General features: G+C 47.0%; 2 protein-coding genes across 9 annotated transcripts; one reads left to right on the top strand and one right to left on the bottom strand.

Annotated features, from left to right (window-relative positions):
• The first annotated feature begins 44,931 nt into the window (after positions 1-44,931).
• ebag9 (estrogen receptor binding site associated antigen 9) lies at positions 44,932-66,817 on the top strand. Its single transcript, XM_072467443.1, has 6 exons — positions 44,932-45,198; positions 54,318-54,396; positions 63,891-64,052; positions 64,361-64,468; positions 65,416-65,507; positions 66,093-66,817. The coding sequence occupies exons 1-6, from the start codon at positions 45,104-45,106 to the stop codon at positions 66,211-66,213; spliced, it is 657 nt and encodes a 218-aa protein (XP_072323544.1). The 5' UTR covers positions 44,932-45,103; the 3' UTR covers positions 66,214-66,817.
• Positions 66,818-77,598: 10,781 nt separating this feature from the next.
• On the bottom strand, positions 77,599-271,862 carry LOC140385361 (syntabulin-like). Of its 8 annotated transcripts, XM_072467438.1 has the most exons (9): positions 271,527-271,862; positions 225,771-225,854; positions 204,585-204,632; positions 203,797-203,989; positions 175,430-175,627; positions 136,644-136,746; positions 117,371-117,568; positions 95,066-95,218; positions 77,599-79,782 (listed from the first exon to the last, which is right to left on the bottom strand). In XM_072467438.1, the coding sequence occupies exons 3-9, from the start codon at positions 204,609-204,611 to the stop codon at positions 78,564-78,566; spliced, it is 2,091 nt and encodes a 696-aa protein (XP_072323539.1). In that variant the 5' UTR covers positions 204,612-204,632; positions 225,771-225,854; positions 271,527-271,862; the 3' UTR covers positions 77,599-78,563. The 8 variants fall into 8 exon arrangements, with proteins under 8 accessions (XP_072323539.1, XP_072323540.1, XP_072323538.1 ...); XM_072467439.1 differs by lacking the exon at positions 225,771-225,854; XM_072467437.1 differs by lacking the exons at positions 225,771-225,854; positions 271,527-271,862 and adding an exon at positions 271,011-271,046.
• Positions 271,863-283,279: the final 11,417 nt, after the last annotated feature.

Here is a 283,279-nt window from a genome sequence, read left to right as displayed (position 1 = left end):
CCTCCGAGCATATTAAAGGAGACTATGGAGGAACATTTTCATACACTTCAAACATCATGGAAGAAGAATCATTTGGCATTGGTAGAGTTCCACTGGATTGGATGAAGGCAGATACGATACTTATGTTTAAAAAGTGGGGCACATACATCAGTGGTTTAATTAAAAAATAGCCAACGTGGATTTACAAGGAGAAGATCCTGCTTGGCAAACCTTCACTTAAAATATATTGCAAATAAGGCAAATAAACCACCTGATGGTATATTTATTTGGATTTTTAAAGCTTCGACACGGTTCCACATGAAGGATTTTACTGTTGCTTCACAGCCCCAGGGTCCCGGGTTCGATTCCCGCTTGGGTCACTGTCAGTGCGGAGTCTGCACATTCTCACTGTGTCTGCATGAGTTTCCTCTGGGTTCTCCGGTTTCCTCCCAGTAGTCCCGAAAGACGTGCTTGTTAGGTGAATTGGACATTCTGAATTCTCCCTCAGAGGACCCGAACAGGCGCTGTAGTGTGGCAACTAGGGGATTTACACAGTAACTTCATTGCAGTATTAATGTAAGCCAACTTGCGGCACTAATAAAGATTATAATTCCAATTATTATTATTTTAATAAATCTAAAATCTAATGTAGAAGATAAATAGTTGGATAAAAAGGAAAGAACAAAGACTATGCAAGGTGTAAGACTTTTGGGAGGGAGGCAGGGAGAGTTTGCATCTTTTGTGAGCATTGCTAGAAAGGCCAGCATTTATTGCACATCCATAATTGCCTTAGGGAGGTGATGGTGAGCTGCTATTTAGAATCGCTGTCGTCCATATGATGTAGGTACACCCACAGTTCTGTTAAGAAGTGAGTTTCAGGAATTTGACAAAATAATCTGAAAGATCAGGGACGGGATTCTCCGTTTTGCCGGCGCCCGGGGGTTTCCCGACGGCGTGGGGCTGCCCCACAATGGGAAACCCCATTGACCGGCCGGCGTAACGGAGAATCCTGCTGGCGGGTCGAGGCAGAAATGTGGCACTGCGGGGCAGAGAATCCAGCCCCAGTTCCTGGATGCCAACTATAGAATTGGCACAGGAACACTTAAAATAGAACAGAAAAGTACCATTAAGCTAAACCATGCGCAGTGCCAAGATGGATAAGCAATAAAAACAAATAGAATTCTGGGACAAAAAGGCCGAGAACATTGGAGGTCGGATGTATGACCGAAGATGGTCGATGGGACCCCACATAAGTGCTGATGCACTGACCTCCGGGGTACTGCCTAGGAAATTTGAACTTCCACTGGGCAATTCCACTTCTTCCCAGAATCTCCTGCAAAACAGAGTCAGAGGCTTTGGACTCGTTCTGTTATTTACCTGAATAGTTACCTAGAGAATGTCAGATAACCAAATCCTAGTCTAATTCCAGGATGAGAGAACTGACCACCCCAAACAGCCCCCTCTCCCCCCATTATTCACATTGACCCCGTGACTCTCATCCCCCCCCTTCCCCCACTCAACCCACTGACTACCCGCTGATACTACGCAACCTGACTGCCCCGTGACCTCCTGGCTATCCCCCACGACTTGACCTGCCAAACCCTCCTGGCAATTCTAAAAGGGGGTAGGTGCCTGATCTTCCCCCAACAGCTCACCGCTACAACACTTCGATGGAGTTCTCTGATGCCATTGTGCTCTGGGCTGAATTTAGTGCTGACAGCAGTCACACATCCAGGGTCAAAAGTGGGGGGAGGAATAACACATGTTTCAGCAGGGCCCGGAGCCCTATCTTATCAATGGTGGCCAATAGAGAAGTTTACATTCTATGAACTAAAGGGAAATTTTGAGAAGTGGACCTCGTCTCAGCATGAAAAATATTAAACAGTATAAAGATGAAGCCAGACTACTTTAAAATAAGTATGAATAGAGCAGGGAAAACATTTTTTGTTGACTCTGTGTTGCTTGCCAATAATGCCATTGTTTTTGATATCATTACACTTGTCTGCCTATGAGCAGATGGACATGGGTGGCCACCTTGCATTGGCAGGAGACACACTGGTAATTTGAATAAGTTAAACAGTAAGGTTTTAGCAGTGTTTAAGGGAACAAAAATACGCAAAGAGAAGTAAACATCTGGAATATTCTATCAAGAACAGTAGATGTTCAAAATGCAGTTGGATGCAAGGTGTCATAAGCTGTAATACAAGATGAATTTAGATTGGCTTAATGGTCGTTTCTCTTTCATAACGTGAGAGAACACGCACAGGGTCAGCAACTGCACGGACTCTAAAGGAGATGTTTTCTCCCAGATACTTTGGGTGTTAAAGTGTCTCCAAGGTGGCCAGGCTTGGATCTTAAGCTCAGTACTGTTTTAGCCTACATTAAGCACAATTGGTCACCCCACAAATGGAGAAATGGGGCTGATGTCTACCAAATTACCTATTAGCACTCAATAAAGAAGATGCACATCATTTTGGTGCCTTGTGTTTGACTTACCACCCTCTCCTAACAGCAACCAGCTGTTTGGGAGTGAACATGTTTTTGCTGAGGATTTGGAAACTATTTAAATGCATGTTCAGCTTTCACTGTTCACCTGCTGTGGGAGGATTGAACAGCACATTTAAGACACATCTGGAGACTTTATGTGATGGTTTAGTGAAACTTGGCCGACACCTTCATCAATAGTTATTTTTCAATTTTTCAAACTTTACACAGAAATTTGCTGAAGACGTTGCCGAAAAAGAATATGTTCTGTGCTATTCCACCTTAGATGAATCACAAGGAGAATGGGAGTGAAATGGGCATCATGCTAGTGGTCCTTCAGGGTCTGGAGGAAGAATGGACAGCAGACATGAAACAGCGGACAGCGACCTGTCCGCTGTCCATTGAGACACCTGTCAGGTAGAGAAGCACCAGGTTCTGCAGGAGAGAGGGACTGGAGTGTGTGGTGGCATTCTCCCTCCATGCAGGAGGCCTCCCTCCTCCTCTGAACCTCCTCCACCACATCCAAGAATCTGTATGCTCTCTCCCTCACTCCCTCAGCCATCCTGAAAAATCTTGTTGTTTGTCAGGAAGTCAGGTCATTGGAAATGGATGTGTGAAGCCAACATGTCCTGCTCCAGGAACATTGCGATTAATCAACACTCAAGTGTTAAACCTGGAGGTGCCTGGTTTAGCACCTCCAGGCAAATTCAAATTATGCTAATAAGCAATTAGGCCCAAAATTGCAGGCTACAACCAGACTTTCAAACAGGTACCTCTTATCAATATAGAACCCACACAGTGGCTATTTTCATTCTTTCAGAAAAACAACCCTCACAGAGTAAATACTAAGCTAGACTCATTGCTATCTGATTATACTGGTTCATTCTGTGTAAGGAATGACAAAATCAGTAACAACAAACAGGAGGAGAATCAAAACTCTCATATTTCGGCTACTATTTCTTCAATTAAACTGACGGTACCCAAGTCCCTCTATATCATAATTGGAATAAGATGTAAAATGGCATCATGCAAGTTGTGTTAAATATTTCCAAATAAGCCTTTGGCTGTACCATACATACTGTCAAGTTTTCACGATTAATGCCTTTTATCATTCCTTTCATCGTCAGTTAGCGATAATCGGTATTACCAAATGTCTACAACTATTTTCAATAACAGTTCTTAAAGATTGAAGGACATTTTCTATGAGTCAAATCTGGTCTTATTAACTTTTTATTCTCCCTTCCACATAATTTGACTTGCAACGTGCTACCTCTAGTGCCAAATTAATTTGTGTTTGAATCTCAATCACTGGCCAGCACGTTGAAAATAGGTTTCATCTGAATGGGAATTCAGTTTTCCTCCTTTTGATTTAAGCAGGAAGGATCAACAAACAAAAATATTATCCTTGCTTATGGAGCAAATCATTCTATATACTCATACCTTGAATATAAGTTCCACAAGTACAAGTGCCCTTTGTCTCTAGCTTATGTAAATGACCACAGGGCTCAGAAGGAGAGCATGTCCTGCCACGAGTCTCAGCAATTCACTGACCCTTGCCATTCAAATTAATGCATGGCGGGGATTGCAAGGGATTCTGTCGTGAATCCCGCTATCGAGCTGCCATCTTGAGCGGTTGGCCCAATAGCAAGGTTTGGCGGCTGGCCCCCCTTACCCCACAACCCAATTCCATTCCGCCCACTACCATGGGATTTGCTGGGTCACACTACCCCCCACAGTACGAGGGTGAATGAAACCCCCCGCCATGACCCCCGTCAGAGTTTCCCATAAACTCTGGCATATGGGCAGCACGGTAGCATTGTGGATAGCACAATTGCTTCACAGCTCCAGGGTCCCAGGTTCGATTCCAGCTTTGGTCACTGTCTGTGCGGAGTCTGCACATCCTCCCCGTGTGTGCGTGGGTTTCCTCCGGGTGCTCCGGTTTCCTCCCACAGTCCAAAGATGTGCAGGTTAGGTGGATTGGCCATGATAAATTGCCCTTAGTGTCCAAAATTGCCCTTAGTGTTGGGTGGGGTTACTGGGTTAAGGGGATAGGGTGGAGGTGTTGACCTTGGGTAGGGTGCTCTTTCGAAGAGCCGGTGCAGACTCGATGGGCCGAATGGCCTCCTTCTACACTGTAAATTCTATGATAATCTATGACAACAGAGTTCCCTACCAGAGACTCTCCAAGACAGAACCCCTCACCAGAGACCCCCAAAACAGAACCCGTCACCAGAGACCCCCATAACAAAATCCCACACCAGAGACCCCCGAAACAGAACCCCTCACCAGAGACCCCCATAACAAAATCCCACACCAGAGACCCCCAAAACAGAGACACCTCCACCAGAGACCCCCAGGATTTGCCAGGTCTGTGATTGACACTCATGAGGCTGACAAGCTGCAGCCGCACATACACATTACAATCCCCTCACACACTCTTCCCAGCCAACAAGGTGGCACTGGTGTGCTGGGGCACGTCCATAAAGCTGATAGGTCGGCACGGGGGACACCTAAACGATCCATAGCACTAAGTTCACAGTGGACAGTGAAGTAAAAAACTCACCACTATTCTTAAAATTCCCCCTATACCAAAAAGGGTCAATAAGACATTCTAAATGGTGAACAGGGATTCTCACTCAGTGATTCCTATGCAGACTTAGGTGGGTGCTATTCGGGTCAAACTATATTTTCAAGTTATCCCCCGGTCAAACCCATATCTTCATAGAAGAATTTTATTTACTCACCACTTAGGAGCATCGATCCTGGGTCCAGCATTGCTAAGTAAGTAAAGTAGACTTTGTAATAACCACTGTTTCAGGTCAAAACTTTAAGTTATTTTATTTTATTTATTTTTCTTCTAAAAGATGCAATCACTGTCTTTACAGAAAAGTACAAAGATCTTGCTTCTGGCTTCTCCTCGTTGGTTGAAAAGACCTTCAGGTCCACCTTGACAATCTCTCTTCTTTAGCTTTTGGGCTGCCTCAGATGGATTTGCTGTTCCGCTCAGTTTCTGTGCTTTCTCCTTCCCATGACCGGGGGCAGCTATGAGAGCTGACTCTCTCTTCTTTAGCTTTTGGTCTTCCTCAGATGGATTCGCTCTTCCGCTCAGTTTCTATGCTCTATCCTTCCCATGTTCAAGCTATGAAAGCTGGCTCTATTGGTTGCCCCCTTTTTTAGGGTTTATATTCCCCTTCTAGCAGTTAAGTTTATATGACATTATCGTAAAGTAACTTTATTTTACTCTTGATTGTACAAGGTACCTTTAATCTGAATTATTTCTAACATGACTATGTATTCATATTGAGCATGACTTCAGCTCATGGATCTCTGATTACATTGTTTCCTTTGTGATGTTCGAAAGTGCTTTGATCCCAGAGGGGTGTTACATCTGATTTCTGTCATTTCTAAAGTTGCTTTATTAGCAAATAGTGCCCCCAGCTCAGAACTCTGACTCTGATTCGGGGCTAATGTCTATTCCCGATGTCACGTTGTCTCCAGATTGCCATATTCACCTGGTGTCAGCAGAATTTCACACCTAAACATTTGTCACCCAATTTAACTGAAGATCCTAGCAATTCTTTTTTAGCTGCCTACTAAAATAATTAACTTCAAAGAAGGTGCAAAATATTGCTTTTTTCCATACAACTAAAAGTTCAATCTGCTGTGACTTAAAAGACAGTTTTACAGCTTGAATAGTCACAAGCTGATTTCTTAATGCCTGTTGATAAAGGCTATCTGCATTTCAAAACCTTCTTTTGCAGCTGCTGTTAACCCTTCATGGGATTTTTCCCTACATTCTTTCATGTACCCGTAGGTCAGGTATTGCCAGACTTCCCTGTTTCAAATGACATATTTTCCCAGTTTTTCTTTTACAAGTCAGCGGCTTGCGCAGCTACATGGCTGCCTTGCCGGCTGCAGCAATGGTGTTCCATGTCCATCAACCCCGACCCCACAACCCACTCTCCCCTGACCTTGGCAGAAGCCCCCTGGCGCGCGGCACAAATGTCAGCACACCATGGCGATGTTGGACACTTTCCGTACCCCCTCTCCCTCCCTCAGCAGCCACGACATCGGTTTCATGATTTTTAAAACCACAAGTGAACCACGTCGTCGGGAAGTCAGTCCATCGGAGGAGGAGGATCACAGAGGCCCCGGAGAATACTGGGTTGTGCCCCCTAATGATATGCAAATGGTGTTTACAGTTCGTGCTTTCCAGTATGCATTGACACTCCTGACGTGGTGACGGAGAATTGTGATTTGGCATCAAATCGGTGCTCACCGCGATTTTGCCGCCGGAACCGATTCTCTGTCCGATCATGTTTCGTGATTTTGCCATCGGCCAACAGAGAAACCCGCCCAAAGACTCTCCTTTCAATGCCTTTTAAGGAAGGGAGTATCTCAGACTCACAACCCACAGAGAGAAAAAAATTCCTTCTTAATAATAATAATCTTTATTGTGGCAAGTAGGCTTACATTAACACGGCAATGAAGTTACTGTGAAAAGCCCCTAGTCGCCACATTCCGGCGCCTGTTCAAGTACACAGAGGCAGAATTCAGAATGTCCAAATGATCTAACAGCACGTCTTTCGGGACTTGTGGGAGAAAACCGTACGCCCGGAGGAAACCCACGCAGACACAGGGAGAACATGCAGACTCCGAACAGACAGTGACCCAAGCGGGAATTGAACCAGGGACCCTGGAGCTGTGAAGCAACAGTGCTACTCACTGTGCTATCGCCTTCTTAAATGAGGGACCCCTTATTTTTAAACAGCGATCCCTAATTCTAGATTCTCCACGAAGAGGGAACATCCTCTCCACATCCGCCCAGTCAATATCCTCTGGATCTTAAAGTTTTGATCAAGTTGCCTCCTACTCTTCTAAATTCTAGTGGATATAAACCTAACTTCTCCAACATTTCCTCATAAGACAACCCGCTCATTCCTAGTATTGGCCTAGCTCCCTGGCATAGGATTGAACCCTGCTATTGCTGCAGGCGGAAGAGAGTTTGATGGAACCTGATGTAAAAGTTTAGCTAGGTCGGGTTCTGTTCATTGGCAATGCCTTTACCCTTCCCTGTTTCAGTAATTTTCTCCAGCTGTATACACCTCTACGATAGATTTGCTCCTGCAATTCTGTACCTTTGGTTTGAATTGCTCCTTTGGCAATCATATCTCCAGGTGCCAAGATCCTAACTCTTGAATTCCCTTAACCTTTCTACAATTTACCCTCTTTTCTCCCTTGAAAGGCTTCTGAAAACTGACCTTTTACCATCCATTTAGTGGCTAGGTATCAAATTTATTTGTTAACATGCTTTGGGACATTTCACTGTGTTAAAGGTTTGGTATAAATCCAGTTTTTTTTAATGTTGTTATTGTCCACTCTCTTAGGGAAAGTAACAAGCATTAGATTTCCAAAGATCAATATGATGAACTGTCTGTGGTACTCATTGTTGATGCAATAGGAACTTAATCAGAGGCTTATGCTGCCACCATTGATAGACGATGGATATTATCAGCAAAAAGAACATATGCTAGTTTAAGCGACTACCATGCATCAATGCTTTTCTTCTAGGAAAGACAGTTATCTCAAGATAGTTGCTGAAATGACGAATTATCACAGACATTCCAGATGCTGAGAGGGAATGATAGTATTGTTTTATACCAACTGAAAAACATGCTGACACCAAGATCCACCAAGATGGGCAGCATGGTAGCACAAGTGGATAGCACTGTCGCTTCACAGCGCCAGGGTCCCAGGTTCGATTCCCCGCTGGGTCGCTGTCTGTGCGGAGTCTGCACATTCTCCCCGTGTCTGCATGGGTTTCCTCCGGGTGCTCCGGTTTCCTCCCACAGTCCAAAGACGTGCAGGTTAGGTGGATTGGCCAGGATAAATTGCCCTTAGTGACCAAAAAGGTTAGGAGGGGTTATTGGGTTACGGGGATAGGGTGGAAGTGAGGGTTTAAGTGGGTCGGTGCAGACTCGATGGGCCAAATGGCCTCCTTCTGCACTGTATGCTCTATGTTCTATCCTCGTGCACGAGGCAGTCATCCTCCCAACTCTTCCAAATGGTTCAGAAACTTGGGCTACGCCAGCTTAAGGCCCTGGTACCATCAATGCTGTCTGAGACAGATTCTTTACATCAGCTAGGAAGACAGATGTACTAACAGGAGCCAACAGCACCAGCAGCGAGGCCATGATCATTTGAAACAAACTCCGCTGGTCCAGCCATGTGCTTAGGATGCCAGAGTACCAACTGCCAAAGCAAATCTTCTTGGCCCAGCTCAAGAAGGCTCCCAAACAAGAGGAGGACAAAATAAATGCTTCAAAGACACTCTGATGGTTTACCTCAAGAAATGCAACATAGACGTCAATGCTTGGGAAGCCGTTGCTCAGCAGAGACCTACTTGGAGGAACTTCCTTATTGAAGACACACGATTCTTCGAAGACAGTCGATGGCAAGAGGAGGCCTGGAAAAGGAGCCTGAGAAAGGAATACCAGTGATCTAGAATCCAAGGATCAATCCGACGTCCTAGAAACACTTGCAAAGTGAGCGGTCAGAAATGCGGCTCTAGGATCGGGCTCATCAGTAATGCAGGAACCCACAGAGCCCATGACCAGTAACACGGAGTTTCTTAGGTGGACAATCATACTTGTTAGCGAGTGATCGCCAAAGAAGAAGAAGATTGTTTGGTGTGTGACTGAAATGGAGCGCTGCAGAGTTATGAGTTCAAATCCCACCAAATTCAGTTCACTAAATAAATTTGAATAACTTTTTTTTAAAAGCTCCTTTCAGTAAGGGTGATCATAAAACGACCAGATTATTATTAAAAATCCATCTGGTTCACTACTTTCCTTGAGGGAAGGAAATTTGCTAATCTTACACTGCCTGGCCCATATGTGACTCCAGACCAATAGCAATGTGGTTGACTCTAACTGCCCACTGAAAAGGCCTAGCAAGCCATTCGTTTGTCAAGAAAGAGGGCTCACCATCACCTTCTCCAGGGTAATCATACGGATGAACAATAAATGCTGGCATCCATATCCTGTGAATCAATACAAGCAATTCAGATTTGATCTTGAAAATCCATGAAGAATGTAATGAAATAAAAAAGGCTGCTGTGTTTTAAAGTACATCTAATAAAGATGCCTAAAATTTAGCTGGCTACTTGGTTGGATGAGTTTGAATAGCAGAAGTATGGGCATCAACGGAGTGAGTGATTGTTTCTTGCCATTGATTGCTTTCATGCTCAACTGAAAAGAAAGATTTTCTTTTCTAAAATAGGCATGCTTTTTCCCTCATGAAGCAAAAGCAACTCTTTTAAGTGCATTGTTAGCATAAAAAGCAGAGGCTCATGAGCTTATGCTCATTGGATTTTGTTAGGAAAGAGCCTGACAAAATAGTAATGTCATCAGTAAATTTTCATGTCTATTTTTGATGTTTGTTTTACTTTGTCAGGACTCAGGACCCCCGTTTGGTCCTGAGACCCACAATGACATTATATAATAATAATAATCTTTATTAGTGTCACAAGTAGGCTTACATGAAATGAAATGAAATGAAAATCGCTTATTGTCACAAGTAGGCTTCAAATGAAGTTACTGTGAAAAGCCCCTAGTCGCACTGCACTGACGTTACTGTGAATCACGCCTGAAGGTAGTGTACAAAGGCATGGAAATGAAAATGAATTAAAATCATTTATTGTCACAAGTAGGCTTCAAATGAATTTACTGTGAAAAGTCCCTAGTCGCCACATTCCGGCACCTGTTCGGTGAGGCTGGTACAGGAATTGAACCGTGCTGCTGGCCTGCCTTGATCTGCTTTCAAAGCCAGCAATTTAGCACTGTGCTAAACCAGCCCCAGCATGGGATGAGAGTTTTAGATAAGCTGAAGCTGGGTGGAGTCGGACAACGTTAGCGAAGTGGAAGTATGTGTCTTGGTGAAAGCATGGATATGTGGACAGAAGCTCATCTCACGGTCAAATATGGACATAGGGTTTCAAACATTATGGTTCAGCCTCAGGCAGTTGCCAGGGAGAGGGATGCAGATGGCAACCAGGGAGCAGAGTTTGCAGCAGGGACTAGGGCTACGGTTATATCATTACATTATTCAACAAAATTTCTGCTCATCCTGTACTTTGATTCATTATTAATTTCCATGGAATGCCAGGAATATTTTCTTCTTCCTCTACTGTGAAGTCATACTGAAAATAATTATTCAGCAAGTCTGCCAGTCCCCAGTCAGGAAAACAAGAGTTTTAATAGTTGCCCTTTTGTAATATAACTGTCATACTCTCACACACTGGAAAACAAGCTTGTGGGGTGTGACTGGTTTAATTGGATTAGAAACAGAAAGAGTACAAAGATCATACATCATTCAGAAGGTGTGAAGGCAGTTGGTTTGATATGGTGATGACCCAAAGAAACCAGGAGTATATAAATAAAATATTATGGAAGGTAAAGGGGGAAGTGTTTGAAGTTGGCTGCTGTATTTCAAAAGGGAACATGTACAAATTGGAGGATTGTAAATAGATGAGGAAAGATAGGGGGAAGCGATTTAATGGCCCGCTGTGCCTGACTTGGTGTTGTGACGGGGCCATCGTGAAGCTCGAGACATCTTACAAGATACAACCGAACCTCCTGAGATGTCGTGATCTGGATCTCGCCCTCGTTGTAATGGGTTCAGTGACCCCATTACAGGGTGTCACTTGTTGGGGGGGGGGAGGGAGGTGATACCCATGTACAGGGGGGGTGACATTGCCTGTGGGTGGGAGGGGGAGGGGGGGGTGCCCTCAAGCTCACTTAGATATCGGGGCACCCTTTGAAAATGGCGGCCCGATTTCTGAAGAGCCAGTCTCGCCGGCGACCTCACCTCCCCACGGCTGAAAAGATTTGGATGTGTTGGCTAGACTGGGGAGAAACACCCCAAATAATGACTAAGTGCGTGAACTAACCAAAAAAAAATAGAGTCCATTCTGGACGAGATTAGAGGGGTCGTTTCTGGCACTTGTTGCGCCAGGAACGACGCTGCTATCTAACAACACTTTTTTTTCGGGCCTCAACAAGGAGCACCCCTCCGAGGCCATACCCAATCACATTTCCTGCCCTGAGGAGCTCTGCTCTCAACCCCCCAATGCGACTCCTGGCCCCCTCACCTCCCAACTCACCGATTGGGGGATCCTCAAGCCCCACAACCCACCTCATACCGACAGGGCACCCGGGCCAGATCCCCAGCATGGGCAAAATGCTGCCTGGCACCCTGTCAGTGCCTCTTCCAACCTGGCAGTGCCACCTGGGCACTCTGGCAGTGACAGGCTGGTGCTGAGGTGGCACTTCCAGGATGTCCAGGAGGCACTATCACGGTGCCAGGTTGGCAATGCCAAGGTGCCTGGGTGGCATCAGCAGCGCCAGGGTGTCACCCTGCCCAGATACCAACCACTCAGGGGCCTCCAATCACCTGCGATACTCCCTAAGTGCTGTTCTGCCTGATCACCTTTGTGGGGATTAATGCTAAACATGCCCGGCTGGGGTCTCCTGGTGAGGCCAGTAAATCCCGGGAGCCAGTTAGATATGTCTCTGGATTTAGATCTGATTAGATCTCGTGAGGCATAATGACTGTTGGGAATCCCTGAAGAGGTCTCTTCTGGGATCTACCGGCCGTGTGTCATCTCAATTCCAGTGGGATATGGCCAGTATATTGTGTAGTAGGTGTGGGTGAATACTGGTGTGGATCTCACCCAGAAAGTCAGTGGGACACACCCCACCACACTCGCCCAAAATGACACTCAGAAACATTTTGGTTAAATCACGCCCAGGGTAAGAACACTTTTAAAATATAGTAGCAGTAAAGTTAAAAAAAAGGAAATTCATCAATTCTGGGATAATGGAGCTTCCAAAGGATTGTACAAAATAATAGAGGGTAAAGAGGGCTGGCTGAGTGGGCTAGACAGCTGGTTTGTGATGCAGAACAAGACCAGCAGCGCGGGTTCAATTCCCGTATCGGCTGAGAATTCTGAATTCTCCCTCTGTATCCGAACAGGCGCCGGAATGTGGCGACTCGGGCTTTTCACAGTAACTGCATTGCAGTGTTAATGTAAGCCTACTTGTGACAATAAAAAAAAAGATTAAGTGAAGATCACAGGGGAAAAACAGAGCTAAGAAAACACTGAAGCCTGTTTGCATTGGGGGAGCTGGTTACATCTCACAGTGAGTGTGGACAAGGCCAGATTGTGAGAGCCATTCTGTTGTCAACCTCAGAGAACTCCCGAAGAGCAGCAGGGCATTGTATATAGAAGTTACTGGAATGTTATAGATTGGATTGTTGCCATCCATAACTCTCAGCTATTGAAGGTAAGTGGATGTGGGGGGGGGGGATTCTCCAGCTGTGCACGCCAGCGGGATATTCCAGATACACCGACAGTGAATCCCTGGCTTCCTGGCAGCGGGGGATGGATTTGATGGGAAATCTGATTGACAGCAGTGAGACTAGGAGATCCCGGCACCAGCCAACAGCAGGAGGGCTGCCTCCTACTGCTGAGAAACTCACTGAAGGAGAGGGAGGGTCTGGAAAACTCCTCCTCGCCCGAGATCTACTTAGAAAGGATTAAAAATATACTGTTAACTGTGTCAATATGTTCATGTGCTTTCAGTGTAATTTGTAAAATGTCTTTATTTTAATAAGTGATTCACGTTAATATAAAATCATCGCAATTGGTCAGAGAAATTATTTCCTGATTTCAGAAAACCATTCTTAAAAATTCTCGAAACCATATTAACTCTTTTCTTCTTGCACAATTGTATTTTTTTTGTGTTAATCTTGATGTCTCTCATTTCTTTTCATATTCCTTTTTTCAACACTTGCGATTTTCTAGTCTTCCTTCGCTAAAGTTTATGGGCAGGATTTACCGAGCAACCCACCGCGTGTTTTTCAGCGGCGGAGGCGGCCCGCCAGCGGGATTTTCTGTTGAATGCACCTCTCGTCGCCGGGAAACCCGAGGCGTGGGTGTGCCCTCGGTGGGATCGAAATTATCCCGCCTGCGTGAATAGCAGTAAATTCGCCCTACATCTTTCCCCGTCCCCTGGATGTACATGATTCTGTTTACGTTTGTATGCTTTTTCCTCTAGTTTTATGTTATCTCTCAATTCTTTCGTCAACTATGGCTGTTTATAGATCATAGATCATAGAACCGTTCAGCACAGTGCAGGCCCTTCAGCCCATGATGTTGTGCCGACCATTTATCTTAATCTAATATCAACCTACCCTACACCCCTTCAATTTACTGCTGTCCATGTGCCTGTTTAAGAGTCACTTAAATGTCCCTAATGACTCTGACTCCATGAGGTTTGACTCGGGGTTGTTGGCGGATCGAGGTTTTGGTGATAAAATGTGGTTGGCGATAAGGGATTATGTGGAGTTCAATCAGAATGGGGAGGTGTCGGCGAGCATTTTTTGGGCAGCACTGAAGGCAGTGGTCCGGGGAGAAATTATCTCATTTACGGTTCGTGCAAATAAGGAAAGGAGGGCGGAACATGACCGTCTAGTGAGCGAGATAGTGGAGGCGGACAGGGAATATTTGAGGGTGCCCACCGTGAAGTATTGGTGAGGAGGAAAAAGTTACAGGGTGTGGTAGTCACCACTACCTGTACTATATGTATTACGGTAAGACACGTATAGTAGAGGTACATGGGTAAATCCCTGTCTGCTGGCTCTGCCCAGTCGGCTGGTTATAAATGTGTGTGCTCGCCAGTACTGCAGCCATTCTGGTAACAGCTACAGGAGGCACAACATCTTTGCTCAATAAAGCCTCGATTATTCCACTACTCTCGTCTTTGTGGTAATTGATAGTGCATCAATTTTTGAGAAAAGATTTTTTAAACGATGGATCTTTACATCAAGCCTCTCGCCTACAGCTGAGCCCTCAAACAGCCAACGCTACGTCCGCTTTTGACCACTGGCTAGCCTGCTTCGAAAGCTACTCCGAACATCCGCTGAGCAACACTCGGACGCGCAGAAGCTCCAAGTCCTTTATTCACGGGTGAGCCCTGACATTTTTCCTCTCATCCGGGATGCATCCACTTACTCTGAAGCGATGGAGCTCCTGAAGGGACATTACGGTCGGCCAGTCAACCAACTATACGCCAAGCACCTCCTGTCCACGAGACAGCAACTCCCCGATGAGTCCCTGGATGATTTCTGACGTGCCCTGCACATCTTAGGTAGGAACTGTGACTGCCAGGCAGTTTCGGCAGTCCAGCACACAGAACTTTTAATCCGAGACGCCTTTGTTACATGCATGAGGTCTGCGTATGTCCGCCAGCGCTTATTGGAAGGGGGTACGCTTGATCTCGCGGGAACTAGGCAGCTCGCAAACTCGTTAGAAGTGGCCTCCCGTAACGTCCAGTCATACGCCCCCGACCGCGCAGCACCCTCATGGGCATAGTGGGCCCGACCAGCCGCCGACTCCAGCTCACCGCAAGCCTGCGCCGTGCAGCAGCCAGCCAACTCCCGGGGACCCAATTGCTATCTTTGCGGGCAGAACAAACACCCCTGGCAGTGCTGCTCAGCGTGGAGCGTGACCTGCAACGGATGTGGGAAGAAGGGACACTTTGTTTCTGTTTGCCAGGCCCGATCAGTCGCCGCTGTTTCCAGGCCCAGCGTTCCTGCACCCCCCACGTGCGACCCAGGGGCGCCGCCATTTTCCTCCTCGCAAGCCACGTGCAGCCCGTGGGCGCCGCCATCTTCTTCTCTGCAGGCCAAGTGCGGCCCATGGGCACCGCCATCTTTGATGTCGCCCGCCATGTGCGCCCCGCGGGGGCCGCCATGTTCGGCGTCATTTTGGACGGTGCCTCAGGACCCTGCTCGTCTGGCCGTTCAACGTCTGCCGCTACCTCCACCACCGCTGACCAGCCTGGGACCTCCCAGCATCTGCCGCAGCTCACCTCGATCACCCTGGATCAGTCCCGGCCCCACAACCTCGCGACCGCAACAACGACTGTGAAAATCAATGGGCACGAGACCTCCTGCCTTTTTGACTCCGGGAGCACAGAGAGCTTCATCCACCCCATGACAGTAAGGCGCTGCTCCCTCGCGGTACACCCCGTTACCCAGAAAATCTCTCGGCCTCTGGATCCCATTTCGTGAAAATCTGGGGGTACTGCATCGTGACCCTCACTATCCAAGGCGTAGAGTTTAGCAACTTCCGGCTCTACGTTCTCCCCCACCTCTGCGCTGCCCTGTTACTCGGCCTGGACTTCCAGTGCCACCTCCAAAGCTTAACCTTAAAATTCGGCGGACTCCTACCCCCCCTCACCATATGCGGCCTCACGACCCTTAAGGTCGATCCACCTTCCTTGTTTCGAACCTCACCCCGGATTGAAAACCCGTCGTCACCAGGAGCAGACGGTACATTGCCCAGGACAGGACCTTCATCAGGTCGGGGGTCCAACAGCTTCTGCGGGAAGGGGTCATTGAGGCCAGCACTAGCCCCTGGAGAGCTCAAGTGGTAGTAGTAAAGACTGGGGAGAAGCACAGGATGGTCATTCACTACAGTTAGACCATCAATCGGTACACGCAGCTTGACGCGTACCCCATCCCACGTATATCTGACATGGTCAATCAGATTGCGCAGTATCGGGTCTTTTCCACAGTGGACCTGAAGTCCGCCTACCACCAACTCCCCATCCACCCAGAGGACCGCTAATACACTGCCTTCAAAGCAGATGGCCGCCTCTATCACTTCCTCAGGGTTCCCTTCTGATGTACCATCAATGATGACAGAGGGGAGCCAGAAGAGTAAACTGTGGCTTTAATCAGCTAAAAGATACCTGCTGGCAGCTGGTCCCAGAATGAGGGCAGGGCTGGAGGTTAGCTACCTTTATACTTGAGCCCGAGGGGCGGAGCCAAAGGAACAAACCCAGACATGTAACAAACAGTAAGAACAGTAAGTACAATAAGTAAGAACAGTATGTACACTATAATACAGTGGTTCACCACATTCACCCCCTGTTAAAAAAAAGAGTCTGGCGGGGGTGAAGTGGATGGGTTGAATTAGAGATCGAGTGTGAAGATGCTGTGGAGGGCTTTAATGACCGTGGCAGAAGTCATATTGGGGCATGGGATGCAGGGGCGGATCTACTATGAAACTAATTAAGCTTAAGCTTCAGGGCACCTAATCCCGGAGGGGCCCCAGAAGTGACTTTAGTCCACATTGCATAAAAATTTTGAGTCTACTGTATGAGAAGGTTTTTAAAAAAAAGAATAATATTAATAATATAGTGTAATTCAATACAAAATAATAGTTAAAATAAAAATTAAAAGCTTATTAAAGTATCATGTAGGCTAGCCGTAAATGAAAAAACGTTCAAGTTAAAGATGTTTCATTCTATTTAATATAAAATAATTATAAATAATTTAAAACACTATTAACATTTATGACAGAAATACAAACAGTAGATGACGTGTCATAACAAAAAACGAGAGCCGTTGAAAAGGCAATCACAATGCTAACGTGAATTTTCAACGTGATAGCACACATGATAGCGATCTAGACAAGAATTTTTTTCAATAAAGTGTTCATAAGGATACAATATTTTAATTACCCCATCTCAAAAGTAAATGTTATATTTAGAAAAGTAAGTTAAGTAATAAAGGTGAAATAGTGTTAGATTAGCCTAAGCCTATTGTTTTTATGAAGAGGTGAACGGAAGGTAGGCTACGGCTGCATAGCCTAGGCTAATACTATATCACAAGTATTTATGAAAAAGTAATAAAAGGGTGAATTTGTGTTAAATTACAGGTGTTTATTATGAAAAGTGTTCAAATAATGGTAAAATTGTGTTACATTACCTTAGCCTATGAGTTTTAGTGGCCTAGTCTTGCCTAACTTAGTCTAGCCGAGCGTAGGCTCGCTTGAACACAGCCTAGTTTAACCTATTTAGCTTATTTATTATAAATCTTAAAAAATGGCGCTTTACTTTCTGAAAAAGGTTTTTTTTTAAACTCAATGAAAAGCGATCTGGCGAAATTTCTAAATGTCAAAAGCTAACAAACTATTTTGCAATGTCAAGTTTGTCAACACCTACAGTTGAAACAAGCCAAGCAAACACCATTGAAGGCAGTGATAGTGCACAAACCGTGGGAGCTCTTTCTAGGAATATTCAACCCACTGTTGACGCTTTTCATACAGATGACGATCACAGTGGTCAACATGAAAGTACCGTGGAACAAGCAGAGACTGAGCAGAAACATGAAACAGGAAGCAAATTCAGTGATTTCAAAGAATACAGTGACCTCGAAAACTGGCCCATAACAGTTGATAATGATTTCATACAGAATTGTTTTATGCAAGACATAGGTTTTTTTCAAAATAAAAAAACAGATGATGTATATACCGAATCAAGCAGGGTTTACAAGGAGCAAAACAGAAGTTTCTCAAACAAATATTTTGAAAAAAGATTGAAAAATGGCCAGACTATGATGAGATCCTGGTTAGTTTACTCAAAGAGCAAAGGCTGTATATACTGTTTTGTTTGCAAACTCTTTTCTAAATGCCAAACATCACTTTCAACAGGATGAATGTACTCAGAACTCTGGAGAATCATGAAGACAGCATGGAACATAAGAGGACGATGTTGTGTTGGATAACAAGAAAGTCAAATAAAAATACTCAGAACTCTGGAGAATCATGAAGACATCATGGAACATAAGAGGACTTTGTTGTGTTGGGTAACAAGAAAGTCAAATGAAAATACTGTGGATCAGCAACTTGAAGAACAGATGAGAAAAAACATACAGTACTATTTTGAAGTACTGAAAAGAGTTGAGGCTGTTATAAAGTTTTTAAGTGAAAGAGGTTTGGCAATTGGAGGTCATGAGGAGAAGTGGGGCTCACCAAATAATGGAAACTTCATGGGGGCCATTGAACATATTGCAGAGTTCGACCCATTTTTACATGAACATCTCGAGAAATGTAAAAATGAAAAAGTAAATGTTACTTACCTATCCAAACCCATGTATGAAGAATTGATAGAAATCATGGGAAAACATGTGCAAGATGAAATTGTGAATCAAATCAACAACCTCGACACCAAATACTACGCTATTATTGTTGACTCTATGCCTGACCTGACACATGTTGACCAGCTGGTAATTGTGGTTCGATACTGCTATAATGGGAAACCCTATGAGAGATTTTTAAAATTTTTACCAATAGAAAGCCATTCATCCACGACCTTGTTCAACAAAATACAACAAGTCCTGGATGAACATAAGCTTTCACTTGAAAATATTCGTGGTCAGTCCTACGATAATGCATCTAACATGAAGGGCTCGTAGAAAGGGCTGCAAGCACTCTTTAAAAACATTAACAGGTACGCAGACTATGTACCATGTGCAGCCCATTCACTTAACCTTGTTGGAGTAAAGGCAGTGTCTACTGTACCTGAAGTTGTTGACTAGTTTGGTATTTTGCAGGAGCTGTATGTTTTCTTTTCTGGGTCGCCACGAAGATGGGGGATTTTAAACAGACAGGGCAATTTACATTTTTCTCTAAAGAGCTTAAGTGTAACTCGATGGTCTGCACACTATGAAGCAGTCCGGGCAATTATAAATAGATATATGGGTATTTTACAAACTCGCAAACATATTTTTGAAGACTCAGAAGAGAAGCCTGAATGTAAACGAGGTGCAAAGAATTTATATCACAAGTTGGTAAAGCTGGAATATGCTATTTTAACAGTCGTTTGGGAAGAAGTGCTGGAGCATTTCAACAAAACAAGTAAGAAACTCCAAGCCCCTGGTTTTGATGTATTTGAAGGTTATCTTCTGCTATCATCTTTATTTTTGTTTGTTAAAGAACTCAGAGAAAATTCAGCCGATAGGATTGCACACTATGAATCAGAAGCAAAAGATTTGTGTGAAGATATCAAGTTATTCTGATGCTTCCAAAAGCATTGTTACAAGGAAATTTTCAGATGGAACAAGTGGTATTGCTTCTTTGAGAGGAGCTGACAAATTTAGGATAGAAGTTCTATATCAACTCTATGACTGCTTGATAATCCAGTTACGCAAGAGGGTTGACCCACATGAGTAGATTGCGAAAAGGTTCAAGTTCCTCTCAGAATTGGTGAACAATTCTGAAATTGATGAGGACAGTATTAAACTTATGATATTGTGTTACAAAGATGATACTGACCACAAATTAGTAAACGAGTGTTATCAGTTCAAAGAATATTTGCACCTTAGGAAATCCCAGAACACAGAAGAAAACACGCCATCTAAAATGCAATGCGCAGAAGTTCTTCGGCTTATTTGTGAGCAACATCTAATTGAAGTGTTCCACAATATTACTACTGCGTGTAAGCTGTACTTGACAATGCCTATCACGAGCTGTGAAGCAGAAAGGAATTTTTCAAAGCTATCCTTTATAAAGAACAAATTTTGGTCTACCATGACTGAAGAGCGCTTAAATTCTTTATGCATATTGTCTCTAGAAAATGACATTGCAAGGAAGCTTTCATATGACAAAACTATGTGAATATGTTGCTCGAAAAAATAGAAAAAAGAGTATTTTGTAAAATGTGCTTCATGTAGTATGTATTCTCATAGGTGTCTAAATTAAAAGATTATATTGACTGTGGTCTTTTCTATGTTTTATTTCATCATTCTATGATGCATCATGCATGTATATAACATTTCCCTAATTTTCATCCCCCCATAACTCTAAAACTATAAGGCATAGGAATTTTTTATTCACCCCAGTGACTTTGACATGCGAGATAATCCAGTACAGCAATTTTAATCAAAATCTGAGATGTAGTGGTTAAATTAAAAAAAGATTTGTGGTGATCTATCGTGGAACAACCCTATTGAAGAAGATAACAGTGGTTACCCAGACCTCGTTGCTGGTTGCGAAGGGGCCCCCATAACAGTTCAAACTTCAGGGCCCAGAAAATGTAGGTCCGCTACTGATGGGATAGTGAAAGGGTTCAGAAAGTACGTGTTGTGGTCGGTGGAGGGGAGGGGCCCTTTGAAGTTCATGCTGAGGCGCTCAAAAGGGCAGGGGGCCTTCACCAGGTGCGTTCGATCTGGTCGGTAGAAATGCGGCTTGCACTCTGCGCAGACCTGGCAGTCTCTGGTGACAGCCGTGTCCTCCTCAATGGAGTAGGGCAGGTTGCAGGCCTTGATGAAATGGAAGAACCGGGTGACCCCCGGGTGGCAGAGGTCATAGTGGAGAGCCCGGAGTTGGTCCACTTGTGCGCTGGCACATGTACCGCGGGATAGGGCGTCAGGAGGCTCGTTGAGCTTCCCGGGGCGATACAAAATCTCGTAATTATAGGTGGAGAGCCCGATCCACCACCTCAAGATATTATCATTTTTGATCTTGCCCCGCTGTGTATTATTGAACATGAAGGCAACCGACCGTTGGTCAGTGAGGAGAGTGAATCTCCTGCTGGCCAGGTAATGCCTCCAATGCCGCACAGCTTCCCCAATGGCTTGGGCCTCCTTTTCGACAGAGGAGTGCCGAATTTCGGAGGCATGGAGGGTGCGGGAAAAGAAGGCCACAGGCCTGCCCGCCTGGTTGAGGGTGGCGACCAGAGCTACGTCCGATGCATCGCTCTCGCACTGGAAGGGGAGGGACTTGTCGACCGCGTGCATCGTGGCCTTGCCAATCTCTGCCTTGATGCGGTTGAAGGCCTGGTGGGCCTCAGCCGTGAGGGGAAAAACTATGGACTGAATGAGTGGGCGTGCCTTGTCCGCATAGTTCGGGACCCACTGGGTATAGTAGGAGAAAACCCCAGGCATCGTTTCAGGGCCTTGGAGCAGTGGGGGAGGGGGAGTTCCATGAGGGGTAGCATGCGGTCGGTGTCGGGCCCTAGAACTCCATTTCGCACGACATAGCCAAGGATGGCTAAGTAGTTGGTGCGGAACACGCATTTCTCCTTATTGTACGTGAGATTAAGGAGTTTGGCGGTCTGGAGGAACTTTAGGAGGTTAGCGTCGTGGTCCAGCTGATCGTGGCCGCAGATGCTGACGTTATCTAGGTACGGGAATGTGGCCCGCAGTCCGTACCGGTCAACCATTCGGTCCATCTCACGTTGGAAGACTAAGACCCCATTAGTGACGCCGAAGGTGTGGTGAACCATTGTATTATATTGTACATACTGTTCTTACTTATTGTACTTACTGTTCTTACTGTTTGTTACATGTCTGGGTTTGTCCCTGCTGGCTCCGCCCCTCGGGCTCAAGTATGAAGGTAGCTAACCTCCAGCCCTACCCTCATTCTGGGACCGGCTGCCAGCAGGTGTCTTTTAGCTGATTAATGCCACAGTTTACTCTTCCAACTTTCGTCTATCGTCATTGATGGTACAACAATTTAATTAGCTAAAATTTCGAGATGGATCCATCGCTCAAGCCTGATCGCCTGGAGCTGGACCCCAAGCAGCCGCGCCACTGCCACGTTTGAACACTGGCTCAGCTGCTTTGAATCTTACATTGATTCCTGCGCCGCCGCCATTGCTGAGACCCACAAGCTGCGAGTCCTCAACTCCTGGGTGAGCCCGCAAGTTTTCCTTCTTATCAGAGATGCTACCTCGTACAAGGATGCGATAAAGCTGTTGAAGGGCAGTATGTTAAGGAAGTCAACAAGGTGTCGGCTAGGCATCTCCTTGCCATGAAGCGACAGCGCCGCGGAGAATCGCAAGCTAAATTTCTGCGCACCTTGCGGGTACTTGGCCGGAACTGCATTTGTAATGCGGTATTGGCTGTCAAGCACACCGAATTGCTGAACCGGGACGCCTATGTCGCAGGCATAAATCTAATTACATCCGCCAGCGCCTACTAGAAAGGGGTACACTCGACCTCCAAGACACAGTACAACTCTCGGACCCGTTGGAAGTGGCCTTCCATAACATGGATGCCTACTCCTCCGACCACACGGCACCGTCGTGGACGTCGTGGGTGCCGCCATCACCCGACCCAGGGGTGCCGCAAGCCTGTGCCGCACAGCGACCCGCCAACTCCAGAGGCCCGAAATGTTACTTCTGTGGCCGCTACCCTCGATCAGCCCACCCACCTTCCGAAGCTCGCCTTCATCACCCTCGACCAATCTCGGCCTTATCACCTCACTAAATCCATGATGGCCGTCCGGATCAACGGCCACGAGATGACCTGCCTCTTCGACTCCGGGAGCACAAGAGTTTCATTCACCCAGACACGGTACGGCACTGCTCCCTCTCAATTTTACCCGCGACCCAGAAAATCTCCCTGGCTTCCGAATCACATTCCGTGGAAGTCCGTGGGTACTGTGTCACAACCCTTACAGTACGGGGCGTCGAGTACAAAAATTTCAAGCTCTACGTCCTGCCCCAACTCTGCGCTGCCCTTCTACTAGGTCTATATTTCCAGTGCCACCTCAAAAGCCTTACCTTGGAGTTCGATGGACCCCTGCTCCCTCTCACCGTCCGTAGCCTCTCGACCCTTAAGCTCGCCCCCACCCCCGCTCTTTGCTAACCTCACCCCAGACTGTAAGCCCGTCGCCACTAGGAGCAGATGATACAGTGCTCGGGACAAGGCCTTTATCAGGTCAGAGGTCCAGCGACTCCCGTGGGAAGGGATCATAGAGGCCAGTACTAGCCCCTGGAGAGCCCAAGTGGTGGTTGTCAAAACTGGGGAGAAGCACCGGATGGTCATCGACTACAGTCAGACCATCAACCGGTACACTCAGCTCAATGCGTACCCTCTCCCCCGCATATCTGACATGGTCAATCAGATTGCGCAGTACCGAGTCTTCTCCACTATTGACTTGAAGTCCGCGTACCACCAGCTCCCTATCCGCCCGGAGGACCGCCAATACACTGCCTTCGAGGCAGATGGCTGCCTCTGCCACTTCCTCAGGGTCCCCTTCGGCGTCACCAATGGGGTCTCGGTCTTCCAATGGGAGATGGACCGAATGGTTGACAGTACGGGCTGCGGGCCACGTTCCCGTGTCTGGATAATGTCACCATCTGTGGCCATGACCAGCAGGACCATTACGCTAACCTCCAACATTTCCTCCACACCGCACTTCTATCGGCCGCATAGAGCACACCTGGTAAAGGCCTCCCGTCCCTTTGAGTGCCTCAGCATCGATTTCAAAGGGGCCCTCCCCTCCACTGACCGTAATGTGCACTTTCTCAACATCGTTAATGAGTACTCATGTTTCCCTTTCGCCATCCCGTGCCCTGACATGACCTCTGCCACAGTCATCAAGGTCCTGCAAGGCCTCTTCACCTTGTTCGGTTTCCCCACCTACGTCCTCAGCGATCGGTGATCCTCCTTCATGAGTGATGAGTTGCGTCAGGGCATCGCCTCGAGCAGGACGACCAGCTACGACCCCCGGGGAAACGGACAGGTGGAGAGGGTGAACAGGACGGTCCGGAAGGCCGTCCTGCTGGCCCTGCGGTCTAAAATTTCCCGGTCTCCTGCTGGCAGGAGGTCCTCCCTGACGCGCTCCACTCCATCCGATCGCTCCTCTGCACCGCGACAAACGAGACCCCTCATGAATGTCTCTTTGTCGTCCCCCGGAAGTCCACCTCCGGGTCCTCGGACCCGTCCTCTTTCGCAAGCACGTGCGGACCCATAAGTAGGACCCTTTGGTTATAAGGGTCCACCTCCTACACGCAAACCCCCAGTACGCCTACATGGCACACCCCAACGGGCGCTAGGACACCACCACCCCCAACCCCCCAGTTGCCTCATTCACCCCTGCGCCACTCACCCTCCCTCCAGTGAACCTCACCGCAGCCCCTGCCCCAGGAAGATCCGTCCTCTCACTGGCTCCACTCAGGGGTAACGAAGACGAGGACAACACGCTCCCGGAGACACAGGTGACCAAGTCGGCGCCCACATCACCACCAGGACTGAGGCGATCACAGAGGAGGGTCAAGGCCCCAGACAAACTGAACTTGTAATTTTTCTTCCACCACCCCCCGCCGGACTCTTTTTTTTAACAGGGGGTGAATGTGGTAGTCACTGTCATAATATACACCAGTATATCATGGTGCAGACACACACTGATGGACACACAGTGGGACCAATCAACACACACACTGCAGCCAATCACCAGTTAGAGCACACACACTATAAAGACGGGGGCATCAGAGTTCCCGCTCATTCAAGCTACAGCTAGCTAGTAGGACAGAGCTCACAGCCTGCAGCACAGACATTCACCATGTGCTGAGTGCATCGACTGGTTAGGACAAGGCTTTAGTTAAAGCTAGTATCGTGTTAACCTACAGTGAGAGTATGTTAAACAGTTAATGATTCAATAAAATAGTGTTGCACTATTTCAAGTGTTGGTCACCTGTATGTGTTCCACGGATCCAGAGCGCCCAACACAACATGATACCAGGTATTGAGGGATATTAGCACTTCTTAGACCTACCTGCAAGTGATCTGCCTTCCGCCAGCATTCCGTCATCCTGCAACATGGACAACATCAGCCCGCCGCTGCCACTCCGCATCGCCGGCAACCTAGGGGCCAACTGGAAGATATTCAAACAGCGCTTCCAGCTCTTCCTTGAGGCCACAGACAGGGAGGACGCCTCGGATACCAGGAAGATTGCTCTCCACCTCTCCACAGCCGGGGACCATGCCATCCACATTTTCAATTCTCTCACCTTTGCGGATGATGAAGATAAAACAAAGTTCAAGACCGTCCTCCTCAAGTTTGACACTCACTGCAGCGTAGAGGTGAATGAAAGTTTTGAGCGCTACGTGTTCCAACAGCATTTGCAGGGTAAGGATGAACCTTTCCAATCCTTTTTCACCCACCTCCACATCCTTGCGCAGTCTTGCAGCTACGGGCCCACCTCCGACTCCATGATACGCGACCAGATCGTTTTCGGTATTCAGTCGGACCCCCTACGACAGCAGCTCCTCAAAGTAAAGCAGCTCACCCTAGCGACCGCCATTGAGACCTGTGTGCTACACGAAAACGCCACGAGTCAGTATTCCCACATCCAAGCAGCTGAAACGGCGCGGCAGGGTCCCCACGAGGCGGAACGGGTCCAAGCAATTGAGCACCTCCAGTGTCTCAGCCTGGATGATTGCGGCCATTTCGCGCGCTTTTCGCGGACTCCTGCACTTGTGCGCGCCAAACGAGGAGACGGCGAGGTCGAAGAACGTAATGCGCAGGCGCGCACCACGCACGACCGCACCGCGCATGCGCGGTGGCACAGCGAACGTGCTGGCGCTACGATGTGCGGCAACTGTGGCTCCGCCCATTTAAAACAGCAATGCCCTACCAAATCTCGACAATGCCTAAGATGTGGCAGACTTGGCCACTATGCTGCCTTCTGCCAAGTAGTTCAGCCTGCCAATTCATATTGCTTCAGCCAGCCTCGCAGGAATGTCCGGGCAATTCAACTCATGGTCACCGAGTCCGATGCGGACCTCCCACACAGCAGTGAGACCGAGGACCCGAAGACGCCTTTTCGAGTCGGTATCGTGGCAAAAAACAGGGTGTCCCAGAAGAAAAGACACCAGCCGCTATCGGTATACAGCATCGATCCAGACGATGAGTGGTGTGCCACCCTGACGGTCAACCGGTCCCAAATACGATTCTGCCTGGACACTGGTGCCTCCGCCAATCTCATTGATTTCCAAAGCCTTCGTGTCAAACCAGCCATCGTTCCATTAGCCTGCCAGATATTAGATTATAATGGCAATGCCATTGCTGCCAGTGGCTCGTGCCAACTTGAAGTGAGGCACAGGTCACGCAAAGCCATCCTTCCTTTTGAAATTGCGGGCTCCTCGAAAGACTCCCTGCTTGGCGCGCAGGCATGCAAGCTGTTGAACCTAGTTCAGAGAGTTCACTCTCTCTCTCCTGATGACACGTCTGCCTTTCAGGACACTGACTTCAGGGCGCAACTCGACGTCATCATCAATCAGCACCACGACGTCTTTGAGGACATGGGCACGCTCCCATATACCTACAAGATCTTATTAAAACCTAATGCCACGCCTGTGGTGCACGCACCTCGCAGGGTCCCAGCACCCCTCAAGGACCGCCTCAAGCAGCAGCTGCTGGACCTCCAGGACCAAGGAGTGATTTCCAAAGTCACGGAACCAACCGACTGGGTCAGTTCCATGGTAGGTGTAAAAAAGCCTTCCGGCGAATTGAGAATTTGCACTGATCCCAAGGACCTAAATCGCAATATCATGAGGGAGCATTATCCAATTCCCAAGCGCGACGAGATCACATGTGAGATGGCTCGCGCCAAGCTCTTCAACAAACTCGACGCCTCAAAAGGATTCTGGCAAATCCAGCTCGACAAATCCATCAGGAAACTGCGTAGATTCAATACCCTCTTTGGCAGAAATTGTTACAACAGGATGCCGTTTGGGATCATATCTGCTTCAGAAGTGTTCCATACGATTATGGAACAACTGATGCAAGGCATTGAAGGTGTTCGCGTCTATGTCGACGACATAATCATTTAGTCCACCACCTCGCAGGAGCATGTCAGTCGCCTCCAGCGCATATTCAAACGTATACATGAGCAGGGCCTACGCCTCAACAGGGCCAAATGCTCTTTTGGTCAGGCGGAACTCAGGTTACTTGTGGACCACATCTCCCAGTTGGGTGTGCGGCCGGATGCGGACAAGGTGGCTGCTATCACAGCCGTGAAAATGCCAGAGGACAAGAAGGCGGTCCTCCGATTTCTGGGCATGGTCAACTTTTTAGGGAAGTTCATCCCTAACCTCGCCTCTCATACCACGGCTCTCAGGAGCCTTGTCAGGAAAACAACAGACTTCCAATGGCTCCCTGCCCACGAGCGCGAATGGAGAGAACTCAAAACCAAACTGACCACGGTCCCGGTCTTAGCTTTCTTTGATCCAGCAAAAGAGACCAAAATTTCGACCAATGCCAGCCAATCCGACATTGGGGCAGTGCTCCTGCAATGCGATGAGGCCTCATCATGGGCCCCCGTTGCATATGCGTCACAGGCCATGACCCCCACGGAACAGCGCTACACGCAGATAGAAAACGGGTGCCTGGGCCTTCTGACCGGTGTGGTTAAGTTTCACGATTATGTGCACGGACGTCCTCAATTCACCGTCGAGACCGACCATCGCCCGCTGGTCAATATAATACAGAAAGACTTGAACGACATGACGCCTCGCCTCCAGCGTATTCTTCTCAAGCTCCGGCGATACGACTTCCAGCTGGTATACACCCCAGGCAAAGACCTCATCATTGCCGACGCTCTGTCCACGGCAGTCAACACTCCATGTGACCCAGCGGGATTCGTCTGCCAGGTTGACGCCCATGTGGCCTTCGTGGCCTCCAATCTACCTGCCACGGATGAACCCCTCGTCCAAATTCGCCGCGAGACGGCGGCTGACCCCTTGCTACAGCGTGTCATGCGGCACCTGACAGACGGGTGGCTCAAGGGCCAATGCCCGCAGTTCTATAATGTCAGAGATGATCTGGCGGTAGTAGACGGGGTTCTTCTAAAACTGGACCGCATTGTCATCCCGCATAGAAAAATCTGTACAAACTGTATAGTTGATTGTTGGGAAGACTGTTTCCCAGGGTGTTTATTTGCTGTAACCTACTTTGATACAAGTTTGAATAAAATGCTTCTAAAAGTTTTTTTTAAATGACTCTGACTTCACCACCTCTGCTGGCAGTGCATTCCACACACCCACCACTCTCTGTGTAAAGAACCTACCTTTGATATCTCCCCTATACCTTCCTCCAATCACCTTAAAATGATGTCCCCTCGTGATAGCCATTTCCACCCTGGGGAATCTATCCACTCTTTTAATTCAGTTTGGTGAATAGAGCTCCTGCCCCTTCAGGGAAATACTGATTCTATATTAAGCTAAATTATTTTGGAAAATCTTCCGCTGTTCATTGGAACAATTGTGCTCACTAATAGTTTTGATTTAGTTTGGCTTGTCCCAACTCATCCCATTAAAGTTAACCTGAAAAAAATCTAAATCTTTGTAACTGTGTTGGGGTTCTCCTTTTCAAACCTAACACTGAATTTGACCATATTATAATCAATGTTAAGATAAATCTTCCTTTCCAGCTAGATTCTTAACTAAATCTGGTTCAATACCCATTACTAAATCTAGTATAACCTGCCCCCTTGTGGATTGTAGAAGATATTGTTCCGGAAAACTACCTGCACTTGGATGCACTCAAAAAATCTACTATTTTGCAAACCTCAGCCCAGATCTTGCCCCATTTAGTCTCGGGATCCTGAAACAACTGTTTAGTTTCTGTTTAGGACTAGCAAATAAAACTCACCCAATCCAAAATAGCATTTGCTGTACTTTGGATCCAGATCACAATCTGTATGTGGGAAGGATTCCCTCATTGAACACACAAAAATATCTCTTCACCAAACATTGTGCCTTTTAAAGAGAAAGCCTGAAGAAACCAGGAGGTTCCTCACAAAGGCGGACCACCCAACTTTGTGCATGCTATGCAAATTTGATGATTATGAAGGCTGGTATTTCATCTCTTTCTTACTACAAATGGACGGCAAAAGTGTTAGATTACCCAGAGTGGTGGTGGGCTGGCGGGCGGGTGGTGATGGCTGGTGCCTGGAGAAGAAGAGACATGGAGGGACCGGGAAACGAGGACATTTGGTGAGAGGCATTCTGAGAGGGTCTAATTCTGCTTGCCCCAAAGTACCTAAGGGACTATATACAGGGAAAAGAGGCCTAAAGTGTTGTGAAGATTCATTAATGACTTCATCCTTCAGCCATGTCAGAGGAGAGTGTACACATGGTCCTGCAGTTGACTGATGATTCTTTGCATACCCTCCTCTTGACTGTTAGTGAGCGGTGGGAGGTTTTCCCCCTGCAAGATGGCAAGAGGAGACCACCCCATCTGACAAAGAAATCCAGGATGGTGGTTGCAAACATGGTCAGTACCTAGTGGGTCATGCCTGGAAACTGGCTGCAGCACCGGAAGAGGATGAATGACCTTCTGCTATTATTATTTATGCTAACATTGTTGAGAGAGAAACAGAGTTAACCGCCAGTCCGTTCAGGCAAATGGTCCCGATCAGCAATTATTTCTGCCAGTACTTGAGGTTACCTTTCCCTTAACAAATGCTGCCTGATTTGGTGAGTGTTTTACACATATTGTCTTCATTTTTAAATTTATTTCCAATTAAGGGGCAATTTAACGTGGCCAATCCACGTACCCTGCACATTTTTGGGTTGTGGGGGTGAGGCCCATGCAGACACGGGGAGAATGTTCAAACTCCACACGGACAGTGACCCAGGGACGGGATCCAACCTGGGTCCTCTGCGCCGTGGGCAGCAGTGCTAACCACTGTGCCACCATGCTGCCCGTCTTCATTTTAACCAGTCATAAAGGATGATCCTCGTATGACTTGACATGCTGTCGATAGAAAGTCTTGGAAATATCAGAAAACTGCCAAACTATTTGAACAATTCACTTCTACCCCACTTCCCAAGATCCCAAGAACAGAATTGCCCATTAGACCCTGTTTCAACCTGTTCCTTCCACACTGGACAAATATTTTCTCTCTTGACTCTATTTTCTCTTCCTTTGTCAAGTTTCTTTCTACCTATATCTGTGACTCTTTTGATATCCTCCATTACTTTCAGAGTTTCTGGTTTTCTGGCACTAACCAACCCGTTTCAATAGGGTCATCCAATCACTTTACGCTTACATCTTCAACCAGGATTTTCGTAGCGCTTTCTGTTTCTTCCTTGAACAGAGGTCCAGCCCGTATCCATCCACCATCACCCTCTTTCGCCTGGCTAAACTTGTCCTCACACTGAACAACTGCTCCTGCCCTCACTTACTCCAGGTCCAGGTATTGCTATGGAAACCTGCATTGGTCTCAGCAATGTCTGCCCTTTTGTGGGAACATTCTTTGTTCCAGTCCTGTTCAGGTCTCCTTTCGAATCTCTTTTCCCAGTTTATTGATGGTGGCATTGGTGCTGTTTCCTGCTCTCATCCTGACCTGGAAAATATAATCAACCTTACTTCAAATTGTTTGCACTTGCGATTAAGCCGTTGGCCATCGCATTAAGAAGTTTGGGGTTATGGAAAGGGATAGTGCGGAGGGGGGGGGGGGGGGGGGCGGGCGGGGGGGGGGGTGATAGAGTATAGGGTGTCTTTATATGCCGATGACTCCAGAACCGAGTGTGTCAATAGGGGGAATATTGGAGCTGCTTTGGGTGTTTGGGTCCTTCTCGGTGTACAAATTAAATCTGGACAAGAGCGAATATATTGCGGTGTCTCGGCTGGGGGTGGGGGCAGGGTTGGGGGGGCTGCCATTCCGTAGGGCAGGGACTCAGTTTAGATACCTGGGGGTGCAGGTTGCTTGGGATTTGGGAGGGGGGGGCTCCATAGGTACAATATCTCTAGTTTGGTGGGGAGGGTGAAAGCTGATCTGGGAAGGTGGGATGGTCTCCCTCCGTCACTGGCGGGTCGGGTACAGGCGGTTAAAATGAACGTGTTGCCACGATTTCTGTTTATTTTCCAATGCCAGCCGATTTTCCTGCCAAAGGCATTTTTTCAGGGCGATTGAAGGAATGATTACCTCGTTCATATTGGGAGGGGAGGTGGCCAGAGTTAGAAAGGTGCTGCTATAGAGGGAAAGGCAAGCAGGCGGTTTGGGACTTACGAACCTGATGTATTATTACTGGGCGGCGAATGTGGAGAAGATGCGGAGCTGGGTCAGAGGGGTGGATTCCCAGTGGGTCAGAGTGGAGGAGTGTTTGTGTTGGGGTCAGGATTGAAGGCACTAACAACAGCGCCGCTCCCCGGGGAAATACTCAGGGAGTCCGGTAATGATAGCTTCATTGAGAATTTGGAGACAGTTTCGCCAATACTTCGGGTTGGGGGCAGGGTTGAGGGAAATGCCGATTAGGGGGAACCATAGATTTGAACCAGGGAAGAGGGACGGACATTTTCGGAGATGGGAGGAGAAGGGAATTAGGACACTAAAGGATTTGTTTTTTGGGGGTCGGTTTGTAGGATTGAAGGATCTGGGAACAAAATATAGGCTGGAGCAGGAGGAAATGTTTAGATACATGCAGGTTCGAGACTTTGCTAGGAAGGTGATACAGAGCTGCCCGGTGGAGCCGGCCTCCACATTGCTGGAGGAGCTGCTGACGTCAGGGGGACTGGAGAAGGGGGTAGTGTCGGCGGTTTATGGGGCTATTTTGGGAGATGAGAAGGCCTCGCTGGAAGGGATCAAAGCAAAGTGGGAGGAAGTGTTGGGAGAGGGTATGGAGGAGGGGTTCTGGCGTGAGGTGCTCCGGAGAGTGAACGCCTCCACCTCATGCGCGAGGCTGGGGCTGATACAGCTGAAGGTGGTATATAGAGCACACCTCACAAGGGCGAGGATGAGCCAGCTTTTTGAAGGGGTAGAAGATGTGTGTGAACGTTGTGGGGGGGCCCTGCAAACCACGTTCATATATTTTGGTCCTGTCTAAAGCTGAAGGATTAGTGGAAGGAGGTTTTTAGGGTAGTTTGTTGCTCCTAAAACTGGACCCGGACCTCTGGGAGACCATATTTGGGGTGTCGGACCAGCTGGGGTTGGAAATGGGTGCAGAGACAGATGTTATAGCCTTTGCCTCGTTGATCGCCCAAAGGCGGATACTGTTCGGATGGAGATGAACCTCTTCACCCTGTGCCCTGGCGTGGCGGGGGGACCTGCTAGAATTCTTAACTCTTGAGAAAGTCAAATTTGAACTGAGGGGAATGATGGAGGAGTTCTACAATTCATGGGCGTTATTCATTATTCACTTTCAAGAATTGGATTATATCGAACATTAGGGTGGCGGTTGGGATGGTTGGAGGGAGGGTTAAAATATGGCTGTGTGACGTCAGACTAGAACCAGTTCAGTTGATCCTGGCACTCGGAGAGGACCTCTCAAGTGCATCTTACTCAAGATGATGCACTGTTGGGGCCACATTGGAAGTAGCTGGTGGTGCGGTACACACTCTCCATGGGGGTAATCAACTTCCATAGCATTGTTTGCATGCAACACTATGGATATCAATTTCATATCCTCTAGGCTTTAAATATTGTTGCAGTTGTAAGATTGCTGCAGCTAGGGTGAACAGGATTATTTTATTTGAATAGATGCATATATATTCAGATATTTACAGCACCATTATATACCTGATGGTGGAACTGTTGAGCTTGTGGAGGTCAACCTTAAAACAGCATTTTCAAGTGATTCTCAACCTTGGTATGCTAATCCCTTTTTAATTGCCTTGTTTGTTTTAATATTATAATAACAAACTGAACCATAATTCTCAGACGTATTTAAAATATAAAAGCAAAAGGAAAACTGATGGAAATCGGGGGGGAAAAAAGAAAATACTGGAAATACTCAGCAGGACACAAGTAACATCTGCAGAGAGTGAAACAGAGTTTACTGGCTGGATTTCACCAGGCCTTTAGGTATGGGTTGGGAAGCGGAAGGCTGATTCTACAACTGGGTAAGGCATCAGGAGGGAAGCCCAAGGTCTTCCCAGCACCGTGGGGTATTACTAGGGAATCTCGGCAGTGCGACATATCCTCAGAAATAGAGAAAGGGAAGGCAAGAATGTGATGGTAAATGTCAAAGGTGGACAATCTGTGACGACCATGACTCAACATCATGTCCAGACACCGAGGGACATGTCCCAGATGCAGATGGAGATTGCCAAGGCACTGCAGAGCACGGCCCAGACACTGAGGAGCATTGATGCCATGATGAAGACAATGGGGAGCCTCCAGGGCTGGCAGTGCCAGATGACTCAGAAGGCTCTAGAGCTCACTCCAGCTGGCTCTTTGTCCCATGGAGTGCGCCAGGGCCATACAGGCACCAGCAGCATGGAGAAAGCGCTGGAGGCCACCCTTGGGCCAGTCACCAGGGAGACTACGGCGGTCCCCATTTCTCGCGAATCCCCTCCTCCTGACACAGACGCATCTCAAGGGCAGCGGGCAGAACAGGGTGTCAAGGCGATGCCAGTGACACTAGTAAGTTGGCTCGGGCCCTCCAGCTCCAGGCCCTCCAGAAGACCTTCGTCAATGGCGTCAAAACACAGGGCTAGGAAAGAAGTAGGCTGCCTCCACTTCTGATGTGCATCCTGGGGATACACTTAGGTGTAGCAGTAGACCATGGCAGGTCAAGAAGAGTGAGGAGCACTGAGTGACTGGTTGGGGGGGATGGTCACTATCTGGAGCTATGGGGAATGGAAATCTGTCACAGTGAAATGTTCACTCTTAAAACATGTCACACTTCATACATGTGAAGTCTCTGTCACGTTAATCTTCACAGCGGGCCTGCCGCATTCCAGCCTCCTGTTGCCCTCCACTCCACTCAATCCCACCTCCCGGCACACTGGCCCAAGATCTATAGCCCCTGGTGCAGACCCTGTTCAGAGGATGGGTGTAAGCGCACTGTCAGCAGAAAAACAGGAGTTAGACATTATCAGAAACTGAGGAGCACCAGAGCTTTCCTCACAGCGAGTCATCATCACTCTCCTGCCTAGTGTCGTGACCCACTAACAGTGCCAACACAGGTCTATCACCCTGGAGTATGTTACCCAGACCCCTGGAGGTTGGTACAAGTTGGTCAGCGAGGGGGCAGTGTGATGGGGTGGCAGGAAATGAGGATGGAAATGTGGGGGGAAGGGGAATGTGGGTGGATGGAGAAAAATGGGGAGAGGGGTGGGGGGCTGGGGAGAGGGGAATGGGGAAATGAGGGGAGGGAGGATTGGGGGAGGGAGGGAATCGGGGAGGGGGATTTGAAGGGTGGGAGGGAAAGGGGGGAGGGGGTAATGGGGAAAGCAGTGTGGAAATGGGAGGTGTGTGTTGAGCAGACAGACACAGCCACATCCTAGGAGAATCTGGAGACAACGAGGGCCTCCATGGTCATCCTGGCATGTCGGACCCTTGCGCCACCTGTCCTCCAGCCTCCGGGTCCTCCTCAGGCCGTCCTCCTGCCCCTCCTCGAATCCCTCATCAGATTAGGATGCTTGTCCTTCCGCTTCCTCCTGCTCCTCCTCCTCCAGCATGCCGCCCTCTGCTGTGCCAGATTGTGGAGAGGAAAGCAGGAGACACTCTGCGGAGTGTACACCAGAGCGGTCAAGGCATCGGAACCACATTTTGAGCAGCCCTATGCACCGTTCAATGCCAACACGGGCCATATTGTGGGCCTCAATGTATTGGGTCTCCGCCTCGGTCTCAGGCCTCCACACTGGCGTCATCAGCCATGGCCTCAGTGGACATCCCTTGTCCTCCATGAGCTAACCCGTCATTCTGGGGTTGTGCTCGAAGCCACCAGGGATCTCCGGGTGCCCCAGGATGTAACTGTCATGAATGTTCTCAGGGTAGCGGGCACACACTTGCATGATTCAGAGGTGGTGCTTGCACATGATCTGAACATTCGGGAGTGGAACCCCTCCCTGTTAATATAGGGCACTCCCTGCTTGCAGGGGGACATGTGTGGCATTGATCGCCCCCTGAACCTGGGGCATCCCAGCGATGGCAGAAAATCCTGCAGCTCAGGCATCTTGGTAGGCATGGTCCAGCTCGAAGGTGATAAGGTCTGATGCTGGGCATTCAGAGCATCATCACCTCCATGATACACCTGTGGGCTGAAGATTCCAATATGCCACACAGATCCCCACTCAAGCCTTAGAATGACCTGGTGGCATAGACGTTTAGGGCTGCAGTGACCTTCACAGCCACCGGGAGCTGGTGACCTCCTGCTCCAAAGGGTGCCATGTCCACGAGGACGTGACACAGGTGCTGCACTGTCGCTCTGCTGAGATGCAATCTTCTGCGGCACAGTCCGCCAGCTAGTTGAATGACCAACGATACCGGTATACCTTGGGTCATTGCTGGCCTCTCCTTATGGGTTCCTCCTCAGCCTGAGGAGCGACTGGGTCTTCAGGATGTGCGGTGGCCCCCTGCACATGGGATGCATTGTCGCTGCTACCTTCTTTGGCATTTGCTTGCCTCAGCTGCCACAAGCAATGCAAAGGCTGCCTCCGCGGGATCAGCCCCAGCAAACTTAGTTATATCTGGAAGGAGGGAGTCTGAAAATCAGTTGAGGCTTCCATCCTGGGACACTCAAGTCCCCCAAGCCTCCCCCACCCTTACCATGACTTTTCCGCCTTCTCTCAAGAGTGCCATCCAGCGAGCCAGTTGTGCTGGCAGACCTTGCTCTGCACTTTCACCCCCCCGGCCACATCAGGGAGCCCTGGACCCCACACCCCAGAAATCTGCCGGGAATATTAGAGAGGACGTGCTCAGCTTCCCTCCGCTAATCCGCATGCTTACCCTTTGGTCACAAGAGCATCCTCAGTGGTGAAGCCCCGCTCTTCAGTGTTTGATTGTTGGCAGCTGCCTCGATGCTGCTGACGCTCCTAGACTTCAGGCACATTGTTCAGGCATCAAAGGTTGCTGGACATGCAATGCACTAATTATCCTCTGAGAAATGGCACATGTGCCCTCGAGGAGGCACTTAAGAGTTAAGGAGCGTAAAGTGTTATCACAACTAACAAGGCTAATTCCTCATTTGAAATAACGTTCAGCTGTGAAGCTAGAGGCTGCTCACAGTCAAAGGGAGTGAAATTGAATTTCAGGATAGAAGTCACAGCAAGGCTCTATCCTGGCGGGTTTGGTGGGACAGACAGGCGCAGCTGTGGTTGCCCCTGTTATGGGTCTCCACAATATTTAAAGATGGCATGAAGGCCTCACAGATGGAAAACTCCTCATTCTCCCCCAACCTAGAAGTGACCGCCGACCTACAAAGCTTGAGCCCCGTAAGTCCAATTCCTTCACCCCCTGCTCCCCACCCCCATCCCCCGAGCACGAGCAGCAGCTGCTGTGCCAATGAACTGCATCCCGGAAAATAGAAATGGCTACTCACCTCCTCCCCTCCCCATAGTAGCCATTGCGCCATTTTCCCGTTTTTAAAAAGGAATACTAAACAACGCCCACGTGACGCCCTGCTGGGGAGTCGGGTAATTCCCAGGAGGCCGCTGCAAATGAATGTTAATGATATTCTTGCCATTTTTGGGCGTGATCCGGAACTCACCATCGGGAGCAGGCCAGGTGAATCACAAAATTTCCCACACCCGCTATTCACCTAGCACGCACCAATCCGTTGGAGACTTTTCTGGTGGGCCCCATGGGAATCTGCCCTCCAGAAGCTCAAACTCCTCAGGCAATTCGCATAAAATGAGTATGTCAGGACATTCGAGAGGTCCAGTAGCGCATTGTGGTAGGTACTTGGGGCTCTGACGATCCTAAAACCAGGTAATCTGGGCCATGATTTTGCTAATCAGCTGCTTACATTGCTTAACTCTACAATGTATCTGCAATGCAATTCATGCAATCGACTTAAATATTGTTGAAAACCAGTAGATACAATCTGGAGTAACATGCAAGACAGAAACAACAGATACTTAAGCAAATGAGAGAAAGAACATTTGAAATTTAGTCCTATTTCAGTCAGTACATTTGGGCCGAATGGCCTCCTTCGGCACTGTATGTTCTATATACTATGTATGTATGTACATGTTGATCCTTAATGGGGCGGAACGGTGGCACACAGGTTAGCACTGCTGCCTGACAGCTCCAGGATCCTGGGTTCAATTCTTTGTTTGCACTTTCTCCCCATGTATGTGTGGATTTCCTCCGGGTGCTCCAGTTTCCTCCCACAATCCAAAGATGTGTAGGTTAGGTGGATTGGCCATGCGAAATTGGCCCTTCGTGTCCAAAAGGTTAGGTGGGGTTACGGGGATAGGGTGGAGACGTGGGCTTAAACTTAAGTAGGGTGCTCTTTCCATGGGCCGGTGCTATAAATTCGATGAGGCAGTTCTGTTCCAATGTAACTATGGGCATCTAACAATGTGGACATGTGTCCAGGCTCCATAAAAATCAGCAAAACCCAACTCAGCCAAGCACTGCCATTTCAGCAATGGTACCCTCAATAATGACGCTTAGAGTGTAAACGGTAAAGAAGGACGTGTGCCCACAAGGCGGCCCCTTATATACGGCTCCCAGATGGGCGGAGCAGGAGGCGGAGTCCCCCAGGGTTCCAAGCCCAGTCTTAAGGGGACATCACCTTACATAATGACAGTGTTACAGTAACCGTTCACCACATTCACCCCCTGTTTACATAAAGAGTCCGGCGGGGGTGAGGTGCCATCATAAGTCCATTCGTCTTGGTGGCCGGATCATCCTCATCGACCTCCTCAGCTCGGGCGGTGGTGTGGCGGACACGGAAGTCTTGGTTGAGGGTACGTCTGGGAGCACGGCGATCGGAGCCTTGGTCCGGGTCAGGGCAGGGGAACGGGGCACATAGAGAATAGGCGGGGCCTGGGGTAGCGGTGCTGGCGCCAGCGGGGTGTGTAGAGGGTGTGGTAGGTGCTCACCAACGGGGAGTGGGGCCGGGAGGCGGTGTGTTGTAGAGGGTGTCGGGTCCTGCAGGGGAGCGGCGTGGGAAGGGGCATCTGTAGTGGGGGATCCAGCGGGTGCCAGGTGCCAGAGAGAAACCGTATCTTGCCTGCCGTCGGGGTACTCGACGTAGGCGTGACTGGGATTGGCGTGGAGTAATCGGACCTTCTCGATCAGGGGGTACGTTTTATGGCTCCTCGTGTGCCTCCGGAGAAGAACAGGTCCCGGAGCCGTCAGCCAAGGTGGAAGCGAGACCCCGGAGATAGACTTCCTGGGGAAGACAAATAACCGGTTGTGCGGGGTCTCATTCGTGGCCGTGCAGAGGAACAACCTAATGGAGTGTAGGGCATCGGGCAGGACCTCCTGCCAGCGGGTAGTTGGGAAACTTCTCGACCGTAGGGCCAGAAGGACAGCCTTCCACACTGTCGCGTTCTCCCTCTCCACCTGCCCGTTTCCCCGCGGGTTATAACTGGTCGTTCTGCTCGAGGCGATGCCTTTGCTGAGCAGATACTGAGGCAGTTCATCGCTCATGAACGATGTACCCCGGTCGCTGTGGATATAAGCAGGGAAACCGAACAGGGTGAAGATGCTGTGCAGTGCCTTAATCATGGTGGCTGAGGTCATGTCGGGGCAGGGAATGGCGAATGGGAAGCGGGAGAACTCATCGATAACAGTGAGGAAATAGGCATTACGATTGGTGGACGGGAGGGGCCTCTTGAAGTCCACGCTCAGTCGCTCAAAGGGCCCCGAGGCCTTCACGAGCCGAACCTTGTCTGGCCGGTAGAAGTGCGGTTTGCACTCCGCACAGATCTGGCAGGCCCTGGTCATGGCCTTGACCTCCTTGGTTGAGTTAGGTAGGTTGCGGGACTTGATAAAGTGGACGAGCCGGGTGGCCCCCGGGTGGCAGAGGTCATTGTGGATGGCTTGCAGGTGGTCGTCCTGCACGTTGGCGCATGTGCCGTGGGACAGGGCATCTGGGGTCTCGTTGAGCTCCCCTGGACGATACTTGATATCGTACGTGTAGATGGCGAGTTTGATCCTCCACCTCAAAATGTTATCGTTTTTTATTTTGCCCTGTTGCGTGTTATCGAACATATAGGGGACCGACCGTTGGTCGGTGACAAGTGTGAACCTCCTACCGGCTAGGTAGTGCCTCCAGTGCCGTACAGCCTCCACAATGGCTTGTGCCTCCTTCTCGACTGCAGAGTGTTGAATCTCGGAGGCAGTGAGGGTTCGGGAGATGAACGCTACTGGTCTGCCTCCTTGATTGAGGGTAGCAGCCAGGGCGATGTCTGACACATCGCTCTCTACCTGGAAGGGAATAGTTTCGTCCACCGCGCACATAGCGGCCTTGATGATATCGGCCTTGATGCGGTTGAAGGCCAATCGAGCCTCAGCCGAGAGGGGAAATGTGGTGGTCATTATGAGTGGGCGGGCTTTGTCCGCATATTTGGAGACCCATTGGGCGTAGTAGGAGAAGAGCCCCAAGCACCATTGAAGGGCCTTGAGGCTGCGGGGGAGGGGAAGTTCCTTTAGGGGGCGCATGCGGTCGGGGTCGGGACCTAGGACCCCGTTTTCCACGACATAGCCGAGGATGGCTAGCCGGGTTGTGTGGAAAACGCATTTTTCCTCATTATAGGTCAGGTTAAGGGCTCGGGCGGTCTGGAGGAACTTTCTGAGGTTTGCGTCATGGTCCTGCTGGTCATGGCCGCAGATGGTGACATTGTCCAAGTACGGGTATGTAGTCTGCAAACCATACTGGTCCACCATTTGATCCATCGCCCTTTGAAAGACGGAGACCCCATTTGTGACGCCGAAGGGGACCCTGAGGAAGTGGAAGAGCCGGCCGGCTGCTTCGAAGGCAGTATAGGGGCGGTCATTTGGTCGGATGGGGAGCTGGTGGTAGGTGGATTTGAGGTCGACCGTGGAAAATACTCGGTTTTGGGCGATCCGATTGACCATTTCTGTGATGCGAGGAAGGGGGTACGCATCAAGCTGCGTGAATCGGTTTATGGTCTGGCTATAATCCACGACCATCCGTTTCTTATCCCCGGACCGGACTACCACCACTTGTGCTCTCCAAGGGCTGTTGCTAGCCTCGATGACCCCCTCTCCCAGTAAATGCTGGACCTCTGACTTGATAAAAGTCATATCTTGGGCACTGTACCGGCGGCTCCTGGTGGCGATTGGCTAACAGTTGGGATGAGGTTCGCGAATAGCGAGGGGGTTGCGACTTTCAGTGTCGCAAGGCTGCATACCGTAAGGGGGGGTGGCAAGGGTCCGCTGAACTTCAGGGTCAGGCTTCGGTGGCTGCACTGGAAATTCAGTCCGAGCAGCAGGGGGGCACAGAGGTGGGGAAGGATATAAAATTTGAAACGGGTGTAATTGGCACCCTGGATCGAGAGATCCGCGATACAGTACCCCTTGATTTGTATCAAGTGGGATCCGGATGCGAGGGCTATGATTTGGGACGTGGGATGGGTGCGCAGGGAGCAGCGCCTTACCGTTTCAGGATGGATAAAGCCCTCCGTGCTCCCGGAGTCGAAGAGGCATGCAGTGTCGCGCCCGTTGACTTGGACCTTCATCATCGAATTTTGCAGATGTTTTGGCCGAGTTTGGTCCAGGGTGATCGCTCCCACTCACGGGTAGTCCGAGTCCTCAGCCGAGTCGGACTCGTAAAATGGCCGCTGCCGTTGGTTGCACGTGTTGGGTCGAGAAGATGGCCGGCAACAAGATGGCCGCTCCCATGATTCGCACGAGGCTGATGACGCGTCAGAAGGGGGCGTGTCGGGTCAGTGTGCAGCCGCATTGCGAGGCCTGCGGGCCTGAGAGCCTGATTTTCGGGCCGGCTGTTCTTTGTTCTTCTGGCCCCTGGGCCTGGCCAGGCAGACCCTCGCAAAATGCCCTTTCTTCCAGCAGTCGCTGCAGATCGCGGAGCGGGCTGGGCAGCATGGGTGTGGATGCTGGCCCTGCCCGCAGAAGTATCACGGTGTGCGCCCAGGACGAGCGGGTCGCCACGCGGCGCTGGCCTGTAACATGGCTGAGTCTGAGGAAGTCCGAGGGGGGCTCACAAAGTCCGCGGGGTAGGTACCCAAATTATGTCGGGCCACCTCCAGCGAGGAGGCGAGCGTTACCGTGTCCTGGAGGTCTTTTGCCTCGTTTTCGAGTAGCCGCTGCCAGATGTAGGTCGAGCGGATGCCGGACACGAAAGCGTCTCTGATGTGCAGGTTCATATGGACTTCCACTGTCACATCCTGCTGGTCACAGTTCCTGGCAAGCGCGGTGAGTTTTTCGACGAATTTGTCTAGCGATTCCCCTGAACACTGCGGCAGGTAGAGAGCAGTGCCTGGCGTGCACCTCGTTGATGGGTTTGACGAACCGCTTGCGGAGTAGCTCGACCGCCTCTTCATAAGTCGTCGCCTTTTCGAACGTGGCGGAGATTCTGTGACTCACCCGGGCGTGGAGTAGGCGCAGCTTGCGTGGCCCCAGGATGGGAGTCTCTGAGGGGTCCAGGTAGGCCTCGAAGCATCGGAGCCAGTATTTTAAAATTTCCTTTGCCTCCCGTGTCCGTGCTTCCAGGTTGACTTTCTCTGGTTTTAGGCCTGCGTCCATCCTGACGTAGTTTAGCTTATTAAATTGTGGTACCCTCAATAATGACGCTTAGAGTGTAAACGGTAAAGAAGGCTTTAATAAGCTAAGAACTAGCCTGGTGCCGAGACATGTGCTAACAGAGGTGCCGCCCTCAAGGCGGCCCCTTATATACGGCTCCCAGATGGGCGGAGCCGAAGGCGGAGTCCCCCAGGGTTCCAAGCCCGGTCTTAAAGGGGACATCACCTTACATGATGACAAGGGTACAGTGTTACAGTAACCGTTCATCACATCAGCTTTTTCCCAAACATCAGTAAAATGATGGAAGGAATCATCAGTAGTGCCATTAATTGATATCAGAGGTGATTGTATTGTCACTGGACTAGAAATCCAGAGACCCAGGGTAATGCTCGGTAATGGCAGATGGTGAAATTTGAGGAGGGAGGTGGTGATGTAGGGGAGGCAGTGGCAAAGTGGTATTGTCGCTGGACTAGTAATCCAGAGACCCAGCGTCATGCTGTGGGGATCTGGGTTCGAATCCCACCATGGCAGATGGTGAAATTTGAATGAAAAAAAAGACCTGGAATTAAAAGTCCAAAGACGACTAAGAAACCATTGTTGATTGTGGTAAAAAAATAAACATCTGGTTCACTAATGTCCTTTAGGGAAGGAAATCGGTCATCTTTACCTGGTCTGGCCAACCTGTGACTCCATGTGACTCCCTGACCCATGTGCCCCCCGCTCTCAGGGATGGACAATAAATGCTGGACCAGCCAGCGACTCCCACGATCAATGAATTAAAAAAATCATTGAAAAAAGAAATAACCTGTCTTAAAGCCAGGAGTGAGGCTCATCGATGATAGCAGTGATTCAGCTCCAATCACAACTTCTCTGACGAGGCAGTCCACGTCAGCAGGAACCACAACAAAACCTGGATAGCATCCAAATTTGGGCCAGCCAGCAACATTCATGCCACGTAGGTGCCAGGCCCAATGTGTATGAATATAACAAATAGGAGCAGGAATAAGTCCACGAGCCAATTCCAACTTTTAATAAGATCGTGACGGACCCCTGGCCTCCAGTCCACTTTGTGCATTATTCCCATAACCCTTGATTCTTTTAGAATCCAAAAATAAATTGATCTCGGGCCTGAATATATTAAATGACTGAACAGGCAGTCCTCTGGGGCAGAGAATTTCAAAGATCCAGAATGTTCTGAGAGGGCAACCCATCATCTGATGGGCAAAAGGATGCCAAGAGATGTGTAACCCACGTGTGTAAGCATTGGTGTTCCTCTGCTCGGAGTGTCCCTGCCCCATGCGCACAACCCTCCCCCCCCCATCCCACCCTGAGTACCCCCTATGTGTCCCCACTCCTTTGTCTGGCCCTGCCCACAGTCTATCCCTGCCTACTGGCCTAACCCTCCCCTCAGTCACTCCACCATGTGTATCCCACCATGATCTAACCCTGCCTGTCTAACCCCCACCCTCTGATCAAACCCAGCCCATCCTCTCCACCCCCCCCCCCCCCTCATCAACACTGCCCCTGGTGTACCAATGACCCCTGGGCCTAACCCCACCTCAGCCTGTGGAATTCCACCATCGCCCCCAATCTAACTCTGCCACCCAGTCTAATCCTGTCTACTGGTCTTTATTTTAAAATCATTTCAGGGATGTGACCAATATTCATTGCTCATCCCCAATTGCCTTTGACAAGCTGCCTTCATGTGGTGTCGGTATACATAAGAACATAAGAACTAGGAGCAAGAGTAGGCCATCTGGCCCTCTGAGCCTTTTCCGCCATTCAATGAGATCATGGCTGATCTTTTGTGGACTCAGTTCCACTTTCCCGCCGAACCCTTTATTCCTTTATTTTTCAAAAAACTATCTTTACCTTAAAAACATTTAAAGGACCCTCAACTGCTTCACTGGGCAAGAAATTCCATAGATTCACAACCCTTTGGGTGGAAAAATTCCTCCTGAGCTCTGTCCTAAATCTACTTCCCCATATTTTGAGGCTATGCCCCCCTAGTTCTGCTTTCACCCGCCAATGGAAACAACCTGCCCGCACCTATCCTGTCTATTCCCTTCATAGTTTTATATGTTTCAATACGATCCCCCCTCATCCTTCTGAATTCCAATGAGTACAGTCCCAATCTACTCAACCTCTCCTCATAATCCAACCCCCTCAACTCTGGGATTAACCTCGTGAATCTCCTCTGCACAGCCTCCAGCGTATTACCACAATACTGCCAGTTCTGACTTCACCCGCAACCTAACCCTACGCCATCCTACCCATGGAACACCCCCTCACATCTAACACTCCCCCCAAGTCTACGTCTGCCTCCAGTCTAACCCCACTACCCTCCCCTCAAAGCCCAACGTCAGTGAAACACCAGCATGTTATCCTACCCAGTGTGTAACTCCACCCCCACAGTAACCCCACCCCCACCGTGACCGCGCCATGTAACCCACCCATGGTGTAACCCTATTCCTGCTGTAATCTCACCCTCGCTGAAATCCTGCCCTCACTGTGACCCTATCCACATGTTACCCACCCCATAACTTCACCCAGGTTGTTACCCCATCCCTGCTGTAACCCCACCCTTGCTGTAACCCAGCCCCGGTGTAACCCTGCCCCTGGTGTAATCCTGCCCCTGGTGTAACCCCTGGTGTAAACCCTACCCCTGGTGTAACTTTGCTCAGTGTGTAACCCAGCTCCTACTGTAACTCCACCCCTGCTGTAAATCCCACCCCTGCTGTAACTCCCATCCCTGCTGTAACCCCATCCCTGCTGTAAACCCTGATGTAACCCCGCCCATGGTGCAAACCCCACCCCTGGTGTAACTCCACCCGGTGTGTAACCCCCGCCCCCACTCTAACACCCCCCTGCTATAAACCCCTCCCCCACTGTAAACCTGCCCCCACTGTAACCTTGCCCCCCGGCTGTAACTCCGCCCCCACTGAACCCCCCCCCCCCCCGCGCTGTAACCCTGGGTAAAAGCAGATTACTGCGGATGCTGGAATCTGAAACGAAAGAGAAAATGCTGGAAAATCGCAGCAGGTCGGGCAGCATCTGTCGGGAGAGAAAAGAGCTAACGTTTCGAGTCCGATGACTCTTTGTCAAAGCTAATGACTCTTTGTCAAAGCATGTTATCCTGCCCAGTGTGTAACTCCACCCCCACAGTAACCCCACCCCCACTGTAACCCTCCCCAGTGTGTCAACCCACCTGGCTGGAACCCTGCTGTAACCCCGCCCCACATTGTAACCCCGCCCCGCTGTAACCCCTCTCCCGCTGGAATCCCGCCCCCACTGTAACCCCGCCCACGTTGTAACCCTGCCCCCGCTGTAACCCCGCCCAGTGCGTAGCCCCGCCCCCGGGATCGCGCTGCGTACTGACCTTTCCCTCGCGCGCCCTGGGAAGATTGTTTCCGGTTCGGGCCCGGCAGCCTGACTGAGCGCAAGCGCAGTAGTCAGCGACCGGGATTAGGCCGTCTGTGCAGCCCATGTGTGGGCCTAAGCTATTTCCATGGTTTCATTATTGATGTTGTGGTGGTAGAGGTGTGTGGGCTCAGAGAGAGTGAAGCTGCCCAGTGTTGGGCCGTATGATCGTCACCATGGGGATCAGTCAGATCCGATCACTCAGAGTGTGTACATGTTTAGCCTGGCTGCTATCCTTCTTCAAGAGGCTCATCTGCAGGTGAGTCCTGAGGCTCACTGACTGTCCCGGAGTCTGCATTTTGTTAAGCTTAAAATCAACAATTACAATGGAAAATATTTACTCTGTCCGACTGCTTTTTCTCTGTCATGTTTACAGGTTCCCTCTATTTGCTATCGATCAGTGTATTTTTGAGTGATTTGGTTCACCATATTGGTATCTATTTTACTTTTTAAATTACTATTCTTCGCGCGGCCTTCTCAGTTTGCTGGAATCATTTGGCAATGTTAATGTCTTGGCTCCACGTCAATAGATTTTCCGGTGGTCTTCAGTGGGAGGAACAATTTTTGCCTCAGAACGTGGCACCACTATTATTTTTCTTAAAATATTTGGATTAAGGGCGTCCTCCTGCTAAAGTTCAGAAACAAATGCAAATCAGTCTTCTGCTGTCATGTTTGAAAATCCTTATTGAATTTATATTATTTATACTCATTGATGAGCTGAGCAACTAAAATGTTGAGTTCAATAATTCTATCATTAAAAAGGACGACTGAACAGAGATACTTTCATTGTGGTACTTGAATGTTTTTTTTTAGATCCAGTGTCGGTACAGAATCAGACAGGTTTTAAGAACAACATATGTCTCTGATTTGAGAGTGCATATTCTGTGTATCAGTTACCTGGTTAATGTTCTAATCTTCAATGGGTTAGTGTGAAACAGTTGATATCAATCTGAAAATAACAAAGTTGTATGTGGAACCGACTGATTATAAGGAAGAACAAGTTGCATTTAAAAAGCTCCTTTTAATGTAATTAAACATTCCAAGACATTTTACAAGAAATTTATCAGCCAGAATTTGACATTAAAAAACCTATGAGGACAGATGACCAAGAGTCTGGACAAAAGCAGTTTTTACAGAACGTTTTAAAGGAGAAGAGTGAGAGGTAAAGAGGGAATTCCGGAGTTCAGGGCCGAACAGCTGCAAACACACTGCCAATAATGAAACAATTTAAAATATGAGACCTGAATTGGAGCAGCACAGAGATCTTGGAAGGTTGCAGTTTACTTTGGCAATCACACGCTAACGTGTATGATTGTCCACGTAAGAAACTCCTTGTTACTGGTCATGCGTTCTGTGGGTTCTTGCATGGCTGATGAGCCCGATCCTAGAGCCGCATCTTCGACCGCAAACTTGGCAGGTGTTTGCAGGAGGTGGGATCGGTCTTTGACTCCAGATCATGGGTATTCTTTTCCCAATCTCCTTTTTCTGCACTCCTCTTGCCGTTGGCTGTCCCTTCAATCAGGGGGTTCCTCCAAATAGGTCTCTACTGAGCGAGGGTCTCCTAGACATTGATGTCTATGTTGCATTTCTTGAGGTAAGCCTTCAGGTTGTCTTTGAAGAGCTTCCTTTGTCCACTTGTTCGGAAACCTCTTTGAGCTCGGCAAAGAAGATTATCTTTGGCAGTTGGGATTCTTGACATCGTAAGCTCATGGCTGGCAATTGGATGGTCATGGCCTTGAAGCTGGCGCTCTTAGCTCCTGCAAGGACACTGATATTAGTGTGCCTGTCCTCTCAGCTGATGCGAAGAATCCGTCTCTCACAGCGTTAATGGTACCTCTCTAGGGCTTTCAGGTGCCGTTTGTATTTAGTCTAAGTTTCTTAACCATATGGAAGAGTTGGGAGGACCACTGCCTTCGACATGTGGATCTTGGTGTCTGCTCAGATGTTGTGGTCGCCAAAGATTCTTCTTCTTAGGTGTCTGAAGGAGGCACTCATGGATTGGATACGATACTGGAACGATGGCGGCCTTGGAGGAGAAGTAGCTCCCCAGGTATAGGAAATGTTTCACTTTTGGTAGGGTTTCTTCATTGTGATTGGTAAGTTGAATTGGGGTTGGTAAAAGGCTTGAGGTTGAGGCTGAGAACGATTCTTTGGTATGCTTCCACAAAGGTGGCATGGCTTGGAGATTCTCTTCTGAGAGAGTGGAGATGGTGATGTCATCCGCATGCTGAAGTTCCACGAGTGATGTCAGTGTCGTTTTCTTCTTGGATTTCAACTGGTTGAGGTTGAAAAGCTTTCTGCCTATCCTGCAGACGGTGCCCACTCCACTGGGAAGCTTGCTCTTGACAAGTTGAAGGATGATGGCGATGAAGATGGAGAAAAGTGTGGGGCAGTGACATATCCCTACTTGACTCCAGTCTTGGCCTCAAAAGTTTCTGTCTTATTTCTGTTGGTGGGGGCTGTTGCCGACATCTTATTGTGGAAGAGTTGGAGGATGTTGGCCTTTAGCAGTGTCTTCTATAGCACTTCCTGATTGACTGAGTCAAACACCTTGGTCCGCTCATTGAAGGCAATGTAGAGTGGTTGATGTTGCTCCTGGCATTTACCTTGAAGTTGCAGAGCAGTGAAAATCGTGTCCACTGTTCCACGGTTTGGTTAGAAGATACATTAATGACGATTCAGGCAATCACCTTCCTTCCGTATTCCACTATGTCTCCTTTCTTGAAGATGCTGGTGATGATGGCATCCCTGAGGTCGGCAGGAATTTTTTCACTGTCCCAGATTTTCAGCAACAACTAATAGAGATGGCGGGTGATCTCGTCTCCTGCAAGTTTGTAAATCTCTGCTGGAATCCCATCTACTCCTGTGGATTTTCTTCATATGTTTAACGGTGGCTTTGACTTCATCCACACTTGGTGGAAGTCCCAATATGGTCCTTGTTGGGTATTTCCTCACGTACGTCTCATCTCTGGTTGTATAACGGTTTAGGAGTTTTTGGAGTGTTCCCTCTACCGAAGGCCGATGTTGTCTCCCTCTCTCTCAAGAGGGTTCCGTCTTTACTCCGCACCAGTTTGAGGCCTAGGGTATTCGGTCCATATATTGTTTTGATGGCACAGAATAAGCACCGGGGGGGGGCATGCTTATCAGTGAGGAGTTGCAGCTCCTTAGCTTTCTCAGTCCACCATTGGTTCTTGATTGCCTTCATTCTTCCTCCTTAGTTAATTGATGTGCTTCCTCTTTGCCTTGCTGGTTTTGTTGGGTGCGGAGACTGTTCCTCTTCTTGTCGATGAAGTCTTGAATGGTGTGGTCATTCTTGTCGAACCGGTCTTGGTGTTTCCTGGTCTTATAGCCAATGGTTCTTCTCAGCTTGAGATGATGGCTGTCTTCAGCTCTTTCCACTTTTCCTCCACGTCATTAGAATGAATGCTTTGGAGATTTTTGAGAAGTTGTTGGACGTTCACTAGCATGCTTAGCTGTTGAAGCTACTCAACGTTATTTTTTTCTGAGCTGATTCTTCACCTTCCATTGCTTCTGTAGGAGTTTGATGGACATAGAGGAGCGGATGAGCCGGTAGGTCTGTCCAGCAGTCATCTACACTGGTCATCGATTTGGTGATGAGGGCATCCTTTTGGCCTCGGGATCGGGTGTTGATCAAGTTGATCATGTTCCAGTGCTTTGATCCTGGATGTCTCCAGGAAGTCTTAAACTTGTCTTTTTGCCGGAACAGTATGGTAGCGATGACAAGTTGGTGTTCTACGCATTTGACAGCAGAAGAATCCAGTTGGAGTTGCAATTCCCAACTCCTTCCTTTCTGATGGTCCCTTTCCAACCCTGATGTTGAAGTCCCCAAGGAGGATGATAACTTCCTTAGGAACCTTGGAGAGTATGGTGTCCATGGTAGAGTAGAAGACATCTTTGGACTCATCTTGCAGCAAGGGTTGGGGCCTAGGAACTCGTGATCGTTGCCTGCTGGTTCTTGGCAAGTTGTAGACGGAGGGTCATGAAGTACTCGTTGATGCCAACAGGGAATACCATGAGAGTCGATTGACGCGTTCATTCTTGATGGCGAAACCCATTCCATGCGGCCTGCGCCGATCCTCTGATTTTCTTCTCCAGAAGAAGGTGTAACCAACATCATCTTCCCTCAGCTGCCCTTCTCCTGCACTTTGGATCTCTTGCAGGGCAGCGACGTCAATGAAGTGCCTGAGGTCACTGGCAACAAGAGCAGTTTTCCGTTCTGGTCGATTATGTTGCTCATTATCCACTAGGGTTTGCACATTCCAGGTTCCGAAATTCAGTTTAACTTCGATTTTCTGACTGCAGAGATGAGCCTGCGGTTTTCCAGCCAGGTTGGGAATGGAACAAACTATTTTTAGGGCATTTTTTCCGAGCCTTTCCCCATGCGGGGTGAGCAGAGTAGATCCCGAAGAGGGTTTCTCAGTCGTGAAGAAAGCTGCCGAAACACACTCCTATTCCAAATGCGATATGACTGAACCAAACTCCATTGCCTACGTGCTGGCCCGAAGCTCGGGACTTCCAGATCTCACGGTCCTGTTCCTGTCATCTCTCACCAATCGCAGCAGGGCTTGTCTGCGTGGATTGTAGGACTGTACAGATTCAGAGAGGTGAGAACACAAGAGAGATTTTAAAACGAGGATGAGAATTTTAAAATTGAGGCATTGTTGATGATGGGCAAGCAGGATTGGTACAAGTTAGGATACTGCCAACCAAGTTTCAGAGGGTGAAAAATGGAAGGCTGAATAGGAGAATGTTGGGGTAATCAAGTCTCAAGGTAACAAGGCTTGGATGGCGGTTTCGGAGGCAGATCCAGAGTCAGGTAATATGGAAATGAAGATTGGTGGTCTTCGTGATAACATGGGTGGTGTGTTTGGAAGCCAGTTGGATGTTTTGTCTTCTGAGTATGTTGACGTAACACAGAAAATGAGTTTGAAATTGAAAGATTCAAGCTTAGCTAGAGTTGAATATTGGAGTCATAAGTATAACCCTGCGTTTAGCTGATACTTTTGGGGGCCAGATAACTTTCTTGTTGAAGAAATTATACAAATAAGACAGCAGCCATGACCAAGTTGATTGAATATGTTCTGTTCAAGAAGTCAACTTGATAGTCGAATAGCTTTTCCCATTCATAATTCCATGCAGTGTATTAATATGGAATCCGTTCCACATGTATGCAAAGATAAATTTAAGTAGTAGTTTTCTTTGCAATGCAAGACTGGATCTGGCTGTATACTTGTCTGACTTCTTGACATTTCCAATGGTTTCCTGATTGTAAGGGGGGAATTCAGATATCATCTTGTGCATCAGGAGAAATATTCCAATGTACTCAACTTCATATTTGAATTATTTTGTTACGATTGATCTGATAATTATTACAGTTCTGTAAAATACCACACTGCCAAATTTTCATAAACTTCCTCTTATTTTTAAAAATTAATCAAATTTCCATCTGAAAATCTTCTTGCCATGTTAGAACCCAAATTTTCACATTTAATGTTAGAGAAACATCACGTAGTCTAAATGGAACATGCAAAATCGGTGATCCCCTTCAGTTTCTTTGAGATCATGTTTAAATTGTTGTATTATCTGTTTCTGTATCATTTTATGGTTGAGCTATTCTGTAGGTTATTCTGGAGCTGCCAGTGTTGTGAAATTTATCATGATATTGCAGAATTCCATCTCACTAGAGCAACAAAGAACTGCAAATTTGTAAATGTTTTTTTGAAGGTGCCATTTTATTTGGGCTTCTACAGTGGCTGGGGAAGATACATGCAAGCCAGCAAGTGAAACATTACTTCCAACTCACCCATATAGGTTCGCAAAGCCTGAGACTAGTTAACCATTTGTATTTCCAAAGTACTTATTCTCTTGTCACTCACTGCTGTATATTTAGAGATACCACCAAAACCAGCTTTACAAGTGGTGCTGTTGAAGATAAATGCAGCATACCTTGCACCACACCTGCTGTTAGCTTAGAAAAGAAAGGTTGGCAGCACTTGTGTATAATTGTCACGTGTGCTTTGCCTAAAGGTAGGTTCTTGGCTCATTGTCTGCTGATACTTCATTCTTAGCCATTTTCTTGCCAATTTTTAAAAAATCAGTGGTGGTTTGCCATTGCTTCCACCCTCAGGGGCAGGGCAAGGAGGCAAGTCCCAAAGTACCTCAGTTGAACGGGGAATCGAATCCACGCTGAACCATACGCTAGCCAACTGAGCTTAATATGCACATAAAATGATGTTGAGGGCAAATGCAAGTCTAGCTGCCTCATAGTTTCACAGGATTTCCAGCAGTTCTGAGTTTGCTAGATCTTTCATCATTTTAGAGATCTATGTGTATTTAGGTTTACTTTGATCCCAAAACAAGAGGTGGCCAGTGTGTGCTCATGTGTTTCCTCTACAAAGAAGTCTTAAAAATAAATTGAAGATTATCAGAACAGACATCAATAAAACAATATGCCAAACATGATTAATTTTGTGCCACAAGCAAACAAATGCATTTATAAAGGTGGATTAACAGCCTGGAAATTTGCTTAAGTTAGGATTTGGAGCAACTTTAGAGTTGTGTTTTCCTCTTGGAACTTGCACCTCTCGTTCAATCAGCTACACTTTAAAACTTTCAACTGTCTGTATCAACAACAGTGCATTTTTACAGCGCATTTTAAGGTAGAAAGATATGCCAGGTTTTTTGCAAAAGATAATCAGACAAAACCGTGCCAAGTCAGAGAAGGTGATATTGGGATGGGTTGCTAAAAGATTAGTCAAAGAGGTATGTTTCAAGGACTGTCTAAGGAGGAAAGCGAGAAATGAAGCAGTTTACGGAGGGAATTTGGAGCTTGGACAGCTGAAGGCATAGCCACCAATGGGTAGGATGAAACATTGTTAGCAAAGCTAACATTTATTGCCCATCACAAATTATTTTGAGAAGTAGTAGTGGGCCTTATATTTGATACAGCTAACTGGCTATATCAGAGTAATTATTAGATAACCTTGTGTGATACTGGAGTGACTAAGCTAGGCCAGGTTTCTTGTTCTAAAGGATATTTGTTTGTGACAACCTGACAGCTTTATGGTTACCTTACTGATACCGGCTTTTCATTTCCCAATTTGATTAACTCAAGTTCTGAAACCGTGAAGGTGGGATTTGAGCTCTCGCTCTCTGGAATATCAGTCCAGGCCTCTGGATTACTTGTTCAGTAACCACAATACTGCATAAGTGGTTCTCTAATTGGGATCTATAATAGGTATTGCAGGGAATCCATGAAATAATGTGAGTACCGAACACCACATGTGACCAAACTTTGTTCCTGACTAGCTTCCGATCTGTATAGTTTGTGCGTCTACAATATAGGGGGAGGAGGTAGTCTTGTGGTGTTGGCAATGGATGAGTAATCCAGAGACCAGTGGTTACGCTCTGGGGACCTGGGTCTGAATCCCACCAAGGAAGACCATTAAACCATTGTCAGAAAATTGTACATCTTTAGCACCTTACTCCTCCAGTCAGGTAGTTGTAAATTAGTATTGGCAAAATTAGTTAATTAGTATTCTCTGCTGGATTAATTAACTAATCCAGTAAATGATTACAGTAATCCATAAACTCACTAGTTGTTTCTGAGTTACTCATCTCAGAATATTCCGTTTAGTCACACCCCCCTGAGGTGCAAGAGAAATGTTAGTGTTTCTGCTCTGAATGACTGTTGGAAAGATGTATGTAGGTGAAATCAATATCAGACATAGTAGTGAAACCTCCATGGTCAAGTAGCCTGTGCAGGCTTACAAATGAAGAATGTTCACTTGAGACAAAATTTTTAGTGATAAGCTGGTATCTGTGAAATAAGGCACGATTTTATAATTCTGTGTATAATCTGGAGCAACTGCTGCAATCCACATGGTGTTATTGGGTAGGCAATTACAAGATTTTGACCCAGCAATGATGAAGTTATGTTGCTGTAGAAACTTGAAGGGGAATTTGGAGGTGATGGTTCTTTCATGTACCTGCTGCTCTTGCTCTTCTCGATAATGGAGATCATGGGCTTAGGGAGTGCTCCTGAAGCAGCCGTATGGATAATATAGTATGGACTGCATTCCTGGTAAAATGATCATGGGCGATTGTTTAAACTGATGGATGGTGTACCAACAAAGTAGACTCCTTTCTCCTGGTTGGTGTCAAGCTTGTGTGTTGCAACTGTACTAATCCAAGCAAGTGGAGAGTATTCTATCACACTTCTGACTTGCACCTTGAAGATGGTCGAGAGGCTTTGGAGGGTGAGGAGGTGAGCCTTTGCTGCAGAATATCTCGCCTCTGACTTGCTCCATCACCCATGGCAATTATGTGACTGTTCCAGTTGAGTCTCTGGTCAATAATTATCCAAGGATATTGATAGTGGCGGATTTGGCAATGGGAATGTCATTTAATATTATGGGGACATGGTTACATTCTCACTTCTTGGTCATTGCGGTTACATTCTCACTTCTTGGTCATTGCGGTTACATTCTCACTTCTTGGTCATTGCTTGGCAATTCAGTGGTGTGAATGTTGAGATGTGGATTGGCGAGAAAATTGGCAAGGGGAAAAGATGAGTAATTTACAGATAGGTAAATTGGCAGTTTATTCAGGAGTCCGTTTTAAACCACTCATTGCATGCCTGGTTATTGAAAACCAAGATTGGTGTAAGCATCCTTTTATCTGATCAAGGTGAAGGATGAATCTCCAAAATTGAAACAGGAACAGTTGAACTTGCAATCGTACTTCGGATACAAATTAACAGTTAAACATTTTGAAGCCTGAAGAGATTAATGTCTGTAGATGCCTCTGTTGTTAAAAACTTCTGTGAATATTTTAATTTTGCACCAGTTTCTCCTGGAGGTAATATTCATGGTCACTGACATAGCCAGTTCCCTTGTTTGAAGCAGAAAAATGCTTCCTGTTTCAGCTGGATCACTGGTACTGTGACACCATTTTGTAATTGAGGCCTGTGCTTGATACTTGGAAGAAACTCTGCTTTAAGCAAGCAGCTTGTTTGAATGGATAGCAGTTGGACTGAACGTTGGGCCATTTCTCAGTTTTTACTTGCAGCTAAAATATTAAACATTTTAAACTGACTTGTGATGCTTGAGATTAAAGTTCATAGGTTTTCTTTACTCCTTTGAAATTTCAGTTTAGTAATTGACTTATGCGATTAGGTTGTACGAGCCAAAAATCCTTGGAGATCGCCTTCGTGTGATGTTGATGAATCCCAGTAGCTATCTTCTAGATCTTTTGAAAAACAACTGCACAGTCTTTGAAATTATTTTAATGAATTACTTAAGAATATAAAATATGACACATTGAGGATGCTAATGCTGCATTATTCTTTTCCTCAAGGTCTGGAAGGGGTAGGAAGTTGAGTGGAGATCAAATAACCTTACCGACAACGATTGATTATCCATCTGTTCCTAAGCAGGTACACATTTTCACCATCAAGTACACAGTCATATTTTTATTGAGTGTTTTATTTTGCTGTCATTGAGTGTTTGGCAGTTTGAAATAAATTATGTTTGTCATTCCACAGCGGTTATTAATTGTTGTAGTTTTAATTTTAAAAGTTTGCAATTAAATCTGCTTTCAAGCTGCACTTGAAACTTTGTTAGTGACCAGGATTGTTTTATATTGACAGGGTGATGTATTGGGAAAAAAGCCTGTACTTCCGGCTAGGTGCTTTGTTCTTATTTGTTAATGGGATGTAGGCCTCATTGATAAGCCAACATTTCTTGCCAATCCAATTGTCTTCGAGAAGATGGTGCTGAGCTGCCTTAGCTGCACCCACAGTGCTGATAGGTAGGAAGCTTCAGGGTTTGCACCCCAGAATAATGAAGCAATGGTGGTATATTTCCAACTCAGAATAGTATGTGGCTTGGAGGGGAACTTGCAGGTGACAACGTTCCCATGTGCCTACTGTCCTTATTCCAAGCAGTGGAGATTATGGTTTTTGAGAAGACTGTTGAAGAAACCTTGGTGAGTTGCTTCTTGCCGATGGTATTACCTGTTAGTAGAGTGCGTCAGTGTTGAAGTAAAAGAATACTTAAGGCAATTGATGGTGTACCAATCAAATGGGCTGCTTTGTCCTGGATAGTGCTGAGCTTCTTGAGTGTTGTTTGAGCCGCACTCATCCAGGCAAGTAGAAGTTATTTTGTCACACTGCTAACTTGCGCCTTGTAGATGGTGAACAGGCTTTAGGGAGTCAGAAGGTGAGTTGCTTAGCACAGAATACCCCAGTCTCTGACCTGTTCTTACAGCCTCCATATTTATGTGGTAGGTCATGTAGAGTTTCTTGTCAGTGGTAATTCTCAGGTTGTTGATGGTGTGGGATTCAGTGTTGGAAATCCCTTGAATGTCATGGGGAGATAATTACACTCTCCTGGTGGAGATGCTCACTGCCTGGCACTTGTGTGCTGAACATATTGCTTGCCACTTATCACCCAAAGCTTAAATGTTGGCCTGGTCTTGCTGCATGCGACCAGTGACAGCTTTATTATCTGAGGAGTTGCAAATGGACCTGTCAGCAAACATTCCTACTTCTAATTTTGTGATAGAGGGAAGGTCATTGATGTGGCTGAAGATGGTTGAGCCGAAGACACTGGCTAAGTGTCTTCCACCTCTTTTCATTATCCAGATGCCCTAAACATGGCACACAAGTGGGTGGCAGCACGTGTGAGATTGGCCCAACTCGTGTTTCTCAATTCAGTTTCTTTATATTTTTAGTCCATGGACGTCTGGTTGCGGCTATGCGGAGCTAAGTCGCACGTTCGGCAGCTCCCGCCAGAAATTGACTTTTGGGCTCATTTTAGGGCCCCCAGCGGAATTTGTTCGACGGTTCCCAGTGTGGGAAGGTGACAGTAACATTTCCCCGGCACTGTATGGATTGGACCAGGAGTGGAGCGGTGAAAAAAGTAGTTTTGGAGCAGCGAAAAGTGCGAGGGAGGAAAACCAAGATGGTGGCGGGTGGAGACCAGGCAGCGTGGGCGCAGTGGGCGCAGGAAGAGCAGGAGTTTCTCCAGCGCTGCTTCACGGAATTGAAGGCAGAGCTGTTGGAGCTGATGAAGGCTTCGATAGACGAGCTGCTCGAGACCCAGAAGGCCCAAGGGGCGGCGATCGGGGAGGTGCGACAAAAGGCCTCGGAGGACGAGGACGAGATCTTGGGCCTGGCGGTAAAGGTAGAAGTGCATGAGGCGATGCATAAGAACTGGCAGGAGAAGTTCGAGGACATGGAGAATCGGTCGAGGAGGAAGAACCTGCAGATTCTGGGTCTCCCGGAGGGAGTGGAGGGGTCGGATGTTGGAGCATACGTGGTCACGATGCTGAACACGTTGATGGGCGCGGGGGCCTTCCGGAGGCCCCTGGAGCTGGGGGGGGGCCCACCGAGTCCTGGCGAGGAGGCCCAAGCTCAACGAGCAGCCGCGGGCGGTGCTGGTGCTGTTCCACCGCTTCGTGGACAAGGAGTGTGTCCTAAGGTGGGCAAAGAAGGAGCGGAGCAGCAGGTGGGAGAATGCAGAGATCCGGATATACCAGGACTGGAGCGCGGAGGTGGCCAAGAAGAGGGCCGAGTACAATCGGGCTAAGGTGGCTCTGCATCGGAAGGGAGTGAAATTTGGATGTTGCAGCCGCCGCGACTGTGGGTCACTTTCAAGGACCGCCACCACTACTTCGAGACGCCGGAGGAGGCTTGGACCTTTATCCAGGCCGAAAGGTTGGACTCTGATTGAGGGTCGGTTGCGAGGGGATGTCGAGAGGGGATTAATGTGATTGTTGTGTTTTGGAGGGATTTTCTGTTCTGCTTGGTACTGTTTCTTTTTGGGTGCTGGGTGGGGTAGGGTGAAATTGTTCATAGTGGGGGCTTGGTGAGAGTTTGGGCGTCGGTGGTTGGAAGAGGGGGCCCCATTGGTGGTGGGCAGGGGAGAGGGGAGGCCCGAGGTGGGGGAGCTGGGGTCAGGCCGCGAAAGGGAGCTGCGCCAGAGGGGGCGGGGCCGGCTTGGTGGAAAGCATCGGCTTTTCCCCACGCTAGGGAAGGAAGGGGGCGGGGTCGGGGGGGTGCTGGAGAGGAGCGCCCGCTGATTGACAGGAAGGGGGGGAGATTTTCACATTGGGAGGGTCGTTAGAGTGGCGGGAGCGGCCGGGGTCAGCATGAGTCAGCTGACTTACGGGAGTGTTATGGGGGGAGCAGCGCAGCTACGGGGGGACCTAGCTGGGGGAGAGGAGAGCGGGGGCAGGGGGGGAGGAGAAACTGGGTTGCTGCTGCATTGACCAAAGGGGAGCTGGAGCCTGAAGAGAGAGTCGGGGCGGGGGTCTGCCGCTGGGGGAACGGAGAGCACAGGAGGCGCGGGCACATGGCTGGCCTAGAAAAGAAGATGGCTAGTCGGCGGGGTGGGGGGGGGGGCGGGGTGAGGTGGGCAGCCCCCAGATCCGGATGATAACTTGGAATGTGAGAGGCCTGAACGGGCCGGTCAAGAGGGCCCGTGTGTTTGCGCACCTGAAGGGACTGAAGGCAGATGTGGTCATGTCCCAGGAGACGTATTTGAGGGTGGCAGACCAGGTTAGGCTGAGAAAGGGGTGGGTAGGGCAGGTTTTCCATTCGGGGTTGGACGCAAAGAATCGAGGGGTGCCGATTTTGGTGGGAAAGCGGGTGTCATTTGAGGCGCTGAGCATCGTGGCAGACAATGGAGGTAGGTACGTGATGGTGAGTGGTAAGTTGCAGGGGGTGCGGGTGGTCTTGGTGCGTGTTTATGCCCCGAATTGGGACGATGCCGGATTTATGCGGCGCATGTTGGGCCGGATTCCGGACCTGGAGACAGGGAGCTTGATAATGGGGGGGGGAACTTTAATACGGTATAGGATCTAGCATTGGACCGCTCTAGGTCCAGGACGGGTAAGAGGCCGGTGGCGGCCAAGGTGTTGAGAGGGTTTATGGACCAGATGGGAGGAGTAGACCCATGAAGGTTTGTTCGGCTGGGGGCCAGGGAATTCTCTTTCTTTTCCCACGTCCATAACGCCTACTCCCGGATTGACTTCTTCGTTTTGAGCGAGGGCGCTGATCCCGAGGGTGGAGGACACTGAGTATTCGGCCATAGCGATTTCAGACCATGCCCTGCACTGGGTGGAGCTCGAGCTAGGGGATGAGAGGGACCAGCACCCGCTGTGGTGCCTGGAGGTGGGTTTGCTGGCAGATGAGGTGAGCGGGCAGATCCAGGGGTGCATTGAAAGATATCTAGAGGTGAACGATAATGGGGAGGTGCAGGTAGGGGTGGTCTGGGAGGTGCTGAAGGCGGTGATTAGGGGAGAGCTAATCTCCACTAGGGCCCACAAGGAGGGGAAGGAGAGGAGAGAGAGGGAGAGGTTGGCGGGGGAGATTTTAAGGGTAGATAGGAGGTATGCAGAGGTTCCCGAGGAGGGACTACTCAAGGAGCGACGAAACCTCCAGGTCGAGTTCGACCCGTTGACTACCAAGGAGGCGGAGGTGCAGTGGAGGAAGGCGCAAGGGATGAATACTGGGAGAAGGCTAGCCAGATGCTGGCACACCAGCTTCGGAGGCGGGAGGCGGCGAGGGAGATTGGGGGAGTTAGGGATAATGTGGGGAGCACGGTGCGGAGGGCGGTGGGAATAAATGGGGTATTTAGAGACTTCTATGAGGGGCTGTATAGGTCTGAGCCCCCGACGGAGGAGGGGGGGATGTGTCGTTTTCTGGACCGGCTGAGGTTCCCGAGGGTAGAGGAGGGGCAGGTGGCGGGGCTTGGTGCACCAGTAGGACTGGAGGAGCTGACTAAGGGGCTGGGGAGTATGCAGGCGGGGAAGGCACCGGGCCCAGATGGGTTCCTGGTGGAATTTTACAGGAAGTATATGGACCTGCTGGGCCCGCTACTAGTGAGGACTTTCAATGAGGCGAGCGAGGAGGGGGGGGGGGGGGGGGGGGTCCTACCCCCGATGATGTCCAGGGCGCTGATCTCGTTGATCTTGAAGCGGGACAAGGACCCTTTACAGTGTGGGTCGTATAGGCCAATCTCGCTCCTCAAAGTGGATGCGAAGCTGTTAGCGAAGGTGTTGGCTACCAGAATTGAGGACTGTGTCCCGGGGGTGATCCACGAGGACCAGACGGGTTTCGTGAAGGGAAGGCAGCTAAACACCAATGGGCGGAGGCTCCTAATTGTAATCATGATGCCTGCAGTGGAGGGGGAAGCAGAGATAGTGGCGACTATGGATGCGGAGAAGGCCTTCGAGGGTGGCGTGGGGGTACCTGTGGGAAGTGTTGAGGAGGTTCGGGGAGGGGTTCGTTAGTTGGGTTAGGTTACTGTACGAAGCCCCGGTGGCGAGTGTGGCCACAAATCGGAGGAGGTCGGAATACTTTTGGCTGTACCAGGAGACGAGGCAGGGGTGCCCTCTGTCCCCCCTGCTATTTGCGTTGGCAATTGAGCCTTTGGCGATGGCTTTGAGGGAGTCCAGGAACTGGAGGGGGCTGGTGCGGCGGGGGGGGGGGGGGGGAAGAGGAACACCGGGTTTTGTTGTATGCCCATGACCTGTTACTGTATGTGGTGGACCCAGTGGGGGGGATGCCAGAGGTGATGCGGATCCTCGGGGAGTTTGAAGACTTTTCCGGGTTTAAGCTCAACATGGGGAATAGTGAGCTATTCGTGATACACCCAGGAGACCACGGAATGGGGATAGACGAGCTTCCACTGAAGAAGGCGGAGGGGAGTTTTCGGTACCTAGGGATTCAGGTGCCCAGGAGCTGAGGGGCTCTACACAAGCTCAACTTGACGAGGCTGGTGGTGCAGATGGAGGAGGAGTTTAAAAGGTGGGAAATGCTGCCGCTCTCCCTGGCGGGTAGGGTAGTCGGTGAAGATGACGGTGCTCCAGAGGTTCATTTTTATATTCCAGTGCCTCCCCATACTGATCCCTAAGGCCTTTTTTAAGCGGGTCAGCAGGAGCATCATGGGGTTTGTATGGGCGAAAAAGACCCCGAGGGTGAGAAGGGTGTTTCTGGAACGGAGCAGGGACAGAGGAAGGCTAGCGTTGCCTAATCTGTGTGGGTACTACTGGGCTGCCAATGTGGTGATGATACGCGAGTGGGTAATGGAGGGGGAGGGGGCGGCGTGGAAGAGGCTGGAGATGGCGTCCTGTGTGGGCACGAGCCTGAGAGCGCCGGTGACGGCGCCGCTGCCGCTCCCGCCGACAAGGTACACCGTGAGTCCAGTGGTGGCGGCGACCCTCAAAATTTGGGGGCAGTGGAGACGCCACAGGGGGGAGGCAGAGGCTTTGGTGTGGTCCCTGATCCGAGAGAACCATCAGTTTGTCCCGGGGAGAATGGATGGGGGGTCCCTGAGCTGGCACCGGGCAGGTATTAGAAGGATGGGGACCTGTTTATAGATGGGACGTTTGTGAGCCTTGGGGTGTTGGAGGAACAATTCGGTCTCTTTTCCCCCCCCCCCCCGGAAATGCCTTCAGGTAAGGGCGTTTGTAAGACGGCAGGTGAGGGAATTCCCGCTGCTGCCAGCACGTAGGATCCAGGATAGGGTGCTCTCGAGGGTGTGGGTTGGAGAAGGCAAGGTCTCGGCGATCTACCAGGAGATGCAGGAGGAGGAGGAGGCCTCGGTGGAGGAGCTGAAAGGTAAATGGGAGGAGGAGCTGGGGGAGGAGATAGACGAGGGTACATGGGCGGACACCCTGGGTACGGTAAATTCTTCCTCCTCTTGTGCCAGGCTTAGCCTGATACAATTTAAGGTTCTGCACAGGGCGCACATGACTGGGGCAAGGCTGAGTCGATTTTTTGGAGTAGAGGACAGGTGTGTGAGGTGTTCGGGGAGCCCAGCAAATCACGCCCACATGTTCTGGGCGTGCCCAGCGCTGGATGGGTTCTGGAGGGGCATATATTAGTTACATAGAATGTATGTAAAGAGTACAGTTTGTATTTGGTCAACAAGTCTGTGCTTGTCTGTTTACACCACACAAGTCACCTCCTTTCCAATTTATCTCAAATAGGTCGGGTGTAGAGAATCAGGCAGCAATTATGTGTTGAGTTATTTACAGTGCACTATAATGTGAGACAGTGTGTGTCATAAAAGCTTGCATTTTATGGTTTTCTCAGTGACACTAATTAGGATCCTTTGTTTCTCAGACTCATAAATGGGAAGTCGAAGCAGCCAGTGGGAAATAACTGTGTGTATATTTGAACCCACACAAAAAATATATTAAATACCTATTGAGATTGTTTTATTTTCTTTACCCATTGGTGTAATCTGTCAGCTGAACATTTGAAAGTGGCACAGAAGATAATATTGATGAGGGCGAAATTGAGAACGGTTTCCCCTGGAGACACCTCATGATTTTTATTTTTCCATGAACTTATTCCATATCCACCTATATGGACTCTCATATGGGTTAGTTTGGCATGCCACCTGACACCAACATTGACCTAGGATGGATCCTTACTTTAACTGAAAGTTGGACTTCCTCACTTGTAGTAATGTTTCATTTGGCGGGCATTCCAGAGCCAAATGGTATTTTCCTAGTCTGCATGTATTCTTCAAATGCTAGAACAGTCGCACTCTCGGCCTGCACTTCGGCTTCCGTTGCTTGTGCCGATTCTCTCACAGAGCTGCCACTGTACTCCACAAAGTTGAAGTATATTTCACAAGCCACTGGTTATGCTGAGACAACTTCGAAACAAAATCATAAGAATAAGATGCTGTCATTTTATACAAGTATAAGCACTTAAAGATGCAATATTATGCTGGAAGATGCCAAATATACAATTGGATTAGCTACAGGGGTAGAGCAACAGTCAAGAACCCACGGAAAATGTAGTTATGTAGTGAGAATGCCAGTTAACACTCTAATTTTAACCACTAAATAATATTTTTCTTTTGGTTTATTGAACAAGTTGAAAAGGCTTTATGCACTGTCACAACCTGGTTGGTAGATAATAAGATGCATAATCCCAAGATCTTATCAAGACCCACGTTTGGTGCTGTTTGTTTCTGACATTTTGTTCAAAATACTTTTTTTTAATTGATTTTTTTTATGAATGGCGGAACTCCAAGGTTAAGAGCTTATAGTTTGGTTTTCAAGACTGGATCTCACGCAAACTAATTGGTTGCTGGTGGAAAAATTATCTTTTATGGCATTGCACAAAACTAGTAGTTGCAATTTTTTTTCATTACCGGATTTTGTTGTAAAGGGCGCACTTGTAAGGCAGCAGCTTGGTTTAAAAAAAACTGCATAATATATTGACAGAAAGCAGAACTACACTTAAAAGCATCTTACATTCAGCACTGATTCTGCACCTGTGCATGTACAGGAAGTGCAACCCCCCCCCCCCCCCCCCACCCAGTATAGCAGCACAAACAAACACAACCTTCTCTGAAATCATCTGCAGGTGGGCCTCGCAAGCATGAACAGACACTTCTGGTTGAAGGGTTATCAAATGTTTTTCAGAGGATAAATATAGTGTCTTGATTGTGCTAATGTGATGGGGAATTCTGGTAGCTAACATCAGTGATGCAAAGTTCCCTCTGTAACCTAATTTCAAGTCTTGGTTATTCAATTTATTCTCTGTTTGGTTTGCTCCAGGCAGAGAGGTCACCATTGCCTGGTGTTTAATTCCCAGTGGCTCTTATCTCTCCCAGCTGTTACTGGTCAGAGACCTGCTGTGTTGGAACCCCATAACTTAAAATTTCTCCATGCCAACTTCTCTCTTGGCAGCTCCTTTAGCTGTTGCTTGTCCAGCAGATCGATCTTATCGAGGGGATAATTTCAAACTTTGCAGATGACTCCCACTTGGAAATGTAGTAGACAATGCAGAGAGGAGTTACAAACTTCAGGAAGTAATTGATAAGACACCTGGCAGCTGAAATTTAACAGAAATCTGAAGTGATTGGATTAAGAGGCAACCAAATCATTTAGGACTGAGCTGAGGAGGGATGTCTTCACTCAGAGGGTGGTGAATTTTTGGAATTTTCTATCCCAGAGGGTTGTGAAGGTTCAGTCACAGAGCATGTTCAGGTCAAAGGCTAGGAACCCTACGATGAGTAACTCGCCTCCTGACCCCTCAAAGCTGTCACCCATCTACAAGGCACAAGTCAGGAGTGTAATGGAATACTCTCCACTTGCCTGGTTGAGTGCAACTCCAACAACACTCAAGAAGCTTGACACCATCCAGGACAAAGCAGCCCGCTTGATTGCTCTCCCTTCCACAAACATTCAAACCCTCCACCACTGACGAACAGTGGCAGCCTTGTGTACCATCTACAGGATGCACTGCAGTAACTGACCAAGGTTCCTTCGACAGCACCTTCCAAATCCACGACCACTACCATCTAGAAAGACAAGAGCAGCAGATACCTGGGAACCCCACCATCTGGAGGTTCCCCCCCAAGTCACACTCCACCCTGACTTGGAAATACATCGTCGCTGCTTCACTGTCGCTGGGGCAAAATCCAGGAACTCCCCTCCCTACCAGTACAGTGGGTGTACCTACACCTGAAGGACTGCAGCTGTTCAAGAAGGCAACTCACCATCATCTTCTGAAGGGAAACCAGGGATGGGCAATAAATGCTGGCCTAAAGCGATAAATTTCTGAATTGAAGACCCCAAAACCAAGGGGATGGTGCACTAAAATGGCATTGAGGTAGAAGTGCAGCCATGATCTAGTTAAATGGTAGAGCAGGCTGGAAGGATTGAATGGCCTGCTCTTCCTATTTCCTATGTTTCTATGATATATTTTGGTAGGAAGCTTGGAATGAATGAACAATGTGAACTAAATGCAAACATTTTAAAGGGTAAACAGGAATAGAGACGCCCCGGAGGTGTTTATGGGTACAAGTTGACAAAGCACAAAATATTGCTTGTTTGATAATATGCAGGTTGCTCATTTGGTGATCATAATAAACATATATTTTCTTTTTCTCCAAGGCTGAGGTAGAAGAATGGAGTTCCTGGGATGAAGATGGTCCAACCAGTATTAAGATTGAAGGGGGCAATGGTAATCTCACAACACAACAGAATGGTACTGGAGAGACTGAAGAACCTGATTACTTCAAAGACATGACACCAACCATACGAAAACCTCAAAAGGTATTTACCATTAACGATCTTCAAATTACACTACATAATGAAAAATATTTATTGCAGGCAGTTTAAACTCTTATTTTTGCTGAGAAAAATATTGCAGCAAATGTTCATCATTTAAATGTTTCCTTTTTACTGTTAATATTAAATTATCCAGAATAGCTTAATATTTAAAAAAATTTGCAGCTGAGGATTGCTCCAAATTATAATTTGAATATGTACCACTTTTCATTGTAAAATTTTTAAATTCTAGCTTAAATACAATAAGCCCGTGTTTGAAAATGTAATAAATCTTTTTTTTTATTATTTCATAGATTGTTATTAAGAAAAAAGAACCATTACATTTTGGAGTACAAGATGCCAGCATGGGATTTTCCAGTAGACTAGCAGCTACACAGGACATCCCATTCAATCAGCCATCAGTAAGTATTTTAATGACCTGCATTTAGTTTTGTTTCCAATGACTCCCACAAAAATAGCGTTGGAGAAACTGACTGATCAGGGCTAGGCTTCATAGTGTTGGCCAATAGAATTTTTATTGCAGAATTAAAATTCATGGTTATCTAGAACAAGGTCATTCTAATTGGCTGTCACTTAGAATATTGTAGAATTGCTCTTGATCTATATTGAATGCTTGCCCACTGCTGTTCCCTAATTGAGAAAGCAAAATTATTGGGACTGGGGTTGAAGCTGACATTTAATGGTTATTAAATGATCCAAATTTTGGATTATAGGAGATAGAACATTATAATTTGAAGGGTGGAATCACATTCTTTTAAAGTGCTAAAGCCTATAATTCAGTACTTTCACAATTTGCTGATTAAATCTGCTTCACATTCTCTCCCCATCTTAAGAATAGGTGGGGGTAATACAGTCTATATTACCCAGTAAAGTTAGTATGGGTTTCGATACCAATTCTCCCAATATCTCAGCTTTGTTTCCTTGGTCTTATAGTCTCCAAAAGGTACTGTAATTACACTTCAAAGTTAATCAGTTGACTGTGACGTGTTTCGGGATTCACTGTGGACATGAAAGACATGGACGATTATTTTGTATATTCTTGGGATTTGAGCATCACTGGCAAGGCCAACATTTATTGCCCACCCCAATTGCCCTTGAGAAGGTGGTGAGCCGCTTTCTTGAGATGCTGCAAGCCACTGATGTAGGTATATCTACCATACTGTTGGGGAGGGAGTTCCAGGAGTTTAACCCAGCGATATATTTCTTTTTACTTATCCACAATTCAGAAATGTCTAAATTTAAAACCGTAAAGAAAACTTCATTTTGAAGGTGCAATTTTTAAAGGCGGATATTGCTGTATTGTGTTATAGTTTTAATTATAGGAAATATTACTCTTGTCCTTTTGCAGCCGGAACTGGGAGATTTTGAAACTTGGCAGGAAAACACAAACGCCTGGGAAGAAGAGGGCGATGCCACCTGGGAGGCAGAAGAAGTGCTGAGGTGCTTAATTTTAGCTTTGTTATTGGCACCGGAATAAGTTGGGTGTAATGAATTACAATTATGTTTTGTTTTGATACCCTAACTAAAGTGCATTAAATCACAATGTGCACTTATATAATGCCTTTGACATCAGAAAATGTCTCAGTGGACATCGAGCTAAAGAAGGAGATATTGGATGGGTGACGGCTACCAATGCTGGGGCAAAAGGAATGAGAGATGCACTAAGGCCAGAGTCTGAGGAACACGAGTTTAAAAGTCACATTCTTTTGTCATCAAATCTCTGAAAACCTTAAATGTTCATATTTTGTTCTTGAAATTTTAATTCTGCATTTGAGATGCCCAGTTTAAGCACCAGCATAGAGGGCCACTGTGAAGTAATCCCATAGAGTACTATACCATTGGTGTTGCTATGAAAGTTTACCCTTTGTTTTTTTCATCAACTTATTTTTCAAAGTTACTTGTCAGTTGAACCATGTATTAGTTTTGCTCTTTCTGCAAATAAAATGCTGAACAATGTTCTGTATACAAATATCATTTATTGCTCCCTTTTTCCTTCAACATTTCCTATTTTTCCCTGCCCTTCAGGCAGCAGAGGCTTGCAGAGAGGGAGAAGAGGTCAGCTGAACAACAAAGGAAGAAGATGGAGAAGGATGCACAGAGATTACTGAGAAAAGAACAGAACAAAATTGCTGTAAAACTTACATAACTGTGAGTGATATGTGGACCTGTCACTGTCAGCGGAAGATGTTACCCTCCCATGGAAACGATGACCAGTATACTTTGGTGAAGAATGTTTTTATAAGTGATTTCTACTGATGTGCATTTGACCAATGGGCATGCATTTTAGCTCAAGTCACCATCCGATCCTCGGAAATCTTCATGGATTACTGGAAATCATTGGGATAGATGCAAGATTTTACAATATATATACATTTTGTTCTCAGCTATCCAATCAGTGCATTGTTAAGTGCAGTACTTCACTGCCCCAGTTCCTGAACATACTAGTAAATTATTTACTGGAGTTCTTTTCTGATTCTCCGGATTGACTATAGGAATATTTGTGGCTTGATGGACATAATTTATCTGCTGTGTGTAAAGTATCTTTTATTTGAAATTATATTTAATCATAAATATGTGTTGGCCTGTTCATTTGTCTGTCTGGATTTGACGGTTACCCACCTGTCCTGTTATGCCAGACACTTTAATATTACCAACAAAATCAATGAATTATCAGAACATGAGAGTTTGTGCTGTATATATTCCTTTCAACAGGTTACTGAGAGAACAATAAATATCTTAAAAAATCAAAATGCATTTGTACATATCTGATAGACTGTCTGCTCTGGGGTAATTGGCAGCAGCTGGATAGCGGACTGTTACTGAAGCTCATTTTTAAAATATTCATGGCTTTGCATTCTGGAAAGTAGCATTTCAGTCGTGATTACTGTGCAAATTTGAAGGCAGGAAGCAATGGAAAACATAACAAGCTTGGTGTGTGTGTCTATATTCATAATCACCTTTGTCAGAGCACTGCAGCATTTGAAATTTTATGAAATTTGCAGTTCTGCAGCATTTGCCATATTTTGTCGTTTGGACACCAAATCAGTTTGGATTTAATTTTTCTTAATCTGTTTTTCATGTTTCTCTTAACTATAAAATGACATGAATGATGCCTTGAGTGAAATTGTCGATCGGAAATGAAGATGGTTGTTCTGCTGTAAGTTGACACCTATTTTATAGTCTTATAATTTACACAATTAAGAGCAGACTATTTTAATATTGCCTGAAATGAGGCTAACGTTCTGCCTAATTCTACAGTCAGAAAGGAATCTAGCTTGCTTTGTTTTGTATACTATATGCTCTACTGCTATCAGTGTTCACCTGTTTTGAAATGTTCTAATGAAAAGGTGCTTATTGTACAGCTAAAATTAATTAACTCGCAGTGAGCATCTAACTTTTCATAATTTAGGTGCATCCTACTTTTGGCCCATTTTCCAAAGTGATACTACACTTCCAAGACTTGATCTACTTCAACCTTTCTTTGTTCTTGCCCTGCGTGTACTTGGGTTGTTAGGGCAATTTTTCAAATAAAATGATGAGTTGCATACAAAATGTACATTAGACTGCGTTACACCAAAAGTAATTTAACGCGCCTCATTGTGATCAAAAGTTGACAAAAAAAAGCTTATAAATGATGTATTCATGATCTCTTGTGACTGGGAGTATGTTTCAATCTATGTGCTACTCACCTTGCAGTTCATCAGTTACACAATGTTTTCTGATTCGGTGCTACTTCAAATATTATCTTAATCAGTAAATGGTCCCTTACATCCAAAACTATTACAACAGCTTTGGTGATGGTGTTAAATCATAAACTGAAATATTATGTGGCCACATCAGATGCCTTTGCAGGTAAAATTGAAAGAATGCAAATTACTGGTTGAACTAGTAATTATTGACTCTCAGAAATATAATTGTTTCCTTTAACGTATATAGCAGCTTATTTTGCAATACAGCTTTACTTTTCATCACCCTTCATACTAACTAATGTAAATTGTATAAATTTTCCTGTCTGTATAATACCTTTGCTTAAATCTATTGCACAGCACATTGTACAGTATTAAAAGGGTAATTGAAAATTCATGGTCGTTTTGTTCAATTCAATACAGGTGGGGTACTTAATGAAACTTGGAGCACTATAGCTAGTGTCATCTGATCTTCCTGTGAAACCTTTACTTTCTCCTACAAGTGGTGGCAAATCACAGCTACATGTTGGAATATTTTGAAATGACTGTTTTGTTTGCTTTTTAACATTAATTATCAAAAATAAATGTCTTTGTTTTACATTTTACTTTCAATTTTGATTAAAGAAATAAGGAAGCAAAGAAGCTGTTCGCACTTTTCACATCACCTAAAGTCACTAATGAGAGCATTCACATGGATGATATTCTTTTAAAATGTAATTTATACCAGGACACCATCTAAACCCTTAGTGATGCAAATAGTTAAAAAAAATTCCACAAAGACTGGTTACTAGTCTTAGACATTTAGCTATGACTCTCTCTGGTACTTTACACCTTATCATTAGATTAGGATCTATTTCTGGATAATACTATTCAAACAGTTTTTGTATGAAGCCACAAAACGTTGGTCCTGGCCTGTCTGAATTGAGCCTCTCATCAACATCACTCGTAAGGTTGAAATTTTCTACCGATATCAACAGTGAAGCACTGAATGTGTTTGTATAACTTGATTCATTCATGAAATGTGGGGGTTAACTGACAAGGCCTATATTTATTGCTAATCTCTAATGACCCTTGAGAAGATGTGTTGTTCAGTCACTTTATTTCCCTAGGTGCTTAGTGTACTTTTGCCCCGAGCAATTTCGCAATGCAAAGTGGCTTGCTAGCCCATTTCCTGAGGGTAGTCAAGAGTTAACCAAATTGCAGTGGGTCAGGAGTGTATCTAAAGTTGACTGTAAAGGAGGCAAATTTCCTTTTCGAAAGGACATTAATGAACCAGATGGGTTTTTTACGAGAATGTGAAAATTTCCTGGTCACCATTACTGATGGTAACTACTGCAAATTTATTTCATTGACTGAATTAAAAAATTTCCCAGCTGTTGTGATGGCATTTGAAATTGTTTCTCTGGATCGTGGATCCAGTCCTCCGGATTACTAGTCCAGTGATATAAGCACCATGTACCATCTCCCTCAGCAGGCTTCCATTTCACTTTTATCATAAGCAGTTTTGAGAATATTGGATGGACAATGCCATGGCATTCAATTGATGTTCTACTATTAGCTATTTTAATGAATTTAATAAGCAGGTTTAACATTTCCATTGAAATAGCAATCACAAATATGCCATGCAAATGCGTTGAGCATTATCATCAATAGTTAATTTCTAGCCTTTTGTTTTACTTTGTACCATTAGAAAAATAAGCAAATTATCTCCATGGGGAAGGAAAAAGTAGATAACAGATTTCGTACCTTGCTCCAGATAGTTTTGAGTTTATGTTTTAAAGTGAGCCCCAGTTGCAACATTCTAAGTACGGTGTTTGGCGCACAACTGCTTGAATTGTAGATCGGAATAAAAAGAGATACTATGGCAGATGACAAAATACTTCGTCAGAGGTTTTAAGGAGTGTTTTGAAGGAGAAAAGTTATAGAGGATTAGGGAGGAAATTCCAGGGGCGCGATTCAACCAAAAAATTACTAAGTGTCATTTTGGGCAAGTTTGGCGAGGTGTTTCCTGCCAGCTTTTTGGGCGAGATCCAGACCGGTATTCACCCACACTTAATCATTTTTTGGGGCCATTGGGAGTTTCTCCCCGGTCTCGCCCACACTTAGAAGGCTTTTCAGCAGTGGGGAGCTGAACTCGGGCTCCTCTTGAGATCAGGGTGCCATTTTGCTCAGTCTTCTCACTTGGGCTGAACAAGATCCATGTTGAGTCAAGAGCAGCACGTTGAAAGTATGGAAGCCTGTTCTTTGTACAGTTCTGGGTGCCACACTATAGGAAGGATGTGAACGCATTGGAGGAAGTGCAGAAAGGTTTACCATAATGGTTCCAAGGTTGAGAAATTTCAGTTATGAGGAAAGATTGGAGATGTTAGGACGGTTCTCCTTGGAAAGGTGGCTAAGAGGAGATTTGATAGAGATGTTCAAAACCATGAGAAACTGTTCCCACTCTTATATAGGCTCAACTTTATGTTGCCTCGGAGTGCAACAAAAGGATCAAGAATGAGAGGGCACATATTTAAGGTGATTTGCAGAAGCAAATGTGATGTGAGAAAAATACTTTTTCAGGTCTGGAATGCACTGCCAGAAAGTGTGGTGGAGGCAGGTTCAATTGAGGCATTCAAGAGGGCATTAGGTGTTTACTTGAATAGAAACTATATGCAGGGGAATGGGGAAAAGGCAGGGGAACGGCACTAAGGCATAATGCTTGTTGGAGAGCCGGTGCAGACACGATGGGCCAAATGGCCTGCTTCGGGGCCGTAGCAATTCTGAGATTGAGTCTTTGTTATCTTTTAATCTTTTAAAAGTAACCATAGTACATTTTGTTCTAAGTTTTTTCTGTTCTCGACTTTCCTAACTCAAATCCTTGATCAAGTAAGCTTTATCCAGAATGATGTATGGTTTTTTTTTTCTGTTATTTTAATCTATGATTTTTTTATGGTATTTATATTATTTGTCAAATAAAACATGGAACACAAAGGGAAGATCGTTGGGGTTTATCGAAATTTATAAAAATATTGGATGTAATCTTATTGATGTGTCGGAGGTCTTGCTTCCTTCTAGGAGAGCTGGCGAGGGACATGTGCTGCCGCTTTTCAGGAAGGCCCTTGAACCAAAGCCAATCCCTGGGGAATCAAGACCCTGGGGATTGTAAAGTCTTACCCACTAAGAGCTGCTGGCCAATTGGAGTCTCACAGCTCTAGTACTCAGTAGGGGAGGTGATGGCGACTGCAGGAAAACACCTCCTGAGGATTCCAGAGTGACCCAGGCCACAGGTAAGTAATGTGGGGCGGGGGTTGGTGGAGTTTCACGGGGTGAAGGTTATGGGAAGAGACTGTAGAGTGGCTGGCAGGTGGGTAACTCAACAGTTCCCCTTTCCTGATACACAAACAGAAAATGTTGGATAGGCTCAGCAGGCCTGGCAACATCTGTAGAGAAAAGTTAATGTTTTGAGTTCATCTGATTCCACAGAGCTGAAGAGGGGTAGAAACATGATAGATTATATAGTTAGAGGGGTGTGGCGGAGGTGGACCAGAATAGGTCAGAGATGAGTTGGAGCTAAGGTGAGATTGACAAAGATGCCAGGAAACAAGACAAAAGTTGTGTTAATTAAAGGTGTGTATTAAGGACTGAAGAAGTGCCACTTCAAAAGTATTTTATTGGCTGTACTGTGCTTTGGGGGCATTCTGAGGTTGTGAAAGATGCTATGTAAATGCCTTTTTTCTTCCATTTGACACATTATTTTGCAGTTTTTAAAGCAGATAAAAACACCCAATATCTTGGCAGATTTTCTTTTATAAATAAAGGCTTGGAACGAGATCACAAAAATTGGATCATGAACACAACCAAACATTTATTTTATTAGACCAAATTTATGGATCATCTTTTGATTAAGTACACTGTTTTAAATCTTTATTAGTGTCAGAAGTAGGCTTACATTACACTGAAATGAAGTTGCTGTGAAAATCCCCAAATCGCCACACTCCGGCGCCTGTTTGGTTTTGCATTTATAATATTGCAAGGAACACCACACAATGATAAAAATAAATCTACAGAATGGGTACACAAGAAAAATTAAGAACAAAGATAGGTATGCATACAAGGGTAACATGTACCCCACTTTGGGCCCCAGTGATTGGTCACAACAGTGCTGTATTCATTTTATACGATGCTTCCTGGTACTAAAACATACCAGGTGTGTTTGGCCCCACATGGGTGTACATTGGTGCTGTTGGTGTAATTGCACCCATGCGCTTCCTTGCCATTTGCCCCCTCTGCCTTGCTTACCCTGGATCCTGGTTGGTGTCCCACACACCTACCCGCTTCTCCTGGTCCTACCTGCCCCCCCTAATGGTTGCTGATCACAAGCTGGTCTTGGAACAGGCTGGTGAATTGCTTCCATGTGTTGAGGAAGCCTTCCTTCGACCCTCGAATGGAGAATTTTATTTTTTTCAATTTAAGGAATTCCACCAAGTCAGACAGTCTGCAGCTTTGGGTGGGGAGCTGATCTCCAGCCGAGCAGGAGTCTCCAGCGGGCAATCAGAGAGGCAAAGGCTAAGGCGTATGCCCATCTCCTCATAAAGAATTCTGGCTCTTCTGGTACCCACTAGTGGGCATGGCTCCACATTCACCCCCATAACCTTTGACATGGCCTCGAAAAAGGCAGTCGAGTACCTGACAAGTCTGGGACAGGCCCAAGACATATGAATGTGGTTGGTCGGGCCTCCCTAGCACCGTTCAAATTTGTCCTTCATCTCTGGGAAGAACCTGCTCGTGCGTAATCGTGGTCATGTGTGCACTGTGGCGGCTTTAGAGAGGGTGCAGAAGATATTTACCAGGATGTTGCCTGGTATGGAAGGCATTAGCTATGATGAGAGATGGAATAAACTCGGTTTGGTCTCACTGGAACGACGGAGGTTGAGGGGCGACCTGATAGAGGTTTACAAAATTATGAGGGGCATAGACAAGAGTAGATAGAGACTTTTTCCCAGGGTAGAGGGGTCAATTGCTCGGGGCATAGGTTTAAGGTGCGAGGGGCAAGGTTTAGAGATGTACGAGGCAAGTTTTTTTACACCGAAGGTAGTGGGTGCCTGGAACTCACTACCGGAGGAGGTGGTGGAGGTAGGGACGATAGTGACTTTTAAGGGACATCTTGCCAAATGCACGAATAGGATGGGAAAAGAGGGATATGGACCCCGGAAGTGTAGAATATTTTAGTTTAGACTGGCAGCATGGTCGGCGCGGGTTTGGAGGGCCGAAGGCCTGTTCCCGTGCTGTATGTTTCTTGGTTCTTTGTACATTTAGCTGCGGAAGGCTCAGCCCTGCACATGAGGAGGTGGAGTTCACGCTTTGCAGTGCTTCAATCCAGAGTAACCTCCTTATCTCTATGCCTAGCTCTTCCTCCCCCTTCTCCAGTGTCTCGTCCAGCGGTGACTGTACCTCCTCCAGTAGTTGTCCGTACATGCCAGCGCAGTTACCATCCCCGAGCTCACCCGAGGTTAGAAGTCTGTCCTCTGCATTACTAATTTAGCTAAATTACAACTACACCACCATCTCCCCTACTTTGAAATTGTAGCACTTGCATTGATCATCAAACAAGTTACTTTGTTACTATTACATTTACTGTTTTGATGCGTTTTGAGAAAATATTTGAATCGTTTTATTATAAATCAAAAATTGGAATCTATAATTAAAACAATTTCCTAAGCCCTCCAATATTGATATGGTACAAAAACACAGTACCGTACAGAGCTAAACTCAAGAGATTAACTGTACACATGTCAACTGTTAAATTATAACCCCTTCAAGCCATCCAAATTTTTAAAAAACTCCTAAAACTAGCAGTCCTAGCTAACTGATACCAATGGACAAGCTTAAAGGTTATTGTGGGAAAAGGAAATAAAGGTGACCTTGATGGAGGTTGGGGATTCCTTCTAAGTTTCAAACTGAGGTACACTATGCAGCAGAGTGCTGGAAACTTGAGTTTGTATATACTTTTTTAACATTCAATTATGGGATGTGGATGTCTCTGGTTAGGCCAGCATTTATTGCCTATACCGGTTGTCTTTATGAAGGTGGCGATGAACTGTCTCTTGAACCGCTGCTGTCCCTGTTACACCCACAGTGCTCTTAAAGAGGGAATCCCAGGATTTTGTCCCAGCAACAGTGAAGGAACGGTGATATATTTCCAAGTCAGGATGGTGAGTGACTTGGAGGGAAACCTCCAGATGGTAGTGTTCCCATCTTCTCTTATCCTTCTTGATGGTAGTGGTCGTGAGCTTGGAAGGTGCTGCCCAAGGAACCTTGGTGAGTTACTGCAGTGCATCTTGTAGATGGTGCACATGCTGCCACTGTTCATCGGTGGTGGAGGATTAAATGTTTGTGGAAGGAGGAGCAATCAAGTGGGCTGCTTTGGCCTGGATGGTGTCAAGCTTTGAGTGTTGGAGCTGCACTCATCCAGGCAAGTGGAAAATATTCCATCGCACGCTTGACTTGTAGATGGTGGGCAGACTTTGGAGATTCAGGAGGTGAGTTACTTGCCATAGGATTCCTCGCCTTTGACTTGCTCTGGTAGCCACATTATTTATATAGCTAGTCCAGTTTCTGATCAATGGCAACCCCCAAGTGGTTGCTTCAGTATGCCGTTTCAGTATCTGAGATACGAGTTCAGTATCTGAAGAATTGCAAATGGTGCTGCATATTGTACAGTCATCAGCAAACATCCCCACTTCGGACCTTATGATGGAAGGCAGGTCATTGATGAAGCAGCTGAAGATGGTTAGGCCTGGGACACTCCCCTGAGGAACTCCTGCAGTGATGTCCTGGAGCTGAGATGATTGAACTCCAACCACCAGAGTCATCTTCCTTTGTGCCAGGTATGACTCCAACCAGCGGAGAGTTTTCCCCAATTCCCATTGACTCCAGTTTAGCTTGGGCTCCTTGATGCCACTCGGTCAAATACTGCCTTAATGTCAAGGGCAGTCACTCTCATCTCACCTCTGGCATTCAGCTTTTTGTCCATATTTGAATCAAGGCTGTAATTAAGTTAGGAGCTGAGTGACCTTGACAGAATCCAAACTGAGTATCCACGAGCAGGTTATTGCTGAGTAAGTGCCGCTGGATAGCACTGATGAGCCCTTCCATCACTGCTGAAGCTCGAGAGTAGACTGATGGGACGGTAATTGGTCATGTAGGATTTGTCATGTTTCTTGCGTACAGAACATACCTGAGCAAATTTCCACATTGTCGGTAGATGCCAATGTTGTAGCTTTACTGTAACAGCTTTGACTAGGGGCACGGCAAGTTCTGGAGCTCATAGTCCTCAGGAATATTGCTGGAATATTGTCCACCCATAATCTTTGCAGTATCCAACACCTTTAGCTGTTTCTAGAAATTACATGGACTGAATCAAATTGGCTGAAGACTGACATCTGTGATGCTGGGGATCTCTGGAAGAGGCCAAGATGAATTATCCACTCTGCACTTCTGGCTGAAGATTGTTGCAAGTGCTTATGTTTTGAACAGATGCTCTGGGCTCCTCCATCATTGGGTATATTTCTGTTCCTCCAGTGAGTTGTTTAATGGTTCACTACCATTCACTGATGGATGTGGCAGCATTGCAGAGCTGAGATTTGACCCATTGGTTATGGGATCGCTTAGCTCTGGCTATCACTTGCTGCTTATGCTGTTTGGCGTACAGGTAGTCCTGTGTTATAGCTTCACCAGGCTGACACCTCATTTCTAGGCGTGCCTGGTGTTGCTCCCGGCATGCTCTCCACGCTTCATTGAACCAGGGTTTATTCCTTGGTTTGAAGGTAATGGTAGAGTGAGGGACATGTTAGACTGTGAGGTCGCAGATGTGATTGAGTATTATTCTTCTACTTCTGATGGCTCACGGTTCCTCATGGATGCCCAGTCTTGAGTTGCTAGATCTGTTCAAAGTCCATCCCATTTAATACGGTTGGTAGTGCCACACAACCAGATAGCCAGAGACTACCCAGGGTGGAAATAGCTGTCAAGAGGGACATAGTTTTAAGGTGATTGGAGGAAGGTATAGGGTAGATGTCAGAGGTAAGTTCTTTACACAGAGAGTGGTGGGTGTGTGGAATGCACTGCCAGCAAAGGTGGCGGAGTCAGTCATTAGGGACATTTAAGCAACTCTTGGACAGGCACATGGACAGCAGTAAATTGAAGGGGGGTAGATTAGGTTGACCTTAGATTAGGATAAATGGTCGGCACAACATCGTGGGCCAAATGACCTGTACTGTTTTGTTCTATAACATGGAAGGTGTCCTCAATGTGAAGACAGGACCTCGTCTCCACGTGGACTGTGCGGTGGTCACTCCTCTTGATACTACCTTTGGCTGATGCATCTGTGGCCGGCAAATTAGTGAGGATGAGGTCAAGTATGTTTTTCCCTCTTGTTGGCTCCCTCACCACCTGCTGCATTCCCAGTCTAGCAGCTATGTCCTATAGGGCTCGGTCTGTAGTGGTACTACCAAGCCACTCTAGGTGATGGACATGAGGAGTCCCCCACCCAGGAGTACATTCTATGCCACAGTGCTTCCTCCAAGTGGTGTTCAACACGGAGGAGTACTGATTCATTAGCTGAGGGGGGAACGGTAGGTGATAATCAGAACTTTCCTTGCCCATGTTTGACCCGGTAACATGAGACTTCATGGGGTCCAGAGTCGATGTTAAGGACTCCCAGGGAAATTCCATCCAGACTGTATACCACTGCCTATGCTGACCTGGCCTGCCAGTGAGACAGGACATACCCAGGAATGGTGATAGTGCAGTCTGGGACATTGTCTGTAAGGTATGATTCCGTGAGTATGACTATGTCAGGCTGGTGCTTAAGTAGTCTGTGAGACAGCTCTCCCAATTTTGGCACAAACCACAGATGTTAGTAAGGAAGGCTTTGCAGGGTCGGCATGGCTGGGTTTGCTATTGTTGGTTCTGGTGCCTATGGCGATGTAGGGTGGTTTGTCCAGTCTCGTTCCTTTGTGTTTTCTTCATAGCGGTTGACTATAACGGAGTGGTTTTCTGGGCCATTTCAGAGGGCATTTAAGAATCAACCACATTGAACATAGGACATACAGTGCAGGAGGCCATTCGGCCCATCTAGTCTGCACAGACCCACTCCACTTAAGCCCTCACTTCCACCCTATCCCCGTAACCCCTCCTAACCTTTTTTGGTCACTAAGGGCAATTTATCATGGCCAATCCACCTAACCTGCACGTCTTTGGACTGGGAGGAAACCGGAGCACCCGGAGCAAACCCACGCAGACATGGGGAGAACGTGCAAACTCCGTAGTGACCCAGCGGGGAATCGAACCTGGGACCCTGGCGCTGTGAAGCCACAGTGCTATCCACTTGTGCTACCGTGCTGTGGGTCTAGAGTCAAATGTAGGCCAGACCAGGAGAGGACGGCAGGTTTTTTTCCCTGAAGGATATTAGGGAACCAGATGGGTTTTCCCGATAATTGGCAATGGTCTCATGGTCATCACTGGACTTTTAAAAATAAATTTGAAGTACCCAATTCTTTTTTTTTTTCAATTAAGGGGCAATTTAATGTGACCAGTCCCCCCCCCCCTTCACATCTTTGGGTTGTGGGGGTGAGACCCATGCAGACATGGGGAGAATGTGCAAACTCCACACGGACAGTGACCTGTGGCCAGGATCAAACCCGGGTCCAAGGTCCACGAGGCAGCAGTGCTAACCACTGTGCCGCCGTGCAGCCCTATCATTGGACTTTTTAATTGACTTTGATATACTTGTGCTCATGACTTTTAGATCCAATTCACACAAAAATGACTTCAAGGCACAAAGCAAGAGGCAAATGTGCTGGTAACTTTTTTGGCATGCTTTAATTTAATAAATTTATAACCTTTATTTAGAAACATCTGAAGTACAGTAAAGAAAAGTGAGTAAACAATTCAGCAATATTGCACGTGGCTCGAACACAACACAAATCAGCAAAATGTGGTGTTTTTGTAAGAAGCAATTACATAGAAGCATCTTGTTGATTACTTTAAAACATGTCAATGTACTGTACATAGCAACTACTTATACAGGTCACTCTTATATTACTTAATCCAACTAATCGATGCTTGTACTGATGCAACATAACAGTAACAAGAGGTTCCAGGTTTTCAGTACACCGTCCCATACCACTGAAACATACAGACAGCAAAAGGCCAAGAAGCTTTGGTTGCACTCAGTTTTATCATAAACATAAAAATACAGCATGACCATTAAACAGGAGCTTCTTAAAACAGCAACAATGAACACAGCTGAACCATAATAAAACATTGTAAAATATGTTTAGGCCGATGCTGGAGCCTTTAAAGACTGAATATTCAATATCTTCTGTTCAAAACCTTGGAAGGCAGTTTTCACTATTGGGGATTTATGTGTTTAGGTCAGTACTTTAGTAATTACAATAGTGTTCAAATCGAGATCCAGGCCCATATACTTCAACAAAAATACATCACCGTTCCATGCCTTTTAAAAATGTCACCACTACAAAGTCTATTGGTAGATTGCTCGGTAGTGGGTCAACTTTGGCCACATATAATTCATTTCTCTCCTCATTCAAGGAAAGCATTCACATTTATAAATTACCCATTCTTCAAAAGCAGCTTGCAACACTGTAAACACATATCACCATAAGTCAAGTAATATATCTATACTTATTAACAGTGCAAATTAAACCTCACTGATGTGGTAAAACACATCTAGCCACATACGAAGACGACGCGATAAGCTAATTCCAGTACTCTTCAAGTATCCTAAACTAAAATCTAAGTGCAATTAGTGGGTGCCTTTATTTTCTGCTGGGTGACAGAATAGTGTGCGGGGCGCATGGCGCAAAGAGTGCAAGGCCACCAAACAGCAACCACGCAACAGAGCACCAATATTGTATAGGGGTTCTGTTCCTCCTCTGCGTGTGGAAAATACCCATGCCAAAGTAGGCACTATAGGTGCAGCCACTGCCAACAAATCAATAATAAAATGGCTGCTCCAATAGTTTTTCTGACATAATGCCGATGGCTGCTCCTCTGATCCATCATATTCGTTACTTTCTGTTTCATCAAAGGTGGATGTGAAAGTGAGTTCTCTCATATGGTTTACGCCAGGCAAGTGGTGTGCTTGTTTATTGTAAGTATATGCCGGAGGGCTCATGAAATGGTTAACAGATTCTAATTTAGACACCAGGATTGCAGTGTTAGGATTGTTTGGAGTCAAATCCAGCAAAGCATCTGTGACTACCGTTTCAAACTGTGGTGCACATGCTGCTTGACCGGTATCTGACACCCAGGTGGAGGATACTGGGCTGACTGGGCTGCTATGTTGTGATTTCAGCATGTGTAGAATGAGGCTCTGTACATCTGGGCTATATGGTACTACGTCAGTCTGGATAGCCTGCTCCCTGACTAGTCTATTATCATTGTTCACAAAGATCATGCCACTTTGAGCTGAAATTTCAAATGCTGCACTGTTAACAAGTGTTACCTGCATTTCATTAGCCTGAGACCAAGAGCCATCTCCACAGCTACCTTCAGTGGGTTTTGACCTAAGAATTTGGTCAAAGAGATCTGATCTGCTTGCCATATCATCATTGGCAAGCAGACCACTATCAGCCATTTCTTCAACAGCTTGATCTTCTAGGCCCATAGATTCAGCCATTTTGGTGTAGGTTGTGCTACGTGCCAATGACTTCACTGGTGATGGACACATGCAGTCCAGAGTGGAATCATCCCTTGAAGCACCATTCTGAGCCAACTCCATGCTCTGCAGCAAAGACTCAAGTTTCTTGTTTTGGATATTAATGTCAACAAAGTATTTTTGAACACCTTTATCCTTCTCCACCAAACTGTTCTTCATAGTGTCAATCACCTCACGTAGTTGTTTGATCTCCTTTCGAGCTTCCTTTAGCGCTAGCTGGGCTTCAACTCGGTGACATTCTTCTTCAATCCAGTCTTCCCGCATACGAGCCAGCTGGGACTTGAGATCAACAACTTCGGATTCCCTATTAAATGAGAAGGTATAATTCACATAAATACAGTTTGGAGACTGTTAAAGTTACAAAATAGTATGTATTGGAAATCTTAACTGCTTGGAAACTGTAAAATCATCTGCCAATGAAATAGGATGCATAGAATCCTGGTAACTTGCACTAAAATACCTCAAATTGAGTATCTAAATTTAAGGCACTTGTTTGCAGGGATAAAACAAACTGAGTCTAATTAGGTTTTGTACTGGGAAGACAATAGTGGGTATTATCACTGTAGTGTACTGGAACTATATTTGTATTTGTTAAGTTAGGAAACCTTTGTTGGAGCCTTAGTAAAAAGGCTTTTATAGAATTGTACGAATTAGCTAAAACTATTCCAACATAACAAGTTTTGTGTATCTTCCTCACAGGTCAATTGCACTCAATGCAAGACTCAAACTATAGCATTAAATTAAGTATTATTTATTTCATAGATTTCAGGTGCGAGGGGCAAGGTTTAAAGGAGATGTACAAGGCATGTTTTTTACACAGACGGTGGTGGGAGCCTGGAACTCGCTGCTGGGGGAGGTGTTGGATGCAAGAAACGATAGTGACTTTTAAGCGGTGTCTTGCCAAATACATGAATAGGATGAGAAGAGAGGGATATAGTCCCCGGAAGGGGAGGGTTTTTTAGTTCAGACAGGCAGCATGGTCGGTGCAGGCTTGGAGGGCCGAAGGGCCTGTGCCTATGCTGTTTCTCTGTTCTCTGTTCTTTGTTCTTGAAATTGCACTGGCTCACAGCATACATAAAAATTGTGTACAGGGAACACAAATGCAAAGTTCGCTCTCAATTTATTTTTTGACTTCATCTACATAAAAATGCATAACATTAATGAACGAAAGATCCTGCAGGCCTGCTGACAGTACAGCCAATATTATGTATCCTAAAGTACTATTCACACATTGTGTGATCTGTACAACTAATGCAAGGTCAGCACATCTGAATAATTTTATGGCACCTAATTACTTGAGTAGAGATCTACATTGTTGCTTGAAGAATTTTATTTGTGGTCCAACATTTCCACTATTTCAGCCACAAGATTATTGTTGTCAATATTAGTTAACAACACTTAACACGATTGACGTTCTTGATCTGTTCCTTCAGCTCAAGCATCCACTCATTTAGTTTAAATTGATTAATGCCTCCACTAAAACAGACAGGAGGGGCTGGCTTTCCAGGGACGTTTGACTGGTAAAAATTGGCCGCAGAGCAGTGTGCCCTGAAGTTCTGTCTCCGTTTCTAGCCTCAGTCATTATCACGAGACCAAAAGAGGCTTGCTTAATTAACGAGGCAACTAACAGCATTGTGGGCTGCTTGACAGCCTGTCTCTAGGAAGTTTTTTAATTTTCAGGGAAACGGCTAAACTTTAGCAGCTCCTTTACCCCAGATGTATGGAGGCATGGGCCAAGGATTAGAGGCATCAAGAGTTTAAAAAAGTAAAGTAATTTTTTGCCTCCTTTGCAGTTAATCAAGGAATTCAATAGCATGAGTTGTATCTATTTTCATTAAGGTGAGGTATGACAGGGCTGTTATTGGAAGATGTAACTACCTATTTAAAATGTGTTTGCCAGGTTGTTACTTCTGCCAACCGCCCAGTTTTCAAGTACAAAGATCAACACTGTAAATGTAGGGAAGCATGCAGATAAATTAAGAAGTTTATGAAATGGATTAAACAGTATTGTGCATTTGACAGTACTGAAAGTGCAACCTGGTAAAATAAAAATGTCTAATTGTTTAAGCTTTCCCATTTCTTTTGCATATTCAATTTAGATATTTATTTATTGCGACAGTAGTTCTGAAGTCTTTTGGGGAGACTTTTGGATTTTTGGCTGCAATCCAATTGCCTAATTTTTTTTACAACTGCTTAATTCTATTTATACAGTTCCTTTGAAGAGCCAGTTTGTTTATTGGGGAGAGTTATGGACTATTCAACGGTTTCCAATTGTTATAATAGAGCTTGTGAGTTTTGGTCATAAACTGAATAATGGGTGAGAGGACAAGCGAGAGGAGGATAGGGTTAAGGGCCAGTGCAGGTGTTTAAATTCATTAGAAGGTTTAAATTTCTAGTTTGTGAGGCCTTTCCAATGCAGCTCAACCTTCAGCATGTTCCTTCCGAAAGAATCAGTGGCAATTTTATTTGAGAATGGGGATGGGCCCTTTAATCCGCTTGCTCTAGAATCATCTCAGTTCCTTCCCCGCTTGGGTCTCAACTGAGGCCAATTATGTATTAGCGATCTAGCACAGAATTCAACTACCCCACAATGACAGGTCTGGATTAAAATAAACTCTACATGAATTGCAGAGATGAATGTTGGATGAGGCAGCAGTCGAAAACATGATGATGGAAGAGGGAAAGCACTGGATTTTCATGCAGGAGCAGGGCCAATGGTGCGGGCAACAATCAGCGGTGAGCACAATCAAAGCAGAGGTCTCAGGCACAGATGTGCTGGAGACACACACGCTCAACTTTGCCATTCTCGGTGGAATCAACAAGCACCAAACCACGTATATGTACTCGTACTCTGGTCATGTTCACACAACCAGTCTGGAAGCATATCAGAGAGGTTACCAAGATCAGGATGGTCTCCACATTCCTAGATTTAACCCCCGACCACTTGACCTTCTTGTAACAAGAGTCTTACAAAGTTTGTGGTCTTGCTTATAGTTCACAATAAAACACACGGGCAAAGCAACAGTGGAACATTTACCTGTATGAACAAGTGATGCACGGGCTGTGTGTGGAACGAATAAACATGGTGTGGCGTGGGCCAAAATTCCAACATTCCATTACAGTCAGCCATCTCCCAACCCCACCACTACGCCCCCCCCCTCCAAAATCGTACACATCTAAGGCTAGGCAAGGTCCAATATTTGACTGAAGAGACTCCACCCTCACCCATCAGCATCTTAAAACACTGCACAGTGCCCAAGTCCTCACCACAACCACCTGCCAGCCTCTCACCTGACAGAAAGTTCTCTCTGTCAAGCGAAGATCTGGCTTCAAAAGGCACACAGACCTGATTGGGTGTAGTTGCAGACACCACATAGGAAATCATATAATGCATCACCAACCCCCACATCCCTGTCCCCCCCCAAACCAATCCCAAAGTGCGTAATTGGGTCAACTTTGGTGAAATCAATAATTAGTGACAACTGTTCCGAATTTCTTCAGTTTTCCACCATTTAATTTATCAATGAGAGGCAGTAGCACGCAACTGGGGTAAATAAACAGGAACAATCGAAAAAAATGAAAAACACATTCATTCAGTGAATGCAACAAAAGTAATATGATCGACCTTTTTTTAATATTACTGAAAGTGAGCTTTCAATAATTTGTTAAAGAAGAAAGGAAATTGGACAATGGAAGAAGAGGACAATGTTCAAAGGTTTCGCAAAAAGGATAAGTAACATGGTTTAACTCAGGGGTCGGCAACCATTTTTACCTGGTCAAAAGAATACTTAAAACAAGAAACTATGAAATGCCAAGTTGAAAATTTAGCATTTCTAAATCAAGTATGAGGAAAGTTGCCAAGTGTGTGGTAGAACACATAATTTGCATTTTAAATAAATAAAATATACATTTTGAAATTTACCTATCAATAGAAAAAAAAGACCAAACTCAAATGTTTTAAATAATAGTTGTGCCAGTCAAGTCAAATTTAAAAACAAACTAACTTAAGATGTATAGAATGAAGACAATTTTTTTCAGGTATTCATTTTCGTGATAGAATTGCTTCTAATAACAGTCATGTGGGCAGCATGATAGCACAGTGGGTAGCACTGTTGCTTCACAGCTCCAGGGTCACAAGTTCGATTCCCGACTTGGGTCACTGTCTGTGCGGAGAACGCATGTTCGCCACGTGTCTGTGTGGGTATACTCCGGGCGCTCTGGTTTCCTCCCACAAGTCCCGAAAGACGTGCTTGTTAGGTGAATTGGACATTCTGAATTCTCCCTCTGTGTACTCGAATAGGGTCTGGAGTGTGGCGACTAGGGGAGTTTCACAGTAACTTCATTGTAGTGTTAATGTAAGCCTGCTTGTGACACTAAGAAGAATTATTATTATAAAAAGAATAATTTATTATCTAAGCTATATTAGAATCTATAATGGTGTTGACCAAAATTACTTGTTCCTCGAACCAAATGCATTGGGTGGGGTTCCCCGGCCCTGAACCGGCAGGCATTGTCACGGGTTGGACGAGGAAATTTGGCACACGGGCAAAAGTCAAATGATCCTGTCCGCGACAATGCCCACCACTGGTGTTGCTGGAAAAATCCAGTCATTATCTAAAACCATGATGTAACTATGCCACTTGAACTATTTAGAACATGATGATGTTTTTCATTAAAATATGGTGCAGCTTCATGATTCGCTTTTTATTCCCACAATGAAAACAAAGCTCTTACTTCTCTGGACTTCATTTTTAATTGATGATGTTGCTGACACAACAGAAAGAAGCTGCAAATAAAAATAGGAAGACCAAATGCAGGTTAGGTGTTGGCTTTGCCAAGCTGCTCTATTCTGTCCCTGAAAGTAACCACCCTCTGATAGGCCACTTTTAACTCTTCTAACAGTCCTATTTTGACCTCTTTGGCTTTAGCTGCCTACATTGTTTTAATCAAGTGCAAGGGATAGATTGAAGATCTAGTAAGATGGCAGCTTTCAGAGTGCAGATTAACATGAGAGAGGAGGTGGAATAAAAACCATACGCAAAAATGGTCTTTTGATTTGGAAGAGATGGACGTTTTACTGCGGAATGTGGACCAAGGCAGGATGGGCCATATTTCATGTATGGATGCAGATTTCCAACAGAAATCAGTGCAGTCATCAGGATCCTTCCAACCTGGCTGCAAATGGGATGACTTGCTGGTAATAAGCATCATTCAGGCCATAAACCTATGTTGGAAACTCCCGCACCCACTTGGAGCCTCTATTTAAAGCATTGCACGCAAGCACTCTATTTTAAACACACATTTTCTTTCTGCCAAAACTTTGATAGTTGACAGATGGAAGTGGAGAGTTATGGAACAGCAGACGGCTGCTCAGTATTCCAGTTCAAAGGGCTGCACTACTGTTAAGAGATTTCTTTACTGTGGCCAGCGGAATGGCTGTAGAGGGTTGCCTAAGTTTTCTAAGAGCCATCCATCTAGTGTTCACTTCAAATAATACAGGCAATGCGGCCTGCCACATAATGAAAGCATTGTGGCTGCCTCCTGAATAATGGCAATTGGCATGGATATTGTTTCTTTGATCAAATACTGAACCATTAATTGAATACACTCTTTTATTCAAGTAAGCCATAGATTGTATCAAGAGCACTGATTCTCTCATGAGTGCCATCTGTACTCAAGAGAACCTGATCACTTGCTGAAAGCTTTGTGTCCTACATACGCTACGCCTACTGTTTGTTAAGCAACACAACCGTTAAACAGGGAAAATTTTGAGGGCGTCGTCCCTTACAAACTCAACATTTTCCCTTGCTTCTTCAATGTAGGCTCCATTCTGGTGAGTTTGGCAGAGGGCCGATTCTGTCTTGAATGACCACAGTAATGTGTCAAAGCTTCTGAAGTACTTAAATTCCTCATTTGAAATTTTAAATTAGAACCCTAGCAGAATTCCTAATTTGTTTGGTACGAATTAAATGGAAGCCAAAACCAAGACTAAGAGAAATCGCTCTGGGAGGATAAAAAACAAAATAATGCGCTGAATTCCCCAGGCCCTCAGCCGCGTGTTTCTTGGTGGCGCGCCGTTCGAACAAAGTAATTAAATTATGCAAGGAACAGGATTTCAATAAATATTCCATTTGAAGGAGACTTATGCTTGTCTGAGGAACAGAATCACCCAGTAGAATATTTGGAGCCATCTAATTGGCTGTATGTCTGATTTCACATGACCGCCACCATGAGCTCTGCTTTGTCAGTAAAGCTTTGAAAAATTGTTTCTGCAGTCTTGTCTTTTCTGTGGAAACTCTGGGCGCGATTCTCTTGCTCAAGTGAGTGCACAACACGGCCGGAGAATCCTGGGAGAGGCCCCATTGGACCTCCCAACAGGCTCCATGCCTCGTAAGATTTATCGAAGTCCCGCGCGATGTTAAGAGTAGGAACTCCGCCCAAAATGGGAGGGACGAATGATGCTCGCGGTAGTAGGCTGTTCGGCTACTTACGACCTATCTGCCTGGGATCCACTGGTCTCCATCGATGCTCCGGCCTCCCAGGTAGGCTGCAGCCGGGCGCTGATCAATGCTGGTCCACACAAACCCCCCACCCATGGGCAATGTCACCCCCACACACATGGACACTCCCCCATATCCCCCAAGTGAAGACCCCCCGCTATGAGTTCCCTGGGGGTCCCCCCTCTTCATGCCCCCAAAACCCTTTTCAGCACCCCCCTCCCTTCTAGGACTCCCACCCATCACCCGCCCAACCTCCCGGAGCCCCTATATACCTGCCCTGCACTTCTCTACTGAGCAGTGCCAAAGAGCCCACGTTCCACTGCGAGGGCCAGGGAGCCGACCTGCACTTACCTTGACCACTCTAGGGTCTCCAGTGGCCTGGGAGACCCCCTAGCTGCCATTCAGCCGGTCCACGTTTGTGTGGACCAGCACTGATCGGTGCCCGGCTGCAGCCTCCCTTCGGAAGTCGGTGAATTGAAGGAGGCCGTTAGATGCCGTGCAGGTAGGTCATAAGTAGATTTACGACCTCCTTCCGCGAGCGTCATTCAGTCCTGCCTATTCGGGGCGGGGTTCAACTCTCGCGGGACTTCAGAGAATCCCGGGAGGAGCGAAGACTATCGGGAGGCTCGCTGGTGGTCTTTCCGGGCATTCACCGGCCGCGTTGCGCTCATGCGAGAGCACAACAAGGCCGGAGAATTGCGCTCTAAGTGTCACTGAATAGCAGTGGGGAACTTACCAGCAGAGCCGGCGAGAAACTCCCTGAAAAACCCACCACAAATTAACTGAGAAATGTTTTGGGAGAATCGCGGCCTCTGTTTCCTCTGGTCTGAACACTATCATTGGTAACTTCAGATACTGCGCGCATTAGATTGCAAGAGAGGTCAAAATCGGGAATCACGCCAGGTGCCGATCGGTTTGCAATCTAACCAGTCCGTTCCCATTGATGAAACCAGGATCCCGCCGTGGTGTGGTGAGAAACCAATGATCACCACTTAAAGGCAACCACCATACGATTAACGGAACAACCCCTGATCTAAACGGCTCACATGATCTATCCACCTTGCCAGCAAGTGGTCATGCGGGCGCCGATTAGTACACCTTTTTAAAACGTGAAGCTGGCGGAATGGCTGCTGTGGGCATCCGAGGAGGTGAGTAGCCATCTTCACTCCCTGGCAATGAGCCCGGGGGGGGGCTGCCTTAGCGCCCGCAGGTCCGCTGTGCCACCCATTGGATCATATATACCCATAACGGGGGGAACGCCAGTGTCTGCCTGTCTGTCCCACTGACCACCCATAACTCCCACTGACCGTGGCGGCGGGCCGTGCGGCTGAAGGCTATTGCAAATAGGGAATTGGCAATCTTAGTTAAGTGGGCACTTCACAACTCCCCAGTGGATTCCTGTGGGTAGGAGTGCCATGTGGCAAGTGGGAGTCATTGCCGAGCTTCCCAATCAGACTATGATGCCTGGACACACCACTGCGGGAGGCAACACCGTGGACGCAGCAGCCAACATCCGAACACCCAGGGCTGATCCAAGCACCGGGAACATTTCCAGACCAGAGGGTGGGTGTGTGCACCAGGGAGGGGACCAGCCCCTGGTGCAGGTTACGTGCGGGTGTCTGGGGTATAGGGTCTGGTGACCAGAGGCACCCGCTTCGGCCCCTGGTGTGTGGGCAGAGTATGTCGGATGTGGGGGGGGGGGAGCAATGGGGACGAAGACGCCGCTGGTCGCTAGACACCCTCTGCAATTCCTTACAAATATTACACGGGGTGGAAGATATCTTGGACCCCACGGAGGTTGCACTCGTGGTGGACACCAGCTCCCGGAGGCTGTCAAGGTCACCACAGCCCTGACCCGGTGCGCCTCAGTATCATTCCATGGCTCAAGCGGGAAATTTCTGGCATCTCACAAGCTATAGCCCACAAGTGCTTCTGTGAAGTCACGGGTGCCCTGTTTTTCCGGGCAGCTGCTGTATAAACTTTGACATGGATAAGGCATAGCAGGATGCCCGGGCAGCCAGATTCTCCACCATTGACAGGATGCCCCTGGTCCAGGGGGTAATAGATGGGACGCATGTCACCTTGAGTGCACTGGGCTGTCTGGGAGTGCCCTACATCAACAGGAAGGGGTTCCAGTCCTTGAGCGTCCAGCTCGTGTGCGGCCACCACATGAATATCATGCACATGTGTGCATGCTTCCCAGGGAGTGTGCATGACAGCTACAATCCTAGGGCAGTCGGAGACCAGATACAACGAGGCCCGTGCAGCCATCCAGGCTGTCAATGAGCAGTGCACCGGGCTTGTCAAATTTCGGTTTTGATGCCTGGACCGCTCTGGAGGTGCACTGCAGTACACCCCCCAGAGGGTCACCCAGTTCGTGGTGGTCTGCTGTGCCCTTCACAACCTGGCACAGCAGCGGTGCTGTGTGTTGGAGGTGGAGGAACATTCGGCTACCTCTGAGGGTGAGGAGGAGACGCTGGACAAGGCGAGTCAGGGGAGAACCACATGACCAGCCAGAGGATCGAGGGCAGGCGGTTGTGGTGAGGGTCCAGCAAGCCTGGGGTGCTCACATCCACACCCGCTTCCCATAGGACCTGGCTTCATCCGTCACCCCACCCACTCCTCTCCATTTCCACCCCACCCAATTCCCCCATCCCTCCCAACCCTGTTTCAACCTCCCAGGGTCTGTGTAACATCACTCCAGGGTGTTGGGACTATGTCGGCACTGTCAGCGGGTCACTGTCGCAGGCTGGGAGGGGAGAGGAGTGATGGTAACCCGCAGAGAACTGAGCACCGATACTCCTCAATCTATGCCACAGTCTAACTCCTGCCTGTCTGCTGAGTGCTCGCTCTCACCCATCACCTGCACGTGGTGTGCCTTGGCGGGCTGCTAGGGGAGAAGCCAGGACCACCATGCCCAGGGGGCTGGGGCAGGGGATTGGCCTGCATTGCGGAATAAAGTGCCAGATACGTCATATTTCTCAGGTGCAATGTCTTTTAATGCTGTACATGTGTCCCCAACTGCCCCTAGCCACGACGGTGCCGCCCCCCCCCTTCCCCAACCCCTAACACTTGCCCCACCCCATCCCCCTCACCCCACCCTTCCCCCCCCGACTTCCACTACCCCCTCCCCCCCCCCCCCCCGTTATCCTTGACCTGCTTAGCTCTATCCCTGCATTTAGGTATGTCCCCAGGATACACACCAGAGGTGGAGACAACCTGCTGTTTACCTCATCCCGTGACCTTCGATGCCTCTGGCGGGTATCCTATGGGGTCCCTGGGGCCAAAGGTCCCGTCCCACTGCTGGCAGCACATGCCTCACCGTGCCACCCTATTCCAGGTGCTGACTCCAAGACTCGCCATTGTCCGGGGGGAGGGGAGCTGGTGGCTGCCATCGCCACTCCATAGGGTTGCTCCGTGCTGACACCCAGGGCCCTCCTCCCAGTCGGTGTACATGGGGCCCTGGAGGTTACCTCGGGATGGAGGGGTAGCTGGATTGAGCCCTTTCTGCCTCTTTGTCATCTGGCCCGGGCAGCCTTGGCAGCTCCCCAATGTTTGCACCACATTGACAAGCCCCTTCAGTGACTGGTACATGCTCTGAAGCACCCCGACAATGTCCATCTGAGTCTGGGACATGCTGTGGAGCGCCCGGCAATGTCATCTGAGATTGGGACATGCTCCGCGGTGCCTCAGAAAGGTCCACCTGGGATTGGGTCACGTCCCCGCAGCAAGCCAGACATGATATCGATGCCCTCAGCCATGGTCATCATTGACTGAGCCATGCCTTGGACACCTTCACTCATGCTGCTGACATCGTGCACCAGGCTGTCCACTGCAGCCACCACCCTCGCAGCGTTGGCGGCGGTACCACGCATTGCTGGCGCTATCTCCTGTGCCCTTAACCTTTGGGATTCCTCCACTCGGCTATTGACCTGCTAGAGTGTAGCTGACATTCCCCTCTGAATCTCACGGCTGTGCTCTATTGACTACATCAGCTCCAGGTAAAACTGGTCCAGAGGCATCTGACTGGGACCCAGCAGACCTGCTGTCTCGCCTGGGTGTTCTTGGGTGGCACGGTAGCACAGTGGTTAGCACTTTTGCTGCATAGCGGCAGGGACCCGCGTTCGATTCCCGGCTTGGATCACTGTCTGTGCGGAGTCTGCACGTTCTCCCTGTGTCTATGTGGGTTTCCTCCGGGTGCTCCGGTTTCCTCCCACAAGTCCCGAAAGATGTGCTGTTAGGTAATTTGGACATTCTGAATTCTTCCTCTGTGTACCTGAACATGCAGTGAAATGTGGTGACTAGGGGAATTACACAGTAACTCCATTGCAGTGTTAATGTAAGCCTATTTGTGACGCTAATAAAGATTATTAGGCGCTCACCAGAATGTGCCACAGCCGCCTGAGCAGCACTGTCGCCCACTAAGGTGCGTGTCTCTGTGCTGGTGGAAGGTGGGGATAACAGCTGTGCCGTGAACATGGTGGTCTCCTCGGAGCTCCCCTCTGAGGTGTTCTCTTGCAATGGTGGAGACCACCCTGGATAGGCCAGCACCGTTCGATGGGGATCCTGCGGGATAATAGACATGTGGTCAGTGGGAGAGAAGGATCGTTCTGTATGGCATTAACAACTCACGTGAGACGGATCATCTGGGTGGGGTGGCGGTCGTCCATCTGGGTCCTTTCCCATCTGTTGTGGGTCAACTTCTGCAGGGACACAGAGAGGGCATCGTAAACTGCACGCTTTATGCATTGGCGGGGGAGGGCGGCAGCATTGCTGGACATGTGTGGGCCAGGCACATAGTCGTCAGGGGTTGGGGGTGGGGATTGCCGCTGCCTCCCAGATGACACTGGCTGCTCTGTGCTGACTCTCTGAGACCCTCAGGGGAACAGGGCATCCTGCCTGCCCTCAACTGCGTCCAACCATCTGGCCGGGTCGGCATTCCCGAATCTTGGGACTGGTCTCCTCGGTGGCATGGCTGTGATCTGTGTGGGATCGGTTTAAGTGCTACTGCCCCTTGTTGGCATGGTGCTGGCGCTTCCGTTCCTGAGGAATCAGCCGACGGGACCATCATTTGCAGCGTGAAGCCCGTGGGGCCTCATTAAGTGGACCAATTAACGTTTGATATTGGTGACGGCCTCACCGGGTCGAGCGTCGGGGAGCTCGCGGCAGTTCCCGCTCACAACCACAGTTCGAAACATTTCCATTAAATCACGCCAATTATCCATTTCCCTAATATTATTTGCAGCAGTGGATGTGGGCAATGTACGGTTGATCCGTTGGTATCTGAAGGTAAGTTTGGCACTGTGAGTGTAAACCCTCCACCAGAACATATTGCTGACAGAAGAGAGGAGCCATTTTACCATGAAACTGACAGGTTTGGAATTTTCTGATCAGTGAAACTGAAGAGGTGCAGCCATGGCCAGATGAGAGGCTGTTTATCAAGCACTCCTTCTCGAAGAGTACTTTAATTGCTGATAAGTGGTTCTGCTTATCTGCAAAGACTGGCCTCTTTGACGTCACTTCACTTGTCTTGCATTTCACACACCTTTAGCTGCACTTTCCACTGCTAGCCTTCGCCACGTCAAGAGACCAGTTTATGCACCTTTACCTTGCACCTCTGCCTAAGAGCAAGAAGAGCAGGGGCGGCGCAGTGGTTAGCACTGCTGCCTCACTGTACTGAGGACCTGGGTTCGATCCTGACCCTGGGTCACTGTCCATGTGGAGTTTGCACATTCTCCACGTGTCTGCATGGGTCTCACCCCCACAGCCCAAAAAGATGTGTAGGGTAGGTGGATTGACCATGCTAAATTGCCCTTTAATTGGAAAAAAATTAATTGGGTACTCTAAATTCATTTAAAAAAAGAGCAGCAAGCCAATACCAGTGACAGCAGGAGCAACACACAACAGGACCAACCCCAGATAGATGCCTTCTCCTTAGTCACATTCAGCCCCATAGGGGAGAGGGAATGGAATCAGGGACTTTGGAGCATGTGTATGAAGTGAAGTACTGTCTGTTTAGATCGGGAAAGACAAATGAATGCAGCTGCATGGTCTGCTGCTCTGATCAGTGCTGTGCAGGAGAATGCTGAGCACGTCAAAAGTTTGGTGCTTGGCACCTGGAAGTGTTATGTTGCTCAGCTTTCCTACCCCCCTGAGGTCCTGAATTCTATTGGGGGGACACCAAACTTTACTGATTGCTTTGGTAGGCACTTCAGTGCATGTCTGCAGGGTTATTTAGGCTGCCTTCTTCCTCCTGGCTTGGGGAGAGTTCATTTCACTGCAGTCCCACAGCAGAACGTCCAGGAAGGAGTCAGAGATTCAGGGAGCCTTCAGTTTCAGAGTTGCTGCAGCCTCAAAAATCCTTGTCCAGTTGAGGAATTCTAGCACATGTTGGGGTACTTTTAATGAGAAATCCTGCCTTCCCTCTCTAATTGGCTGGGGAACTCAAGAATCAGGATGCTAATGTCATGGTTCATTAAAAGCACCTCAGCAAGGCCCACTGAAGAGTTTGATTTCCTCAGAAGAACACTTTGAAATGATATGATTTTCAAAATGTTTGAACATACATTGACAATATTTTAATTTTTATCTATGATCAAGATGTGAATTCAAATCCCTATGTTTTACTTCCTATTTTACTGTCTATGTGAGATCTTCAATGTGATTAGTTGTTTAACTTAATGCTGAGCGCCACAGATGGCAAAACATTCAAAGTCACATCAGAATATAAGATATCCAGCTCTGGAGCCAATTAAGCCTTTGTGGGCAGGTTCTGACCACAAAATCCAGGCCAGAATTCATTATTCATACAAAATTAAGATTGCTTCCCTGGTGTATGTAAACCAAACACACATTTAAAAGTACTTGTGAGATATTTCACATTTTTTTTGTCAAACAAAGCCACAGACTTTACAACGAGCAGAAAACAAACACAAACTTTTGATTTTAACAGAATATAAGATACAGGGAAGAGTCAGGGAAAGAGGCTGGTGATGGAAAAGAGAAATAACAAATGACAGAGTTCAATTCACCGGAAGAGCTAGTAAAACACCAGAGTTCATGTTATTTTGAATAAACCAGAATTTTAAATCTTGGGAAAACTTGTAAATTATGATGGCATCTATATTCTACAATCAATTTCAAAAGTAAGTAATTTAATGTCATAATGCTGTGCGAAGTTAAGAATCAGATTTCACGGGGTAGAAAGAAACCTACTGCAACTGGCACTCCAGAAGACAGAGGGAACAGTGTGAGTTTCAATCAAGAGAGATAGGAACAGGTTTTTGGATTCAGACAGGAGACAGGCAGGAAGTAGCAAGACATCAGTGTGGCACGGTGGTTCGCAATTCTGTCCCACAGCGCCAGGGACTCGGGTTCAATTCCAGCCTTAGGCGAGTGTCTATGTGGAGTTTGCATGTTCTTTCCGTGACTGCGTGGGTTTCCTCTGGGTGCTCCGGTTTCCACCCACAGTCCAAAGATGTGCAGGTTAGGTGGATTGGCTTTGCTGAATTGCCCCTTGGTGTCCAAAAATGTACAGGTTAGGTGGGGTTACGGGGATAGGGTGGAGGAGTGAGCCAAGGTAGGGTGCTCTTTTGGAGGGCCAATGCAGACACGATGGGCCGAATGGCCTCCTTTTGCACTGTATAGATTCTATGGATAAGATCCAGAGAATGGGAGCTCGGATTCAAGGAAAGAGGTAACATTGCAAGTTTGGGCGATGGGTTTCACAAAGAGAGGAAACACCCAGAACTTCGATTCAGAGGCAGAAAACAGTGGGAACTTAGATTCATAAGTTAGAAGAAGCAGTGCGAGCTTGGATTATGACTGGAGACAGAAAGAGAGGAAGCAGGTAAAACTGGAAACTCACAATGTAGAATGAGAGGGAGCAATGGTAGGAAGCTTGCATACCTATTTAAGAATAATAGAGCAGAAAAGTGGAAGGAAGTGTTAATTTGCAAGAATTAACACAAAGAAAACTTTGCGCCCATCACAGAAAATAAAAATGTTAGTAAATGTGCGGAGTACCTATTTGCTTCCCTTATTTCTGTAGGAGTGTAAGAAAATGGATAATAATGTTGACATCTTCTTGCAATCCTGCAGACAATCGTTTTCCACAAGTTCCTGTGATTGCAAGAATATACATTTCCAACTCTGAAAATGATGGAGCATCATTCTGAGTTTTGTCCTGCTTGATGCATTTCTAACTCTACACTTGCTGAGCAATGTCCCTACCCTAACCATTCAATCAGCTCTTTACTAAGTAACACTCCTTCTTTCCCACTCTTGCAAGGGCTGTGGCTGGTGCATTATTTTATTCTAACTTATTTGCACTCATGTATGGCTCATACTACACTTTCCAGTCATATTCTTTGTTGTGTGCTATGACAAAGAACAAAGAGGAAACAACATAAGGTCAAGCTATTTATTGATTCCTCAATTGGGAGATAGGGATGGGAACAGAAGGAGGCCTGGAGAAAAATGGAACACAAATGCCTGTTGCTTTCATACCTCTTTGAACCTCCAGACTTGTGACAATAATTGCAGTGGCACACCTACAGAAATAATTTGCTCCACATTTTATGACAATGCTCAAGTCACCTGGTCTGAAGGTCGAGCGAGATATGTTTAGAGAAGGAATGCTAATGAGTAAACTCATCTAGAAACAGATAAAGCACAAGGTGGCAATTATACAACAAAAGTAACCCAATACTCCCAAGCGTTACAAATTTTATTAAGTCTTCAATCTGAAACAATAATTGTTTTTTGTAAACACGTTCAACAGCTGCACATACCTATTGTGTCCGTGGATAGCTTTGGCAACTCTGGATGTCCATGTTATAATGTTTTTTATAAGCTCAAAATTGGTCAGCAATTTTAACATTAATTTCAGTTTTCTCACTCACTGTCCATAAATATGCAGATCTTGATAACAGAAAGAATGACACAAATTCCATGGGATCTACTCCCATGTTCTGATGCCTTACCTGCTTACCACAGGTCTTTATTCAGGAAAGGATAGGCAAGTTTGACACCAAAATCTATGTTGAATGTAAACAACTTATTAGTTGTTAGAATTAAAATAATTACCACCTCTCTTGAAGGCTGCTTTCAGAATCCTTTAGTTTTGTCCTCAGATGTCTAATGGTAACCTCCTTTTGCTGCAGTGGGGTCAGGTACTGCTCCGGGTTTGGGGGCTTAATGCCATGATTATCACTGCAAGAGGTGTATTTACCAGATCGCCTGGAAAATTCAGATAATGAAAGTAAAAGGAAAGAAAGAGAATGAGTTATTGAAGTTCAGATGAACAGAACAATTGGAGGATTTAAAAGAGGAAATCTCATCGTTAATGGACTAGATAAAATAAGAACTCATGTCACAAAGAGTTCTCATCAATGGATCACCTTTTCTTTTATATCCCTTTCTATTAAATTGAATTGAATATTTATGTAATACAAACAGCAAATGCTGGATAAACTCAGACTCCTGTGGAAGGATCATTTAGATCCAAAACGTTAACTGTTTCTCTCCACAGATGCTGCCGGACCTGCTGAGTTTGTCCAGCATTTTCTGTTTTTATTTCGGATTTCTAGCATCCGCAGTATTTTGCTTTCATTCGAATATTTTAAGTGGTTGCCAATGATATCAAAGCAGACTTTATAGGGAGAATTTGAACCTTCATGTGAGGCAGCTGAATTAACAGTTGCAGTGTTTTGCTTGCATTAGTTCCACAATCCTGTTATTTGGACTGCATATGTTAATTCAGTCCGCCCATATAGCTAAGTTCAGAATCCAGTCCAAGCTGACTGCCCCGAGTAGTCTCCTAAATGCCTTCTCATTCAGTGTTTTACTCACCCTCAAGTTGAATCTATTTACTATTTCACTACTTATTTTCAATCATCCTCTCCGAAATTGACAGTGAAAAGAGGAAAGGGAAAAAAGAGAATAAAATGGCTATGTAGAAGTTTGTGTGTGCAGCATTTTACAAATATATATACTTCTATTCACAAACCACAAGTTTCTAGTATAACTAAATAATCAATCAAAAATAACAAACACATAAGTTATTCTACTTAAGCAATGTTCAAAGATTACTTTAAAGTGATATTTCATGAATATATTTATGTCTATAAACGTAGATCGCTCATCTGGATCCCATGTTTGTAGCTCTTTGGCCTGGAGAAAACATGGGCCGGTTATGTATAAGGGACAGTGGTAGGTTTTGGATAAGAAATCCACAACTGGGCATAGGGCCGGTAGGTCCACAATCTCCTTGTGCGTGATGGTGGTGGCAGTGGGGGGAGGGGCACCTTGGTTCCAGGGTCTGATTCCAGAACCTGGGCTCTTTGTATGGAGCTAGGATTCTGATGGGGCAGAGGATAGGGGAAAGCACTCCTGCTCTTCCTAGCCCAAAAGCATTATTGTAAATGTACTTAACTCCATTCCAAAGTTGCCCTTGCCTCCCTTCAGCTGTTGGGTTTCCTAAGGACTGTGCAACCTATCTGACCAGGATTAAACCTGCATAAGGGTGAATTCAGAGGCTGCCATTCTTAGTATAATATTTGAATTGCCGGCCTGCCAACCAGGGGCCTTCATTAACCTGAACATGAGCAGGTTGGAGAGATGGATTTGAGGATTTAAATAATTTAAAACTCAGCTTGACTCAAAACCTTCTGATTTAGCATACTAAAATCCAGCCCATAGTTTTTAGCTTTCTTAAGGTAAACTCATCTTTTTAATTCCAATCTATATTATACTAGCACAATAACAATTATTACAGCTGAAAAAATACATTCGTTGAAGCTTTTTGTCTGGCACTCATCAGGACCAATGTCATGGGAAACAACTTTGTGCAGTATGAGAAGAGGGTGCTGATTGGTTGGAAAGTGGATTCTGTTGCCATGGAAACGCACTAGTTGATGGTTGCTGACAGTTAACTGCCAAGTATTGTTCAAAATCTAAGCCCAGCAGCTTGACCCCGATTGCCAGGGAATGGCTACCACTTATTTTGTTTGGCTAAAAAAGGAGCAATGTGTGTACATATTCTTTCTGCCGTAAAAGAACAGGCCCTATGTAGTAATACATGTAACTTTCAGGACAAGCAAACGCGCCAGACCGCGAGCTCGACTGACAATCTTAAATTGGTTGTCAGTGTAGTTTGTAGTGCACCGAGGATTATTTCGCAAATGTTCGATCGCAGCATCATATCTAATGCTGAACACAATGTTTTGCGTTTTGCAAGCAAGGGGCAGGTTGGGTACAGCCTGCACCTTGCTTGTTGCGAACAGTGGAAGGGACATGCTGTTGGATATGATCTGAGCCAGTCTTTGTGACATACAGCCTACATCCTGCACATTACACTGGCACTGAAGTTCACACACCACATTACTCATTTATGTGATAGGCTTTTTGGCTTGATGTAGCATCCTATTAAGGAGTGGATACCACCCGTGTTGCTACTGCATAGTAGCAGCATGAAACAGCTTGCTTCACCTGTTGCTCAATTTTTCTAAGATATCTTGGCCTAGGAGGGTAATCGGAGATAGACTGGGCACTTTTCCAGGCCAAATATTTTTTTATTTTTAAAATTTAGAGTTCCCAATTCATTTTTCCAATTAAGGGTCAATTTAGCCTGGCCAATCCACCTACCCTGCACATCTTTGGGTTGTGGGCGCGTAAACCCACGCAAACACAGCGAGTATGTGCAAACTCCACATGGACAGTGACTCAGAGCCGGGATCGAACCTGGTACCTCAGCACCGTGAGACTGCAGTGCTGCTCCCTTCAGGGCCAAATGTGACAGCCTTAGGCCCTTTCATGAGTTTGCACAATATACAGTACACTTGGCAACCATATAGTATTCTCTTCTCATACAGTATAAAGTTGTCGCTTCCCCTGACATTGCTATTCTTGTGATTGTTCTGATGAGTGCAAGACCAAAAGATTGACAAAACATAGTTAATAATCAAGTTCTGTGCTAGCAAACGATTAACTGTATAATATTTATTCTATAATTTCTGCTCTGTAATCACTGCAGTAAGAGCATTTGATGTTTACTTGCACATTGAATGATTGCCATGATGAAGTTCAACAATAACTTCTTAAGCATATTTTTGTGAGGACAGTAGTCCTTCATGAAGTATATTTTCTCCTTTATATTTTATGATTCAATTGTCTTTCTGGAATAGAAAATGGCAAAGTATTATGCTCTTAGGACATCATCAACCACTCTGGAACCAACTATACTGTGAGAGCAAGAAAGGAATATTTTGTCAATTTCCTTTGCTTCACCCTCCATAAACTTCAGCTCATCCAAACTCTGCTGCCTCTATTCTAACTCACTTACCAATCACCATGGTCCTCGCTGTCTTCATTGGCTCAATTTTAAAATCTGCATGTTCAAATTCCATTAATGCCTACTCCACTCTTATTATTTTTCCTGCTACAACTCCACAATCCTCAAAGGTCTGCATGTTCCTCCAATCCTGGCCTCTTGTGCACTCACTACCTCTTCCACCCCAACAGTTCATGCCTTCAGCTGTCTAGGCTGTGTGTTCAGAAATTCCCTTCTGAAATCTCTCCATCTTGCCATCTCTCTCTGCTCTTTAAGAACCTCCTTAAAATGTAGCCTTTTGACCAATTGTTTAGTCATCTGCTAATAGCTTCTTCTTTGGCTTGGTGTCAATTTTTGGCTTCCGATGATCCAGATAAATGCAAGTTGTTTTTGCTCTGCAGGTAGGCGCATAGCTTTGCTCAGTATTTCATTGCTGTACAGCAGAACACAAGGGCTTGTTCAATGGAAAAGGAAAGGAAAGTGAAGGTTTTGTGAATACAAATTTCTACCCAGGCATTCCACAGTGTTGTTGTTCAGTCCCTTGGGGCAACATCTCTGCATTAATGGTTTTCAACGTACCACTGATTTCCTATATCCTTTTTATTTACAGTGTTACAGCATGGACTGATTCATATATTGGCATAGGAAGGTTGTTTCTATCGAATGAATTTGGAGGACACAATTCCCTAGTATTAATTAGAATGTTATCAGGACATCACAAACATAATAATACTGATCATTTCAAACTAAAGGACAACCAAAGTTTATGGCACAGGATGTGATTGTTTGCCCATCACGTCTGTGCTAACTCCTTTTAAGTACAATCCAAAATTAAGTACAATCCTGCAGTCTCCCTTTATCGTCCTGTGCTTTGATTCATTATCCACCTCGCCCTAAAAGGTGCCTCAACTGCTCTGCTCCTAAGAGCAAAACACTCTGCAGCAAGAAATGTATTCTAACCACTCTCTCTTCAATCTCTTGGCTGGTTTTCAACTGGATGGAAAACGGGCGGTTGTGGATGAGCCTCTAGTCCATGCATTGTCAAACTCGGGTGGGTCGCGGAGCCGTCCGTCGCGCCGCACCCGATCGCGCAAATCCGCGCGCAACAGCCGGCATTTAATAATGCCGGCTGCGAGCGGCCTTCAAAATGGCCAGGAAGAGATTTTTTAAAAGTCGGCCGCACTGCGCGTGCATGTCCGATCATCTGGCACGCATGCGCATTGCGGCAGCATTTGTTTTTATATGGTTGCAGCCTTTTTTCCCCCCAAGTTCGGGGGACAAAGGGACCATTGGGGTCAAAGGGACCCAAAACCATTTCCTCGTGAAGTGAGTCGTGAAGGTCGGCCGGCGTGGGTCGCGAAGGTCGGCCAGGTTGGGTCCCGAAGGTTGGCTGGTTGGTAACAATGGGTCCCCGGAAAAAAAGTTTGAAAAATACTGCTTTAGTCAGACACCTTCCTTGCCGAATTTTCCTTTCCAATGAATTGGAAAGGGCTATATTCATTCTTATTAATAATAAAAAGGAATGCAATGCAGGCTTACACCAAACAAAACAAGGAAGCTTATTACAACTTGAACACTGTTAGGTCCCAGAGTTAATCTTCTGCTGACCTGAGTGCCGCATACAGAAGTCTGCATTTCTTCTGAATAAAGAATAGCATGTTGTGTTGAACACACTATTTATAAATAGGAAAGAGGAAAAAAAAAACCACGCAAGTGTGAGTCACTTGGCTGCTCAAGTGTAGCTGCCATGGTTACACCAAAAGCAGCCTTTTTGGGGTATTTGCAAGCGAAAAGTTAGATACAACAATTATACATTAATACAATTATGCTACATCAATTAAGATTTATAAAAATGACATGCAAAACATCGAGCAATGGAAGTCCTTAAAAATCAGAAAACGTTTTCATTACTGGTTACTGATGTGACCTTCAATATTTCAACTTCTTTAATAATTTACTATAACTATAGATCTTCTACTAGAATATTAATATAGAACTAATATAAACTATAATGTCATTGCCCACAGATGATGTCACATTCAAAGTACTTCCAAGTATCCTTCAAAGTATGGCTTTGATCTTTATGTCATCATAGTCTCCAGGAATAGTGCCAGAAGACTGGAGGATAGCAAATGTTGTCCCCTTGTTCTAGAAGGGGAGTAGAGGCAACCCACCGGTAACTATAGACCAGTGAGCCTTACCTCTGTTGTGGGCAAAGTCTTGGAAAGTTTTATAAGAGATAGGATTTATAATCATCTAGAAAGGAATAATTTGATTAGAGATAGTCAACACGGTTTTGTGAAGGGTAGGTCGTGCCTCACAAACCTTATTGAGTTCTTTGAGAAGGTGACCAAACAGGTGGACGAGGGTAAAGCAGTTGATGTGGTGTATGTGGATTTCAGTAAAGCGTTTGATAAGGTTCCCCATGGTAGGCTATTGCAGAAAATACGGAGGCATGGGATTCAGGGTGATTTAGCAGTTTGGATCAGAAATTGGCTAGCTGTAAAAAGACAGAGGGTGGTGGTTGATGGGAAATGTTCAGCCTGGAGTTCAGTTACTAGTGGTGTACCACAAGGATCTGTTTTGGGGCCACTGCTGTTTGTCATTTTTATAAATGACCTGGAGGAGGGCGTAGAAGGATGGGTGAGTAAATATGCAGATGACACTAAAGTCGGTGGAGTTGTGGACAGTGTGGAAGGATGTTGCATGTTACAGAGGGACATAGATAAGCTGCAGAGCTCGGCTGAGAGGTGGCAAATGGAGTTTAATGCAGAAAAGTGTGAGGTGATTCATTTTGGAAGTAGTAACAGGAAGACAGAGTACTGGACTAATGGTAAGATTCTTGGTAGTGTGGATGAGCAGATATATCTCGGTGTCCATGTACATAGATCCCTGAACGTTGCCACCTAGGTTGATAGGGTTGTTAAGAAGGCGTACGGTGTGTTAGGTTTATTGGTAGCGGGATTGAGTTTCAGAGCCATGAGGTCATGTTGCAGCTGTACCAAACTCTGGTGCGGCCGCATTTGGAGTATTGCGTGCAGTTCTGGTCGCCGCATTATAGGAAGGATGTGGAAGCATTGGAAAGGGTGCAGAGGAGATTTACCAGGATTTTGCCTGGTATGGAGGGAAGATCTTATGAGGAAAGGCTGAGGGACTTAAGGCTGTTTTCGTCAGAGAGAAGAAGGTTAAGAGGTGACTTAATTGAGGCATACAAGATGATCAAAGGATTAGATAGGGTGGACAGTGAGAGCCTTTTTCCTCAGATGGTAATGACTAGCACGAGGGGACATAGCTTTAAATTGAGGGGAGATAGATATAGGACAGATGTCAGAGGTAGGTTCTTTACTCAGATAGTAAGGGCGTGGAATGCCCTGCCTGCAACAGTAGTGGACTCGCCAACATTAAGGGCATTTAAATGGTCATTGGATAAACAAATGGATGATAAGGGAATAGTGTAGATGGGCTTTAGATTGGTTTCACAGGTCGGCGCAACATCGAGGGCCGAAGGGCCTGTATTGCGCTGTAATGTTCTATTCTATTCTATTCGATCCTGCTTACACATTTCATTCCATCATATCTTTATGCTGGAGTCAATACTGCAATTATCACCTCAAAATGAAAGTAGTTACATTATTAAGCATAAACATCACATCCTTCACCATATATTTTAATATTTGAATGATATGGCTAAATAGCAACAATGCATTTTTAAAAATTCTGCAGCACAAAAGTATCACTTCATCTCCTGGTGTCAGCAATTCAGTCAACTCCACACATCAGTGCAAAACCCAGCAAGCTCTTCAGAGGTAGAAGAAATGTTAAAAACATTGGTAGCTTGGCATCCTTGCCACAGAGTGATATGTTCTTCCTTCTTGGCTGAAAGAAGAGACCAATGACAGTAATGGGAGGAAATCGACCCAGAGTAAATCAGAAATAAAATACATGTAAAACATCTGTTTTATAGTTGCTACATTGAAAATCAAATCTAGGACAATCCAAAAATCAACAGGTCATTGCCACAGAATCTTTCACAGCAAACCATATGATGTCAGCAGTTTGTTCTATATATATATAACACCACATGCACCCCAGAGATTGGAAATATTCAGATATCAGAGAAGAGGCAAGCAGTTGCCAGTTCAATTAAAAGTCATGCATTGAGTCACCAGGAATTGGCTGACATTTAAGTGTGTGTGGTAGGAAGAATGGTTTCTTTTGTTTACAGATTTAATTTAAATCAGCTGTAAATAATTCAGTAATTGGTGTTTGACAACTACTATGGCCTTCCCCTAAAGACTCCTGATAAATCAATTAATCAATTACAGACACTGATTTGGCTGTTTTCACAGCTTCATCCAGTGATTGTCACACGGCCACACACACACGCCCTTGAAGCCATTAGTTTTGACATATTGTGGTTGTGATACACTTTTGAGTCAAGAGCGTTAAATCAGACTCTTACAAAATTCTACACGAGAGACCTGCATTGATGATTCATAAATCTTATAGTTATTGACTTTTAGTGCAGCAGTTATAATTCTTGGTTTTTCTGAACTCTAAATGCGTTCATAATTTTCTTTTTGTTTCAGTTCCTTATTTTTCTCTTTCTCCTTATCTTGGATTCATTATTATTCATAACAGTAATGGGAGCAAAGAGTTTTCCCATGCTTGAAAATTTCTGTCTGACCCTTTCAATGCTATCAATGCTGGGAATGGAACAATTAATATTTTGAGTACCCAGTCAAGTTCTCCTGAGTCATCTATAGCATGGCATAGTTAGATGCTTAACAATGTGCCCCAGCACGATTCTAGGAAAAGCATCTTCATCAATATGATTCTTCTAGCTCCCAAACTTGCTATACCATTGAGATTGTTAAATGGCATCAATTCTGGGCAGTTTTGTTCCTCAGGCCCTCGTCCATAGAAAACTTTATTGAGACAATGTAAACTCATTTCACATGAGGCTCTTCCAGCAAACAGCAAGACTCGAATGTCAGCCCCTTAGTCTGGGCAAGATCGGGACTTAGATTCCAGATGCGAAAGATCAGCATCTAGCCCACCACACAACCTACTCATTCCTTCCACACATCTCTAATGCTGTTGCGATTTTATTTTTTGGATATGATATGAAGTCAAAGTCCCCCAGCAGCACGCCGTTCTCTGGTGGCAGGATTCTCTACTCCTGCCGCTTGTCAATGGAATTTCCCATTAAAGCCATCCCAGGCTGCCGGAAAACCCACAAGCGAGGGCGTGCTGCTTGCGGGAACAGAGAATCCCAATGGCCGGCGAATTACGGCCAGCATGTTGACTTCAAATGTCAGAGGTACTACAATTTAAAGGCATGTGCTTATATTAGAATTTTTAAAAAATTCAAGCTCATTTCAAGGCTGTGAAGAAAGAGCAGGTGAGTGGAGCTAATTGGAGAGTTCTTTCAATGAGCTGGCACAGAGACGATAGAACGGGCTTCTTCTGTACGATTCAGTGCTTTCCTTTCATAGAATAGCCATCATTTAAAAAGTAATCTAATTATAATATGCAAACTTTAACAACACCACCATTCGAATTCAGACCTTTCCTTGCTAGTACTACTGTTCTCTATCGGCAGCTCTTGTTCATTCTGCCGATATGACTGGCATTTAAATTTTATGCCACAACTATAAAAAGGTCTGAATAAAATTAGATTAATAACAATCTAAATGCAGACTCTTTAGGTTGCAGGTTCTTATTCAATCTTCAAAAGACCTTTAACTTGCGCGAATCAAAGAAGCAAAGCTTTGTTTGATTATTTCTGGGGAAACTATATGCCTGGCATGCCTCCATAAATGGTATCACCAGTTAGCTTGCAATACATGATCTCCTATATCTGCACCATATAAACTGGAGTACCTACACCACTATGCCGATCCATTCCAATTTTAAAGATATTCAACAGGAATGCTTTTCCAGGCAAATACTGTAGGCCACTGCCACCTCAGGCTTGCCATCTGCTCCATGATTGGTCCTCCCTGGACTGCCTGGCCTGGTATGGTTCCGAATGACACTGTTAAAAACAGTAGGGGATGTATTTGTAAGCAGTTTTCCTGCTGATACATCGGAATTTCAGCAAGGGTCAGGGAAACTTTCCTTTTCGGCGTGAACAGGTTTTGCACCGTTTTCTTGGGATTTCCGTGGCTCTTTCAAAGTTGCACTAGAAAATTGGGAGAATACGTGTGGAAATTCACCCTCTGGTTTAGTGTGGATTTTTACTTAATCTTCTCTGAGCTGCCTACGATACTGAACTCAATGGAACATCTTCTGGATAGCTGCGTATGCCAGTTCGGAGAATGAGTTTGGACAAGCCAATTGTCAAGATACAGGTAATCATGGAGGTTCTACATTATAAAATATTCTGGAACTATGGGATAAACACTTGGTAAAAATCCTGGACAATGACCAAAGGTCAAAGGCTAGTGTCTCGTTCTGACAGCTTTGACTGTAAAAGGTGAATCTGAGAAATGTTCGATGACACTTTTACAGTTGGTCTCATTCCAAGGAAAATGTGAAAAAAAAATCCCACACTGGGGGAATGGAAATAATAGACACCTGACCTAAACCACATCCAAGGAGAATATTTTTCAAGTTCTTCAATGACAGGTCTAAAGCAAGGTGTATAGAACACAATTTTAGCTGTTAGTAGATGAATAGCAAAAACCCTTGGGGTTTCTATCACAGAAGGATGAGAGAAAAGGTGCAAGACCTCATTCATCAATAACCCAACCCTTTAATTTATTTCCTAAGCATGTGATTCTCCTAAGCAATCGAGTTAGATATCACTCCTGTGTTGGAGAATGCATAAAATGAAGCAGAACAAAAAGTGATCTCCAAGATGTTCAAGAATTTATCACTCCAATGTTTAAGCATTAATCTTGTCGTTTATGCAAATTCCTTGTAATTAATTTAAACCCGGAAATTTAGACAACCAGCACATCTAATTTAGGGTTTAACAATACAAATAATTTGAAGGGCATTTCCTTGACTGTGCACCTTTCAAATGTTTAGGGCCTTAGCCTCTGAAGTCATTGTTGGGCAGCTACATGACAGAAAGACTTATGACTTGCTGATGTCACATAGAATAGCATGATTAGCACAGAGGTTGGCCATTCAGCCCGTCATTCCAGAGCCAGCACTTTGGAGAGTTATCCAATTAGTCTCATTAACCAATGCTTATTTAACCAATTCCTTTTTTCAAAGGTAATATTGAGCCTGCTTCCAAACTCCTTTCAGACAATGTATTCCAGATCACGATGACTCAATCTTCAGCACCCTTCTGTTTCTTTTGCCAAATACCTTATTGCCAATTGAAAATTTCAGCAGAGTTGTGGAGGGTATTAGAAGATTCAGGGGGGTAGTTGCACAAGGCGGAGATGAGAGGTTGAGTACAGAATGATTGGGAGCGTAGGGCCTCCAAACTCACACCGATAGCGGCTGAAGCAGATAAACTGAATCCACCGGGGAGGTAGAAAGACACTTACCTCCTCACCTCCATTTAGCCATTGGGGTTCCAGAAGTTGCAGAATGGTTAAATTGAAAATAGTTCTTAAATATGAGGCTTTGTTATGATATTTAAATATTTTCTATTTCAGCTGTCGAAACCGGAAGTAGACAGGTGATGTTTTGGATTCAGATTTTTAATATTTGAACATCTCATCAAACCCAAACCTGCCTATTCCCCTGTAGCTTCTGCATATTTTCTTTTTAACCAACCTGCTCAACTTGTCCCACCACCTTCGGAGATTTGTGTACTTGCACCCCGAGGTCTCTCATTCAGCAACCCATTTAAAACTGTTCAGAATTTATTTGTTTTTCTCACTCCTACCAAAAAAACGTATAATTTCACATTTCTCTTCATTAAATTGTCTGCCATGTGTCTGCCCAGTTGACCAATCAAACTATGTCTTCCTTAAGTCTGTTACTATCCTCCTCATTGTTTACCACAATTCCAAGCTTTGTTTCTTCTGCAAACTTTGAACTTATGCCCTGTATACCCAATTCCAGGTCATTTATATATTTGAAAAAGTGGCGTTTGAAGTACTAACCCTGCAGGACCGACTGTAAACTTCCAACCAGTCTGACAATCAATAATTCACCACTCTTCTCTATCTTTTTCTATCTCTTAGCCAATTCCACATCCACGTAACCACTTGCTCTTTAATCACATGGGTTACAATTTTGATAACAATGATATTATGTGGTATTGCACATGGTACAAGATGTATGTGCATATATCAGTGAAGGTTACTCCACTGGTTGAGAAAGTGGTTCATAAGACATATGTGATCCTGGGTGTGATAAATAGAGGCAAAAGCAGGAAAGTCATTGTGAACAGTTATTTAACACTAGTTTATCATCAACTGGAGTATTCAGCGGGATTCTCCGACCCCCGCCGGGTCGGAGAATCCCCGGGGGGCAGCGCGAATCCCGCCCCGCCGCTGGCTGCCGTATTCTCCTGCGCCGGTTTTCGGGCGGGGGCGGGGTTCACGCCATGCCGGTCGGGGGCCGTTGGCAGTGGCCCCCCACGGCAATTCTCCGGGCCCTGATGGGACGAGCGGCCATCCGTGTTTGGCCAGTTCCGCCGGCGTGGATTAGACATGATCCCATTTAAGACGCATTTAGTTGAGCACTTGAAACGCCATAGTAGACAAGGGTATGGACCAAGTGCTGAAAAATAAGATTAGAATAGATAGGTGCTTGATGGCTGGCACAGACACAATGGGCTGAAGGGCCTCTTTCTGTGCTGTAAAACTCTACGACACGATGTGAGGAGAATGATTTTTACACAGCAAATGCTGAGGATCTAGAATGCACTGCTGAGGGTGTTATGGAATCAGATTCAATCATTGCTTTCAAAAGGGAATTGGATAATTATCTGAAGAGAAACAAAATGCAGGTTATGGGGAATGTAATGAGTAGTGGGACAAGGTGAGATGTTCTTGCAGAGAGCTGGCATCTCTGCAAGAGCATCTCATTTTGTCCCACTACTCAATGGCATCCGTCTATGTTTGAACCATCCTCTGATTTTATGATTTATCAAAAACATTTCCAAAGTCCATAACCATGAGAGAAACTGCACTATCAACACCACCCACTACATTAAAAACTTGATAAAGTTGCTGAGAAACGATTTGTCTTTAACAAATCCGTGTTGGCTGCCATTTATTAATCTATGCTTCTGTCTTTGAATATTGTAGTTGCTGGATTTATCGTTCTTTTTGAACACTCATGTAACGTTTGCAATTCTCCAGTCCTGTGGAATCATTCCCATTTCTAAGGAGGATTGTAAGGTTGTGGCCAAAATCTCTACCATCTCCACCCTTACCTCCTTTTGCAGCCTATGTTAATTCCAATTCTATCTCCACAGATGCTGCCACAACTGCTGGGTTTTTCCATCATTTTCTGTATTTACTCAATTTGGATCTCAGCCATGTGTTCTACCCCTACTAGATCTCCTTTTTGTCCCTCAGTCAGCTCCATGCTTCTTTTGACTGCCCTTTTATTTAAATAGCTTTTGGAATTTTTTATTTTATCCTCAAATCATGTGCGTAATTCTCCGGTATCGGCGCGATGTCCGCAGACTGGCGCCCAAAACGGTGCAAATCAGTCGGGCATCGCACCGCCCCAAAGGTGCGGAATGCTCCGCATCTTGGGGGGGCCGAGCCCCAACCTTAAGGGGCTAGGCCCGCACTGGATGAATTTCCGCCCCGCCAGCTGGCGGAAAAGGCCTTTGGTGCTCCACCAGCTGGCGCGGAAATGACATCTCCGGGTGGCGCATGCGCGGGAGCGTTAGCGGCCGCTGACGGCATGCCCGCGCATGCGCAGTGGAGGGAGTCTCTTCCGCCTCCGCAATGGTGGAGACCGTGGCGAAGGCGGAAGGAAAAGAGTGCCCCCACGGCACAGGCCCGCCCGCGGATCGGTGGGCCCCGATCGCGGGCCAGGCCACCGTGGGGGCACCCCCCGGGGCCAGGTCGCCCCGCGCCCCCACCCAGGACCCCGGAGCCCACCCGCGCCGCCTTGTCCCGCCGGTAAGGTAGGTGGTTTAATCTACGCCGGTGGGACTGGCATTTTAGCAGCGGGACTTCGGCCCATCCAGGCCGGAGAATCGCGGGGTGGCCCGCCAACCGGCGCGGCGCGATTCCCGCCCCCGCCGAATATCCGGTGCCGGAGAATTCAGCAACCGGCGGGGGCGGGATTCACGCCAGCCCCCGGCGATTCTCCGACCCGGCGGGGGGTCAGAGAATCTCGCCCCTATTGTCAAATACTCTAATATCTTTTATCCCGTCTACTTTCTGTATTCAGTTCGGTTTTCCACTGTAGAATGGGTTTAACATTTATTATAAACCCCCTTTTACGGTTTCATTTCAAGCTCTATATCTTTGGTCATCCAGGATGACCTCCTCTTATGTCAACTTGTCTCATTAGTACCCAACTATCTCCTTTTTGAAGGCCTCCCACTGTTCGTTTACTGTTTTACCTGTCACTCAGTCATTCCAATCTACATGGACCAGAACCTTTACAACTCACTGAAATTAATGCTCCCCCAGTTGAGTATTTTCACATTTGTTTGATCCTTATTTTTCCACAACTCCCAAATACTCCCTCATAATCCACTTGTCCCACTTAGAATCATAGAATAGAATCATATAATCTCTGCAGTGCAGGAGGCCATTCGGCCCATCGGGTCTGCACTGACCCTCTGAAACAGCACTACCTATGCTCACTCCCCCATCCAAACCCCGTAATCCCACCTAACCTGCACATCTTTGGACTCTAAGGGGCAGATAGCTGCGCTCTTTGACAATTCAGACAGCTGTTCCCTGCTTTAAAACTTGAACCAATGGCTAAGATATTTCAATGACTTCAAAAACTTTAATCAATGTATTGAGTTCTGGAGTTTTAGTTGTAAAATAGAATTTCATTTTGCATGCTTGGCTGAGTTCTAAACCCCATTAATAAATTCAGATCAGTAAGTTGTGTTGATAAAGCTGCCAAGGAAACTGTGAGCTTTTATATTGATTATTTTATAACTACTTAATAGGATGATGTTATTTTGGATTACTTTTTATGAAGTGGATTTTGAATGACTATGTTTATCTTGACAGCTTTATGAGCATCTCAAGACTCCGGAATGTAATAGTAGGGCTCAAGAGTTTTGCAGTGAAAAGTGAATGAGTGGGCATGGGGAAGATATTGGGGGGGGGGGGGGGGGGAGTGAGACAGGCAAGGGGTAGTGAGGGGGCATGGGAGGTGAGGGGGCATAGCATTTTTAAAAATTAATTTTTTTTAATTAATTTACGTAGAGTCCATCTCTAGCTCGGCCAGCATTTATTGCTCATGGGGCAGCACGGTAGCATTGTGGATAGCACAATTGCTTCACAGCTCCAGGGTCCCAGGTTCGATTCCGGCTTGGGTCACTGTCTGTGCGGAGTCTGCACATCCTCCCCGTGTGTGCGTGGGTTTCCTCCGGGTGCTCCGGTTTCCTCCCGCAGTCCAAAGATGTGCAGGTTAGGTGGATTGGCCATGCTAAATTGCCCTTAGTGTCCAAAATTGCCCATAGTGTTGGGTAGGGTTGCTGGGTTATGGGGATAGGGTGGAGGTGTGGACCTCGGGTAGGTTGCTCTTTCCAAGAGCCGGTGCAGACTCGATGGGCCGAATGGCCTCCTTCTGCACTGTAAATTCTATGACATCTATGACATCCCTAGTAGTCCTTGAGAAGGTTGTGTGGTGCACCACCTTCTTGAACGCTGCAGTCCCTGAGGTGCAGGTAAACCCACAGTGCTGGTAGAGAGGGCATCCCAGTATTTTGACCCAATGACAGTGAAGGAATGGCGATGTAATTCCAAGTCAGAGTGGTGAGTGACTTGAAGGGGAACCTCCAGATGGTGGGGTTCCCAGGTACCTGCTGCTCTTATCCTTCTAGACTGTAGTGGTCGTGGATTTGGAAGGTGCTGTCTAAGGAACCATGGTGAGTTCCTGCTGTGCATCTTGTAGATGGTGCACACACTGCCACTGTTCGTCGGTGGTGGAGGACTGAACGATTGTGGAAGGAGGAGCAATCAAGTGGGCTGCTTTAGCCTGGATGGTGTCAAGCTTTGAGTGTTGTTGGAACTGCACTCATCCAGGCAAGTGGAAAATATTCCATCGCACTCTTGACTTGTAGATGGTGGACAGACTTTGGAGATTCAGGAGGTGAGTTACTCGCCACAGAATTCCTCGCCTTTGACTTGCTCTGGTAGCCACATTATTTATATAGCTAGTCCAGTTTCTGATCAATGGTAACCCCCAAGTTGTTGCTTCAGTATGCAGTTTCAGTATCTGAGATGCGGCTTCAGTATCTGAGGAATTGCAAATGAATGAAATGAAAATGAAAATCGCTTATTGTCACAAGTAGGCTTCAATGAAGTTACTGTGAAAAGCCCCTAGTCGCCACATTCCGGCGCTTGTTCGGGGAGGCTGTTACGGGAATTGAACGGTGCTGCTGGCCTGCCTCGGTCTGCTTTCAAAGCCAGCGATTTAGCCCTGTGCTAAACAGCCCCACTGTTGGTGCTGCACATTGTACAGTCATCAGCAAACATCCCCATTTCGGACCTTATGATGGAAGGAGTCATTGATGAAGCAGCTGAAGGTGACACTACCCTGAGGAATGCCTGCAATGATCTCCTGGAGCTAAGATGATTGACCTTCAACAACAAGAATCATCTTCCTTTGTGCTAGGTATGACTCCAACCAGTAGAGATTTTCCCCCGATTCCCATTGACTCCTTGATGCCACACTCGGGCAAATGCTGCCTTGATATCAAAGGCAGTCACTCCCACCTCACCTCTGGCAGTCAGCTCTTTGGTCCATGTTTGAACCAAGGCTGTAATTAAGTCAGGAGCTTAGTGACACTGATGTAACACAAACTGAGCATCCGTGAGCAGGATATTGCTGAGTATGTACCGCTTGATAGCACTGTTGATGACCCCTTCCATCACTTTGCTGATGATCGAAGGTAGACTGATGGGGCAGGCAGGATTTGTCCTGTTTCTTGTGTACAGGACATACCTGAGCAATTTTCCACATTGCCGGGTAGATACCAGTGTTGTCGCTTTACTGGAACAGCTTGACTAGGGGTGCGGCAAGGTCTGGAGCTCATGTCTTCAAGACTATTGCTTGAATAATGTTCAGGCCCATAATCTTTGTAGTATCCAATGCCTTTGGCTGTTTCTTGAAATTACATGGAGTTAATAAAATTTGCTGAAGACTGACATTTGTGGTGCTGGGGACATCTGGAGGAAGCCAAGATGGATCATTCACTCGACACTTCTGGCTGAAGATTGTTGCGAATGCTTCAGCCTTATGTTTTGCACAGATATTCTGGGCTTCTCCAGGTGGTGGTGTTCCCTGGTAGCTGTGCTTGTTCCCCTAGATGGTAGTGGTCGTGAGTTTGGATGAGCAAGTGCAGGGGCGGGGGGGGGGTGTTAGGGGGCCTCATACTCATCTACCAAACTGGGCTGATAGCCCAATGAATGGAAGCAGACGTTCTAATCTGCCTATTTCAGCATCTGCCTACCTCAATTTCTGTCCTGCTTTGTGAAATGCAGCTCTACTATTTAGTGTCATATATTTTGTACCCAGCAGCTCTTTCATTATTCTTCATTTCCAAGCCAATAGATTCTATCTTTGAACACTCAAGCACATCAAATTCCATTATTCATAGAATCATGGAATCCCTACAGTGCAGAAGGAAGCCATTTGGCCCAATGAGTCTGCACTGACCCTCTGAAACAACAGCCTGGCCCACTCCCCACACTATCCCTGTAACCCCACTTAACCTTTGGACACTAAGAGGCAATTTAGCATAGCCAATCCATCTAACCTGCACATCTTTGGATTGTGAGATGAAACCAGAGTCGCCGGAGGAAACCCCGCAGACACGGAGAGAATGTGCAAACTCCACACAGTCACCCAAGGTCAGAATCGAACCCGGGTCCCCGACGCTGTGAGGTAACAGTGCTGAACACTGTGCCACCATGCCATATTATTATAATTCTATTATTATAATAGTATCTTTGACCAACACTGTCACCATGAATGTCTTGTAGCCAGGAATGTTTAAGATGCCATAGACCAACTGAGTGAATAAAAATGCAAAGGAATCAGAATATACAGTTAAAGCACCTTAGAACAATAGTTCTCAAAACGTGATATGCTTACCCCGGCAGCATGGCAGATGTCTCTTGGGGGTATATTTTGCTTAATTGTGTAACCGCAGATTTTCAAGAATTTTGGGCAGGATTCTCCGAGCCTATGCGCCGAAATCGTGCTCGGCGCGGGGGCGGGGTATGGGGTGTCAGACCCGCGATTCTCCGCGGATTGGAAAATCGGCACCAGTCGGCGCGCGCGGTCGACGCAGCACCGTTCGGGGGCCCTTGAAAGAGGCCTATCTGGGAGGGGCCTATATTTACAGGGTCGGCCTGCTGTGTGAGTCCGCCATGTTGTGCGGACCCGCGGCCGGAAGTGCAGGGCCCTGTATCGGCAGCGGGATGCGAGGACTACTCCGGGGCCCTGCTAGCCCCCTGCAAAACGGAGATTCACTCTGGACTTTGTCCAAAATAGTCCACAGTGATTCGTGCTCGTTTTCCCACGAGCGTGGGGACATACCCCCATTATTGGAGAATTCCACCCAGCCCCATAATTGGAGAATCCCACCCAAGAAATTTCTTCCGACTATCACCTCCCATTCTCCAGAGTCCAGGGAGTAGGGGTTTTGGGAAGAGGGGTTGCTTGGCAAGTGAGTGCGGGAAGGGAGTGCTGAGTGAATGAGTTGGAGGAGGGTTTTGGATGAGGGGGTGCTGAGTGAATGAGTTAGGACAAGGGGGTGCTGAGTGAGTGAGTTAGGATTAGGGGGTATTGAGTGAGTGAGTTGGAGGAGGGTTCTGGATGAGGGAGTGCTGAGTGAATGTGGTTAGGATGAGGGGGTGCTGAGTGAGTCGGAGGAGGGAGCTGGGATGAGGGGTGCTGAGTGAGTGAGTCGGAGGAGGGAGCTGGGATGAGGGGTGCTGAGTGATATGAGTTAGGATTAGGGGTGCTGAGTGAGTCAGTTGGAGGAGGGTTCTGGATGAGGGGGTGCTGAGTGAATGAGTTAGGATGAGGGGGTGCTTAGTGAGTGAGTTGGAGGAGGGTTCTGGATGAGGGGTGCTGAGTGAGTCAGTTAGGATTAGGGGGTGCTGAGTGAGTGAGTTGGAGGAGGGAGCTGGGATGAGGGGTTGCTGAGTGAGTGAGTTGGAGGAGGGAGCTGGAATGAGGGGTGCTGAGTGAGTGAGTCGGAGGAGGGAGCTGGGAAGAGGGGTGCTGAGTGAGTCAGTTAGGATTAGGGGGTGCTGAGTGAGTGAGTTGGAGGAGGGAGCTGGAATGAGGGGTGCTGAGTGAGTGAGTTGGGGGGAGGGAGCTGGGAAAAGGGTCTGTTGAGTGAGTGAGTTGGAAGAGGGAGCTGGGATGAGGGGGCGATGAGTGAGGGGATTTCGAGGAGGGACTGCTGAGTGAGTGAGTGGGGTGGGAGGGGCTTGGGAAGAAGAGCTTTAAGTGCTTATGCTCCAAAAAACAAGCTCCTCTATTACATTAATGGCAACTAGAAAATACATTAGAGACTGTCGGCCATTTTATTGCTGCTGCCCTCTAGCTTTCAAGCCAATATTGAAGATTTAAAGTTATTTTGTATTGTACCTTCGTTTGTAAATATTGATCAGAATTTCCGGGCTGTTTGCGGTGGCGGGATCTTCCTGTCCTGCTGATGGTGCAGCCCCTGCCATAGGTTTCACGGTGAGCGCTTCAAACGGGAAACCCGGTGATGCCTCCCACCGATACACACGGCGGGTTGCACAGTAATACCCAGGCAATAAATTAAACTTAGATGTGATTGTGCTTTGTTTGTTGATCAATTATATAATCAGTAATATTGTTGAGTATAGATTTGGACATTTCCCCAAGGATTTTTCTTGCATCTCGCATTCACAGCTGCTGTATTGACTGAACATTACAGATGTGTTGCCATCAAAAAAAGGACCGTTATATATATTTTTTCCTATTTGTTTTTTAAAAAAAATTATTCTACCTCTTTTTACCCCAATGACCCTTGAACTACAAGCCAGGATGATGAGTGGCCTGACTTGGACTTGGGGAGGTCAACCACTGAAACATCAGGAGATGAAGTTTGATTGATGGACACTTGATGGATGGCAGTTGGGAAGACACTGTCACAAGATGCGGAAACACCTTTGATATTGCGGAGTATGCATGGCCTTGCAGTGCCTGTGAGGAGAATTGATAAGGATGGAGATTTGCTTTGGGAATGTCTGAACCAGGCCCCAAAAGGCTGGAATGGAGCCAGTAAACTGGCTTAAAGGGACACTGCTTCCAGGACTCAGGGCTGCAACCGTAGTGAAATAGTCAACCACTGAAAATGGAGAAAGGGACATCAGAGTGACTGGCCAAAGAGTCCACCCCTGTAAAGTTACTCAGAAGACGTGGTACTGTATGTACCAAAGGGAATTTTTACAAATTTAGTGTTCTATTGTGGAACAGACTTAGCTGGGTTTTCCATTTTGGGGAGCTGTAGTGGAACATATAGATTGGGGCAGTTGTTTACATGGAAACAGACAGAGAAATTAGAAGCAGGAAGAGGTCATTCAGTCCTGTGAGCCTGCTCCGCCATTCATTGTGGCTCTTCATCAAGTTCAATATCCTGATCCCACCTTCCCCCATATCCCTGGATCCCTTTAGCCCCAAGAGCTATATCTAATTCCTTCTTGAAATTACGTAATGTTTTGGCCTCAACTACTTTCTGTGGTAGTGAATTCCACAGATTCACCATTCTCTGGGTGAAGAAATTTCTCCTCACTTCGGTCCTAAAAGGTTTACCCCTTATCCGCAAACTATGACCCCTAGTTCTGGACTCCCCAACAATCGGGAACATTCCTTCTAAATCTACCCTATCTAATCTTGTTCGAATTTTATAAGTTCCTATGAGATCCCCTCTCACTCTTCTAAATTCCAATGAATATAATCCCAACCAATTTACTCTCTCCTCATGACAGTCCCACCATCCCAGGAATCAGCCTGGTAAACCTTCGCTGCACTCTCTCCATAGCAAGAACATCCTTCCTCAGATAAGGACACCAAAATGGCACACAATACTCTAGGTGTGGCCTCATCAATGCTCTACACAATTGCAGTAAAACATCCCTATTCTTATACTCTGCATTTTGAGACCTTGTCGAAAACCTTCTGAAAGTCGAAATGAACCACATCCACTGGTTCTCCCTGGTCAACTTTACGAGTTACATACTAGTTTGCGTTTTAAAAAAAAACTTTTGAGGCAGCACAGTGGTTAGCACTGCTGCCTCACAGCGCCAAGATCCCAGGATCGATCCCGGCCCTGGGTCACTGTCCGTGTGGCGTTTGCACATTCTCCCCGTGTCCATAAGACCATAAGACATAGGAGTGGAAGTAAGGCCATTCGGCCCATCGAGTCCACTCCACCATTCAATCATGGCTGATTCCATTTACCCGCTCTCTCTCCATAGCCCTTAATTCCTCGAGAAATCAAGAATTTATCAACTTCTGTCTTAAAGACACTCAACGTCCCGGCCTCCACCGCCCTCTGTGGCAATGAATTCCACAGACCCACCACTCTCTGGCTGAAGAAATTTCTCCTCATCTCTGTTCTAAAGTGACTCCCTTTTATTCTAAGGCTGTGCCCCCGGGTCCTAGTCTCCCCTGCTAATGGAAACAACTTCCCTACATCCACCCTATCTAAGCCATTCATTATCTTGTAAGTTTCTATTCGATCTCCCCTCAACCTCCTAAACTCCAATGAATATAATCCCAGGATCCTCAGACGTTCATCGTATGTTAGGCCTACCATTCCTGGGATCATCTGCGTGGGTTTCACCCCCACAACCCAAAGATGTGCAGGGTAGGTGGATTGACCACGCTAAAATTCCCCTTAATTGGAAAAAATGAATTGGGTACTATGAATTGGGTACTCCAAATCTATAAAAAGAAAAAAAACTTTCTTCTCATGTATGTAGTGTGTTTCTCCTTTCAATAAAGTTACTTTTCTTTTTATATTATCAATTATAATTGTCATATTATTATTATTCAATAGTCAGTAAAATTGTTGTTTTGACACATTACTTGACATGGTCACTCATTCCTGGTCCATCTAGAGTACAGCTCTGAACCGAAGTGAGACTCGGAAGAGTCTCTCATGTTTCCTTACAAGCCAAATGTTTCCCCGTACTGTGTAAATAACGATTTAGAAAACCTGTGGTATTTGGAGGGGTAGTTAAGAAAGAAACTACTTACTAACCGTCACAAGAACCTTCACAAGGACCATTGAGGATCACTGACTGATCTCCCCATGGGCTTTGCAGAATACGAGTTCCTGTGGTGAGCGGGCAGAGACCCGCCAGCTGGAGCTCGTTAGCTGGACCTTTCAATGTAGTTCCAAGACCTGTACCGGCAGTTCCCGATAGTCCTGGGTTGGGACGTTTGTTTTGTGTGCCGTGGAAACGGCTTTATTTTCAGTTTAAAATAAACAAGTTTGGCCTTTCACTCTGCCCCTCCTGGAATTATTACAAAGGGTACGCAAAACGTTGGTCAATCTGAATTGGGGATGTATGGAGAGGGACGCAGTGCCTTCGAGAATCGTGGTCTGAAGTTGGCAGGCCTGATCAGGGAAGTTAAAGGAATATCTGCTTACAGTTCGTTTGTAAAGTTAGGCAACACAATTAACAATACAGCAATTAATAGAATTATGTTTCATTTGTTTTACAATGATTACAATACCTTTCACTTTAAAAATGTGTATTTAAAATGTAAAGCGGTTAGTCAAGTCCTTTGTCTAAGCCTAAATATTCATTTTTGAATACTTAGATCAGAATTGATGAACAAAAGATGCCAAGTACAGAATATAGAGCATGAGGTTTTGATCAGAAAAATGAAATGCAGTACTTCATCAATCCTACCAGCTTTCATTAGTATACCTGATAGTTGGGCTACTGTCACTGCCTTTGTATGAACCAGAGTTACTGCTGCTACTGCGAGATGAAGCTCCGTAGATGTCACGAATGTTGGCCGTATTTCTATACACCGCTGACACCGGATCCTTCTCTCGAGCAATAGTTGGGCTCCCCGACTGCTTGTGACCACCAGAAGTATTACCTCTCCCATGATTACCGCGGCTGACAATTGGAGAAGAAATTATTTTCACATAAATAACTGACTGTAGTATAGATCAAATGCGTGCCACACAACACAAGTTCTACATTTACAGACAAATAAAGCAATCAGCATTCAGAAGGTATGCTCTGTTAACAAAAGCACCCTCCTGGATATTTTCAAATGATATCCACTTTCATCAAATATTGGTTACCCTGAGCAGCCATTTAACTAACAGCAATAAACATAAAAAACAAAAAAAAATACATAGCAAATCCATCACCATCTATAAAGTAAAAAGGACAGTGTAATATCTCAGCATAATACTTTGGCTGAATTTTTATCTGGGAGAGCACATGGCTTTGGGTCGGAGGTTAAAACAGGAAGAAATGTCAGTTCATCAGGAAGCTAGCTCCAACCCAACAATTTCCACATTTAATTTGCATACATAAGGCTGTAAGCATGCAACCACTTTGGAAATGGTAGGTTGTCTATTGCCATAAGTTCATCCAAATTACAGCAATATTAAAAACACTTCTGACTTTAACATTGGGTCTGTAAGTTTCCTAGGTCTCCGGACACTATTCAGTGAATGTGAGGTGACGACATCGCAGCAATGAGGTAGCTGAAGAAATCTCAGGAAAATATGCCAATGGTGGGTGCTTACTTGTGTTGCTTTGAATTGATCATCAGATGAGGACCAAGATGGCCAGAAACATCTCCAGTAACTGCACCACAACAGGATGCTGCTCACAGACCAGTAGCTCTGTGGGAGAGTGTCAGAGAGAGGAGAACGGCAGAGCGCGAGGAGAGTGTCAGCAGGAGGAGAGCGGCGGAGAGGGGAGAGCAGCAGAGAGGGGGGAGAGGCAGAGAGAGGAGAGCGGTAGAGAGGGGAGAGCGGCAGAGAGGGGAGAGCGGCGGAGAGGGGAGAGCGGCAGAGAGGAGAGAGCAGCAGAGAGGGGGAGCGACAGAGAGGGGAGAGCGGCAGAGAGGGGAGAGCAGCAGAGAGGGGAGAACACCGGAGAGGGGTAAGCGGTGGAGAGGGGAGCGTGGCGGAGAGGGGAGAGCGACAGAGAGAGGAAAGCGGCAGAGAGGGGAGAGCAGCAGAGACGGGAGAGCGGCAGAGGGGGGAGAGCGGCAGAGAAGGGAGCAGAGAGGGAAGAGCGGTGGAGAGGGGAGAGCGGCGGAGAGGGAAGAGTGGCGGAGAGGGGAGAGCGGCGGAGAGGGGAAAGCGGCGGAGAGGGGAGAGCGGCGGAGAGGGGAGAGCGGCAGAGAGGGGAGAGCGGCAGAGGGGGGAGAGCGGCAGAGAGGGGAGAGCGGCAGAAAGGGGAGAGCTGCAGAGAGGGGAGAGCGGCAGAGAAGGGAGGGCAGCAGAGAGGGAAGAGCGGTGGAGCGGGGAGAGCAGCGGAGAGGGGAGAGTGGCGGAGAGGGGTGGAGAGAGAAGAGCAGCGGAGAGGGGAGAGTGGCGGAGAGGGGAGAGCAGCGGAGAGGGGAGAGCGGCCGAAAGGGGAGAGTGGCAGAGAGAGGAGAGAGCAGAGAGGGGAGAGCGGTAAAGAGGGGAGAGCGCAAAGAGGGGAGAGCAGTAAAGAGGGGTGAGTGCAGAGAGGGGAGAGCTGTAAAGAGGAGAGAGCGGTAAAGAGGGCAGAGCAGCAGAGAGGGGAGAGCAGTAAAGAGCGGAGAGTGCAGAGAGGAGAGCTGTAGAGAGGGGAGCCGCAAAAAGGAGAGTCGCAGGGAGGACAGCTACAGAGAGGGGAGCCACAGCAGATAGTGGCAGATAGCAGGAGACAGTATCGCAAAATGGGATCTACATGCATAGACTGGAGTTCCTTTAAATATCTGACTGCATATGTCTCAGGAGGCTCAAGATGTTATGTAAGGTGGATGTAGACATTTGCAGCATCTTAGAAGAGGACTTTGTGTACCTTGTGTGACAAATAACCAGTGACTTCCATTGCCACCATCACAGTCAGCTTTGTTTGCCTCTAGTTGCTTCCACGGCTCTTCTTTTATAACTCATTTACAGCATGTGGGCATCGCTGGTTAGGCCAGCATTTATTGCCCATCCCTAGTTGCCCTTCAGAAAGTGTTGGTGAGTTGCCTTATTAAACCGCTGCAGTCCTTCTTGTGTAGGTGCACCCACTGTGCTGTTAGGGAGGATTTAGCCCCAGCAACAGTGAAAGAATGGCGATATATTTCCAAATTAGGGTGGTGAGTGACTTACAGCAGAACCTCCAGATGGTGAGGTTCTCAGGCAACTGTTGCTCTTGTCCTTCTAGATGATAGTGGTTGTGGGTTTGGAAGGTGCTGTCCAAGGAACCTTGGTGATATACTGCAGTGCATCTTGTAGATGGTACACATGGCTGCCACTGTTTGTTGGCGGTAGAGGGTTTGAATGTTTGTGGAAAGTGAAGCAGTCAAGCAGATTGTTTTGTCCTGGATGGTGTCGAGCTTCTTGAGTGTTGTTGGAGCTGCACTCATCCAGCCAAGTGGAGAGTATTCCATCACATTCATGACTTGTGCCTTGTAGAGGGTAGACAGGCTTTAGGGGGGGGGGGGGGGGGGGGTCAGAGGGTGAGTTACTCTTCATAGGAATCCTAGCCTTTGACCTGCCCTGGTAACGACAATATCAATATCACTAGTCCAGTTCAGTTTCTGATCAATTGTAACCCCCAGGATTTTGATTGTGGAGGATTCAGCGATGGTATTGCAATTGAATATTATGGGGGTTGGTTAGGTCCTCTCTTGTAGGAGATGGTCATTGCCTGTCACTTGTGTGGCGCGAATGTAACTTGCCATTTGTCAGTCCAACCCTGGATATTGTCCAGGTCTTGCTTCATTTGGACATGGACTGCTTCATTATCTGAGGAGTCACGAATAGTGCTGAACATTGTGCAGTCATCCACAAACATCCCCACTTCTGAACTTATGATGGAAGGAAGGTCATTGATGAAGCAGCTGAAGGTAGTTTGGGCTAGGACACAATCCTGAGGGACTTCTGCAGTAATTTCCTGCCGCAGACATCTGCAGGCACCTAAGGCAGGTGACTGACGACTAATTGCGAGGGCTGGCAATTATGCCAACTTTACCACTGACAATGTCAGTTAGAATAGCAGGAGTTCAATTTTGTAGCTCTGACTGACTCCCTAAAGGTACAGTACACAATGAACAGCACACAGATGGCTCTCTGGAGACAGCCAGATCAGCCAGGAGTATTTGTCAATTGCAAGAGCTTCCACTTTATCAATGTGTTGCGGGCATGCAACCAGTGGATGATGTTTATGTGTGTGTTCACAAGAGTCCTGACTGGCAGCTCTCAAGATGCCATTCTGTGGCAGTCCAAGCTCCTTCTTGGATCTGGAAGTAGGCTTATGGGGTGGCTACTGGGTAACAAAGGATATCCACAACAAAATTAATTCCTGACACCTGTTGGAAATATGGCCACTGAAGCCCAACAGTGCTACAATATATCTGACAGCATCATCAGATGTGTAATAGAATCAGTGTGCTGAAGATGTTCTTAGGTGCCTGAGCACATCTGGAGGCAGTCTTCGATACACATGAGACAGGGCCTAGAGGATGGTCATTCTCTGCACAACAGCAACGTCTTGACCTGTAGGAAGACCTAGACAAAAAACTCAGATCCTCCACCAACATTTCAGAGGGTAAGGAGGAAGAGGATGCAGTCAAATATCGCCAGCCATTTACATTGCTGCTTGGGACATCAAGGATGCCCTTAATAATACAAACTTCACTGCAAAGTCCATGGTGCTGGTCACAATATCCATGTAGAAGACATCATCTCAGTGGCCTGTGACATCAGCACCTTCCCAACCCCGTGCATCAATCTAGTTGAAAATGCAGCATATCTCCTCTGCTGCTGCTCAATTATTCTCCTTTCCATCAAAGGCTCCTGAGGTACATCACCCGGGTCTATTTGAGCAGAGTTTGGAGAAGGCTGCGTCCACTGCTGTTCCTGTCTCCATCATCTGTTCGTGTTCACTTGTGAGCAAGCTATCTGTCCAACTGGCCCCACTGAAATGGGAGCATCTGTACTGAGCACGACGCGCATGAGTCCTGTGGTGATGTACCCTCAGGAAAGTCAGCTTCTCTGAGAACCTGTCCTTGCTACGCCCGCTGTGCTGCACATGAGAGATACCTCTTCAGAGATAGAAGACATGAATTAGTCATGGCAAGGTAAGAATGTGGCAAGTTCTCATGATCAAGTTGATCTATTTCATTGTTGAAACCAAGTCAACTTGACTGAATGCCTTTTGACATTACAAAGAACAAAGAACAAAGAAATGTACAGCACAGGAACAGGCCCTTCGGCCCTCCAAGCCCGTGCCGACCATACTGCCCGACTAAACTACAATCTTCTACACTTCCTGGGTCCGTATCCTTCTATTCCCATCCTATTCATATATTTGTCAAGATGCCCCTTAAATGTCCCTATCGTCCCTGCCTCCACTACCTCCTCCGGTAGTGAGTTCCAGGCACCCACTACCCTCTGCGTAAAAAACTTGCCTCGTACATCTACTCTAAACTTTGCCCCTCTCACCTTAAACCTATGCCCCCTAGTAATTGACCCCTCTACCCTGGGGAAAAGCCTCTGACTATCCACTCTGTCTATGCCCCTCATAATTTTGTATACCTCTATCAGGTCGCCCCTCAACCTCCTTCGTTCCAGTGAGAACAAACCGAGTTTATTCAATCGCTCCTCATAGCTTATGCCCTCCATACCAGGCAACATTCTGGTAAATCTCTTCTGCACCCTCTCTAAAGCCTCCACATCCTTCTGGTAGTGTGGCGACCAGAATTGAACACTATACTCCAAGTGTGGCCTAACTAAGGTTCTATACAGCTGCAACATGACTTGCCAATTCTTATACTCAATGCCCCGGCCAATGAAGGCAAGCATGCCGTATGCCTTCTTGACTACCTTCTCCACCTGTGTAGCCCCTTTCAGTGATCTGTGGACCTGTACTCCTAGATCTCTTTGACTTTCAATACTCTTGAGGGTTCTACCATTCACTGTATATTCCCTACCTGCATTAGCCCTTCCAAAATGCATTACCTCACATTTGTCCAGGTTAAACTCCATCTGCCATCTCTCCGCCCAAGTCTCCAGACAATCTAAATCCTGCTGTATCCTCAGACAGTCCTCATCGCTATCCGCAATTCCACCAACCTTTGTGTCGTCTGCAAACTTACTAATCAGACCAGTTACATTTTCCTCCAAATCATTTATATATACTACAAAGAGCAAAGGTCCCAGCACTGATCCCTGTGGAACACCACTGGTCACAGCCCTCCAATTAGAAAAGCATCCCTCCATTGCTACCCTCTGCCTTCTATGGCCTAGCCAGTTCTGTATCCACCTTGCCAGTTCACCCCTGATCCCGTGTGACTTCACCTTTTGTACTAGTCTACCATGAGGGACCTTGTCAAAGGCCTTACTGAAGTCCATATAGACAACATCTACTGCCCTACCTGCATCAATCATCTTAGTGACCTCCTCGAAAAACTCTATCAAGTTAGTGAGACACGACCTCCCCTTCACAAAACCGTGCTGCCTCTCACTAATACGTCCATTTGCTTCCAAATGGGAGTAGATCCTGTCTCGAAGAATTCTCTCCAGTAATTTCCCTACCACTGAAGTAAGGCTCACCGGCCTGTAGTTCCCGGGATTATCCCTGCCACCCTTCTTAAACAGAGGAACAACATTGGCTATTCTCCAGTCCTCCGGGACATCCCCTGAAGACAGCGAGGATCCAAAGATTTCTGTCAAGGCCTCAGCAATTTCCTCTCCAGCCTCCTTCAGTATTCTGGGGTAGATCCCATCCGGCCCTGGGGACTTATCTACCTTAATATTTTTTAAGACACCCAACACCTCGTCTTTTTGGATCACAATGTGACCCAGGCTATCTACACCCCCTTCTCCAGACTCAACATCTACCAATTCCTTCTCTTTGGTGAATACTGATGCAAAGTATTCATTTAGTACCTCGCCCATTTCCTCTGGCTCCACACATAGATTCCCTTGCCTATCCTTCAGTGGGCCAACCCTTTCCCTGGCTACCCTCTTGCTTTTTATGTAAGTGTAAAAAGCCTTGGGATTTTCCTTAACCCTATTTGCCAATGACTTTTCATGACCCCTTCTAGCCCTCCTGACTCCCTGCTTAAGTTCCTTCCTACTTTCCTTATATGCCACACAGGCTTCGTCTGTTCCCAGCCTTTTAGCCCTGACAAATGCCTCCTTTTTCTTTTTGACGAGGCCTACAATATCATTCGACATCCAAGGTTCCCGAAAATTGCCGTATTTGTCTTTCTTCCTCACAGGAACATGCCTGTCCTGTATTCCTATCAACTGACACTTGAAAGCCTCCCACATGTCAGATGTTGATTTGCCCTCAAACATCCGCCCCCAATCTATGCTCTTCAGTTCCCGCCTAATATTGTTATAATTAGCCTTCCCCCAATTTAGCACATTCATCCTCGGACCACTCTTATCCTTGTCCACCAGTACTTTAAAACTTACTGAATTGTGGTCACTGTTACCGAAATGCTCCCCTACTGAAACATCTACCACCTGGCCGGGCTCATTCCCCAATACCAGGTCCAGTACCGCCTCTTCCCTAGTTGGACTATTTACATATTGTTTTAAGAAGCCCTCCTGGATGCTCCTTACAAACTCTGCCCCGTCTAAGCCCCTGGCACTAAGTGAGTCCCAGTCAATATTGGGGAAGTTGAAGTCTCCCATCACCACAACCCTGTTGTTTTTACTCTTTTCCAAAATCTGTCTACCTATCTGCTCCTCTATCTCCCGCTGGCTGTTGGGAGGCCTGTAGTATACCCCCAACATTGTGACTGCACCCTTCTTATTCCTGATCTCTACCCATATAGCCTCACTGCCCTCGGAGGTGTCCTCTCGCAGTATAGCTGTGATATTCTCCCGAACAAGTAGCGCAACTCCGCCTCCCCTTTTACCTCCCCCTCTATCCCGCCTGAAACATCTAAATCCTGGAACGTTTAGCTGCCAATCCTGCCCTTCCCTCAACCAGGTCTCTGTAATGGCAACAACATCATAGTTCCAAGTAGCAATCCAAGCTCTAAGTTCATCTGCCTTACCCGTAATGCTCCTTGCATTAAAACATATGCACTTCAGGCCACCAGACCCGCTGTGTTCAGCAACTTCTCCCAGTCTGCTCTGCCTCAGAGCCACACTGTCCATATTCCCTAGTTCTCCCTCAACGCTCTCACCTTCTGACCTATTGCTCCCGTGCCCACCCCCCTGCCATACTAGTTTAAACCCTCCCGTGTGACACTAGCAAATCTCGCGGCCAGGATATTTATGCCTCTCCGGTTTAGATGCAACCCGTCCATCTTATACAGGTCACACCTGCCCCGGAAGAGCTCCCAGTGGTCCAGATAACCGAAACCCTCCCTCCTACACCAGCTGTTTAGCCACGTGTTTGTCTGCTCTATCTTCCTATTTCTAGCCTCACTGGCACGTGGCACAGGGAGTAATCCCGAGATTACAACCCTCGAGGTCCTGTCTTTTAACTTTCTGCCTAGCTCCCTGAACTCCTGCTGCAGGACCTCATGCCTCTTCCTGCCTATGTCGTTAGTACCAATATGTACAACGACCTCTACCTGTTTGCCCTCCCCCTTCAGGATTCCCTCTACTCGTTCGGAGACATCCTGGACCCTGGCACCAGGGAGGCAACATACCATCCTGGAGTCTCTTTCACGTCCACAGAAGCGCCTATCTGTTCCCCTGACTATAGAGTCCCCTATAACTATTACTCTTCTGCGCTTTGACCCTCCCTTCTGAACATCAGAGCCAGCCGTGGTGCCACTGCTCTGGCTGCTGCTGTTTTCCCCTGATAGGCTATCCCCCCCGACAGTATCCAAAGGGGTATATCTGTTCGAGAGGGGGACAACCACAGGGGATTCCTGCACTGACTGCCTGCCCTTTCTGGTGGTCACCCATTTCTCTGCCTGCACCTTGGGTGTGACCACACTTACATAACTGCGATCTATGACGCTTTCCGCCACCTGCATGCTCCTAAGTGCATCCAATTGCTGCTCCAACCGAACCATGCGGTCTGTGAGGAGCTGCAGTTGGGTGCACTTTCTGCAGATGAAGCCATCCAGGACGCTGGAAGCCTCCCGGACCTGCCACATCTCACAGTCAGAGCACAGCACCCCTCTAACTGACATTGCGTCAATTAATTAAAATTAAAATTTGTCTTTTTTTTTTATAAATACTTTTTTTTTTTAAATTACAAAGTTACTGTCAACTATCTGTTTCCTAGCACTAGATTTCTAATAGAAATGCGATAGCTAACTATAATATCCTCCGATCTCTGGCTTAGATATCCTCTAAATTATAATTAAGTTATTATGTTTAATTAGTTCCCAAATAGTCAAAAAAATTTAGGTTAGAATCGCAACCAGCCACTCAGGTCACAGCTTTTCTGTCCCCCCCGACACACACAATTTGAAAAAAGGTATAAAAGTAAAAATCACTTGCTTACCTTCTGAGATGTTCTCAGGTTCTCTCGCTGACAGAGACTGCTCCTCCACCTCCAATCCTTGGCCTGCACAATGCTAATAATATATAATATAATATGGCACTTACCTTACACCAATGGGTCTTATTATTAGGTTAGAGGAGGAGGGTGGGTGGGAGACACTACACGTGTAGTGTCTCGGGTTTCCTCTCCACCAGAATTTATTGGGGGGGGGGGGGGGGGGACTTGCCAGAGGTCGAACTTCCGGCTCCCGCCGAAATCCAAAGGGCTGCTCCTGTAAAGGTAAGGTTTTTAAACTCACTACTCACCTCCAAGAAGGCCCCTGCGCACCGCTGCCGCCGAAATCCAAATATCAGCTGCTGTGCGGTGTTAACAGGTAGTTAACAGAGATTCTGTGCGGTGTTATCAGATAGTTATCAGCTGCTGTGCGTTGTTATCTGATAGTTAACAGCTGCTGTGGTGTGTTATCAGGTAGTTAACAGAGCTGATGCGCGGTGTTAGGTAGTTAACAGAGCTGCTGTGCGGTGTTATCAGGTAGTTAACAGCCGCTGTGCAGTGTTATCAGGTAGTTAACAGCTGCTGTGAGGTGTTATCAGGTAGTTAACAGCTGCTGTGTGGTGTTTTCAGGTAGTTAACAGAGCTGCTGTGAGGTGTTATTATTAGGTTAGTGGCTTTTATTAATTTCACAATCCAATAGCTAGGAGCTCCCCATTTCTGACAACAACCTCCATTTATATAGTGCCTGTAGTGTAATAAAACATTTCAAGGCACTTCACAGGAACGTCATGAAGCAAGATTTGACACCAAGGAACAGAAGGTGATATCAGAGCTGATAGCCAAAACCTAGTCAAAGAACTAGGCTTCGAAGAGTGTCTGAAAAGAGTAAAGATAGTTAGATAGGCAGGAATGTTTAGAGAGAGATTTCCAGATCTTAGTGCCGAGGCAACTGAGGATGGTGTTATGATTTACATTGAGTCTTAGCAGCGGCAGTAAGTACTATGTATTAATATATGCATGTCGTCACCGGAAGTGATGTCACAGGTCGGTAGCCCGGGAAATTGCCAGAGTGAAGGAGCTGCCAGTAGCGAACACACCTTGTAAATAAAGTTCTGTGAGCTTTTAACCCTCCGTGTTTCCTAGTGTCAGTTCTCCACAATTCACAATGCAAAAACTGGCAACGAGGACTTTGAACGGTGCTTGCTAGCCATCCAGAAAAAAAGAAATAACGAATGGCGGGAAAGAAGACTTAGATGAAAAGCTCTTGCATTTGCTGCAGACAAGGTGGACGTGAGTAGCAATCTACCGCAGAGCAATTATGGAGATAAGGTATTTTAACAAACAGACTGAAGCCCGGGTGGTTGCCTTCTTCAAACAGGAAAAGCAAGGTAGCTGCTGAAAACATATTGCAAAGTGTGCATACGGGGAACCTCCACGGGAAGAAAATTGGCGTGAGATTTTGGTGCCGTGGGACCATTCAATGAAAATGTTGGGGCAATGGGGCTCCTAAACTGAGCGTTTTGACTAGTTTGTGCAGGAAAACAAAATAGCAGAAGATATTAGGGCTTCCAGGTTCCTGAGCATGATGGGTAAAACGTTCAATCTCCTCAGATGTTTAGTGCAATCAGAGAAGTCAGGCATGAAAACGTATGAACAAATTGTAGAGATCCTCCAAGCACGCTATTCAGCGAAGACTTTGGTGATTGCAGGATGTTTGAGATTCCACAGAAGACATCAAGAAGAGGGGGAAACCTATTGCACAATTGCTGGCTGTATTAAAAAGACTTGCAGAATACTGTGAGTTTGGTGATGAGTGGAATGATACATCTATAGTGCTTCACTTTGCAGACCACTGATTGGTCTGTAGTCTGCAAAGTGAAGCACGAAAGAAACGGTTGCTAACCAAGAGTAACGTTGCTCTGAAAAAGGCCATGGAAATTGGCATTTCAATGGAGCTGGGTGCGAAAGAGGCTCAGCAACTGAGTTTGAATTCTCAGATACACAAAATGTCAGCAGAATCGCCACCTAAGAATTTCAAAACCTTTACATGTCACTGATGCATGAAGCCAGGGCAGTTACAGTCGTGCCACACAAGTGTCCGGCAATGACCATCTCCTACAAGAGAGGATCTAACCACCGCCCCTTGATATTCAATGACATTACAATCGCTGAATCCTGGGGGTTACCATTGATCAGAAACTGAACTGGATTAGCCACATTAATACTGTGGGTCCCAGGGCAGGTCAAACGCTAGGAATCCTACGGCGAATAACGCACCTCCTGACCCCCCAAAGTCTGCCCACCATCTACAAGGCACAAGTCAGGAGTGTAATGGAATATTCTCCACTTGCCTGGATGAGTGCAGCTCCATCAACACTCAAGAAGCTCGACACCATCCAGGACAAAGCAACCTGCTTGATTGCTCCCCCTTCCGCAAACTTTCAAACCCTCCACCACCGACGAACAGTGGCAACCATGTGTACCATCTACAAGATGCACTGCAGTAACTCACCAAGGTTCCTTAGACAATACCTTCCAGATCCACGACCACTACCATCTAGAAGGACAAGAGCAGCAGATACCTGGGAACCCTGCCACCTGGAGGTTCCCCTCCAAGTCACTCACCACACTGACTTGGAAATATATCGCCGCTGCTTCACTGTTGCTGCGGCAACATCCTGGAACTCCCTCCCTAACAGTACAGTGGGTTTACCTACATCTCAAGGACTGCAGCGGTTCAAGAAGGCAACTCACCACCACCTTCTGAAGGGCAACTAGGGTTCGGCAATAAATGCTGGCCTAGCCAGCGATGCCCACAACCCGTAAATGAATTTGAACAAATTCAGCTGCAGAATGTTGGTGCAAGGATATAATTTACAGAAGCTATGGTTAAAAAAAGGTCATCTAGAACATGCCAACAGGAAGCAAAAGCAAGCTACGAGCAAAAATAGTAAGAAGCATGTGCTAACCAAACAGCATGTCAACAGAACAAGAGAAGTGTTCATGCTATGTAAATGAGTCGAGTGAAACGAGGCAACTCGCATTCTGGAGACAAATTGTCACTGAATGTGCTAGCCATTGCTGGTATTACAAATAGATAGAGGGTCACTCCACTGCTGGGTGGACTGCCAGTAAAGATGGAAATCGACACTAGGGCAGCAAGCAGTCTTGCTGTTGCCAGAGGCATTCTATCAGGACAAACTGAGACACATTCCCTTGAAACCTTCAAGAATAGTGTTGAAGACATACATTGGTGAAGTGATTTCATTGACGGGCCACATTAATGTAGCTGTGCAGCTTAACAAGTAAACAGCAGACTTGCCTTTACATGTTGTAAAAGGGCAATTATCCAGCACTGATGGGTTGAACACAGTTAGAAAAGATTTGACTGAACTGGGCCGAAGTTAACCTGATGACTCTAAAGAAGCACACTGTTGTGTGTGATAAAGTACTGGGGAGTATGAAAGGCTTCAGTTATATTGAAGATTAAAGATGGAAGCCAAGCAAAAAGCTTGAAGGTAAGATTGGCACCCTATGCTATCAGGCTGAAAGTGGAGAGTGACTTGGAATGGCTGGTGAAGACGGTTTTCATGGAACCTGCACCAATAGTACCAGTCACCAAAAATGATGGATCCGTATGGATTTGCAGAGACTTCAAAGTCACCCTTAATCCAATGTTGTGTACTTAACAATATCCACTACCCCACATTGATGACCTGTTTGCAGGATTGGCAGGGGGGCCAACATTTTAGCAAAATCGATCGGAGTCACGGTGGCGCAATGGTTAGCACTTCTGCTTTACAGCACTGAGGACCCAAGTTCGATCCCGGCCCCGGGCCACTATCCGTGTGGAGTTTGCACATTCTCCACGTGTCTGTGTGGGTATCACCCCCACAACACAAAAAGATGTGCAGGGTAGGTGAATTGGCCACGCTAAATTGCTCCTTAGTAGGGAAAAAAATAATTGGATACTCTAAATTTATTTTAAAAATTGATCTGATCAGCCATACTTACAGATGAATGTAGACCAGAAGTCACAGGAACTTCTGACAATTGTGACACATAAAGGTTTGTTTCGGTAACGAAGATTACCATTTGGTATCACATCAGCTCCTGCATTGTTTGAAAGAGCAATGGATCAGATCTTGAGTGGACTAACCAGAGTCCAGTGCTATCTGGATGACACCCTAGCCACTTGAAAAAATGAAGGGGACCATCTTCGGAATCCGGATGCCACTCTTCAAAGGTTAGAAGACTATGGACTGAGTGTCCACAAGGGCATGTGTGAGTTCTTCTAGTCTTCCACTGGGTATTTGGGACATGTGATCTATTCCACGGGCCTTCACAAATCTCCTTTGAAGGTCAAGGCAACCAAAGGTGCTTGCTCCTCAGAAAATTAACTAGTTGTGATCCTTCCGAAGATTGTTGAATTACTACAGAAGATTTGTTCCAACTTAGGCAACCTTTTAAAAACCATTGCATAACATGTTGTGAAAAAACAAGACGTGGGAGTGGTTGGATCAGTGCAATAATGTTTTTGTGCAAGCCAAAGAAGAGTTGCTCAAATCTGAAGACCTTATGCATTTTGACCCTACCCTATCCCTACAGTTGGCGTGTGACGCATCCCCTTATGGTGTTGGAGCAATGGTATTCCACATCATCCCGCCAGGCGAAGAAACACCCATTGACTTTGCATCTCGAATACTGAGCAAATATGAAAGTAACTATGAACAAATTGAAAGGGAAGCTTTAAGAATTACCTTTGGATCAAAGAGATTCCACCAATTCTTGTACAATAGAAGTTTCACGCTGTTGGTGGACCATCATCCATTAACGACAATGTTTGGGCCACACACAGGAATTTTCTCACTTGCACCATGTAGAATGCAAAGTGGGCATTGCTTTTGTCTCCACATACTTACACTATCAAGTATTGACAACCAAGTCTCCATTGTAATGCAGATGGACTTTCACGATTACCACTACCAATTGTTTTGTCAGCAAGTAGTTCATCAAACTACTCAAATGGAAGTACTTCTTTGAACAGGTAGACAGTAACACCTGTCACTTCAGGACAAGTGAAGAAGTATACTCAGACTGATCCGATATTCTCCAAAGTAATGGATATGGTACTACGAGGCAAGACCTCAGTTCTAAAACCTGACTTGAAACCATACTCCACGAGAAGATTGGAGCTGGCTGTACAGTCAGGTTGTCTTCTTTGGTGGCTCAGAGCGATCATTCCGCCACCATTGAGAAGACGAGTGTGAAACAAATTGCATGAGGGCCTTGCAGAATTGTGCGCATGAAAGAAATAGCAAGGAGTTATTTCTGGTGGTCTGGATTGGACGCGGAGATCGAAGGGAAAGCTGGGACGTGTTGTTCATGTGTCAAAGTACAAAACTTATCACTGGAAGAACTGCTGATTCCTTGGGAATGGCCGGAAGAGGCTTGGGAATGGGTGCAAATCGACTTCAAAGGACCTTTTGAAGGACATATGTTATTGGTAACAATCGATGTTCATTCAAAGTGACCAGAAGTCGCCATAATGAAGTCAACTTCATCAGAAAAGACGATTGAGAGGTGAGAAGTCTTTGGTAGGTTTGATTCCATGAGCAATTGGTAAGCAATAACAGACCTTAATTTGTCTCCCAAGAATTCAAATGTTTCTTGAAGAATGGTATTTAACATATCGTCCCATCTTGCTACAACCGGACAAGTAGAATGCTTCATTCAAACCTTGAAACACACATTGAGAGCAACCAGGGAACAAGTTTCGCTGATCAAACGCCTTAAACAATTCCTTTAAACATTATTTTTAATTAAAATTTTTCCAATTAACGGGCAATTTAGCGTGGCCAATCCACCTACCCTGTACATCTTTAGTTGCGGGGGTGAGAACCACGCGGACACAGAGAGAAAACGCAATCTCCATACAGTGACCCGCAGCCGTGATCGAACCCGGGTCCTCAGTGCCGTGAGGCAGCAGTGCTAACCACTCCATCAATGTGCCGTCCTTAAGCAATTCCTACTGATGTATAATAATACTGCTCATTCATCGTCTAAAAGTTCTCCTGCATTATTAATGATGAAGAGACAGTTGCATTCAGCATTCAACTTGTTGAAACCTCTGAAAATGAAATAAATCGTTCAACAGAAACAACAAGGACAGACAGAATGGCAGGGAAATAAAGCAAAACATTGTGTCTTCCATCAAGGACGAGGTGTGTTGGCCAGGAACTACTCCACAGAGGAAAAATGGGTTTGTGCCGCGATCCTTGCACAAACTGGGCCTGTCTCGTATACTGTCCAGACTAGAGATGATGTCACCTGGAGGGGCATGCGGACTAGCTGTTAGCGGGAGAACCGATCCACCGGAAATGCTGCTGAAAATTCAGATTCATCTGTACAAAGCTGAGCTGAACCTTCCTACACCCCTGGCACTGACAGACACTGTTGAGGATGACAGCGCCTCAGACCAAGCACAGAGTCAACCTCTAGTTACAACATCGACACCGGTCAAAACAACCACTGGTGACATCCGTACAAAGACAAAAATGCCAGAAGCAGATGCCAGAGGTTCACCATCAACCATTCTGAGAGCAACGATCTCCAAACCGTATGACTTATTGATCATTGCTCATGTTACACAGGTTTGAAATTGTTGGGGATGTTCAATTTAAAGGGGGAAGAAATGTTTTGTATTCACATTGAGTCTCATGCCGTGATCTACCAGCCTTATTGAGCCCGACTCAGGGCTCGACAAGCCTGGAAAATCTTGCCAGAGACCTCTCGCAAGATTTACCGGCCTCGTCGTGCCATGGGAGATAACGTGATCCCATGAGGCGTCGCGATCATGACCCCGCCCACAATGGATAAGGCCTAAATGTGCATATTCAAGTGTGTAGGCAGGCTCACTTGAATATGCTCACGACAGAGTTACCCAAGGTGCGGGATCTAACACCGAGCAAGTATTGTTTGGCACTGGTTTCCACCAATGTGGACCAGGCGTACCGGCATGGACTGTCTCCCAGACAATCGTGGGCCACTGGGTAGTCAGGCTCTGGGCATGGAGATACCCAGGCATCCCTGATGTCACCCAGGCACTGTGACACTGCCAGCTTGGCATCGTTAACTGGGCAGCCTGGCACTGCCAGGGTGCCCAGGTGGCACTGCCAGCATTGGTGCGCCGGAGGCCGCGGTTGGGGCTTGAAAGATCAGGGCGCCATTTCTGATCTCGTCCTGTCTTGGCAAGCGGAGGTCGTTAATACAGGAAATGGGACAAAGTGCCGCCTCAGCGGGGCATTCCTCACCAAGTCCCGAAAGTGAAACAGAATCCCATTTAGTAGCGAGGTCATTCTCGTTGCTGCCATCGTAGGGAAACACCCGGCTACATGCACCCGACATAGGACTGTTTCATTTAAGTTAAATCATGCCCTTAGTTGCTGCATTGAGCACTGTGTATTAAGCCACAGATCACGAGCGTAGAGTGAAGAAACAATCTGTAGTGTTGCATAACTTGTAAATAAAGTTAGTTTTTGACCCTCCGTGTTTCGTAGCGTCAGTTTTCCACAATACACAACAAATTGGCATGGAGACTGGACAAATGAGTTTGTGCAGAAGTGAATATAAAGAAAAGGATGGGTGCATCTGCAAAAGGGAAATGTTTGTGAGGACTGATGCGACCGAGTATTCTTGAGAAAGCAAAGAGAGGGGGTGGGGTGATGCACACAGCAGGATGGCAATGCACATGGCACTGTGCTACTCACCTTTTCTTTGTTTCGATAATTAAACCACTTTCTGCATTGAATCCGGAAGCATGATGCCACCTTCCTGCTGGCACCCTCCTCTGCCATCCCCCACCACTTTCTTTCCCATTGCGAGACAAGAGCTTCACCTTCTGTCATCTCACAATCCATAGTAGCATATCCAGGGAGGCGTGTAGCTGTGAAGCAGACACTTCCAGTTCTCTGACCGCCAAGTCCAGGTCCTTCAATGTGCAGTTTTGGATTGTGCTTTCAAATACTCGAGGTGGAATTTTCCGGTCCTGCCGATAACAAACCACCCCTCCCACCGCTGCAGGTTCCCCACAGGCAGAGGAGAGGAGATGAACCATGATAAATCCCATTGACAGTGGTGAGAGTGGAGGTTCCCATCGCCGACCAATGAGAGGCCGTTTCCACAGTCGCAAAATATGCTGCGGTAAGGGGGTGGAATCCCACCCTGGAACTGAAATCACATTATGTGGGCCCATATCAAGCCCACTACCACTAATTGGATGGGAAACCCAGAAGGAAGTTGATAATGAGGGTGCAGAGTCAAAAGGCCAGCGACAAATATGTTTACCACATTTCTAGGTGTTCCCCCCCCACCACCCCCCCCCCCCGCTTTGTTGTGCTCTGAACAAAGCTGACACCCAAACCATTAATCATTTTTCCTTACAGACACTGATGGATCTGTTATACATCCCTAGCATTTGCCATTTAATCAATGATGATGATCCCTGAAAGTCGAACTTCAGTGACAAAGAATGAGAAACATTGCCCGTAGCCTACATTCACATCTATGTTGTTGCTGGAATAAATGTTCATAGTGTCACAGCTGGACAAATATTTGGTGTATTACTTAGTTCCAGGCATGAGAAGCCCCATGACTATGGGAGTTCAAAAATATGGGAGTTCAAACAATTGATGACCAGTGCACACTGATAAACGTCTAGTAGTTCTCCATGGAGAGGCGAGGAATTAAGAGGCAATTCAAAAGTATGTGCTTACATTTAAGTGCCTTAAAATGTCAGGCCCATCACATAATAGTATATTACTGTCACATCTCACCTTGCCCAAACATTAAACATTCTAATTTCACCTATCACATGTAAATCTCAAATTTACATAATACCAATTTACCAGAAATACAGGCTTTACTGACGGACTTGCCTGTTAGGGGTGAGTGTTACTTGGGTTTATTTTTTCAGTCGATTAGGCTGAAGCCTTTCCTCGCAGAAATTATTGTTAATAATCGTTTGCTGACTCATCTTTGTTTTTATGTATAGTCCTGAACTTTGAAATAAATCCATCTTCTTGTGTGATTGTATCACTGTTCTCTGATTACTTTACTATAATTCTCAGGGTGAACTACACAATACTAGCTTTAAGGAAAATCCTTTTTTTATTGAATGGACTCGTCCCTGACCATTTTGCAAAAACGGAATTTATCTGTAGAATACTCGTAGCTTAAGTTAGTAATGTTATAGTGAAAACTAAAGTTCTCTGCCATTTATAGTTATATATAGCACTTGCTTTGTCAACAGATAATCAAATCACTTTCTGATTTAGTTATATATAGATAGAATATAGAACTTTAATTTTGTTTCTACTGAAATTTCTCACAGAAAAATGCATGAGTGCTAAATATATATTTAAAACTCCATGAAGAATACCTCCGATTAGAGATGTATGTGAACATCTTAATGTGTTTGTCGAATTAGTAAATTTGTGTTAATTTCAATAAGAGGGCGAAGTTTTCAACTCGTTACCTAGGTGTCAAATTGGCCTTATGAATTGGTCGCTCATTCTAGAAACAACTTAACTTTTCTTTGATTCTCAATTGGCAATCCTCGTTGTTAATCCCATTGGCAAATTGAAAATTAACACGAGAATTTCAAACGTGACAATATAGACAAACTCAAGAAACAACCTTTCAGGGAGTATTTCATTGCAGAAACTTTAAATGTTTACTCAGTTACTTGACTTCTTTTTAAAAAGCACCAATGGAGCCAATCTGATGGCTGAGCCTGACTGATGTTTTCACCTGTAACTAGCTATGCATCAAGCCTCCTAAATGGCCTGCTGATATTTGGGAACAGCAGATGTTGGGCACTGTTCCACACTGAGAGACCAAACAAACCCCTTGCACAACTCTGAATAGCTAGAATTGGAGAACATTAACTTTGAGAAAGTTGACAAATAAAAGTCAACACGGGGCAGCACGGTAGCATTGTGGATAGCACGATTGCTTCACAGCTCCAGGGTCCCAGGTTCGATTCCGACTTGGGTGACTGTCTGTGCGGAGTCTGCACATCCTCCCCGTGTGTGCGTGGGTTTCCTCCGGGTGCTCCGGTTTCCTCCCACAGTCCAAAGATGTGCAGGTTAGGTGGATTGGCCATGATAAATTGCCCTTAGTGTCCAAAATTGCCCTTAGTGTTGGGTGGGGTTACTGAGTTATGGGGATAGGGTGGAGGTGTTAACCTTGGGTAGGGTGCTCTTTCCAAGAGCCAGTGCAGACTCGATGGGCCGAATGGCCTCCTTCTGCACTGTAAATTCTATAAGTGTGTACAGGATCTCCTAAGTGGAGGAGCTCCAAATAACTCCATCTTTTATATTCATTTTATTTTTCAATCATATTTGAGGCAATCATCTGTGTTAAAACTCCCTGACAAAATGGATATTTAATGCATAGCTCAGTTTCTAACGCTAACAGTTGTAAGTATTCATTTTTTTCTTCTATGCCAACAGACCTGAGTTGCATTGATTGTCGTCCTAGTTTTTAAAAAGAAACAGCTTACCTGCGGGAAGCCGAGCTCCGTTTGCTCCCTGTACTTGACATAAGACCTTCTGGTGCTGAGATGCTGCCTGTGCTACTGGAGGAACTAAAGTCAGCTTCACTGCCTGTACATAAGAACAAAAGGCATTAAAAAAAATTCACAGGACAGGCAAAAGCACACAGTCCTCTGTTACGCCAAATGAGACAGTTACATTTAATGTTTTGGGGGAAATTGCAGGTGCCAGCACACCTACAATGCAATGGGTTAGCCTCAACCTGGGGGAGTTTACATACACACAGGTCTGCACTGTGCTTCAGTGCAATCCCTATTGCATTCCGTAGTAAAACCAAACTAAATCGACATTTGCAAAATCAGTTAGAAGTGAAAACAAATCATATATCTTTTAGACAATAATCAAACTAAAACTAATTAAATTATACACACAGCTACACTATCAGGTTACAGATATTCTCTGTGACTGAACAAAACTGGCTCTGACTTTTTAAACCATTCAGCAAAAGCTGCTTTGACTTAATCTGCCAATAGCGGGCTATCTGCAGCGAGACACAGTCAATCCCGCTTAGTGGAGATCAGCTCTAATTACTTAACTGGATCACAGTCAAGTATACCCTTTACAGTATGCACCTCCGTACTCTGGTGTAGCATATCCTCTGTTCCAGCACTAACATTGCTGTCAGCCATTCTATCTTCACGCTTGCTGAACATCAGATTTGATTAGGCTATTCTCCTTACAGCATTCTTAACCTGCCTCTTACTGTCACTTGGAGCAGAGGCCAAGAAACTACACCAAATGGAAGATTTCTTCACCTTAGATCACAGAATGTGTTTGGACTAAACCTATAAAACATAAAGCTGCATTTGAAAACTAACATGGATGCTGCAGTAAACCCAGCATCTACGAGAATCATCCTGACAAATTCTGTTCACAGTACATGTCCAGACATGTAAAGCAGCCTCTAGGGTTTAAGCTTTAAGGTGGAATTAAATATGAAGTGCCAGATATAATCTTTCCAGGGGAGGGGCTGGGAGTGGAGGTGGGTTTGAAGAGAAGAATCATTTCCTCAGCATTTCCCATCTCTTGATGTCCAGGCAGCATCATAAACTAGGCCACTTTAATAGTCGCACTGTTTTAATTTGCACGTTAGCAAAATTATTATGAACAAATTATTGGCTTTACACTTGAAAAATCTTTTTCTCTTCTCCAGGAGACAGACTCATGAACCTATGAAAACTATGCGCTGGGTTTTATATTCCCAAATTGTGTAAGCGGCCCTGCCTCGCACTGACAAAAAAATTCAGTGTTGTGACATGGGGTCTGATGCGCAATCAATTACTCTCGAGACAAGGTGAGTCATAACTAATAGGCTTTAATCAGCTAGGACTGTTCCCAGCAGCTTCGATACATAAAGTGAAGGCTGCTGGGATGGCATTGGTTCTTAAACTCCGCCTCTCAGGGCGGAGCTATGTACATTAGCCAATGGTAGACTCCTAGGTCTAGCCAATGGTCATCCACCTCTCAGGTACTGCAATACCTGGTATTACCACAGGGTCCAGTCTCCAACCATAGAGATTGTAGGCAGGCGCCAAAATGGGCAGCCAATCGGCAATTTTGAAATCATTAGTTAACAGGCTGTTAAGCTTGTTAACAACCCAATTGTCCGGAACTTTTGTTTGCCTGCAGCATTTTTCGGGAAGACACAAGAAAACGTGGGAGCCTTTTATGCCAGCTACAATGAGGTGGCACAAGAGGCCTGCCACTGAGACTGAATGTATCAGCAGATTCTGTTGGGGAAGGTGGCAGTATCTGGGTGATTTTACATGGCATTTTCATCTATGCTGCACCTTCAATGAATAATAGCGATTGATTCTAAGAGCAAGGAACCTTACAATTCTAGTCAGGGCTTTACCCCCTCTACCACCCGACATCCCAGCTCACTGTGCCAATTCTCAAAACCCACAAGTTATGTATTTACAGCAAGATTTGATTCATATTCCACAGCAAATATAGATACAGCAAAAATTCATCACTATATTATTTTTTATATTAATTCAAAATCACAAGGGCTGACCATATTGCGTAACCTAAAAATGCACTGGAAACTGGCCCTGATAATAACGACAAGGTTGCAAGGAGGCCAGGGTAGGATGCGTGGTCAGAAAGAAAGCTTCTTATGCATCTATAATTTGCCTCTTTCCCATTGGTTGGCCACCAGTAGGCCATCTGACACTTTATTAGACGCGCAGAGACTTGGGGACTGGAGCAAGTGGACCCCTCAGTTTCTAATCCACCTCCTTCACCTCTCCATGAAATGGAAAATCCAGCGCTATGTCTATAAATCTTCCCCTGAAATAAAATAAATAATAATGTGAACAATAACACAAAAATGCTGGAAATACTGAGCAGGTCAGTCAGCCTACGTGGGGAGAGAAACAGAGTTAACATTTCATCAGAACTACATGGGTCCTAACTGCCTGTCCTTTTGTGGGATATGTAGAGCATTCTCTGATTCTCTGTTAAAATCTGACTTGGGCCCCTTCCCTCACCTCTGTTCTGAGTAGGACTTCAACAAAGAATGCTCTAGATAACCCACCAAAACACAGGCAGTCCCCATCAGGACCCATCAGTTCTGATGAAAGGTCAGGGGCGGGATTCTCCCAAAATTGGCGGGGCGGCCCGACGGCGGCGCCAAGAGCGGCGCAAGCCACTCCGGTGTCGGGCCGCCCGTAAGTTGCAGTATTTTCCGCTGGAGGGGTTGGCGCCATGCCAACCGGCGCCGAAGGGCCACAGCGGGCCGGCGCGAGTTGGCGCATGCGCAGGACTGCAGGTGTGTTCTGGCGCATGCGCAGAACTTCCGGCGTGTTACCTGCACATGCGCAGGGGGTTTCTTCTCCGCGCCGGACATGGCGGAGTCGTGCCCCCCCCCGCCCCGATTCCCCCGTGCCTCCCCGAGGACTCCGCAAGCCGCCCTCCAAGCCAGGTCCCCCAGGGTAACGGGTGGTCGTTCGGCCCATCGGGGCCCAGACAATTGCCGGGGGGGCGTTTCCAACGGCCCCCGACCGGCGCGGCACGATTTTCACTGCCTGAAAACCGGCGTCGGAGAATTTGGCAGCCGGCGTTGGAGCGGCAGGGCGGGTTCACGCCGACCCCCGGCGATTCTCCGACCCGACGGGGGGTTGGAGAATCCCGCCCCAGATCTCTGAAACATTGTGCGAGATATTCCAGGTGGTCATGCTGGTAAGATCTTCTGCTCCCTCCGACAGCACACCCCGTGGATTCAATGGGAAATCCCACTGGCAGCAGCCGGTTTGCCAGCCAATGGTGGGCTGCTTCCCGCTGCCGAAAAACACACCGGGGGGAGGCCAGAGAATCTCGCCCATGAACTCTGTTTCTCTCTTCACAGATGCTGCTAGGCCTGATGCGCATTTCCAGCATTTTCTGTTCTCATTTCAGATTTTGCAGAAGTATTTTGTTTTTGAGCTAATGATGCAAATGTCAGATGTTGGCTTATGGGCAACCTGGGGCGCGATTCTCCGACCCCCCCACCGGGTCGGAGAATCGCCGGGGGCCAGCGTGAATCCCGCCCCCACCGTGTCGCGAATTCTCCGCCACCGGTGATTCGGCGGGGGCGGGAATCCCGCCGCGCGGTCGGTGGGAATCCCCCGGCGATTCTCCGGTCTGCGATGGGCTGAAGTCCCGCCGCTGTCATCCCACGCCAGCCGGCGTGGATTGAACCACCTTTGGGATGGCGGGACACGGCGGCCTGGGCGGGCTCCGGGGTCCTGGGGGGGGGCGCGGGGCGATCTGGCCCCCGGGGGGTGCCCCCACGATGGCCTGGCCCGCGATCGGGGCCCACCGATCCGCGGGAGGGCCTGTGCCGTGGGGGCACTCTTTTCCTTCCGCCTTCGCCATGGTCTCCACTATGGCGGAGGTGGAAGAGACCCCCTCCACTGCGCATGCGCAGGGATGCCGTGAGCGGTCGCTGACGCTCCCGCGCATGCTCCGCCCGGCAAAGTCATTTCCGCGCCGGCTGGCGGGGCACCAAAGGCCTTTCCCGCCAGCTGGCGGGGCGGAAATCAGTCCAGCGTGGGCCTAGCCCCTCAAGGTAAGGGCTCGGCCCCGTCAAGATGTGGAGAATTCCGCACCTTTGGGGCGGCGCGATGCCGGACTGATTCGCGCCGTTTTTGGCGCCGGTCGGCGGACATCGCGCCGATTACGGAGAATCGCACCCCTGATCTCCTAGAATCCAAATGAAGAAAGCACCAATATAAATACAGATTACAGATCACCAAAGGAACATTGGCTTCTACTTCCGCTGCCAATGAAAAACACAACCAGAACAATTTTAAAAGCTTATTTTCACATCTCGGTCCAAGAACTAAACCAGAAACAGCTGTGAAAGTTTCTGCAAAAGGCAGAATAAAGAATCTTAACAAAACGGAAAATGAGTTTACATGTAATAGTGTAATAACATCTAAATTCGAACAAAACAATTGGTGAAAACTTAACTTTAACTTAATACTCGACTGTCATTTATATTCATTACTGATGAGCAGTAAAAACTGGCTTTTTCCAGGGAAATCGCCAACCAGCCCAAACAGATTTAAACTAGTCTACAATCCTTACTGCTTCATTGAGCTCAGTTTGGGTTGAAAACTTCATCCTGGTACGAACAGCACCAATGATAATGATTTTACTTGTTAGTACATCATAGAACAGATGCTACAATGTGTACTCTTGTTTTGCTCAAGTATAATACCATTCAGTACATGAGGCGTAGAATTAATATATTAAACTTCATAGTATCTATGTCGTTGCAACGGTTGATAAAAATGCTTTCTACGAAAAATTAGTGGCTGAGTTTTGAAATTAACAAAGTGCCCTTTGAATTGCGACTCTCATCAGAAGATCACACAATGGCAGTGACAATGACTATGCAAGAATGACTGAGCTACAGCATCCTAACTTCCTATGACTGGAGGAGATGGTAACTGACAGCATCTGGTGAATTTTTAAAACTGAGTGATTATTAAGAACAAATATGAAAAGGAGACACTCAAAGCTGAATATTTTGTTGACATGCTTATATTAATTGTGTATTAGATGACATCACAGTAGAATACAGGTGGAGGCAACTCCAATTAAAACAGATATCTTGAGGTTTGACTTCAATGGTTGCACACACAGAAAAATACTTGTTCAACTCAGCATTTAAGTTCCTGCATTTAATGGGATAAAGTCTTACGAAAAATTCCACTTGCGAGGTACTGTGGAAAGTATTGATACTGTTGCTTCCTCAGGCCATTTGTAAGACACAGAATTTTATATATTGGCTTTGCGGTATAAGTATTGAGATTTTAGCGTTAGTGACTTGGAACTCTTCCAACTGCTCTGGTCATTAATTTTTAAAAATTCATTTACAGGATGTGGGCGTCGCTGGTTAGCCAGCATTTATTACCCATCCCGAGTTGCCCTTCAGAAGGCGTTGGTGAGTTGTCTTCTTGAACCGCTGCAGTCCTTGAGGTGTAGGTGCACCCACTGTGCTGTTAGGGAGGGAGTCCCAGGATGTTGCCCCAGCGACAGTGAAGGAGCGGCGATATATTTCCAAGTCAGAGTGGTGAGTGACTTGGAGGGGAACCTCCAGGTGGTGGGGTTCCCAGTTATCTGTTGCTCTTGTCCTTCTAGATGGTAGTGGTCGTGGGTTCGGAAGGTGTTGTCTAAGGAACCTCGGTGAGCGACTGCAGTGCATCTTGTAGATGGTGCACACGGCTGCCACTATTCATCGGTGGTGGGGGGTTTGAATGTTTGTGGAAGGGGGAGCAATCAAGTGCGCTACTTTGTGCTGGATGGTGTCGAGCATCTCGAGAGTTTTTGGAGCAGCACTCATCCAGGCAAGTGGAGAGTATTCCATTACACTCCTGACTTGTGCCTTGTAGATGGTGGACAGGCTTTGGGGGGGGGGTCAGGAGGTGAGGTTACTCGTTGTAGGATTCCTAGCCTTTGACCTGCCCTGGTAGCCACAGTATTAATATGGCTAGTACAGTTCAGTTTCTGATCAATGGTAGCCCACAGGATGTTGATTGTGGGGGATTCAGCGATGGTAATGCCATTGAATGTCAAGGGGTGGTGGTTGGATCCTCTCTTGTAGGAGATGATTATTGCCTGACACATGTATGGCGCAAATTAACTTACCACTTGTCAGCCCAAGCCTGGATATTGTCCAGGTCTTGCTGTATTTGGACATGGACTGTTTCATTATCTGGGGAGTCGCCAATGGTGCTCAACATTGTGCAGTCATCCCCACTTCTGACCTTATGATGGAAGAGAGGTCATTGATAAAGCAGCTGAAGATGGTTGGGCCCAAGACACTATCCTGAGGACTCCTGCAGTGATGTCCTGGAATTGAGATGATTGATCTTGAACCACCACAACCACCTTCCTTTGAGTTTTCCCCCTGATTCCCATTGACTCCAGTTTAACTGGGCTCGTTGATGCCATACTCGGTCAAATGCTGCATTGATGTCAAGGGCAGTCACTCTCACCTTACCTCTGGTATTCAGCTCTTTTGTCCAGGTTTGAACCATGTAGTGTATTTACAACTGATCTGCAAAGATGTTTGAATTTGGGAGAACTGCATCGTACATTGCATCACAGCCCATGTCAGTGTACATTCTCTGTGCAATGAGGAGTCTTGATCCCATGGGTCTGAACTGTTCCAATACACATTTTCCCTTCAATTTCCTTCCTAACCAATTCTTAAGTAACAAATGTTGATTAGAACTGAGTGAGTTGTGCTGGAGAAGTGAGCAACGGCAGAATGCGTTACTGATTTAAATTCCAGGTACAGGGTCCTTTAAATCTCAGGCCACGTTTAAATAATGCCAGTGCATTTCTTGCGCAGAATTAGTAATAAGATGTTACAGATGGGATGTCGGCAAGGAATGAAAAGGCAGCCTGCTGACTTGCAGGTAAGTAGCAGGGTAGAGGTTTCTGAACGGTCGCACAATGGCTATGTCACCCTCATCAATAGCTGGCTTGCTTGGATTTACATTTCACGGAGTCCAGAGTAAAAGAGTAGCATTCCCTTCTTCACCCTGACAAATGCAATTGGCTGAGAGGAAGATATCGAGATTCAGAAGGACTTATTGTCAGGGTTCGTGAAAAAGATCTAGAGACCTGCTTGGTATAAGTCCATGAACAGTTTGTGACCAGAAATAATTGTGGCAAGTATATACTTTTATTCATGGGATACTTAAATTTGGTTTTGTAGCCACCTAAATTGGCCAACTCCCGATTTAAAATGGCGAACGGCAAAGGCTGATGGGAAAGTCAACCAACAAGACAGAAACCAGCGGCTGCAGGTTTGCTGTGTATTTACCTCTGCAAAAGCCAGACAACATCGATACCAGCGGCCATCAGCATAACAAAGTAGCAGCCATCTGCATACTGATGAGCAATCCCCGGGAACAATAAGTAACATTGTTGACACACAAAGCAAAGCCAGACTCCTCGGCGCCAGCAGGAGCCAACACAAAGGAGGTGAACGAACACCTCAAGACCGCCCATCGATCAGGGAACCGCTCCAGTATTGGAGAAAATCGAACCAAGCGATTGGGACAAAGTCCAATCACTTGGGACCAGGTACAGGGTCCGCCCCGAAAGGCGGGAAGCCCCTGGGGACTATAAGAATTGAGCCCCAAGTTCAAATCACTCTTCTCTTCTTCACCTCTGCGTCCTGCCCGGGTCACCCAGCAACACGAACCAACATTGACCGTGACCGGTGCAGTGACTCCAGTGATCACCGAAGCCTGTAAGTCTTAATTCAACGCTCGCTACGAGATAGGCATTCCTAGTTACCAATCCGTACCAACTTCGAATCCCGCAGACTCAGAACCCGAACGAAAGACCATTTGTTCCCATGACCTGGTGGGCCAGTCCGAAGTTAAGTATCGGCCTGTTAGTTGTAGAAGTAGCTTAGATGTAGAATTTGTGCATGAGTAGCGATTACTGTGTATAATAAATGTGCTTTGATTTAAATCTTACTAATCGATATATTGGGTTATTGATCATTACTCGGACTTGAACCTCGTGGCGGTATCATAAAGATACCTGGCGACTCGAGAGAAAAGGTAATAAAACAGAGCAATTGAACCAAGGAGAAAAGCAGAAACATTATTTGGCGACTCCGCCGGGACCCGATCTAGAAGTGGAAAACCACTCCGGGAGAACCCAGAATTTGAATTAGAAGTCCAATTGGAAACAGAAAACCACAAGTGTTCAAGCAGTTCTGATCAATACTTATAAATTCGGAAGTGTGTGTATGCATGTGTAACTAACAGGGCGATAAGGTAAAACTGATAGATTTTTTGTTGCGACAAAACTGTCGGAAGTTTGTATTTCGGAAAGTAGCGAAAGCCGTACCCGTATTTACAGCACCGCCTTAATACCCCTGTCCCAAATTTGAATAGCAGCATTCGGATTAATACCCCTGTCCCAAATTTGAAGAGCAGCATTCGGATAGGAAAGATGGCAATGCAGGCAATGCAGCGCCTCATGAACCCAGAGGAATTTGCAGTCGCAGCGACCAGCAGCAGTAGAGTGGGACAATGTCCCATTTGGGAGGAAGAGATCAGGAAATATCTCAAAGGGAAAGGATGGCCCCTTTGGAATGAATTCTGTGACAACGAGGAATCAGGCCCCGGGAGTATAGGACATACTTGGTGGGAGAACCTGAGCGAGATCCACAAAAAGAGCTTAGGGAAAGCTCGCAAGCCGATGGCAATCGTGTCCTGCTTAGCACAATTGCGAGGCACAGAGGAGGTCGTTAGGACGCTCCGGAAAGAAGTTGAGGGTATACATCGAATGAGTAAGGTCGATAAAAGCGAGGTAGAAAAGGAGAATTTTGAATTGAGAAGGAAATTGGCAGCAAAAGATGGAGAGGTGGAGGAGGCCAAAAGGGCACACCAGTCTTGTCTGGCGCACTTAAGCAGCTTCCAGTCTCAATATGAAAAGGCCTATCAGGACACGCAACGTGCAGTCCTGGTATGAGAAGAAACGGAAAAACAGGTAGCGGCATTACAGAAACAGTGTAGTAACCTCAAGGCAGCATTGAGAGCATTCCATGCTGCCACCACAGAACAAAGACAAAGCACGCTAGATCACGCAAAGTGCCGGAAGCAGATTGCAGAGCTGCAATCGCTGCTTTCTGTTCAGAAAGGTTTTCAGGAAACCTTTGGAGAAAGATTACGGTTTTAAGTTTAGACCCTTCAGTCGCAGCAGCCCTTCCCGACCCACAGAATGTAGGAGGAGGCACCCTTGCAGAAATGCATACCGCGATCCGGGATGCGATCGGGTATAACCGGGGTGACCGGTTATTTGTAGATGGCCTCAACAAATGTAGGCAAAAGAAATCAGAGAACCCCACAGCGTTTGCTGGACGCCTGTGGATTCACTTTGCAGCAGTCTTTGGAGACTTAGACCGCTCCCATTTGTCCCCAGACAACATGGCCAAATGGACCCGCACCCTTATCTCCCATGCCACAGAAACAGTACAGAAAGCTTGCACGAGTTATGATCCCTCAGAGGAGGCCCATAACGAGAAGTGGGTAGTGAAAAGATTGTCCCGCGCTTGGGAGCAATCCATACAAAGCAAACCCGCAGTCAAGAATCCCGAGGAAAAGCACGCCGAAGCAGATATACAGGCAGTAAAAACCCACCAGAACCCCGCACGGGTGAATGAGGGAAAGAACAGCCCCCCACCCAAGTCACAGGAGTGTTACAACTGCGGACAGTTGGGACACTTCACAAGAGAGCGCAATGCCCCTAGAAAGCCACAGAGAGCCCAGCAGACGGGCACTCTGAGTAAGAAAAAGATAGAGCCCATTCATAGCGTTAGCGCCGGTTCAGATCAGACGGACTTGACCGGAACGGACTGACGGTGTACGGGCTCCCCCAGTTGGGTCTGCGACACCCTTTGGGATAGGTCCGGACGGCCGGTAGTTGCACCGAAAATTCAGGGACAGCCCATCGAATTTCTCTGGGACACAGGAGGGTCCCGCACCACCATAAATTCCTCCACCCTGTTTCAAAAAGACACGTGGCCCACTACAGGCCACTCACAGCAGGGACACATCACAGCCCCTGTACCCATTCAAATCGGTACCATCACCACCAAGCACCCCATAGTTTTAGTTGACCTGCCCCACACAGCAGAACACATTCTGGGAATCGATTTCATGAATTCCCATAATCTTTCATTTGATCCAGTCAACCAGTGTGATTGGAAGATGGCAAAATCCGCAAGAGCCCCCGCAACGCTCAACATAGGAGAGTACGCGAAAAAAATTAGCGCTGTAGGCGAATTTTGGTTCAACCCGACCACGCATAGCACGGACAAGCAGGTTAGGGCAGTTCTGCAAAAGAACAGGGCAGCATTCGTGACCCTCAAGCACGACTGTGGATGGATGACTGGCTCCGTACAAATAACAGGACCTGACCCTAGACCCCAAAAACAATATGGATTTCCCCAAGAGGCAGGTAATAGAAAGCTTATTAGAGCAGAGCGTACTTAGATCAGTAGCCTCCAGTAATAATGCCCCGATTTGGCCAGTGAGAAAGCCCGATGGATCATGGCGACTGACCATCGATTACCGGGAACTCAACAAAATCACCCCCGCAGCAGCCCCCACAGTAGCCACAAGTCCCGAGACCATGCTCAAGCAGGGACTCAATTCCCGCTTCTTTACGGTTTTGGATGTCAGCAATGGATTCTGGTCCATTCCATTGGCAAAGGCGTGCCAGTACAAATTTGCCTTCACATTTAAAAATCAGCAATACACGTGGACATGCCTTCCACAAGGATTCCACAACTCACCCTCCATTTTCCACCGACAGCTGGCAAATGGTTTTGCCAAATTCTCTCGCCCCGAATGTCTGGTTCAGTACGTAGACGACCGACTACTGCAGCCAGACACCAAGGAAGAGCACATTAAGCTTCTGTCCGAACTCCTGGAACTCTTACACTCAATCGGTTGTAAAGTCAACCCCAAAATGGCCCAGATTTTGGAAGATAAGGTGATATATTTGGGAACAATTATCACACATGGTAAACGCGAGATCGAGCATAAAAGGATTGACTCGATTGCTAAATTGCTCCTTCCCCAGAACGTTTCAGCCTTCCGGTCGTTTTTAGGACTGGTTGGCTACTGCTGAAACCACATTGACAGTTTCGCCAGCAAGGCAGCACCCCTCTCAGACCTCCTAAAGAAGGGAGCCCCCTGGAATGGCTTCCGCAGCATAGGGATGCTGTGGACTCTTTAAAACAGGCACTCATAGCAGCCCCCGCACTACAAGTTCCAGACCTGCTTTCCCCTTACGCCATAGACGTAGCGACCACAGACCGCACCCTTTCGGCCGTGCTCCTCCAGGAACAGCATGACCAGTTAAGGCCCGTAGCTTACGCCTCCAGAATTTTAGATGCCGTGGAGCAGGGATTTTCAGCCTGTGAGAGGCACCTGCTCGCAGTATTTTGGGCAGTGCAGTATTTTTCGTACATTACTGGACTGAACCCCATCACAATTCTCACCAAACACACCCCCACCCAACTTTTACTGGATGGACGACTCAAGGACGGTACAGTAAGCCAGATTAGAGCAGCTAGATGGACCCTTGTCTTGCAGGGACGGGACATCACTGTTAAATGGACAAAGACGCACACCTATTTAGCCGACAACTTACAGTACCCCGGAACCCCCCATGAATATGAGATTATCTCTCCACAACACAGGCCCCTTTATTGCTAAGACACCCCCCAGAAAGATAGGTACTTCAACCCAGAGCCCCCAGCACACAGACACGTGTGAGCCCATAAAGATCTATGTGGATGGATCTTCCACAGTCTTGGATGGGAAGCGCATAACAGGTTGCGGTATCTATGTCGAGGACGCGCAGGGACGTGCTCTCGAGGAAATATCGTTAAAACTGCCAGGCCACTTAAGTGCGCAGGCAGCAGAACTCGCGGCCATCGCATATATAGTGGACCACCCAGATTCCTTCCCCAGCCCAGCAGACATATACTCGGACAGCCTCTATGTCTGCAACAGCCTCACGGAATTCCTGCCCCTGTGGAAAGCAAGAGGATTTGTTTCCACAGACGGGAAACCCCTCCCCTCAGTCCCATTGCTCCGCCACATTTTAGAGAGAGCACAGAACAGGACTTTTGGGATAGTCAAAGTTCGAAGTCACCATCGCTCCTCCCCCCCGGAAATGTAAAAGCACTGGCTAAAGCAGGTTCCAGACACGGATACTGTTGGACACCCCCCGAAAGTGCACCAGTGAGACAAAGATCGAGGATCTAGTGGAGGCCCAGAAGCAGGACAGCAATCTCAGGGAGATTGTAAAAAGAAAATATCCAGCTCCCTATGAGAGGTTCAAAAATGCACTGACCGCACATGACGGTGTGGTGTTAAAAGACACCCTTTATGTGGTTCCAAAACAGGACAGGAATCAACTGATTTGTTTGTTCCATGACGGTCATGGTCATCAGGGAATCGATCCCACTACAGCCCATCTCAAGCAGCTTTGTTGGTGGCCGAATTTAAAGGACGATGTAAATCACTACATTGAGAATTGTCTTATCTGTGCCCAGAATAATCCGGACAGATATGCCAAAAAGGCTCAACTCAGCCACACCCGACCCGTTAATGGCCCCTGGACTAACCTCCAGATTGATTTTGTCGGACCATTGCCCCCTTCCAGGAATGGCTATAAATATGTACTCGTGGTAAGTGACACATTTACAAAATGGGTGGAAGCATTCCCAGCCCGTACAAACACTGCAAAAACCACAGCCAAGATTTTGACCCAACACATCTTTACAAGATGGGGACTCCCCCACAGCATTGAATCAGACCAAGGTTCCCATTTTACGGGACGTGTCATGCAGAACGTCCTCACGATATTTGGCATCACCCAAAAATTCCACAGAGCATACCACCCCCAGTCGAGTGGTATCGTGGAGCGCATGAATCGGACCCTAAAATCCACCCTCAGAAAAATGGTCCAGCAGAACAACACCACTTGGGACTCAGTCCTCCCTTTCGCGCTGATGTTTCTGCGTGATACAATTCCTACTTCCATAGGTTACACCCCACACACTCTCATGACCGGACGCCCCATGAAAGGCACTGAATATTTGTTAGGTTTAGACTTGACCAGCCCCGAGGTGACGGCCCTCACACACGAGAAAGCAGTAGACAATTAGTTGAAAATGTTAAAACGGCTCAGCTAGCAGCCGCAGTAAATTGGGAACAAGGAAGAAACAGAGCAAAGCTTGTTTCGACAAGACAGTGCATGCGACTGAGTACAGTATAGGACAGCAAGTCATGCTCTCCGTATATAACCCCAGCACATTCCTGTCACCAAAATACTCGGGTCCGTACTCCATTGCGGACAAAGTAAGCCCTTCTGTATATAAAATCAAGTATCCCAACGGTAAGACAGCGTGGTTCCATATCAACCAGCTGAAGGCATATGGAACACAGTCTAACCAATCACACCACGTCATGCTCGACGCAGCACACCACGCCCGCCCACAGCCAACGTAACCCTACCATCCCCCAACACGTCCAGCCCAGCCACGGACTCGACCTCGACTCCACCCCCGAAATATACACTCCGCCCCGGAACGCCCACAGACTGCAGCAGCAGAGACAGCGACTGTGACTCGGACGGTAGCCACAGCACGCCTCCCTACTATCCCCATGCAACAGGACCCACACCCAGCGATTCCGACTACAATCCGAATGATCTCTTCATGATCACTTTCCTGAACAAACCCCACCACCGACCACCGAACTACACTGACGACCCCGATTCTGTCCCCACACAGCTAAACACCAACTATTGGCACCGAGATAACTCGTTCCGACTCGTCCGCAACGACGAGAGCGACCCCACCTCACACCATGCAGCCCTTTCAGCCCTGCTACACTCATGAGTTTGGAACCCGGGAGAAGATGACGACCTTGGGTCTGACTCCCAAACCGAGAACGCCTTTGCGACCCTGTTCACAACCGAGAACTGAGGTGTCCAGATGATGTTTCAAAGGAACCGCTTGGGAGAAGTGGTGTCCTTTCTGATGGAACCTGCAGCATGTTTTATGTTCTTTGTAAGTTTGTTAAATGTTGTTTGTCAGACCGCAAAACATTTTTTTTCACGGCCCCACGCCTTTTCGGCCGAAACCTGTGGACTTGCCCACAGAGACTTGCTATTGCCAGACACTAGTTCAGCGGAACTAGCTTGTCTGCAGAGACTTGTTCAGGTACCAGACGCCCGTTCGTAACTGCTCTTCTGGTTCAAGGAAAGAACCACTACGGCAGCCCCATCACGATGACTACATTTCTTACCCGTTCTTGTTGATTGCTCAGGCAGTGGAGAAACAGCTTGGGACCCGCCCTGCCTGGGAACCCCCCCCTCTGGTCAACTACGCTCGGGTAGGAGAGACACGGCATTGGTAGCCGTCCTACCCGGGGACTCCATCCAACTCTTACCCGTCGCGGCCCATACGCACCTCATTTTGGAAATTTTAGTTCAAAAAGTTTTGGTTTGTTTCAGGTAACCCTTAGGTTGCCAACCATATGCTATTTACACCCTGAGACATTTGGATGGTAAATTCCACAGTCTGCGAGACGGTTCGCACTGGTTCATTATTTGGAAGTGTGTCTTGCCTAAAATTTGGTTTTTGGAAAAAAAAATGAGGGAGTCACACATAGTGACCAATTATAAAGGGAGTAATTGGCACTAAAGGACAGACAGACTATCGTACGAGATGTTAAACCAAGATAGTTACAGACACTATGCTTGTTTCCACAGAACTCCAGAAGCTCCAGGACCGGAGAAGAGAAGGAAAGAAAAGAAGCACCATGAGGACATCCTCCGGATTGCTTATCTTAATGGACATTTGGTTGCGAGTGAATGCGAACTGACTTCAAGCCCCCCAGCCGTTAATGTTTCACTTCCCCACAGTACCCAGAGCCCAGTCACCAGCGACACCACACCACCTTGGTGTGCCAGGTTTATAACCTGGTACTCCCTGTCCTATGTAATAGAAACCTTACTGGTATTGGCGATACTCTGCTGCATCGTGCAGACTATGCGTCTAAGGAAATGGAGAAGGAGAGCCTACTGCGCTCGAACCCGGTATATAGGATCAGATCCACTATTTTCGGACACGACCAGACCCCCGACCCCCGCGATCTATAATAAAGAGCATTCATTTGCGGTTTTATTGTAAATAAAGAAATGTAAAGAACTGTTCATGAGCAAATTGTACGATCCTGAGCTTGACTGCCAAGCCAGGAAAAATGTGTATAAACTGCTATGATTTTGTTTGTATGGTTGAGGAAGTTAGAGTGATGAAATGTTTACGTGAGTGTAGTGTATTAAGAATAGTTAGAGGTTCCCATTTTTATTGGTTTGTAATGCATGTCCCTGTTTGACATAGCGCCCCTTAGAATTGTCAGTTAAAATTTCTTTGCATAGTTATGGTCAGTGTAGAGGCCATGAAAGAAGTGGCCCCCAGGTCAGGGAATGGAAAGCAACATAGTTATGTGATCCTTCACGCTTCGCGTTCGGATCACAAGGAGGGAAAGTAGCCACCTAAATTGGCCAACTCCCAATTTAAAATGGCGAACGGCAAAGGCTGATGGGAAAGTCAGCCAATAAGACAGAAACCAGCGGCTGCAGGTTTGCTGTGTATTTACCTCTGCAAAAGCCAGACAACATCGATACCAGCGGCCATCATCATAACAAAGTAGCAGCCATCTGCATACTGATGAGCAATCCCCGGGAACAATAAGTAACATTTTTGACACACAAAGCAAAGCCAGATTCCTCGGCGCCAGCAGGAGCCAACACAAAGGAGGTGAACGAGCACCTCAAGACCGCCCATTGATCAGGGAATCGCTCCAGTATTAGAGAAAATCGAACCAAGCGATTGGGACAAAGTCCAATCACTTGGGACCAAGTACACGGTTCGCCCCAAAAGGTGGGACCCCCTGGAGACTATAAGAATTGAGCCCCAAGTTCAAATCGCTCTTACTCTTCTTCACCTCTGCGTCCTGCCCGGGTCACCCAGCAACACGAACCAACATTGACTGTGACCGGTACAGTGACTCCAGTGATCACCAAAGCCCGTAAGTCTTAATTCAATGCTCGCTACAAGATAGGCGCTCCTAGCTACCAATCCGTACCAACTTCAAATCCCGCAGACTCAGAACCCGAACGAAAGGCCATTTGTTCCCCTGACCTGGTGGGCCAGTCCGAAGTTAAATATCGACCTGTTAGTTGTAGAAGTAGCTTAGACGTAGAATTTGTGCATGAGTAGCGATTACTGTGTATAATAAATGTGCTTTGATTTAAATCTTACTAATCGGTGTATTGGGTTATTGATCATTACTCAGACTTGAACCCCGTGGCGGTATCATAAAGATACTTGGCGACTCGAGAGCAAAGGTAATAAAACAGAGCAATTGAACCAAGGAGAAAATCAGCAACAGTTTCCTTGGTCAGGGCAGGACTGGTATTGGTTGCTTTAGTCTAAGGCTTGGAAAGTCTTTGCCCAAGATGGTGGATGCACTTTTACAAATGGCAGTGTGCACATGCTTCCTGTCCACCATTTTGGTATCTTAAGAGATGGTGAAAGCACAGAAACAATGGGCACTATTGGGGCCCATATTAAGTTCCACAGATTTTGCTGAGCATTCAAGTCCAAGATGATGGTAAGTTTTCTTCAGGATTCCTATTTATTATCATATTTCCTCACAGTCTTTCACATTTATTTCCCCCAAATTAGACATAGCCATCAAGCCAAACAGCTAAAGGTAACTGGGGAGAATGTAGAGCCAATACAGTATAGAACTGAGTCTGTCGAGGTTTAATTCGAGGGTTTTTTTGCCTTGGTGACTTGCTCCTCTATTATTCTTTACCTTTCTGACAAAGAATTAAATTATTGCAGGAAGTCTAATGTTAACACTAACTTGTATTTGAGACTTCTTATACACCTATGTCACAACTGATGGCTCCGCCCACCCATCCACCTCCATTCTTTCCCAACCATCAGGAATCAATTGAAGCAATCTCTGTGACCATTCTCCATAGAGTTTACAATGGCAACTAGTGCATCCTTGACAGTATTAAACTGTTTCTCAGGGCAAACAGCAAATGAAACATCCCATAATTAATCAGAATAAATATCAGTAAAGTTAACTTGAAATGTTTCCAAATTTTAATATTGGCAAAGCCAGTATGAGTGTGGTTGGGCAACATTACAGTTGTCAGCCACAGGAACGAGGAGGGAAAGATTCATTACAGCCTGCACTCCCATTCCCTTCATTAAGAGGCAATCTTACTAATACACCTTGATTCCAAAGTGTTTCAATCAGTGCAACATTTAGCCAAGGTAGGCAATTATACCCAGAATTTCAGAGTCTATCCTTACAAATGGAAATCTAACTCGAGAAGTCTGTAGTTGAAAGCACTTTTCACTTGAGAGCCCCTGCGCCTAGGTGAAATACCACACTTGGAGTGGGGATAATTAAAAAAAATAAATTTAGAGTACCAATTATTTTTTTTCCAATTAAGTGGCAATTTTGGTGTGACCAATCCACCTACCCTGCACATCTTTGGATTATGGGGGTGAAACCCACGCAGACACAGGGAGAATGTGCAAACTCTACACGGACAGCGACCCAGGTCCGGGATTCGAACCCGGGTCCTCAGTGCCGTAGTCCCTGTGCAAACCACTGCGCCACCTTGCTGCCCTGGAGTGGGAATAATTAAAGATAATCAAGATGTAATTCTAGGGTGGGAGGCATTGAAAGGGTTCCCAGCTATCTCCTTCAGAGTCGATTCACCTTGAAAAACCACTGAGAATGTCTGCCTCTAGGAATTCCTCTGTATCAGGCCCTTTCTGATGAAGAGGAAAGGGAAGAGGAGCAAAGGGACCAGATAATGGCCTAATTGCATTGGTGAAGATTACAGTTTACCACTTTGTCAGGTAGATGCGGTGTTGTAACTGGACTGGAACAGCTTGGCTAGAGACATGACTAGTTGTGGCGGGCACGCCTTCTGAACTACAGTCAGGATGCTGCCCTGACTAATAGTGTTTGCTGCATCCAGTGTACTTAGCCACCTCTTGATATCTTGTGGAGTGAACCAAAGTGGCTGAAGTCTGGCATTTCAGATGATGGGGACCTCAGGAAGAGGCTGAAGTATATCATCCAATTAGTACTTCAGCTGAAGATTGTTTTGAACCTTGCGTTTTTCTCTCACATGCTCCGCCATAATTGAGGATGGCTATATTTATAGAGCTGCCTCCTCCGATTTGTTGGCCTAATACCATTCTTAATTAGTATTTTTTTCAATTGTTCATGGGATTTGAGTGTCGCAAGCAGGCCAGCAATTATTGCCCACCCCTAATTTCCTTCCCTGAAGAACATAAATGAATATGGTCATCGTAACGAGATGTGGCAAGACTACAGAGCTGATCTGATCCAATCTGTTGGTTGTAGGATAGGCTGCATTACTTCCCCACATGCCTGATAAAACTCAGATGTCAGGAATATATTATTTATATGTGAACCCATTGCTGCTACCTAGCCATTGATGTTTCCATCTCACACACCTTGTGCCATTGGATGATACATAGTTGGGACGCCTCCTTCCTAGGCGATACCAACATTTGGATATTTGCCAATCCTCTCATGTGGGCTTTTGTTCCTTGACATTAAGCACTGCCTTTGCACAGGCTAAAGTTCAGTCTCATCTGTTACTGTGGTGATTTGGATAGAGACCGAGCCAATTGGCACCAAATGTTTCAGTAGAGAGTATTAACATCAGTCAACTGTCAACTATATGAGTGAGCACTGGGGCTTTACAATGTCTATACTAGCAACACATACCACACAAACTGTGCTAAGAGGCTAACAGACAAGGTAACATTCAAAAGTAATTCAATGGGGTGGGTGTTATACTTGTCTTGTCCATTCCGGTCAAGCCATTTTTTCCCAGCACTAACATGCTGAGCTTGGGACTGCGATGTTGACTCTCAGCCCTTCATTCACCTCCTTGTACTGTGCCTGCAATGTGAAATTAAGCCATCTCTTCACCTTTGTGTCAAAATGGCTTGTTTACCTCCATATTATTGTCTGCAAAGTTGAAGGCTCTCATTTCTGCAGGGTTTCTGGCTAACACCATTTAGCTCCTCTCCTACCATTTCCCCCTATGGTGAGTACAAAGACACTCAGAACCAGGAAATTGTCACCACTCATTTACAGGCCTGAGATATGCAGAATACAAATTTGCACTAAGAGATGGAAAACTGAGGCTCTCTGTAATTGGGTTTTGGGTCTTATTTTAATAATTGTAATGAGCTGCCAAAGCCTGCCATGCCTTCAGAGGCAGCTCAGTGATCACCAGGGGGCTAGCCCTGTCATTGCTGACACATCTGCCGACATAATAAATTATTGAATTCCAAGTGGGAGAAATTTACCTGCATAGTTCGGGTAGTATCGTTTCTAATGACATTATGAGATGATTCCCCAGAGGTGTGGGTCTCTACCCGCACGAACCTGTACAGAATTCATCGTTGATATCAGGTAGCCTGCCTCAGGGGAATTAGCACAGTCTGCATAACGTCACTATTCTTTCCACAGATGCTGACAAACCTGCTTTGTGTTTTTAACATTTTCTACTTTTTCAGGAGTAATTCATGGTGTGAAGCACTTTGAAATGCATCATATTGCAGTATAGCACTCTCCAAGTATTTTCATAGAATCATAGAATTTTCAGTGCCGAAGAAGGCCATTCGGCCCATCGAGTCTGCACTGGCCCCTGGAAAGAGCACCCCACTTAAGCCTCCGCCCTATCCCCACAGCCTTGTAACTCCACCCAACCGTTTTGGACACGAAGGGTAATTTAGCATGGCCAATCCACCTAACCCGCACATCTTTGGACTGTGGGAGGAAACCGGAGCACCCGGAGAAAACCCACGCAGGCATGGGTAGAACGTGCAGACTCCGCACAGACAGTGACCCAAGCCGGGAATCGAACCTGGGACCCTGGAGCTGTGAAGAAACTGTGCTAACCACGATGCTGCCCACGATAGATTGTGATTATTTTATTAATTCTTAATCACAAATCTTCTGCCAACCAAATTTACCACTTATCCCATCTTGCTGTCACCTTTGTCTTGTCCTGTGACAATATGGAATCGCAGGTTACAAAATTTGCCCTCCTGGACTGCGTTAGACCCATTGTGTGATCCTGGAACTCAATATTTATTAGCATTATGGGAGTACGGACTCCAGTTGTTCAAGGCCAACCACCACCTACTCTGGGGCAATCAGTGGTGTACAATAAATGCAGGCCTCACCATTCATGTTCTGGACATGAACAAAATAAAAACTCTTTTGCATTGACTTGAAATTTTGAACAGGGCTTGTTTTTCTAGGGAAAACAAACTGACAGGTGGCCTCACAGACGTTTTAGAGATTATAAAAGCTTGTCAGAACAAGCACCAATTCATGCCGGTTTGACTCCCAGCTGGGGGGCTAGAGCATCCCAGGAAGCCAGTGAATCAGGCTTCCTGCCCAATAATAACATGGAAATGAAGTTTAGTGAGGTGTTTGCATATTCCCGCCCACTCTGGGTGAGTGCCTCGCTTGGGCGGGCGGGACGGGCCGGGAGACTCACAACAGGTTCGGTGCTCGGTGAGAATTCTGTTTTTGCTCCCACGCCCGATTCAGCAGGCCACCGCACTTCCCGCCTCGGGCTAACAGCCCTGGAGAATCTCTCCCAATATCTGTTATGACCTCTGCTCTATCCTTCAATGAGAGCGTTATGCCTCCTTTCCATTATGAAAGCAAAGGTGTTGCCCCTGATAAACAATCAGTTTCTTGGTACATTTATAGCCAACTATCTGGTTGATCTGGCAGACATGCACTGTGGTGGTTTTGAAGGTTGTGATGGTATATAGGCGTAATGTTTCAATAATATACACTGCTAATGGAAGTGATGGTCAGCCAAGAAAGGATAGCTCAGGAGCATAGTACTTGGGAACATAGTCATTCGGAGTAGAAGTAGGCAATTCAGCCCTTCAAGCCTGCTTCGCCATTCAATCAGATCATAGCTCATCTCTTCCAGGTCTCAAATCCACTTCCCCCTGTTGCCCCATATCTCCTTAACCCATTTTTAAAATCAGAAATATATTTATCTCCTTCTTGAAACCATTTAATGACTCAGATTCCAGCGCACTATGGAGCAGCGCGTTCCACAAATTCACAACCCTCTGCGCGAAGTATTTCCTCCTCATCCAAATCTACTGCCTCTCAATCTATATCCGAGACCTCTCAGTCTAGATTTGTCCACAAGGGGGAACATTTGGTCTACCTTTACTTTATCAATCCCCTTTAGTATCTTATATACCTCGGTTCGATCCCCTCTGATCCTTCTAAACTCCAGAGAGCATAAGCCCAAACTGTTTAATCTCTCCTCATACGTCAACAGCCCTTTCAACCCCGGAATCAATCTGGTGAACCTCCTCTGAACTGCCTCCAATGCCACCACATCCTTGCTCAAATATACAGACCAAAACTGGACACAATACTCCAGATGTGGTCTCACCAACACCCTATACAATTGCAAAAACACTTCTCTAGTCCTCTTGCAATAAACGCTAACATTCAATTTGCCTTTTTAATTACATGCTGTACCTGCATACCGACATTCTGCGATTCATGAACAAAGACACCCATATCCCTTTGCTCAGACGAATCTTGAATCTGCTTTTCATTCAGCTAAGGATTTGCCTTTCTATTTCTTCGGCCAAAATGGATAACCTCACACTGATCTACATAGGGTGGAAGAGTCAATTACTAGGGACATAGGTTTAAGGTGCGAGGGACAAAGTTTAGAGGAGATGTGCGAGGCACGTTTTTTTACACAGAGGGTAGTGTGTGCCTGGAACTCGGTGCCGGAGCAGGTGGTGGAAGCAGGTACGATAGTGACTTTTAAGGGGCGTTTTGACAGATACTTGAATAGGATGGGAATAGAGGGATACGGACAGGTTTAGGTTAGATGGGCAGCATGGTTGGCACAGGCTTGAAGGGCCGAAGGGCCTGATCCTGTGCTGTACTTTTGTACTTTTCTTTGTTCTTTGTAAACTCCATCTGTCAAATTTTGGCCCAATTTCCTAGCCTATCTATATCCATCCGTAAAATCTTTATCTCATTTTCACTGCCTGCTTTCCCACCTATTTTAGTATCATCCGCAAATTTTGCTATGTTACACTCTGTCCCTGCTTTCAGATCATTTATATAAGTTGTAAACAGTTGAGGTCCGAGGACTGATCCCTGCGGCACCCCACGAGTTACAATTTGCCAGCCAGAGAACGACCCATTCATCCCAACACTCTGCTTTCTGTCAGCCGGCCAATCCTCATTCCAATCTAATATTCTGCCCCCAATCCCCTGCGATCTCATCTTCTGTATCAATCTTTTATGCGGCACCTTGTCAAATGCCTTCTGGAAATCTAGATATTCCACATCCATTTCCCCATTATCCATCTTGCTGGTTACGTCCTCAGAAAATTCAAGCAAGTTTGTCAAGCATGACATACCCTTCATAAAACCATGCTGACAATGGTGGATTGAAACTTGTCTTTCCAAATGTTCAGTGATCTCCCCCTTAATGATTGATTCCAGCAACTTCCACAGAGGTCAATCTAACCAGTCTATAGTTTCCTGCTTTTTGCCTCTCTGAGTAGGGGTATCACATCGACGTGTTTCCAATCAGCAACAGCTATCTTTGTGAAGCAGAAGTGGGAAGATGGTCTTCTGACAGGTCCGGCAGTACCAGATCTATAAATGTGGGCCTTCAAATAGTGATAAATATGAAGGTAACGAAAGCAAAATATTGCGGCTGCTGGAAACTTGAAATAAAAAACGGAAATGCTGGATAAACTCAGCAGGTCTATCAGCATCTGTGGAGAGAAATAGACTTCACGTTTTGAGGCGAAATGATCCTTCATTTGTGAGCTACACAGTGGTTAACACTGCTGCCTCACCGCGCCAGAGACCCGGTCAAGGGTGCCCTGTTTGCCCAGGCTGCCGACTATATAAACTGTGACATGGACCAAGCCCAACAGGGTTTTGGGCAGCAGGATTCACCACCATCGACGGGATGTCCTAGGTCCAGAGGCTCATGGATGGCAAGCGTGTCGCCTTGCGTGCACTGGGCCCCTGGGAGTGCCTGCATCAATGGGAAGGGGTTCCACTCCCTGAACATCCAGCTTGTGCACGAGCATCACATGAACACCATGCATGTATGTGCACGCTTCCCAGGAGGTGTGCACGACAGTTACATCCTGCGGCAATCAGACACTCCCGGTCTCTTCGAGGATCACCCCAGGATGGCCGGTTGGCTCTTGGGGGATAAGGGGTACCTGCGGAGGACCTGACGCCAATACGGAGGCCGGTGACCAATGCAGAGACCCGGTACAATGAGATCCATGTGGCCACCCGGTCTGTCATTGGTTGGTGCACTGGACTGCTGAAAATGTGGCTCCAATGCCTTGACTGCTCTGGTGGTGCACTGCAGTACACCCCCCCAGAGCGTTGCCCACTTTGTAGTGGTCTGCTGTGTCCCCACAGCCTGGCACAGCAGTGGGGTGATGTGCTGGATGCGGAGGAGAAGGAAGATGTGGCCACCTCCGAGGAAGTGGAGGACGACGAAAACAAGGAGGGGCCGGAGGAGGAGGGGTTGGAGTACGATCCCGGGGAGGAACTGGACGACCAGCCGGCAGCGGCGAGTCTCCGGCATGCCCAGAGGGCAAGGCCTCATCGTCACCCGCTTCACATAAGACGTGGCCTCATTCATCATCGCACCCCCCCCTCCTCCTCCCTACCTCCCCCAACTCTCTGCATCCCCTTCACCCTCCTCCCTCTGCCCCCATTTTACATTTGCCTACATTGAAATAAATATATTTGACGCAGTTTAAAAAAAAATGTTTGTTCAAAGTTTTTCAATAATTTTTACAAAACACTCCAAAAAGGAAAGAAAATATACAAAATAAAAATAAAAAGAATACGCCAACAAACAAAGCAACTTAATCCTCTAACCCTTAAACGATTTAACAAATTAAGAACAAAATGGGGCAAACGCCCCTTACAAAAACCAAAACAAGAGACGCAGCCTCTAGTCTTTTCCACGTCGCCCCCTCTCCCTCCATTACCCATTTCCGAATCATTGCCACATTAGCTGCCCAGTAAATGCTACACAAATTCGGCAGCCTTCTCGAAGGCCTTCTCCACGTCCATTGCCACCACCACTTCCGCCTCCCCCCCCCCCCCTCCAAGGGCATCATGATCACATTCAGGAGCCTCCGCACATTTGCATTCAATTGCCTGCCCTTCACAAACCCTGTCTGGTCCTCGTGTATCACTCCCGGGACACAATCCTCAATCCTAGTGGCCAGGACCTTCGCCAGCAACTTAGCGTCCAAATTGAGGAGCGAAATTGGCCTATACGAGCCATACTGCAGCGGGTCCTTGTCCCGCTTGAGGATAAGCAAGATCAGTACCCGAGACATCGTCGGGGGAAGAATCCCTTCTTCGTTCGCCTCGTTGAAGGTTCCCACCAGCAACGGACCCAACAGTTCCACAAACCTCCTATAGAACTCGACTGGGAACCCATCCAGCCCCGGGGCCTTGCCCGCCTGCAAGCTCCCCAACCCCTTAACCACCTCCTCCATCCCGATTGGGGCCCCTAAACCTTCGACCTGTCCCTCCTCCACCCTCGGGAACCTCAATTGGTCCAGGAACCGCCGCATCCCCTCCCCCCCGAACCTTATTCAGGTTCCCGTAGAAATCCCTAAAGACCTCATTTATTTTGGCTGGACTCCACACCGTGTTCCCCCCTCTGTCCCTGATTCCTCCAATTTCCCTAGCCACCTCCTTCCAATGTAGCTAATGCTCCAACATCCGACTCGCCTTCTCCCCATACTCGTACGCTGCCCCCTGCACCTTCCTCCACTGGGCCTCAGCTTTCCCCGTAGTCAGCAAATCAAACTCCGTTTGGAGGCTCCGGCGCTCCTTCAGCAGCCCCTCTTCAGGGGATTCCGCGTATCTCCTATCCACCCTCAGTATCTCCCCCACCAATCTCGCCCTCTCCATCCTCTCCCTCTTCTCCCTGTGAGCCCTGATTGAGATTAGCTCTCCCCTGACCACCGCCTTCAGCGCCTCCCAGACCACACTCACCGGTACCTCCCCATTATCATTGGCCTCTATGTATCTTTGAATGCACCCTCGGACCCGCCCACAGACCTCCTCATCCGCCAGCAGTCCCACATCCATGCGCCACTGTGGGCGCTGGCCCCTTTCCTCCCCCAACTCCAGCTCCATCCAGTGCGGGGCGTGGTCCGAAATCGCTATGGCCGAGTACTCCGTCCCCTCCACTCTTGGGATGAACGCCATACTCACCATGAAAAAGTCTATCCGTGAATAGGCCTTATGCACATGGGAAAAGAAGAACTCTCTCGCCGCTGGCCTGGCAAACCTCCACGGGTCCACTCTTCCCATCTGATCCATAAACCCCCTCAGAACCTTGGCCGCAGCTGGTCTCCTGCCCGACCTCGACCTAGACCGATCTAGTGCCGGGACCAGTACTGTATTAAATTCCCCCCCCCCCATTATCAGGTTCCCTGCCTTTAGATCCGGGATCCGGCTCAGCATGCGCTTCATGAACCCTGCATCGTCCCAATTTGGGGCATATACATTCACCAGCACCACCCGGGCCCCCTGCAGCCTACCACTCACCATCACATAACGGCCCCCTTTATCCACCACAATACTCACCACCTCGAAAGTCACCCGCTTGCTCACCAGGATTGCGACCACCCTGTTCTTCGCATCCAGCCCAGAGTGAAAGACCTGCCCCACCAATCCCTTCCTCAGCTTGAGCTGATCCGCCACCTTCAGGTGCGTCTCCTGCAACATAGCAACTTCTGCCTTCAGTCCCTTTAAGTGCGCAAACACCCGGGCCCCCTTGACCGGCCCATTCAGGCCTCTCACGTTCCACGTGATCAGCCGGATTGAGGGATCAGTCACATTCCGCCAGCTAGACCTACTCATTATACCTGCTCTTTGTCTCCTATCACTCACCCTCAGGAAATCCTCAGGAAACTAAGGAAATTCTCTGGAAACTAAGGAAATTTGGCATGTCCACATTAACTCTTACCAACTCTTACAGATGCACCATAGAAAGCATCCTATCAGGCTGCATCACGGCCTGGTATGGCAACTGCTCAGCCCAGGACCGCAAGAAACTTCAGAGCGTCATGAACACCGCCCAGTCCATCACACGAACCTGCCTCCCATCCATTGACTCCATCTACACCTCCTGCTGCCTGGGGAAAGCGGGCAGTATAATCAAAGATCCCTCCCACCCGGCTTACTCACTCTTCCAACTTTTTCCATCGGGCAGGAGATACAGAAGTCTGAAAACACGCATGAACAGACTCAAAAACAGCTTCTTCCCCACTGTCACCAGACTCCTAAATGACCCTCTTATGGACGGACCTCATTAATACTACACCCTGTATGCTTCATCCGATGCTGGTGCTTATGTAGTTACATTGTATACCTTGTGTTGCCCTATTATGGTCGCACAAGTGGATAGCACTGTGGCTTCACAGCACCAGGGTCCCACGTTCTATTACCTGTTGGGTCACTGTCTGTGCGGAGTCTGCACGTTCTCCCCATGTCTGCGTGGGTTTCCTCCGGGTGCTCCAGTTTCCTCCCACAGTCCAATGACGTGCAGGTTAGGTGGATTGGCCATGCTAAATTGCCCTTAGCGTCCAAAAAAAGGTTAGGAGGGGTTGTTGGGTTACGGGGATGGGGTGGAGGTGAGGGCTTAAGTGGGTCGGTGTAGACTCGATGGGCCGAATGGTCTCCTTCTGCGCTGTACGTTCTATTATGCATTTTCTTTTGTTCCCTTTTCTTCCCGTGTACTTAATGATCTGTTGAGCTGCTCGCAGAAAAATACTTTTTACTGTACCTCGGTACACGTGACAATAAACAAATCCAATCCAATCCAATCCCAATTTCCTAACCAGATCAGCAATTTGTCTGGAATTAACATTTGCTTTGTTATTCCCCCTGCATTTTTACACCATTTTAATGAGAAACAAACAAGATTAATAATGATAAAATCTAAATGGGTCAATGGTTGCCAGTTCAAATTTAGATTGAATTAAAGCTAAATACCACAAATACGTTTACACCTCTATACTTTTCCTTCTATTGGGTCTCCCTTTAGTTCTAAGCTAAATGTGTGCAAAGGTCCTATCCACTCTTTTTTCTCTCTGCCTTGCAGTTTATACACTATACTTTGCTGCTGCTCAGAGAAAAACTCTTTAATGTTTTAGCAGTTCAACAAAATCAACCGTACGATTTGCCATGACAACGGAAAAGAAGGGGAAAAATGGGCCTATAAGAGGAATCCTGTTCTTGAGGGAATGCAGCATTCTGCCTGATAAACAACTCAGTTCACGCACAGTAACACATCATGCCAACCCTGCCATGAACTAATTTTGAATGGATAGGTGTCCTTTGCAAGAATATTCAGTTATCATTTTGAAGAACACTAATTTTGTTGCATTCATAATGTCGCATTCTTTTTGAATTCTAAATGTTTTATCTATTTAGTAATAGAAATTGCAGGGCTCTTATCTCATCCTATCTTAGGCATTGCTCTCAGTCTCTTGACATAACCTAAACCCCTCGGCATTACTGCTCTGTAACCAATCCCAGGTCCGCATTGTTCTCAACAATTTATCTGCCACATATTTTATTTAAACCATAGTGGAGGTATACTTGCACTGTGGAACATCGCAAACCCTTTTAAGAGTGCAGATAAGAATTGACCACACCAGTCATAGTCATATAATGTGGGTTTCTTACATTAATGGGTCGTAACTTGCATGGAATAACAATCATTTGGTTGCCACACCGCTCCAAGTTAATTATCCTGAAATACCACCACACCTTTCTTGCCCAAACGTCTAACTCGGGCCGGGTGAGAAAGGGCAGTGGGATTCCGAGGCATTGTGTCGATTGGCAGCTGAGTCGGAGGCAAGAAAAAGGCCTCCCCCACCTTTTACTGCACTAGCTATAGGGTTAAAGGTACAGCCACTTTGTCAAGTCAGAGAGAAGTGTGTACGGTAAGAGGGCAGGTGGATTGGGGGTGGGTGGGTGATATGTCAGTAAGGGGGTGGTCAGTGGGGGTGCTTGGGTGGTCAGTGGGATGGATGCCAGTGCGAGGGTGGTCGGGTGGCCAGTAGAGGGTGGTCGGATGGTCAGTGGGGAGGTGGTTAGTGAGGGGTGTTGGGGGGGGTGAGTTGGGGTTCAGGTGATCAGTGCGAGTGTGGTCAGTAGATGGGTTGGCTGATCAGTAGAGGAGTAGGGTCGGTCAGCGTGTGGGTTAAGTGGGTGGGGGAGGAGTCAGGTAGTCAGTGGGGGGTGCAGAGTATAGTTATGGTTTGCGTGGTAGTTGGGGGTGGTAGTTATGGAGTGAAGAGAAAGGTAAGGGAATGGGGAGGGCAGTCGGGGGATGGGGGAGGCCTGTGACGGGTTGTGGGGTAGTCAGATTTGTGGGGGTATAGTCAGGGGTTAATTGAGGGAGTTGGCGGGGTAGAGAGGTGGGGGTAGTTGGCAGGCCCCGTGGTGGGTCCGGAGTCCTGTGGGGGACTTGGACCATAGTCAGTACTATAGTTACTCAGGAGATAGAAGTAGTTTTAATTCTTCTAATTTTTTCTGCGTAACTATGATGTAAGATAGTTGGAACCATCTGAAGATTGCAATTTAAACTAGAGCTTTGGATGGTCCACATTGCCGTACAAGCCTTATGTGGTAATGTCTGGGGAGGGGGGGAGATTTGTCCCCAGCAGGTCTTTGGGTATCCAGCCTCCCCTGCTCCCTCCTACCCACCATGGCTAAGATGCTACAGTGCTCAGAAGTTATGGGCCAATGTGCCCTCTGGCTGCTGTAAGCAGGCTATTTACTATACTGAGGGTGGGTACTGTGTGGGTGCCCAACACGCAACACTACCATGTCTCATAAGATTGATGTCTTGTCACACTACACTCTACCACTGAGATTGCAGTCATGCAGGGAAAATGACAACACCCCTCACGAATGCTCCAATGATTGGCACGGATTAGTTGGAGTTCAGAAGAATGAAGGGCGATCTTATAGAAAGCTATACAATTCTAACAGGACTAGACAGGGTAGATGCAGAAAGGATGTTCCCGATGGTGGGTGTGTGTCCAGAACCAGGGGTCACAGTCTGAGGATACACGGTTGACCATTTAGGACAGAAATGAGGAGAAATTTCTTCACCCACAGAGTGGTGAGCCTGTGGAATTCATTACCACAGGAAGAGGTTGAGGTCAAAACATTGCATGTTTTCAAGAAGCAGTTAAATATAGCACTTAGGGCAAAGGGGATCAAAGGAAATGAGGAGGAAAGCAGGATTAGGCTATTGAGTTGGATGATCAGCCATGATCATTATGAATGGCGGAGCAGGCTTGAAGGGCCGAATGGCCTCCTCCTGCTCCTATTTTCTATGTATACTTAGAGGTCCAAACATTAAAGTTCAGTAGTTCCAGTTGTATCATCGAACCCCAATTCCAAATTAAAAGTTTTTTTTTGCCTGAAACAGGCAGGCGATTACCTGGCAATTGGCCTCCTGTATAATGGAGCTGACAGAATTGCCAGTATTAACAGGATGGTACGGTTTACAATCCCATTTTGAAGCCATTTCAAAGCCATTATTTCCTGGTTAATGCGCGTAGGCAATGACTATGGATTGCTAAGAGTGGGAGGGGCCATCTTCCTTACACTGCAAACCCAAAATACTGCGGCAGTTTCTGCAATTGACCTCTACTCAACAACATGCAAGCACTTCCCACCTTGTCTGTATCCTGAGCTTTAGAAAAGGTAAGACATTAAATTAACTACATAGTTGTACTAAAGTTCAAACAGTAACCGAGAACACCAATGAACAGTTCTGTGCAAATATGCATATAATCGTGCAAGTCGAAAAATTTCACTAATGTCCTACTGTACTCGGATAAAAACACAATGATTGTAAATCAGTGGCCAAAATTACGAAATTACATATCTTCTGACTCACCAAATCAAAGGAGCTACACTAATTAACATGCTGAAAGAGGGGCTCATACCTTTGTTACAAATGCCAACCTCTCAGCATTCGGAAACACACAAGCACCTTTCAAGGTGTAAATTTACATAATCAAGCAACAAATCAGATTTGAGTCACAACACATTGTGCTTACCTACAGCTGTTGAGACTTTTTGGCCTTGAAACACAGCTTCAGTTTAGCAGCAAAAAATACATTGTGTGTGCATTTTCTAGCACAGTACTCTCTTCATTCCAAACCAACACAAATGATCTGATTCATTGGGAGTAATAATATGGGACAATATCTCTGTAAAGTCCTGCCACTTGCATCTTTGCCAGTTGGTTATTTGCCCAAAACACTGGACAGGATTTACCGGCTGTTCACGCCGGTGAGAAATTCTGGTCGCACGCCAGCGCACGGGTTTTCCGGCGATGAGGGGTGCTGCCACCAGGAAAATCCATTGACAACGACAGGATCAGTAGATCCCGCTGCCCAAAAACATGCGACGGGTTGGTCTGTAAACCCCGCCCATTATGTACACCATTTCGCCAATTTATGCTCATCCCGTTTTTTTTTCTTTTTATAAATTTAGAGTACCCAATTAATTTTTTCCAATTATGGGGCAATTTTAGCGTGGCCAATTCACCTACCCTGCACATCTTTGGGTTGTGGGGGCGAAACCCACACGAACATGGGGAGAATGTGCAAACTCCACACTGACAGTGACCCAGAGCCGGGATCGAACCCGGGACCTCGGCGCCGTGAGGCAGCAGTGCTAACCCACTGCGCCACCGTGCTGCCCTTTATCCATGGTTTTGAGAGAAAAGAAGAAACTGTCATCAAATAGAAAAAGCACCTAAAATAACTGGAAGGTGTCCACGAATTTCCTGGACTGGAAGGTGCACACTGGAATGATTGCTCTTAAGTGTTCATAGTTGGTATCATTTTATTTATGCCAACAGTGTCTGGGCAATTTTTAAGTCATCATTATTGAAAAATTGGTGAATCTGAACCAAGCAGTCCTCAAGAAGTGGTGACACTTGCTGAAAAAATTATAATGATAATTTTCCCAAAAAATGACAGTGTCAGGTTGTGACTGAAAAATGCTGTGTTTCTCCCCAGAGAAACAGGCAGGTGTTCTGTCAAGGTCTTCCCACACTTTGCCATTTTTTAAAAGGGGGGGGGGAGCGTGTGAGGGGCAGTACCTAAAGACCTAGAAACGTGCCCAGATCTCAAATTGAATTTGAAAAACCACCCTCCCCTACGGGACATCGGAACCCTCCCCATCCTTGATTGCCAGAATCAACCATCTCTCACCCCATCATTGGTCACCGGCTTCGGGACATCAGGGCTCTCCCAATGGGTCTACCATCAGGCCCAGCCCCATTCAAGCCCCGCTCCATTCAGGCCTGCACCTTGGGGCAGTGCAACGCACTTTCCTGCCCTGTCAGCGGCTACCCAGGGCTTGGGGACCAGTAATGATTCCCGTGGGAATATATAACGTTCCTGGACGATTGGACGTTAAGCCGATTTTGAATATTCAAATATATTTAAATCCATGGGTAATCAGGTTCACGCCCTCTTTAGGCATGAAGCTGATTATGTCGCCTTTGTAGCCCTCTCGCGATAGTTCTCGGCCATGACACGATTCGCACCAGGGTGTAATGGGACTGGCTAATTGCCCCCTTTGTCAGTAAAAAGCAGGGTGACATGTTTTATGCCATCATTCTTGAGGGGTGAGGCCTAATGATGCTGACAAGCCTGGCTCCACAGAGAGATCTTCCAATCTCAAATTGAAGTTAAAGACCCCCTCTCCCATCATCGCTGACATTGGCGCATTAGAGCCCCCTCTTCTCCTCCTCCCCCCACCAATGTCGGCCACTCACCCCCCCTCACCTCCGCAATGCAGGCACCCGACCCTACCAATGCAGGCATCTCCCCCCTCACCATCGCTGCCCTACCCCCCAACATAATGAGAAGTCCCCAAAGGGATTCCCTGTTGACCCAGCCTGGGCCCCGCCCACCGGACAGTGCCAACCTGCCAGCGCCAGCCTCAAAGTGAGATCACCGGGGTGCAAATCCCGTTATGCCCCTCTTGTGAAAGTTAGAGGCCATATCAGGACTTGCGTTTGTGGAGAGTGAGGCCGGATAATCACCCGCAATATTAGTTAGGCTGAAACAAGGCACTCGTGGTTGGTCAGACAATACAGTGTTAATGAATCTACAATTATCTCCATTATGCACCTTCAAATATGTCCACCAACTTCACCGCAAATTCCATTACATTCGTCTGGAGAGCCTTATAATAATGGTAAGTGTGACTAATACATATTTTTTATTTTGTTAAACAGTAAGACATTTTTATATTTACTAAAGATGTTTATTTCTTGTCTGTTATTTTCTATACATATCTATGGTCAAAGCCTATCTAATTGACTCCCATAAAATATGTTCGCAGTTTGTAAAATCGCTGTTTGATAGGTTATCCAAGAATGTAACCCCTGCCAATGGTGGGCCTTTACTGTATTAGAAAACAGCATGTCAGTTTGTATTTCCTTTACATTTTACTTTGCATGCACAAATTACTTGCACTTTGCCTCACATTTTGCATTCAAAGAATGGCAATAAACCAGAACTATCAGCAGTGATAGAACCCCTTCCAGGAGCTGAACCCATCAAATTACCTGACAAAAGCAAATTTAAAAAAACATTAATTCCACTTTAATGACATTCTGTTCATAGTGAAAACTGTTTTCGAATACTGCAGAGGCTGAATCCCAGATGAGTTCTTCACGAGGTCTTCCTTATGGAAAAAAACCTGTCAGACCTAAACAACAATATTTGATGTTTAAATGTCTACTGTGATAAACATCCCGAGAATTCTCTGTCCAAATGCTATCAAATCCCCAAATGCTCCTATTTTTCTGTAATTATTCCAACCATCCCACTGGGACGCTACATTACCCAAGCTCTCACTCCAGGCTCATCATCACTAACACATAGAGGCGTACTGCAAAAATTATGGGCTGGATTCTCAGTAGCCCCGCACCGAAATCGCGTTTGGCGCGGGGGCGGAGAATCGATGTTTGCGCGGGAATCGTGCCCTCCGATGCACCCCTGAGAATCACTCGCATGTGGATTACGCGGGGCGGCTGGAGGTCCATTGACAGGCCCCCCCCAAGCGATTCTCCAGGCAAAACTGGCCGAGTTCCCAACGGCGTGGTTCTAACCACGTATCGCCAGTCGGGAATCTCAGGTGGCGACTGCGGACACAGTCCGCAGCCGCCCTGGTGGGGGGGGGGCGTGGGGAATCGAGCAATGGGGGGGGGGGGGGCCCTCATGGGTGGCCGGGGCAGCGATTGGGCAGCTCGGATCCGCGGGCACGCGCCATCTCAGGGTGGCCTATATTTTCGATGACGGTCTGTGGTCCGAGTCCGCCATGGCGCACGGCATTGCCGCTGCAGGCCGCCGCCGTGCGCATGCGCGGACTCCCGACTGGACGTGCGGGGGCCTTACGCCTCTGGCACTTTCTCTTCCTTGGAGCGTCTCACTTTGTTGTACTTCTCTAACCTATCATTTAAAATTGTGGTTCTCTTACCACCTGCCCAAGTACCATGGCAATTTTCTTACCAAAATTTCTTCACTCAGCCAACGTGTGGCTTCTTATCCTAGGTGATTTCAACCTGTGGTGAATGTATTACTGCTACCATTCACCATTGTATTGCATTACATTGCATGGTATTATGTTGATGCTCTTGTGGGCTCCGCCTATGGCTTCGCCCCCTTGGGGGAGGTATATAGATCTGCAGCATGTAGGCGGCACTCTGTGCAGCGCAGTCGCAGGCAGGCACAGATCTAGCTGATTAAAACCACTGTTCACTTCAACTCTTCGTCTCGTGTGAATTGATGGTCGCATCACAACCCACGTCCCAATTTATCACGGTTTCTCTTGTTTTGAGTTCACTGCCCATCTATCTGCTCTAATCAGGGGCGAGATTCTCCGACCACCCACCGGGTCGGAGAATCGCCATGGGCTGGCGTGAATCCCGCCCCCGCCGGTTGCCGAATTCTCCGGCACCGGAGATTCGGCGGGGGCGGGAATCGCGCCGCACCGGTTGGCGGGCCCCCACCCCCCCGCGATTCTCCGGCCCGAATGGGCCGAAGTCCCGCTGCTGGAATGACTGTCCCGCCAGCGTGGATTAAACCACCTCTCTTACCGGCGGGACAAGGCGGCGCGGGCGGGCTCCAGGGTCCCTGGGGGGCACGGGGCGATCTGGCCCCGGGGGGTGCCTCCACGGTGGCCTGGCCCGCGATCGGGGCCCACTGATCCGCGGGCGGGCCTGTGCCGTGGGGGCAGTCTTTTCCTTCCGCCTTCGCCACAGTCTCCATCATGGCGGAGGCGGAAGAGACTCCCTCCACAGCGCATGCACGGGGATGCTGTGAGCATCCGCTAACGTTCCCGCGCATGCGCCGCCCGGCAATGTCATTTCCACGCCAGCTGGCGGGGCACCAAAGGCCTTTCCCTGCAGCTGGCGGGGCGGAAATCAGTCCGGCGCGGGCCTAGCCCCTCAAGGTTAGGGCTCGGCTCCCCAAGATGCGGAGGGTTCCACACCTTTGGGGCAGCACGATGCCAGACTGATTTGCGCCGTTTTTGGCGCCGGTCGGCGGACATCGCCCCGCTACCGGAGAATTTCGCCCCAGATTAGAATCATTCGGTGCTTGATTGTTGCAAATTTCCATGTTGTAATACTCTATAATCTTGCCTTCCATATAAACTGCCCAACTCATATTCATGGTCATCCATTTGACCTTGCCATCTCACACAACGGCCATAGTATCAATCACAGATAAGACCATCTCTAATCATTTTGCAGTAGAGCTTTTTTTACGAAAGCCCACTGATGTTATGTGCGAGAGTGTTCCAATCTGAAATACTGGCTTATCATGGTGTGTTATCTTTTGGATGTTAGTGAGATGCATCTGTGGAAGCGGTGAAAACTCAAGCCTCTCTTTAATTGAACAACAATAAAAGTATTTATTAAAGTAGAAGGAAGATAATGAAACACTACAGAGGACAATCTTATACTTCGGAGCATTAACAGTAAGCATTTCGTCCCTCAAAGACTAGAAACACAAAAGCATCCATTTCCCCTGTTTCCTAAACACCAACCATAAATCTTTTGGTCAAATCTAGCCAGGGACTACCACACAGTACAGCCTAAGTGACCAGTACTTGGGAATGGTCTTCGGCTCAGCAAAGAAAAAGAAATTTTACACAAACAAACAGGAGTTTAACTTCAGCACTTCATCTCTAGTTGAGCTGTTTCCTTGAAGCTAGCTGGCCCTCTCTCTCTTGCTGTTGCTTCTTCAACACCTCATCTGTAACTAGCCTGCTTCCTGGCTCATAGCACTCTGAATAGATGTACCAATGCAAAGAACACCCTGTTCCTTGTTCTTTCCTGTACCTTCCTTTCTCTTAGTTGGCTGTTCAGATATAGTTTCCTAAAACATGGCGGTTTGATTTTACTTATGCAAAAAGCAGTATTCATTTTAATAGCATCTTACCATTTTGTGATACTCTCCATCCATAACCCACTCCCTTATCCACACCCACTTCCTTCTGTATAACTCTCTCCTGTTTCACTTATAACCGAACTCTCAAAATCCCAACTACCTCGGCCAGGATTCCCCGAAATCCCGGTCAAGTGTTGATGCCGGCGTCAAAACCAGCGCGAGCGACGCCAGCGTCAACAGGCCTCCAGACCCAGTCATTCTCCCCTTCCTCGGGGGGTAGAACAGCGCCAGAGTGCTGTTTGCTGCTCCGGCGCCGAAAGCCGACCCTCCCTACACGGCCGGCACGGGTCCGAGTGCGCGCCACAGCCGGCATGAGTTTGCGCATGCGGGCTATGGCCATCTGCACGCCAGCCCGCGGGCAACATTGCGAAGCCCTACAGGGGCCCGGCGCTGAGGAACATTGCCCCCCCCCCCGGAATTAGCGCGTCACGGCCGGCACGGGTCTGCGCATGCGCGCCTCGGCCGTTTCCGCGCTGGCCCGCGGGCAACATGGCCGAGCCCTACAGGGGCCCGGCGCGGAGGAACATGGGCTTCCTTGGAATTAGCACGCCCTCCAATCAGTTGCCCCCAACCGCGGGCCTGGCCACCGTGGAGCCCCCCCCGGATTCGGCTCCCCCCGCCCCCCCACCAGGACGACCCCTGCAGCCAGAACGCCAAAGTCCCGCCGGGTAGGACCATACTTGAACGATGCCGGCGGGACTCGGCGGGCATTCGGCCCGTTGAGCATGCAGAATCGCCACTTTCAACGGTCGCTGACCGGCGCCGCGGTGACCGCGATTGGCGCCGATTCTCTGGCGACCGGAGAATCGGCGGCCCGGCGGCGGAGCAGCGTGGCGGGATTCTTTACATCCCTCTGATGGGCATATACTGCAAATATGTGAATAAACGCAATAAATGCAAATAGACTATCAATATTGGAAGGAACCGTGGGCAGCACGGTGACGCAGTGGTTAGCACTGCGGCCTTACGGCGCCAAGGACCCGGGTTCAATCCCGGCTCTGGGTCACTGCCGTGTGGAGTTTGCACATTTTCCCCGTGTTTGCGTGGGTCGCGCCCCCACAACCCAAAGATGTGCAGGGGACGTGGATTGGCCACGGTAAATTGCCCCTTAATTGGAAAAAATTAATTGGGTACTCTAAATTTATTTTTAAAAAAGAGGAAAAAAAATTGGAAGGAACATATTAGCAAAATGAAGCATCATTACACCTCACATTTTCTCTTGCCCTTGCAGCGTTCATGATCCTGTGTGAACCCCAACAATTATTTCCACTCTTCTTCCCTGCCCAACATTAAATCAGGGGTATTTTAACAGTGTATTTAAACCCTATATTTTTTATAGAATTCATGAGGAAAAGTAGAAATTCGAAGTTCAGTTATCGTTACTGGTTTTTTCTTTGATGGTGGACAGCATATCCACATTCAAAATGATTCACAATTTTGCCAGAAGCTTTTAATGTCAGCTAATGTTTGCAACACAATATTAAATGCACAGTAGTTCCAGACCTGGGGATAGAATTTCCAGCCCTGCCCACCTTTGCGATCGTCCAGTCCCACTGAACGTCATTGGGCTTTTGGCTGTGCTGGCGAATCTTCCGCAGTGGGTCCCACTTTGAAAGAGCCGGAAAATTCCAGCCCTAGTATATGTTCAATCCTTTCTACCAGTCTTAAATCAATTACATCATCATTGCAGCTGGCTGTCGGCAAGCTGGAAGTTACAGTTCTTATGTTTCGCTTCCAGATACTGAGTGCGATTCACCGAACTTAAGGTACAGTCGACTGAACAGCGTGATTAGCAGGATGTCTGTCGGCAGCTGCAGTGCCGAGAACCATCCTGACCTCCGACGGCACTTTGCCGTTTTTCTGGCCTTGGGAAGATTCTCCCCACCGAGACCGCACTTCGAAGGATTTCCTGCTGGAGAGCTGAGGATCAGGGTGTCATTTTGGAAGGCTACCTGGTTCTTACACCCCCCCCATGCTCTTTTGATCCCCCAAATTTGGGGAGGCCCCCGGGAACCCAACCCCTTCATCCCCTCTCTGCATGGCCAGCCCCCCCTCCCCCGGGCCCTAATTTTGGCAGTGCCAACATGGCACCTGGGGAACCTGGCAATGTCAGCCTGGCACCCTGCAAATGCAATGGTGGCACAGCCAGGGTGACAGACGGCAGTGCCAAGGTGCCCGGGTTCCAGGGGGAATTGCAGGGTGCCGTCCTCACTGTCCCCGACCGCCCGAAGGTCTTTAATGGTCTGGGGGTTTACGTGGACCAGTTCTAAGCAGCACCCTGGCGAGTTCCTGCAGGCAATCATTGAGTCCCCAGCGCCGTGGAAATCCAGTGTCTGAGTATTTAAATAAGCTGTAAGGCTCATTTAAATATTCAGATCTGGATCTCGGCCAGCGAGGGCGTGATCTAGGTTGCACCGGGCCACATGGGTGACCCGTGATTGGCCCAGCGTCCGATATAGGGGCCCGCACGCGATTCACCCGGACCTGCGCCAGGTGCAATGGGGTTACTGAATCTCGCCCAAATGGCCTCAAGTCTATTCCTCCCATCCTGCCTCTGACTGAAAATTCTATTTTGTGCTGTGTTCTCAAATTACATGATTTCTAAAAAGAAAATAATTCTTGAGCCGTCTTTACCAAATATTTCCAAATTCAATAAATGTTATCACAGAGGTCATTATGATGTATGATTATCATAATCAGGAAAAGTTATATTTGATATTGCCCGCCACATGATGTTACTGCACTCTTTTTCCAAGTAATCTACAATAAACGGTTAGATTTATTTTATCAAGGACCCAGTTTGAAAAGCCATCATGGCAGTTCTAAAGTTAGAGCACTTAATACATAAAGTATTTTTATATTCCCGTGACTCTCAAGTTGGGGACATCATGACTGTTTAGATGCATCCTATCATTGTTTAAATTTTATCAACCGATGTAAATAATGGCTCCTTACCTGGCTGCACCAGACATAACTTTTGCTCTCTCTTGTGTTTGATGTGCTGAATGTTCCACTCAGTAGCAGCGCCAGAGCTCAGTTTCCGTCCACCTTCTTCTTCTTCATTCACCGTAGGAAATGTCAACAGACTACTGGCTGACTTTGAAGGCGATTTAACTGGAGACACTGACTGGCTGCTGGGACATCCTGTGTCATCTGTGCAACAGGACAGAAAAGAAAATGATGCTGACGAATCTTTCGAACATCCTCTACTGGAAAATGGGCAGCATGTTGGTGGTGGAGATGGAGTTAGTTCAAACCATTTGCCTCCTCCAATCCCATAGCTTTCCGACCGTGTCCTGACCTTGTGCTCCTCTGAGCAGGTGAGCAGGACAGCCACAGAAATGACAAGGGGCTCCCACTTTAACTATGCAGATCAGGGTCTGATGATGTCATCAGGACCAGTTCTGCAAGTTCAACCTGAGACTTAGCAGGAGGCTTTCAGGGGAAGGTGAGGTGGACCACACCAGGCAGATGTGCTAGGAGCTGGATCGTAGGGCGGAAGAGGCCCAGAAGGTAAAGTTCTAATTTAGGCTACTTTATGTACCAGGAGGAGCAGGAGTGCTTTTGAATTTGGTTAGAACCTCCACCCACAACCCTTCTACTGGCAGCAAAGAGAATAGCTCGAGCCTCCTGCCACACATTCTCCTTCCTGCTCATTGGCTATAGAACTCTGCAGAGTATTATTCAATTGAGTTCCTGTCTTTATTGTCGGCAGGTCCTCTATATCTCCAACCACGCTGTTCCCTCGCGCCCTTCCGATCCTCCTGTGAAAATCAAGGCAATTACCTTTGCAACCTTTTTATGTGGTGATATCTAGAAATATTAGCACCATGCTGGGAACATTTTCCAACACTGTCAAACCACCAGGAATCCTTGTTCTACTTTCCATATAGCCAGGTGTCAACAAAGGGAGCACATGCACAGAAGAAAACTGGCTTTATTGGCAATATAACAATGGTGATAATGTGCAAGGTTAACAAATTCAAAAAACTAAATGCATTCTGATATGCTCAGGAACCCTGCACTCCAGTCTGAAAATCTATACTGTACAGGGAGAATTAGGTTAAAAAAAAGGCTATGCATGAGTCTAGATACAGTAAATTATTCATCTGCTGGTGTACTATTGTTATATTTTTCAGAAGATTAGATTATCGAATGTTAAATTTGCAGCTTTAAATTCAAAACCTATCTTGAAATGTGAAACACCCGTTTTGTTCTTTATTCAATTCCGTCATGGACACAAATATCAAAATAATGTTTGAGATAAGCTCTGGAGTTTGTAGTGAGCTAATTCAGAATTTAAATTAAACGACTGTTAACAATGCAGAATGTTTTGGTGCTTTCCGAACCTGAATATGTCTTGAGCTTTCTTCTCATGGGTTAAATGGCTGAAGATCGTGTTGGGACCCCGTGAAAATAAAATTGCAATTTAAAATCCCCTAGTAAATACTGTGATTACTACTGACAGAAGTAATTTATCAGTCTGCATGTTTTAATCTTCATGGGATACTAAAAATGGATATCCTGGATTGTGCATTTTGCACTCAGTCAAGACGTTTATGGCATATTCATTGACTTGCACTCCTGGTGCTAAGATATCTGAGCTCTGTTGATGATACTTCAGTGCATAAAGCTACCTCTGGATATTTTGACAATTTGATAATTGAAATTTAAAGCATTGAACTACAAAGAAAGACTCATTATCAAAAGAGCAAAGGAGGTGGAGAACAAGTTTTCAAGTCACAGTGCACATGAAAAGGGGCTGTTGTGATAAAAATTAGTAAGGTAGAACCAATGAGATTCAAGAAAAGGCAGTCACTGTAACTACAGATCAGTTAGTTTAACATCAACAAACACGTGGAAAGGTTTGAGTTAATTAAGGAGAGCCAACTGTCATGTGAGAGTACCTTTTAAGAAATGGGTGTTTAAGAAATGTACCTTTAAGAAATGGGTGTTTATCAGTGATGTCAGAGTGTCAGTGGAGCTGGGCTGTCAGCTTTTTGCTTTCGTTTTAGGTTGTTTGCTGCAGGGTGTGTTTTAGTTTCATTTCTAGTGTTGGAGCTGAAGCCAGCCAAAACAGGTGTACTGCTGTCCTCTCTGCCATGAAAAGACTGGGCGGGATTGTCCCCCACCCGGTGGGGCGGGCGATCCCTGCGCCAAGGAGTGCCGTAAACCACTCTGGCGTCGGGCCGCCCGGAAGGTGCGGAATCCTCCGCACCTTCAGGGGCTAGGCCGGCGCCGGCGGGGTTGGTGCCACGCCAAGTGGCACAGACGTGGCTTGCGCCGCGCCAACCGGCGGCGAAGGGCCTCTGCTGGCCGGCGCGATTCGGCGCATGCACTGGAGCGCCAGCGTGTGCTGCCGTCATCCCAGCACATGCGCAGGGGGGTTTATCTCCGCACCGGCCATGGTGGAGGTCTACAGGAGGCAGTGCGGAGGGAAAGAGTGCCCCCCGGCACAGACCCGCCCGTGGATCGGTGGGCCCCGATCATGGGCCGGGCCACAGTGGGGGCACTCTCCCGGGGCCAGATCCCCCTGCGCCCCCCCCGAGGACCCCGCAGAGCCAGGTCCCGCCGTTAAGTACCAGGTCTAATTTACGCCGGCGGGACCGGCCTAAAACAGGCGGCCGCTCGGCCAATCGCGTGCCAGAGAATCGCCGGGGGACCACTGCTAGCAGAGTCGACCGCCGCAGCGTGATTCCCGCCCCCGCCAAAACCCCGGCGCCGGAGAATTCGGCAGCCAGCGGGGGCAGGATTCACGCCGCCCCCCGGCGATTCTCTGGCCCGGCGGGGGGGTCGGAGAATCACGCCCACTATCTCTTGATCATTTGGTGAATTCAGAATTCTAATTGTTCTCAGCAGTGAATGTAAACCTGGGGCGGGATTCTCCGCAATCGGCGCGATGTCCGCCGACCGGCGCCAAAAACGGAGCAAATCAGTCCGGCATCGCGCCGCGGCAAAGGTGCGGAAATCTCCGCATCTTGAGGGGCCGAGCCCTCACCTTGAGGGGCTAGGCCCACGCCGGACTGATTTCCACCCCGCCAGCTGCGGGAAAGGCCTTTGGTGACCCGCCAGCTGCCGCGGAAATGACTTTGCTGTGCGGCGCATGCGCAGGAGCGTCAGCGGCCGCTCACGGCATCCCCACGCATGCGCGGTGGAGGGAGTCTCTTCCGCCTCTGCCATAGTGGAGACCATGGCGAAGGCGGAAGGAAAAGAGTGCCCCCACGGCATAGGCCCGCCCGTGGATCGGTGGGCCCCGATCATGGGCCGGGCCACAGTGGGGGCACTCTCCCGGGGCCAGATCCCCCTGCGCCCCCCCCGAGGACCCCGAAGAGCCAGGTCCCGCCGTTAAGTACCAGGTCTAATTTACGCCGGCGGGACCGGCCTAAAACAGGCGGCCGCTCGGCCAATCGCGTGCCAGAGAATCGCCGGGGGACCACTGCTAGCAGAGTCGACCGCCGCAGCGTGATTCCCGCCCCCGCCAAAACCCCGGCGCCGGAGAATTCGGCAGCCGGCGGGGGCAGGATTCACGCCGCCCCCCGGCGATTCTCTGGCCCGGCGGGGGGGTCGGAGAATCACGCCCACTATCTCTTGATCATTTGGTGAATTCAGAATTCTAATTGTTCTCAGCAGTGAATGTAAACCTGGGGCGGGATTCTCCGCAATCGGCGCGATGTCCGCCGACCGGCGCCAAAAACGGAGCAAATCAGTCCGGCATCGCGCCGCGGCAAAGGTGCGGAAATCTCCGCATCTTGAGGGGCCGAGCCCTCACCTTGAGGGGCTAGGCCCACGCCGGACTGATTTCCACCCCGCCAGCTGCGGGAAAGGCCTTTGGTGACCCGCCAGCTGCCGCGGAAATGACTTTGCTGTGCGGCGCATGCGCAGGAGCGTCAGCGGCCGCTCACGGCATCCCCACGCATGCGCAGTGGAGGGAGTCTCTTCCGCCTCTGCCATAGTGGAGACCATGGCGAAGGCGGAAGGAAAAGAGTGCCCCCACGGCATAGGCCCGCCCGCGGATCGGTGGGCCCTGATCGCGGGCCAGGCCACCGTGGGGGCACCCCCCGGGGCCAGATTGCCCCGCGCCCCCCCAGGACCCCGGAGCCCGCCTGCGCCGCCTTGTCCCGCCGTTGAAAAGGAGGTCTAATCCACGCCGGCTGGCGTGGGTTGACAGCGGCGTGACTTCGGCCCATCGCGGACCGGAGAATAACCGGGGGTGGGCCCGCCGATCGGCGCGGCGCGATTCCCCGGTGGCGGAGAATCCGGGACATGGCGGGGGCGGGATTCACGCCGGCCCCCGGCGATTCTTCGACCCGGCGGGGGGTCGGAGAATCGCGTCCCTGATGTGCTTCTGTTAAAAGGCGTTTCTTTTGTCTTCTGGATGTTGTTTGGGAAGTTATTGAAGATTACTGAGTGTTGTATTTTTTGGGGGTTGTATTTGAATTAATGGTTGCTAAGATGGTCACTGTATGTTTTAAAAAAGTTAACTTGAGTTCATAGAATCAACATTGTTTTTCTTTAAAAAATACTTGTCCATTTCTGCTGTACCACACCTGTAGAGTGGGCCGTGTGCTCCCCATACCACAATCTATTAAAAGTTGTGGGTCAGGTGAACTCCATGATACACTTTGGGGTTCTCTAAACCCTGGCCCATAATACAACACGCATTGATAAAAGGTAGATCGTGCTTGACTAATCTCATTACATTTTTTAAAAAATTTAGAGTGCCCAATTATTTTTTTCCAATTAAGGAACAATTTAGCCCTGGCCAATCCACTTACCCTGCACATATTTAGGTTGTGGGAGCGAAACCCACGCAAACACGGGGAGAATATGCAAACTCCACACGGACAGTGACCCAGAGCCGGGATCGAACCTGGGACCTCGGCGCCGTGAGGCAGCAATGCTAGCCACTGCGCCACCATGCCGCCCCCCATTCCATTTTTTGAAGAAGTAACATATAAAGTTGATGAGGGGAATACAACAGATGTTGTCTATATGAATTTTTAGAAATAATTTAGTGAAGTTCCACTTAAAGGCTGGTTAAAAAAATTGTGGCGCCACTGGGGCTGGAGAGGTAGTTTAATTGGTTTATTCATGTGGGGAGAGGGTTTCGGACAATAAGGCGAAGTCTGATCGGCGCCAGGGGCAGGAGCTGCCGGGGTCAGCTGACTCTCGGGAGCGTAGTGGGGGGTGAGCAAGTGCTCAGCTGGTACTTGGTGGGGGTTTTTGGGTCGTGGGGCTGTTGAAGGGGGGGAGGGGAGGGGGGATGCTGCTTTGCTGACAGAGGAGGTATAAATTTTGGGGTACCAATTGAGGGTCAGGGGCAGTGGCTCCCTGTGGGGGCGCTTGAGGAAGCGAAGGGCGCGGGCTCGAGGTTGGCCAAAAAAGGGCGATGGCTAGTCGGCAGGGGGGCTTAGGCCCCGTCTAGGCTGATCACGTGGAATGTGAGGGGTTTGAATGGGCCGATCAAAAGAGCATGCGTGTTCGCGCATCTAAACGGGTTAAAGGCAGATGTAGCAATCCTTCAGGAGACACATTTAAAGCTCGCAGATCATACGAGATTGAGAAAGGGATGGGTAGGCCAAGTGTTCCATTCAGGGCTGGATTTGAAGACCAGGGGGGGAGCAATTCTGATCAGTAAGGGTGTGGCATTCGAGGCTGGGAGAATTGTGGCAGATAAGGGGGGCAGGTATATAATGGTGAGTGGAAAGTGGGAGGGGGTCCGGGTGGTGTTTAAAACGTCTACGCTCCGAATTGGGATGATATGGAATTAATGAGACGCATGCTAGTCAAAATCCCAGACTTAGATTCACACAACTTGATCATGGGGGGAGACTTTAACACAGTCACTGACCCCGAGCTGTACCATTCGAAGTCCAGGACAGGGAAGCGACCGGCAGTGGCTAAGGAACTGAAGGGTTTTATGGAGCAGATTGGGGGGGTGGGAATCCCTAGAGGTTCGCGTGGCCGAGAGCGAAGGAGTTCTCTTTTTGCTCCCACGTTCATAAGGTTTATTCCCGCGTAGACTTCTTTGTCTTGAGCAGGGCGTTAATCCCAAAGGTGGCAGGGACAGAATACTCAGCAATCACAGTCTCGGACCATGCCCCGCACTGGGTGGACCTGCGGCTTAGTGAGGAGAGAGGGCAGCGCCCACTCTGGAAACTGGATGTGGGGCTGCTGGCGGACGAAGGGGTTTGCGTGCAGATTAGCAGGAGCATCCAGGATTACTTGGAAACAAACGATATGGGTGAGGTAGCAGTGGCAACAGTCTGGGAGGCTCTGGAGGCAGTTGTCAGAGGGGAGCTCATCTCAATTCGATCCCATAGGGAAAAGAGAGAAAGAGCAGAGAGGGAGAGACTGGTGGAGGGGATACTCCGAGTGGACAGGAAATACGCGGAGGCCCCTGAGGCGGGGCTACTGAGGGAGCGGCGGAGTCTGCAGGTGGAGTTTGAACTGCTGACCACAGGGAAAGCGGTAGCACAGCTGAGGAAGGCAAGGGGGGCAGTCTATGAGTACGGGGAGAAAGCGAGTAGAATGCTGGCACACCAACTGCGAAAGAGGGAGGCGGCCAGGGAAATCGGGGGAGTAAATAATAAGGAGGGTAACATGGTCTTGGATCCAGGGGGGGTGAACGGAGACTTTAAGGAGTTCTATAGTAAACTATACGAGTTAGAGCCTCCGACGGGAGTGGAAGGGATGAGGTAATTTTTGGACCAGTTGAGGTTTCCAAAGGTGGAAGAGGACCTGGTGGAGGGGGCCCCGATTGAATTGGAGGAGATTGTCAAGGGTATAGAGGGCATGCAATCGGGTAAAGCCCCGGGGCCGGACGGTTACCAGGTAGAATTATATAAGAAATTTTCTGAAATATTGAGCCCACTCCTGATGAGGACCTTCAATGAGGCTAGAGAGAAAGGAACCCTCCCCCCAACAATGTCACAGGTCTTGATCTCACTCATTCTTAAACGAGGGAAGGACCCAGAACATTGAGGGTCATACAGGCCGATTTCGCTGTTAAACGTAGATGCCAAATTGCTTGCTGAGACTCTGGCCACAAGAATTGAGGATTGCGACCCAGGGGTGATAGAGGAAAACCAGACTGGGTTTGTTAAAGGCAGACAACTCAATTCCAATGTCCGGAGAATTGTGAATATTGTGCCCTCAGAAGGAGGGGAGGCGGAGGTGGTAACAGCGATGGACGCAGAGAAAGCCTTTGACCGGGTGGAGTGGGAGTACCTGTGGAAAACGCTGGGGAGGTTCGAGTTTGGCGAGGGCTTTATTGGCTGGGTGAAATTGCTGTACCAGGCGCCTGTAGCAAGTGTATGTACAAACCGGCTGAGGTCGGGGTACTTTGAGCTTCACTGGGGAACGAGGCAGGGGTGTCCCCTCTCCCCGTTACTATTTGCCCTAGCTATAGAACCGCTAGCTATGGCGCTGAGAGCCTCGAGGAACTGGCGGGGACTGGTTCGGTGGGGGGGGGGGGGGGGGGGGGGGGGGGGTTGGAACATCGGATCTCGCTATACGCGGATGATTTACTCCTGTACATTTTGGACCCTGTGGAGGGGATGGGGGAGGTTCTGCGGATCCTGAGGGATTTTGGTAGTTTTCCAGGGTACAAACTGAACATGGGAAAGAGCGAGTTGTTTGTGATCCAGGCCAAGTAGTAGGAGGAGAGACTGAAAGAGCTGCCACTCAGGATGGTAGAGAAAAGTTTTCGTTACCTGGGTATGCAGGTGGCCAGGAAATGGGATGCCCTGCACAGGCTCAACCTGACCCGGTTGGTGGAGCAAATGGAAGGGGACTTTAAAAGGTGGGACATGCTCCCGCTGTCACTGGCAGGGAGGGTACAGACCGTGAAAATGATTGTCCTCCCCAGATTTTTGTTTGTCTTTCAGTGCCTCACCATCTTCATCCCTAAGGCCTTTTTTAAGCGGGTGAGTAGGATCATTTTGGGCTTTGTGTGGGCAAATAAGACCCCGCAAGTAAGGAGATCGCTGTTGGAGTGCAGTCACGGGGGGGTGGGTGGCGCTGCCGAACTTTCGCAACTAGTACTGGGCGGCCAATATAGCTATGATTAGGAAGTGGCCGATTTGGGGGGGGGGGGGGTGCGTGGGAGCAGCTGGAGGCGGCGTCATGTAAAGGTACCAATCTGGGAGCTTTGATAACGGCTCCTTTGCCGTTCTCGACGACCCGTTACTCCACAAGTCCGATGGTGGTGGCGACACTGCGGAGCTGGGGACAGTGGAGGAGGTACAAGAAGGTGGAGGGAGCGTTGGTCTGGACCCCGATATGTAACAACCACAGGTTTGTCCCGGGTAGGATGGATGGTGGGTTCCAGAGCTGGCAGAGGGCAGGCATCAGAAGGATGGGAGATCTGTTCATAGATGGAAGCTTTCCCAGTTTGAAGGCGCTAGAGGACAAATTTAACCTGCCGCCAGGACATGCCTCTAAATATCTGCAAGTACGAGCCTTCCTGAAAAAACAGGTAGTGGCCTTTCCGACGCTGCCGCCACTGAGGATACAGGACAGGTTGGTCTCCGGCACCTAGGTGGGGGAGGGGAAGGTGTCGGATATCTACCAGGAACTACAGGAGGTGGAGGAAACCCCGGTGGAGGAGCTCAAGGGCAAGTGGGAGGAGGAGCTAGGTGAGGAGTTGGAAGCGGGTCTGTGGGCAGAGGTCCTGGGCAGGGTTAATTCCTCATCATGTGCCAGGCTCAGTCTAATTCAATTTAAGGTGGTCCACCGGGCACACATGACGGCAGCGAGAATGAGCAGGTTTTTGGGGTAGAGGACAGTTGTATGAGGTGCAAGGGCAGCCCTGTAAACCATATGTCCACATGTTTTGGGCATGCCCGGAGCTCAGAGAGTTCTGACAAGGGTTCGCAAGGGCAATGTCCAAGGTGCTTAACACACGGGTGGTGCCGAGTCCAGAGATAGCGATCTTTGGAGTGTCAGAAGACCCGGGAGTTCAGGGGGCGAAAGAGGCCGACGCCTTGGCCTTTGCCTCCCTAGTAGCCCGGAGACGGATTTTATTAATGTGGAGCGACTCAAAGCCCCCAAGTGTAGAGACTTGGGTTAACGACATGGCTGGGTTTCTCAGCCTCGAGAAAATTAAGTTTGCCTTAAGAGGGTCTACGCTAGGGTTCTCTCAGAGGTGGCAGCCGTTCGTCGACTTTTTCGGAGAAAATTAAAATGTCAGCAGCAGCCCAATTCGTGCATCATTGGGATGGTGTGGGAAGACTGAGTCGCGTGGGGTAATGTCTATTTAATTGTTATTGTATATTCTCTTTTTGCACTATGTTAATGTTCACTCTAGTTTGCTTTGTTATTATTGTTACTACTGTTTTATTATGAAAAATTCTGCAAAACCTTAATAAAAATACTTTTTTAAAAAAAATTGTGGCACAGATATACAAGGAATTGATGGAGTGGGAAGGGATCCCGATCGGGCAGGTGAAGAGGAAGTGGGAGGAAGAGATGGGAGGGGTGTTGGATGTCTGACTATGGGAAAAGGCCTTGAGGAGAGTCAATTCATCCTCGTCGTGTGCCAGGCTTAGTTTGATCCAGTTCAAAGTGGTCCACAGGGTTCATATGACTGCGGCCCGGATGAATAAATTTTTTGAGGTGGTGGAGGACAGGTGCGGACGCTGTGGGGGAAACCCGGCGAATCATGTACATATGTTTTGGGCATGTCTGAGGTTGAGGGGATTCTGGCAGGGATTTGAGGATGTCATGTCAGAGGTCCTGGAACGGAGGGTGACTCCGAGTCCAGAATTGGCAATATTTGGGGTATCGGAAGATCCGGGGGCCCAGGGGGTGGGAGGGAGGCCTATGTTGTGACCTTCTCCTCCTCGGTGGCCGGGAGACAGATTTTGCTGGGATGGAGGGACTTGGAACCCCCAAAGTCAAGACTGTGGGTCAGCGACATGGCAGGGTTTCTCAGGCTGGAAAAGATTAAGTTTGCCTTGTGAGGTGCAATTCAGGGGTTCGCCCGGAGGTGGCAGCCATTAATCGACTTCTTCAAGGAAAATTGAATATCAGCAGCAAGGGTGGGGGACGGGAGGCATGGTAGTGTAAGACAAGGACAGGGAACTTCGTATAAGGGTAATTAGGAAATAGGGTATGTTATTTTTATGTTTTTCCCTGTGTTAGCCCGCTCGGTTGTTTAAGAAATGTTAAAGTGTTAAAACTGTGAAAATTACAAATGCTTCAATAAAATATTTTCTAAAAAAATAAATTGTGGCGCATGGAAGTGTCAATCTCATGTTGGTTAAATTGAAAATTGGTTTGGGGTCGAAAACAATGATTCGTGATAAATGGTTATTTTTTTCAGACTGGAGAATAGGAGACTGGTTTTACCTGATGGTTAGTGCTAGGATCACTGTTTTTCTGATACAAATGATTTGGATATGCAAATATAGAGTAAAATTTCAAAATGTTTCCATGATCCCAAACTTGGAGAAGTGGCAAACATGATGCAAATCAACATGATATAGACAGGCTGGGCAGCACAGTGGCACAGTGGTTAGCATTGCTGCCTCACGGCGCCGAGGTCCCAGGTTTGATCCCGGCTCTGGGTCACTGTCCGTGTGGAGTTTGCACATTCTCCCCGTGTTTGTGTGGGTTTCGCCCCCACAACCCAAAGATGTGCCGGATAGGTGGATTGGCCACGCAAAATTGCCCCTTAATTAGAAAAAATGAATTGGGCACTCTAAATTTATATTAAAAAAAAGACAGGCTAACAGAATAGACAGACAGGTGGCAGATGGTGTTGAATGGAGAGAAGTTTGAGGTGAGGCATTTTAGGAGAATAGGGAGGGGCAATACAAACATAACAGGACAGTTTTAAAGAGTGTGCTGGGACAGGGGACCTGGGAGTGCATATGTATAGATATTTGAAGATGACAGAACATATTGCGAGAATGGATTGTAGAGCATGTGGTTTGCAAAGAATGTGGGTTCTTCGGCTTAATAAACAATGGCGTTGAATACAAAACCTGGGGAGTTACATTGAATCTTTATAAAACTCCGGTTCGGCCACAACTAGAGTACCCGTCCAGTTCCGGTCACCACACTTTAGAAAAGATGTAAGGGCTCTTGAGAGGTTGCAGAGGAGATTTACTAGCATTGTTCCAAGGTGGAGGCATTAGTAATAGGCTAGGATGAAGAAGCTCGTCTTGTTTCCCTTGGAGCAAAGGAGAGGAGATTTAATAAATATTATGATAGGTTTGGGTAAGGTAGGCATGGAAAAATTGTTCTCATTAGCTGATGGTGTAAGGACTAGGCCAGGAGACACAGGTGTAAGGTTTTAAGCAAGGGATACCCAGGGGATGTGAAGACAAACTTTTTTTATACAGTAAGGGTTAATGTCCTGGAACTCGCTGCCCATGAGGGTGCTGGGAGCAGAGACAATCAATGATTTCAAAAGGAAATTGGATGAGTACTTGAGGGGAATAAACTTGCAGGGTTACAGAGATAATGGATTCTCCATTTCAGCGGCTAAGTGCCGGTTGAAACGGAGCATTTGCGGACGTTTTATGAGGCCAAAATCGACGCTGAACCTTCACCATTTCCGGGACCGGTGAGGGGCTAAGAGCGGCGACGGGGGAAAACGGCCGGAGAATGGCCGGGTCCCTGGCCACGCATGTGCACAGCGACGACCTGCAGGAGTCGCGCCGTACAACATGGCGCCGGCCGTGCGCGGACCCGACCCGTCAAATGTGATCCCACAGGCCACCCCCTGGCCACCCCCCACCAGTCCCCCCAGCCCTCACGGAAGCTCCCCTGGCCAGCGGCATGGATCCCGTCCGGTGTGCGACGATGCCATTTCAGAGGGGGCGGAGACTCAAAAAATGCCGTCAAACCGGCACCGCCCCCGATTTGTGCATCGAAAGGGATTCTCCGCCCGATCGCCGATTACAATATCGCCGTCGGACAATGGAGAATCCCGCCCAGGGTGTAATTAAAATGTATTATTTGTACTGGGACCACTGCCCTCTTTGGTATATATTAATGCTATGGATTTGAACATATAAGGCATAATTTCAAAGTTGACAAAATTCAGAAATGTATCCAACAATGAAGAGGATAGCAAAGATTACAGGAGGCCACGTGCAGACTGACCAAATGAGCATACTGGAAGATGAAAATACAAGTGTGAAGTGATACATTTTGATAAGAAGAAAGAAGGGAGGCAATATAAACTAAATGGTGCATTTAGTTTATTTTACAGAGTGTATAAGAACGGAAAGATTTAGGAATGCATGTACACAAATCTTTTAAGGCGGCAGTACAGTTTAACAAAGTTGTTAAAATACACATCAGATCCTTGGCTTTATTAATACCTGTAGAGGAATAGAGAACAAAAGCAAGGAGGATATGTTAAATCTTTATAAGATGCTGGTTGCGCCTCAGTTGAAGCACAGTGTTCATTTCCGAATACCACACTATAGGAAGGGTGTCAGGCTTGGCAGAGTGAAGAAGAGGCTTATTGTGATGGCACCAAGGACAGCCATTATCTGCCGGCATTGTAAAAACTGTGCTGTTCTGTTGAAAGCAGGGATGGTGAAGAGGCTATTTGACAGACGTTCAAAATCGTGAATTATTTTGATAGAATAAATAGGACTAGCTTTTTCCCCATGGGCGGAATGGTCAGTAACTAGAGAATAGAGATTTAAAATGATGACGCAAAACCAGAGGAGACATGAGCAAAGTGTTTTCTTTTTACACAGCCAGTTGTGGTGATTTGGAATGCATTGTCTGAAAGGATGATGAAAGCGATTCAAAAGCCTTTCAAAGGGAAATGGGTACTTGACCTTGAACGGAAAACATTTGGCGGGAATCTCTGCTACAGGGACAAAATGCGGCCGCCAGCAGAGAATCGGCAATGTCTGCCACTGGCGCTAGGAGTGTGGCCGTGGTGGTATTCACAGACCTTTGCCATGTAAAATAATGCATAGCGGCAAGCACCCGGTTTTCCCTGCATTTACTGATGTCGGGCCACTGATCCCAGCGCCCAGAGACAGACCCCCCTACCCCACAATGCAAATGTTGACCCTCCCCCATTGACAAGGAGAGTCTCCCCAACCTTTCCTCCATGCCCCTTCCCCCGCAACACGGGAATAATGGGTCACCTTCCCTGCCCCCCCCCCCCACCACATGAGGGTGACACCCTCCCACCCAACCCCCTAGCCAACCACCCCTTGGTCATCCTTAAGGTCTCCCCTCCAGTCCCAACCCCTGTCATTTCCAACGGTGTACTGCACCCTGGCAGCATGGTACGGACACCCTGGCAGTGACACCCAAACCTGGCGTGTTGGACCCGAGGGGAGTTATCCCATTGCTCATGCCCCTCTGCCGCTGCCAGGCTAAGTGCTTTCACTTACTATTTTCTAACCGCAGAATGCGCTTAGCATTGTTAAAGTGGCCAGCAGCTGCCAATCGCAACAACGTTGTTTATAAACATTGCGGTTTGAATCAATGGAGGGTACTTCAGATGCATTAAAGCGTGAAGGGAAAGATAAATAAGCAACCTTCCTGGCAGTTGTGTTTAAACCATTAAGCTGTCAAGAAAAGACTAGTTAAAGGTGCTGCCCCATGAAATTGAATGAATGTTAAGCATTTCAAAGAATCTCAGGGGATTTCAAGGCTTTTCAACTGTTGTGGGCTTTCTCGGAAGGCTCTGACACTTCAAAAAAGCAGCAGTTTTAAATGCAGAACACTGAGGGAGCAGATGTGAGGAAAGGGAAAGTGTTCCTGGTTTTAACCTGCACCGAACTATCTGGTCTGCTCATCAGCTGTCAGGCAGAACAGTTCAGAGTGAGGACACTTCAAAGTTTAAACAGGTCAGCCAAGGATGATTGAACAGAGGTTGCCTGAGATCACCATGCCAATGAATGATGATGTCCAACAAGAGAGAATCGAACCATCTCCCATTGACATTCAGTGGCAATACCATTGCAGAATCCCACACTATCAACATCCTGGAGGTTACTATTGACCTGAAACTAAACTAGACTAGTCATTTAAATACTGTGGCTACAAGGGCAGGACAAAGGCTACAAATCTTCCAGCGAGTAACTCACCTTCTGGCTCAAAGTCTGTCCACCATCTACACGGTACAAGTCAGGAGTGTAATGGAATATTCTCCACTTGCCTGGATGAGTGCAGCTAAAATGACACTGAAGAAACTCAACACCATTCAGGACAAAGCAGCCCGCTTGATTGCTCTCCCTTCCACAAACATTCAATCCCTCCTCACCGACGAACAGTGGCACCATCTACAAGATGCTCTCTAAGAACTCCCCAAGGTACCTTCTTGGGCAGCACCTTCCAAACCCACGACCATAACCATCAAGAAGGACAAGGGCAGCAGATAGCTGGGAACACCACTACCTGGAAGTTCCCCTCTTGAGTCACTCACCATCCTGACTTGGAAACATATCGCCGCTCCTTCACAGTCGCTGGGTCAAAATACCAGAGCTCCCTCCCTAACAGCACTGTGGGTCTACCTACACCTCAGGGAATGCAATGGTTCAAGAAGGCAGTTCACTACCAGCTTCTGAAGAGCAACTAGGGATGACAATAAATGCTGGCCTAAACAGCGATGCCCATATCCTGTAAATGAATAAAAATAAAGGACATTGTTTCAATAGATGGCACAGCTTATGTTGTTATCTTGCTCAGGTCATTTACATAATTTACTGATTATTCAAGCGCAGCTCTTCGAGGAACTGGATGTGCTCGGAGTATACCGTCATTTACTAGCAACCAGTGAAGGCTGGCTGCCAGGCAAAAAGGGGACTGGGCACAGCATAGATTAGAAAACAGGTATCTGGCAGCAAGCCAAGGGATCACGGGTAGGGTAAGGATAAGATATCCAAATTCATTTATGTAACATATGGAATGGCGCCCCACTTCCCCTGCACCCCTCGCAGCTTTCAGCATCAAATGTTCACCTACTTAAGCTGCCTCTTGGCAACGTGGTGTAGTGGCATTGCCCCGAGGCCAATAGTCCAGATATCCACAATAATGCTCTCGGGCCCTGGGTCTGAACCTCACCACAGTAGCTGGTGAAAGTAGAATTCAAGGAAAATCTGGAATTAAAAGCCTGTCGATTGTTCTAAGAGCCCACCTGGTTCCTAATGCCCCTTAGAGGAGGAAATATGTCATCCTTACCTGGTTGGGCCTCTTAACTGGCCTAATAAACCATTTAGTTGAAGGGCAATTAGGGATGGTCACTAAATGCTGGCCCAGCCAGCAATGCCCATGAATGTATAGAAAAAACATACATTAAAGTAGTTTGGGTACAACCTCTCACTCTTGCACTTGCTCTCTGTATTAGGAAGCATGTAGCACTACAGGTGAGATGTAGGCCTCAGGCATAAGTGCACAATTTTCCGAAGATAGATGGGGCGCGATACTCCGGAAGGATTTCTAAGTGTGGTCGCGAGCGGAAATGCCACAGGTTCCCGGCGCTCGGCCAAGCGAGGCCAGCAACACTATTCAATGTTAATTGATGCACTTAAAAAGGCCCCACTGTCTTCTCACCCCAAATAAAGGATGTAGACCTGCAGAGGCTCCTAGATGTAGTGGGGGCCTGGAGAGATGTCCTGTGCTCCCGAGGGTCCTGTAGGGTCAGCCACAAGGCAGCCAGTGCTGCCTGGGATGAGGTGGTGACGCTGTAAGCTCCGGGAGTGTGACCATGGGGACTGGCCTCCACTGCCAGAAAATGGTCAATGACCTACACCGGGCAGCATGAGTGAGTAGACACCAACGACCCCCTGCCCCCGTCCCTGCCCCCAAAGAACTTTCCGCCCCCACGTGAGCATCCACCCCCCCAAACACTCCACGTGACCCCCAACCTTTCCTTCACCCCTTCTCCCTTCAACCCCCCAAACCCTCCCTTCAACCCTTATAACCCTTCCTTCACATCCCCCCTCCCACACTAACGATGTGGCTAATGAGGCCCTCTCTGTGTCTCCTCAGGAAAAGCTCCCCCACAATCGTCGGGACAAGGTTCAGACTGATGGTGGAGTGCCAGATATTAGAACCCTCACCTCTTTCAAGGTGCGGGGCCTGGAGGTGACTGGGTGGCTGAGGACAGGGCAGTCACCCACGCGGAAGTTGGTAGAAATCGCAGAGGTGAAGAACCACTGGGCTCCACCCGGAGGACTTGTCAAACGTGAGTTGTTATTGTATGACTGACTGATCCATCCTTCCCACTGACCACATGTCCATTCTCCCGCAGGTCATCCAGTCGATGACACTGACCCATCTCTGGCAGCCCCCTCCTGACTCTGAGGAGACCACCTCAGAGGGGAGCTCCAAGGAAGACACAATCAAGGCGTACAGCTGTCACCCTCACTCTCCACCAGCGTAGATACACGCACCTCGGTGAGACATATTAGTGAACAGGCTTCTGGGGCACAATCTGGTGAACACCACACAGCTGTTGATGCACATCAGGTGGAGGCACGAACCTCCAGGCGTGACAGCAGTCGGAGATCTGCTGGATCCAGGACCCAGCTGGGTCCCAGCCTGATGCTGAGCCAATGAAAGGTATTCCCAGAGATGATGGAGATGAGGGTGAGTGGTCAGAGCATTCTGAGGGAGATGTCAGCGACACTCCAGCAGATCCATAGCCGATTGGAGGAGTCCCAGAGGCTACGGGCGCAGGAGATGTCGCTAGCAATGCGTGGGTCCAAGACCAACACTGCTGGGTGGCGACCGCAGTGAAAAGCCTGGTGCACGACGTCGGCACCATGAGTGAAGGTGTCCAAGGCATCACGCAGTCGGTGTCAGCCATGGCTGAAGGCCTCGGCAGAATGTCCAACTCGCTGGGGGATGTCGCCCAGTACCAGGCTGACCTTGATGAGGTTCTACGGGACATGTCCCACTCTCAGATGGGAATGGCTGAGGCGCTGTGGAGCTTGTCCCAGTCACTGAGGAGCATCGCTGAGGGTGTCGATACGATGGTGCAGACCATGGGGAACCACCCGGGCTGGCAGAGCCAGATGATGCAGGGGCAGCTGTGGCTCAAACCAGCTGCCCCTCCGTCCCAAGGTGAACTCGGGAGGAGGGGGCACTGGGTGCCAACCGACCCATCCCATGGAGTGGCAACAGTGGCAACCAGCTCCCCCGAGTTCCACCCCTCTGATGAGGCCGCGTCTCACAGTCAGCAGCGGGAACAGGGTGGCAAGGCTGTGCATGTGCCGCCGACAAGTGCGCTGGGACCCTCTGGTCCCAGAGCCCCCAGAGGATGACCACTAGGGGCATTCAAGGTCACGGGACGAGATAAGCAGCTGGCTGCCTCCACCTCTGATGTGCATCCTGGGGACACACAAAGACATAGCGGTAGAGCTAGGAAGGCAAAAGACATTGAGGATCACTAAGGGCACCGGGAGATGGGGGAGAGGGGAAGTGGCACCATCGGGAGAGGGGGAATTGTATTAAACATTGAACACCATTATACACAACCTCTGTCATTTTCCTCCACAATGAGGGCCGACCTCCGAACCCATGGCCCATCTCTCCAGGCATCTGCTCCTGCCCCCCAGGCACACACATGGAGGTGATGGGTGTGAGTGAGCACTCAGCAGATAAGCAGGTGTCAGACTATGGCATAGATTGAGGAGCAGTGACGCTCAGCTCTCTGCAGGTTATCATCACCCCCCTGCCCTTGACAGAGACCCGCTGACAGTGCCGAGACATCCCAGCACCCTGGAGTGTTGTGGCACATACCCTGGGAGGGTAGAAGATGGGGTGGTGGGTGAGTAAGGCTGCGATGACGGACTAGGCCATGTTCTGTGTGAATCGGGCGAGGATGAGGGCGTCCCTGGCCTCCGGGTTTGCCGGACTCTCGCCGCTGCATCCTGTCCTGCAGCCTCCGGCTAGTCCTCTGGTTTCTCCCTGGGCTCGTCCTCCAGCCCCTGCTAGTCCAGTGCCTCATCATCCTCGTCCTCCTCCCAGATGGGACATGTTAATCATCACCAACCTCCATCTCTTAGTCCCGCTGCTGTGCAAGGTTGTGGAGGATGCAGCAGACCACCACAAATTAGTTGACCCTCCGGGTGATGTATTGGAGTGCACCACCGGAGCAGTCGAGGCATCAAAACCGCTTCCTGAGAAGTTCCTACGCACCGCTCAATGACAGCCCGTGTGGCTGCATTGGCCTCATTGTACCGGGTCTCCATACTGGTGTCATTAGTCTTGTCCTCAGCGGGTACCTCTTATCCCCTAGGAACCAGCCGCCCATCCTAGGGTGCTCCTCAAAGAGGGCAGGGTGACTGACTGCCCCAGGATGTAGCTGTCGTGCACACTCCCTGGGAAGAGTGCACACACGGTGCAAGATCGTCATGTGGTGCTCGCACACAAACTGTATGTTCAGGGAGTTGAACCCCTTTCTGTTAATGTGAGGCACACCCAGATGGCCCAGTGAGCACAGGGCAACATGCGTGGCATCTATTACCCCCTGGACCTGTGGCATCCCAGCGATGTCAGAGAATCCTGCAGCCCGGGCATTTGCTGGGCTTGGTCCATGTCAAAGTTGATGTAGTTTTCTGCCCGAGCAAACAGGGCATCCGTGATCTGTCGGATGCAGCTGTAGGCTGTGGCATGCGAGATGCCACAAAGGACCCCGCTCAAGCCCTGGAATGATCCTGAAGTGTAAACACTCATGGCTGCAGTGATCTTGACATCCACCGGGAGCGGGTGTCCTCCTCCTCTTCCATGTTGTGCCAAATTTGTGAGGACATGGCACAGATGTCGCACTGTTTCCTTGTAGAGGTGGGGCCTCCTGTGGCACACGCTGTCCCGACACCTGTTCGAATGACCAGTGACGCCTGTACACCCTGGGCCGTCGCGGGACTCCCCCACTGGGTCCCTCCCTGGCCTAATGGGCGGCCGGGTCCTCAGGGTGTCGGGCGGGGTCCGGCACTTGGGCCGCCACCGCGAGTTTCTGTTGACGCTGCTGCTGTTGCCATCACCGGTGTCAGGCCACCCAGCCTACCAGCACACCACTGGGGCAAGTTCTGCTGGGTGCAAAATCCCTGCCATAGCGTTCAAAATCTGTACGGCATTGGCAGAGGGTGTAAAGACTGACAAACAGCGATGGCTCCAATCCCGGGACCGTCCATTCCCCCATTGATCCCCCCCTCCCCCCCACCTGGAATGCCCTCCCGGCCGCAGCGTTCTCCCCTCACCAGACCCCAGACCCTGTATCCCGGACACGTGCTCATAATGTCATCTGGACCGGGCGCTGGTCCCCTCTCTGTGGCACTCACCCACCCTCTGGCCATGGACATGTCCCCGGAGCTCTGTCCCATCCCCTGGGTATTTGGACGTTGGCTGCTGTGTGTATGGTCTTGCCTCCCACAGTTTTCAGGCTCGGTGTTCAGGCATCTCGGTCTGATTGGGATGCTAGGCAATGACTCCCATTTGTTACATGGCCCACCCACCCACGGAATCCATTTGGGTTGTGTGAAGTGCTCACTTAATCATGATTGCTAATTCCCTATTAGCCTTCATCTGCATGTCCAGAGGCCTGGGCAGTCAGTGGGGGTTGTGGGTGGTCGGTGGGGCAGATGGGCAGGGACAAGGGGTGCCCCCAGAATAGATACGATCCAGGCGTTGCCATGGTGGTGCCGTGCACGGTTGCCCCCCCCAGCACCTCCCCCACACCCTCCCATGACAGCCCACCCCTGCGGAGGGTCCCCACCCCCGGCGTGCACTGGAGTGGCAAGTCCAACGCCTCCGGGCTCTTTGCCTGTGAGCAAAGGTGGCTCCTCACCTCCTCCGCTCCCCACAGAAGCCCTTTCACCAGATTCACATTTTTAAAATGGAATACTAATCGGCGCCAGCACGACCGCTTGCTGGGAGGCCAATGAGTCACGGAAGGCTATCTGATAAGGGGTGGCTCTCGTTAACTGTATGGAAATAGGGCTTAAGTGGTGATAATTGGTTTCTCGCCACCCGACAGCGAGATCCCGATTTTGCCTCCGGAACGGGCCGGTTGCATGGCAAACTGTTTGGCGCCTGCCGTGGTTCTGGGGCGAGAGCACAATGAGGGGCGGAGAATCGTGCCCATGATTCCCACCTGAAAGTATGCATAGAAGACCAATTTCAGCACTTGGCAAGTCAGCTGGCTGCTATAGAATGTGCCCAACATGACTTCCTCTTTAAATGTCTTAAATCTGACAAGAATATAAATACACATTCAACAGCAGCAATAACTTTTATTTACGAAGCAACTTTAACATAAAGAAATATCACAAAGTGTTTCACTGGAGCATAATAAAATAAAGTATGACATTGAGTCTTATTAGGAGATATCAGGTCAGAAGACCGGCACGATCTAATGGCCTTGTCGCGCCAAACTCGGTAATGCGACGAGGCCATTAAATCTCGCAAGAGACCTTGTAAGATTGGCGACACTTGGAACGCCTCGCAAGATCTAGCGAGATCTCGCGAGGCGTCACAATCTGGATATTGCCCTCACTGTGTGAGATCCTATGAAAATATTTAAATGAGCCATTAGGTTCATTTAAATATGTCTACACCGGATTCTCCCGATGCCCGGGAGCTAATGACCACACATGGGAGACCCCGCCATGGTGCCGTTTAGCACTGGCCCACACAAATGTGGACCAGACAGAACAGAACCTGGGGAGGTCTCCCAGGCCATTGGAGGCCACCGGATGGTTGGTTGTGGACAGGGTGGAATCCAGCGCTCCCATTGGCACCTGGGCACCTTAGCACTGCCACCTGGACACCTGGCAGTGCCACCCTGGCCGGCTGACACTGCCAAGCTGCAGGGCACTGCCAGGGTGCCAGGCTGACAATACCAAGGTGCCCAGATGCACGGTTGTCCAGGCCAAGGGTCAGCCCCGAGGGTGCGATGTCCTTAAGAGGTGGGGTGAATGGGGGGGCTCGAGGACCCCTTCAGAGGCAAGTTGAGACAGTGGCGGGTCTGGAGGCCGTGGTGGAGGAGCGGGGTGGGAGGGGTGAGTCGAAAGATCGGTGCGGCATTTAAAATTGGCGCCCCGATCCACGAGTCATCTTCCTACACTGATGAGCGGTGGGACAATCCTCGCTGAGGCTAAAAGAAACGTCAGAGTTGTTCCCGTGCTGCAGGTGCAGGAATGCCTTAGAAGAGAAAGTCAGGTAAAGAGACAGAGAGGCAGGTGGCGGGTGGGCTGATTGGCTAGGCGGCCTTTATGTTTTAGCTACAACCTCGATCCAGGGTTGGTGAAAGTCAGGGCTCAAATTAAATTAACATGTCTAGGCACTGAGGGCTTTGTACAGCACAGCTTGTGCACAGTTCTTCCGCGGATGGGCAGAATTCTCCAAAAGAAATGACCTAAATGTCATTGCGGGCAGAAAAACCAATGAGAATCTCATTGGCATTTCTGGTCCGATTCCCCTGACCCCCAAGTTGGCACTGCCAGTATGCCAGGAGCAATGCCAGAACACCAAAGGGCACAGGTAGGTTACCAGGAGGCAGGGACAGTCCCCGAACACTCGGGGGCCCCAATGGCTTCCCAACTCTAATCCCAGCGTGGTTATCACGTCTGGTCTCCGTTGATGGAGACCAGTCGTGATTCCCGCCAGCTTCATGCTGTGCCGGCGGGGCAGTGAATCTGGGAGCTGGGAGACTCCTGCAAAAACCAGGAATTAATATTTAAATGAGCTTGAATATTCATTTAAATATGTAAACAGATTGCATCCAGTGCCTCAGGCCAGCAGCATCGCACTCCGTTCAGATCCCAGCGTAAACCCTGTTTATCGCCCCGATATTTCATTTTTACAGTTCAGCAGCTCCCTCAGATATCTCCGCAGTGGCTGTCCCCAAGGGAGCAAATTTGAAGTGCCAGCCCGCAAATTCCAGCAGCGCTGATCCTTTCACAGAGCATGTTTCACACTGCATGGCTGTTAATTCGCGAGCCAGCGTAATATCTCACGTTAACAATGCGATTGGGCGTGCCCACACGTAAAATTCAGGCCCACAAATAAATAATAGGATGATTATACATGATTGCTGTTAATTTCTTGCTCATGCTCTTGCTATGTGTGAGCTCAGCTGACAGCTCACCCAGATGCATGTGTTAGCTGTCAACAGGATGAGTTGCTTCCCACATGGAACTTTGCAGATATGTATGGGGTGAGGGAAGCTATTTGTAGCTAAACAACCTTCGATCAGTGTTTCAAAACTGCCCCAACCTCGACAAAGAACAAAGAACAAAGAAATGTACAGCACAGGAAGAGGCCCTTCGGCCCTCCAAGCCCGTGCCGACCATACTGCCCGACTAAACTACAATCTTCTACACTTCCTGGGTCCGTATCCTTCTATTCCCATCCTATTCATATATTTGTCAAGATGCCCCTTAAATGTCCCTATCGTCCCTGCTTCCACTACCTCCTCCGGTAGCGAGTTCCAGGTACCCACTACCCTCTGCGTAAAAAACTTGCCTCGTACATCTACTCTAAACCTTTCCCCTCTCACCTTAAACCTATGCCCCCTAGTAATTGACCCCTCTACCCTGGGGAAAAGCCTCTGACTATCCACTCTGTCTATGCCCCTCATAATTTTGTATACCTCTATCAGGTCGCCCCTCAACCTCCTTCGTTCCAGTGAGAACAAACCGAGTTTATTCAATCGCTCCTCATAGCTTATGCCCTCCATACCAGGCAACATTCTGGTAAATCTCTTCTGCACCCTCTCTAAAGCCTCCACATCCTTCTGGTAGTGTGGCGACCAGAATTGAACACTATACTCCAAGTGTGGCCTAACTAAGGTTCTATACAGCTGCAACATGACTTGCCAATTCTTATACTCAATGCCCCGGCCAATGAAGGCAAGCATTGGGACGTTAAGATTAGGGACTTCACATGGCCTCTTAAATGAAAAATGGTGTATTGTGTGGGGAACGGAGATTACGAAAGTGTTTTAAAATTAAACAGAAATGTTATTTTTCAATTGCCCAACATATATGTGTGAAGTTTAAAAATGCCTGATCTACCTCACATACCTCTGGAAGGACTGGTATCTCAAAATTTTGAGCAACAGGTGAAGCTAGCTGTTTCACGCTGCAACTGTGCAGTATCAGCACACATGGTATTTGCCACCAATGTGATGTTGCCGTCAAGCCAAAAAGATGTTCTGCCCATCACACAAGTGAATAATGTGGGATATAAATTTCAGTGTTAATGTGATGGCTGGTATGTAGACTTGAGATACCCTCAATTACAACTCGAGAGATGATTAGTAATACAAAGGCTTTAATTAGCAGAGAACCAGACAGCAACCAAGAAGTGTGCTCACTGCACACTGCCCATTGAACATTAACTTATATATGGCTCACTGGGGGGGTGGAGCAGGAGGCGGAGTCCCCCAGGGTTCCAAACACGGTCTTAAAGGGATCATTATATTAAAGGTGCAGTAATCAATCATCACAAGACTGAATGCCCCAAAGCCTGGCAGATTGTATCAAACAGCATGTCCCTTCCACTGTTCGCAATGGGAAGGTACAGACCGTACTCAACAAGCCCGTGTTGCAAAACTCAAAACACAGTAACCAACATTAGATGTGATTCAGCGACTGGAAGACATTTGCTAAATAATCCTCAGCATGCTAGAAATTCAGCTGTCAACCAATTTAAGATTGCTAGTCGGACTCGCAGTGTGGTGCATTTGCATGTACTGGAAACTACATATGCAGAGCATTGTACTTTGTAGAAAGAACATGCATATAAATTGTGCCTGATTCAGCTGTTCAAAAAAAGTGAAAGCCATTGCTGGTTCATTCCACAGGGCAGCACGCTGGTACAGTGGGAAGCACTGCTGCCTCAGTGGCAGAGACCCGGGTTTGTTTCCGACCCCAGGTGACTGTGTGGAGTTTGCACTTTCTCCCCATATCTGCGTGGGTTTCCTCCGGGTGCTCCAGTTTCCTTCCACAGTCAAAAGATGTGCAGGTTAGGTGGATCGGTTATGCCAAATTGCCTTTGCGTGGGATAGGGTGGGGGTGCTCTTTCAGAGGTCCGGTCCAGTCTCGATGGGTCGAATGGCCTCCTTCAGCTCTGTAGGGATTCTGTGACTCTGTGACAATGCCTTTATCAATCTGAGTCAAGCTGCCTGATGTAAATTTTCAAACAATGCTTGGCAGTTAATTGTCAGTCACCATTTACATTCTCCATGGCAACACCTCTGCCAATCAGATTCCAATTGCCAACCAATCAGCTGTTTCTAAAGTGGTTGTTTCCTCTGGCATTGGTATTCTTGCAAATGTCCTGGTGAGTGCAAGATGAAAAGCTTCAGCAATATGTATTTTTTCAGCAATACTCATGTTCTGTACTACCAAAAGGCTCTGACTGAAAAACAGTGGGCTTCTCTCCAGAAATACAGCTGAGTTTTCAGATCAGATTTTCTGCCACTTAGTGCATAGAGAATTTGAGGGGGTGGTTATGTCTGGCAGGATGGGGCCTAATCGAGCCACCTTTAAATGACTGTAAAATAAGTTTCTCCAACCCCCTCACGGACATGCAGGACTACCCCCACAAACTTCGGAGCCACCCCCCCCCACCACCTCGAAAGCAGAGGGGGCACTTTCCCCTCCTCACCCACCTCCCACTACAGAGGTATGGGGGGCATTCTGCCCACTGTAAGAGTCCTTCCTGTTTATCTCCTTTGTTCCCATTTCTCTTATTTTATTTTATTTTTTTCCGTGGACCCATAATCAGAGATGTGCCTTTAAGCAGAAGATTCAAAGTTGAAACAGCCTGGCTCCCCTTTGGCTGCCGACGGAATCTTCCAGTCCTGCCGAGATCAATGGCGTTTTGTATGGCTTGGCCACGATGCCACCAGGGAACCTGCCTCGGGGATCACCTTCGGTAGGATCGGAAGATCCCTTTGGCGGCAAGTGCTGGAGAATCCCGGCCTAAGATATGACGCCCCATACCTTTACCAGTGCCACTGTTACATTTATTTTACCAAATTAACACATGTGAATGCCCTCACTAAGTATGCCTGTTCTTCATCAACCCTTCGTGTTGGATGAAGCACATGGACGTCAGTCCGGTTTGTTCCTGTCTAGAGATTAGATTTTCAACCAACGAACACCCAACATTCTGGAAGTTGGCGTATCTTCAAATAGAAAATGAGAAACAGGGGAAAACAGTATTTTTAGGAAAATGGCATAAAAATTTAGGGTGGTTAGATTATTGAAAAAGTAGAAGTTTAAAACAAGGGAGCAGGTGAATTAGAGATAAATATGAATGATAATTTTAAAATTCTGCTTTAACATTTAGTTTAGATTTTTGAGGTTATTGCCAGAGTAATGAAGCTACTCATGGTATTTGACAGCTTTATTCAATATTTAGTGTATATAGCTTCTCATTATGGAAGTTGTAAATTTACAAAACAGGCCAACCTTTAGAGACATCCATTCTATGTACCGGCTAAGCAGTTAAATTAGAAGCAGCAGCCTATACTCTATAATAAATGTCTTTGTTAATGGACTAGTTCAGAATTGGATGACATTTTAATACAATTGCTATTTAAAAGTAACTGTTGATTCCAAGGCTATGAGTTGTATAAAGGTGTGCTTTCTTTTTGAAGTAGCACACCCAAAAGATAATTAATTTAATTTAAATCTATTTCCCCTTGCTTTTTGGACTCTGATGCCACACAAAGTGACAGACAGCATTCAAGCCCAAATTTTTGAGAGGACAGAGGGCTTCACTCCTTAGCCCAGATGTGTCGCAGTCTCAATTTTGGAGGTTTCATCCCCAAATCTGACACCCATCATTTTTTCAGGGAGCGCCAGGGGAGAATGGGGAAGGACATACTTCACCCATCTGTGGCTTACAGAGACAGAGGCACATTTAAAAGAGTGGCTGCATTCAATCAGAAGCCAGGTTTCTGACTTGCCGGCTTTAGAAATTTAAAGAAAAGGTCTGAACCCACCAAAGAGATCTTCTTTGGAGAGATCAGATATTCTATTGGAAAGGTTCAGGTACCCCTTTGGGATGGTCAACAGTAGTCACAGATGTGTGCAGAAGGTGGATAAGGTCTGTGGAACCATTAAGCTTCCAAGTCATTTAGGTCCCCTACCCTTTAAATTTTGAAAGAAAATACAGCCTGCTGTGACTCACTGTTGAAAAGAAACATTGCTCATAATTCCAATAGACACTTGTTGACATAAGCCTGAAGGCAACCATTATAGGATTACAACTCTTCACTGCTTCCACAAACAATCATTATTACATTGCAAGATCTGTAAATTCAGTTTGATTGATAGTTCCAGGCGATTATAACGGAATTTTCTGTTTTTGATGTGGAGTTATCAATATAAATGCGTTTATAAGGAATTAGGTACTTGAAGGGAATTAAAAATATTGCATGGGCTTTAATCAATTTGCTTTTTTAAATATATTGAAGTCTGTAATCGGTATTTCAATGAGGCTTCTGGGTCTCCTGCTTGGCAAACCCAGCCAACCAGAGTTAGAGTCTAAAATTGGAATGTCATTGAGGCTCACAGTCTCTTTATCATACTGGAGTCTCCTTGGAACAGATTTTTCCACTGCTGGATGTTCCAGACTTTGTGAATGCTGAAATGGGTGGGTTGGAGTGAGTTTCAGTTATGAAACGGATTTTTCAGGCTTTAACAAACATCCCGCCCCACCACCAAGCTCAAACCCATCCCCTCTTAGGCTTAAATTTCCACATTGTGGCTGTAATCTTTGTCCAAGATGATTGATTTGAGTAATAGAATCAATTCCCATAGCTAAAAAAATATGAAAATTTAATGTCACTGAGAAAAATGGTGCTCAGAATCTATCTTCACACTATCAGATACATTTCCCAACAGCATACGCTACGGTCTTTTTATGTTATAATAGCAACATGGGAACATAGAAAATCAGAGCACGAGTTAGCCAATCGGCCCTTTGAGGCTGCTCTGTTATTCAATTAGATTATGGCTGCTCTTCTATCTCAAAGCCATTTTCCTGCACTATCTCCATATCCCATGATGTACTGTCTAGAAATCCACCGATCTCTGTCTTGAACATACTCATTGGCTCACAACCCTCTGGGATAGAGAATGCCAAGGATTTACCACCCTCTGATTGAAGAAATTCCTCTTGATCTCAGTTCTAAATAGCCTATCCCTCATTCTGAGATTGAGTCACCTGATTCTAGACCCCCCAGCCAGGGGAAACATCCTTTCCACATCTACCTTGTCAAGCCTGTAAGAAGTATATGTATGTCTCACTGAGATCATGTATTCTTCTTATAAACTCTGCAGAACATAGGCCCAGGCCCCTCACCGTACCAGCCTCCCCGAACAGGTGCCAGAATGTGGTGACTAGGGGCTTTTCACAATAACTTTCATTTGAAGCCTACTTGTAACAATAAGTGATTTTCATTTCATTTCAATCTCTCCTCATAGAACAATCCCAACATTCCAGGAATCAGCCTGATAAACTGTCATTGCACCCCACTAATGGCCAGAATATCCCTCCTTAGCTAATGAAAGCAAAACTGTATACAATATTCCAGGTGCAGTCTTACTGAGGCTCCACGTGATTACAGCAAGACATCTTTACTGCTGTACTCAAATCCTCTTGCATTAAAAGCCAGCATGCCCCTTGCTTTTTAAATTGCTTGCTGCGTGTACATGTTAGCTTTCAGTGACTCATGAACAAGAGTATCCAGGTCCCTTTGGACATCAATGTTTCCCAACCTTGTATCATTTTTAACATACTCTGCATTTCTGTTTTTTTCTACCAACAGTGGTCAAATTTACATTTTTCCACATTATATTCCATCTGCCCACTCATTTGCTTTTTTTTCCATTCAGGAAACCAGATCAACGAGAATGATGGCTGTAAGAGGCAAACAAAAAAAAGTTTGCCAAATCATTTCATAACAGTCCCCGATTAAATGTAGGGTGGATATCAGCTACATCACACCGTACGGTTAAGGGGGGAAAAAAACACTCCATTGTCTCAAGCTGTTGAAACTGGAGTCGTAACCAATAACATTTTGCCTCTGTGGTCCTCCCTCTTTCAGAGCCCTTCCAACATGTTATCTGATATCACTTTATCTTGACCTTGGCAGCGGTCCTGCGGATTGCAAAGGCTGCAGTACAGCCACAAAGCGCTAACTGGGACAGCCTTTTTTAAAAAAATCAATCTGTAAACAAGTGACAGGGAATAGGTTCCAGATAAACAGACGCTTCGTCATGAACTGGGGCGGAAGAAGAGAGCATGTCTGCAGGGAATATCAATATCGCATGGAAAATTAATACTCATTCGTCAGCACAAGGTACCTGAACAGAAACTGATGCTGCTGACGGTGGTGGATCTCCGCGACTGCCCAGAGCTCAGGTCGTAATCGCGACTCTCCTCCTCGGACAAGGGGGATTCGGACGAGGGCGATCCCTTCTGGATGTGGGGATAAGGGCGGAGAACCGGTCTCGGGATGCGACTGCGTGGACTTCGCTTCTCCCGCACCTTCTGATCCTACCCAACAGAAAACGTGTCGGTTATTGATTTGGATCCTGTATCTAAAGCAAATCACACACACCTACCCCCACCGACCCACCCGACCGAAATAGCAGAGAGAGAACGGTACCTGCTCCATGCCGGCAGGAGGTTTGCAGCTAAAGGGCAGCCAGCTCTGTGTGTCTGCAGCCCTGTCTGCTGCTGTCAGTTTCACTGTCAGACATGGTGATCAGGGCGCACTGCCTCGAAGAGAGACACCCCCTAGTTTCGCTGCCTGCCGCTTCTGAATACAAATTTCTCTCTCTCTAACTCCCCCATCACAAACCATGGAGACAGCAGAAAACGCTCTCTCATGACCTCACTCATTGCGCAACCCGTTTGCTGGCTAAACCCATCATCTGCCCGCCCCACAAAACAGCACTGAAAGTGCAACCTTCTTACCAGCGCGTTGACGCTAATGTCACTTAGCCAAAAACAACAGGAAAATGCCAGAACCGCCCGTCACACCCAAGTCGCCTTTTATACGCAGAGTTTAACTCCAGGTTGCATTTGATCCATTCAGGCATGGCCAGCCCCTCCTAAAGCTAAGGGAGGAATGATAAAGCGACATTACCTTATGATATTCATTGAACGGTCCCATCCCGCCTCTTCCTCCTGGAACCTGTCATTTGGGATGAAAAGAGATACATTAGGCGCATGCGTGCTGCTGCTGCAGAGGTGACAGCACACGTGGCACCGCGGCTGGAGTGGGCAGTGAGGGTGTGGGGCAAAGGCTGGCCTGGCATGGCCTGACTGGGACTCACTCACACATCAGGCAGCACTTGTTTACCCTTCAGCACACCTACATATCCAAATCACCCACATTCGCGCGTCAGTCACGCCCATGAGCCACTCAGATTCATGTTAAACCCACCCACATTCAGGTCCAATACCCTGGTATTCAGGCACTTTCTATTTAACCCAAGTGGACGGCTTTGCTTTTTTTTCCAAAACAAACTACAATGATTTAGTTTTTGAAAAAAAAACATACATTTGGATATTTTCAGTGTCCCACAGCGAAATGAAATAGTGGAAGAATGACACAAAATTAAGCAATGTCTCCATCGAACAACTTGTTACTCATTTTATCCACTTTGTACAGCATCAACATTTTTAGCAGTTAAATATTTCACTGGAATGACCTTTGAAAAACAGAACTTACCCCCTCCCCCAAGACAGTACTCAAATCTGAAATATTACTGCTGTCCCCTATCTCTGCCCCATTCAGTGGGGACTTTGGTCAGATATAGCATCCTGCCTTAGAAGACATGAGTTTAAGCTGCGCTCCAAAATGTGCACACATAATTCTTCTGGCACTTCAGTACAACACCAAAGCAGGTGGATTGCAATGTCAGAGGCAGTCTTTCAATGAGAAGCTAACCTGAGACCCAGCTGTCCTCTTAGGCAAAAGATCCCATGTCACTTCGAAGAAGACCACCAGTCTTCCTGTGGTCTCCTGGTCAATATTTATCTTTAAAACACTCAAGAACAGATTACCTGGGTATTTAGCTTATTGCTGTTTGTGGGATCCTGTGTGCAAATTGGTTACACATTTTGCAACAATGATTACACTACAAAAAAAGATTAATTGGACGGAAAGCATCGCGAGGTCATGAAGGGCACTAGAGAAATGGAAGTTTCTGTGATAGTAAATTACTGTACAACATATACGTAAAAGAGAACAAAAGATTATGTTAGGTTCGAACAATGTAGACATGGAAAAGTTCCTCACGTGCTCATTGTACAAGGACTAGGGGACATGTTTTAAGCTTTTGGTCAAGAGATCTAGGGTGGGGGTGGAATGTGAGGAAGAACTTTTTAATTCAGTGAGTGTTAATGAGCTGGAACTCTGCCTACGAGGATGACAGAAATGGAGAGAGTTAATGATTTCAGAAGGAAATTGTATGAATATTTCAGGGAATTAAACTTGCTGCGTTACAGAGATAGAGCAGGGGAATGGGACTGGTTGAATTGGTCTACAGAGAGCTGGCATGGATTCAGGGGACAGAATGATGTCCTTTTGTGCCATAATTACTGAATGGCTCAGGTGATGTGCAGCTCTTTGCTATCCCAGGTTTGGACAATGGTATATCTAAGCTTGGATCAGGGACATTTCCATTTTGTCTTGTAATTATCTTTCTCACAAATTATTGTGTTTGCAATGGTGAGCTCATCTTCAGCACAGTTGATGAAGAGGAAACAGTTATTATTCTTTCCTGATTGTGCCCTTCCAGACCATATATATAGACATAAATATAGAGAGAGGGAGAGAGAGAAAGAGAGAGAGAGAGAGAGATTCTCTGTTTCTATGGATATGATGATTCTCGTTTAGTTTCCTCTTCTAGAAGTCACATAGAAACATGGAAAACAGAAGCAGGAGGAGGCCATATGGCCTTTCGAGCCTGCTCCACCATTCATTATGATCATGGCTGATCATCAAGTTCAGTGCCCTGATCCTGCCTTCCTCCCATATCCCTTGATGCTGCAAGAGAGAGGAAAGTGTGTCACTGAGTATGGTGCAATGCGTTTAACTGTATCAGGCAGCTGGAATTTTGGGTATAGTTCTGGTCACCACATTGCAGGAAGGACGTAATTGCTCTGGAGAAAGAGAACAGAGGATATTTACAAGAATCTTACCAGGGCTGGAAAATTGCAGCTATGAGGAGAGATTGGATAGGCTAAGGTTCTTTTCCTTATAACAGAGGAGGCAAATTGAGGTAGCCTAGCTAGGGTAGACAGGGAAGTCTTTTTAGTCATAGAGTCATAAAGTTTTCCAAGCATACAAAGAGGTCCTGAGGCCCATCATATCTCTGACGGCCATGAAGCACCTATCTATTCTAATTCCATTTCCATCACTTGGTCCGCAGTCTTGTGTGCTATGGTGTTTCAAGTGCTTATCTAAACGATTCTTAAATGTTGTCAGGGTTCCCACCTCCACCACCCTTTCAGGCAGTGAGTTCCAGATTCTCATCACCCTCTGGGTGAAAAAGTTTTCGGAGAGTCTTAGATGGCTGTGTGTCCAGAACCCATACCTGCAGAAAAGAATTAATTGGTTTCATCAGTAGAATCAAGTGTGGGAGCATAAGCACCCATAAACTAGTTTTCCCTAGCTGAGGGGTCAATTACCAGGGGGCATAGATTGAAGGTGATTGTTAGAAGAATTAGAGGGGATGAGGGAAATGCTTCCACTGAGAGGATGGCGTGCACCCACAATTCGCTGTCTACGCGGGTTGAGGCTGGAATGCTCAGTACCTGGATCGCATCTGAAGTGCTGGAACCTACAAGATGCTGGAAAATGGAATTAAAATGAACGGCTAGTTAATTATTCTTTTTTTGGCCAGAGCAGACACCATGGGCTGAATGACCTCTGTCAGCAAAGTATTGGTGACATGAAAAGATCAGGGAAATCCAAGAAGTTAGAATATTTTCTGCTGGTTATATATTTTACGGGCTGGTTTAGCACAGTGGGCTAAACAGCTGGCTTGCGATGCAGTACAATGCCAGCAGCGCGGGTTCAATTCCCGTACCGGCCTCCTCGAACAGGTGCCGGAATGTGGCGACTCGGGGCTTTTCACAGTAACTTAATTGAAGCCGACTTGTGACAATAAGCGATTATTATTATTTTTAAAACGGCGGGGGGGAAATTTAAAATAATTAAGGCAGGGACTATGTGGCTGTGTTTTTTTTTTAAATTTAGAACACCCAATTATTTTTTTTCCAATTAAGAGGCAATTGAGCATGGCCAATCCATCTAACCTGCACATCTTTGGGTTATGGGGGTGAAACCCACGCAGACATGGGGAGAATGTGCAAACTCCACATGGACAGTGACCCAGGGCCTGGATTCGAACCCGGGTCCTCAGCGCTGCTGTCTCAGTGCTAACGACTGCGCCACATGCCACCCAATGTGGCTGTGTTAATGGAACTCGTGCCTTGGATATGTTGATGTATTTAGCAACACTGGAACAGATGTTTACCTAAGGCAAGGTGGTAACAATGGAGGACAGAACATGAATGGGTTTACATAAATTGTTAAGGGTTTCGAAGGAAGAATATACAAGGTGTGAAAGAGAGGAGTGAAGAAGCATTCATAAGGTGTGTTCTTCGTATTTACACTTTAAAAGCTAAAATCAAGAAACAAAGGTAATTAAGCCTGACTTCTAAAGACGTTAGGTCAGACAATGTAAAGTCAAAGGGAAAACTGCGGGATTCTCCGTTTTGCGGTGCCCTGTGGTTTCCCGACCGCGTGGGGCTGCCCCACAATGGGAAACACCATTGACCGGTGGGCGTAACGGAGTATCCCGCCAGCGGGTCGGGACAGAAATGTGGCGGGGCGAAGAATCCACCCTGTATTTAAGGAGATGATTAAACCCATGCAAGGGTGCTGTTTTTTAGACTCCGGCCAACAGCAGGAACAGCTGTGGAACTCCCAGCAAGCAACGTCTGCGAAGAAAGCCTGTTTTGAAAAGCAAGCTGCTTGTTTCACCTCAGAAGCAATCCTAAAGAGATGTTACTGCCTGGTGTGGTAACTGTTAGGTTGAGGCACGTTTTAAAATCTATAAAATGTTGTGGAATGATTTGGAGAGAGTTAGCTCTGAAGGTAGTGAAGTTAAGATTGTTTGCAACTGTTTAAAATTAGTGATACTGTATAGCCATTGTCTTAGTATTATGATCCCGGGCCAGATCCCAGCAGTTCCTAGGACACCGGACAGAAACCCCAATACTTTATTTAACGTAAGACTGTGAGGAAAGGATACTTTGCTCTGGGAGTGATTTCATGCACAAATCGGGATACATTATATTAAAACAATCTTTGTTACTAATGCAGTATAAATAACTTTAACCTTATAAATACAAATAGCTTTCAATTGCCAGTTAAACAATGATTATCAATACAACTACACAATAACCCTTAATTGCTATCTTTACTTCTACTCAAACAATACTCATCTCAAGCCAAAATACCACTTTAAAATACAGTTAGCTGACTCAGGAATGCTTTCTGTAAAGAAATGGCTTGGCTAAATCCCTTTGAAAAGTAATGTCCTTCAGGAACTGGCTGCAGATGTCTGTCTGCCTCAACCTACTGTTTAAACTGCCTACCCTGTTTCCAGGCAAATGTTTAACTGAACTGCTTGGAAAGAAACCGCTGGTCTGTCCACAGACAGATCTTTAACTGAAATGCATTGACAGCTTCTGCTTGTCTTCATTTCGCATCCCAATCTAAAACTAAACTCAAACTCCAGGGACTGTTTCAGCCCCTGGCTCCTCCCAGTTAGGTGGATTGGCCATGATCAATTACCCTTAGTGTCCAAAATTGCCCTTAGTGTTGGGTGGGGTTACTGGGTTATGGGGATAGGGTGGAGGTGTTGACCTTGGGTAGGGTGCTCTTTCCAAGAGCCGGTGCAGACTCGATGGGCCGAATGGCCTCCTTCTGCACTTTAAATTCTATGATAATTCTATGATAATTAACTACATCATCCTATTACACTGAACACATTGTCTCTATTTATCCATCCACCAGGGAACCCTCTTAATATAAACAAAAGACCATTCACCCAAACTTTCACAATGTTTTAATTACATTCCTTGTAGCCACAAAGCCTGGCTGCCTTGCAAACCAGGATTTTAAAAAGACACTACTGAGCAGTCATACACACACTAACCCTGGTTTTTAACTGCACCAACTGCATATCATACAATGTATCTGAAATCCTTACATTCACCACACTTACTTAAGTGTACTTCTAGCTTACTTTTTGTTGTTTATTTTATTTCTTAATAAACACTTATTTTATTAAAATCATCACAAATGCCTGGGACATCATTCTCTGAATTTCAAACCTCTCCTTACAGTATACCAAATTGCAAAAATACAATTGACAGCTGTTGTTTCAAGTTTCATTTCCGGGATCGGCGGTATGGTGGTTAGCACTGCTGCATCACAGCGCCAGGGTCCCAGGTTTGATTCCCGGCTTGGTCACTGTCTGTGTGGAGTCTGCATGTTCTCCCCGTGTCTGCGTGGGTTTCCTCCGGGTGCTCCGGTTTCCTCCCACAAGTCCCGAAAGATGTGCTGTTAGGTTATTTGGACATTCTGAATTCTCCCTCAGTGTGCCCGAACAGGTGCCGGAATGTGGTGACTAGGGAATTTTCACAGTAAGTTCATTGCAGTGTTAATGTGAGCCGACTTGTGACACTAATAAAGATTATTATTATTATTTTGAGAAAATCGGCATTTACCATCATCTGTGTCCTTAACATCTCTTTCTGCAATGTAACTATTCTATGATTTCATGGCCTTCAATATGGAGTCGGGTTTCATGGAGAGCAGTAACATTGATGTTATATTTTGCAAGTTCCTGAGAAGCTCATTTCAGGGCTTTCATATCCATAACTTGGAATATACCAACAACTTTGCAGTTGTGGCCTACACTGCAAACCACAATCATACTATCCTCAACCTCACCAAGTCCACATAGAAATGGGTTGGACTCTCACTCAATGTCACATCAATGTCAACAAGACAAAAGAAACCCCACTAGTTTTCCTTTCCCCCTCCCGGACAAGTACCTGTATCTCCAGCTATTGTTATTTTTTAGGGAGACTTTAGAAGTCATTGAATACTTCTCATATCTCAGCAATTACCTTTGTTAAAAGGTTACCCCCCCTTAAAGAGGAGATCCAGCACAGAGACAGCTGTGCCAATGCAGCCTTGCACAAAATTGCACAACCAGGTCTTCAACAACTGAAATCGCCATTAGAGGACAAGAGGTGCTTATGCCTCTATCCACATAAGAGGGCAAAGGCTTCAGGCTAGAGAGTTTTTGTTGTCATTGTCTTCTTTAAGACAGTGAGACATGGGTAACCTCTGGGAACTGGAGAATTTCCACCCCTTGGTCTGGACACTGCACCTGCATGCTAAATAATTGGCTTGCTAAGCAGTTCCTCTTTTCATAACTTAAGAATTGCACACAATCTCATGGAGGACAGAGAAAACATTTTAAGAACACCCTGAAGACATCATGGAAAAGGGGGAGAATTTGCAATGGTGCGTGGGAATTGCTGCAAACTGTGCCACATGGTGGCATCTCAGCCAAGAAGCTGCAACACACTGGGAAAATTGTCTACATAAACTCTAACATGAGAAGAAATGAAAACAGAAGGACGGAGAGCAGAACCCTGGCTGCAGACCCACCCCTAACCCCCTTCCTCAGAATAACTTGTCTTCTCTGCTTAAAGATCTGTGACTCCAAGATTGGGCTGCTGAGTAACTTAAGGACACCTAAATCATGAAGCCTTTGTTATGAAGGTGAGGTTTTATAAGATGATTACTAATTTGGACTATCTTGTTAATTCCAGATAAAACAGAATACCTTGGGGTTGGTCGGTGGTTGCATAACTCTGTCTGACAATATGCCACGTGGCTTGATTACCATGGAAATAGGTAGAGCAAAATCAAGAGACTTCCACACCTAGAAACAAAGGCAAGGACAGTGAATAGACTTTCAGTCTCCATGTTTTGGGGCAGAAAAGAGAGAGAGGAGGGAAGATAATGTAGTTAATTCTCTGATTAAATTAAAGTTTGTTTTAACGTAAAAGATACCGATTGGTCACAGTCATCGTTCCTGGGGTGAAGTATCCTTTCTTCACAGATTTACAAATTAAAAACAAAATGTTTGGGGGTCTTGTCCGTTACGCCACCAAGTGTTGGTGTCTGGTCCGGTAACCAAACAAGCCATACTGGAATTCTCAGTCTGAAATGCGTATCCTTAGGCCAACATAAATCTCACTGACATGGATCAACAATGTTCTCTCATACATGTGCAGAGGTACACTCCCATAATTGCTAATTTGTAATGTTGGCAGAGACTGTGCTGGAGTATTCTTTGTCACTAAGTTTATCAATAGCCGGGCTTAAACCACTTTGTTTATCAAAATGTCCCTTCTACAGAAATCCTTACGAAGAGGTCAATGGAAATCATGGAGAAAACTCCACACCGTCATACATAATACAAAGGAAGGTGGTTGTGCTGGTTGGAGGCCGACCATCACAGCCCCATAACATCACTGCAAGAATTCCTCAGGATAGTGGCTTTGGCAAAGCATTTCAGTTGCTTCATCAATGGCCTTCTCCACAACATAAGCTCAGAAGTGGGGATGTTTATTAATGATTGCAGTGTTTAGTACCATTCGCACGCAACCCCTCAAATACTGAAGCAGTCCGTGTCCATATGTAGCAAGACCTGGCCAACATTCAGACTTTGCATAATAAGTGGCAAGTAGCATTTATAAATGCCATATAAATACCAGACAATTACCATCTCCAACAAGAGAGAGGCTAACTATTTTTCTATGACATTCAATGTCATTAGCATCATGGAATCTCCCACCATCAACAACCTGGAATTTGCCATTGATGAGAAATTTAAATGGACTAGCTGTGCCTTCAAGAGCCAGTTCAGAGGATGAGAATTCTGCGGTGAGTAACTCACCTCCTGACTCTCCAAAGCCTGACCACCATTGACAAGGCACTAGTCAGGAGTATGATGGAATACTCTCCACTTGCCTGGATGAGTGAAGCTCCAACAAAACTCAAGACATTTGACGCCAGCCAAGACAAAGTAGTAGCTTGATCAGCACCCCATTCACTACCTTCAACATTCACTCCCATCACCCCTGGCACACAGTGGGAGGAGTGTGTATCATCTACAAGATGCAATGCAAAATTAACCAAGGTTCCTTTGACAGCAACTTCAAAACCCACAACAGCTACCACCTAGAGGCACATAGGCAGTAGATGCACAGGAACACCACTATCCGTAAGTTCCCCATCAAGTTGCAAGCAACCCTGACTTGGTAATATCTCGCTGTTCCATCACTGCCACTGGGTCAAAATCCTGGAACTCCTTTCCTAACAGCACTGTAGGTGTACCTACATCACATGGACTGCAGTGGATCAAGAAGGGGCTCACCATCGCCTTCTCAAGGGCAATTAGGGTGGATAACAAACGGTGGCCTTGTCATTCCAAGAATGAATAAAACAAAGCAGTGCCATTTGTAAACATCATTTGCTATTTGCAGCTTAAACCCTCAAAAAAATATTCAATATTTTTAAGATCACAATGAAAATTATGCAAACAAAATGACAAAGGTTTATACAACTCTGCTCTACTTCTGCTTTAAAATAGCAACATAGATTCTTCAAAATACACAGAATCCCATCACAATTAATGTCATGGAGTCGTCTTATGGGAATTGTAGAGTACAGTTCTAATCAGACAATAAATAAACACTAAAGTTATGTTTGTACATTTGCTATCATACATTATTAGAACATGTATTGATGGAGTAGAGGGGTTACAGATGTTTAAGGAAATTATGAGCCAAGTTCTTGGAATATACGTGAGCCATTAGTTATGCAATCCATAACATGAGCTAGCATATTGTCCATTAAACCTGATGTATATTCACAATTAATATGTAATTAATATGAAGACACAGCCAGAGTGAGACACAACAAAGAGTGAGTTTGGGAATTTGAAGCTAGGTGGGAATTCGAAGCTGGTTGAGGAGGAGGTGCTTTTTAACCCTGGTAAGTGACTGGTAAGTAGTTTTTCTTTTCATTGTCTAATTTATTTCTTTATTTTTTTCTTTCATTTTTTGGAATTGTAGTTGTATAAGTTAACCTAACATTTAAGACATGGCATGAGATCCCAGACCCATGTCATGCTCCTCGTGTGCGATGTGGGAGCTCAGGGACACGTCCACTGTCCCTGGCTCCTTCACGTGCAAGAAGTGTGTCCAGTTGCAGCTCCTGTTAGACCACTTGACGGCTCTGGAGCTGCGGATGGACTCACTTTGGAGCATCCGCGATGCTGAGGATGTCGTGGATAGCAGTTTTAGCGAGTTGGTCACACCGCAGATGAAAGTTACTGAGGGAGATAGAAAATGGGTGACCAAAAGACAGAGCAAGAGTAGGATGACAGGGCAAGAGTAGGAAGGCAGTGCAGGTGTCCCCTGCAGTCATCTCCCTGCAAAACAGTTAAACAGCTTTGGATACTGTTGAGGGAGATGGCTCACCAGGGGAAGGCAGCAGCAGCCAGGTTCATGGCACTGTGGCTGGCTCAGCTGCGCAGCAGGGCAGGAAGAAGAATGGCATGGCTATATGATAGGGGACTCAATCGTAAGGGGAACAGACAGGCGGTTCTGCGGACGCATACGAGACTCCAGGATGGTATGTTGCCTCCCTGGTGCAAGGGTCAAGGATGTCTCGGAGCGGCTGCAGGACATTCTGGGGGGGGGGGGGGGGTGAACAGCCAGCTGTCGTGGTGCACATAAACACCAACGATATAGGTAAAAAAACAGGACGAGGTCCTACAAGCTGAATTCAGGGAGTTAGGAGTTAAACTAAAAAGTAGAACCTCAAAGGTAGTAATCTCAGGATTGCTACCAGTGCCATGAGCTAGTCAGAGTAGGAATGTCAGGATAGATAGGATGAATGCGTGGCTCGAGAGATGGTGCAAGAGGGAGGGATTCAAATTCATGGGGCATTGGAACCGGTTCTGGGGGAGGTGGGACCAGTACAAACCAGACGGTCTGCAACTGGGCAGGACTGGAACCAATGTCCTAGGGGGGTGTTTGCTAGAGCTGTTGGGGAGGGTTTAAACTAATGTGTCAGGGGAATGGGAACCGATGCAGGAAGTCGGAAGGTAGTAAAACAGGGACAGAAACAAAAGGCAGTAAGGGGGAAAGTGTAAGGCAGAGAAGCCATAGTCAACAATCAAAAAGGGCGACAGTACAAGGTATAGTGACTGAGGGGAGCTCAGTGAATAGGCCCAGTAATATTAAAAGGAATAAAACGGAAAGTAAAAACATAAATGGTAAGCGACGCAGCAGCTTGTTACATCAAGATGTGGGTTCAATGACAAGGAAAATTAGGAGAAAAGTTAAGAGGAAATATAACTTAGGAGAGGTTACTGATCGAGGTGTTAAGATTCAAAACAGAGGTATAAAAGCCAACATAAGTGTGCTTTACCTGAATGCTCGTAGTATTCGGAATGAGGTAAATGAGTTGATGGCGCAAATCATCGTAAATGCCTATGATTTAGTGGCCATTACTGAAACATGGTTAAAGGATGGTCACGACTGGGAGTTAAATATCCAAGGGTATCAAACTATTCGGTAGGTACTTCCCGTTGTGGCGATGCGGAGCTAAGCCGCACGTTTCGGCAGCTCCCGCGATAATGGACTTTCGGGCTCACTAGAGGAGCCCCAACGGAGCTTTTTTGATCTGATCCCGTGTGGGAAGGTGCAGTAAGGTCCCCCCTTACAATATATGGCCGAGATCAGTGGTGGAGCGGCAAGAAAAGAGGCTGTGGAGCAGCGGCAAAAACGAGGGGGAAAAAGCAAGATGGCGGAGGGCGGAGATCGAGCAGCATGGGGGTCGGACAAGCAGGAGTTCCTTAAGCGCTGTGTGGAGGAGCTTAAAAAGGAGGTGCTGGCGCCAATGCTGTTGGCGATTGAGGGTCTGAAGGAGACCCAGAGGACCTAGGCGGTGGAGCTTCGTGAGGTGAAAGATAAAATGAATGATAACGAGGACGAGATCCTGGGCCTGGCAGTAAAAATGGAGGCGCACGAGGCGGTGCACAGGAGGTGGGCCGAGAGAATTGAGGTCCTGGAGAACAGGTCGAGGAGGAACAATCTCCGGATTCTGGGTCTTCCCGAAGGAGTGGAGGGAGCTGACGCCGGGGCGTATGTGAGTACGATGCTCCATTCGCTGATGGGAGCGGAGGCCCCTCCGACCCCCCTGGAGTTGGAGGGGGCTCACCGGGTCCTGGCGAGGAGACCCAAGGCTGATGAGCCACCAAGGACGATAGTGGCAAGGTTCCATCGCTTCATGGATAAAGAAAGCGTGCTGAGATGGGCCAAGAAGGTGCGGAGGAGTAGATGGGAGAATGCGGTGATCCGAGTGTACCAGGATTGGAGCGCGGAGGTGGCAAGTAGGAGAGCTGGCTTCGACTGGGCCAAGGCGGGCTGCATAAAAAAAGAGTCAGGTTCGGCATGCTGCAGCCTGTGGGTCACTTATCAGGACCGACACCATTATTTTGAAATGCCAGAAGAGGCTTGGACCTTTATTCAGATGGAAAAACTGGACTCAAACTGAGGGGATGTGGTTGTGGGGGGGAGATGTTGGTTGTATATGGGGGTTGTAAATAAGGGCAAAGAATACTTCATGGGTGGGATGATGGATGGGGATGTGAGTAGAGCTCTGGTTAAAATTCCTAAAAATCCTTTTTTCTTTTCTGTAGACGAGATTATGATGATGGAGAATGTGGGAATGTGAGGATGTTGAGGGAGGTGAGACTCGGGGATGAGGGAACTGGGATAATGGCCGCAATAGGAGCTGTGACACAGGGGGCAGGGCTGGTTCAGGAAAGCACGGGCCTTTTCCCGTGCATAAAAAGGGGGGGGGGGGAGGAAGGGAAGGAGGAGAGACTCCCACACGGGGAGATCAACGGGAAGGCGGGGGAAGCCGGGGTCAGCAGAAGTCAGCTGACTCACGGAAGCAATATGGGGGAGCAAAAGAGCTAGATGTGGATCTAGCGGGGAGGGGGGGATGGGGAGAGGGGGGGATTTTAGGGTTGCTGCTGCACTGTCCGAGGGGGAATTAAAAATGGAAGAGGTGGGGGACTGGAGGGTGCGGGAGGCGCGGGCACGGGACTGGCCTAAGATAGGAGATGGCTAGTCGGCGGGGGAGGGGGGTAACCCCCCAATCCAGCTGATCACGTGGAATGTGAGAGGCCTAAATGGGCCGGTTAAGAGGGCCCGAGTGTTCGCGCACCTAAAGGGACTGAAGGCAGATGTGGCCATGCTTCAGGAGACACATCTGAAGGTGGCAGATCAGGTCAGGTTAAGGAAGGGATGGGTAAGATAGGTGTTCCATTCGGGGCTGGATGCGAAGAATAGAGGGGTGGCAATACTGGTGGGAAAGCGGGTGTCGTTGGAGGCCAAGAACATAGTAGCGGACAAGGGAGGCCGATACGTGATGGTGAGTGGTAGGTTGCAGGGGACGGAGGTGGTACTGGTGAATGTATATGCCCCAAATTGGGACGATGCTGGATTCATGAAACGGATGTCGGGGCGTATTCCAGACCTGGAGGTAGGGAGCCTGATAATGAGTGGGGATTTTAACACGGTGCTGGACCCAGCATTAGATCGCTCCAGATCTAGGACGGGGACGAGGCCGGCTGCGGCCAAGGTGCTTAGGGGGTTTATGGGCCAGATGGGGGGCGTAGATCCATGGAGATTTGCCAGGCCTCAGGCCAGAAAATTTTGTTTTTTCTCCCACGTACATAAGGCCTACTCCCGGATAGATTTTCTTTGTTCTGGGCAGGGCACTGATCCCGAAATTAGAGGGAATGGAGTATTCGGCCATAGCCATTTCAGACCATGCCCTGCATTGGGTGGAGCTAGAGCTGGATGAGGAGAGGGACCAACGCCCGTTGTGGAGGTTGGATGTGGGACTGCTGGCAGACGAGGAAGTGTGCGGGAGGGTGCGGGAGTGTATCGAAAGGTATCTGGAGGCCAACGACAACGGGGAAGTGCAGGTGGGAGTAGTATGGGAGGCGCTGGAGGCGGTGGTCAGGGGAGAGTTAACCTCCATCAGGGCTCTTAGGGCGAAGAGAGAGGGCAGGGAAAGGGAGAGGTTAGTGGGGGAGATTTTAAGGGTGGATCGGAGCTATGCAGAGGCTCCTGATGGGGGACTATTCAGGGAGAGACGAAGTCTCCAGACGGAGTTCGACCTGTTGACCACAGGGAAGGCAGAGGCACGATGGAGAAAGGCACAGGGGGCTATATATGAATATGGGGAGAAGGCGAGTCGGATGCTGACACATCAGCTCCGTAAGAGGACGGCAGCGAGGGAAATAGGTGGAGTCAAAGATGGCAGGGGAACTACGGTGCAGAGTTCGAGGAAAGTAAATGAGGCTTTTAAGGCCTTTTACGAGGAGCTGTATAGCTCCCAGCCCCCAGGGGGAAAAGAGGGGATGCGGCGATTTTTGGACCAATTGAGGTTCCCAAGGGTGGAGGAGCAGGAGGTGGTTGGTTTGGGGGCGCCAATTGGGGTGGAGGAGCTGGTTAAAGGACTGGGGAGCATGCAGGCAGGGAAGGCCCTGGGGCCAGATGGGTTCCCGGTGGAGTTTTATAGGAAGTATGTAGACCTGTTAGCCCCGTTGCTGGTAAGGACCTTCAATGAAGCAAGGGAGGGGGGGACCCTGCCCCCGACAATGTCGGAGGTGATGATCTCTTTGATTTTGAAGCGGGATAAGGACCCACTGCAATGTGGGTCGTATAGACCGATCTCACTCCTTAATGTAGATTCTAAGTTGCTGGCAAAAATGTTGGCCACGAGGATTGAGGACTGTGTCCAGGGGGTGATTCACGAGGACCAGACGGGATTCGTAAAGGGTAGGTAGTTAAATACTAATGTGCGGAGGCTCCTAAATGTGATAATGATGCCATCGGTGGAGGGAGAAGCGGAGATAGTGACAGCCATGGACGCGGAGAAGGCCTTTGATCGGGTAGAGTGGGAGTATCTCTGGGAAGTGTTGAGGAGGTTTGGGTTTGGGGGAGGGTTTATTAGTTGGGTTAAGCTCCTGTATAAAGCCCCCGTGGCGAGTGTGGTCACGAACCGGCAGAGGTCGGAGTATTTCCGGTTGTATCGAGGGACGAGGCAGGGGTGCCCCCTGTCCCCACTGCTGTTTGCATTAGCAATTGAACCTTTGGCCATGGCGTTAAGGGAGTCGGGGAAATGGAAGAGGGTGGTTCGAGGGGAAGAGGAACATCGAGTGTCGCTGTACGCAGACGACCTGTTGCTGTACGTGGCGGATCCAGTGGAGGGGATGGTTGAGGTAATGCAGATCCTACAGGAGTTTGGAGGCTTTTCGGGCTATAAGCTCAATGTGGGAAAGAGCGAGCTCTTTGTGATCCACCCGGGGGACCAAGGAAAAGGCATAGACGACCTACCGTTGAGGAGGGCGGAAAGGAGCTTTCGATACTTGGGGATTCAGGTAGCTAGGAGCTGGGGGCTCTGCACAAACTTAATTTGACGCGACTGGTGGAACAGATGGAGGAGGATTTTAAAAGGTGGGACATGCTGCCACTCTCGCTGGCGGGTAGGGTACAGTCGGTTAAAATGGTGGTCCTCCCGAGGTTTCTTTTTGTATTCCAATGCCTCCCAATTGTGATTATTAAGGCCTTCTTTAAGAGGGTAAGTCGGAGCATTAGGGGATTTGTGTGGGCGAGCAAGACCCCAAGGGTAAGGAGGGGGTTCCTGGAGCGTAGCAGAGATAGAGGAGGGTTGGCGCTGCCGAATTTGGGTGGTTACTATTGGGCAGCCAACGTTGCAATGATCCGTAAGTGGATGATGGAGGGCGAGGGGGCGGCGTGGAAGAGGCTGGAGATGGCGTCCTGCAAAGGAACGAGCCTGGGGGCGCTGGTGACGGCACCGCTGCCGCTCTCGCCGGCAAGGTACACCACGAGCCCGGTGGTGGTGGCAACACTAAAGATCTGGGGGCAGTAGAGACGACACAGGGGTGCGAGGGGAGCCTCGGTAAGGTCCCCGATTAGAGACAATCATCGGTTTGTCCCAGGAAGGATGGACGGGGGGTTTCAGAGCTGCCGTCGGGCAGGGATTAGAAGAATGGGGGACCTATTCATTGACGAGACATTTGCGAGCTTAGGGGCGCTGGAGGAGAAGTTTGGGCTACCCCGGGAAACGCTTTCAGATATATGCAAGTGAGGGCGTTTGTGAGGCGGCAGGTGAGGGAATTTCCGCTACTCCCAGGGTGATTTCGGGAGTATGGGTCGGGGAGGGTAAGGTGTCGGCGATATACCAGGAGATGAAAGAAGAGGGGGAGGCTTTGGTAGAGGAGCTGAAGTGTGAATGGGAAGAGGAGTTGGGGGAGGAGATTGAGGAGGGGCTATGGGCAGAGGTCTTAAGTAGGGTTAATTCCTCTTCCTCGTGTGCCAGGCTTAGCCTGATACAATTTAAGGTGGTTCATAGAGCGCATATGACGGGGGCGAGGCTGAGTAGGTTCTTTGGGGTGGAGGACAGATGTGGGAGGTGCTCAGGAAGTCCGGCAAACCATGTCCATATGTTTTGGTCATGCCCGGCACTGGAGGGGTTCTGGAGGGGAGTTGCGGGAACAGTATCTAAGGTGGTGAAAGTCCAGGTCAAGCCAAGCTGGGGGCTAGCAATGTTTGGAGTAGTGGATGAGCCGGGAGTGCAGGAGGCGAAAGAGGCCGGCATACTGGCCTTTGTGTCCCTAGTAGCCCAGCGAAGGATCTTGCTAATGTGGAAGGAGGCGAAGCCCCCCAGCGTGGAGGCCTGGATAAACGATATGGCAGGGTTTATCAAGTTGGAGAGGATAAAGTTTGCCTTGAGAGGGTCTGTGCAGGGGTTCTGCAGGCGGTGGCAACCGTTCCTAGACCATCTCGCGGAGCGTTAGATGAGGGTCGGACACCAGCAGCAGCAACCCGGGGCGGGAGAGGGGGAGGGGGGGAGGGGGGGTTTCTCTGGGGGGCATTTGAGCAAGAAAATACATGAATGATCCGGAAACTGACATGTATGGGAAGAATCCTATGTACGAAGTTCTGTATCTCATTGACTTGCCATGTTCATGTCTTGCCACACGAGCTTTCTTTCATTTCTTTGTTACGGGAGGGGGGGGGGTTTGTTTATATGGTGGAAAATATTGTTGAAAAATTCTGAATAAAAACATATTAAAAAAAAACTATTCAGAAGGACAGAGTGGATGGTAAGGGAGCTGGTGTAGCTCTGTTATTTAAGGATGACATCCGGGCAATAGGAAGGGATGATATTGGTGCTATGGAGGATAAGGTTGAATCCATTTGGGTGGAAATCAGGAATAGTAAGGCGAGAAAGTCACATTATGGTGGGGTAGGCAATAAACAAAGAAATAACTGATGCATGTATAAATGGTACAGCAGTTATCATGGGGATTTTAATTTACATGTCGATTGGTTTAACCAGGTTGGTCAAGGCAGCCTTGAGGAGGAATTCAAAGAATGTATCCGCGATAGTTTCCTAGAACAGTATATAATGGAACCTACAAGGGAACAAGCGGTCCTAGATCTGGTCCTGTGTAATGAGATAGGATTGATTCATGATCTCATAGTTAGGGATCCTCTCGGAAGGAGCGATCACAATATGGTGGAATTTAAAATACAGATGGAGGGTGAGAAGGTCAAATCAACACTAGTGTTCTGTGGTTAAACAAAGATTACAATGGGGTGAGAGAAGAACTAGCTAAGGTAGACTGGGAGCAAAGACTTTATGGTGAAACAGTTGAGGAACAATGGAGAACCTTCCAAGCGATTTTTCATTGTGCTCAGCAAAGGTTTATACCAACAAAAAGGAAGGACGGTAGAAAGAGGGAAAATCGACCGTGGATATCTAAGGAAATAAGGGAGAATATCAAATTGAAGGAAAAAGCATACAAAGTGGCAAAGATTAGTGGGAGGCTAGAGGACTGGGAAATCTTTAGGGGGCAACAGAAAGCTACTAAAAAAGATAAAAAGAAGAGTAAGATAGATTATGAAAGTAAACTTGCTCAGAATATAAAAACAGATCGTAAAAGTTTCTACAAATATATAAAACAAAAAAGAGTGGCTAAGGTAAATATTGGTCCTTTAGAGGATGAAAAGGGAGAGTTAATAATGGGAGCTGAGGAAATGGCTGAGGAACTGAACAGTTTTTTTGGGTCGGTCTTCACAGTGGATGACACAAATAACATGCCAGTGACTGATAGAAATGAGGCTATGACAGGTGAGGACCTTGAGATGATTGTTATCACTAACGAGGTAGTGATGGGCAAGCTAATGGGGCTAAAGGTAGACATATCTCCTGGCCCTGATGGAATGCATCCCAGAGTGCAAAAAGAGATGGCCAGTAAAATTGCAAATGCACTAATAATAGTTTACCAAAATTCACTAGACTCTGGGGTGGTCCCGGCGGATTGGAAATTAGCAAACGTGACACCACTGTTTAAAAAACGAGGTAGGCAGAAAGCGGGTAATTATAGGCCAGTGAGCTTAACTTCGGTAGTAGGGAAGATGCTGGAATCTATCATCATGGAAGAAATAGCGAGGCATCTGGATGGAATTTGTCCCATTGGGCAGACGCAACATGGGTTCATAAAGGGCAGGTCGTTCCTAACTAATTTAGTGGAATTTTTTGAGGACATTACCAGTGCGGTAGATAATGGGGAGCCAATGGATGTGGTATATCTGGATTTCCAGAAAGCCTTTGACAAGGTGCCACACAAAAGATTGCTGCATAAGATAAAGATGCATGGCATTAAGGGTAAAGTATTAGCATGGATAGAGGATTGGTTAATTAATAGAAAGCAAAGAGTGGGGTTTAATGGGTGTTTCTCAGGTTGGCAATCAGTAGCTAGTGGTGTCCCTCAGGGGTCAGTGTTGGGCCCACAATTGTTCACAATTTATCTAGATGATTTGGAGTTGGGGACCAAGGGCAATATGTCCAAGTTTGCAGACGGCACTAAGATGAGTGGTAAAGCAAAAAGTGCAGAAGATACTGGAAGTCTGCAGAGGGATCTGGATAGGTTAAGTGAATGGGCTAGGGTCTGGCAGATGGAATACAATGTTGACAAATGTGAGGTTATCCATTTTGGTAGGAATAACAGCAAAAGGGATAATTATTTAAATGATAAAATATTAAAACATGCTGCTGTGCAGAGCGACTTGGGTGTGCTAGTGCATGAGTCGCAAAAAATTGGTTTACAGGTGCAACAGGTGATTAAGAAGGCAAATGGAATTTTGTCCTTCATTGCTAGAGAGATGGAGTTTAAGACTAGGGAGGTTATGCTGCAATTGTACAAGGTGTTAGTGAGGCCACACCTGGAGTATTGTGTTCAGTATTGGTCTCCTTATCTGAGAAAAGACGTACTGGCGCTGGAGGGTGCGCAGAGGAGATTCACTAGGTTAATCCCAGAGCTGAAGAGGTTGGATTACGAGATGAGGTTGAGTAGACTGGGACTGTACTCGTTGGAATTTAGAAGGATGAGGGGGGATCTTATAGAAACATATAAAATTATGAAGGGAATAGATAGGATAGATGCGGGCAGGTTTTTTCACTGGCGGGTGAAGGCAGAACTAGGGGGCATAGCCTCAACATAAGGGGAAGTAGATTTAGGACTGAGTTTAGGAGGAACTTCTTCACCCAAAGGATTATGAATCTGTGGAATTCCTTGCCCAGTGAAGTAGTTGAGGCTCCTTCATTAAATGTTTTTAAGATAAAGATAGATCGTTTTTTTGAAGAATAAAGGGATTAAGGGTTATGGTGTTCGGGCCGGAAAGTGGAGCTGAGTCCACAAAAGATCAGCCATGATCTCATTGAATGGCGGAGCAGGCTCGAGGGGCCAGATGGCCTACTCCTGCTCCTAGTTCTTATGTTCTTATGTTCTTATGTAATGCATCCAAGTACAAGAGCATGCATGATCAGTATTTTCTTTGTTGTCTATGGCTAAGATCATGGCTTAATTTGTTTATTTATTGTATCCAGGGGCAATGCCAAGTAATTCTAGGGTGTTGTTTGAATTATGCTTCTCACAAGAGTTCCTTTTCAAATTGTTGAGGAACACAACTCAATGAACATTATATACCAAATAGCATAATTAAAGCTAATTACAGATTCTTTTTGAGGGAAGTTGTGAAGGTACCAGTGTATTCAATCTTATGGGAGGTGGTGGCATAGTAGTATTGTCAATGGACTAGTTTTTTTATTTTAATTTTTAAAATACGTTTAGAGTACCCAATTCTTTTTTTTTTCCAATTAAGGGGCAATTTAGTGTGGCCAATCCACCTACCCTGCACATCTTTAGGTTGTGGGGGTGAAGCCCACGCAGACACGGGGAGAATGTGCAAACTCCACACAGTCAGTGACCTGGGGCCAGGATCAAACCCAGGTCCTCAGTGTCGTAGGCAGCAGTGCTAACCACTGCGCCACCATGCCGCCCCATCACAGGACTAGAAAACTAGGGGCCCAGAGTAATGTCTGGGAATCCACGTTCAAATCCCGTCACTGCAGATGGTGACATTTGAATTCAATAAAAATCTGGAATTAGAAGTCTGATGATGACCATAAAACAATTATTCATTGTTGTAAAAACCCATCTGGTTCATTCATGAAATCTGCCATTCTTACTTGGTCTGACCTACATGTGACTCCAAATCCACAGCAGCAATGTGGTTGACACTTAACTGCCCCCTCAAAGGCAATTAGGGATGGCAATAAATGCTGGCCTGGCCTGCGATGTCCAGGTCCAGGGGCTTTTCACAGTAACTTCATTTGAAGACTACTTGTGACAATAAGCGATTTTCATTTCATTCATTCATTTCATGTCCCATGAACAAATAAAAAATAATAATTGCAAGAATGGATTTAGAAATCAAAAATTCAAGAGACATAAACATTATGCAGTTTCCAATACAAGGTTCTGAAAGACAGTTTAATTTTCCTGAAAAGAACTGCAATATCCAAAATAAAATATTTCAAATGATAAAATACATTTCCTTACTATATCAACAGGGCTTCGTTTCTACTACTCACAGTTCAGGGTCTCTCATACAGTAAATAAGAATGTCAAATTGAAGTACTTTAGAATTTTCCATTCCTATTTATAAATCTTCAGGGAGTATTGGACATAATTGTTAACATCAGTCAGTTGAAAAACATCCCTCAATTTCACTAGGTTGAATTCAAGCTCACAGAAAGAGATGAAGGGTGGTGCTAAAAGATTAGTATCACAACCAGCTGTGCACAATCTCTGTGTACTGTCAGTGTTTTACTGTGCTAACTGTGCATGGTACACAGTATGAGTTGGAAAACATATAATTACATAAGGTTGTCACTTTTTAACCATGAGAATCCAGGCAGAAAACTGACTACTACTTTACATTTTTAACAGCAGGAATTATTGAATTAAAATATCTCCCTCAGTATAATGTTTTCATGAGAATAAGTCCTCTTCCTATACTGAATCAATAATTTTGACAATAAATACTGAAGTTTCTGTGAGCAGCTGCCACAATTCAAAATATATCCAAAACAATTCAATTACTATAAGGAATCATTTAATTAAAATAATACAAGGCAATTTATAATCTACTCTTTAACTGTAAGTTTTTTACAGTCAAAAGTTGCCAAGAATGATTAACAGTGCAAGTGTATATGACATTGAATGGACATATTCATCAACCCGTTTTCCATTCAAACTGTTTTATCTGTTTCTCCCAAAGAGGCGTTGTTTGTTAAACAGGGACAATTTTAACCTGACTCAACCAGCTGGCTTAGCTGCTCATGTGCCAGCTGGAATCCAATGTCTTTGAACTTAACCTGCTGTTCTGAGCAAGTAGAAAGACACCCATCACATCCAGCTGGGTCCTTCTTGAACATATGCTGCTATGGATCCCGATAGCTATTTTAATAGCAAGTGGAGAAATTGTTGCAGCTTTCCCTCCAGTTGAACTATAGTCGGAAGAAGATCAGAAACAGGGAGGCTTTTCAAGGCAATTTTTTATTTACTTTTCCTTGTGGATCCAAGAGAACCAGAGGTGTTTCTCTAGGCCCCACAAGGGAAGTTTAGGCCTATCCTGCCCCAGACACTCTGTCTCGCATAACTAAAGAGTCCCCAGGAAACACAGTCCCTATGCTTACTTGTGTGCTGGCAGGTGACCAAAGACGAATCAAATTTCAACAGGTGGGCAGCCTTTCCAGGCAGGAGAATGTAAACGTTTTAAACTGTCAACAAAACAGAAGTTGACAATTAGGTGACTTCAAAATTCAACAGTTTTTTTTCTCAAAAATTAAAAGAATTACCTGAAAAATACAAATTCTTTCTCTCCATTTCCTCCTCTCTTTAATTTTTGTCTAATTTTTCAATATCAAACATTTTATAGAACATAAAGCAACAGAACATTGTGATTTTTCTCTGACTCACACACACGTTCACCTCTCATTCTCACTAGTGTAGTTGAGGCTCCGCTGGGGTTATGGTTGGAGATGCATTGGGGGAGAGAGCATATAATTTGACAACTTACATGGAGGTTTCTGTTATAAATGCAGACATAAATTATAATCAAAATATGTTTAAAAAACTGTACATTTGGCTTTAAAATGGGGACTGAAATACATCTAGGCACAGGAGCCTACCTTATACCACTCTTTTAGATAAGACTGCGCTACTCTCTGTAATTAAAAAAAAATGAATTTAGAGTACCCAATTATTTTTTTTTCAATTAAGGGGCAATTCAGCGTGGCCAATCCACCTAACTTACACATCTTCGGGTTGTGGGGATGAAACCCACGCAGACATGGGGAGAATGTGCAAACTCCACACGGACAGTGACCCAGGGCCGGGATTCGAACCCGGGTCCTCAGCGCTGCAGTCCCAGTGCTATCCACTGTGCCACATGCCGCCCTAGCTACTCTCCGTAATACCTCTCTGTGCAATATCATGGGAAACCAATTAGTGCATTACAAATATTGGTCGAGATTTTCCCAGGAATCAGCAAAGGCATCAAAGCTGATGACAGGTGAGAAAAGCAACAAAGCAATGGCGGTTTTATCCGTCAAATAGTCAGGGGCTTTGAAAAAAAAGTCAATAAAGATCCCACAGCATATTGCTAGCCCACCCCACCAGCAACTTAGACACTCGATAATGGGGGGCCCATTTTTGGAGGCTGCCCCAGTGCAGAGAGAGCGCAGGAACCCTGTCACTGCGTCCAATGCTGCCTCCAGACACCGCCCTTGGCGTGGCACCGGCTCCTGGCATGAGCCGTGCCCAGGCAGTACCATGAGACAGAGCCTGGGCAGTGCAGCAGGGAAGTGCCCAGACGTGACCATCTTCCCCCTGAGCACTGCACTCACCTAAACTGCCCTGGGAGATCTACTCACTAGGTGCATGCCTTGGGAGATCAGTTGGATTTCATGCCGCTCTGTCATCAAGCCAACGTGAGTGGATTTTCTGACAGAGGGGGATGATTCAGGCATACGGTCATGATGAGATGTTAATATATTCAAATCATGTTCACAACATTGAATATTGGGAAATGTGCCCCCTGATTGATGGGGTCAATCGCATCATGCATTTGCAACAACGTAAATCGCGACGTTACAGTTCTCTCGATATTTTACGCTCCCATCGCCAACATGAATGGCGGAAGAAAATCCTGACCATTTTATTTTTCAACTTTTTAACATTTTCTCATGTAATGTGGGCATCACTGGCCAGCAGTTTTTTTCCCCTCCCTAATTGCCCTTGAGAAGGTGGTGGTGAGCTGCCTTTTTGAACTGCTTCAGTTCATGTGGTTTAGGTATACCCATAATGCAGTTAGGAAGGCAGTGCCAGGCTTTTGACTCAGCAACTGTGAAGGTCCAGCAATGTGGTTCCAAGTCAGGATGATGTGCGACTTGGAGGGGAACTTGCAGGTGGGGGTTCCCATGCATCTGCTGCCTTTTTCCTTCAGGGTGGTGGAAGCCATGAGTTGGGAAGTTGATGTTGAAAGAGCCTTGTTGAGTTGCTGCAGGCCATCTTGTAGATGGTTATACAATGCTGCCATTGTACGTTTTCCTGGATGGTGTTGAGCACCTTGAGGGCTGTTTGAGATGCACTCATCCATTCAAGTGGAGAGTGTTCCATCACACTCCTGACATGTGCCTTGTAGGTCGTGGTCAGACTTTGAGGAGTCAGGAGTTGAGTTATTCCCAGCCTCTGACCTCTCCTTGTAGCCACAGTATTTATTTGGCTGGATCAATTCATTTTCTGGTCAATGGTAATCACAAGGATGTTGATAGTAGGAGATTTGGCAATGGTAATGCTATTTTATGTCAAAGGGAAATAGATAGATTCTCTCTTGTTGGAGATGGTCATTGCCTCGCACTTGTGTCGGGCAACCGCGATATAGGAGAACAGGTTTCCCCACGAAGAGTACTCATGTGACCCACTCATCATCAAGTCAACAATCAGCCACAATATATAAGGCGAGGGGTCGATGGCCACGAGACACCAGAAACAGATGGGAAATCTCCCCAGAGGACTACATAGAATCTCACCAGTACAGAAAGAGGCAATTCAGCCCATCGGGTCTGCACAGAGCCTTTGAAAGACTACCCTACCGAGGCCTAATCCTCCGCCCTGTAACCTCACCCTAAGGGGCAATTTATATGTCTAATCCACCTGACCTGCACATCTTTGGACTATGGGAGGAAACCGGAACACCCGGAGGAAACCCACGCAGACACGGGGAGAAAGAGCAAACTCCACACAGACAGTCACCCAAGGTGGGAATTGAACCAGGGTCCCTGGCGCTGTGAGGCAGCAGTGCTAAGCACAGGAAGAGTTAATGCAACTGAATTGCATCACTGCCCCCAATGTGGCCCCAATCCGGATCACAGAATAATAATAATCTTCATTATTGTTAAAAGTGGGCTTACATTAACACTGCAGTGAAGTTACTGTGAAATGTCCCGAGTCGCCACATTCCGGCGCCTGTTCGGGTACACAGAGGGAGAATTCAGAACGTCCAAGTTACCTAACAGGACGTCTTTCGTGACATGTGGGAGGAAACCGGAGCACCCGGAGGAAACCCACGCAGACACGGGAGAACGTGCAGACTCCGCACAGACAGTGACCCAAGCCGGGATGGAAGTAGACAAAGGATCCGTCGACTCCATTATTTTTATTTTGGGTTTTTTATTGGGTTTTGTACAAGTTATAAATACAAGTATATACCTTGAAAGCAAAACACATAAGCTCTAGGAAATATAACTGGACGGGAGCGGTCTTTCATTCCCTCTCTTCTATTCTCTCCATTTTACAGATCACCTAACTAGTATGGAGGGGGCACACCTAGGTGGTGCCCCTTAGTGCTTCTTACATTCTTTTGAGCAGTTGCATCGGTATCGGCCATTGTCCATTTCTCCTTCCCATTTTCCTTCACGTTCTCTTGCCGTGCTGTGGTTGCTGCCACTGTTGTCTTCCCCTGTGCTCTCCCCCCCCATTTTTGTTCGGTAGCACGGTAGCACAGTGGGGGCAGCACGGTAGCACAGTGGTTAGCACTGTGGCTTCACAGCTCCAGGGTCCCAGGTTCGATTCCCCGCTGGGTCACTGTCTGTGCGGAGTCTGCACGTTCTCCCCGTGTCTGTGTGGGTTTCCTCTGACAAGTCCAAAGACGTGCAGGTTAGGTGGATTGACCATGCTAAATTGCCCTTTGTGTCCAAAGAGGTTGTGAGGGGTTACGGAGATAGGGTGGAAATGAAGGCTTGGGGTGGGTCGGTGCAGACTTGATGGACTGAATGGCCTCCTTCTGCACTGTATGTTCTATGTTCCATGTTATCTCTTCCCCCTCCTGGCTCCCCTTTTTTGTTCTCCCCCCTTCCCCCCCTCTCTCCCTTCCCACCCCCTTCTTCACTGCTGCCCCACCCATTTCTTCTTGCTGGGGATACCCCGAAAATCGACACTTTCAGGCATGGTTCCACCCTCATCCCCACCACCTTGGACATTGCCTCGAAGAAGGCTCCAGTACTCCACAAGTCTGGGGCAGGACCAGAACATGTGGGCGTGGTTGGCCGGGCTTCCTTGGCACCGTTCATATCTATTCTCCACCTCCGGGAAGAACCTGCTCATTCGGGTTCTGGTCAAGTGGGCTCTATGTACCACTTTTAGCTGCGTTACGTTGTGCCTCGCGCATGTGGAGGTAGAGTTGCCCCTGTGCAGAGCTTTGCTCCAGAATACACACCCTATTCCGAACCCCAAGTCTTCCTTCTATTTCCTCCTTGTCGTGTCCAGTCGCCGACTCCATTCTAGGCAATCAGACTTTCAGGTGACTCCCACTTGGCATTTTGCATCGGGGCCTCCGAGCCAACATGTTGGCACAGTGGTAAGCATTGCAGACTCACAGTGTCAGGGACCTGTGTTCAATTCCAGCCTTGGATGACTATGTGGCATTTGCACATTCTCTCTGTGTCTGTGTGGGTTTCCTCCGGGTGCTCCAGTTTCCTCCCGCAGTCCAAAGATGTGCAGGTTAGGTGCATTGGCCATGCAAAATTTGGCCCTTAGTGTCCAAAGGTGTGCAGGTTAGATGGGGTTACGGGGCTGGGAAGGTTAGTGGGCCTAAGTAGGGTGCTCTTTCAAAGGGTCAGCGCAGACTCAATTTGCTGAATGGCCTCCTTCTGCACTGCAGGGATTATATGATATGAATGCCAGGTTGGCCACGCACATAGGGGAGCCATTACACATCTTAAGAACCACTGTGACCCTGGTCACACATAGGCAGCAGATGGTCCAACTTCCTTTAATAATAGTACAAGGACCAGGACCCAGCCTTCTGGGAAGAGACTGGCTGTAAACAATTCAGCTTGGATTGGCAACAGATTTTCAAAATGGGCACCAGAAACTTATATAAAGTTATAGGGAAGTATCCTGAGGTTTTTCAGGAAGGACTCGGAAAAAATAATGGTGCTAGGGTGAAATTTTATGTAGACCCGGAGGTCCTACCCAAGTACTTCAGGGCGCAGGCAGTTTCTATGCCCTACTTGCCAAATAAAGACCAAATTGAAGCAACTGGAGAATCTAGGCATCATATGCTCATGCAATTCGCGGAATAGGCTGCGCCAGTGGCCCCCGTATTAAAGTCTTGCACTAGTTATAAGATGACAATCAACAGAGCCTTCTGCTTAGACCGGTACCCCATACTACACCTTCAGGACCTGTACTCAAAAGTGGCAGGAGGCCACATATTTGCAAATCTAGGTACGAGCCATGCACATCTCTAGCTAGATCTTGATGTGGCATCTAGAAAATACATCACTATTAATGCCCACAAGGGGTTATACAAATATATTCATACACCTTTTGGAGTATCATCGGCGTGCACGATTTCCCAGAGGGTGATGGAAAACATCCTTCAAGGATTGTCCAGGGAGGCAATATACCTAGGTGATGTAATAATCTCAGGAGCCAGCGAGAAGGAAAACCTGGAAATTTTGGAAGATGTCTTATGGCATCCGCCTTAAAAGAGAAAAATGTGTGTTTCAGGCAAGCGAGGTAACGTACCTCAGGTACCGTGTCGACAAAGATGGCCTATACCCCATCGAGGGCAAGATGAAAGCCATAATCGGAGCTCTGACACCAAGAAACACAACTGAACTAAAGTTGTTCCTAGATCTCATAAATTATTGTGGTAATTTATACTTAGCCTAACCACCTTGCTTGCACCCCTGCACACACTGTTAAAAAAAATTCAGAAGTGGCTGTGGCAAACACACATGATGAAGTTTTTTGCGAGAGCGAAGAAGCAACTACTGTCATCTAAAGTATTGGCACATTATGAGCCCACAAGACCACTCCAATTAACCTCGAATGTGTCTTCTCATGGAGTGGGAGCAGTACTATCTCACCGATGGGACGATGGCACCCAGCAACTAATCGCATATGCATCCAGGACCCTGGCAAACGCAGAGAGGAGACAGCACAGATTGAAAAGGAGGGAATCGTCGTAACGTTCACGGTAAAGAAGTTTCATCAATATGTCTATGAACGACACTTTACCACAGACTGCAAAGTTCCATTGGATGTCTTTAAAGAGGACAAGGCAATCCCTCTCATCGCCTCCCATTACCCAGATCCAACGCTGGGCAGTATTATTGGCGGCGTATGAGTACACTTTCAAGCTTCGCCTAGGAACGCAAATAGGTTGATGCCCGAGTTGCCTACCGCTGCTCACGAGCTGCATCCCCCCTCCCCACTATCAGTGACAGACAAAACCATTATGACTCTATTGGCCGGCTGCCGGGATGGAGAATCCCGCTGCTGGCGGGGCAGCGCCGCACCAGAAAACGGGAAGGAGAATCCCGCACATTGTCTCTACGGGGATCGTTACATATGGGGAAACCTGCTAACCTGAAGAAGATCTGTCCTCACATTTTCTGTTTCTGTCTGGAAAGGCATTCACTTTGCACACGGAACCTCAATGAATAGTAAATATCCATTTTCTCCATTCTGGAGGGAGTCTGAAGTATAAACGTTCTTGACATTGTCACCTGCACAGCCACTAACAAATGTTATCCTTGCATTGCTCTGCAGCTGCAGTTCAGTCTGCATCAAGTGGCAGAGTTCAGTGAGCACCTCCTGGGTGAAGCAGAAGCATCTAACATGCTGTTCCCTGCTGACTTGGAGATAGGAGCATTGCTTCCTGAAGAGACTGGATGGAAATGGCCTCCTGCGGTCACCATACTCCCTCTCCTGGGGCTTTCTCTTTGAGTAGCTTGCCGACCTCAGTATCGTCTCTTCGTCAACTCCCTCCGCAAAGTCATCCGGGATGGCAAGAGGCAATATCAGACCAAGTTCGAGTCACAGACTAGCGTTACAGACTCTCGTCGGTTGTGGCAAGGCTTAAACAACATAATGAGCTACAAAGAGAAGCTGAGCAGTATCTCCAGCAGCAGCTGAACTCAATGCATTCTATGCTCGGTTCGAGCAGGAAACCAACAATCCGCTGTCAACTGCCTCAGCAGCCCCGGACACACCCGTAACCACCGTCACAGCTTCCGAAGTCACACCGTCCTTCTTGAAAGTGAACCCTCGGAAGGCAATAGGTCCAGACGGGATCCCTGGTCTTGCACTCAGATCCTATGCGGACCAGCTGGCAGATGTGTTCACGTACATCTTCAACCTCTCCTTACACCATTCCAAGGTCCCCACCTGCTTCAAGAAGATCACCATCATATCGGTGCCAAAGAAGAACTCGGCAACGTGCCTCAATGTCAACCATCCGATGGCCTTGACATCAATCGTAATGAAATGCTTCAAGAGGTTGGTCATGCGGCACATTAACTCCATACTCCCAGAATGCCTAGATCCACTGCAATTTGCATACCGCCACAACAGGTCCACAGCAGACGCCATCTCCCTGGCCCTACACTCATCCCGGGACTACAGCTCCGCCTTCAACACCATAATCCCAGCCAAGCTCATATCAAAGCTCTAAAACCTAGGACTTGGCTCCTCACTCTGCAACTGGATCCTCGATTTCCTTACACGTAAACCACAACCAGTAAGGATAAACAACACCTTCTCCACGATAGTCCTCAATACCAGGGCCCCGCAAGGCGGCGTACTTAGCCCCGTACTATACTCCCTATACACACATGACTGCATGGCAAAATTTGGCTCCAACTCCAACAAAGTTTGCTGACGACACGGCCGTAGTGGGTTGGTTCTCGAACAACGATGAGTCAGAATACAGGCGAGAGATAGAGAACCTAGTGGTTCTCTCAATGTCAGCAAAACTAAAGAGCTGGTCATTGACTTCAGTAAGCAAAGCACTGTACACACCCCTGTCTGCATCAATGGTGCTGAGATGAAGATAGTTGACAGCTTCAAATTCCTAGGTGTGCACATCACCAAACATCTGTCCTGGTCCACCCACGTTAATGCCACAACCAAGAAAGCACAACTACGCCTATACTTCCTCAGGAAACTAAGGAAATTCGGCATGCCCACATTGACTCTTACCAACTTTTACAGGTGCACCATAGAAAGCATCCTGTCTGGCTGCATCACTGCCTGGTATGGCAACTGCTCGGCCCAAGACTGCAGAAACTACAGAGAGTCGTGAACACCACCCAGCCCATCACACAAACCCGTCTCCCATCTATTGACTCTGTCTACACCTCCCGCTGCCTTGGGAAAGCGGGCAGCATAATCAAAGACCCCTCCCACCCGACTTACTCACTCTTCCAACTACTTCCATCGGGCTGGAGATCCATAAGTCTGAGAACACGCACTAACAGACACAAAAACAGCTTCTTCCCCGCTGTTACCAGACTCCTAAACAATCCTCTCATGGACTGATGGATTTATGGGCTGATCTGATCTATTCACACATCTTCTCTACTGAGTAGTACTACATTCCTGTATGCTTCACCCGATATCTGTGTCTATGTATATGCATTGTATATTTTTATGTTTTCCTTATTATGTATTTCTTTACATGTACGGAGTGATCTGTTTAAGCTGCACGCAAAACAATACTTTTCACTGTACCTCAGTACACGTGACAATAAATCAATCCAATCCAATCCAATCATGATGGAAGCCGAGGGGGATCGAAACCACTGCAACGTATGCCTGAATGTGCAAGGTCTGAGCAGAACCCTTGAAGTCAAGGCCTTCATCATGAGCCACACCACTTCCTGTAGACTTTAGAAACTTCAGATAGCAGTTATTAAAAGTGAACACTGAATAGCTCAGCTGCAGACAGTAATCAACCAACAACTAACATGAAAGTAGGTGAAGATCCCCTTACATAGCATTGGTGTGGGGTCCTTGCTACTGCTTCATGCAAGTTTAGCTATGTGAGGTAAAAGATCAAAAATGGCAACATTAGAATCAAATCAGCCTTACACGCTGACGGACATCACAATCTGCCTATGCTCTATACCTCTGGCACATGCTGCTTACGGCGATGCCAATACATTTAACAAAATGTCATCCAATGCCAGAAGAGCGGGTGCACCACAGACTGCATTTTCCACCCAAAATAGTGTTCAAAGCATCAAAAATACAGGCGCTACACTCCTGAACTTTGCAGCCCAAACATCTTCATGTGAAATGGGGTTCGTGGTTCAGGATATTTGGATCAGCCTGTAAAAGCTTAATTCCATTCCTGTAATTTTATCCTAATTTTATATTTATATTATAAATTCATAGTTCTACATTGATAATGGAAACTCCTTATATGAACTTACCATCCTGTAATTACACTTTATTGGCAGTGCTGACTCTGTGACAGCTCCATGGTGAGAGGCTGTAATTATAGCATGACAAGTTTACATGGCGAGTTTCCAGTGTAAATGCGGACAAAAGAATTTATCATGGTTAAAGATGACAGGAGGTCCACAGAAATGAATAGCAGGGTTGTTATTACAAAAGAAAGAAACTGTGAAATTGGGAGTTAAAAATAAACAGCACAGCTATACTTAAAAACATAAACACTGGAAGCAACACTTAATAAAAAGCGCAGAACGACTGAGAACTCTTGTTTGTCGTTGACTGTGCCCTCACAGCACACACTCCGGAAGACTTACTGACCTCTCTACCCAAACCTCAGAACCACCTTTGCCTTACAATAGGTCTGATAAAGGAAAGATCGTGTACCAACCTGCCCATGGCCACAAACGCCAAGACCCTATAGTAACAATCAATAATACACCCCATAACTCAGTTCCAAAGTTCTGCTATTTTGGGTGTTTCTACTCCAACAACACCATATTGGATGATGAAATTGCCCAACACCTGTCAAAAGCAAGCTTAGTATTCAGTAAACTCACAAACAACGTCTATCAGGCAGTGGTTCCCACATCACTTCATGGCTGCGGGGCATGGACACATAAAGCAATTAGATGCATTCCACCTTTGTTGCTTAAGATCTATTTGTAACATCAAGTGGCAGGACAAAATCCCGAAAACCAAATTTCTTGCAAGTTGCTGCATGCCTAATAGCAACAGCATGTTCATCAGAATTCAGCTTCACTGGGTTGGCCATGTGATTTGCATGGAGGATTCTTCCATACCACATGCGGTGTTCTACAGCCCACTGGGCATGGGAACCAGTACCACAGGGCGTGCCAGACTCAGTTACAAAGGCATTCTGAAAGCCAACCTTAGAGTCTGTAAATTGAACCTCATTACATGGACTAAAATGACCCAAATATTATGTGACCAAGCAATCTCAACATGTGACAAAAACAGTCAAACCAATTGCACATGCTGCAATGCCACCCATCCAACAATGACCTCACATGGGATATCTGCAATCAGTTCTACAAATCAGGATTTGGTTTAAAATCACATTAGAAAATCACCAACCCTAACAGTGAACTAGGTCTCCTAGTTGAACACTCATCCCTCGAAGCATCAGGAGAACCCATCACTGGGAACAACAGTCTTAAAGAAAGCACACACACCGAGAGAAAGGAAACAAAAATTCCAACTATCAGGCCCAGAAAAAAATACAAAGCTGCGATTCAAAGAGTGAATAGATTATTGTAGCATCATTGTTTAGTGTCTTTCTTCCATTAATCCAGTTGAATGGAGGGCCTAGCTGAAATGCAAAAAACAGAAATTACATTCAGTTCAAGAACTAAGCTATGTTTGGCATGAAGGAGATATCTGCCCTTTAATGTCTACCTACACAGCTGAATGTTTGCCCAGCATTGTGGAATTCTACACCTTGTTTGAAAAGCAGAACAACATTAGTTTCTATGGGCAATACATGCGTCATTAAAGAAAATCATATTTTCCATCCCATGAAAACAAATGAAAGGGAAAGACTGTTGTTATCTGTGAATACAATTAAGTAATGGAGTAAATTTGCATCACGAATTCCTTGGCAAAAAACTGAGGAAAACTTTAATTAATCATTTCATAAAATATAAAGGTTGACATTTTTATATAACAGAGTTTTATTTCTGGTCTTGAAATGGGGTCGTAGTTCTGGTAACAATCAAAAGGTTTCTGCCCTGATGTTTATATTTTTCCAGTGGTTTGATGAAATCCTTGCTCCAGGAGGACTGGCAGCTTCAGAATGTGAGTTTTTGGGTTGCTAAACACAACGCTGTGTCTAAAGCTGCACTTAATCCAGAAACTACAGAAAAAATAATTCGGTACTTGTTATAGAATCATAGAATTTACAATGCAGAAGGAGGTCATTCGGCCCATCGAGTTTGCCCTTGGAAATAGCACCCTACTTTTTAAAAATAAATTTAGAGTACCAAATTCACTTTTTTCCAATTAAGGGGCAATTTAACCCCTGGAATGAAGAGTAGGTCTTACGAGGAAAGGTTGAGGGTGCTAAGCCTTTTCTCATTAGAACGGAGAAGGATGAGGGGCGACTTGATAGAGGTTTATAAGATGATCAGGGGAATCGATAGAGTAGACAGTCAGAGACTTTTTCCCCGGGTGGAACAAACCATTACAAGGGGACATAAATTTAAGGTGAAAGGTGGAAGATATAGAGGGGATGTCAGAGGTAGGTTCTTTACCCAGAGAGTAGTGGGGGCATGGAATGCACTGCCTGTGGAAGTAGTTGAGTCGGAAACATTAGGGACCTTCAAGCAGCTATTGGATAGGTACATGGATTACGGTAAAATGATATAGTGTAGATTTATTTGTTCTTAAGGGCAGCACGGTAGCATTGTGGATAGCACAATTGCTTCACAGCTCCAGGGTCCCAGGTTCGATTCCGGCTTGGTTTCACTGTCTGTGCGGAGTCTGCACATCCTCCCCGTGTCTCCGTGGGTTTCCTCCGGGTGCTCCGGTTTCCTCCCACAGTCCAAAGATGTGCAGGTTAGGTGGATTGGCCATGATAAATTGACCTTAGTGTCCAAAATTGCCCTTAGTGTTGGGTGAAGGTGTTGACTTTGGGTAGGGTGCTCTTTCCAAGAGCCGGTGCAGACTCAATGGGCCGAATGGCCTCCTTCTGCACTGTAAATTCAATGATAATCTATGGTTAATCTAGGACAAAGGTTCGGCACAACATCGTGGGCCGAAGGGCCTGTTCTGTGCTGTATTTTCCTCTGTTCTATGTTCTATTTAGCGTGGCCAATCCACCTAGCCTGCACATCTTTGGGTTGTGGGAGCGAAACTCATGCAAACACGGGGAGAATGTGCAAACTCCACACAGACAGTGACACAGAGCCGGGATCGAACCTGGGACCTTGGCGTCGTGAGGCAGCAGGGCTAACCTTCTGCGCCACCGTGCTGCCAAGAGCATCCTACTTAAGACAACGCCCCCACCCTATCCCCGTAACCCAGTAACTCCACCTAATCTTTTGGACACTTTAAGGGCAATTTGGCATGGCCAACCCACCTAACCTACACATCTTTAGACTGTGAGAGGAAACTGGAGAACCCGGAGGAAACCGACGCAGACACGGGGAGGAAGTGCAAACTCCACACAGTCACCCAAGGCCGGAATTGAACCCGGGTCCCTGGAGCTGTGAGGCAGCAGTGTTAACCACTGTGCTACCGTGCCGCCAATCTGCAAATATCTTACTGGGTGGGAACAATTAACTTCCCCGTGATCCTTTCAGAATACCAACCCCTCCATTAAGGGGGAGGGACTTCTAAACAATGTATTGTTGAATGGTATATAAAGATGTCCAGTTAAGCACCGGCAAGGCAGACCCAGTTGGGATCTACTATGTGATGTACATAATAGTGATTGTAAATAAACTAAATTTCTTGATCTCCTCCGTGTGGACTCCTCCGTGGCCTTATAAAAATACTCAATGTACCAAACATGCAGCATAGTTCCCAACAAGGTTGGATACTTTTCACCTCAACGAGACAAACATCATGTGGCTCATGCATGAATGCAATGCTTGGATGGCACTTACCAAGGTACATCTACGTTCAGGAGCTTATCATTGCATTGTTCCAAACATGTGGTCAATTTATTCATTCTGCCACATGTGCAAATAGATAGTTAACAATGGGCGAGATTTACTGGCTGGCTGCACCCTGCCTGAATTGGGGCGGGATGTGCCAGTAAATCCCGGGTTGAGGCCTCGCCCAGAATTCCTGACAGGCGCTATGCCTTGCGAGATCTCATCAGATCTCACGAGAAGCCGCGATGCAGTCTCGCAGAGATAAGTGAGATCAGCAACCCACTTAGCCGTACTGACACCGGATCGAATGGCTACCCGGCATCTATCGGCATCGCTGAGGAGACCCCAGCTGGATGCTGTTCAGCACTGGTCCCCACAAACTGAACCAAGAAGAGTGGCCCTTGGGGCAGTCTCCCAGGCGATAGGAGGTCTCCTTGGTGGCTGGCCTCCAGGCAGGTTTACACCCTGGAATTGCTGGTGCCAGCCTGACATCTTGGCACTGCCAACCTGGCACCCTGGCAGTGCCAACTGACACCCTGGCAGTAGCACCTGGGTGCCAGCCTGGGAACTGTCGGCACTGCCAGGCTGGTGCCAGGCTGTCAATGCCAAGGTACCAGGCTGGCATTTTACCTGCACCAGGGATCAGGCTCGGAGGTGTCCTGCCCGTGGTGTGGGTTGCGGGAGGGTGGGGGGGGGGGCAGCTCAATGGAGCTCCTCAGTGCAGGAAATTATGGGGTAAGTGCAGCCTTGGGGGGATGGGGTGGGTGATGGGGTTTCCCGGGGGGGTTCCCCGCCAGGGCCTAAAATAGCAACGGAGTGCCATTAGATAGGGGAGTCGTTTCCGACACTACAAGCACCCGGAATTACTCCGTTAACCCGGCCAGAAAGGGCTGATTTGTTTTTGGTCAGATTGCACCCGAATATGTGGCAAAACATTTATCCCATTGCTGACATTCCCAGTGGATCTAACATAAAAAATGTTACTTACCCAAAGATATGGATGCTATTAGTGTTATTACCAAAAATCATTTGCACTTTTCAAAATACATTTGCTGTATTTGGTTTGCAATACCCAGGAAAATAATCTATCAACTTTCTTGAGTCACCACAAAACTTGTTCACCCCGGGGGATGGGGCGAGGGGGGGAAAAAACGTATTCATCCCAAGCAAGCTGTGTTTTATGTTGTCGAACAATTAACTGCAAAATTAACTTTTTACTATTTTACCATTATTGTTTATGTTATGTATTGTAAACCAGTGCATCTCTTTGTCATGTGTCACATGATTACGTGGTGACATCATCAGAGGCATTTGGGAGATTTTCCTCCCACCTTAGACTGTGAGGAAGTAACATCATTTTAATAAAGCCTGACAATATGTTTAAGTTCCCTACGGCGTGACAATCATTCCATCCTTTGTTTCTACTGCGAAGAAGAGTAGAACTAAAATATTACACTAAAGACAAAGCTGGCGATGAGGATGGTTTTCCAGTAAAAATAGTCAGAAGAAACAATTCAGACCTAGACCTCGGGTCAAGGATCGATTTTCAGGAGACCACTCCACCATTGATTGAAGTACACCACAGTCCAACCAAGAAAATAAATTAAGAAAAGCTAAAGAAAAGTTAAAGAAACTAATACTTAAGAACAGGTAACTGCGATGGTGGTAGCTCTATGGAACAATTTGGTGAGAACATAAGAACATAAGAACTAGGAGCCTCGAGCCTGCTCCGCCATTGAATGAGATCATGGCTGATCTTTTGTGGACTCAGCTCCACTTTCCGGACCGAACACCATAACCCTTAATCCCTTTATTCTTCAAAAAACTATCTACCTTTATCTTAAAAACATTTAATGAAGGAGCCTCAACTGCTTCACTGGCCAAGGAATTCCATAGATTCACAACCCTTTGGGTGAAGAAGTTCCTCCTAAGCTCAGTCCTAAATATACTTCCCCTTATTTTGAGGCTATGCCCCCTAGTTCTGCTTTCACCCGCCAGTGGAAACAACCTGCCCACATCTATCCTATCTATTCCCTTCATAATTTTATATGTTTCTATAAGATCCCCCCGCATCCTTCTAAATTCCAACGAGTACAGTCCCAGTCTACTCAACCTCTTCTCGTAATCCAACCCCTTCAGCTCTGGGATTAACCTAGTGAATCTCCTCTGCACACCCTCCAGCGCCAGTACGTCCTTTCTCAGGTAAGGAGACCAAAACTGAACACAATTCTCCATGTGTGGCCTCACTAACACCTTATACAATTGCAGCATAACCACCCTAGTCTTAAACTCCATCCCTCTAGCAATGAAGGGCAAAACTCCATTTGCCTTCTTAATCACCTGTTGCACCAGTAAACCAACTTTTTGCGACTCATGCACTAGCACACCCAGGTCTCTCTGCACAGTTGCATGTTTTAATATTTCATCATTTAAATAATAATCCCTTTTGCTGTTATCCCTACCAAAATGGATAACCTCACATTTGTCAACAATGTATTCCATCTGCCAGACCCTAGCCCATTCACTTAACCTATCCAAATCCCTCTGCAGTCTTCCGGTATCCTCTGCACGTTTTGCTTTACCACTCATCTTAGTGTCGTCTGCAAACTTGGACACATTGCACTCCAAATCATCTATGTAAATTGTGAACAGTTGTGGGCACAACACTGATCCCTGAGGGACACCACTAGCTACTGATTGCCAACCTGAGAAACACCCATTAATCCCCATTCTTTGCTTTCTATTAATTAACCAATCCTCTATCCATGCTACTACTTTACTCTTAATGCCATGCATCTTTATCTTATGCAGCAACCTTTTGTGCGGCACCTTGTATAAAGCTTTCTGGAAATCCAGATATACCACATCCATTGGCTCCCCGTTATCTACCGCACTGGTAATGTCCTCAAAAAATTCCATTAAATTAGTTAGGCACGACCTGCCCTTTATGAACCCATGCTGCGTCTCCCCAATGGGGCAATTTCCATCCAGATGCCTCGCTATTTCTTCCTTGATGATAGATTCCAGCATCTTCCCTACTACCAAAGTTAAGCTCACTGGCCTATAATTACCCGCTTTCTGCCTACCTCCTTTTTTAAACAGTGGTGTCACGTTTGCTAATTTCTAATCCGCCGGGACCACCCCAGAGTCTAGTGAATTTTGGTAAATTATCACTAGTGCATTTGCAATTTCCCTAGCCATCTCTTTTAGCATTCTGGGATGCATTCCATCAGGGCCAGGAGACTTGTCTACCTTTAGCCCCATTAGCTTGCCCATCACTACCTCCTTAGTGATAACAATCATCTCAAGAATGCAAAAGCCTGGAGCCCCTATGAAGAGAGAGTCAATACTACCTTGTTGCAAACAGGATACTCGATGACATTAAAGTAACAACTTTATTGAGTGTAATAGGACGGAAAACTTTCACCCTGTTAAAAAGTCTTGTTCACCCTGCAAACCAGGTGCAAAAACCTGAAGGACTCCTCTAGCCTAACCATTATTAATCATTGCAGAGGTATTCAGCTTTCATCAACGTAGCCAAGAAGAAGGTGAAAATATTTGGAGCCATACTATGGAAACTAGCAAAGAATTGTGAGTTTGGGCCGACCCTTGAGGGAAGGCTACGGAACAGACTTGCGTGTGGATTGAAAAATGAGGCAATTCAGCGACGATCGCTAACAGAAAGCTCTCTAACATTCAAGCTTGCTGTTGAAATAGCAGTGTCTATGAAACTGGCAGCTAAAGAAGCTTCCGAAATGGGAGCTGACACCAAAATAAACAAAATGAATATTGAGAAAAGAAGGGGCGGGATTCTGCAGGAATCGGCGGGGCGGGCAACTCAGGCGCGAAGGAGAGGTGTGAACCACTCCGGCATCGGGCTGCCCCGAAGGTGCGGAATCCTCCGCAGCTTCAGGGGCTAGGCTGGCGCCGGAGTGGTTTGCGCTGCGCCGGCAGGCGGGGAAGGGGCTTGGTGCCACGCCAACTGGCGCCGAAGGGCCTCTGCCGGCCGGCGTGAGTTCGCACATGCGCGGGAGCGCCAAGGTGCGCTGGCGTCATCCCAGCGCATGCGCTGGGGGGGTTCATCTCTGCACCGGCCATCGCGGAGGACCACAGCAGCCGACGCGGAGGAATAGAGTGCCCCCTCGGCACAGGCCCGCCCGCGAATCGGTGGGCCCCGATCGCGGGCCAGGCCACCGTGGGGGCACCTCCCGGGGCCAGATTCCCCCGCGCCCACCTGAGGATCCCGGAGGCCTCCCGTGCAGCCAGGTGCTGCCGGCAAATTCCTGGTGTAATATATGCCGGCGGGACTGGCCAAAAACGGGCTGCCACTCGGCCCATTGCGGGCCGGAGAATCTCCGGGGGGGGCCGTTGATAGCGGCCGCCGACCGGCGCGGGGCGATTTCCGCTCCCGCCAAAACCCCGTGCTGGATAATTCGGCAGCCGGCGTGGGCGGGATTCACGGCACCCCCCCCGGCGATTCTCTGACCCAGCGGGGGGTCGGCGAATCCCGCCCAAGATCTTTCAACATGTAGGCATGGAATAGGTGTGCCCAGATGGGGCATTCTCCACAGGAAAGGTGGTGTTGAGAAAACAAATGTCATAATTGTGGCAAGAAACGTCACATAACAACGGCAAACAGGGCCAGGCAGAATCCTCAAACCTCAAAAATGGGTGAACACAGGAACACTCCCTAATCTACAGCGGCGGGATACTCCAACCCCCTGCCGGGTCAGAGAATCCCCGGGGGACAGCGCGAAAACTGCCCCGCTATCCCGACACCGGCTGCCGTATTTTCCGGCGCTGTTTTTCAGGTGGGTGTGGGGTTCACGCCATGCCGGTCGGGGGGCGTTAGCAGCGGCCCCCCCAGCAATTCTCCGAGCCCCATTGGGCCGAGCGGCCGTCCGTTTTTGGCCAGTCCCGCTGGCGTGGGTTACGTATGGTCCCACACGGTGGGACCTGGCAGCTAGGTAGGCTGGGGGGAACCCCATGGTGGCCTGGCCTGCGATTGGGGCCCACCGATCTGTGGGCGGGCCTGTGCCCTGGGGGCAATCCTTCCTTTCGCGCCAGCCCCTGTAGGGCTCCGCCATGGCCGGCGTGGAGAAGAGAACCCCCCGCGCATGCGGCAAAATACGCCGGCGGTTCCGTGCATGCGGAAGATCACACCGGCCCTTTGGCGCATGTGCAAACTTGCGCTGTCCCTTCGGCGCCCCCTGGAGTGGTGCCAACCCCTCCATCGTCCACCTAGCCCCTGAGAAAGTGGAGGTAAGTGGAGAATTCCTAGCTTTCAGGGGCCATTGACGCCGGAGAGGTTCGCGCCGGTTTTCACGCCGGCGTCTGGTCATTTCAGCGTAAAGCGGACAATCCCGCTGAAGGTCTATAGAATGACCGATGACAGTGAAAATTCCCAGGAAGACATGATGTCCAGTGAGATCAAGGAACTCAAATTCGGTGTACTATTGATTTTAGATGATACTCAGAGATTTTGGGTCTTTCCGAAACAGCTATATCCCTGATCTCTGAAAATTTATAGAAGCAAAAGCTAATGAATGTACTATTACGCCGTCTGATGTAATATTGAGAACTTACATGGAAGATATGGGTCCAGTGCAAGTTGAAGCAAATGGTCCATCTGAAAAATAGCCATTACATGTAGTAGAAGGACATTTTCCTGCACTTTTTGAAAGAGGGTGGTTGAACAAAATCAAACTAAATTGGCAAGCTATGAACCAATAGGGTGATGTAAATAATACAATAGAGAAAGTCTTAAAAAAGTATAAGAAGGTATTTGAAAACACTTTAGGGGACATGACCTGAGTCGTGGCAAGATTCAGATAAAACCTGATAGCACCCCAAAATGCTTAAAGGCAAGAACTGAGCCATATGCAATCAAACCAAAGGGTGAAGTGATGTCCATTAAAAGAGGGCCTATTTGTTGGATTGTTGGATGGACAACAGTTCAATAGGATACAAAAACAGAAAATACTGGACAATCTCAACAGGCCTGACAGCATCTGTAGAGAGAGAAGGAAGCTAACATTTCGAGTCTGGATGACTCTTTGTCAAAACTGGAGAGAACTGGAAATTGGGTCAGATTTATACAATTGTGGGGGGTGCATGGAGCTGTGGGGCTGGATAGAAGGCCAGTGAAAGGTGGAGATTGACACAGATGTCGTGGCCAGAAAGACAAAAGAAATGTAAATGGGTGTGATTAAGACTAAGAAAGGTGTTGATAGTTGCACAAGTGCAACTCAAGTTCAATAAGATGGATTTGTCCCAAGTGTACCTCCAGATGGAGGTAGCAGCTGAGTCGAAACCTCTTCTAACAATTGTAACACACAAAGGACGGTTTAAGCCCAAGCGCCTACCATTCGGAATAATGTCAGCTCCAGCCTTATTTCAAACGTCCATGGACCAAACCCTTAGCTTCAATGGTGTTCAATGTTATTTGGATGACATCTTACTTATTGGCAGGACTGAACAGAGGCACCTAAAGAACTTAGAAGACACATTGGAGCATCTTGAAAGGCAAAACCTTTGCGTCGAGAAAGAGAAATGCGAATTTTTCCAATCATCTTTAAGCTAGCTTGGCAAGGTAATTGATAAGGACGGGTTCCACAAGGAACCTAAGTAAATGACTGTTATTTTAGATACATCTAGACTGCAGAATATATCACAACGGAGATTTTTTTACAACTCATAAATTACTCTGCAAGAACGTTGACAAGCCCTGAAAGTAATTATACTCAATTGGAAAAGGAAGCCTTGAGTATAATTTTTGGAATCAAATGATTGCATCACTATTTGTATGGAAGACATTTTACCTTATTAACAGACCATAGGCCTTTAACAACTATCGCTGGTCGATAAAAGGAATACTGGGCGGGATTCTCTCAGCCCATGCCGGGTCGGAGAATCGGCGGGCCAGGTGCGATTCGCGCGACACCGCCCCAACACCGGACCGCCGATTCTCCAGTCACCGGAGAATCGGCGGCAGTGGCGCCGGTCGGGGGCCGAGCAAGCCGATTCTCCGCCTGGGCTGCAGCGAGTGGCCACCCAAAAAAGCTCGAGTCCCGCCGGCGCCATTCACATCTGGTCTTACCCGACGGGACCTCGGCATCCATCCTGTCTGGGGCGGCCTGGAAGGGGGGGGGAAGATGGGGGGGGGGTCCGACCCTGGGGGGGATCCAACGTGGCCTGGCCCGCAATCGTGGCCTACTGATCGGGGGGCCGGCCTCTCCTGGTGGGGGGCACTCTTTCTCCGCGCCGGCTCCTGTAACCCTACGCCATGTTGCGTCAGGGCCGGCGTGGAGAAGGACGCTACTGCGAATGTGTGCATTCGCACCGGTTGCAGTGTGCATGTGTGCATTCGTGCCGGTCGCAGTGCGCATTCGCACTGGTTGCAGTGTGCATGTGTGCATTCGCACCGGTTGCAGTGTGCATGTGCGCATTCGTGCCGGTTCGTGCAGTGCGCATTTGCACCGGTTGCAGTGCGCATTTGCACCGGTTGCAATGTGCATGTGCGCATTCGTGACGGTCGCAGCGCGAATTCGCACCAGTTGCAGTGTGCATGTTCGCATTCGTGCCGGTCGCAGTGCGCATTCGCACCGGTTGCAGTGTGCATGTTTGCATTCGTGCCGGTCGCAGCGCGCATGCGCAGACCCGAGGCACCCATTTGACGCCGGTATCGGCAGCTGGAGCGGCGTGGGTCACTCCAGTGCCGTGCTGGCCTCCTGTAGGGCCATAGAATCGCTACACATAGAGGTCCGATGACGCCGTCGTTAAACTCTCCAGTTTTTAAGACAGCGCCAACACTCTGCCTTCAGATGGGAGAATCCTGCCCACTGTCTCCAGCTGGGAGTTGATTGCAGAGATGGTCCCTCATCTTATCAATGCATAATTATTAGATTAAATACAGAAGATCTGAGTAACATGTGAACGGCGATGCTCTATAATTTCTACCAATTCAGGACAGAGCCAAATCACAGGAGAACTATGTGAACTGTGTGTACTGTTCCCAAGTTGATAGTGTACCTATTACAAGTGCAAAGACACAAGGTCTGATCTGATGATGGAGAACTTCATGGACATTATTTTAAAAGACACATCACTGGATCAACAGAGGAGGAATCCGGAATTCAAGCTGTACCGAACAAGGGAACTTGAATTAATGGTATGAAACAGAGAATTTCTCTGAGGAATCAGGGTTATCATTCCTCCGTGCTTCTGCAGTCGTATACTGGATCAGTTCCATGAAGGAAATCCAGGAATCATGGGCAGGATTCTCCCTTCTGGGGACTAAATCCCCGTGCCCGCCGGAAAACGGGCAAGAATCACTCCGGACTTTTTCCTCGAAGGTCCGGGGTGATTCTCTATTTTCTAGGGGGCTAGCAGAGCCCTGGCTTGCGTCCCGCAGCTCTGGCTGCCGGCGGGGCCCTGCTAGCGAGTTCATGCGGCCACGCATAAGCACGGTGGCCCACTTCGACGTGGGCACGGGCGCAGCCGACATGGCAGATCCACACAGCGAGCCCACGCGGAGGAAGGTAGGTCCCTCCAGATTGCAGGTCTGGCTACCACTGAGCCTCCCCCCCTGGAGTCAGATAGCCCTCATCCCCCCCAGCACCGCCACCGAGGCCGCGGGTCCCAGCTCCCGCCGGGTGGTACCACATGTAAATCACACTGGCGGGAGTTCGGCCAGTTGACCGCGCAGAATCTCCGCAGGGGCCTGTGCCAACGGCCCACGACCAGCGCGGGGCTGGTGGGTCCGCTGAGAATCGCGGAAGCGCCATTGGACTGGATTTCTGGCATGAACGGCTATTCTCCGCCCCGTGCCGGGCGCGATTCTGGAGCGGAGGGTCAGAGAATCCCGCTCCATGTGTCTGAAATAACTCGCAAAGAGTTATTTTTGGCTGCCGGGGTGGGACTCAGAAATTGAAGAAAGAGCAGTTCAGTTTCAGTCTTGCGCTAGGGAACAAAATACTCCATCTTTTCAACCATTTCCACCCTTAGAATTGGCCAAAACATCCATGGCAAAGAGTACATTTCGATTTTGCGGGACCAATTTGAGGATATATGTGGCGAAATTCTCCGGTATCGGCGCGATGTTCGCCGACTGGCGCCCAAAATGGCGCGAATCAGTCGGGCTCCGCATCTTGGGGGGCCGAGCCCCAACCTTAAGGGGCTAGGCTCGCGCCGGACGAATTTCCGCCCCGCCAGCTGGCGGAAAAGGCCTTTGGTGCCCCGCCAGCTGGCGCGGAAATTACATCTCCGGGCGGCGCATGCGCGGGAGCCTTAGCGGCCGCTGACGGCATTCCCGCGCATGCGCAGTGGAGGGAGTCTCTTCCGCCTCCGCCATGGTGGCGACCGTGGTGAAGGTGGAAGGGAAAGAGTGCCCCCCACGGCACAGGCCCGCCCGCGGATCGGTGGGCCCCGATCGCAGGCCAGGCCACCGTGGGAGCACCCCCCGGGGCCAGTCACCCCGCGCCACCCCCCCCATGACCCCGGAGCCCGCCTGCGCCACCTTGTCCCACCGGTAACGTAGGTGGTTTAATCTACGCCGGCGGGACAGGCATTTTAGCGGCGGGACTTCAGCCCATCCGGGCCGGAGAATCGCAAGGGGGGGGGCCAACTGGCGCGGCGCGATACCTGCCCCCGCCGAATATCCGGTGCCGGAGAATTTGGCAACCGGCGGGGGAGGGATTCACGCCAGCCCCCGGCGATTCTCTGACCCGGCGGGGGGTCGGAGAATCTCACCCATGTTTCTTGTCCTAGTGAACATGGACACACATTCCAACTGGGACAAAATAATGATGATAAAGCCAACCGCTGCTGAAAAGACAATTGAATGACTGTATGAAGTATTTGCACAGTTTGTCAAACCGGAATAACTGGAATAGTTAGCGATAAGTGGACTCAGTTCACGTCAAAGGATTTCATGGAATACCTTAGAAATCATGCCATGCAGAATGTAAAAACTGTGCCTTATCATCCTTCCACCAATGGATTGATGGAGTTGGTACAATCATTGAAGAATGCATTAAAGCATCAAAGGATCTTGCCAGACGTTTTGAGTGTCGTGAATCTCGCGAGAGGTCTTCGCGAGATTCAACAGCTTCATTGCGACACCAAGTCGGGAGCAATGAGGCCATTGAATCGCGCCCTCCAAGTAAGAAGTGGGTACCTGCCACAAAACTCACAAAGCCGATTTCTTACACGGTGTAAACCGATAACGATAGAATTTAGCACAGGCTCACAGATTAATATTCGCTTCAAAAAGAGAATTTGCAGTCGGTATCTGAAAGGCCAACATGTGACACGCAAGGTTTGGAAATCCCTGAACGTATGATCATGACTGAGTCGAACTCAGATTCTACACCAGTTGAACCAACAGCGCCTGTAGAAGCTGAAAATGAACCAACTTTATCAGATGATTTTCCTGAGCCAAGTGGTGAACAGGCTACCGAGAGCATGAAAGCAAATTTCCTGAACAATGGATTCTGCCTGACTGGAACCGACATCCACCTAAAAAACTCTCGTACAGACGTTTATATATAAAACTATGTATAATGACACCAGTTAAATAATTATCATTCATAGTAAGAGTTGAAGTTAATGCTAGTAAAAAAATTTAGAGTACCCAATTAATTTTATCCAATTTAAGGGGCAATTTTAGGGTGACCAATCCACCTACTCTGCACATCTTTGGGTTGTGGGGGTGAAACCCACGCAAACACGGGGAGAATGTGCAAACTCCACACGGACAATGTTCCAGGGTCGGGATTGAACCTGGGACCTCGGCACCAAAGTTAATGTTAGTTGTCGTGCTACAGAAGTAAAGGAGGAGGGATGTTATGTATTGTAAACCAATGCATCTCTGTATAGTGTGTGACATGATTATGTGGTGACACCATCAGAGGCATTTGGGAGATTTTCCTCCCTACTACCATAGATTGTGAGAGAGCAACACCACTCTAATAAAATCTGACGGTCTGGTTGTTACCTACGGTGTGGCAATCTTTTGATCCATTGTTTCTACCGTAACGAAAGAATAGAACAACTAAAATATAAAGTCACATTGAAACTGTGGCTGATGATGTGGCTAACCTATCTCTAGTGTCAAGTAAACATTATGGCTGAGAACTTCCAGCTGTTCACGATGACGGGATCTTCCAGTCTGGCTGATGACGCACCCCTGCTGCTGGTTTCCCAGCGGCGTGAGGTGGATTCAATGGGAAATCCCATTGGCAATGGTGGCACCGGAAGATCCCACCACTGGCCAACGACGCATGGCTTCCTGTCGGCGAGAAACACGCTGCAGGGAGGCCAGAGAATCTCGGCCTATATGTTACCATGATGTGACTTGTGCATGAGTGGTATCAATCTGTACTTTCACTGGCCGATCAAACAAACATTGAACTGTTTCAAAAGGACAGTGCCACATACCTTCCAGTATCATTGGTTGAAAAGAGTTGTGACGAGTTGCCACCGTGACAACTCTGAAATGGCAGTTGATTTCTCATAAAATGTTTCAGTGCAGTCAGGTTCTTCCACTAAAGGCTCATATTGATTCCAACATTGCAACAATTTTTGAAATAATAGATTTAAATAATACACATGCTTAGCTCAGGGTTAGATATCTAAATACACTAATTAGGTGACAACCTTTTAAAATACACTAATGAAAATATATACTTTATAAAATGGAATAATCAATTTTTTGTACATATAAATTCCAGACAATCTCACTTCAATACATCTTACATTTGAGATCAAATTTGAGATTGTTACATCAAGATATTTAGGTGCTGAATATGAAATGTATTCCACAGCTGAGTTGTATAATGGCCCCATCATATCTGAAAATAGCATATTCAACAGAAAACATCTGCATAATCTTGTTTCCATTTGGCATTAAAATATTCTAAAAGTGCTGTGAGCACTTTAATCTTCAGACCGCTAGCATTTTTCATATGCATGTTCTGCCTGCTGAAGCTGTAAAGTTGTAATGTTGCTAAATCAGCCAGAATTCAATTATGCTTCCTGATGCTGCAATAAATTTATTTTATATATTTTAAAAGCCTTGGATTGAACTTTGTGTTCAAATATACTCAGGATTCTATACTTTCAACTCTAAACCATGTACTAACATTATTTGCTCAGTTTAAATATTGATATTTATATTGCTGCCATGGCAAAGGTTCACAACAGCACTTACTGATAATCAGAAACAAATGGGGCTCAGTTATAAAAGAAGTATGGTTTTATGTAAAACCCACTCCTGTTCCCAAAAAAAGAAATTCCAATTTATTCTTGTGTACAACACAGTATCCATAAAATAATTTTAGAAGATAATCAAATCAAATTTGAGAAAGATTTATATCCTCTCACTGCTATGCTACTATTTATAAGATATTACTGCACATTTCAGAATTATTCATCAATGTTTTATACATGCAAATTATTTCCCATGACTACCCTCCCTGCACAAACCCTCCACCCTATCCGCACACCTGCAACTCCTGCCGTGATCCCTACCTGCCTCAGTACGGTGTGTGGGCACTGGGTTGGGAGTAACAGCGGGTCTGGTCTAGGGATGGAGGATGATGACGACCTGCTCTGCGATGAGCTCTGGTGCTCCACATCGTTAAACAACATCTGACTCCTGCCCATGGTAGCACCTGGGTGATCCCTGCATGCGAGCTGACTATTCCATCACACGGTCCCACCGAACCTCTGGGTGGCAGAGGTGGGGACGGGTTCGGGGGTTCTGACCTCCACCTGATGTACCGCTGCACATAGGTGGGGTAATGGGGTGGGTGGGGTGGAGAGGGATGACGGTGGGGCCGGGGCGGTGGGCAGTGACTGAACTGGGGGCCCTGGCTCATACTCGCCTCTAACGGCTGCCCATCTCCACAAACCCCACCCCTCTCACCCCCTCTGCAGCCATCTGCCACCCACACCGAGTGTCCCAGCCCATCTTTCACACCTTTCTAACAGAGCACTGAGGCAGATTGAAATGTTTATGCACAGGTGTTTACTTTGAAACGGTGAACATTTATGTACAATGTTATGGGTCAGGGTTTAGAGAATCCCAAAGTGTAGCATGGAGTTCACCTGACCCACAACTTTTAATAGATTGTGGTATGGGGAGTACACGGCTCACTCTACAGGTATGGTACAGCAAAAATGGACCAGTATTTTTAAAAACAAAACAATGTTTATTCTATGAACGCAACTTAACTTTTTTAAAACAAACAGTGAATATCTTAGCAACCATTAATTCAAAGATAAGCCCCAAAGAATACAACACTAAGTAATCCTTTAAGCTGTCCTTTTAACATCCAAAAGACTTAACACACCTTTAAACAGAAGCACATTAGGTTAAAGTCATTGCTGCAAGCAGTTATTAGTTTTAAATCACCAAAGGATCCAGAGACAGTCTTTCATGGCAGAGAGAACAGCAGTAGGGCTGCTTTTTCTGAGTTCAGCTGCAACACACTGAAAAGCCCAGACACACCCAAGCTTTTTCTCAAAGTGAAACTAAAACGCAGAACCAGAGCTCAGCTCCACCCACACTCTGACATCACTGCAGTAACATGAGAAGCCACACATTTCCTAAAGTGACATTCTCATGACACCTCCCTCCAAGAAAAAAAAACCATCAACTGCAAGATGGTTTCATTTTTCACCTTTTCACCATCCTTTAAGAAATGCACACAGTAAATAGACTTTTTCATTTGAAAAAAACCCACACGCAAACAGGTACAATATAGTCCATTTTCTTTTCTCGATTTTTTCCCTCCAACTGAAATCCTTCATGATTGACAGTCTCTTTAAACAAGAAGGTCTCTGCACGATCCATCCATTTCTCTACGCCTCGGCATTTCTCTTTAAAGTCAGATACTTTAGTTCAATTTGATCACAGAGTCCCTTGCAATTCTCCAACACAGGAGCATTGGTTATCACAGCCTTCAGGCAGTAAAATGCATGTTGAAAGTCCGCTGTCAATGAAATTTTCGACGTTTCTTCAGCAAGTCCACCAGTGGAGCAATCACGCTACAAAACCTTTGCACCAATGTTCGATCAAATCCACTCATGCCAAGAAATCGCATTATTTCCCTTTGTCTTGAGGGTATCGAAAACTCCCCAAGGAAGGTGACTTGGGCTTTTCCAAATTCACTTTTGGCTAGGTTGATCACCAAACCCGCCTCCTAAAGTCGATCGAATAACTCCATCAGATGTTTTAAATGGTCTTTCCATGTCTGGCTGAAAATTACCAGATCGTCGATGTATACCGCACAATTGGGTAATCCTGAATTGATTTTGTTAGGTAATCGTTGAAATGTGGCTGGGGCGTTTTCCATGCCAAATGGCATAACTTTGAATGGGCGTATACCATCTGGAGTCACAAAAGCTGAAATTTCCTTCGCCCTTTCGGATAAAGGTACCTGCCAGTAACCTTTAAGTAAATCCAATTTGGAAATAAAGGCGGACTGTCCCACATTCTCAATGCAATCCTCCAAACATGGGATAGGATAAGAGTCCATTCTTGTAACTGCATTAACCTTTCTGTAGTCCACACACAACCGATGGGTACCGTCTGGTTTAAGTACCATCACTATGGGTGAGCTCCATTGGCTGCAACCCACTTCAATTATGCCATTTTTAAGCATACTCTCAATCTCTTTGTTAACCTGTGCCAATTTTAAAGGGTTAAGTCTATATGGATGTTGTTTGATTGGAACAGCATTTCCCACATCTACATCATGTATAGCCATTTTAGTACTTCACAATTTATTACCACAAACTTGCCCATGTGATATCAATAACTCTTCCATGTCAGTTCATTTTTCCTCTGGAAGATAACTCAACAATTTATCCCAATTTTTAAGAACATCCTCATTTTCCAATTTAATTTGAGGTATGTCAAATTCACAGTTCATCACTTTGAGTGAGAATCATTGAAACCTCCACCTTTTTCTCTCCTTCCCTTTCAAAGTACCTTTTAAGCATATTCACATGACACACTCGGTGAGTTTTCCTTCTATCTGGTGTTTTTACCACATAATTCATCTCACTTAATTTTCTTTCAATCTGATAAGGTCCACAAAACCTAGCTTTTAAAGGCTCCCCTACCACTGGTAACAACATTAAAAATTTATCCCCACTGGCAAATCTACGAACTTTGGATTACTTGTCCGTGACCTGTTACATCACATTTTGTGCAACTTTCAAATGTTGTCTAGCCAATTCACCTGCTCCACTTAATCGTTCCCTATAACTTTGACACGTAATCCAATAATGTAATTTCTGATTTCTCGCCCAACAATTTTTCCTTAATCAATTTAAGTGGTCCTCTTACCTCATGACCAAACATTAGTTCAAAAGGACTAAATTTGGTTGACTCATTAGGTGCATCCCTAATTTCAAACAGTACGAATGGAATTCCTTTATCCCAATCCTCTGGATAATCTTGACGATAAGCCCTCAACATTGTCTTTAATGTCTGATGCCACCTTTCTAACGCTCCCTGCGATTCTGGATGGTACGCAGTTGATTTAAATTGTTTTATTCCTAAGCTATCCATAAATTCTTTGAATAACTGTGAGGTAAAACTTGATCCTTGATCCGATTGTATTTCTGTGGGTAGTCCATATCTAGTAAAGAATTTAAGTAATTCCTCCACAATCTTTTTAGCTGTAATATTACGTACTGGAATGGCCTCTGGAAACCTGGTAGACACATCCATTATAGTCAAAAGATATTGATTCCCACTTTTTGTTTTAGGAAGCGATCATACGCAATCAATTAGGACACTTGTAAAAGGTTCCTCAAATGCTGGAATGGGTATTAAGGGTGCTGGGTTTATCACTGCTTGAGGTTTCCCTATTACTTCACATGTGTGACATGATTGACAAAATTTAACTACGTCTTTATGTAGTCCAGGCCAATAAAAATGTTTCTGGATTTTAGCTTGAGTTTTCTTTATTCCCAAATGACCTCCCACTGGTACCTCATGTGCCACTCGCAACACTTCCTTTCTATACCCTACCGGCAATACTACTTGATGAACTTCTGCCCAGTTTTCATCCGCCTGCATATGTAAAGGTCTCAATTTTCTCATCGAGACATCACTTTTACGGTAATAACATTCTGGTATACACACAGATTCCTCTTCTGTGTATGCTTTCTGATACATCCGTTTTATTTCTATATCGTTTTGTTGTAACTCCGCCAGTTTTCTTGAACTAAAAATATCTGCCTCACCCTCCACCTGTTCTTGTTCTTTTTCAACCAACTGATCAAAAATGGTTTCTCATAATTGCACTTCAACTTCATCTTTACTCTTTGATTTCTCCTCTTGTCTTAACCTGTGACTTTGTGATCTTGTTACTACACAATCTGGAAAAATCCCAGGATATTCGTCCTTCAGCACTTCATTTGTCTGATTTTCCACTGGCTTATCAACCACAGTAGGCATCACTCCCACCTGCGATCCAGCTATATCATTACCCAAGATAAACTGTATTCCTGGACAAGATAGTTTCTCTATTACTCCTACTACCACTTCACCACTCTTCACTGGACTTTCCAACCTTATGTTATATAATGGAATGCTACTCCTCTCACCCTGAATTCCACATATTACCGCCTTTTCTGGCAACATTCTTCCCAAACTACATAACCCCTTATCTCTTACCATTAAAGATTGACTAGCTCTCGTACCTCTTAAAATTGTGACTTCTTTACCTGCTCCTCCTGATACACATGAGTAAACTTTACCCACACAAGTAAATTCTTTAAAGGCATCTGGCACCTTCTTATCAATCACCTCTTGACCAGTCTGCACAATCTTTTGCACCTCCTTCACTTCCCTTGGGCTTTCCTTTACCACTCTAACAAACCCCACTGTCTTATCCTGTTTTACCACATCAGCCTTCCCAGTGCTTTTCTTCAACCACCAACACTGTGACTTTACATGGCCTAGTTTATTACAGTGAAAACATTTGAAACTTGTCATGTCTCTTCCACCCTCCTGGGTTTCTTTTTTAATTTGAGGTACACTCTCCTTATTATCTCCCATCAGATCACCTTTACCTTTACCACTTGAGTATTTTTCATATCCCCAATTTCTCTCACAGGCTGAAACTGATGTCGGAAACCAAGCTTTGATTTCTGAATTAATTTATAATCATCTGCCAATTCTGCTGCTAATCTCGTAGTTTTAACCCTCTGCTCTTCCACATGAGTTCTCACTACATCAGGAATTGAATTTTTAAACTCCAAAAGTATAATTTCTCTGAGAGCTTCATACGTTTGGTCTATTTTCAAAGCCCTTATCCACCTATCAAAATTACTCTGTTTGAGCCTTTCAAACTCCATGTATGTTTGACCAAATTCTTTCCTTAAATTTCTAAACCTTTGTTTGTAAGCTTCAGGCACTAGTTCACATGCACCTAAGGTGGATTTTTCCACCTCCTCATACGTCCCAAAGACCTCCTCCGGTAGTGATGCAAACACTTCACTAGCCCTACCTACCAGCTTTGTTTGAATCAGTACTATCCACATGTCCTGTGGCCATTTCATTTGTTTAGCTACCTTCTCAAATGAACTGAAAAAGGCTTCTACCTCCTTCTTGTCAAACTGTGGCAATGCTTGGACATATTTAAATAAATCCCCACCACGCCTTCGACTATGACACTCTTTCTCACTATCCTCATCACTATCATCCAACTGTACATTTCCCTTTACGTCAGCTAATTTTAACTGACTGTCATGTTTCATGGCCATTTTCTGAAGTTCAAACTCTCTCTCTTTATCTTTTTCCCTGATCTGTATCTCCCTTTCTTTTTCTTTTTGTTCTGCTGGGCTAGTCTTTCTTTCCTCCTTTCTGCTCTCTCCTTTTCTTTGTCCTCTCTATCTCTTTCTCTTTCTTTTTCTTTTTCCTCTCTTTCGTACTCAAGCTGCTTTAATTCTTTCTCATATTCCATTTGTTTAATTTGTAATTGAAGTTTTGCCACTTCCAATGAGTCAAATTGTATCTCAGGCAATTTTAAATGCGTAACCACCACCATAATTACCTCATCTTTTAGCATTTTGTCAGGTAATGTTAACTGCAATGTTTTTGCCAAATCTAACAGTCTGCTTTTAGTCTCTGTCCGTAATGTACTGTGTGTGACCGTCTCCACCCCCAAAAGCTTCTGAGCCTCTGAAAGAGCCATTGTCCACAACACACTCCCCACTTAAACTAAAATACCACACCTGAAAAGCAACCACAATATGCTCACCCCTCACTGTCTTTAAGTTCACTAAGCCAATCCAATAGATCGACCTTTATCCCCCTCGAGCTCACAGTTGTTATGGGTCAGGGTTTAGGGAATCCCAAAGTGTACCATGGAGTTCACCTGACCCACAACTTTTAATAGATTGTGGTATGGGGAGCACACGGCCCACTCTACAGGAATGGCACAGCAGAAATGGACCAGTATTTTTAAAAACAAAACAATGTTTATTCTATGAACTCAAGTTAATCTTTTTAAACAAACAGTGAATATCTCAGCAACCATTAGTTCAAAGATAACCCTCAAAGAGTACAACACTCAGTAATCCTTTAAGCTGTCCTTTTAACATCCAAAAGACTTAACAAACCTTTAAACAGGAGAACATTAGGTTAAAGTCATTACAGCAAGCAGTTATTAGTTTTAAATCACCCAAGGATCCAGAGATAGTCGTTCATGGCAGAGAGAACAGCAGTAGGGCTGCTTTTTCTGACTTCAGCTGCAACACACTGAAAAGCCCAGACACACCCAAGCTTTTTCTCAAAGTGAAACTAAAAAGCAGAACCAGAGCTCAGCTCCACCCACACTCTGACATCACTGCAGTAACATGAGCAGCCAAACATTTCTTAAAGCGACATTCTCATGACAACAAGTCTGTGTCCGAGCCCCGAATGCTAACCTATGTGCTGCACCCATGCCGACTTAATTGATGTCCAACCTTCTGGCCCTATGGGCCCTAATGCTACATCTAGGTGGATCCCCAGGCGTACATCAGGGGTGGAGGCGGCCTTTTGCGATACCCACCCTGTGACCTGGGTCCCCTTTGGTGTCCGTCTTCTTGAGTGACCGGACCTGGATAGGCCCGGCAGTCTCTCGAGTGTCCCAGATAGCGTGGTGCCACCATATTCTACCCATTGCCCATCGGATGGGCCAGGGACAGGAGGGGAGGTGTCCGATGCGCTGTGGTTTTCTGGCACCTCCCCTGCGGAGGTCACCAGCACAGACGGGCCCCATCACCTCCTCAGGTTACTACTGGGCTGGGGGAGCGACCGGCGCCTGGGGCTCCCCTGCCACCTGATGTTGCCAGTCCTGGAAGCCCACTCCCGTCTCAACCAGGGCCTCAATGTTCGCAGCCTTGGAGCACAGTGACTGGACCACTTCCACCTGGGACTGGCTGAGGTCAGCCAGTGCCTGGCCAATGCCGTTGACACCCACAGCCATGACCCATTGTGAGCGAGCCAAGCTGTGGAACATCGCTGCAGGGTCCAGGTGGCCCTGGTACATAGCTGCCTGTGACAGAGCAGCCCTGCCCTGTGCCTCAGCCACGGCCCACACCGAGTGCCCCAGGCCTTGGACATCCTGGCCCATTGTTGATAACTTCGCCCTCAAGACCTCCACTGCGGATACTACCCATGTGGCGTTGGCCTGGGTAGCACACATGGCTGGCACCACCTCCTGCCCCTGCAGGCAGTTGGACTCCTCCAACTGCAACTGCAGGCATTGGAAGATTGCTGACAACCCCTCGTGTAGTCCCTGGCTCTCTGTCTACATTTCCAGCATCAATGGGACTGCCGTTTCCATAAGCCTGAGACCCTTCTGGATGGCAGCAGGTCCCTCGAGTAAGGCTGCCCCCTGACCGTCCACTCCCTCGGGGGTTTCTACCTCTACCTGATGTACTGCTGTACATGTGTGCCAGATAGTGCGCCAGGATCCTCTTCATTAAAGTGCTAAACTGAGGTGAATGTCTCTGGGATTGTGGAGGGTGTTGGAGACAGCTGTGATGGAAAGTCGGTGTCTTCCCCAGACTGGTGCTCCAGGGTGTCATGGGCTGGTGCCTGGGAGCCCGCGTCACTGGTATTTTCTTGAGGTTGTGTATGGGGCAGAAGACCTCAGAAGGGCCCGCTTCGTCACCAGGTGATCCTTCAAAACACAGGACATGACGCACCGTTGGATCGTGGGTTGGGGTGGCGTGGGTGTTATGGGGGTAGTGGGGTGATGGGATGGTGTGGGGGCGGAGAGATGGTGTGTAGATTGTGTGGGAGTGGTGTGTTTTTTTGTGGGTGGTGTAGGGGTGGTGGGGTGGTGTGTGGTGGTGTGGGGGTGGTGTGGTGGTGTGTGGGTGGTAGAGTGGTGTGTGGGTGGTGGAGTGGTGTGTGGGTGGTGGAGTGGTGTGTGGGTGGTGTGGGAGTAATGGGGTGGTGTGGGGGCAGTGGGGTTGTGTGGGGGAAGTAGGATGGTGTGATGGTGTGGGCTGGTGTGTAGGTGGTGTGGGCTGGTGTGTAGGTGTTGTGGGAATGGTGTGGGAATGCTGTGGGGGTGGTGCCATAGGGACACCGCAACTCAGCGGGCGCCACTTGCTTCCCGATGCCGACCTCCACTTCAGTGACTGCCCTCTCTCCAGGTCCACCAAACAGATCCCGAGTCCGCCGCTCCATGAGGATGAGGGGCCGCAGATCTGGGAAAGTCTTCTCTCACTCCCTACAGTTGTGCACCGGCTTCTGCCGGGGTGGGGGTGGGGGAGAGACAGAAAGTGTAAAGTGTTAGGCAGTCAGTCGCGGGCAGCACAGGAATTGGGCAGCTGGGGGCCTTTGTGAACAGTGAATCCGGCCATGGCGGGCGGTATGGGTGCTGACATGCGGTGCAGGGTGGGCTGCCCTCCGTGTGGGGGGGGGGGGGGTTGGTTATGGGTCTGTGGGATGGGGTTGGGCGTGGCTTGCAATCCGATGTAGAGTGGACAATGCCACCACAGTCGTCCACGAACTGTAGATTGTGAGAGCAAAGAATTTACCCTCTAGCTGCCATTTGATAAAAACACAGGAGAATATTTTTTATCTCTAATGAGGTGAATAGCCACAGTCAAGGAGATTGTATATAGTGTTGGGGCAATGGTGTTGATTTTGAAGTCATCTGTTTCAGATCTCCCGTTCAAGATAGTTGCAGTCATGTCATCATGAAGCAATTGCAGGATTGTGATGAAGTCTCTTTGGGCATGCCAATCTTCGGAGCAGAATCCACAGAGTGTTACTATTTACTGCATTTCTGTTATACAGTACTTATCATATTCACCTTAAACACGAGCGGTCTTCGGCCCGCAAGGAATATGAATTGTATTAAATGATGTATAGAAAGCGGCATAAATATTCAGAAATTGGATGGGATTAAGGGAAACAAGTCAAAAAGAGAGGAAAAAAAACAATATTTCTTTGTTAAAATCTTTTCAACACTTTTTACCTGAGCAAATGAGGATTCACACTTGTAAATGTAATTTTTCAGGGACAGAGAAATTGTTCAAAGTAGTTAGCACTTATCACACCGCTAAAACTTCACTTATTCCTGAATGCACCTAACTTTTGCAACTTCCTTCAGTGCTGACCAATGGGCAAATACAGCTTGTTTATGCTGTTGCCGTATTAATGTCAAGATTATCAATGAAGGCAGCAACAGCATACCAGGCGGAGGAACACAATATCTCTGATAGCAACTTCTGGGTTTTTACATTTAGCTGCGCATGTCCAGATGCCAAAGGTCGCTGTACTGTTTACCCCATTATAATGGAAAGTGCCGATGGCTTCAAAATTAATATTAATATTGTTAATATCAAAACCTGGACTATTATCTGTTTTTAAACTAATGACTTCCTATTTGTCATCTATATCTTTCTGCTGAGAAATATTATCCCAAAACCTGTTAGATTCCATCCTACGTATGCTGACATATACTAACTCTACCTCAGCACCGCTTTGCTCAACGTGCCCACTGCTACTTTATTGGCAGACACGTTGTCTAGTTTCCTGTTTTGGCTCAGCCAAAATTTCCATTAATTAAACATTGGCAACATTAAATCCTTCAGCCCTTGAATGATTGACAGTTTGATCAAAATTGGAGATACACTGGACTTGTTTTATTGTTCAAGCTGTAGTGAGTAACAGAAGTGTAGCAATACTCGCTGACACATAAGAACATTAGAACTAGGAACAGGAGTAGGCCACCTGGCCCCTCGAGCCTGCTCCGCCATTTAATGAGATCATGGCTGATCTTTGTGGACTCAGCTCCACTCTCCGGCCCGTACACCATATCCCCGAATCCCTTTATTCTTTAGAAAGGCATCTATCTTTTTCTTAAAAACGTTTAAAGAAGGAGCCTCAACTGCTTCACTGGGCAAGGAATTCCAGAGATTCACAACCCTTTGGGTGAAGAAGTTCCTCCTACACTCCGTCCTAAATCAACCTCCCCTTATTTTGAGGCTATGCCCCCTAGTTCTGCTTTCCCCGACCAGTGGAAACAACCTGCCCACATCTATCCTATCTATTCCCTTCATAATTTTATATGTCTCAATAAGATCCCCCGCATCCTTCTAAACTCCAATGAGTACAGTCCCAGTCTACTCAACCTCTCGTCATAATCTAATCCCCTCAACTCTGGGATCAACCTAGTGAATCTCCTCTGCACTCCCTCCAGTGCCAATATGTCCTTTCTCAGGTAAGGAGACCAAAACTGAACACAATACTCCAGATGCGGCCTCACCAACACCCTATACAATTGCAGCATAACCTCACTAGTCTTGAACTCCATCCCTCTAGCAATGAAAGACAAAACTCGATTAGCCTTCTTAATCACCTGTTGCACCTGCACACCAACTTTTTGCGACTCGTGCACCTGCACACCCAGGTCCCTCTGCACAGCAGCATGTTTTAACATCTTACGGTTTAAATAATAATCCATTCTGCTGTTATTTCTCCCAAAATGGATAGCCTCACACTTGGCAACATTGAATTCCATCTGCCAGACCCTAGCCCATTCACCTAACCTATCCAAATCCTTCTGCAGGCTTCCGGTATCTTCTGCCCTTTTTGCTTTACCACTCATCTTAGTGTCGTCTGCAAACTTTGACACATTGCACTTGGTCCCCAACTCCAAATCGTCTATGTAAATTGTGAACAACTGCGGGCCCAACACTGATCCTTGAGGGACCCCACTAGTTACAGGTTGCCAACCAGAGAAACACCCATTTATCCCCACTCTCTGCTTTCTGTTAGTTAACCAATCCTCTACCCATGCTACCACTTTACCCTCAATGCCATGCATCTTTAGTTTATGCAGCAACATTTTGTGTGGCACCTTGTCAAAAGCTTTCTGGAAATCCATATATACCACATCCATTGGCTCCCCGTTATCTACTGCACTGGTAACGTCCTCAAAAAATTCTACCAAATTAGTCAGACACGACCTACCCTTTGTGAACCCATGCTGCATCTGCCCAATGGGATAATTTCCCTCCAGGTGCCCCGCTATTTCCTCCTTAATGATAGATTCCAGCATTTTCCCTACAACCGAAGTTAAGCTTACCGGCCTATAATTACCCGCTTTCTGCCGACCTCCTTTTTTAAACAGTGGTGTCACGTTTGCTACTTTCCAATCCTCTGGGACCACCCCAGAGTCTAGTGAATTTTGATAAATTATCACTAGTGCGTTTACAATTTCCCTAGCCATCTCTTTTAACACTCTGGGATGCATCCCATCAGGGCCAGGAGACTTGTCTACCTTTAGCCCCATTAGCTAAGAACAAAGTAAAATTACAGCACAGGAACAGGCCCTTCGGCCCTCCAAGCCTGCCTCCTTAGTGATTACAATCATCTCAAGGTCCTCACCTATCATATCCTTATTTCCATCAGTCACTGGCATGTTATTTGTGTCCTCCACTGTGAAGACTGACCCAAAAAACCAGTTCAGCTCCTCAGCCATTTCCCCGTCTCCTATTATTATATCTCCCTTCTCATCTTTCAAAGGACCAATATTTACCTTAGCCACTTTTTTTTGTCTTATATATTTGTAGAAGCTTTTACTATCTGCTTTTACGTTCTGAGGCAGTTTACTTTCATAGTCTACCTTACTCTTCTTTATGGCTTTTTTAGTAGCTTTCTGTTGTCTAAAGACTTCCCAGCCCTCTAGTCTCCCACTAATTTTTGCCACTTTGTATGTTTTTCCTTCAATTTGATACTCTCCCTCACCTCCTTAGATATCCACGGTTGATTTTTCCCCTTTCTACCGTCTTTCTTTTTTGTCGGTATGAACCTTTTCTGAATACTGTGAAAGATCGCTCGGAAGGTTCTCCGCTGTTCCTCAACTGCTTCACCATGAAGTCTTTGCTCCCAGTCTACCTTAGCTAGTTCTTCTCTCATCCCATTGTAATCACCTTTATTTAAGCACAAAACACTAGTGTTTGATTTTACCTTGTCATCCTCCAACTGTATTTTAAATTCCACCATATTGTGGTCGCTCCTTCCAAGAGGATCCCGAACTATGAGATCATTAATCAATCCTGCCTCATTTCACAGGACCAGATCTAGGACCGCTTGTTCCCTTGTAGGTTCCATTACATACTGTTCCAGGAAATTATCCTGGGCACATTCTATAAACTCCTCCTCAAGGCTGCCTTTACCAACCTGGTTAAACCAATCGATATGCAGATTAAAATCTCCCATGATAACCGCTGTGCCATTTCTACATGCATCCGTTGTGTTGTTGTGTTCTTCAAGAAAGAAACTTGTTCAAACTTATTTGTGTTTGCAAAAGGAGGCAAATAAAGAGAGAGAAGAACAAAGAACAAAGTAAAATTACAGCACAGGAACAGGCCCTTCGGCCCTCCAAGCCTGCGGCGATCAGAGCCTGGAGGCTGGTAGTTAGAAGCAGAGAAAGCAATACCATACTTGGCTCATCTTCCCAGCAACAAATACAAGGACACAAAGAAAAAGATAAAAGGTATGGATCTCCCAGAGCGAAGAACTTAGTTACCCTCCATTATGAGTTGTTCTCCTAGAGAAAGATTGCATTCATACTTTTGCCACTAAAACCATCTGTTTTAAGTGTCAATTAAATTATTAAAATTATCAAGTCTTGCTTGATTCTTGACCTTTCCTGTCTGGAAAAGAAAACCCTACACTCACTTCACCAACTTCATTCACTCCCTGGCCATTATTTCAGGCTGTACCAAAGTGTTCACAAAACTGGCATGAAGTTCAATCTGAGCTCAGATTTCAATCCCATCTCATCTTTATCACCAAGCTCTTTTACTTCCACCTGTGTTATATCACCCACCTCCATCCCTGAATCAGCCTCTCTGTTTTTGCAAACCTCAACAATGGCGATTCTGTTGGACCATTAGCCCCAGGTGGTATTCCGATGGTCCGTTGAAAACGGTGTAAGGGCCAAATCAGGATTCTCGCCAGGCGTCAAGTCCATTGCGAGTCTCCTGGCCCTCTCCCCCTGACGAGATTAGGTTCCCGCTCAGAGAGGGTGAGAACCTGATCCAAACAAATTACCATTCATTTGAATGTCATTAGCGGGTTTGAAGCAGAATGCTCCCGCCTCCAGCAGCTGGAAGTCATTAAGGCGTTAATTACTACTGGTTCCTAAAAGTGGTGACCAAGCGCCATGGACACCAATGGGGAGTTTTTAAAGAGGCTGAGATCAGAACACAGCAACAGCCTCATCAAATAAACTGTGGTTAGAAACAACAGCTGCTCAAAAGAGGAAGCACTTCAGAGTTAATGTACCGCAAAGAGATATAAAAACAAGCAAAGCTAACCCCTCCTGTGAAATAGCATGGACCTGTAAATCAAGAGGCTTGTCAAATATAATGGGCCATGAATTTAAGTGTAAACAATGCCGTTACAAGGTTTTATGCTTCTCAGCATGCCCAGAGGCTTGAAAAAGTTAAAGGAAAATCAAACTGACTGTGAAAAACGCACTTCAAAGATTTCCACCACATCAGAGGGAAGGCTTTCACCTCCATTCAACAGATCTTTGAACTTGACATGCTGGGAGAAACATCATAGGGCTCCAACACATCAGAGGGAATATTTTTAACTGCAACTCGACTTTAGAAAGATTTAGACAGTTTAGGAGAGTGGTCCAAGAAATGGCTGATGAAATTCAACGTGTGCAAGTGCGAGGTCTTGCACTTTGGAAAAAAGAATAGAGGCGTGGACTATTTTCTAAACGGTGACAAAATTCATAATGCTGAAGTGCAAAGGGACTTGGGAGTCCTAGTCCAGGATTCTCTAAAGGTAAACTTGCAGGTTGAGTCCGTAATTAAGAAAGCAAATGCAATGTTGTCATTCATCTCAAGAGGCTTGGAATATAAAAGCAGGGATGTACTTCTGAAGCTTTATAAAGCATTAGTTAGGCCCCATTTAGAATACTGTGAGCAATTTTGGGCCCCACACCTCAGGAAGGACATACTGGCACTGGAGCGGGTCCAGCGGAGATTCACACGGATGATCCCAGGAATGGTAGGCCTAACATACGATGAACGTCTGAGGATCCTGGGATTATATTCATTGGAGTTTAGGAGGTTGGGGGAGATCTAATAGAAACTTACAAGATAATGAATGGCTTAGATAGGGTGGATGTAGGGAAGTTGTTTTCATTAACAGGGGAGACTAGGACCCGGGGGCACAGCCTTAGAATAAAAGGGATTCACTTTAGAACAGAGATGAGGAGAAATTTCTTCAGCCAGAGAGTGGTGGGTCTGTGGAATTCATTGCCACAGAGGGCGGTGGAGACCGGGACGTTGAGTGTCTTTAAGACAGAAGTTGATAAATTCTTGATTTCTCGAGGAATTAAGGGCTATGGAGAGAGAGCGGGTAAATGGAGTTGAAATCAGCCATGATTGAATGGTGGAGTGGACTCGATGGGCCGAATGGCCTTACTTCCACTCCTATGTCTTATGGTCTTATGGTCTTATGTTGAAAGAGAATTTCAGGGGCTTGTTTAGCACAGTGGGCTAAACAGCTGGCTTGTAATGCAGAACAATGCCAGCAGCTCGGCTCAATTCCCGTGAAAAGGGACTTTTCACAGTAACTTCATTGAAGCCTACTTGTGACAATAAGCAATTAATATTATTTAACTATTGATTGCCTCAATGCTCCCCTGATTGACTTCCTACCTTCCACCCTCACTTAAATTTCTGCTAATTAAAGCTTCTGCCGCCCATCTCTTAATGTGTAGCAAGTCCTGTCTACCCATCATACTGTGCTTATGAAACTGCATTGATTCCCTATCTACCACTGCTTCAATTTTAAAAATGTCATCCTGGTATTCAAATCCCTTCTTGGTCTCATCCCTCCCTATCACTAACCTTTACCAATGCACAGCTCTTCAAGAACAATGGGCCAGTTTTTCTGATCAGTACCAATGCAGCTCAGGGGGTCATTGCATGCCTACCTTTCTGTGCCCTTTCAGCCAGAATTTCCAATCCCAGCTGAATCAATGAAGCCATCCAGGAGAAGACTAGTGAAGAGGATCAGCCGAGAGGATGCGCCCCCTTTATACAATACCAACTGCCACATTCAGGTAATTTTCAATGGTCTTTCAGTGGTGTTCATGAATGAGTGGGTGGGAGTGGCCAGTGGGTTGGAGAGTCAGCGGGTAGATAGTTTGGACAAAGGGTAGTTGGGTTAGGAGAGGTGGGTAGTCGGGTGGGGGGGGGGGGGGGGGGTGGTGGTAGGTATTAGATGGGGTTGGGTCAGGGGGATGCTTTGGAGTGCACAGATGTGTGGATGGGGTGTAGTGGGTTGGGTTACAATATTAATCACGGAGTTACATCAAAGATTAAACATTAAACAGTTACAAATGTGAGATTTGACAAGATGATTAGGTTTTGCCACTGCCTCTTTAATTTCAGGTAAAATAGAGTAGTGAGGTGGGTCATGTGACCTGCTTTGAATTCTGCCTGGTGTGGCTAGAAGAGAGGAGAGTGTGTCCTTTCTCTGAACTACCGAGCAGACATGCAGAAGGAAAGATGACCTCTAATCAAAAAAGACTCTCTGTGTTTAATAAGGACACGGGGAATCAACACTGAGTGAAATAAAGAAGTTTGATTTATTTACAATTACTGTATATACACTTCTCTGTAGATCCCTATTGGGTCTCTTCCTGGTCAGTGCCTTACTGGCCAATCTTTTATACAATGCTAAATAGAGCTCGTACTCCGTAAAAACCACAGGAAAGATAATCAACCCCCTGACCCAACCCCATCTAATACCTACTCCCCTGCATCTCACCCAACGTTAAACATCCATGCCTTACATTCCCTCCTTTCCACCCCTCCACATTTCTTTCCTCTTTTATGATGCTCCTTAAATCCTATCCCTTAAGCTTTTAGCTACCCGTTCCAATATCTTCTTTACCTCCTTGTGGATGTTTGAATGACAATTCAAACTGTTGTGAGGTGCCATGGAGTAGGTTAATACATGTGGCATGATACATAGTAACATACATAGAAGATAGGAGCAGGAGGAGGCCTTTTAGCCCTTTTTGCCTACTCCGCCATTCAACACGATCATGGCTGATCATCCAACTCAATAGCCTAGTCCTGCTTTCTCCCCATTGCCTTTGATCCCATTCTCCCCAAGTGCTATATCCAGCCGCCTCTTGAAGATATTCAAAGTTTTAGCATCAACTACTTCCTGTGGCAATGAATTCCACAGGCTCACAACTCTTTGTGTGAAGAAATGTCTCCTTATCTCTGTCTGAAATGGTTTACCCTGAATCCTCAGGCTGTGAGCCCTGGTTCTGGACACACCCATCATTGGTAACATCTTCCCTGCATCTACCCTGTCTAATTCTGTTAGAATTTTATAAGTCTCTATGAGATCCCTCCACATTCTTCTGAACTCCGGCGAGAACAATCCCAACCTAGTCAATCTCTCCTCATATGACAGTCCCACCATCCCTGGAATCAGTCTGGTAAACCTTCGCTGCACTCCCTCGACTTCCTCAGAGAAGTGGACCAAAACTGCACACAATACTCCAGGTGTGGCCTCACCAAGGCCCTGTACAATTGCAGCAACATATCCCTGCTTCTATACTCAAAACCTCCCTGTCTTCCTGTTTTTGCTTCCAAAGTGAATAACCTCCACACTTATCCAAATTATACTGCATCTGCCATTGCTCTGCCCACTCGCCCAACCTGTCCAGATCATGCTGTAGGATCCCTGCATCCTCGCCATGGATCTGGATCCCTAAACCAACCTCACACTTTTCAATGTTTGCAGCCCAATAGTAAAGTAACAAATTAGGTAGCCCCAAGCCCCACAACCTGCCTCTCCCTTTGCAGAAATGTCCTATAAATCCGTGGGGTCTTGCCTCCCAAACAAAGGAGGATATAATTTTATTGACCCTACAAGAGAAAGATTTGGGGAGAAAGACTGGGAGACACTGAAACAAAAACAAAAATCTCAGGAGGATGTACATTTTCACAGTCTGCATCCTGCCCGCCAACGTCAGAGGGAGGACATCCCACCTTTTCAAGTCGGCCTTGACCCCATTCACCAGACTAACAAAGTTAAGTTTATGGAGCAAGGCCAAATCGTGGGCCACCTGGATTCCCAGATAACGGAAGCTAGTCCTGGCCAGGCGAAATGGCAACTTCCCCAGATCAGTTCCTCTTCCTGGGGGATTCACCGGAAATAATTCACTTTTGCCTAAGTTCAGCTTGTATGCCGAGGAGCCAAAACTCCTAAGTAGCTTCATTATCCCTTCTGCATTGGAGAGTTGGTCCGTAATATATATTGGCAGATCATCCGCAGATAGGGACACCGGATGCCCAGTAGCCTCCACCCCCACCCCGCACCACCCCCCCCCCCCCCTCCCGCTCCCCATTGGCTGATAACTGCTGGCCCTTATCAAAACCAATCTGGTCCTCTGAAATCACCCCTCATTAAACATAAACAGCCACAGTGGGATCAATTGACCAGCAATTTTTTAATAGATTTCGATAAGGAACCCATGTGGAACCGGTGCTTTACCCGACTGCATTAATCTGATACGCTTCATAACCTCCTCCTGCCCTGTCAATGCCTCTAACTCCTCCCTTCTCTCCTATTCTACCACTGGGAAGGACAACCCATTCAAAGACTGCATCATCGATAATCTCTCCTTTGGCAGCTCTGATTTATATAGCTCTCGATAAAAGGCCTCAAATGCCTCATCAACCTTTCCTGGGGCGGAAACCAACCCACCACCTGAAACCCTTATCTGTACTATTGCCTGTGAGGTAGCCGGCCGCTGGTGCACAAAAAGACGACTGGTCTTCTCCCCATATTCAGAAAAGGTCCCCCTTGAGCATCACAGCTGGTTCACCGGCTTTCCAGTCCAGAGCAGCTCAAACTCCGTCTGCAGTTTCTTCCTGTTTGCCAACTATTCCGGTGTCAGGGCAATCGAGTACTGGCGGTCCACCTCGAGAATGGAATCCACCAGCCTCTGCCTTTTCACCCTCCCAGATGTATCTCTATGCGCTTTGTAGGAGATTATCTCCTCCCCCCCCCGCCCCCCCCCCCCACTTAATGACCACCTTCAAAGCTTCCCCCAAAGTGGAAGGCAAGACCGCCTCGCTCCTATTAAATTTGACGTAATCCCCAATGGCAGAGGGTATATTTCCACAGAATCCCTTGTCCGCCAGCAATGCCTTGTTCAATCTCCACGGGGGTCGCTAAGAAGGGCCCAGCTCAAACATCAGATCCACAAAATGTGGAGCATGATCCGAGATAATGATCGCTGAGTACCCCAGAAAGAAGAGATCTACCCATCAGAAGTAACTCAATCCGGGAATAGACTCGATAAACATGAGAAACAAAACCCTCAATATCCCTCGAATATATAAATCTCCATGTGTCATCCACCGCCTCCCCCCGCCCCCGGTTCCATCAACACCAATATCGCCTTTGCTACCCCGATGGAACCCGAGACTAGGAGACGTGGCCTATGAAATGAATGTGTTTTGACATGAGGGCAATACCGTCAGATAAACACCAACATTTCACCCAGGGACCTGAATTCCAACACAGACAAGAATGATGACATTAAAGTTTCATCTTTCTGCAATATTTCAGTATCTTAGATAATATTATTTTGGGCAGTCTGAATCTCGTTACCAGTGTGCATTGAACCCATAGCACAAATCTGGCACAAAATTGGAAATCTCAATCAAACAGGCCACAGAATGGAAGGAATGAGAATTGGAAAATATTATACTGTTGCAGCAGTAGGTTGAGATCTCCTGAAGTTGAGATTGAATCACAGTGCCAGAGGAGATTAGAGGCAGCTTTACTTTGTAACTAACCCCTTCTATACATGGCCGAGATACGTCTGATGTTAATTCTGGTTAAAATTAAAATGAACGGTCTGCCAATTCCCAACACTAACCATCCTTGAGCATGATTTTCACAAATTGGAAATAAAAATAGTCTTCAATATTTCAACAGATATAATTCTAATGACCTCACTGCACTAACCTTAATTAGTGGTCACACCAAGTTGAGACTGTTAAACCAAGTCATTTATGGAATTTCAGTAATAACTGAAGGTTTTCATCATATTTGTTCTTTATTGCCTGAAGGTCAAAAGTAAAAAAAATCTCGTTTTCTTTACATGCCTACTGAAAATTGATAAACAATTAAAGTGCAATTTCACTTGTAAGCATTTAATTATAAAAATATGCCTGCTTTAGTTTTGGATCCTCTTTGATCTGCCACATAAAGAACTAATAAGCAAATCCCAATTAATGGCAAGTCTAAAATGTCTGCTTATTAAAACAAAATTGACCCTCATAAATGCATTCTGCAGATTCCACTGTAAAGCAATTCATGAGAAACAAAAGTAACTGAAATACAGGATCTTTGGCATTAAAATTGCAATGGTCATCTTGCGCCTGGATTTAGGTATTTCAAAGTCGTATTTGAAATCATGTCATTGCATCAGTGGCAAGAGTCAAAATATAACTCTTTCAGACTGATTGTGTAAAAGTACCCCGCTTCTGGTGCCTCTTGAGATGAACTGGGAAAGCTGCCTGGGGAGAGCAGTTTCAATTTAATTCCAAGTTAATACTCGTCTACAGCACATGCTGCACATTCGTGCAGTTTGGGAAACAGACATGTCACAAAATCTGGCGGGGCCTTCCGATAGGAATTAGGAGTATTATTGAAAAAATATATTATCGCGGAGGGGGGGATATTTTTCCTGCCTGCGAGCAATGGTCGGCTTAACACTGGAACATCTGATTTTGACAATTGGTTTAAAAGCTTAAGGAAAAGTTCTGCCCACCATTGATTAGAAGAAGCAGTAGTTCTCAAGCAATAAATATGTTGTGCAAACAGCGCACTTCCTTTACTCTGTTCTGGACACTTACAGTTGCAAAAACAATACAGCTAACACAAGGCGGTAAACTCACCTTGACGGATTGAGGCAGCATTAGTAGAACAAGTCATCTGGGGTGAGAACAGGCATTTTACTTACTGCCCCCGGCACATTTGGCGCAAATTTATGATATTTTGGCAGCGGGATCTTGCTAAATCTGCTGACTCCAGAAATGTTCAAGGAAATCAGTTGCTGGATCCTAAATTGCTCAGTTTAAAACCCCAATCCAGACTAGATTCGGGTTATAGCTCAGTCACATCTCATTTTGGATAAGGAAGGGGGAAAGACAGGTTGATGGGCAAGTGGCTCCCGGCAGTCACACTGTCAATAAACAAAATCAAATGGGTTTTATTATTTTGCACAACTTGCGTAAACAAACAGATCCTCCGGGCAAAACACCCAGTTTCAGTTGTACCTTTCACATCATTATCCTCTCAATAAAATGGTGCTGCAAAGAGCTTCTCGGCTCGTGAGATTTGATCCTGAATTTACCGAGGAACCCGATTTAAATGGCACGAATGGAGCGATAACAAATATAAATAAGACTTGCCTTTGCTGCCAAACTGAGAGAAGAAATCCGTCCTTCTGCCTCCCAAAATAATCAAACCTTGGTCGCAGGAGAGATGTTTAAAAAAAAAACCCAAACAAGCAAAAATAAACAGCAGGAGCAAATCGCGCGAACAAGTCTGCCAATATGAAAAGGTAAAAAAGAAAATGTCTGTTTATGAAGTGAGCGAGGAGGCTGCAGACGGTCAGTGCAGGAGGGAGAGAGAGAGAGAGGCGCTATTGCAGATCAGACTGGGATTCCATCTGACAGACTCCACGGTAATCCAACTAGAATAATCCGGGGAAACTAAAAAAAAAATCTGCTCCTTCCTCTCAGCAAACCTTCTGCCAAACAAATGTGGTAACTGCAGGGGCTTTAGGCACGTCAGCAGCTGTAGGGGGAGGGGGGGGGGGGGGGCTGAGATGCGGCTGTCAGCTTCATTTACCTCTGCAAAACCAAAACATCAGCACCGACCCTCAAGGAGAGCAGCTTCCCCACACAGCGAGCTGAGTATTCCGCTCATGTGTTCTACATATTACATGTATGTGTATATATAGATTATTCATGAAGGCTGCGCCTACGCAACCTTGCTCCTCGCTTGAGGTGTGGTGACCCTTGGGCTAAATCACCACCAGTCAGCCCTCTCCCCTTCAAGGTGGAACGCAGCCTATGCTCATCTGGGACTACGGCTACTTTACTTTTATATAAATGTATTTCCCTCCTGACAAGATAAAAAGCAAAGGTCTGACACATTTGGATCTCTCCACTCCAGTGCTTCCATTCAATGCTTGGAGCCAAATGCACATTTGTTGACCAGGGTTATGTTTAATCTTTTCAAATCTCTGCTCAAACCTGTGCCAGGGCGATGGAAATGACTAACAATCACCCCCCACCCCCCAACATTACTATATGGAAAAAAAAACAAATTATTGCAGGTTATGGAAATGTGAAACAAAACCAGAAAATACTGCAACTGCTCAGTACGTCAGGCAGTATCTGTGGAGAAAGTAAAATAATATGACCGGCCGACTAGGTGAAGGGCAGAAAATGCTGGAACATTTGTGTGCTGTGATTTGAAAAGTTTTCAATATCCTTCAGGTCCAACTGATTTTTGCACCACAAAATGCTGGGAGTGCAGCTTAAAATCGTATGGTGATGAGATCAACAAGGCATCTGGAAAATTGGTGAAGGATGAGCTATGCAGTCCTACTTTTCAATTTATGGCATTTAAAGATAGAGAAAAACAGCTTGAAGGACATTGAAGTGAAGGAATTGGGTGGATTAGCGTCTGGTTTTACAGAAAGAGTCTCGTTTTTGTCACGAGATGAATATCTCATTCCTCGGTATCACTGGGAAGGTCTTTGTCAGAGTCATCCTAATGATGCTTCATTGACTAGCCAGTAAAATATGCTTGGAGGCACAATGTGGCTTTAGCACAGGCAGATACATGATAGATATGGATCTTCTCCCTATATTGTCTTCATGTCAAGTGGAGAGATGAGCAAACACCAGTCTACCTTGTTCTTGTGGCTCTCATCAAAACTTTTGGCACCATTAGCAGGACAGATCTCGATTAGATACGAGAGAAAATCGGCTGTCTCAATCGGTCTTTCCATGATAACATGCACAGCACCATCCCATTTGACAGCTCCATTTCTGACAATTTTGAAATCAAGACTGTGATGATACAGGACTGTGTCTTACTCTTGGAAGTTCTTACCCTGTTTAGTATATTTTTCTCTTTCCTCCTGACTTATACTTTTCTTGCTGACATGGAAGGACTGTACCTCCACACATGATCAGGGGCGACATTTCTCAGCTTTAAAAATTGAAAGACTTAAGTGTGGCATGTTCTGAGCAGAGAACTTTTTTTTACTAATGATGCTGCGCTAGTTGCCCAGACAGAAGACCAGCTTTAAAGGCTCATAGATTGTTTGTTCCATGCCTTTGTCATCTTCACATTGTCTCTCACCATCTGTGTCAAGAAAACTGTAGTTGTGGAACAGGGTATTCTGTTTCTGTTTATGATAGACTCAACAGCACATCACTGGAAGCAGTCTGCAAATTCTGCTACTTCAGATCTGAGGTGACAGATAACCTGTCTCTTGACTAGGAGCTCAGCACATACATTGGAAAGACAGCCACCAGCTTTGGTCGACTAACAAAGTAAGCATGGAAACACAACAAAGGGCAGCACGGTGGCGCAGTGGTTAGCATTGCTGCCTCACGGCGCCGAGGTCCCAGGTTCGATCCTGGCTCTGGGTCACTGCCTGTGTGGAGTTTGCACATTCTCCCCATGTTTGCGTGGGTTTCGCCCCCACAACCCAAAGATGTAGCCGATATTCAGGACGCCAAAGCATGTAATCAGGCAGTGGGGAAGGGAACACTGACAAAGGAGAGTATTTGCAGGCACGGAGATGGGTTGAAGTGTGTATACTTCAACTCAAGAAGCATCAGGAATAAGGTAGGTGAACTTAAGGCATGGATCGGTACTTGGGACTACGATGTGGTGGCCATCACGGAAACTTGGATAGAAGAGGGGCAGAAATGGTTGTTGGAGGTCCCTGGTTATTGATGTTTCAATAAGATTAGGGAGGGTGGTAAAAGAGGTGGGGGGGGTGGCATTATTAATTAGAGATAGTATAACAGCTGCAGAAAGGCAGTTCGAGGAGTATCACCCTATTGAGGTAGTATGGGTTGAAGTCAGAAATAGGAAAGGAGCAGTCACCTTGTTAGGAGTTTTCTATAGGCCCCCCAATAGTAGCAGAGATGTGGAGGAACAGATTGGGAAACAGATTTTGGAAAGGTGCAGAAGTCATAGGGTAGTAGTCATGGGCGACTTTAACTTCCCAAATATTGAGTGGAAACTCTTTAGATCAAACAGTTTGGATGGGGTGGTGTTTGTGCAGTGTGTCCAGGAAACTTTTCTAACACAGTATGTAGATTGTCCGACCAGAGGAGGGGCAATATTGGATTTAGTACTGGGTAATGAACCAGGGCAAGTGATAGATTTGTTAGTGGGGGAGCATTTTGGAGATAGTGACCACAATTCTGTGACTTTCACTTTAGTAATGGAGAGGGATAGGTACGTGCAACAGGGCAAGGTTTACAATTGGGGGAAGGGTAAATACGATGTTGTCAGACAAGAATTGAAGTGCATAAGTTGGGAACATAGGCTGGCAGGGAAGGACACAAGTGAAATGTGGAACTTGTTCAAGGAACAGGTGCTACGTGTCCTTGATATGTATGTCCCTGTCAGGCAGGGAAGAGATGGTCGAGTGAGGGAACCATGGTTGACAAGAGAGGTTGAATGTCTTGTTAAGAGAAAAAAGGTGACTTATGTAAGGCTGAGGAAACAAGGTTCAGACAGGGCATTGGAGGGATACAAGATAGCCAGGAGGGAACTGAAGAAAGGGATTAGGAGAGCTAAGAGAGGGCATGAACAATCTTTGGCGGGTAGGATCAAGGAAAACCCCAAGGCCTTTTACACATATGTGAGAAATATGAGAATGACTAGAGCGAGGGTAGGTCCGATCAAGGACAGTAGCGGGAGATTGTGTATTGAGTCTGAAGAGATAGGAGAGGTCTTGAATGAGTACTTTTCTTCTGTATTTACAAATGAGAGGGGCGATATTGTTGGAGAGGACAGTGTGAAACAGATTGGTGAGCTCGAGGAAATACTTGTTAGGAAGGAAGATGTGTTGGGCATTTTGAAAGACTTGAGGATAGACAAGTCCCCCGGGCCTGACGGGATATATCCAAGGATTCTATGGGAAGCAAGAGATGAAATTGCAGAGCCGTTGGCAATTATCTTTTCGTCCTCACTGTCAACAGGGGTGGTACCAGGGGATTGGAGAGTGGCGAATGTCGTGCCCCTGTTCAAAAAAGGAACTAGGGATAACCCTGGGAATTACAGGCCAGTTAGTCTTACTTCGGTGGTAGGCAAAGTAATGGAAAGGGTACTGAAGGATAGGAATTCTGAGCATCTGGAAAGACACTGCTTGATTAGGGATAGTCAGCACGGATTTGTGAGGGGTAGGTCTTGCCTTACAAATCTTATTGAATTCTTTGAGGAGGTGACCAAGCATGTGGATGAAGGTAAAGCAGTGGATGTAGTGTACATGGATTTTAGTAAGGCATTTGATAAAGTTCCCCATGGTAGGCTTCTGCACAAAGTAAGGAGGCATGGGATAGTGGGAAATTTGGCCAGTTGGATAACGAATTGGCTAACCGATAGAAGTCAGAGAGTGGTGGTGGATGGCAAATATTCAGCCTGGATCCCAGTTACCAGTGGTGTACCGCAGGGATCAGTTCTGAGTCCTCTGCTGTTCGTGATTTTCATTAATGACTTGGATGAGGGAGTTGAAGGGTGGGTCAGTAAATTTGCAGACGATACGAAGATTGGTGGAGTTGTGGGTAGTAAGGAGGGCTGTTGTCGGCTGCAAAGAGACATAGATAGGATGCAGAGCTGGGCTGAGAAGTGGCAGATGGAGTTTAACCCTGAAAAGTGTGAGGTTGTCCATTTTGGAAGGACAAATATGAATGCGGAATACAGGGTTAACGGTAGAGTTCTTGGCATTGTGGAGGAGCAGAGAGACCTTGGGGTCTATGTTCATACATCTTTGAAAGTTGCCACTCAAGTGGATAGAGCTGTGAAGAAGGCCTATGTTGTGCTCGCGTTCATTAACAGAGGGATTGAATTTAAGAGCCGTGAGGCGATGCTGCAGCTGTACAAAACTTTGGTAAGGCCACATTTGGAGTACTGTGTACAGTTCTGGTCGCCTCATTTTAGGAAGGATGTGGAAGCTCTGGAAAAGGTGCAAAGAAGATTTACCAGGATGTTGCCTGGAATGGAGAGTAGGTCTTACGAGGAAAGGTTGAGGGTGCTAGGCCTTTTCTCATTAGAGCGGAGAAGGATGAGGGGCGACTTGATAGAGGTTTATAAGATGATCAGGGGAATAGATAGAGCAGACAGTCAGAGACTTTTTCCCCAGGTGGAACACACCATTACAAGGGGACATAAATTTAAGGTGAAAGGTGGAAGATATAGGAGGGATATCAGAGGTAGGTTCTTTACCCAGAGAGTAGTGGGGGCATGGAATGCACTGCCTGTGGAAGTAGTTGAGTCGGAAACATTAGGGACCTTCAAGCAGCTGTTGGATAGGTACATGGATTACGGGAAAATGATATAGTGTAGATTTATTTGTTCTTCAGGGCAGCACGGTAGCATTGTGGATAGCACAATTGCTTCACAGATCCATGGTCCCAGGTTCGATTCCGGCTTGGGTCATTGTCTGTGCGGAGTCTGCACGTCCTCTCCGTGTCTGCGTGGGTTTCCTCCGGCTGCTCCGGTTTCCTCCCACAGTCCAAAGATGTGCGGGTTAGGTGAATTGGCCAATGATAAATTGCCCTTAATGTCCAAATTGCCCTTGGTGTTGGGTGGAGGTGTTGAGTTTGGGTAGGGTGCTCTTTCCAAGAGCTGGTGCAGACTCAAAGGGCCGAATGGCCTCCTTCTGCACTGTAAATTCAATGATAATCTATGATTAATCTAGGACAAAGGTTCGGCACAACATCGTGGGCCGAAGGGCCTGTTCTGTGCTGTATTTTCTATGTTCTATATTCTATGTGCAGGGTAGGTGGATTGGCCAGGCTAAATGGCCCCTTAATTGGAAAAAATGAATTGGGTACTCTAAATTTATTAAAAAATAAAAAATAAATAAATAATGGAAACACAACAAACTGACCTCCAGGACGAAGATGCCTATCTAAAAGGGCTGTGAATTCAGCACATTGCTGTATGGCAGTGAAGCCTGGACAACTTGCACCTGTATTGAAAAAGGGCTCAATAAGACATTCATCTCTGGTATCCACGATGCATTCTCCACATCACATGGAAAGATAAAGTCATCAGTGAACCAGTCCTTTCTGGGGCTAAACATGCAAAGGAGACTTTGCAGCCTTGGGCATGTGCACAGAATGGAAGATGGCTGGATTCCCAAGGATATGTCAAATGGGGAGCTAGCACTTCCCAAGAGGCCAGCAGGGCACCCAAAGCTTTGATTCAAGGGTGCCGTCAAAAGAGAAAAGACAACTCTCAACGTCAGTCATGACAAGTTTGAACTCTAACTGTTGACCGATTCAAATGGTGACACCAGCTGTGGGCAGGAATTCATCACTGTGATAACATGTGGTTTCAAAAGCTGCAGAGCAGATGGCAGCCTTACAACACCGGCAAGAGACAACTTCATTTGTGGCATTTGTGGCAGAGTTTGCCTTTCCAGAATCGTCATGTTCTATTATAAAAATAGATACATCTGATGATCCCTTCTGACCTCACCAAATTTCTGAGGCTGCATTCCCATTGTCTTTTGCAGACAGAAGTATGTCAAGGGTGCAGCACTGTAGCATAGTGGTTAGCACAGTTGCTTCACAACTCCAGGGTCCCAGGTTCGATTCCTGGCTTGGGTCACTGTCTGTGTGGAGTCTGCACTTTCTCCCCATGTCTACGTGGGTTTCCTCCAGGTGCTCCGGTTTCCTCCCCAATCCAAAGATGTGCGGGTTAGGTGGATTGGCTATGCTAAATTGCCCTTAGTGTCCAAAAAGGTTAATTGGGATTACTGGGTTAAGGGGATGGGGTGGAGGAGGTGGGCGCTTGAGTGGGGTGCTCTTTCCAAGGGCCGCTGCAGACTCAATGGGCCAAATAGCCTCCTTCTGCACTGTAAATTCTATGAAATTGGCAATCAGATAGAAAGAAAGTTAAAGGTGGATTGGATTAAAAATGAGGGAAAAAGAAACTGAAAGGAAAAGTACGAAAATATTTAAAGTTAGAAATAAATCTCTGTTGGTTTGCAGGAATGAGATGTCACAGTTTCAATTAGAATAGAATCTCTACAGTACAGAAGGAGGCCATTCAGCCCATTGAGTCTGCACCGACCGTATCCCACCCTATCCCTGCAATCCCATAAGCTAACCTTCACATCCTTGGACACTAAGGGGCAGTTTAGTATGGCCAATCCACCTACCCTGTATATGTTTGTTCCCTTTCAGGGCCAGAGAGTTTGAATGGCATTATAGACATTAAATCACTTTATTAAAAGGAAATACTATTCATAAATTTAAGTTACAGCAGAAAAGCAGCAATTTCTTAAAATTCATGGGGCTGTTAATGTCAAGATGCCACTTTTGTGAAGCTAATAAATCACTAGCAATTTGTAGCAATTCACACTTAATGGGATATCTTTTTATCACCACGAACTGTTGGATTTTTCTGTGTTAGTAATAGCATACATCTTGAACTCACCTTTTTTGCCAGAAAATGTGAGATAATTTCACAACTATGCTGACTTGTATTTATTTTGCTTATTAAATGCTGTCGCTAATGACTCTTTTCCTTTTATTTAGTTTTAATCCCTGGGTTGCACTGAAACTCCCTCTTTGGCACAGAGAGCAAGGGAAGGACAGGAAGCATGTGGCTGAATGTTTGCTGGAAGGGAGAAGCAAGGCATTGGGCCAATGCTAGTCACAAAAGAGATCTGCTAACTATTCATTTGTCACTCACAGTTGATGATATATTGTTTCCTAATTTAAAGGATCATCATCTTCACAAAATAATTTTTGGCAAATTATTGATTGATTTACAAAATCACACCTGCATTCATTTAAATCGTGAACAATTCATCTGTGCTTTTAATACTCGGAGTATACAATTAGTACCCCAATAGAGGCCAATAACATTTCATTGTTTTTAGAATCTGAAAAACCTGGTATATACTGAAAGAATGTGGCCACAAAGTTCACAGTTTAAATATTAAAAATAATTACTACACAAAAAGGGACAGAATTAATCTCCACTTAGGGAGGGAACTTAAATCAAGAATAATCAGGAGCGCAATCCAATGGTCTACGCTGCGCCTGAAAAGCAGTTGGCATGGCGCAGCGTGGCCAGTAGAAGACGGGAGACCCTGCTCCCGGGATTTACCCCGCTCGCAACGCCTCGGGAGATCCAACACAATCTCGTGAGACGTTGCGATGTGAGTCCCGCCCACAATGTGTGGGATTACATTGTCAAATTTGCATATTAGAGCGAGACAGCTAGTCTCACTCTAATGTGCAGATTCCTGAGGTACCAGAGGCTTTGGGATTCATCCCCTTTGCCTTGGAGAGCTTGGGTGAGTGCTGTAATCCCCATTTACGGAATGGCACTCTTGGGGTGTCCAAAGGGTTAGAGGCCCCCAGCTGCATCCCTTTGGGCAGGGTGGCACCCTGGCACTTCTGATACCACCTGGGTGTCAGCCTGTCACTGTCAAGGTGCTCAGGTTGCACTGCTGGCTGGTATGAGTACTGCCAGGTTGGCACTGACAAGCTGGCATTCTTTGTGTGTGTGTGATCGGGTTGGGGATACTCCCATAGTATGCTTAGGCTGGGGGGGTTGAGGGTCATTTCGGGGTCGTTGATCTCTCGCTACATTGGGAAGTTCTGGTGAGCGAAGCTCCCCAGTGTGCCAAACGGGGCTATGTGCAGCCTTGGCCATGCATTCTCTGCTGAGGACCCTGATACATTGCGAGCCATATTGTATAGCCATGTGTTTCTCGGTGCTGCGAATCAGGTAAGATGAGATTAAACCTGCTTGCTATGAGACCTTGTTCCCAATTAGTTGAATCAAGGCACCTGTACGGGATTTAACTACTGCCTTGGGCCTGGCGCAGATCTGGGTGCATCGGTTATACAGCAGGAAAGGCCAAAATCGAGATTCGCGCCAGGCGCAAATCAGTTTGTCATCTAACCGGCCTGCTCCCGGGAGGAGAAAGTAACAGGTGGCAGGGGTGCGGGCAGGTCCGCTGTGAAGATTGATGGGACAGAAGCTTCACATGTATCAGGTGTAACATGTCTCCCATCCATTGATTCTATCTACACTTCCCGCCGCCTTGAGAAAGTGGGCAGCATAATCAAAGACCCCTCCCACCCGGCTTACTCACTCTTCCAACTTCTTCCATCGGGCAGGAGATACAGAAGTCTGAGAACACGCACGAACATATTCAAAAACACCTTCTTCCCCGCTGTTACCAGACTCCTAAACAACCCTTTTACAGACTGACCTGATTAGTATGATACCCCTATATGCTTCACCCGATGCCGGTGTCTATGTATTTACATTGTGTCCCTTCTGTTGCCCTCTTATGTATTTTATTATTATTTTATTTTATTTTCATGTACTAAATGAACTGTTTGAAATGCTCACAGAAAAATACTTTTCACTGTACCTCGGTACACGTGACAATAATCAAATCCATCCATTCATGTTTTAATAGTGAACTATGGACGTTTCCATTACCCTTAGCTACACATAGTGACCCCCCCCCCCCCCCATCTCCAGTGCCCCCATTGCCCACTCAGTGCTCCTCACTCTTCTTGATCTTTTGTGGTCTGGTGTTATGTCTAGGAGTGTCCCCATGGTGCACATCAGAGGTGGAAGCAGCTTGCCATGCGGCCTTTGATGCCCTTGGTCGACCTCCTCTGGAGGGCCTGGAGCCAGAGGGCCCTGACCGACTTACCAGCATCGCTGGCTTCACCATGCCACCCTGTTCTGTCCGCTTCCCTTGAGATGCTTTGGTGTCAGGAGATGGACGGGGGGCGGGGTTGGGGGGGGGGGGGGGGGGGGAGGGGAGAGATTCAGAAGAACTGGAGACCGCTGTCGTCTCCTTGGTGGCAGGTCCAGGGTTGGCTCCAGAATTTTCTTCTCCCTGATGGTGCCTGCAGGGCCCTGGTGGTCTCCATGGTACGAAGGGACAGCTGGAGCGAGCTCTAGAGGCTTCTGCGTCATCTGGTTCCTCCAGTCCTGGCACCTTCCCATTGTCTGCACCATGGAGTTGATGCCCTCAACCATGGTACTCAGTGACTGCGCCATGCTCTACAGTGCAACTGCAATGTCCAACTGTGTAGGGACATGTCCCTCAGTGACTAGGGCATGATCACGAGGCCCTCAGCCATGGTCGTCACCAACTGAGTAATGCCTTGTACACCACCACTCAAGACACTGACCCTGTGCTGCAGGTCTTCCATTTCGGTCACCACCCTAACAGCGTTGGCTTCAATGACATGCATTGTTGGCATCATCTCCTATGCCTGTAGCCTTTGGGACTCCTCCAATTGGCTATGCATTTGCTGGAATATCGCTGGCTTTCCCTCTTGGAAGTGTCCTAGCATCCGCATCAGCTTTGGTGTCCAAGTCGGCACCCGCAAAGCAAGGAGCAGGTCTGCGCACTGCCATGTTAGTATGTTGACTGGAGTGAGTGGTGAGGGAACATTTAAAAGCAGCTCTCTCTTGTTAGCAGTGAGAAACTGAAGTGCAACTCTGGTGAATCAGACGGCGAGAAGCTTGCAAAGGCTCATTTTCAGCACTAAGTGCCGTGAAATACAGGCCGCGAACTCGGCAACGTGGCCGTCATGAAACACCCCACTAATCACGCCAGAAAAGACACTTGGGAAATTTTTCCGTGAAATCATACCCATGTGTCTTACAAATTTAATTGAATTTTTGAACAAAGTGACGAGGTGTGTAGATGATGGTAGCACAGCTGATGTCGTCTACATGGACTTCAGTCAGGCTTTTGACAAGGTCTCACCTGGAGACTGGTCAAGAAGGGAAATTTGGCAAATTGGATTCAAAATTGGCGTAGTGGCAGGATGCAGATGGTGATGGTCGAAGGTAGTTTTTGTGACTGGATGCCTGTGTCCGATGGTGTTCCGCTGGGATTGGTGCTGAGTCCCTTGCTGTTCGCAGTGTTCATTCATCATCTGGTGTGAATGTGAGAAGTGTGATCAGTAAGTTCGCAGATGACACAAAAATTGTTGGTGTGGCAAATAGTGAGCAGGAAAACATTAGATTGTACAACAATATACACTGGCTGGTGAGGTGGCCAGAATAGTGACAAATGGAATTTAATCCTGAAAAATGTGAAGTAATGCATTTTTGGAGGACTATCAAGGCAAGGGAAGTTACAATGAATGGTAGGATCCTCGAAAGTACGAAGGGTCAGAGGAACCTTGGTGTATATTTTCATGGATCCCTGAAGAGAGCAGGACAAGTAGATAATCTGGTTAAGAAGGCTTATAGGATACTTGCCTTTATTAGCCGAGGCATTGAATAAAAGTGCAAGGAAATAATGACGGAACTGTATAAATTGCTGGTTAGGCCACAGCTGGAGTACTGAGTGCCATTCTTGTCGCCACACTATAGGCAGCAAGTGTTGCATTAGAGAAGGTGCGGAGGAGATTCACCAGGATGTTGCCTGGGCTGGAGCGTTACAGCTATCACGGGCATGGATGGGATCGATAAGAACAAACATTTCCCCTGAGAAGAGCGGTCAATAAGCTGGGGACATAGATTTAAAGTAAGCAACAGCAGGCTTCGAGGGGATTTGAGGAAAAAAAAATTCACCCAGAGATTGGTTGGATTCTGGAACTCGCTGCCTGAAAGGGTGGTACAGGTGGGCGTGATGTTCTTTGTGGCTCTTATGCTCAGGATGGATGTTGTAGTGTTCACAAAGACCACAGAAGCTAAGTTCATTAACAAAGCTAACATTTATTTACACTACTGATTGAAGCTCGACCACTTACTCCTACAGTAAACAATAATATAGTAACCTACACTCAACTAACACTAGTCTCTGCACTCTATCTATTTTTAAAGTAAATTTAGAGTACCCAATTATTATTTTTTTAATTGAGGGGCAATTTAGAGTGGCCAATCCACCTAA

This window comes from Scyliorhinus torazame, chromosome 11, assembly GCF_047496885.1.
Source record: "Scyliorhinus torazame isolate Kashiwa2021f chromosome 11, sScyTor2.1, whole genome shotgun sequence".
NCBI classification, from domain to species: domain Eukaryota; kingdom Metazoa; phylum Chordata; class Chondrichthyes; order Carcharhiniformes; family Scyliorhinidae; genus Scyliorhinus; species Scyliorhinus torazame.
The sequence above is the reverse complement of the archived record's forward strand: the minus strand, read 5'-3'. Positions and strand labels throughout refer to the sequence as shown.

What these genes read in the sequence shown, in the direction of transcription:
- ebag9 (XM_072467443.1), top strand. Translation starts at nt 45,104, where the DNA reads ATGATCGTCACCATGGGGATCAGTCAGATCCGATCACTCAGAGTGTGT. An exon ending in TTCAAGAGGCTCATCTGCAG is followed by an intron (nt 45,199 to 54,317) that starts GTGAGTCCTGAG and finishes CTTTTCCTCAAG; the next exon opens with GTCTGGAAGGGGTAGGAAGT. An exon ending in GAGGCAGAAGAAGTGCTGAG is followed by an intron (nt 65,508 to 66,092) that starts GTGCTTAATTTT and finishes CCTGCCCTTCAG; the next exon opens with GCAGCAGAGGCTTGCAGAGA.
- LOC140385361 (XM_072467435.1), bottom strand. Translation starts at nt 211,446, where the DNA reads ATGGTAATCAAGCCACGTGGCATATTGTCAGACAGAGTTATGCAACCA. An exon ending in CGGAGCTCGGCTTCCCGCAG is followed by an intron (nt 117,569 to 136,643) that starts GTAAGCTGTTTC and finishes TCCAATTGTCAG; the next exon opens with CCGCGGTAATCATGGGAGAG. An exon ending in GACAGTAGCCCAACTATCAG is followed by an intron (nt 95,219 to 117,370) that starts GTATACTAATGA and finishes TGAATTTTCCAG; the next exon opens with GCGATCTGGTAAATACACCT.